The 221,714-nt window shown below is 29.4% G+C and overlaps 26 protein-coding genes across 40 annotated transcripts; 13 read left to right on the forward strand and 13 right to left on the reverse strand.

The window, feature by feature from the left end:
• The first annotated feature begins 720 nt into the window (after positions 1-720).
• Rsbp15 (Radial spoke binding protein 15) lies at positions 721-4,025 on the forward strand. Of its 2 annotated transcripts, none has more exons than XM_070637403.1 (2): positions 721-829; positions 2,874-4,025. In XM_070637403.1, the coding sequence occupies exon 2, from the start codon at positions 3,261-3,263 to the stop codon at positions 3,969-3,971; it is 711 nt and encodes a 236-aa protein (XP_070493504.1). In that variant the 5' UTR covers positions 721-829; positions 2,874-3,260; the 3' UTR covers positions 3,972-4,025. The 2 variants fall into 2 exon arrangements, with proteins under 2 accessions (XP_070493504.1, XP_070493505.1); XM_070637404.1 differs by having other exon boundaries at positions 3,232-4,025.
• A 1,569-nt stretch (positions 4,026-5,594) lies between these two features.
• Positions 5,595-23,350, forward strand: kst (spectrin beta chain, non-erythrocytic 5 kst). Of its 4 annotated transcripts, none has more exons than XM_070637047.1 (19): positions 5,595-5,741; positions 7,997-8,172; positions 8,235-8,379; positions 8,467-8,489; positions 8,560-8,599; positions 8,662-8,738; positions 8,806-8,904; positions 8,976-12,724; positions 12,935-14,252; positions 14,311-14,456; positions 14,592-14,654; positions 14,902-15,016; positions 15,087-18,000; positions 18,068-20,877; positions 20,937-21,098; positions 21,158-21,290; positions 21,355-21,501; positions 21,696-22,076; positions 22,883-23,350. In XM_070637047.1, exons 1-19 carry the CDS (start codon positions 5,720-5,722, stop codon positions 23,110-23,112), a joined length of 12,750 nt encoding a protein of 4,249 aa, XP_070493148.1. In that variant the 5' UTR covers positions 5,595-5,719; the 3' UTR covers positions 23,113-23,350. The 4 variants fall into 4 exon arrangements, with proteins under 4 accessions (XP_070493148.1, XP_070493147.1, XP_070493149.1 ...); XM_070637046.1 differs by lacking the exon at positions 5,595-5,741 and adding an exon at positions 7,185-7,370; XM_070637048.1 differs by lacking the exons at positions 5,595-5,741; positions 14,592-14,654 and adding an exon at positions 7,185-7,370.
• A 1,865-nt stretch (positions 23,351-25,215) lies between these two features.
• Positions 25,216-28,648, forward strand: Cog1 (conserved oligomeric Golgi complex subunit 1). The gene is made up of 5 exons (XM_070637402.1): positions 25,216-25,430; positions 25,662-25,760; positions 25,845-25,983; positions 26,046-28,436; positions 28,496-28,648. The coding sequence occupies exons 3-5, from the start codon at positions 25,858-25,860 to the stop codon at positions 28,586-28,588; spliced, it is 2,610 nt and encodes an 869-aa protein (XP_070493503.1). The 5' UTR covers positions 25,216-25,430; positions 25,662-25,760; positions 25,845-25,857; the 3' UTR covers positions 28,589-28,648.
• Positions 28,649-29,422: 774 nt separating this feature from the next.
• Positions 29,423-30,118, forward strand: LOC139088237 (5-hydroxyisourate hydrolase). The gene is made up of 2 exons (XM_070637358.1): positions 29,423-29,912; positions 29,965-30,118. The coding sequence occupies exons 1-2, from the start codon at positions 29,649-29,651 to the stop codon at positions 30,049-30,051; spliced, it is 351 nt and encodes a 116-aa protein (XP_070493459.1). The 5' UTR covers positions 29,423-29,648; the 3' UTR covers positions 30,052-30,118.
• Positions 29,914-32,233, reverse strand: LOC139088236 (uncharacterized). The gene is made up of 5 exons (XM_070637357.1): positions 32,146-32,233; positions 31,954-32,080; positions 31,830-31,896; positions 31,113-31,192; positions 29,914-31,038 (listed from the first exon to the last, which is right to left on the reverse strand). Exons 1-5 carry the CDS (start codon positions 32,185-32,187, stop codon positions 30,116-30,118), a joined length of 1,239 nt encoding a protein of 412 aa, XP_070493458.1. The 5' UTR covers positions 32,188-32,233; the 3' UTR covers positions 29,914-30,115.
• A 277-nt stretch (positions 32,234-32,510) lies between these two features.
• LOC139088197 (serine/threonine-protein kinase 16) lies at positions 32,511-34,421 on the forward strand. The gene is made up of 2 exons (XM_070637292.1): positions 32,511-32,683; positions 32,752-34,421. The coding sequence occupies exons 1-2, from the start codon at positions 32,578-32,580 to the stop codon at positions 33,591-33,593; spliced, it is 948 nt and encodes a 315-aa protein (XP_070493393.1). The 5' UTR covers positions 32,511-32,577; the 3' UTR covers positions 33,594-34,421.
• LOC139088133 (armadillo-like helical domain-containing protein 3) lies at positions 33,634-36,066 on the reverse strand. The gene is made up of 5 exons (XM_070637192.1): positions 35,805-36,066; positions 35,281-35,749; positions 34,427-35,210; positions 34,245-34,371; positions 33,634-34,185 (listed from the first exon to the last, which is right to left on the reverse strand). Exons 1-5 carry the CDS (start codon positions 36,064-36,066, stop codon positions 33,842-33,844), a joined length of 1,986 nt encoding a protein of 661 aa, XP_070493293.1. The 3' UTR covers positions 33,634-33,841.
• A 211-nt stretch (positions 36,067-36,277) lies between these two features.
• Positions 36,278-39,112, forward strand: Noc3 (Nucleolar complex protein 3). The gene is made up of 4 exons (XM_070637291.1): positions 36,278-36,431; positions 36,488-37,732; positions 37,802-38,172; positions 38,232-39,112. The coding sequence occupies exons 1-4, from the start codon at positions 36,423-36,425 to the stop codon at positions 39,064-39,066; spliced, it is 2,460 nt and encodes an 819-aa protein (XP_070493392.1). The 5' UTR covers positions 36,278-36,422; the 3' UTR covers positions 39,067-39,112.
• Positions 39,113-39,273: 161 nt separating this feature from the next.
• Positions 39,274-51,738, forward strand: msi (RNA-binding protein musashi). Of its 2 annotated transcripts, XM_070637478.1 has the most exons (7): positions 39,276-39,602; positions 45,494-45,788; positions 45,909-45,941; positions 46,015-46,282; positions 46,339-46,595; positions 46,655-46,782; positions 46,843-51,737. In XM_070637478.1, exons 1-7 carry the CDS (start codon positions 39,508-39,510, stop codon positions 47,042-47,044), a joined length of 1,278 nt encoding a protein of 425 aa, XP_070493579.1. In that variant the 5' UTR covers positions 39,276-39,507; the 3' UTR covers positions 47,045-51,737. The 2 variants fall into 2 exon arrangements, with proteins under 2 accessions (XP_070493580.1, XP_070493579.1); XM_070637479.1 differs by lacking the exon at positions 45,909-45,941 and having other exon boundaries at positions 39,274-39,602; positions 46,843-51,738.
• On the reverse strand, positions 42,627-54,597 carry LOC139088313 (normal mucosa of esophagus-specific gene 1 protein-like). The gene is made up of 7 exons (XM_070637480.1): positions 54,438-54,597; positions 53,389-53,425; positions 53,255-53,316; positions 45,334-45,369; positions 45,211-45,263; positions 45,079-45,142; positions 42,627-42,894 (listed from the first exon to the last, which is right to left on the reverse strand). Exons 1-7 carry the CDS (start codon positions 54,477-54,479, stop codon positions 42,823-42,825), a joined length of 366 nt encoding a protein of 121 aa, XP_070493581.1. The 5' UTR covers positions 54,480-54,597; the 3' UTR covers positions 42,627-42,822.
• Positions 54,598-55,650: 1,053 nt separating this feature from the next.
• LOC139088310 (uncharacterized) lies at positions 55,651-63,264 on the forward strand. The gene is made up of 3 exons (XM_070637476.1): positions 55,651-58,054; positions 58,601-60,494; positions 60,557-63,264. The coding sequence occupies exons 2-3, from the start codon at positions 58,601-58,603 to the stop codon at positions 60,934-60,936; spliced, it is 2,274 nt and encodes a 757-aa protein (XP_070493577.1). The 5' UTR covers positions 55,651-58,054; the 3' UTR covers positions 60,937-63,264.
• On the reverse strand, positions 55,658-64,858 carry Npl4 (nuclear protein localization 4). The gene is made up of 7 exons (XM_070637477.1): positions 64,750-64,858; positions 64,232-64,471; positions 63,295-64,174; positions 63,064-63,224; positions 56,253-56,477; positions 56,004-56,188; positions 55,658-55,942 (listed from the first exon to the last, which is right to left on the reverse strand). The coding sequence occupies exons 1-7, from the start codon at positions 64,762-64,764 to the stop codon at positions 55,822-55,824; spliced, it is 1,827 nt and encodes a 608-aa protein (XP_070493578.1). The 5' UTR covers positions 64,765-64,858; the 3' UTR covers positions 55,658-55,821.
• Positions 64,859-65,179: 321 nt separating this feature from the next.
• Positions 65,180-81,716, forward strand: klar (klarsicht). Of its 2 annotated transcripts, XM_070637030.1 has the most exons (12): positions 65,180-65,447; positions 67,324-67,705; positions 67,773-68,000; positions 68,074-68,241; positions 74,458-75,375; positions 75,544-75,738; positions 75,804-76,971; positions 77,058-77,302; positions 78,075-78,165; positions 79,716-79,888; positions 80,107-81,194; positions 81,259-81,716. In XM_070637030.1, exons 2-12 carry the CDS (start codon positions 67,493-67,495, stop codon positions 81,335-81,337), a joined length of 4,566 nt encoding a protein of 1,521 aa, XP_070493131.1. In that variant the 5' UTR covers positions 65,180-65,447; positions 67,324-67,492; the 3' UTR covers positions 81,338-81,716. The 2 variants fall into 2 exon arrangements, with proteins under 2 accessions (XP_070493131.1, XP_070493132.1); XM_070637031.1 differs by lacking the exons at positions 65,180-65,447; positions 67,324-67,705; positions 67,773-68,000; positions 68,074-68,241 and adding an exon at positions 69,471-69,831 and having other exon boundaries at positions 81,259-81,713.
• Positions 81,717-82,540: 824 nt separating this feature from the next.
• Pits (Protein interacting with Ttk69 and Sin3A) lies at positions 82,541-88,632 on the reverse strand. Of its 2 annotated transcripts, none has more exons than XM_070637360.1 (7): positions 87,434-88,632; positions 87,342-87,362; positions 84,839-84,880; positions 84,672-84,767; positions 84,353-84,604; positions 84,176-84,282; positions 82,541-84,074 (listed from the first exon to the last, which is right to left on the reverse strand). In XM_070637360.1, the coding sequence occupies exons 1-7, from the start codon at positions 88,083-88,085 to the stop codon at positions 83,934-83,936; spliced, it is 1,311 nt and encodes a 436-aa protein (XP_070493461.1). In that variant the 5' UTR covers positions 88,086-88,632; the 3' UTR covers positions 82,541-83,933. The 2 variants fall into 2 exon arrangements, with proteins under 2 accessions (XP_070493461.1, XP_070493460.1); XM_070637359.1 differs by having other exon boundaries at positions 84,839-84,883; positions 87,434-88,622.
• An 876-nt stretch (positions 88,633-89,508) lies between these two features.
• On the reverse strand, positions 89,509-96,704 carry LOC139088210 (semaphorin 5c-like). The gene is made up of 9 exons (XM_070637319.1): positions 96,061-96,704; positions 94,897-94,979; positions 94,733-94,832; positions 92,792-93,404; positions 92,624-92,730; positions 91,897-92,555; positions 91,703-91,837; positions 90,834-91,637; positions 89,509-90,749 (listed from the first exon to the last, which is right to left on the reverse strand). Exons 1-9 carry the CDS (start codon positions 96,096-96,098, stop codon positions 90,256-90,258), a joined length of 3,033 nt encoding a protein of 1,010 aa, XP_070493420.1. The 5' UTR covers positions 96,099-96,704; the 3' UTR covers positions 89,509-90,255.
• Positions 96,705-97,125: 421 nt separating this feature from the next.
• LOC139088232 (inactive ubiquitin carboxyl-terminal hydrolase MINDY-4B-like) lies at positions 97,126-100,256 on the forward strand. Its single transcript, XM_070637352.1, has 12 exons — positions 97,126-98,333; positions 98,406-98,418; positions 98,481-98,496; positions 98,558-98,866; positions 98,934-98,992; positions 99,061-99,300; positions 99,354-99,417; positions 99,475-99,511; positions 99,568-99,640; positions 99,705-99,813; positions 99,922-100,064; positions 100,132-100,256. The coding sequence occupies exons 1-12, from the start codon at positions 98,293-98,295 to the stop codon at positions 100,204-100,206; spliced, it is 1,179 nt and encodes a 392-aa protein (XP_070493453.1). The 5' UTR covers positions 97,126-98,292; the 3' UTR covers positions 100,207-100,256.
• A 401-nt stretch (positions 100,257-100,657) lies between these two features.
• Positions 100,658-102,513, forward strand: LOC139088020 (uncharacterized). The gene is made up of 3 exons (XM_070637017.1): positions 100,658-100,817; positions 100,932-102,126; positions 102,196-102,513. Exons 1-3 carry the CDS (start codon positions 100,716-100,718, stop codon positions 102,486-102,488), a joined length of 1,590 nt encoding a protein of 529 aa, XP_070493118.1. The 5' UTR covers positions 100,658-100,715; the 3' UTR covers positions 102,489-102,513.
• A 54-nt stretch (positions 102,514-102,567) lies between these two features.
• Klp64D (kinesin-like protein 64D) lies at positions 102,568-111,009 on the forward strand. Its single transcript, XM_070637016.1, has 5 exons — positions 102,568-102,894; positions 103,011-103,205; positions 108,809-108,892; positions 108,962-109,083; positions 109,160-111,009. Exons 1-5 carry the CDS (start codon positions 102,889-102,891, stop codon positions 110,763-110,765), a joined length of 2,013 nt encoding a protein of 670 aa, XP_070493117.1. The 5' UTR covers positions 102,568-102,888; the 3' UTR covers positions 110,766-111,009.
• Positions 103,375-106,118, reverse strand: LOC139088022 (uncharacterized). 2 transcript variants are annotated; one of them, XM_070637021.1, is made up of 5 exons: positions 105,937-106,118; positions 105,242-105,318; positions 104,733-104,848; positions 104,357-104,517; positions 103,375-104,283 (listed from the first exon to the last, which is right to left on the reverse strand). In XM_070637021.1, exons 2-5 carry the CDS (start codon positions 105,249-105,251, stop codon positions 104,046-104,048), a joined length of 525 nt encoding a protein of 174 aa, XP_070493122.1. In that variant the 5' UTR covers positions 105,252-105,318; positions 105,937-106,118; the 3' UTR covers positions 103,375-104,045. The 2 variants fall into 2 exon arrangements, with proteins under 2 accessions (XP_070493122.1, XP_070493123.1); XM_070637022.1 differs by lacking the exon at positions 105,242-105,318 and having other exon boundaries at positions 105,937-106,117.
• On the reverse strand, positions 110,832-117,361 carry shd (cytochrome P450 family 24 subfamily A member shade). 2 transcript variants are annotated; one of them, XM_070637019.1, is made up of 10 exons: positions 117,267-117,361; positions 113,363-113,610; positions 113,005-113,112; positions 112,536-112,946; positions 112,267-112,476; positions 111,714-111,895; positions 111,641-111,653; positions 111,521-111,585; positions 111,289-111,446; positions 110,832-111,225 (listed from the first exon to the last, which is right to left on the reverse strand). In XM_070637019.1, the coding sequence occupies exons 2-10, from the start codon at positions 113,592-113,594 to the stop codon at positions 111,060-111,062; spliced, it is 1,545 nt and encodes a 514-aa protein (XP_070493120.1). In that variant the 5' UTR covers positions 113,595-113,610; positions 117,267-117,361; the 3' UTR covers positions 110,832-111,059. The 2 variants fall into 2 exon arrangements, with proteins under 2 accessions (XP_070493120.1, XP_070493121.1); XM_070637020.1 differs by lacking the exon at positions 117,267-117,361 and adding an exon at positions 115,312-115,906.
• Positions 117,362-119,224: 1,863 nt separating this feature from the next.
• On the reverse strand, positions 119,225-149,579 carry HGTX (HGTX homeodomain transcription factor). Of its 5 annotated transcripts, none has more exons than XM_070637282.1 (5): positions 149,130-149,579; positions 148,190-148,732; positions 147,936-148,118; positions 137,077-137,264; positions 129,980-130,770 (listed from the first exon to the last, which is right to left on the reverse strand). In XM_070637282.1, exons 2-5 carry the CDS (start codon positions 148,380-148,382, stop codon positions 130,558-130,560), a joined length of 777 nt encoding a protein of 258 aa, XP_070493383.1. In that variant the 5' UTR covers positions 148,383-148,732; positions 149,130-149,579; the 3' UTR covers positions 129,980-130,557. The 5 variants fall into 5 exon arrangements, with proteins under 5 accessions (XP_070493386.1, XP_070493383.1, XP_070493385.1 ...); XM_070637284.1 differs by lacking the exon at positions 149,130-149,579 and having other exon boundaries at positions 148,190-148,348; positions 148,415-149,017; XM_070637285.1 differs by lacking the exons at positions 129,980-130,770; positions 149,130-149,579 and adding an exon at positions 119,225-119,317 and having other exon boundaries at positions 148,190-149,017.
• A 7,992-nt stretch (positions 149,580-157,571) lies between these two features.
• On the forward strand, positions 157,572-166,778 carry Sobp (Sine oculis-binding protein). Its single transcript, XM_070637250.1, has 4 exons — positions 157,572-158,241; positions 161,421-161,712; positions 162,888-163,202; positions 163,556-166,778. Exons 1-4 carry the CDS (start codon positions 158,194-158,196, stop codon positions 164,647-164,649), a joined length of 1,749 nt encoding a protein of 582 aa, XP_070493351.1. The 5' UTR covers positions 157,572-158,193; the 3' UTR covers positions 164,650-166,778.
• Positions 166,779-168,982: 2,204 nt separating this feature from the next.
• On the reverse strand, positions 168,983-181,460 carry LOC139088134 (contactin-3-like). The gene is made up of 15 exons (XM_070637193.1): positions 181,195-181,460; positions 180,876-180,991; positions 180,592-180,802; positions 180,465-180,524; positions 179,572-179,674; positions 179,214-179,415; positions 177,790-177,997; positions 171,357-171,478; positions 170,273-170,483; positions 170,188-170,214; positions 169,909-169,965; positions 169,729-169,831; positions 169,465-169,652; positions 169,244-169,396; positions 168,983-169,150 (listed from the first exon to the last, which is right to left on the reverse strand). Exons 1-14 carry the CDS (start codon positions 181,286-181,288, stop codon positions 169,254-169,256), a joined length of 1,845 nt encoding a protein of 614 aa, XP_070493294.1. The 5' UTR covers positions 181,289-181,460; the 3' UTR covers positions 168,983-169,150; positions 169,244-169,253.
• A 711-nt stretch (positions 181,461-182,171) lies between these two features.
• On the reverse strand, positions 182,172-188,741 carry LOC139088326 (atypical protein kinase C-like). Its single transcript, XM_070637504.1, has 10 exons — positions 187,959-188,741; positions 187,457-187,665; positions 186,747-187,328; positions 186,069-186,227; positions 185,604-185,983; positions 185,419-185,527; positions 185,221-185,365; positions 184,775-185,154; positions 184,463-184,708; positions 182,172-184,390 (listed from the first exon to the last, which is right to left on the reverse strand). Exons 1-9 carry the CDS (start codon positions 188,269-188,271, stop codon positions 184,505-184,507), a joined length of 2,481 nt encoding a protein of 826 aa, XP_070493605.1. The 5' UTR covers positions 188,272-188,741; the 3' UTR covers positions 182,172-184,390; positions 184,463-184,504.
• Positions 188,742-189,275: 534 nt separating this feature from the next.
• Cftr (CF transmembrane conductance regulator) lies at positions 189,276-200,015 on the reverse strand. Of its 2 annotated transcripts, XM_070637503.1 has the most exons (13): positions 198,931-200,015; positions 197,694-197,926; positions 197,488-197,573; positions 194,814-195,161; positions 194,336-194,607; positions 194,153-194,276; positions 193,697-194,051; positions 191,658-193,024; positions 191,384-191,441; positions 190,989-191,145; positions 190,778-190,930; positions 190,324-190,596; positions 189,276-190,237 (listed from the first exon to the last, which is right to left on the reverse strand). In XM_070637503.1, exons 2-13 carry the CDS (start codon positions 197,790-197,792, stop codon positions 189,444-189,446), a joined length of 4,086 nt encoding a protein of 1,361 aa, XP_070493604.1. In that variant the 5' UTR covers positions 197,793-197,926; positions 198,931-200,015; the 3' UTR covers positions 189,276-189,443. The 2 variants fall into 2 exon arrangements, with proteins under 2 accessions (XP_070493604.1, XP_070493603.1); XM_070637502.1 differs by lacking the exon at positions 198,931-200,015 and having other exon boundaries at positions 197,694-198,123.
• Positions 200,016-210,061: 10,046 nt separating this feature from the next.
• LOC139088327 (zwei Ig domain protein zig-8-like) lies at positions 210,062-215,839 on the reverse strand. The gene is made up of 6 exons (XM_070637505.1): positions 215,275-215,839; positions 214,797-215,202; positions 214,388-214,723; positions 214,106-214,302; positions 213,673-213,838; positions 210,062-210,267 (listed from the first exon to the last, which is right to left on the reverse strand). Exons 2-6 carry the CDS (start codon positions 214,909-214,911, stop codon positions 210,155-210,157), a joined length of 927 nt encoding a protein of 308 aa, XP_070493606.1. The 5' UTR covers positions 214,912-215,202; positions 215,275-215,839; the 3' UTR covers positions 210,062-210,154.
• Between the last annotated feature and the right edge of the window lie 5,875 nt (positions 215,840-221,714).

Below are 221,714 nucleotides of genomic sequence, written 5' to 3' on the forward strand. Positions count from 1 at the left end.
ATTGATAAAATTTGAATTCAACTTTCTATTGAAGCTATTATCTGCAAATGAGAGTATTGATTCCATTTTTTGTATGATATCCGGTAGACACAACACAAGTTTTATGAGTGCAACGGTCAAATGAACCATGCGACAATGAACCGGGAAATTTGGAAGTTCTCTTATGTTGAGTTCTCGAGCAGCCGACGCTTGATCTTCAGTTAAATTAAAGTGATTCTTATTCGTTCCAGTGTTAAAAAAATAAATCAACAAAATTTGTTGCGCTTCTGCATTTTCGTATCATCAATGCGACTTCCTTTAAGGTAGTTTCAAAATTTAAAAAATGAATTCGTCGATCTGCATTTTCAGATAAATGAAATTATGCCCTGGCATTGGTCTTTGCATAAGTGAGAGAAATTTATTAATCTCTGATTTCCCTATAACGTGTACATTTTATTCATGAAGTCCAATACAAAATTTTTTATCGCTTAATTGCGCATGAAGGCAAAGACAGTGCTCGTTATAAATATCGAGACCACCTCATTGATACGTACATGGAATAAGAAAGAATTGAAAGGAAGCAAAAAAAAAATCATTGAGAAAAATGTTAATTTGAATTTAACAACATCGCGCGCAGCGGATTTAATTTGATTATATTATGTCTGTTGCTTCAAAATTGCCACCCAATTACGAAAGAAACAAGCAAATAAACGAACTCTCATTCACAACCGAGAGCAATTGAGTGTGCATGCTTTTTTTAATTTTTGTTCAACTTGGCGGCGCCAATAACAGACCTATATGAATCAATGAAGATTTTAATTCATTTTGACAGATATTCGATTCCATTCAGGTATAGTAAGCATTCATTTTTGGCACTTGCTTTCATGAATATGAAAATTGATCAGGAAAAAATTGTGAACCACCAGTGCAAGGAACTATTGAGTCACATGATAAAATCCAAGGGGTGAGAGCTCTACTCTACTCATTGCAATTTATTGCACTTGACCGTGATTTCACTGCACTTTATTGCAAATTCAGCACTTTTCTCTACTTTAGCGAAATTTATTGCACTTTATTGCACTTTGTTGCACTTTATTGCACTTTGTTGCACTTTATTGCACTTTGTTGCACTTCATTGCACTTTGTTGCACTTTGTTGCACTTCATTGCACTTTGTTGCACTTTATTGCACTTTGTTGCACTTTATTGCACTTCATTGCACTTTGTTGCACTTCATTGCACTTTGTTACACTTTTCTCTACTTTGTTGCACTTTATTGCACATTTCTCTACTTTTCTCTACTTTGTTGCACTTTTCTCAATTTTGTTGTACTTTGCTTTACTTTGTTGCACTTTATTCTACTTAGTTGCATTTTATTGCACTTCGTCCCTGGCAGAGAAACCAAGCGGTATCGGCGGTATTTGGCGGTATTGTATTTTCTAAGATTTTTTCTTTCTAATATTGGGAAACCAAGGTGGAAAATAGCGTTTTCCGGGAGTTTTTCTTTCTGGAGAACGGAAAGCTATACGAAAATAGTCATTTCCGAGGGTTCTCACCCCATTATAGAAAAATTGAGGCATAATTTGACTTTTCCAAATGTTTGTCACCCTAATATAGAAAAATTGAGACGGAATTAGAATTTTCGTAAGGTTTTTCACCATAACATAGGAAAATTATGGAGAAATTTGGCTTTTTCGAGGATTTTTCAACATGATATAGGAGAAATTTGGTTTTTTTAAAGGTTTTTTACTCTAATATTGCAAAATTTAGGCCTAATACAGGTTTTCTGAGATTTTTTTTACCCAAAATTAAGAAATATGAGGAAAAATTTTGCTTTTTGGAAGGTTATTCAATTATAAAGCATGTACAGTGCAGTAAATTATCGTAAAGTGTAGTAAAATACAACAAAATGCAGTTAAATGCAATAAAGTAAAGTAAAGTGCAGTGAAGTGCAATAAAGTACAGCAAAGTGCAGTAAAGTCCAATAAAGTGCAGTAAAGTGCAACAAAGTACAGTAAAGTGCAATAAAGTGCAACAAAGTGCAGTAAAGTGCTACAAAGTACAGCAAAGTACAGCAAAGTGCATTAAAGTGCAATAAAGTGCAGCAAAGTACAGTAATGTGCTACAAAGTACAGCAAAGTACAGTAAAGTGCAGTAAAGTGCGGCAAAGTGCAGTAAAGTGCAATCAAGTGCAGTAAAGTGCAATAAAGTACAGGAGGTGCAATCAAGTGCAGTTTAAGTTCTGTAAAGTGCTCTAAGTGTAGATGTTTCAAAATAATGTAAAATTTTTCTGAAGTATAATTTTTAAATTTGTACAAATTTTTTATTTTTGTGACATATACTATGAATATTTGAGTGTAAAAAAATGTTTTATAGCATTTCAAAATTTTAAAAATAAGTTTAAAATTGGTTGCACTTTAGTCTGAAACATCTGCACTTGCTGCACTTCAATGCACTTTAGTTGCACTTGATGCACTTTTTTGCATTTTACTGCACTTTATTGCACTTAGTGCACTTTACTGCACTTTACTGCACTTTGTTGCACTTGATTGCACTTTGTTGCACTTTGTTGCACTTTATTGCACTTTGTTGCACTTTATTGCACTTTTCTCTACTTTGTTGCACTTTACTGCACTTTGTTGCACTTTATTGCACTTTTCTCTACTTTGTTGCACTTTATTGCACTTTATTGCACTTTGCTGCACTTTGTTGCACTTTGCTGCAGATTTTTGCACTTTTTGAGGAGCTCTCACCCCTTGATAAAATCAAAATGTTGTATTACTCCCCTTCAAAACAATCATTTTCACTTCATTTAATGCATGGAAGTGTGTCCATCAATAACCGAAATCGATACAATAAAGATTAACTATCATAATGCTTAATATTCTATACTAGAAAACAAGTTTGTGTCGTCATAAAAAATCGTAAGGATTCCTATTGAGTGCAATCATATAAATCTTATCATTACTTCAGGGAATATACTGTGAATCCTTCAGTCATGAAAATCGATAAATGTCACAATCTATAAATCAACTGAATTTGATGATAAAAAGGTCGATAAGTTATGGATTGAAACATTCATGTTCTGCCTCTTTCGATATCAAACCACTTATTGATTTTAACTTACTACATAAAAATTTACTTGACATTTCACTTGATTATGTCTACAAGCGATAACATAGTAATCTATTATATTTTCATAAAAATAAATAAACGTCACGCAAAAAATTTTTCGGATATTTATTTGGTGCAGTGTATCAAAAGGATTGTGACTTAGCAGACATGAATTTCTCATTGTATCATCATCGAAAATTGTCAGAAATTATTTCAATTCCAAAAGGACTTCCAGAACTCATGGCTGATATCACAAAGCAAGTTATTAAATATCAACCGCAAAATTTGGAAGAATTTATTGCTGAATATTTAGATGCACTCGTTCAGACTCGGGAGTTCTTACATATTGCAGAAACTACTGTTGATGATATTTTGATCAATAGCTTGCAAATAAAGGAATTGATGAGAAAAACTAATATGAGCATGGAGCAAGCAAATCAGTGCTGTACCGTAATAAGAAATGAATTTTCAAAACATTTATCAAATATTCAAAATATTGAGTCTATAAAGGAATTCGATATTGTTAATCGACTGATTAATGAATGCAATCTGACTGTGGCACAAGCTAGAAAAGTTTCAAAAATTATTGAAGTTTCTTGGCATTTTTTCTATCATAAAAATAAGACATCAATGCTTAACAACAATTTACAAGAATCAAGGTTGAAAAAGGAAGCTAATGACATCAGCATTAAAATTCAAAGTCCATATGATGTAGAAGCTGATGAAGCAGCATTAAAAATACAATCATGGTTCAGAGGACTAAAGATTAAGGAAATGGAAAGAGAAAAATTTAAATTGATGGAAAAATCTGCCACAATAATTCAAGCACTTTCTCGTGGCTATATCCAACGAAAAAAATTAAGCATGTTGAAAAAATAAAGTGACAATATTGTTCCATCCAAGGAGATGATAAAATAAAAATTGAATATCAAATTTTGTTGTGCAGAGTTTCCTCAAACAGTAATTTAATTTTCATTAAGATATCATTAGTTTTTTTTCAGTCAAGGCAGTCATACCAGAAAGGAAAAGAAAAACAATAAATAATTAGCATTTAAATTAAAAAATATTGTTCGTCCAACAAGGAATATAAAAAAAGAAGGGTCCATAAAACATAAAAATACATTAGCACGATAAGAAAATTGAAATTATATTTATGGTAAAAATTTATAAAGGAAGAAGATGTGACATATCCCAAAATGCAAAAAATTAAAGTGTGAGTTTTCAAGACTTTTAATATTTCCATTTCTTCCAAGGAAAGAATCACATTATATTTTTTTGCACAATCTTGAAGATGTATTAGTATCTTGCAAAGTTTAATCCTTGAATATGAATTGCATTCATGCTATAAAAGTGAAATTTCATCTCAAGATTAATCCTTGGAATTCCTCATATTTAAAAATCAGTATTTATACCTAACGTAGTAGGTACCAAATGAAAAAATATAAAAAAAAAAAATAGTACCATATTAGAAATTCATAGAATACTGTCAAAATGGATTATAAATTTCATACACTAATATTAAAATATTGTTAATATCCCGTAATAAGAAAAAAATGAATCGATTAATCCTTTAAGATCAAATTTTTTGTAAGCCAAATTATCCACTTAAAAAAATTGTTGAAGTTTCGATCGATAAAGATTTAAGTCTGACTTTACCATTGCAGAAGATTACGTTGGCGATCAAAGAACACAATTTAGAAGTCAACCGGTGTACGAAGTCAATCAGGACATTGGATAATTTATTTCTCTTCCTTTGTGACACTTCGGTGAAGATGCTGTTAATAAAGTCAGAATTGCACTTGAATTTGGTAATTCTGACTTATGACTTCTGACTTTGAAATGTCTAGATATCAAAAAAAAAGTAAGAAATTTCGACTTGTAATCCCATATCCCAAATAATCAGGATTAATATTAAACATAGAAAGTTTCCAAAATTAAAATTTTAAAAATTTAATGAATTGTAATATAATTTTTATTTCTTAAAAAATGACTGAATATCAAGTGCTTCTCAGCTCAATTAATCAATTCTTATTTATGTTTTATTCGAGCTGTCAACTGATTGATTTACTAAATCATACTATTTATGTAAAATGAAACTCAATGTTTTAATGTTGATTGCTGAATGTTTTTTGTTTTTTCATTTTCAGTGTTTGTCAAGAGAGGGCATTAGTTGTCGAATAGCACATTTCTAATAACAAATCTTATAAATCTAATGTTTGGCATGAATTTAATCGTAATTTGAATCACATTTTTTATTAAAACTTTTTAAATTTCCTTTAAAAAATATTGAAATGATTTCTTGTATTAAAAAACCTCAAAAGAATTAAAAAATTGAGTCAACATCAAAAAAGCCGTTAAATTTCAATATTTCGACGATTTGACTCATAGGAAACATTGGAATTGGCGAAAAAAGACAAACAAAAATAATTCGACATGTTTCAATGTGTTTGAGTGAATGATCAATTCTACCGAACAGTCATTGAGTCAGTAAGCTGGAGTAAATTGAAGTGTTAAGACAAAACAAGCAACGCGTACGTTTTCATAAATAAAATAAAATATAAAATTCTAAAAAATAGCATTAAAACTACATTTTAAATGTTTCTTAATTGAATTAAAATATAAATAACATGGATTATGGATATACAGGAGGTTTGTTTTCTTAATATCTTTTAAATCTTTCGATTTTTAGTGACCTAAAAAAATAATTAATGCAAGCCTTAAAAAAGTGATGATAATGAGTGTTTTAACAATAAATTCTCACGGGAATTTGTGCCAAAATACAATAAAACTAGCTGCAAACTGTAAATAAATATTTTTAGAAATTAATTAATTCGATGATCTTTAGAATACTTCAATTCCATATTTAGTAATTTCCATTCCCTTTTAAAAATTAAAATCATTGTAATCTCAAGTACGACAACCGTTTTTGACCAACATTTCCAGTTATTTTCTCAATTTCTTCGTTTTCATCTTGAATTCCTCTACGTTTATTTTTTTCTTCCTCTTCGGAATGATGCCATTCAGATTTAAAATATTGTATACGCATTATAAAAGTGGCCCGAAAAACCAGATATTTTTTCCCATATTCTGCTCTATGCTTTCAACACAACTAAAAATTAAAACGAAAACAATTGTATAACGAAGATTCTTAAAAGATTTCTTCAAGTAGTTCCGACCGGCTTTTATAAGAAAATGATTTGTAATAGTGGATTTCTGTTTATGTCATAAGATATTTATATAAACATTTCTCATCATTTTAAAAGCATTTAAAATTTAATAAAAAAAATATTTTTTTATTTTCATCATCAAAATCCAGCAATAGAACTTGATAGAAAAGAATTTCATATCTTTTTATTGTTCAGCATCTTAATGAAAATGATTATTTCTGCGATTGATACGATCTGGGGGGAAAATTTGTTCATCTTTTTAAGCTATGTGTGACCATATAGGAATTTCACGTACGATTTTTTCATATGTATTAGTTTTACACTTATACATGTGCTAAAGAATTCATTCTAAAAACACAACAAACACAAATGAGTCATTTCAAATATCATATTTAGATTTGAATGATTATTATCTATAGCTATTACGTTCACCAAAATAAAAAAAAAATTGTTTAAAATTAAACAAAAGATTTCAATTTTTCTCTTTTTTTGCGCTTTTCAAAACAAAATATGCGATTCGAATTGACTATCAATGTTTTCATTTGTTTTATTATATACTTCGTAATGGTTAATTTTTATGGCTTCAACATAAAATAAGTATACCAAGCTCAAAGTAGAATGAATTTTTACATATTTAGTACTGTTATATCAATATAAGTATATATTCTCGCAAAATGCTTTATAAAAAAAAATTCATTCTTGTACTAATTTGCATACTACGTGAATAATTTTGGATTGTTGATTTTGGCTAATTGTACTTGTTTTTAAAGATCTACCCGTGTTACACATATTTGGGAAGCTTTAATTTTCCAATGTATTGTGAAAAACTTATCAGTTTTCTTATCACAATTGAATGATAAAGCGTTTAGTGTATGAGTGTGCTTTAAAGCAAACAAACATTTTGTGCTATTAGCTCATAATTACAAATAGACTTCAGTAGCAAAACAGCAACCTGAACAGGCTAGACAAGAATTATTATTACTGTATAAAATATTTTTTCATTAAAAATATTGATTGGGTCATATTTGCACGTATATCATCACTTGATTGATTATGTAAGACAGGCATTCCGAAATGTCTCAATATAGCCGTAAATTTGTTCTACAGACAGGTAAATAATCACAATCGTATTATCAGTCAAATTTAATTAATTTTAAATGTGATAATCATAGTATGCAATTAAGAGGATTAATTAAATCATTGACGAAACAGAAAAGAAGAAGATTTAATTAAAATTCCACTGTGGAGACATTTGATTCGAACATACATACTTCAAAAAATCAAATTAAGTTCATTAAGTATGAGTTAGATAGCACACAAATTTACATTCATAAGATTTCCACATTCCCTCACTTATGACTTTTTAATATTTTTTTGCAAGAAAAACGACTTAAAATGAAATTTTCAATGGAACAGAATTTAGAAAGACTCACGTAACAGTCTATAAAAAGCTTATCTCTTATCGTGACAGTATTTAAACTTCTTTTTTGATAAAAAAAAAAATGAAAAATATTTCCAATTCCTTAATAATACATAAATTTTGAGATACCTACACGAAATGTATGAGGAATGGTATGACGGGGTGTGACGTACAATTTGCAGATAACATATATTTAGAAGCCAGTAGAAGTTTTATGGTTCTTAAAACAAAATTCATTATTTGTTTTTTTTATGAGTGATAATGATTCTGTGCTTTAATATGAATGATAAGAAGCTTAAATTATTATTACCTTCTAGCGAGTCAATACGAGCCGGGAAACTATTCGTTTGTGCAGGTTCAACAACGACCAGCTATGTCTCAAAGAGATGGAATCGCCAAATTTGAAAATGAAAGAATTAAAACATTGCAGGAGGAGCGTATGCACATTCAAAAGAAAACATTTACGAAATGGATGAACTCATTTTTATTCAAAGTAAGTAAATATGCAAAAATGTTTATTGCATTTATGTGACTCTCAAATATTTACTTTTACAGGCCAAGATGGAGGTGGAAGACTTATTTGTTGATTTAGCTGATGGCGTTAAATTGTTAAAACTGCTCGAAATCATATCCGGTGAAAAGATCGGCAAACCAAATGGCGGAAAAATGCGAGTACATAAAATAGAAAATGTCAATAAAAGTAAGTACATACTTAAAACAAATTCCGAATCATTTTATGACTAAACTTGATTATTTCAAATTCTTTTATTATCTCTGAATTTTAAAGGCTTAGCATTTCTACATACCAAGGTAATTCATTGCTTATCACAAAAATATTAATTAGAGCATTTTATTTAATACTTTGATTCTTTGATTAAAGGTCCGCTTGGAATCGATTGGAGCTGAAGATATAGTTGATTGTAAGGAAACTATTATTTATCACTAAAATGATGTCATAGTAATACTTTCTTCTATTTTCTAGGTAATCCACGCCTTATTTTGGGTCTTATCTGGACAATTATTTTACGATTTCAAATCCAAGAAATCGAAATTGATGTGGTAAGTCATAAAACCATTAAAAATGATACACTTGAACTTCATGTGACATTTTTTTGTTATTGTATAGGATGAAGAAAATGAAACAAGTGAAAAGAAGTCTGCCAAAGATGCTTTGTTATTGTGGTGTCAACGAAAAACGACTGGTTATTCTGGCGTACATATTCAAGTGAGTAGATTATTATTTAGTTCCGATTCTCAGTTCACATATTAATTAAAATAATTCATTTATTTCTATAGGACTTTTCCTCATCATGGAGGTCTGGTTTAGGATTTAACGCTTTAATTCACTCTCATCGACCAGATTTGTTCGATTATTCTACATTACAACCTGGACGAAACATTGAGAATTTGAATCATGCCTTTGAAATTGCCGAACGTCATTTGGGCATTCCAAAATTACTTGACGCTGAGGACATTGACCAACCTCGTATTGACGAAAAATCAGTGCTTACATATGTGGCGTCATATTATCACACTTTTGCCAGAATGAAGAGCGAACAAAAGGGTGGTAAGAGAATTGCAAATATTGTTAGCAAAATGATGGATGCTGACAACAAGAAAGATCAATATGAGCAATTAACATCAGATTTATTGCAATGGGTTAGAATGAAGACAAAGGAATTAGAAAAGAGAGATTTTCCAAACTTGTTAGAAGGAATCCAACAAGAATTGTTGAGCTTTAAACAATATCGTACTATCGAGAAACCACCAAAATATAAGGAACGAAGTGAAATTGAAGCTCTGTATTTCCATGTTAACACATTGTTGAAATCATTAAATCAACCATCTTACACTCCACCAGAGGGAAAACTTGTAAAAGACATTGAAAAGGCATGGCAGAAATTAGAATATGCTGAACATAATCGTGAAGTGGCTTTGAGAAACGAACTCTTACGACAAGAAAAACTCGAGCAATTGAATTATAAATTCGAAAAGAAGTCTGTTTTGCGTGAAAACTACTTGAAGGAGATGATTCAAGTGCTGTCGGATTCCAGATATGGTGCCAATCTTAGACAAATTGATGCAACTGTAAAGAAACATGAAGCAATTAGTGCCGATATTCTTGCTCGTGCTGAAAGATTCAATGACTTGACAGAAATGTGTGAAGAACTGCAAAGAGAAAATTACCATGGAAAATTGCGCGTTAAAGCAAGAGAACAAGAAGTAATTGATCGATGGAATGAACTTCTTAAACTCTTAGATCATCATAAGAGCAATTTAAATCAAATGTGCAATTTAATGAATCTATTAAGAGAAATTGATACAGCGCTTGAAGCAATTAAATCATTGCAAATTCAATTTGAGTCTGAAGATGTCGGACCTCATTTGATGGGCGTTGAAGAGTTACTTCAAGCTCATTCACTTCAAGAATTACAACTTACTTCCCTTGGTGAGACTAAGAAGAAATACATTCGTCAAGCAGAAAATTATAAAAAGTTAAACAACAAAGAATCAGATTTGATCAACCAAAAAATCGATATGCTGGAAAAGATGTATCAAAACCTTGAGGAGTTAGCAAAAAGTAGACGAATTTGCTTGGAAGAGGCAAGAGATTTTTATCACTTCTTAGAAGATCACGATAATGAAGAAGGATGGCTAGTCGAGAAACAAAGAATATGCAAAACAGCTATAACAGCAAAAGATTTACGCGCAGTTTTGTCATTGCAACAAAAACACAAAACTCTAGAAGATGAAATGAAAGTAAGAAAACCAAAATCAGTTCATCTGAAGGACATTGGAAACAAATTGATTTCTGATGAACATCCTCGATCAAATGAAGTCACATATCGTATGAATTCACTTGATGCTCATTGGAAGGCACTTGAGGAGCTTGTAGAATTGAGAAGACGTCAATTAGAAGATGCAGCTGAAGCTTATCAATTTAATACAGATGCTAATGAAGCCGACTCATGGCTTAATGAAAAGCATGCATTAGTAGCATCAAAAGATTATGGTGTGGATGAGCCATCTGCACAGGCATTATTACAACGACATCGTGATTTGCAAGGAGAATTGAATGCATATTCTGGTGACATCATGAACTTAAATCAACAAGCAGAAAAATTGATTAAAGCAGGAATATGTAACTTAGAGTTAACACAAGAGCCGGAACCTATTCCAGAAATTGATCAAGAAGAATGGGTCAATGAAGTTCGTTTAGTTCCTCAAGAAATATGGGAAGAAGAAATTGTTGAAAGAAATGAGCCAAGAACTGTCACTGAAATGAAGTTACTTCCGCATGTTCGTGCAATGTATCCATTTGAGGGACAAGGTATGAAAATGACAAAAGGAGAAACAATGGTTCTTTTGAATAAAACGAATCCAGATTGGTGGTCAGTTCGTAAGAATGATGGTGTTGAAGGTTTTGTGCCAGCTAATTATGTTAAGGAAATTGAGCCACAAAAAGTGCCTTGCATAGTGAGAAAAATGGAAAAAGTTAAAGTTGTTCAAAAAGTTAAGAAAACAATATTAGTGAAACAAAATATTCCAGTGAAAAGAATAAAGCCTGCTCAAGTGTCACAAATTAAGTCTCTCGTTAAAAGGCGTGGTGATGGTGATGTAGCACAGGATAACAATAGTGTAGAGAAACGTATTAAGAAAATTAATGCTATGTATGATGAAATTCAAGACATGGCAGTACAAAGACATGCCTTATTAGAAGACTCCATTTGTCTGTTTGGATTCTTTAGGGAATGTGATGATTTTGAAAAATGGATCAACGATAAAGAAAAGCTACTCCGAACAAACGACTTAAAAGATAGTGTAGAAACAGAAAAGAGAAAATTCGAAAACTTCCTAACCGATTTATCAGCATCATCAAAACGAATTGATGCTATCGATGCTGCTGTTGATGATTTTACTCAACAAGGTCATTCACATTTGGATAAAATCAAAGCACGTCAGAGGCAAATACATCAGAAATGGGATAATTTGAATAAATTAAAAGTGCAAAAAGAAAAGAATTTGGAAGGTGCATCAAGTGTTGAACTTTTCAATAGAACATGTGATGAGGCTAAAGATTGGATGCATGAAAAAATGAATCAACTCGACAGTGCTGAAATTGGTCCAGATTTAAAGACTGTTCAAGCTTTACAAAGAAGACATCAAAATTTGGAACGAGAATTGGAGCCATTAAAAGAAAAAGTTTCACGTGTAAACTTGCTTGGAAATTCTGTTAAGCACTCGTATCCTTCAGAAACAGACAATGTTGCTAAATCACAACAAGAAATCAAACAAATGTGGGAAAAAGTTCAAGCTAAAGCAATTGAAAGACGTTCCCGTTTAGAAAATGCTGTTGGAGAACAAATCTTTACAAACAGTGCGAAAATGCTTTTTGGATGGATTAATTCCATAAAAGATCAATTGAATTCAGATGATAAGTGTACTGATGTTGAAACTGCAAATAATTTGTTGAAGAAACATCAAGATTTGAATGAAGAAATTAAGACAAAAGATTTCGAATTTGATGAATTGATTGGACTTGGAAAACAATTGACTCGTAGAAATCCTAATTTGTCAGAAATTCCATCAACAATTAATCAACTAGAAGCTGAACAAGCAAATATTAAACGTGGATGGGAAGAGAAGGAAAAATGGCTTCGACAATGTGTTGAGTTGCAACTATTTAACCGTGAAGCTGACAAAATTGATGCAACAACAAAAGCCCATGAAGCCTTCTTGGATTACAAAAATTTCGGAAATTCAATTGATGAAGTTGAAGCCATTCTTAAACGCCATTATGATTTTGAAAATACATTAGGTGCACAAGATAAAGTTGTAAAAGCATTCTCTGATAATGCCGATAAGCTTATCGAATACAATCATTATGATTCACCTTACATTAAAGACAGACGTGATCAAGTCTTAGGTCGACGTCAAAAAGTCAAAGATTTATCAGCTAAGAAACAAAATGTTCTTCAAGCTTCGGAAGATTTTCATAAATTTGCTGCAGACTACAATGACATCAATAGTTGGCTTAATGAAAAGTAAGTTTCATAATTGAATATATAATTTTGTTTGCCTATATACTTTCTGTTTCATTTGATATTCTTGAACAAGAAACCAAATAAGGCGCATATTTACAAACAACAATTCAAATACAAATCAAAAATAGAAGCAGAAGCATTTATAAATGCATGAGCCGGCAATTCTTTGACCTTTTTGTTTAATATTGTATTTTTTTTCTTCTTAATTAGGATGAGAGTAGCCAATGACGAATCATATAAAGATCTTTCAAATCTATCGAGAAAATTACAAAAGCATAAGGCATTTGAACGTGAAGTAAGAGCTAACGAAGGCCAATTAAGAACAATCAATAAGCAAGGTGAAAATCTAATTAAGCAAAATAACAGGAAAAATGAGGTAGCTGAGATGTTGGAACAAATAAATGAAAAATGGAATGATCTTAAGAACATTTCATTTGAAAAAGGTCAAAGACTTGAACAAGCATTGCTACAACGTGAGCACAATAGGAATATTGATGATGCTAAGAATAAATTAAAGGAATTTGAGGATGCATTGTTATCTAAACAAGTAGGAAATGATTTGCGTAGTTGTCGCGATCTGATGAACAAGCATCAAATGCTGGAAGCAGACATTTGTGTATGGGAGCAAAAGATTCATGAATTAGTCCAAACAGGCGAAGAAATGGCACAAGAAGGACATTTTGATGGTTCAAATATCAAAACAGAAACAAAAGACCTTCAGAATCAATTTAAAAACCTTAAAGACCCAATTGCAAATAGACGTTCAGCATTGGATGAAAGTTTGAAACTGCACAAATTTATTTTTGAAGTTGAAAATGAACTTCAATGGATAAATGAACGTCTTCCATTAGCAACATCAAATGCTATGGGTCAAAACTTGTATCAAGCACAAAGCATGGATAAGAAACACAAAAAACTACAAGCTGAAATAATTGGTCACCAGTCAATGATTACGAAAAGCTTACAAAGCGGCAATGAATTAGTTGAACAAAATCATCCAGAAAAGGAAAAAGTCAAAATATCTTGCGACGAATTGAGTGAAGCTTGGAAAAATCTTCAAGAAAAAACTGATGAAAGAGGTAAAAAGCTGGATCTTTCATTAAAAGCACAGCAGTATATTTTCGATGCAGCTGAAATCGAGACATGGTTAAGTGAGAAGCATAACATTCTTAAATCTACTGAATATGGTCGTGATAGAGATTCAGCGACAAAACTTTTGACTAAGCATAAAGCAATAGAGTTAGAAGTAGATACATATACAGCCATTATCAATGAGATGGGTCATACAGCATCTGCTATGATTGCAGCTAATCATCCGGATAGTAAAGCTATTATGGGAAAACAGCAAATTATTGAAAAGATGCTCAAGTCCTTACAAAAGCTACTCGCCCAGAGACAATCAAAATTAATGGAAAGTTTATACAGGCACGAATATTTCGCCGAATCTGCTGAACTAGAAAATTGGATGAAGGAACAAGAAGTTGCTGTTTTGTCTGAAGATTATGGTCAAGATTATGAACACTTATTGGTATGCAGTTAAGCAATTATTTCCTATTCTTTTATATTAAATTGCTTCTTTCTTATAGATTTTGAAAAATAAATTCGATGATTTGAAACACCGCATTGAATTGGGCGCAGAACGTTTCAATCAATGTGAAGACTATGCGAAGAAATTAATAAACAATAACAGCCCATATGTTGATGATATTGAAGCTCGACAAGAACAATTGAGGTACATACATTGATAATTTGATCATCTACAACTTTTTTTACTAACTCTGTATTACTTACTACTGTATTACTTACTTATTCTTATCTATCTATTTTTCATAACATTACTAACTAATACTTACTAACCCTACATTAGACGTAATAGGGAATCTTTTACTCGCAATGCATTAGATGTGTTGGATAATCATGAAATATTACGGTAATATCTTCATAACTCTTGCTTGCTCCGATTCTTCTTTTTTTCTATTTTTGGAGAATTATTTTCCAAATTTTTTCATCATTTCATTCACTTCCCATACTCTCATTTCAATTAAAACATTATAACAGTGTATAATCTGGTCATGAACATTTTTCATATCATTCACTAACAAAATTTATTCACGTGCAAATTAGCTGACTATACCAATGCAAATTTCTTTTTTGTTTTAAAAATTAAAATTGTATAGAGCTTCCTGGGATAATTTACTGAAACAACTTTCTCAAAGAGAACAAAGGTTATTTGCTGCTGGAGAAATTCACAGATTCCATCGTGATGTCGCTGAAGCTTTATTTAGAATTCAAGTATGTTCATTTAATGATACAAATGTTTTGTCAATTCTAATCTTTCCTCCTTAATCTTTCTTTGATACAGGACAAAAATGCCGCACTTTCATCAGAATTGGGTAAAGACTTGAACTCTGCATTAGCTTTATATAGAAAACATGAAGGATTTGAGAATGATTTGGTAGCACTGGAAGCTCAGTTGCAAGTTTTGGTAGAGGATTCAGTAAGACTACAAGCTAAATATCCAGGCGATAATGCTGCAGCAATTGCGCAGCAACAAAATACAGTTGTTGAAGGATGGAATAATTTGAAGGAAAATTCAGCTCACCGTAGTGATCAATTGGCAGCTAGTTGTGATCTCCAAACATTCCTAACAAAAGTAAGAGACTTAATGTTATGGGCAAGTAACTTAAGAGCAACATTGCAAGCTGAAGAACATGTGAGTGATGCTGCAGGTGCAACTGCATTGAAATTGCAACATGATTCAATTTATGGTGAAATTGAAGCCCGCGAAGAAAAGTTCCGTGCTTTAAGTGAACTTAGTGATTCTATGGTACAAACTGGACACTATGCTGCAGTAGAAGTTGAAGAGAAATGTACAGCATTACTCGACGAAAGACAGAAGCTTCACAACGCATGGAATAATAAGAAAATATTGCTAGAACAAAAGATTGATCTGTTCTGTTTCTTGCGTGATGCAAAACAAATCGATAACATATCAAGTATTCAGGAGGCAGCTCTAACATCAAGTGATGTTGGTATCTCTGTTGAAGATGTTCAAGATAATATTAAACGTCATGATGAACTAGAAAAGTTGATTCATCAGCAAGATGAAAAGGTAGCTACGCTACAAGATCATGGCAGCAAACTAATTGGACAAAATCATTTCGACAGTCCAAATATTAAGAAACGTTTAATGGAAGTTGTTGACAAACGATCGAAAATAAAGAAACTAAGTCAACAAAGACGAAACAAGTTAACTCGTTCATTACTCTACACACAATTTGTCAGAGATGTAGCTGAAACCGAAAATTGGATTCATGACAAACAAAAGAATATTGAATCGAATGCCAATTCATTTGCTGAAGTCAGTAATATTGAAGAAAAAGTTAAGAAACTGCAGAAATATCAAGCATTCCGTGCTGAAATTTGTGCAAATCAAGGACGAATTGATGAAATCATTAAGATGGGTGAAATTTTAATCAATAACAGCCCCGAATTGACGAAAGAAGTTAAAGAAGCAATCAAGAAATTGTTGGATCTATGGAATAATTTATTGGCAGCTGTTGAAGCACAAGGTAAAGGTTTAGAAGAAGCACAAGATATTCTTGAATTCAACAACCAACTTGAAAAGATTGAGGCATGGATAAGAGATAAGGAACTTATGGTACAAGCAAGTGATAGAGGAAGGGATTTAGAACATTGTAGTGCATTACAAAGAAAGCTTGATGATACCAGTGCAGGAGTTGATGAGCACAGAATCAAATCAATAAATGTTCTAGCTGATAAGTTAATGAGTCAAGAAAAGTCTCCCAACGAGAATAAAAATGTTGATAAAAAACGAAACAATTTCAATGCACGTTGGCGTCAACTTCAAGGAGCGATTGCTGCTTACAGAAATCTTTTGAATGGAGCCTACGAAATTCATGTTTTCAATCGAGATGTAGACGATACTAAGGAAAGAATTGCCGAAAAAGCACTTATAATGTCAAGTGATGACTATGGACGTGATCTTTTTGCAGTTGAAACACTCAGAAGAAAACAAGATGCTTTGGAACGTGACATGACTGCTGTTAAACAAAAAATCTTTGATTTAGAAAATGAAGCAACTCAATTGATGAGAAAATATCCAGAAACAGCAGATGAAATTAACAATAAACTTTTGGAGATCAAAGATTGCTGGGACAATCTGGAATCATTAAGTGTCAAACGAAGACAACACTTGGAAAATGGATATCATGTTAATAAGTTCCTTAGTAGTGTAAACGAAATTCAACAATGGGCAAATGACATTATGAATAAAATGAAGGCAATAGTATATCCTAACACCATCCAAGAATGTGCTACTCAAATTGAGTTACATAATGAAAGAAAAACAGAAATCGATGGACGACAAGAAATATTTAGCAAACTTCTTCAACAATCAACAGAATTACTTAATATTAAAGGAATAAACAGCAAGGATATCGAAGAGGCACAAAAGTCCATTGAGGATATTCGTGTTAATGTTTCTGAAACATGGGAATCAAAATCTAAATGGCTCAATGACTTCCATCAACTTCAACTTTTCAAAGAATTGGCAGCTCAAAAGGAAGCTTGGATTGCAAATAAAGAAGCATTCATTAATAATGATGATTTGGGAGATTCATATACTTCTGTTGATAAGCTTATTAAGAAACATGAAGCATTTGAAAAACTATTATTTTCAAGTTCCAGTGATATTATTGATGAACTTCAAGAAGCTGCAAATAAAGTTATCAGTCAGGAACCTGATTCGAATGAGATCGACATTATCAACTCGCGATTAGATGCCATTAAAGTTAGAATGGATAAATTAAAATTACAATCCAATCAAAGAAGTAAGAAATTACAAGAATCATTAGCTCTTCAGCAGTTCCTTAGAAATCTTTATGAAGTTGAGAGATGGTTGAATCAAAAATTGCAAATTGCTTTGGATGAGTGCTACAAAGAACCCAGCAATTTACAAAGTAAAATTCAAAAACATGCAGTTTTTGATGCTGAACTAATGGCAAATTCAACAAGAATTTCCTCTATAATAAGTGAAGGTGAAAGCTTAATAGATGCAGAACATTTTGCCTCTAATGAAATACAACAGCAATTGGAATTAATCGAATCAGAATGGAGTAAATTACAAGAAGCTTCACGTTATAAAAAGATAAGGCTAGTTCAAGCATATGATGCTCTTCTATTCTTACGTTCGCTTGATGAGTTGAATGGATGGATGGATGAAATTGAAGCACACCTTTCTACCGAAGATTATGGTAAGTTGTATAAAATTGATCAGAGAAATTGTTTCAACAAACTATTAATTACTGTTATTCTAAATAGGCAAAGATTTAGCTTCTGTAAACAACATGATTAAAAAGCATCAAAATTTGGAAGCAGATGTTGCTCATCATATGGAAATTATTGAACAAATTACAAAGCAAGATGAAAACTTTTTAAATTCCGATCATTTCTTGAAAGATGACTTGCATGAAAAGGCAATGAATACAGTAAAGAGATATCATTCTCTTCATGAGCCAATATCAATCCGAAGCGATAATTTGGAAGATTCTCAATTGCTTCATCAATTCTTGCGCGACGCTGACGATGAAATACAATGGTTGTCTGAAAAAGAGCATGTCCTGTCAACTAACGATTTGGGCAAAAATTTGATTGCTGTGCAAATACTTCAAAAGAAACATCAATCTTTAGAAGCAGAAATTTCATCACAGGAACCTATAATTTCTTCACTTGCTCATCGTGGTCAACAAATGATTCAAAATGGACATTTTGCTAGTGAGGAAATCGAAAAATGTTATCGTTTAGTACAAACTAAATTAGCAGCTATTCGCGATCTTGCCAGCGTACGAAGACTACGTCTTTCTGATGCAATAGATTCACAAATATTCTATTCTGAAGTAAACGAAGTTGAATCATGGATAAATGAAAAGAAGCCTATTTTAACATCAACAGACTTTGGTAAAGATGAAGATGCAGTACAATCACAACAAAAGAAGTTTGATGCACTTCAAAGAGAAATGGCAGCTTTTGAGTTGTCTATTCTTAAAGTTGCTCAACTTGGAAAGAACTTAATAGATCGTGGACACTTTGATAAAGAGCAAATTAATGCAAAATGTGAAAAAGTTCAAAGTGATTATAATGAAATGAAGGAACATTCTAAAAACCGAGAAAAGAACCTGATAGATCAATTAAGATATTTATCATTCATAAGAGAAGTAGAAGATTTGCAAGAATGGATTGCCGAACAAATGGCTATTGCATCATCTGAAGAATACGGTACTGACGTAGAGCATATTGAACAATTGATTATCACTTTTGATTCGTTTATTTCAACGATTCATGCCAACGAGCCAAGATTACAACAATGTATTGCACGCGGAGAAGAGCTTATTGAACAACAAAATTGTCACGAGAAAATAATTAGAGTTAAAAATACTGAAACTATTCAATTATGGACAGAGTTAAAGGAATTGATAAGTGCTCGACAAGAAGCTCTTACGGGTGCCAAGAGAGTTCATATGTACGATAGAACGGCGGACGAAACAATTTCATGGATTAATGAAAAATTAGGAGATGTTCTTAGTGAAGACTATGGTCAGGACTTAGAGTCAATACAAGCATTATTAAGAAAGCACGAAGGTTTTGAAACTGAAATTGCAGCCGTTCGTGAACAAGTTGATCAAGTACAAAGTGAAGCAAAGAGATTGGTTGAAACCTTCCCTGATGCAATAGATCATATTGAAGTGAAAAAGGAAGAAACTGTTGAAGCTTGGACTGAACTTGCTGAAAAATCCCAACAACGCAAAGAAAAATTAGCACAAGCTGAAAACTTGCAAGTCTACTTTGATGAGTATCGTGAACTTCTGGCATGGATAAATGAAATGTTGGCAAAAATAACTGCACCAGAACTATCAAAGGATGTAAAGGGTGCTGAACTTTTGATAGCTAGAATTAAGGAACATCAAACTGAAATAGATGCTCGTAAAGAAGCATTCAACAAGTTCTACAAGGCTGGAGAAAAAATCATTATGGAAGAACACTTTTTGGCTAGTGAAGTTGAAGACAAAATAAAAATTTTGGAACAAAGAAAGAAATTGCTAAACAGCACATTGATCAACAGAAAGTATATTTATGAACTAAATTTAGATACACGACTTTTCTTACGAGATGCCAATATGCTTGAAAATTGGATGGATGCTCGTGAAATCCAGTTAAAGGATAAAAATTTGGGTGAAAGTATTATGCATGTAGAGGAGTTGATAAGAAAGCATGAGGACTTTGAAAAAACAATAAATGCACAAGAAGATAAATTTAATATTATAAAACGAATAACAATGCTAGAACAGCTGTTTAAAAAGCAACAAGAAGAAGAAGAAGAAGCAAAACTTGCTGAAAAGGAACGAGTAGAGAAGGAGAGAATTGAAGCAATGAAACAAAAAGAAGTTAAGCGTATCACAGATGAGAGGAGGAGAATTGAACAGCAACCTCAGATGATACCAGGTCATGAAAAGCCACCACAAATCATTACTACTGGTATCAAACCAAGTTCCTCATCCGATTCACTTAATCAAGTTCAGAAATCAAATTCATTCATCAACATGTTTGGTGATCGTCTACGACGTGGTTCAGAAGGAAATGCAAAACGTGCAGAGAGTATGAAGATCAATGTCAAAACTCCAAAACGTACACCTTCATTTACAACAAGAAAAAGACAAACCAGTTTTAGGAAAGGTGATACTGCAGATCAATATGATTTGCCTCCAGTCGAAATTCAAGGAATGCTAGAGCGAAAACATGATTTACAGTCAGGTGGAAAAAGAGCTCCAGTTAGAAGCTGGAAACCATTCTATACAGTTCTCTGTGGACAACTTTTATGCTTCTTCAAAGACGAAGATGACTTCCATGTCAGAAAAGCATCAGCTCCACCTGTAAATATATTGAATGCTCGTTGTGAAAAAGCTGAAGATTATACCAAAAAGAGGAATGTATTCCGACTTAACTTACCTGATGGTTCAGAGTTTTTGTTCTTAGCAACATCTACAGATGATATGAATGATTGGGTTAACAAAATAGCTTTCCATGCAAACTTACCTCCCAATCTACAGCTCATGAGTTTCGATGAATCAATGAAGGTTGGTTTATAAACATAAAAATCTATGCTTAATAGTAACTAAAATTTAATATTTTTTAGCATGCCGATCAATCCCCGAAAAATAACAGCGAACATGATGGATCATCAGTAAGTTCAAGAACATCATCACCTGACCCAAATCAAAAAAGAGACACATTACATCCTACACCTCAAATGAACTTCCTACAACAGCAACGAGAGATCCGCGAAAAAGAAACTAGAGTAAGATTCTAAATTAAATTATTATATGCTGATTGTTTATATCTTTTATTATTTTTTAGACTCGAATTGTACCTCCTCCCCATTCACCTACTGGATTTTACGATAAACCTCCAATTCCACCAAGAGCATCAAACAATCAACGCCAATCAAATGAAAAGCTTGACGTTCAACTAAGACAAAAAGTTGTCGAAGGTAATAATTATATTCCTGCATATTAAGCAATGGTTCTTATCTATTTTCTTTTTTGGGTGTTCAGAGGACTATTACAACAATTCACCATCAAACAGGCCATATTCTTTACAACCGCAGCCAGTGCAACAAATTGTATCACCACAAAATGGAAATAAACATAGTAATGAAATTCAAGATGTACTGATGAAAAACAGCGAAATGAGAAATTCAGGTAAATACTAATGATTAGTACATTAATATTGTAATTGTACAGTGTGATTTTATATTATTTCAACACTTGCTTACAACATCACATTCCCCTAATAACATAATTAATTGTCATGATTTTTAATTATTTTGTACATTTTGTGTCATTGTGTGTTTAATTAATAATTCACAAATATGTTTGTTTGATTGTGTGAAAAGAACCATCCTTTCCATTATTCTTGTCAAATCCGCCACAAGTTGCACGAAGATTACCCGTTATGACATTCCATCAGCATCACCAAACAATTCCTCATCCGCACCCGACATTTAGTACATTTTATTCTCCGACACATATGGAAAATCAGTTTAATTATCAGAGTGGCCATCATCATAATCATCAGCAATTTTCCAATCCCTATCAGCAACAGCAGCCGCAACAACATATTCATGAAATCAATCAACCTTTACCTATCCGAAATTCTCCAGTTCATCCGCGTATGGGAGTTCCAAATATAATGCATAATTCAAATTGGAGCGAGCAAATTTCTATACAAACTCGAAATAACAATTACGGAAATGGATATAAAAGCAATGAACATGGTTAGCATAATTTTTTGGCAAAATCAAGATCTAAATCTTCTATTGGTGTTATTCTTAATTTGAAACAAATTTTTCACAAAATTATGTTAACTGTTTAATGGATTCTACCTCTATTCACTATTGCATGCTCATTTTTGCTTACTAACATTTAAAAATTATTTCCCTGCAATTTACATACTCCTCTCTTGCTTCATTTCTTTAAATATATGGTGATAGAACAATTGGCATTTTGTTTAACATATTAATGCTTTTAAAAATAGGTGTCATCTAATAATTACGTAAATAAACCACGTTTTCCATTACAACTTATCGCTTATTGTTGGTTGCTTATCGCATTGGCTATAAAAACAAATGTCATAGATAACACGATTAGTAAACAACAATTTCTGCTGAAATTCTATGAGTGAATTATGAAACTTCTTTTGGTACTCTTGTATCATGTTAGTCATATAAGCATACTGCATCTTGGTAGATAAGAAATATTTTTGGTACAAGACTATATATTTCATTACGAGATACCAAGATTATGAAAACTAAATTCACGTCAACATTATGTTAGGGATTTATCATAGATGACAGAACAAAAATTATTCATGCCTAGATAACAACATTGACTTCTATTTATTAGTAGCATATAAATTGTAATGCAAGACATGTTATACTAAATTTAGTAATTACTTGATGCGATTCAAGTTATTGATTATTTTCTATTAGGTTTTTACGTAATTCTTATTATCTTCAAGAAAAATTAGTTTTAGGTATTTGTAAATTTAATGACTAAATAATTATTAAAATTTAATTTTCAGGCTGGGGTATGGGAAGATTTGAGGGAAATAGACCAACATCAATGCCACCACCTTCATCACAACAATCATTTGACAATTCAGCTACACTTTCAGTATCAAGTCGAATGTCGGCAGAGAGCTCAAGTGAGAGCGAAGCCAGTGGAATCATCCAAAAGAAAGATAATAAAGAAAAGGATAAGAAAGGAGTCTTCCGAATATTTTCAAAGAAGAAATCTAAAAATAATCCTTAAGAATTAAATATGAAATGTATTTTATATGCCTTATATATTTTTGTTAAATGGTTTTACACTTTATTTTTATTTTTTTATTTTGGAGGAAACTTAAAAGTTTCTTATGCAAAGCATACTTTAAGTCCTTTTCCAAACATAACAAATATATCCAATGCTTTAATCATCATGCTTCAAATTAAGATAAAAATATATAAAACTTGTAACCAATAAAAAACATATGATATCAATTATAACAGTAGTATTACGTGTTTAATTTCAAGCAGGTATATCCAATTTTATTACCATTTAGGTATCATTTAGATCTTTCAGAAAATTAAATTTTCAGGCTCAAACATTCGGGATTTAGGTATTTATGAATAAATGACAAGCAAAATGAAAGATGAAGGTACGAACAGGAGAGCTGACGTCCGATTTATCTATTCACTAGAAGTCTAAAGCTCAAGACGGCATTGGAATTAAGTCAACTTGAACAATAATTCAATCAAACCATTTCATCGAAATGGATTTTTGTCTGAAACTGTTAAATAGCGGCCAATAATAATTCAAATTTGAAATTTCTATGTTTTTTTATCGCATTTTTAGTGTCCATCAAGTAGAACGGTGACCTAACGAGTTTAGTGAAACACTATATATGGGTTTTTTGTGCTAATTTGTGAAAACAAGAAAACAACTTTTAAAAATTTTGTGAAGGTTCCTGCACCGAGATATGAGCATTTAAAGATGCAATTTTTGACGTTCTGAAAGTCAAAATGTAACTCCAACATAACAGCACCAAAAAATTTGAAACTTTGCTGTTTTTTTGTGCAACCCATACCCAGTAAAATAAGCCAAAAAAAATTTTTTCAAAAATGTTCCACTAAAGAGTTATATCCATATTTCGATTTAAGTGCCGAAAAAGTAGTGAAAAAATCGAAAAATTTTCACACTTTCTAATGTGAAATCCACAAACCTTCACCAAAATTCTTTAAATTTTGTCTGTTTTTTGTGCAAGAGTTACCTTACAAAATAAGCATAAAATAGTTTTTGGATGTAGCTTATATGGTAAGATATAGCAGTTTTCCCGTGTAACCTAAGCTAAAAAAAATCTATTTTTTTTACAATTTTGCATACAAATTACGCAAGACTTAACCAAAATTATTGAAAATTTCCCTGAATATTGTGCATATGTTAATTGTTCATAAAAAGTTTAGAAAAATATAAACTTTGGATTATATATAGTAATATAGCCATTTTCTCCTGCAAGATAGTGAAAAAGTCAGATTATTTTTAGATTTTGAGCTCTAACTTCAACAGGAACTAACAAAATTTTTTGTAACTTTGTCTGATATATGTGCAAACATTACTAAATAAAACAAAAAAAAAAATCATAAATTTTTATCAAGATTTGCAGTTCTTAGAGTTCAAAATATGAAAAAATAGCGATTTTTTATTGGTTTTTTACACCCTCAAATGGAAAAATTGCCATAATTATTCAAATAAGGTTTTTTTTTCAATAAATCTTTTTGGTTCGTCTTACTAAATAATTATTGCACATAAATCAGACAAAGTTACAAAAAATTTTGTTAGTTCCTGTTGAAGTTAGAGCTCAAAATCTAAAAATAATCTGACTTTTTCACTATCTTGCAGGAGAAAATGGCTATATTACTATATATAATCCAAAGTTTATATTTTTCTAAACTTTTTATGAACAATTAACATATGCACAATATTCAGGGAAATTTTCAATAATTTTGGTTAAGTCTTGCGTAATTTGTATGCAAAATTGTAAAAAAAATAGATTTTTTTTAGCTTAGGTTGCACGGGAAAACTGCTATATCTTACCATATAAGCTACATCCAAAAACTATTTTATGCTTATTTTGTTAGGTAACTCTTGCACAAAAAACAGACAAAATTTAAAGAATTTTGGTGAAGGTTTGTGGATTTCACATTAGAAAGTGTGAAAATTTTTCGATTTTTTCACTACTTTTTCGGCACTTAAATCGAAAAATGGATATAACTCTTTAGTGGAACATTTTTGAAAAAATTTTTTTGGCTTATTTTACTGGGTATCAGTTGCACAAAAAAACAGCAAAGTTTCAAATTTTTTGGTGCTGTTATATTGGAGTTACATTTTGACTTTCAGAACGTCAAAAATTGCATCTTTAAATGCTCATATCTCGGTGCAGGAACCTTCACAAAATTTTTAAAAGTTGTTTTCTTGTTTTCACAAATTAGCACAAAAAACCCACATATAGTGTTTCACTAAACTCGTTAGGTCACCGTTCTACTTGATGGACACCATTTTTAGGAAAAGGGGAACTTAAAAATACACTTTGGGTATGGGACGGAATCTTGATAACAAGACATCAAAGCTCTAGGATGAAGCATTTGCTCTGTGCTATTGAGTTATTCCAGTATCGATTATACTACAAGCACAATTAATTATTTTTTATTTTATAAACAAAAAAAAAATTTTTAAAGCGTTGCTTTCAAATAATTTTAAATTAGAGCAATCGTTATAAAATTAAAATTCTGAAAAAATTATTCCTACTGCATCTGGTTTTATAGGTCGCATATTTTCAAGATTGATAAATTAATTTACGTTTATGTATTAACCAATTACTGATCTGGTATTGAGACAAAAATGCGCTGAAATCGCTCGATAAGGTCGAGTACTTTTATAACAATTTTCTACAAAATCTTAACAATAACAAAAATTAATCTGTAATATTTATTTCGGAAAAATTTAAGGAATTACATTAGGATGGATAATCTATTTAACATAGATGTGGGCTCGATATTTGAACAATATAGCATAAAGGAAATTGAAGCTCTAAATCTGAAAATACAGCATGAAGTCGATGGAAAAAAGGAAGAATTGAGAAATATGGTAAAAATCTATATTTAATGTATGTTAAATAGAATTAATTACATTAACATGACAATTTATAGGTTGGTGAAAGATATAGAGATCTTATACAAGCAGCAGATACAATAACAGAGATGAAATTGACTTCGGAAAAAATTGAAAACGTCATCAACAAAAATGAAATAATGAACTGGAAGAGCAATAGCAGAGAAAAAGAGATCAGTAAAGAACAGTGCTTCAATGACGAGATTTTTGAAGTGACCAAACAAATAAAAATCTTAATTAATTTAAATGAATTAATATCAACTTCAATTGACGAGAGCAATTTTTTGACGGCAACACAGCTGTTCCTTTTAGCAAGGCACATAAATGCAAGTTTGAGACTAGATAGTCATAGTGATGTTATTAAGAAGTTTCCTGTTGGAAGAAAAGTATGGGATCTTTTATCACCATTTTACAGTTCCATTAAATCACACTGTCTTAAGGCATTAGAAGATCAGAATATTAATCTTGAAAAGACTGTTGACTGTCTTGGAAGTTTGATTCTATTAGAAAATGGACAATTCACCTCATCACTTAGTACTTTTGTTCAAATTAGAGTAAAAACCTTCCTTAAACTTTTAACTGATTCTGAAAAAAGCTATGAGCTTGTCAAGGAAAAGTTAATTGCAAGTGTTATGGAGTTGGTTAGTTCTACTAAAATTGTCTACGAAGCGTTTGTGAATTACAATGGTAGTGATGGATTATTGGTTCAAAAAATTACATCGCTGAATTCGGAAAATATTTCACTGCCGCCTAAACTGATAGCAAAAAATCCTTTTCTAGCCAACATAAAATTAGTAAGCAAATTTAAGTCACGTTGCAACCCTGGATTTCTTGATAAGGAATTAGTAAGAAACATAATGACTCAATGGATGAATTCAGTTGAATCGATTGCACAAAATCAATTAAAAGATGTGGTCAAATATATTGTATCCATTGACATTATTCGGGAAATGGAGAATCAAGTTCAAAACATTTCGAAACCTAATAACTGGTCTGAAATGTGCGAGTCATTATTTGGAATAGAAAATTTAGATTTTTATGAAAGATTTTATCAGCCATTAATTTTGGAACGTATATACAGCATAATCAATATTTCATGGGATAATATCCAAAACAATTTCAAGACAGAAATTGAAAAGTTAACCGTAATTATCAATGATCGAGTACATAGAGATATGAAGCATTACGTTTGGACTAATGATGATTCAGATAATCCTCAAAGTTTGAAAGATGCATTGAATATTGAACAGAAGACACATAATCTATTAATGAAAGTGAATGGATATAACAAGCATATTGTGGAAATATGTTCAAAGCTGGACATGAATTTGAAGAAGTTGATTGATGACTTAAAGAATTACGTTTTGGCAAAAATCTACGTACAGAAAGCATTGAGAATGAAGGAATGTCAAGTACCAAATCAGGAAAAGATGTTGCTTTACTTGAAAGATTCTAGTAAAGACAACATCTCTGCATTAATAAGATATATTAAATCATCAGTTTTGTTAAATGATACAGAGAATTGTCATTTGTTAGCAAGATTACTTCAAGCTATTAGCGAGATGTGTCCAAATCTGAAAAACTGCTTTGCCAATAATTTATTGACTGAACATACAGTTTACTATACAGAAACTTCTCAAGATTCAGATCATTGGAAGGAAGTATCTGATATGCTGACTAATGAAAGTATTCAACTATGGAAAGTTTGGCTAAATGGATTCATAGGACAATGGAATGAATTGAAAGTTGAGAACGAGTTGACAACGTATGCTTTATTAAAAGAATTCCCTACATGGAGATGCCTTACTATCAATGAAAAAGGAGAGAACAATCAAAATATTGAGTCAAAAATATTCATTCCCCAGCAACTATCAATTGGAACTCAATGTTGGATATTCAACATCATCAGTTGTTTAAATAAGATCATTCCACATACTTTACCTAAACAAATTCATTTAGAAATTGTCGAAGAATTTAATGTTAAGCTTTTCAAATATTACGAGTCACTTTGCAAGCAAAAAGACTTAATATCAAATCAAAAAATTGCATGGCAAGTTCTGTTTGACTTGAAAGTCTTGATTGGACTCTTTGCTGTACGAGAGAATAAGACGAAAAATGATGATTTTCAGCAATTGATCAATGAATGCAAGGCCATAATTGATCCATTTGATTTTGATGTCTTCTATCCACATGTCATCAATAATATTAAGGACAACACATCAAGATTGCAATATGAATTGGGCTGCATGATTCCCTATTCCAATTATAATTCGTCAATATTACAAAATCAGAATATTGTTCATATTCACGATACAGAGCCAAATATCATTTCAATGAGTGTGTCACAAGCCGAAAAACGTTGGATACCACTTCTGCCTATAATTAAAACTAAAAAATTTGCCGCTGAGCTAACTAAAGAGAAAATTAAGGTAAATAATAGTTTTATGTCTTTAATGTTTAAGATAATTTAATGATCTTTTAATTTTAGCTTCCACAACAGCAACAACCAGTTAAGAAAACTTCTTTACCAATCAGTACATCTAGTTCTACATTATCTTCCTTGCAGGAATGGTTCAAATAATTGTCATATATAATTTAAATATCATTAATAAAAATTGCTTTATCCTTTATGTTAAATAAATTAAGTTTAAATTCCAATAGTATGAATTAAAACTTCACACGTGAGATATATGGAACTGCCACGAACACATACATGTAAAAATATTTTCGAACATTATATAAGTTTATTCCGAATCTTTTAAAAACAATCAGGAATAAAATAAAAATGAAACGATTATCAATCCAATTGTACCGTGCATTTTCCACGACAGTTAATACAACAACTACTACTGCAAAGCCAGTTGATCCTTTAAAGAATGTAACCGGTAAGTCCCGCATTTAATGCAGTATGATAGAAAAAAAACTCATTAAGTTAAATTTCTTCAGGACTCAGTAGCAAAATTGTGCAAAACAATGATGCTAAGGCAGTAAATGGAACAGGTAAAGAGTACAAAGTGCCAGAGTATTTTGGATTTAATCGTATGAGCTATAGCGAAGCAGAAGTTGAAATGGAGAAATTTAGAATTCCCCAACCAATTGCTCCAAGGAAGTAAAGTCATAAATTATAAATATTAGATTAAATGTATCAATAAAGTTCTGCTTTGGAAAGTCAAACTTAATTGTCTTGTTGACTTTTTCATTTTACCATCATTAAAATTAAAATCTTTATGGGACAAGAAGTGAAATTTCTTCCAATCTGATGTTATGTTTTCATTAAGACTTAAGTCTTAATTTGTGAACTACAAGTAATTATCTATTCTGTATCTTAACCGAATCCGGAACCAAGTCAGAGTAACATCGACTTGGCATCAGATTTTTGATCGATTAAGCGACTTGTGATATTCGTGTAACTTCATCATAATTTCACTGTCATCATTAACAAGCATGCAAAAGTAAAGGAAATCAGTTCGAAAGATTTATTTTCACAGCCTCGATAATTTTCTCTTTATCTATTGTGGCTTTTGGTAAATCTGTAATTTATCTCAATAAAAATATTTGCATTTCCTTATCAAACAGTAAACAGAGTAGACAGCATAAAAAAGATTGCATTTAAGTTTTAAGCAATCATTTTAGTTGAAAACATGGATCAGAAGCTTTCATTATCAACTCATATTCTTGACGTAAGTTTGGGAAAACCTGCAGAAGGAGTTACTATCAAACTATTTAAGTCTGTGCACAATACATGGATTGAATCTGCTAATTCAGCTACCACTGACTCTAATGGAAGATTTAAAGATTTCAAGAATGTTGATAACACTGTTACTGGCATTTATAAGATCAGATTTGAGACAAAGGACTATTTTGATAGATTAGGAATCAATGACACTTTATATCCATACATTGAAGTAAGTTGTGTATCGTAAATCTATAACTTTATTAACAAAAATTATTTTGTAGATCATTTTTGAAATCAAATCTTCGGATCACTACCACATTCCTTTGTTATTGAGTGCTTTCGGTTACTCTACATATCGTGGATCTTAACACTAATCTTAAGACTATAATTGAATGATGAATAAAACTGCCAATGAAATAAAAAGCTATGCCATTAGACGTTTGTGTTTTTGTGTAAATATGGTATAGATTCTTGATCATGAGATTTCTTTGTTCTATCATCCCAAAGCTTAGCTACTTGACTCACATAGCCTGACTTAATTGTCATGTTATCATCTTGTTTCTCACTATCACGTGTGTGGCAGTTACAAGAATGTGGTTCACTTGAATAATCTCTTATTACCATTAATTGATCAACTTTAGGACCTTGATAGTAGGTATCATGTCGAATTTTGGAAAAATCGTCATAATATGTAGGCACATCATTGTGTATTTGAGTTTGATCATGATAACGCGTATAAGATGTTGGTTGCTGCTGAGAAGATCGGTGCAAAATTTTCTTATACGGTTCAGATTCAAAATGGTTAACAATTGTTGGATATTGTTTGACCTTGGTTGGCATTTGAATTGTTGGATATGTTTTTGCCCTTACAACATCACTAGTGACAAAGCCTTCATGACTATGTTCGTGACTTTGTGTTGATGTATGAACATGATATTTATTAATTGGATACGATCCTTGATGTCCTTGATTTTCAAAATCGTTCATCATACTTTCATTAGCGATGTTGGAAGCAGTATCAGTAACTTTTGAAGATATTCCATCAGACTGCATATTTTGAACACTTGATCCTCTTGATCGAATCGATTGATTTTGAGCATTTCTTCTTTCATTCTCGTCATGATCAATTAGATTAAGTTCACTATTAACTGTACCTATATTAGCACTTCTTCCATAATGTCTATCAATCGAACTTGTGTCGGTTTGAGTTGCATCCGTTTTTGCTTTTTTGTTCATTTTCTCACTCATGTCAATGAGAAACAAAAATGCCACAAGAAATGATAAAACTCCAAGAATAACTGCATTATCAATTAATTCATCAGGCACTTGATCAATAGCAGCAAAAACTAAAGATCCTTTTCATTGTCACATTGCGAAAAAAAAAATACGTCATTCATCAGAGACAATTTCATTGTTCAAAACTACTTACCGACACCAAAAAACATTAGACTTCCAATGAGTAGAAAAATTTTTTCAGCATATGTTGGTCTAGGTTTTGAGTCGATGCATCTAAAAAATATTATAATTTTTAAAAACAATGAGAACAATAGCACCACATGAATGTATGTCACGATAATTTCAATTTTTTTTTTTTTTTTCATTCACAACAATTATATTCAGATATAAAATATATGAAAAAGTCCAAGTGCATGTGGAATATGCTGTGGTTAGTTAAATTATTTTTCAATGGACAGTCAATTATATGGCATGTGTAGAAAGGGTAATCTTTATGCATCATTTAGCACATTATAATGAGATGACAATATGTGTTTCTATCGTTTGAAGACTTGTGTGTCATCACATGTGAGTTATCATCACTTTATTACTCTTTCTTAAGCAAGCGTAAATTGTCAATTTTTTAGCAGGTATTGTAAAATCTTGCATTGTCAATTGTGGTGACAAAAAGCGGTTTTTTGATTGATAATTTTTTTAAAATATGCTTTGAACTTCAACATTAGTGCTGCTTTTAACTACTTTAATACAAAGCATAAATCAGCATTTAATCCATAAATATATAGATAGTCATTTTTGAACAAATTGACTTTATGAACAAGAACAAAAATATTTTTTAAGAGCATAAAATTCAAATTTTGGACCGTTAATAAATTGTCACACGTGGGTAGTAAATTAAGTATCAACTACTCACATACTGATTCCAAAAAATAAAGTCACTAAAGCGTAAGATCCATATGTAATCCATGCAAAAGCATCACCTGTTGATTGAATTGATTGAGTATTCAATTATGTACATTCAAATAGCTTTTCAATACCTTTTAGGTTCCAAAAAATATTGTGAAGCAAAGGCCACTCCCTAGAATATTTTTGTCTGGTGTAAAAAATTCTTCTCGCTTCAATGTCTGTCCATAATTTCATACCCAGACATGCTACACAACCAAGCTAAGGATATGAAAAAAGGAAGTAACGTTATAATTGCACTATGGATAACTTGAGTAGATCCTTACAAATTCTAAAACCTTCTTTGTTATACGAGTGATAGGTTTCATTTCCCTGATTAAGAACCGTGTATTCAAATGATGTTTTGCACGTTCGGAAGTCTGATAAATACTAAGCTCTATTCAAAAATTTTCAATAAAAACGTGGGAAACGATTGTTTATTGAAATACGTACATTAGAAGCTTATTTGTGACTTTATGTGTAAGTCTAACAATATACATCAAAAAAATTTTGTGGTTGTTAGTCATGCATGCATCTTAATTTTGCATTACTCGATAAATGTTCTAAGAAGGAAAATATCAACAAGTGGTTGAAACATTAGTTACGATTATGCATGAGGGGTATACAAGTACACGTATTTTAATGCATTAGTTTCACTTTTAAAAATTTTATTTAATCAGATTTTTACATATAAATAAGATTTTAACTTTTTTACAAAAATGAATACATTAGGCATAAGTTTACTATTTAAAAGTTGTGTGTGCATGAGAGAATCCGTCGAGATATCTGGAACAAAATACTTAATTCTAGAGAGAATTGCAGTTGGTAATTGATGAGTTGTAATTTGCTGTTTTTTTTCATCATTCCTCATAATCCTATTAATTTTTTTTAAGGTGGATTCAGTAACATAGATTTGATTCAAAATTCCAATACTCATCGGAAGTATGCTTTAAAACGAATAACAAATCATTCCAAAGAAGACGAAAAGAATGCTTTAGAGGAAATCGAAATTATAAAAAAACTTTCGCCCCATCCAAATATTACCAAGATTATAGATTTTTCATTAGAAGGTATCGCAGATGACCTAACGAATCAAACAAGTCAGATAAATATCGTTTTACCATATTATAAAAATGGCTCGCTGGACTCTTATTTGAGTCGTAAGGCTAAAAATAATGACTACATTGCCGAAAGACAAATCCTAGCAATGTTCTTAGGAATTTGTGAAGGAGTTAAAGCAATTCATGAGATTGGATATGCTCATCGAGATTTAAAGACAGGAAATGTCTGCTTTTCTGATACTATGGAGCCTGTTTTACTTGATTTTGGCTCCGCTACTCATGCTAGAGTCGAAATTAATGGACAATTAGATGCTATGAAACTGCAAGACTTGGCTGAAGAAAAATGTAGTCTTTGTTACCGAGCTCCAGAACTGTTTCGAGTTGATTCCATTGCAATTATCGATGAGAGAACTGACATTTGGTCTTTAGGTTGTGTTTTATATGCTTTATGCTTCTTCCAATCACCTTATGACGAAATATATTTAAAAGGTGATAGTGTTCCATTAGCAGTTTTAAATGCAAAAATTCCATTCCCAGAAAGCTCGCCATATAGTGAAGATATGAAAGAACTTATTTTATTTCAACTAAAGACGAATCCAATGGAGAGACCTTTCATCTATGGAGTTATAGAGAAAACACAAGATTTAATAACAAAATTAGAAAATTTTGTTTGACTTTTTATGATACATCACATGTTACATTTTAGTCTAAACTTTTTATTTTGGTAGCTATATATTTTTTTTTATTATTTAAAAGAATATAAGAGATTGAGATGCTTACGAGCTCTTAAATTAAAATTAGAGTAAGATGCTTTTCCTGAATAAAATCAGGATAAAATATCAAGCCTCAATAGTTTTGCTATAAAACATTTAAGATACATGTTAAGGCCATAAAATTTGATAAATTACTGAGGTGATATGCATTATGCATTATTTACAAAATCTATTAAAAATTTATGACAATTTTTCATCCTTAAATCTCCAATAACTTCTGTTACAATTGTATTGAAAAATGCACTATGTTTTTGTTCATTGTACCTTTCATAAGAATCTAAATTGTCAATAACTTTCAATGTTAAATCGTAATTCTCCCGAACAATGCTCAACACTTGTTCCTCACTAGGTGAATTTAAATTTTTACTCACTAACCATTCCTTTATTTTTATTTGAAAATGTTTAATGATTGTTAAAATATTTACTAATGAGTTGAGGAGCTTGAGAACATCCAGGTTGTAATCAGTATCTGTCATGGCGGAATATCGAAGCACTAAAAAAATAAGGATTATTAGACCAAACAATAAAATGAAAAATTTCAAGTTCTCTTACCAAAAGCATGAGTTTCGCTAAATATTTTCTCTTCACGATTTAATTCATAGTACAGTTCATCATACATGATTGTTGTCCTTAAAAAAGTGTCTCCATACGAAATGAAGAAATTGAATATGTTAATGATCTGTAAAATAAAGATGTAAATAAGTCGTTTAATATAGTTATCAAAATGTATTTACCTGTGTTGCTAGTATGAATATATTATGCTTCTTAATCAAATATTGTTCTTGGTAGACTAGAAATTTCAGCAGATTTATCAATGCAGCCCAAAGAGATTTCCAGTTGTAATTCAAACGTACACAGTATCGTTTTTGATATACCATTAATCGGTGGATAATTCCAATACATAAAAGATATTGCTCCATTGGAAATCTTTTTGTCATATGTGAAACAATAAATTCAATTAATAAGTTAAATAATGTTGATGCCAATGGCTTTGCGTCCTTTTCTTTTGGCAATCTTCTTAATCTCATTTGCGCTCTGTGAATTTGAACTTTAAAATTTAAATTTTCATCATGCATTAAACTGTTTGCATAGGAGTCCTCAGAAATACACGTCAAAATGATAAAGCAGAGTTTTGTGTTGACAATTGACTCTGTTCTTGTATAATCTTTCATCACAATACTGCAGTACTCAAATAATGAAACAAACAAGTTTGTAGGTTGTACATCCTGAAAGTTTCCAGAAACTGATGATAAATTTGATGCCGATGAAGAGCTCTGAAGTGTATTGCTAGGAGATGGAGGATTTGATTCATTCTGTGTATGAGCCAAAGTTGTTACAAAATTGCGATTGAGATGAATGTTTTCATAAAGTGCCAGGAGTTGTAAATTATTTGCTCGAATTGTACTTGTTTTATCACTATCATCATCACTTATAAAGATATTTCGCAACGAAGATAAAGATGTCAGCCAAGAGTTTGAATGAGAGTCAATGTTAACAGAAGCATATTGATGAGAGAATCTAAAAAAAAAAATAAATAATCCACATTACGATCATGTCACATAGACCAATTAAAGTATTAATTACTCACTCAACCAGTTTATTATTTATAATCGAAGCAAATGAGTTTAATGCTGGTTCATTCGCAAATATAGACAGTTGGACACTATATGGATTTGTACATTCATTTTTCCTATAGTTCGCTAAGAGTATTATTATTAACACAACGTCATTTCCAATATCAGAAGTTTTCGAAGATGTGTTGCTTGATACCAGTTTGATTAAAGAATCGAAAAAGTTTTCGATCATTAGATATTCAATGAGTAGATTCTCGTTCAAATTATCAACTCCAGTCAAAATAATGAGTAGTAGCTTTAAACAGATATCTTGAACATCCAGTAAGTCTGTATCTAAAATTTCGTGACATCTTTTAAATAAAAGTTTGAGATCTTCATGCTCGAGAATGTGTTCAATTGTGCCATTTGATTTCCTCAGAAAACAATATAGAACCATGCAAATCATTTTTAAAGAATTTGCAATTTTCTTTGAATCCAGTCCATCTAAAAAATGAAAGTCTATAATTGGAAAATTCAATGAATATAAAATTTTTATTACCTTCTAGTTCTATATCTTTGATACATTCTTTTAAAAGTAATTCAAAGTTCTTTTTGACGATCAGCGATTGCTCAAAATTTATCTTAGAAACTTCAAGTTCAAATGATTCCAAAACTATTGAGTTAACACTTTTGATGATGTCACAAATAATATCAACATTTACACGAAAATCTTCATTTTCCTCGTTTTTAAAGAGTATTTCATACTTTTCTTTTGATTTCTTATTACTATTAGAATTCGACCTTTTTCTCGGTATATTCATTTTAATTAAAATTTCACAAAAAATTGCAAAATACTATTTTTTTAAAAATATTTGATGAAAAAAGTGCAATGTTTATGTTGAGTCACTCAAAGTAAAAATTTACCATCTCCTTGATTATTTTTTGAGAATTTTATTCATTTATCCTCATTGTGAACTTAAATTAACTTCTTACAGAAATTTCATAAGTTATTATATTTATTAATTTATTACCGAGTCTATAGGAAAATTTATGAAAAAATAAAACAAACGGACTTACTTCATTTCGATTTAAATCTCCTAAAAACAAAACAACAAGCCGCGGATTGTAATAGTTTTATTTACACGTGGGGTGAACTGAATTATAAAATAATTAAAAAATGCCTATTGTAAGTGATTAAATTTATTTATTTTAGCATATTATTAATTAGAATCATCATTTTAGCGTAAGAATATCAAAATATCGTCTGCAAAGAGAGGACATCACGAAAGAGGGAAGAAAAATTTCTTAAAATCAAAGAAACAGCTTAATCGTGAAAAACAAATAAAATCTAATATATTTAAGAAATCTAATAATGAGAAACGCAATGAGACATTGCAAAAGGATAATAAGGTTAAAAAAAAGAAGTCTAAATCTGAGAAGAAAGAAAATGTTTTGGAACCAGCGATGAGAGGAAAAGATATCAAGGCATCAGATATTTACGATATGTTAAGTAATGAATCTGATAATGATTCAATTGACGACCAAATTCCAATAAAACGTCAAAAAATTGAACATTCGGACGAGGAAATGTCAGATAGCAGTTTTGATGACGAAGAAGAAGAGGAGGAGGATTTAAGTGATGGAGAGTTAGAAAAAATAGAAATAGAACAACAAACAACCTCAAGAAATCAAGCTAAATCGTCTAAAAATGTTAAAGAATTGTTGCCAATTAAAACCAAAAGTGGATTGATGCCAAGAACGGAAATAGCAACACCGCAGATAGATTCTAAAGTATCATCTGGAGTAAATGATATAGTAAAGGATGTTGTTCCGATAAAACAAAATCAAAAGACAGAGCAACAACAAAAAACAGGCAAAAAGATTTTATCAGCAATGGAACTGATACAAGAAAGAGAAAGAGAGTTGGAAAATCAAAAGTTTCGTATCGGAAAATTATGTTCAGGAATTACTGAAAATCCTGAGGATAAAATTGGCAATCTAAAAATTTTACTACAACTATTACCAGATGTTGGAGCTGATCAAAAAAGAAATTTACTAAGTGTCCGAAAAATTACAATGTTTTCATTAGCAGAAATATTTAAAGACATAATACCCGATTATAAAATAGGTATTGTTGATTTAGAAAATCAGAAAGTCAAAAAGGATACGTTAGCTCGTGTAACGTACGAGAATGAGTTGTTGAAATATTATAAAAAATTCTTAAGAGAATTGGAAACCATTTTAAAGGCACTCAAGCCTGGCAAATTTTCCAAACGACCATCAAAGGAAAGCATCAATATTGCAGAATCAGCTGTGTTTTGTTTATGTGAGATTCTTCAAGCACATCCATACTTTAATTTCAACACCAACATTGCACAGCTTCTTGTGATTTATTTGAATTGTTCAAACAGCAAATGTCGCAAATTAATCAATGAAACTTTCATCAAAATCTTTAAAACTGATAAGCGTCTTGATCTGACTTTGCATGTAAGATATCACTTGTTGAATTTTATTATCTCATTCACATAACATTTTTGTTCTATTTCTTTTTTATAGATTGTTCGCAACATAAACCATCTAGTAAAGAAGAAGTCAAATTCTGTTTATAGCGAAGTTGTAGCATGTCTTTTAGCACTTCAAATTAAAAACATTAATGTTGATGCAGAAAAGGAAGCTGAATTAAAGCAGAAAAAGATGGAACAACATAGATCAAGATTATTAAGTTTGTCAAAACGAGAGAGAAAAAGGAAGAAGAAGTTGTCTGAATTGGATAAGGAATTGATGGAAACTCAGGCAGAAGAAAATAAGCAGACCAAGAACACAAAATTGACAGATATTTCAAAATTGGTATTCACAATCTACTTTAGAATATTAAAAGAAAGTCCTAAATCCAGAATTCTTAATTATACATTAGAAGGATTAGCAAAGTAATTAATTATACCTTTTTCCAAAGAATTAACATTAATTATTATTTCATTAATTTTAGGTTTGCGCATATAATCAATATAGAGTTTTTCTCAGATTTAATTAACGTATTAAATTCGTTGATTGAGAGTGCTGATCTTGGATATAGAGAACAACTTTTCTGCATTCAGACTGTGTTTGCAATATTATCGGGACAAGGAGAAGCATTGAATATTGATCCTGCTCGTTTCTATACTCATCTTTATCGCAATGTTTTGCGAGTAAATGCCGGAAGGAATCATGAGGATATTGAGTCCGTCATTGAAACGTTGGAGAATATTTTAATAAAACGCAGAAAAAATATAACGCATTTAAGATATATTGCGTTTTTGAAACGTCTCATGACACTTAGTCTACAAATTTTGCATAATGGTGCTCTAGGATGTTTAGCGATGATTAAAAATGCCATGCAGTTGAATTCCTCATTAGATGTACTTTTGGACACCGAGAGTCAAATTGGATCAGGAAAATTCAATCCATTTATTGATGAGCCCGAATATAGTAATTCAAATTGTACGAGCTTTTTCGAATTATATCTTTTACGACATCATTATCATCCTACTGTCGTTAAAATGGCTAATCATATATCAAAAGGATGTCCACTGAATCAAACATTAGATCCAGAAATATCAAAAATGACACCGATAAATTTTTACAACAAATTTGACAGCAATCAAATGGCTTTTAATCCCCCAATACCATGTCCACCAAAAGATACGAAACCTAAATTTTCAAACGTTGAAAATCACGTGTACAAGCTTAAGGATTTAAATGAGCTTTGCTATAGCAACTTAAAATTCTCTGCTGAGGAGCATAATTCACATTTAAAGTTCAATTTTTTTACAGAATTTAAGTAAATATTGTTTTTAAATTGTGAGAATAAAACTTTGTTAATAAACTTTCATGATGATAATAAAATACCTACCTGTGTTGCTTATATTAGGGTATTGTGAAAAAAGTTTCCGTAATTATGCATTACCGTTTTTAACGGTTCGAAAAATTTTGAAAAAAAAAATTTCCAATAAAAAACTACATAAAAAAATTCAAATCCATGTCAAACGAATCAGAATATCGGGTAGGAAAAAAAAATCTTCAGAAGTTTAAAATAATTCGATATACACAGAGCTCATTTGTTTAGCTCGCGAATAAAAGGCTCAAAAGTTCGCGTTTAAAAGTATTTTAGTGATATTTTGTGTTCAATCTTGTGTGTACAAGTGATTTGAGGAGTATTAAATAAGTGTTGATAGCAAAAGGATACTCAAGGATAAAATTCCAAGGAAGTGAAAAATTCAATAAAAATGCTTTTCGAAAGTCCAAACTCAATAAATCCGGCCGTATTCTCTTATACAACAACAAATGGTGTTCCACAGATTCAAATTCCTGTCAAAAATCAGTAAGTGGTTGCATGCTTTAGAATAAATTTTGTTAAAAACATAAAAGATGCTAAGAAAAAAATGTATCGAAAAATGACAACGAAGTAATGGAAAGTTTTACACATAAAATAAATACCTACTATTTTCGCTACCTATGCTATATTCTTTATGGTTTCCTTGTGTTACCTATTCTTTTTTTTTATAAAAAAATGAATCCTTACAACATAAACTGCATACATGTATACTCGAGAGTTAAATAAGAAATTCTGTATTGCTTTAATAGTGGTGTTTTCCTTCTTTTTGTACATTTCTATGCACTGTCAATATATAATGGTTGCTATGATTTTTTTGTTCTATTGATTAGATATTGAATAAACAAAACAAATAGCTACATATATTTTTGGATTTAAGGAATCACGACACATTTTTTTTTTTTTTTTTGAATTAAGATATTCTATTCAACAAAATGAATCGAAACATTAGAATCATACAGAAAATAATCTAATTAATTTTTTGTCACATTTATTTTCTTGTTTATGTGATTAATTAATGCTTCCGTAATTGTGAAGTAATAGATATATTTATGGACTTTTTTTTGTCTGGTTCAACATTTTATTTGATGGTTCAAGAATTAAATTAAATGTAAGAACTGGTAAGAACTTCCTATAATTTCTTGATGATTCTTTTTGCCTAAAGTAAATGTGAAGGAACGACGACGATGTGTGTATGTACAAAGAGAGGGAATGAAGAAAAAAATGTAACAATGCTATTGTTGAAATTAACTAACAAATAACTTTTCGAATGTAAAAGAACTTAATATAATGACCTTGGAGCTAGTCTGGTCAGCTTCAGTAACATTAAGTAATATTGAGTTATGCATAGACAACACAGATATATCAAATTCGTAGTATTTATATTTATTTCGCTTGATTTACTCTCCAGAATAGAGTATAATGTAATTATATTGAAAATATCATGTGAAACTTTTATTTCCTCTGAAGACTCGAACAAGCGAGGTATCTAACTAATAGTTTTGCGTAAAAAGGAATGAAAACAAAAAAGAAAAAAAAAATCAATTACAATGTTCAATGACTTTAGTGTGCTGTCTTGATTTCTTCCTTGTCAATATCGTTTCTTCTTGCCATTCCCTTAATATTAGTGTAATAAGCATAAGAAACATTGGGAATCTTTTTATTAACTTCTTTGGAATAAAAACAATGAATAATGTGTTGTGGATATTCATATTTCAGTTTTTTTTTTGAAAATGAAATTAAAATGAAAAGAAAAGAAGTATATGTATAAACTAACTATAACACTGAAAAGATCTCCCTATCTAGAAAACCGGTCGTATATTGTTGTTGCAGCACCGTGAGTGAGCCATACGATCATCTGAGCTTTTAGAATAACTATAGTCGTCACATTGTTCTTTTTCGATTTCTTGCGAATGTAGATATGAAACCTTTGCTTCATACAATGTCGATGTGAAAGAAAACAATAAAATATGAGAAAACATTCAAAAGAAAGTGAGAAGTGCTAGTGGTATTAGTAGACATAGCAGAATAAAAGCAGAAATTCAAGAACGTGCATATAAAGAGAGGCTTAAGAATGTTCTGTTTATTTTTATTTTAATTGTATTGCTGCGTAATTTTTTAAAACATATTATTAATCTCTCATAAAGCATATTATCGACAGCAGCAGCATAAAAAAAATCGGAAGAAAATTTTCAATGAATTCAAATTTCCCTTTTATCATCACCGTTTCTCTTCTTATTCCATTTAATTGGTTTCCTCCTCGAAGCGATCTTTATTGATATGAACAGAGATAGTACGAACTTTCATTTTCAATGTTTCCTTTGAATTTGATCTACTCCTACCTACGAGAATTTGGAATTAATATTTTTTGATTGAATGGACAAATTTATGAATAAATGGATTGAGAATATCATCAAGAATAAATTATTGAAGCTACAACTACAAATATACCTTCAATAATACTATACCTCCATCCCCATCTGCCTGTCTGAAGAAATTTCAGCTGTTATATTTTCGTGTTATTTAATTTTTCAATATATTCGTCATCATCATAATGCCGATAAACGTAAAAAATGGCAAATTTATTTGTTCTATTTTCTTATTCATTATTTTTGCATTCAAATATCGTTGTACGACAGACTCGAGCGGTGCTTACGATATTTATTATTTTATAGATTCGACGATGAAGTATATATTTATAATGAGACATCAAATGGCCTAAATGCTAATTTATGCAATATCGTATTATATTGATTCTATTTTTACCATCGATTCGGGAAATTTTAATTTTTACTAATTTTACACAGACATATAAAAACATGAATTAATGATCGTAGCACATTACTCGTCAAAAAGTTCCGTTTATGCAATAATCAGAATAACTTCAAAGTCAATATTTATGAAGAGTTTGGCTTTTTATTTTCATTTCCACTTCGTATGTGGACAGAATTTTTGAATCTGACCTCCCTCAATAATAAATTATGTGTAATGGCAATATTTGAAAATATTTTTTAGCGAATATTTGTTAATTACATTAAATCAGCTATTTTTTATTTATTTATTTTTTCTTTTTAAATTTTTTAATGAGCCAGAAGAAAAGATATAAAAAGGTCTCCGTATACATGTATGCATATTGAACTAAAGCGATAGAGTGAGTAGAGACGGTGTTAGTTGTGAGGATATATATTCCGGGTTAAACGACACATGTTAAACGATAAATTTCTTGCAAACAAAAATTTCCATGCATATCGGAGAAAAAAACACTTAGTGGAGATTCATTTTCGCTATTTAAAATTAAAAATTTGATTTGATATTTTTGGAAATACGCTTGTAAAACTAACTATCATCTTTTCGCGGCATAGTATCAAAATGAGATGGAAATTTCATAGATAGATTATAAAAACATAAATCATCTGTGTTGATTTTCATTTAAAATTTGTCGTTTAGTAAAATGTCTGAAAATAAATTTAATCTCATATATTCTGAAATGGAATAATAATTAATTGAAACTCATTGTTTTCGTAGCATAGGATAAATGCATTTAAATTTATTTCCTCCAAGTGATCATTTTTAATTTTTAGTATTTTTTTTCACTTTTTTTTCTATGTTTTATAAATATTAGTCGCTTATTGATGCTCAATTAGAGAATTTGGAATAATCGAATCAGACTATTTTCTTTTCTTAATATGTCAAATCCTATTCCACATTCTTACTCCTTAATTGCATCCAAAGCAGCCTTCAATTCTGGATTGGGTCCGAATTTTTGGTTGACATTTCGAATCTGAAAATAAATTAGACAAAAATAAAATAATTAAATTAAAGGTCCTGAATTTTTTTTGATTCATAAATAAATACTACGGAAACCATACAGAATATACTTAGACATCTTGAATAATTAGATTTGATAATAATCGATATAAAAATAGATCAATAGTGCAAAATTCTATTAGACGTAGCAGTTTGTGTGGCTTCACTTAAATTCTTTGCGTATTTTTTTCCCTCTTTAAAAGTCATCAAAATTTTACGTACCACTCTGTACAATTCGAAAAAGTTTCCTGTCTAATCCTTAGAAGAGAAAAACTTTTTTCTATTTATTCGACTTTATTTTTGAGGTATATTTAAGGGGTTAATAGATTCAGAAAATAAGGAAGACATTTAGAGTAAAACTAGTAGATATGCTGATAAATTCATAATTAAGTGTTTATAACTTAAATTTGGGTAAATAGGGAAAATGAATATTTATATAGAAAATAAGTTTGAATTCATTGCACTTAGTATTTCAATTTAATAATGTATATAGGTGAAGCTTATTGTTTTTTCATTTTTGATTATGGCTAATAGATGGAGTTACGATGAAACGTTTTCATGTTTGTATGAACGTTTTTCTACAAAACTGTACGTCACTGCATTTTAGGATTATTTTACACATGCGTAGTCGTATGCTTTAGAATGCCCTTATTTTCATTGATTCTGCGTTTTAAAGCATCAAATTTTTACGATATCCTAAATGTCCTCTAATAAAATTAATCCTCATTTACAATATATTGTTTAGCATTTTTTCCATCTTTGAGGCCTTTAAATGTTAATTAAGAAATGTTGAAAATTTGTATGACTTTCCAAACTCTAAACAATCGAAACAGAAAGGGATGATTTTCTCCATTTGTTATATTGAAATCTCTTGGGAAGAGCAGAAAGAACTAGATTAAAAAGAAAGAGGGTTCAATGTACTCTTCCATCCAAAAAAAACTTTTTTTTCGCAAGCATTTATGAGATGGAAAATCGATAATCATCAAACTTAGGATTTTTTTGGAAATGATATAAAATATCTGAGTATTATTCTGAAGAGTAATTCTAATTTATAAAATAATAAACATATATTAAATTGTTGGATCTATCTAAAGGGAGTGGCACTTTTATGAATAATCTTATAACTTCATTACTTTTTCCTTAAACTCCATTTGTGATTCTTATTGTTAATCTGTTGTTTCGCTTAGCAAACAATACAAATGTCCCGAGACAGCAGCATAGTAGAGGACATTACTGCTGTGACAGGACAATATAATCGTCTACAAGCCATTGAGAAAATTTTTTATGCTTCCATTGTGAAAATGATTTTCAAGTTGAATTTCCTCCTTTATTTTCAAACTTTTTCACACTTTTAATTAAGTTTACTTCTAATGATTTTTCTTTTTCATCATTTAAGATGAATTTTCAATTAAATTCAATGAATTTAATAAAACTTTAAGTTCCTTTGATTAAAATATTAAAAAAAGTTATGAACTTGCAGAACACTTAACAGCACGACGTGACTATAACGACTAAACTAAGGGTAGTGGTAGTACGTTATCCGGTGTTTTCGGTATATCGTCATGATACAGCGGCGAAAAATAAAGGGACTTCGGCTTTTGTAAGGGAAATTTCGTTATCAGAGTTGCGTAGTGTGTGAAAAACGAAAATATCAGGAGGGATATACTGATTCGACTCAGTTAATACTGTTCTGTATTCAAAGAACTTTTCAAATTCATCATTGATTTTTTCCTTTTATTCAATGATTTTAAGATTTTATGATTGATAAACTGAATTACTTTAACTTGATAGAAATCATCTAAATTTCAATATTGCTAAATGTCAGCTATATCGTTTTGTTTTTAAAAATTTTAATAAAAAATCAATAATCCGACTTATTAGAACATTATGTTCTCGGAGCATTTTATGGCGAGTTTGCGCAATAAAAAATGCCACTTTTTTTTAAAATAATAAAAATCGCATGGAAGCATAAAAATGAAACTCAATGGCTGAATGATATGTTCAAATTTTTTTTTTTTTTGGGATAATTAATTATGATCAAAATTCAGAACACCAGAAAATTAACAATTTCTGAATTAATTGGCAGTATTTTCTATGTAAATTCTGTTGTTTCTCGATAAATATTTCATTATTATTGATAAAATATCTATTTACTCACCTTATTATATTCTGGGTTCATCATATCCATTGATTCACAAATTTGTGGGTTTGATCGATTGAAACTAAAAAAATAATGAATTAGAGTTATGAATTCTAATCTCAATGAAAATATTTTCGTGGTAATTTTTACCTTACGTCCACACGAGTCTTTGAGGCATAAGCAATAAATGCACACAAGCCAGTCTATAAAAGAATCAGATAAATTTTAATTAAATATCTTACAAATAATGAGAACTTGAGATAATAAACTTACAATAGCTCCAGTCATAATGAAGACAAGTGGCAATACCTAGAAACAAATGAAGATAAAAAAAAAAAACATTAGTTGATGAATCAATATCATGCATTTCTTGGAATTTATAGATCTAGAAATATTTTTTATAGCAAATTTTTTCGTTTATGTATATTTTTAGTGGTATCATAGAGGCAAATACAGTTGAGCATGATTTACATAATGGATTGATACCAGTTAGTGCTACCACAGTAAAATGTAATACTAGCTCAATTACTAACACGAGTAGTACAACTCAAACATTATCTAACGGAGGTAATTCAGGGAGATCAACACCAAATAATGCAGATATGGCTCCGGGAAAATTATTTGTAGGTGGTTTGAGCTGGCAAACGTCTAGCGAAAAACTACGCGAGTATTTCGGAATGTTTGGAACAGTAACTGACGTTCTTATAATGAAGGATCCGATAACACAAGTATGTAGAATCATTTGAACTAATTAGTTTCATTTTCTTTTCACTTTTCACCTCAACCTTAATTTTTAATCATACTATTTCTTCTTCACATATTTCATTACATAATTTCACTATTAATAGAGAAGTAGAGGCTTTGGATTTATAACTTTCACGGTAATTAATTGATATACATCACATTCTTGAAGAATTCTTTTCATTTATAAAATAAATATATTAAATATCGTAGGAACCAGATGCAGTCGAAAAAGTTCTTAAAGTTCCAATTCATACATTGGATGGAAAGAAGATTGACCCAAAACATGCTACACCAAAGAATCGCCCGAAAGCTGCCAATAAAACTAAAAAGATATTCGTTGGTGGTGTTTCACAGGATACTAGTGTCGAGGAAGTTAAAGCTTACTTCAGTCAATTTGGTAAAGTTGAAGAGGCAGTTATGCTAATGGATCAAACGACAAAACGCCATCGTGGTTTTGGATTCATTACTTTGGCAGATGGTAAAATATTCAATCGTAAATTTTGATAACATATTAATGTATTGTGTTTTCAACAGAGGATGTTGTCGACAGAATATGCGAGATTCATTTCCATACAATTAAAAATAAGAAGGTGGAATGCAAGAAGGCTCAACCAAAAGAGACTGTTTCTCCAGCTACACAAATGCAATTACAGAAGCGTTTGTTATTGAACGGGCTCGGATTAAGAATGCCAACCACTACAGCCGTAGTTGGAAATCATCATCATCATCATCATGCAACTAATGTAGTACCAACAACTTTAACTGCTTATCCGTTGAATGTTGCAGCTCAGGTAACTATTTTTGAGTCATATTGATTCAGTTTTTCAGTACAATTTTTTTCATTTTATAGGCCGCTCAAGCAGCTGGTATGGTTCCAAATCATCATTTGACAAATGCTGGCCTTGCCGCAGCAGCAGCAGCTTCTAATAATGGAGGAAAATTAATTGCTACATATCCCTCATCATTCCATGCTTTAAGGTAAATTCTCTTATATCTTCTTGTCATGTTTCAAAGACTAATTTATTTTGTTTCTCTCAGATACACTCCATATCCAATGGCTCCAACAATGCCAACTGCCGCAGCAGTTTCTCAGTTATCAGCTCAGACAGCTAATCAGCAGCAACAGAATCCTCAGTTGACTGCAGCTACTAATCCTTACCCAGGATATAATTTGACAAGTGTCGATATGTCAGGATTCAATGGAATTGATTGGTCGTCTATGTATGGCATGTATGTATAAAATGCATCATCTATCTGTCTTTCTCTATAATTATTTTCTCAGTGCTAAATTACGAGATTTATCTTTGAATTTTTACTTCTTAATACTTAGTGTTACTCATTCATTTTGATTAATTTTATTACTTACTACACTTATCTTAATTATTTCCTATTTTGGTAAATTTACATTAATTGTTTCTCTGGTAATTATGATACATTTTGATTAAATTGATTGATAACTACTTAATATTCATAAAAACAAATATCAATTATTATGATACACATATATCTTTGTGATGTTACCAATGACATCAAATTTACTGAAATTTCTTCTTAATTTTGCGTATAGTTAATACGTTGAAAATTAAAAACACTACTCATTATTTTTAACTAAGCACTTCTTGATAATAGTCTTCTTTTGATTTATTTGATATTTTTGTGTTAAAATTTAATGTGCTATACTTAGTATATATTCCTATTGTTTATGTATTAACATTAATTTATAATTTGTCTCGTAGTAAGATGATTTCATTTCCTATTTTATTTTAAAAAAGAAACATAACAATAACATATTGGTCTCATTTAAATTTATGACGTAATAGAATGCATTATCAAGCCTCTTAATTATTTGATTTATTTAATTAAAACAAAAAAAAAATCGAATTTGCTCTTAATTCTTGCCACGTTTATCTATATGATTTTCAATAACTAATAATTAGTTTAAATTGTAAGAGATTTCGTTTAGTGAAATTTTGATGAGAATGCAAAAACATTAATGTAATATATAGTAAAACATATTTTTATGTTAGTCCCACCTCTATTGAAAAAAAAAAAACAAAAGAATACAAATGGTAAATTAGAAGAAGATGAGATTTTAGTAATTAGTAGAATTTAATTTTATATCAGCTTAATATAAAAATAGAATAAACAAAAGTATGGAAACATTTTTTTGAGATTTTATAGATCTTACATTTTTTTTTTAATAATTTGATAATTTTATCGGCTGATACATACAAAAGCGAGGCTGTCTATGTATTCAATACAGCGGAAAATAAAACTAAAACAATATCCTATTTGCGTTCTTAAAGCAATAAAAAGCTCGCAATAATCAGTATTAGAAATTGTGTCCTTTTATTCTGGATAAAGCATTATACATTTTTGAAGAAAAAAATTATTGGCCATTATGTGTGATGTAAATTTAATTTTTTCCCTCAAGCATACAAATTTATAATGTGATGATAATATGATAGATTTACAACATAATCTTGCCCATTTTTTTAAAATGAAAACAAAAAATTTCATTTCATTTCATCAAATTCTCGAGTTCATGACAAAATGGATGGTTTTCAAGTCTTTGAAAATATAAAAAGAAAGTTTGCTCAAGAAAAACCTTTCTATACATGCATAACTGATATTCCCATTTCATAATTATTTATCAATTTATTTTAATTTATGAAACATTAAGTAGCCAAAATTCTTGACATCGTTACCTTCAAATTCGAATAGAAACTCAAAAAAAGAAAACAGCAATAAAACCTATTTTTCTATAAATTTAATGATAATTTTTCTCTGAACAATAATAACTATAACTTTAAAGAAAAAGAAAATATATTCATAAAAAAAAAATGAAAAAGCACCTTGTGCCTTATAAGCCAGCCAATGAGTTTAAAACAATTTTGATACGTATACAAATAATTCATTCAAGTTTCAATTACCATATCATTTTTGAAAGACACAATTAAAAGTTTTGTTGATCATTGCAATACATTGTTGTGATTATTCATATCCTATTGCTTGAAAACTTTTATTTTCTCCTTTATTTATGTAAGATTCTAGTTATTTTAATAAAGTAGATATTTGAATCACTTATTTTCTTATTGGTAGATGTTTCAGAATTTTGGCTTTTAATAATTAATATTTTTTAGTTTTCATGTACCTAATTTATGATTCTTATCACAATGATAGTACGAATAAAGTAAGCTCACTTATTTTATTGTAGCAGAAAAGACACTATTTTCATTTAATTTGTATTTTTCAATTTAGTTTCTCTATTATCATTATTATAATTATTATTATGTATATGAATAAAGCTATATTATAGAAAAGGAAGAAAGTACAAATATTTTCATTTTGTGGAAATATATAATATAATAAGATGGTTCTCTTTGAAGACTTTTTTAGAACGTCAAAAAGAGACTTATTAAAAAAACTATACCAAAATGTTTCAAGACATAGCAAACTAACTCTATCATATAAAAAATATCACGACAAAGTGCTCTGAAAGACTGAAGAAAGAAATACTAATGAAAACCATCATATTTAGATATATTTTTTATCTGCTTCTAAATTTTTTAAATCCCACCATTTATTAATCTCATTTATTTCAACTACCAAGATATATAGATGTGTGTATACAAGAATTAGATAACTTGCAGTAGAGAATGGTCAAAAATGGATAAGATAAATACATAATTTACGTTTATATTCCACATGAGACAATTTAAAAGTAGAAACTGCATGCACTTTGATTTATGTCCTGCTTCACGTCTATATAGCTTGTCATCTCTCGAGTTTGAAGAGATGCTTAAGACATTAAGTGAATTTTCTAAGTTCATGATCATGTCATAAAAAAAAATTCAATTAATTCCTTTATATATCAATGAAAGAAATTGAAAAGTGTTGTGTGCACACATATCTTTTTATATCATGAGATAAAAAAAAAAGCTCTAATTATTATCATCTGAATTTTTTTAGATTGAAATTCTATAAATTTTTAATAAAAGTATAAAAAAGTGAATAATCTTCCTTGTAAACTATCAAAATTAAAAAATTATTCTTCTATCCGACATACAAGAAAAAAAGAGAACAATTTGATTACAAAAAGCATGGTTTTTAAGTGACAATACTAAAGATACTACTTTTTCTATTTAAAATTACTATATAAAAATGTTGATATTACTCATTATAAAGAAAAAAAATACCTTTTTTCAAAGGAATGTGGAATTTGAAAGCAATAAGAACTTAATAGTTGTTTTTTATGAAAGTAAAATTTCTTAAATGAGTATTTTTGTGCAAAATTTAATAGCAACTTAGAACAATAATAATTTTTGAAAGAAAAAAAATTAAGGATCCTTCCTCTCCTTACACTATTCTAATCTCATTTCATTATAGATGTTTATATTTTAGTATTTTTCTATAGTAGACTATTCTTTTTGGTAAAAATTCAAATTTGCAGTAATTTGAATTTTGCTTTTGAATTAAACAACTTTTTTGTTATCTTTCTCTCTATTTATCTCTTTTGAGAACAAAAAAAAAATTAAATATATGTATATTAATAGTAGAAAGACTTGAGACAGTAAATTATATTTTGTGAGATCTTCTAAATATAAAAAGTATGTCTAATAATAAATTTAAATATTAATAAATGATAAATAAATAAATGATCTGAAACATAATGTTTATGCGAAAAAAAAAGAAAAAAATAATAAACAATGTAAAATTATTCTGTATCAATATAATATGTAGAATAGAAAGATGCTAAATACTTAAATGTAGTTACATTGAAGTTATGTGTATGAGATAATTTTATGTGTATTACTAAATGGAACAACATATAGTGTTAGATTAGAGACTGGACTTTTCATATTATTTTTTTTTATTTATTTGCATTCTTAATAAAAAAAATTATTAATTAATTGGTTTTCTTATCTACAATAGCTTTTGGTTGAGAATTGTTTTCATTTTTAACAGATATGCTTTTTTTTCAATCTATTCATATCAAGATGAGATGTACTTTGCAAACAGATTTTGTTGCAAAGTATAATTTTATCACAGTTTTTGCAAGGATTATTGCAGATATTCATTTTATCTGTCTGTATAATTTATTTCCTTTATTTTGATCTATATATTGGTTTCTGTTGAGTTGGTATCGCATATTTCTGTTTCACTATGTAAAACAATTAAAATAAAATTCTAGAATATTAGAAATTAATATAATGTAACAGATCATAGAGCAATATTTGTAAGAATAATGACATATATTAATAATATGAAAACTGGTATATATAAATACATATGAGCATATCATGAAATTACATTTTCGGGAAATTTGATAATCATTATGAATTAAATTTTGATTTGGTTTGTGAACGATATACCAGTTCTCAGCATTTGCATTTTAAGCTTTGTTTGATAGATCCACCCAATGCTTACCAGCATTTAATCTTCAATCTCAAACTAAAATTTAATCTTCAAAATTTAAAGGCAATACATTTTAAAATATGCTTTCATTAACTCTTATTATTTTTGAATTGATGTCTCACGTGAGATTTTGAATTATAAGCTGGTACGCCTTGGATCCACCTAATACATGATCAGTTTTTTTACTTTAAGTTTTTCTTCAATAGTACGTAAAATTTCGTTTTAAGGTTTTTAATTTTAATAAAAAAAAATTTGACATTTTTTTTTGGTTAATTACATAACAAGTATTCAATTCTCATAAATTTATACAGGTAGTAGAACATATACTTATTACAAATAAAATAAAATTGCAAAACAACAGTTTGCAAAGTATCTATAAAAAATAAATATTAGCAAACTCTAGTAATGATAGTAATATTTGATGTAAAAACCTTAGTAACTTTCAAATAAACATTTATAAGTAGCAGTATGTTATATTAAATTTCATGTAAACATAAACAGTTTTTTGGTCTGAATTTTGTAGATTAGAATTCTTTTGGCAAAGAAATTATTGTCTTGAATAAAAAGTGAATACGTAAAAAATCACTAGATATATATATTTTTTTATCTCTTAAAATCATTTTTCCCATTTTTTCCCCTTTTGTAATGTTTTACTTATTTCTCATGCATTTATTTTTCTTTTATAATTATAGCACACTGTAATTTTGTAAGACATTAATCTGAAATATTTTCTGATCTGTACATACTTCACAATTTGTACTTAGCAAAGTAATTCAATGGGAAATTTTTATCGAAAGTTATTGGAGTAGTTAGAATTTACTTTTCAGTTTTTAAATGTAATTAAGGCGACTTTATATCAAACGCATGACTTTTAGTGTTTATTACTGCAATGCATTTCAATTTGAAGTTATTAAAAAAAAAAAACAAACAAAAAAAATCTATGCTCATCATGTTGAATCTCGCGATTTTCTTTGGTAGCTTCTAATTTTCCATTAGACACATTGTAAACATCGTAGACTTTTGTCTTCAGTGGTTGAAGGAATTTTATATTTACATCTAATTAGCTACTAACTGATGTCATCTTCGATATAACAATTTATTGGATTTTCTCATATTTTTTTTAATCATTTTTTCCTATGATTTTCTATAAACTGACTAAAAATTCTTTACTTTATATCTAAAGCAGATTTTGGCAGCAATTCAATGTTGCCCCATCCTGATAATTTATGATTACTTTAGGATATATTTAAAAATTGTGGAATTTATTCTATAATGAATCAGGTAAGGACTGCGAACAAAATGTGTAATCATGTGAGAATAACAAAACGTAATCTAAAAAGTGATCTTAGTGAATTTATCAAAATTGATAATGTCAATAAATGCATGAAAAAGTTTAAGTATATAATTTTTTCGCCCGATAGTGATTCAATAAAGGAAATAAATTCATAACAAACTTCTGATTTCATAACTTATTTTTTTGAGTAGTAATATGTTTCAGACAGAGGTGTTAGCTAATGATTTTCTACAAATTATCAAAAACAAGGAAGAAGCAACACCTAATATTTTTTAAAATTTTCTAGGTACACGTTTTTCATGACCATGTTATATCTTGGCTAAAAATAAGTAAGTAGTTTATCGACTTCTCAAATAATTATGATTAGACAACCATTCTGTAGACAAGGTGACTATGATTTTTGCTGAAGTAATTTTTCAATATATAGGTATTTATGTAATTTCAGCGTATCACATAATGATAAGCATATCGCCCAGTGCTTTTTTTCTAAGGCTCGATAAAATGTTTTCCTTTTTTTTAATCGTATAGTAAAACAAAGTTGATCTTGGGCTATGATTTAGCTAGATAGTTGTTTATATTACTTATGTAAATAATTTTTTTCAACAACTCTGGTTTCAAGTTTGATGCCAGAAGGCAACATGGTTTGTTGATTTCAATAAATCAATAAAAACAAAAACACTATGGCAACGAACTATTTCTAGATCTATAGGTTCATTTTATAGTTGTAATAAAACTTACAGCATAGTTCTTCTTCATTCCCTTCCATGTAAAGTATCTCCAGTCTCTTTCGGCGGCTTTACCTACATAAACAAAGTATATTATGAAGTTAATTCAATTTGTAGATAAAAAAAAATTAGACTAAATAAAACTACCTTCATAATGGCGTAAATTAACGGCCATGTTACGGGTCTAAAAAGGAACAGATAAAAAATAATCGTTAAAGATATTCCAGATAATGTTTAAACAAATATGTCTTTACAGGGATAAACATAACTATATCAAGGTTACATGCATTTGTGTTGTTTATTTTCAATATACCTAGAAGATTTTTTTTGGCATAAAGTAATCTATAGATAGAAAGATACAAGTCATTATTTTTCGCTCCAAACATTTTCGCAGAGGTTTAATTTTCGTATGTATTTTTCTGCTTTCTATAATTTTTCATCAAATTTGTGCTTGAAAGTGTATGGGTTCTCATTTTTACTACACTTTACTTATGATCGATTTTTTGAATATGTTATACGTGACTATAAATTATTTATCTATATACTCAAATGCTATTGTTTTAGTTTTGAATGTTTAAAAGTTATAAAAAGTTTATTATTCTAATTATAATATCGATATCGAAGCTGGAGAAATTAAAATCAAGTTAATGGAATGTTTCGTAACAGCAATTTGATGGTATTTGCAATAATTCTTAGTGTGAGAAAGCGTTTCTTATTATTCTTTTAAGTAAATACGTTGGTTGGTCGTCATCTTAAGCGTAACCATTTCTTAATAATTTGAATCATAAAAACAAAAGCGTGTGACAAATTTGAATCTCACTGTTAATTAAATCCATGATTAAGAATATTTAGTGGTTTGTAATGAGATTAATTTATATAAATAAATTTCGTACTTCTATCTTATCAAATTTGCTCACAAATATATGAATATTTTTATAATAGTATGAATGCCGCTTCCAAAACGCAAAAAAGAAATGACGTTTATGTAACAATATAATTTCTTAGAATTATATATCATTAAGCCGTTTTTGAAATTTAATACATTCGGTTTAATCATTCAATGACTCAGCTTACTCTATTCAGCTTAATTCCCTCTTTCTTATGAAATCATTTTCGTACTAGACATGTATGCACTTTTGCACGCAGACGTCTCTCCAGAATGGAGACCAAAAATCTATGTATATGTGAATTCTTACCGTCATTTGTTGAACGGTTGAAATTGCCTTTGAGAGAACCATCCTTATTCACTTTTTAAGATGCACTGATAAATAAACAAATGTCAGAATAATTTTATAATCTTTTCGACGTACGATGGGATGTTAACAGTTTGAAAGCAAGTTAGTGAATGAGTAAAAAAAACCCTCTGTAAGAATAAGCGAAAGAAGAGAAAACCTTTTTCAAGTTATGGCATGTCTATTTGCTAAATGAATATGATATTTATTTGACATTGACCCATTTTTATAGTTCTGGCTAGTAAATTTATATCGTGGAAAATAATTGTTTTCTTCATTTTTTGCATAAGCCATAATACATAATTACTTGTCTGGTGTCATGCTTTTTAAATTTTTCCCGACATGTGCTGCATCGAAATACTAACACAAACAAACTGGAATGAAGTAATACACATTTAGCTTGCGTAGAGTGTACTTTATGTTCTCAATGAAAGAGAAAAAAAGAAATTACATAAATACTTTCACACAATTTTAGCAAAAAAGTTGGGAATCCTTACAATTGAAAATTCGATCGAAATACATGCTGCATTCTTGTTTTGATACTTTTAGAGGTCTTCCTTAGCTCCATTTGTCTTTTTTGTAAACAAAAAATAGGAAGAAGAAGAAGAAAGAGGAAAAGAAGAAGAACGGTACACACGCCGCATTTTATAGTTGTTGTTAGATACATTTTCCACCCATAGCTGAGGACATTTGAAGGGCAGAATGGAGAAAACAAATGCCGGTATGCGTAAAGGGCTGTTCTTTTTTTTCTTCTTTTCCTCTATCGTACACACGCAAGTCATTACCAAATCATATTTTGATGAAATTAAATCAGCCTAGCTTCCCCACTCTATGTCTGTATGAAAATATATAGAAATAAAAATAATAATAAAACATTTTAAAGAAAAACATGTGACTAAAAAATTTTAACGGTGTTGATAAAAAGTATAGTGTTAAAAATTGTACACAAGTAAGCAATCCCATTCATTCGTAGATGACGTCAGAAACAATACTCTTAGTCACGTAGGCCACTTTTTACTTTTCGACAGCGCTCATAGCGAATATTCTGATTGAACATTATTTTTGAAATTTGCACGCGTGTTCGTAAGAAGACTTTAACGGAACTGCAAAAGAAAAGTACGTACAGTAGTATCCAAAAATCTATAAATAAACAACACAATACTTTCTTCTATTATTTTTTTTTTTTTGATATTTATTGAAAATAATGTCAAAAACAAGGATAAATTAAAATGTTCATAATTCTTACAAGAAAATATCGCAAAGCTTTATTAAAGTAACTATCTTTGCTAGGTTCATTCATTTCATGTGTATTAAATATAGAGATTTTTTTTTTGTGGTGATGCAAAATTTAGCGTGGTAAACTGCACATCTCGCATGCCTGCATATCATTATTATTGATAAAAGTACAATGATTACATGTCCAGTCACTTTTAGCGTTGTTAATTTCAGCATTCATATGGTTGTCATTTCTGAAAAAGAAAAAATGTTTTATTAATTAAGAGTAACTACGACGACTCATGCTGAACCTACTCATGAACATGTGCACTGATTAATTGCTCAAAAGTGCGCCAAATGTCACTCCTCATAAACTGATTAGCTAAGCTTTCGTCTTGTGTTCGAACAGCCTGTAATATTTGTCCCATCTGAGACTTCATTTTAATATCAAAGCACGTCAATCCATAAAGATAAAGAAGTACATGAAAGTCTGACATTGCCTAAAAAACAATTCAAATTGTGTTAAATTAGGTGTGTTAATTCAAAATAATTATTTCATTATACCAATAAAAAGTCTCGTGACTTATAAATTTGCATATAGTTATGAAAAGTAGCAAAATCTTGTAAATGTTTATCCAGTAAACGATTTTCAACAGGGAATCGCTGTTGACGTGATGGGAATGTGAAAAGAGGAACAAGCGGTGATGATGTTGGGACATCAAGAAGCAAATATTCTACTGGCAGAGGACGTGCCATCTTTTGAACCTCATTTCCATACTGATCTTTATCCTATAAAAAAATAAAAATAAAAATAAAAAATCTATTAGGAAAAATTTTAGGTCAAAATTTCATGTCCAAAGTTAATTTAGATGAATGATCACATTTTCTCTAATTTGCATATGTATGAGTATATTTGAGCATGCAGCATACGTCAGCAATCAATTGCTTCCCCGTTCTTACATTACATTATTTGGTTCAATGTCCACCACCCAGAAAAATTTCCCTTTCTACTTTGAAAACGTATTAGTGCTTTTAAAAATAACGCATTGACTTATACATTACGGCTGGAAAGAAACTTGAACTTTTCACCTTGAAAATCGTAAACAAATGTTGGAGAACTTTTTTTTTTCTCTTTACATCACGGGTACGCGCATAATCCAAAAATGTCGTCAACCAGCTGGTTTTATTTTTCTCTCATTACTCATGCGCATTCTACTCGTGAGAACTTCTCAGTGCTTATGATTTCTATTATCACATACATTTGCAACAGAGCCGCAAGTTTTGGAGCCAAAAAGTTTTCTTTCCCTTTTCACTGACACTTTTCAGTTGGTAACTGTTGATCATCATCGTACCGCCGTTTTATTTTATAATTCAGAAAATATAGGATGAGAAAATTTTTGAGAATCAATTCTAATTAGTTTTCTCGTGGAAAACTCGTATCTAAATTGTGTCATTGTAAAGTTAATTATATCTTTATCAGATTTTAATCGAGTGAATAAACATTAAAATAATATTATTAACGTAACATTGATAAAGGTCAATCGAAAAAAAAACTATCACATATTGATCATTTGGAAATTTGTCTTTTCCTAAGTACATTATACTTTAAATCCAAGTTGACAATACAAACGGAAATAGTAAAGTTTGCGACTTGTTAATTAAAAGTGAATTGGATGCTTTGAAATTTTAACATTTTCATTTTTCAAAATGAATTAAGTCGAATAAATAATAATACAAAAAATAACATCAATCTTCAGTAAATAGAGAAAAAGAGAGTGAGAAAAAAATTGAGGAAAATTTTTTCCATCAACACAACAAACAGAATTTTTCCAATCTGTACATCAGTATTCAACGAACAAGAGCTTTCGCAATACACAAAAAGGGAAAATATTACGCTCGTTAAAAGAGAGAAGAAAGAAGAAGAATGATAATGAAAAAAAGTAATGGAAGTTTTTCCGGAATCATAATGTAACATATTTTTGGCAATATTTATGCATTCTACGTTTAAATCAATTACATTCGATCATTGAAACCAATAAAAGTATTTTTCTAATGGAATCATCATCATAATTAGGAAGTTCAGTTAATCGTAATAAAAAATGAGTTCCACAAACAGGAAGCTATTAAAGACTATGTCTGAAGTGATTTTTAAAATTTTTAAGAAGGCACAGATCATTTTAAAGTAAAATCCTATCGGTTTGTTCCTATTTAATCGTGATTTTATGTTCATTAATCGTCATCAATAAACAGGAAAATTGCATTTCCTGCGAGAAAAAAATATATATACATATATACATAAAAAAAGAAGCTAAATTCAAAGAGAATATATAAAAGCTTAATCATTCACCAATCAATCGAAAGTCAAGGTAAGTACCAAGAGATGAAAAAAAGTGTTTGAATATAATTATTTTAGTTCCATTAAAAATTAGAATTTATTTTGGGTTCGTCCCTTTTTCCTTGGTGACGTCATTACACCGATCATATTTCACTATACTGAATCAATTTTCGTTCAAAAAAATAAAATCCTAGTAAGAATTGGCATGAATATAATTAATATTTAAGCTGAAGTGAAGTCAAGTAAATATCTTTTTATATGTTTATCGGATTAGAACATGCAAAAGTAACTTTTTTCTCAACATATTCGTGCTTTACTCTTATTCTCATAAAGTCATAAAAAATATTTTGGAAGGCATATGGAAATGTAGATATTTGATGACCTTGAGCAAATTTTATATTTAGGTTTACTTTTTATTATTTTCTATATCGATAATTTAGTCTTTTTCCAAAAAAAAAAAATCACTGCCAATACTTTTCTTGAAGCTTTCTTTCAATGACAAATCTTTTCTTCCTCTTTTTTTTTTTGAGTTACTATATGATAAAGCTTTAATTGGATCTCAAATTTCCTTTCGTAGATGGATAATTTATTACCAAACGAATTGGAAGACTTAATTGTATGCAGTTGTTGCCATACAACATTCAATGATTCAGATGCATTACCGAAACTATTTTCTTGTCGTCATTACTTTTGTCTTAAATGTATCAACACAATTTTGTTGAAGGGAAAGGAGCTTTATTGCATTCATTGCTGGAAGCGGACAGAAATACCAGACATGAAACCCGAAAATTTACCCACATACAATGCTATTTTATATTTATCACAGAATATGATAAATATAAAAGCAAAGAAAATTATAAGTGCAGATAAAAATCAATTTTCGCCAAATAACATATCAACAAATCTAAATAATAAAATACGTTCAAATGAAAACTGTCTCACTCATGCGATGCCGAATAGTTTATGGTGCTTGAAATGTAATGTCTTAGTGTGTCGAGCTTGTGCAAGTACTGAAGATCACCGAAATCATACCGTTAAGAGCTTAAATGAAGCTAAAGAAGCAATTCATAATGACGTTTTATCGGAATTAATTAAGATGCAAAAGAAATTAACTGAATTACAGCATCTTGTGTTTAAGCAAAGGGATTTCTTGCTGAAAATCCTTGAAGGTTGCACAACACTCAAAACCCAAATTGAAACCGAACTAATAAATCATATACCGACGTTAGAAATAAGCGACATTCGAGGAAATTTATCGAAAGCAAAACTAACATTGACGCTTCTTGAGCATCAATCGTCTCCAGCTGAGGCCTATCGATTATTCACAAGTCTTAATATGGAAAAGCAACGACTTCATTTTAAGTATAATGAAATGCTTTTACAATGCAAACTGGAGGAGATCATTCAGCACAATGGTTCTCTATTGGATTTTGAATTTTTGAAGCAAATTTCTTCGGTACTAAGTATGAATGGTGTCGATGCCGTTACATTAAGCGAAAACCAAGTCATTTTAAATGCAGTTAATAGTAATTTAGCGTCCATTTCTAATCAAACCGTCTTAAACAATAACAATAATAACAATTCGAATACTAATAATAATAATAATAATAATAATAATAACAATTCAAACAACAACAGCAACAACGGAAATAACAACAACAATAATTCTAACTTAAATAATAATAATAATAATAACACCATAAAAAATAATAATCATCCAACTCAATTAAGCACACCGATCTCAAGTGCTTCAATTAACAACATCAACAGTAATTCAGCGACTGTAGCAACTTCACCATTCAATTGTAATCACATTATGACTGGATTAGGACATAATAATATGATTTTACTATTAGCTAATTATTGCATTTCTCAATTATATTCACACCATATATTGACAACCAAGACAATGGCGCAAGCACTCATGAGCAGTCCACCTCATACAAAAACTTCATTTTCCTTTTCCAGTAATAATAACAATAATAATAATAACTTATTTGGTGGAATAATTGGGATGCTTCCTGATCAAATGTCCCAAATGTCGATGCAAGACAACCTATTTCAAAAATTCTCGGAATCAACAAGCATCTCTACATCTGACCTTTTAAATAACGTTGGGCACATTGGAAACGGAAATATATCTAACTTTATATCAGCAAATAGTCGTCAGCTTCATCATTCACACCATACTCCACCGCCATTAAACTTTATATCTGATATAAACGGAATCGTTTTACATCATTCATTACATTCCTCAGTCTCTAACTCTAATAATAATTTATCAACAACAACGACAACGTCAAATCAGCAGCAATCTGTCGCAAATATTGTTCAAAATCCTAGTGTTCATGTATATCCGATATATTATTTTAATATTGAAATTAATGGAGCACCTTTTGGACGAGTTTTAATTGAAGTACGTAATGATGTGGCACCAAAAATGGCAAAGAATTTTGGCTCTTTATGTACAGGTAAACTGTTATAATATTATTTAATAGAATTATTAACTTAATTAAAAATAATCTTTTTTTAGGCGAACTTGGGTTCGGCTATAAAGGTTGTTCAATTTTCCAGTGCTGGGAAAATGAATCAATCATCACAGGTGATTTTGAATTAAACAATGGACGAGGCGGACGTTCTGTTTTCGAAGATAGCTTCTTTATGCCTGACGATACAAAAATTTTGGCGATACGCGGATCGGTAGGAATGCGACGCAGTCAAAAACGTCACGATAATTTAGGTTTAGTCGGTTCACAATTTCGTATTATACTACGTGAAATGAGGGGATTTACAGGAATTTTTGCTTTCGTTGTTGAAGGCTTAGATTTGGTGGACAAAATAAGTAAAGCGGGTGATTCGGCTGGTAAGCCGACAAGTAATGTGATCATAGTTAATTGTGGTAAATGGCAATAGACGAGATAAACAAGTATTTTGATTTTAGAGTATTTTTAAAATGAACGTGCTGGTACATATGTAATGAATATATAAAGATTTATGAAGTTACCTTTAAACAAAACGATGATACAAAATGAAAATAAGCGTAATGACCTGACTAATAAATGATCATATATTTTTTGTGGAAATTTTCTGTAAATAACGAATCATGTATGCATAAATGCTTGCAATAGTTAAAGGTCTATGTATTTATATTGCAATCATATAAACAAAATTTATAATCATAGGAACCGAAATTGAAAAGAATTAGGTTTGTTTTTAACAAACACTTGAAAAAACTAATTAATTAAATCCTTTAGAAAGTTATTGTAGCAATAGTCAACGTGCTTAAAAACCAAACACTGCATAAATTGTTGTAATTCGTGACATACATCTAATGTAAATGTGAAAAAAAAAATTAAATGTCAAAAAATATATATTTAAAGCACAAAGCTCATAACTAAGCTCATTAGCCGAAATTTTGGTCGAAAGTATCTCATTTATTGTTCAAGAAAGTCTACAAAGGCTTTCCAATAAGAAAATCGAAAAGAAATAAAATAGAAGAGAAATGAATACTAAAAAAATATATTTACGCTAAAAATGATGTTAGTTGTTTATAAATTGAACAGAGAATAAATATACTTCATGTTATGATTAGGAAGAAATTCATAAATACATACTTAATATAATTATCGCATTGAACAAAAAAAAAATATATATTATAAATGTTTGTCTCTTCGTTAGAGAAAAAAGAAACGAATTGAAGATAGTTTAAGCGACTTTATGCTTTGGTTAATGTACCTGTTTTGGAGTAATTCAATTTCGGTTACAAATAAAGAGTTTTGAAAAATTAAATGCAAGTTGACATGAAAGTATAGACGTGTTTCTTTCTAGAAATCACGCTGAAAGGATGTTAGTGGTCGCTCGTTTACTTCTGATGTTCAACATGATTGACATCATGATAGTACACTCACTGACTTGAAATATGGGAAATAATTGATAAAATAACAATGTTGCAATGTTTTTGAAATTTCAAAATTTGCTTGAATACAAAAATTACAAAAAAAATTAATGTGTTAGAATTTGTGCATTTAGTCTGTCAATTTAAATAAACTTTTTGACTAGTTTGGGTTTAACATAATTATTTAAAATATCCAACGAAATTGAGGTGTTATATAAATTTTATGAAATTAAAATCGTTTTCAAAAATTTTGCAATTCTGTTATTTTGTTTGCAAACCTCGTGAAATGCTTAAAAACATATTAAAAAAATATATAAAAAACAATCAATAAAAATTATCTGTCGCAATTTTAAATCATAAAAATTATTAATAGAAAGAAAACCAGTAAAAAAATATAGACAATCTCCTCGAGAACAAAAATAAAATTAGTTACATATTCTTCGGATTCTTGATTATTATGTGAAAACGTTTGATTTTATAAGAAAAGATATACTTAAAGACTGCAAAGTTCTCGGAAAACTGATTGATGGATTTAGTAATTTTCTTAAATTACCGGGAAATAAAACGAATAGTACGAATCTATACGAGTATTGATTTAGAACGGTACAATTTAAATATTTAGTAAATCACAAACAATTATGCAGGAAAATGGAAAATTTTAATTTTCAATCATTTCATTTTTTCTCTTCGTAATAGCTTTTGAGTTCATAAATCGTAGCCATATATATATTTTTTAGACGGATTGAAAACTATGAAAATTATTTATTTTCCTTCATCAGTTACCTCATGTATGCGAAAGAAACAAAAAAAATGAACAAATTTCATCAGTGAAAGTGTTAAAATCTCTTGTAAAGAAAAATATAGAATAGCCCATATTAAATTATTGATGTGTGATAAGAAATTTAATTTGTAGTCATTCACGCGCCCATTCGTAATCTTTTGTTGCAGTTAGTGTAATAATTAACATAAAAACAATGTAAGAGTTTCTTTTTAATGCAAATAAATAGGACGTCATTATTATATTTTAGACATCCCCAATGTGTTAAAATAGAAATTTTCTTGAAAATTATGTTTCCTCGTAAATATTATCAATTAGAATAAAAATGAAAAGCAAGAAAAAGAAAAAAAAAATATTTTCTTCTTACCTTATAGAAAACATCTGGGACATATTGTTTATCAGTTGATTCTCGTATGTAGCCTAGTTCAGGGGCATCTTTTGTTGGCACCAAACAATTATCACGCACTAATGCCATACATTGAGCTGACACTTGATAGCCTTCCATATGAATTTGATTTTCTTTATCTCCTGTTATTGTGAAATAAAATAATTCTTGATTATCTTGAAATTTCTTTCTAATCGTAATTAAATAACATACCTGTGACACAAATTGTAACAAATTTCGATCCAAAGTATCCATTTGAAGATTGTCTACAGACATTTGGATGGAGATTCTGAAAATGTCCTGCCAATATGCATTCTTTAGCTGTCAAGAAAAATGTATCGATTCCTCGAAGATGTTTGACTTTTCCATCGTTTATAGCTTCGAGATCTGTAAAAATCCAGCCAATTCGTCTGATACCAAGAGCACTGGCCATTTCTTCGACTTCTTTATCATTTGGATCATCCAAAAGTTTAATACTAGATTTAGTACTTTCTTGAGGAGGTTCATAAATTGCTACTACTCTGGCTCGAATGCCTAAAGGAACATCAGTAGTAGTTTCATAACATCCATACAAAAATCCTAATCGTTGATGAGATGTAGTTCGCCAATAGTTGATAAATTCATCAACAATTTCATTGTTTTCAAACATTACATTATCAACATGACGATATATCTGACGATTTAACGTGATTGCTGATGGTTGACATTTGGAACAAATTCCTTTTGGCCATGGTGGATGTTCTCTACAACCAGACTTGATTTTACAGTTAATGTCTTCAAATGCAACAAACTTGCCACGATCAACACCGGATGTCATTTTTCGAATATAGGAATGAAATGAGAGATGCTTGATCTTTTGCTCCTTCAAATAACTCTCATCATACGGTTCTAAAGATGAACAATGAACGCATCGATTTGTTGCCGTATGTCTGCATAACTTTTCATCTCTTTTTCTCTGAATTTGTCCATCTAATTTTGAAAGCTCAATGTCAACTGGATCTTCAGCAACTGTCGTTGATTTATGTCTTATCTTGCTAGTTCCAGCTGCTTGATTAGAATCAGATGTTGATGAGGTGGATGGTACAGGATCAGCCTTAAATTTCACTTTTATTTATTACCAAAACAATAAGAACTAATAAGATAAACTTACCGAAGATGTTCCTGCCATTTGTTTATAATATAAGATATCACCATGATTTAAGTTTGACTTGTTTATTGTTGAGGATCGAGTAGATCGCACTTCCTTTGAGAACTTTCGATCGGTAAACAAAGAAAATCCATAATCCAACAAATTCAAAGACTTGTAAACTATTTCATAGAGGTCTTTTAATGTTGCATTTTTAGATACATTGATCCGTTTGAGACCATCTTGTGTCTGAATACGAATAATCTATGAATTCAAAATGAAATATTGTATAAGCAATTACAAGGCAATTTTTGTTTATGAATGAGGTTAATTTTTTTGATATTTCTAAGATATAAGACGTATCTTATGCCGAATTTAAATTATTTTCCATAATATACTTATTGTTCCATTTTTGTATTATCATCAGTAAGTTCACTTAAATTCTGATGTTTGTATTTTTGATTTCTGATATTTTTGTTTATTAATCAATTATATGATTATGCAACCATATTATTTGACACCAATTCATTACAACTACTTACAATTTCTTCAGACATGCTTAGATAAGCAGGCAGGAATATTAAATTAATTAAACAATATGATATTTCAGTTTTTTTAAAAAAATTATTATTTGTTCTAATAACTTTTAACTTTACAGGTTTAAATTTTCAACCGCCGTTATTTATTTTAAGGGATTAGCCATTTTTTGATCAATCGTCAATATTTTATAATTTTATTTAATGCTGAATCAACTTGATTAGTCGGTATTTTTAAAATTATAACGAAAAATGTATATGTGATGCTTTTATTAATTAATTTATCCTGCGAATTGAATAGTAAAAAACGATATCTAAGTGTTCTCTGTTCTCGTGACAAAAAAATAATTAAAAGTTAAATTCCTGCTTTTTTCAGCCATTTTTGTCTGAAGATTTTCCTACACATTAAAGTTATGCTAGTAATTTTTCAGACGCCTTATAAATATTTGGGTTTTTTTTGTGCAAGAGTTATATTTTCACATTTTAAAAGGATAAAGTATAGTTTTAATAGTAATACTGTGTTCAAAATACTCAAAATGTAATGCTTAAGGAGCGTAATGTGGAAGCATAACGTGAAAATCAGTGAATTAAGATATAATTTGAAAAACATGAAAGGTGGAGCAAAAAAGCAAGAAGAAGAAAAATATTTGATGTTCATCTTATAAAATAATCTTAAATCATTCTGTTTAATAACATTTTGAGTGGTAAGGCATCATAGAATTATAGTGTAAATGGTTTCTTAACAAAATTTAAATGATCAGTTTAATTAATACCAAAAAAAATTTAAAGTCATTTGAAATCAAAAGTGAACAGTCTAAGGCTTCACAATACAGAGATATTTTTGAAGACTTGAACGAACGTACTATGTGAAGAAATATCTTGATAACACAAACTACTTTAAAATTTTTATATCGTTCTTGGGTCAAAGTACAGTGTCCGAAATGCCAATTTTTAATCTTTAAGCATGCACAAATCCTCAATAATGATGTTACCTGACAAATACAAAAATGTTTAAAGACAAAAAGTGAAGAATGTTTAGAATTCTTGATTCGTTTCATACGTGATTTTTCATTAACTAAGTTTATGCTTGATAGTTTCTTTCAAATTTCCTTGAGGCTAAAAATAGACAAATTAATTCTTTTGGATAATGGAGATGATGATGATGCTTTCCCTTCAAAACTATTGCTCAAGACAAAGATCTTGGCGTTCGGCCAGCATATTTGAAATTTATTGAATTACTCTAACGTTTTTCAGCATATGTAAAAATTCTTATGAGCGATTATGCAAGACATAACATTAAATATTAAAAAGCAAGTTTGTGGTATGTAGTATTTCAATGATTTTTTTTCTTTCTAAAAGTCATTTAGAAATACACCAACACACAGTGTCAACACGGATTATAATACACATCTATTAAAGCTCCATAAAGGCGGTAAAAAAATTAGGCAGTTATGAGGAAATGTAAATATTAGACCAAAAAGGGTGATAACTTTCGTTCAGGGTCGAATTAAATATTTTTCTTCCATGTAATATGCATAATTATGGTCATGAAAACAAAAATTAGGGGAGAATTCTTAGTGTATACGGTAGTTAACTGAAAATCGATAAGGCTATTAATTTACCTGTAATTAAGAAATAACCTTGATAATTGATTTGAACGAATGATAGGAACAGCGATAATTTTTATCAAATGAAAGATTTCGATGATTGACTATGCATTGAGTTTGAATTTTTTTTTCGTGATAGTGAAATATTTCCGCTAGATTTTTATTACCTTTTTAAATATTCATAAAATAATCATAACTCGTCAAGTTTTTTTAAACACGAAAAGCAGGAAAAACACACAAGAATATTGGTAGAAACGAAAAAAATATGCAAAAATCTTTGCGTTGTTCAGTTCATTTACATGCTCATACGTTATAGAGTTCTTCGATTTTTTTCGTATATAGTCAAAAATTGTGTATTGTAAATATGATTAACATAATCGCTCATATTTATTTATATTGTATTATATAGTCTTCATGATTCGTTCAATTTTCTCTATTATTTCCTATATGCGTCGAGTTCGTTTTTAAAAAATTATCAAAATATTAAACGCGACGTTGCGATCATCAAAAATTTCATTTTTGTATGCTTCATAAAGTATTTAATATTGAAGAATTTCATTCAAAAATATTTACCGTACATGGAAACTTCTATCTATGAAGTTTGCGCAAAATTTAGTATGCGCAACGAGTCGATATGGATGTTCAAAAATCTAAAAGTAAACATGCAATAATATGTATGTTTTGGTAAAAAGTAAATTATACAGAAAGTGTGTAATGCTTGTTCATGTTGTGGCTAAAATGATAAGTCGTGGCTTCACATCACATTTTTCAATTACATTTTTTACGACATCGAATACTCATGTTTTTGAGGGTTTGCCCTTAGATACGTATATTGAATTAATATTCCCTTTTTTCTCCTCTTGTGTGAATGAACTAACTAGGCAGTGCATATTCATTTCGCTTTTTGTCTACTGTTTTTCTTTTGAAATATAAAGTTATAATCCTTTCTTTATTGTTATTTTTATTCTTGCAGGAAGAATCAATCAACGTTATTATATTTTAATCGCTTAGTTGACGAAAGCGTATTGTGAATAATAACATATTAATAAATAAAAAATTACTTAATCAATGGTTTGATTAACATTACAAAAGATGATGCATATAATACCTGAAATTGCAAACAACTGAAAACAACAACAATAATGACAAGCAATGAGAATGATCAGCAACAACAAAGTCACTTTCTTAATAGTGACGAACTGCCAACCAGCTCAAATGAAGTATTGAAGAAAAGATCACATTTGCTCAATCTAATGAAACCTTCTCTATCATTAACATCACTTCCACCTCAGTCTCCTAAAGAACATGGTAACGAAACATCTTCCAACACAGAACGACCATATAATAGTTTAAAGGTAAGAATCTCATTTAAATGGAAAATTATTAGATATTCACTCAATATTTCATTGATTTTTTTTTTAGAAAAAGAGAGATATTGAACAAAAGGAATTATGGCGTAGGTCGTGGGAATCGCAAAATTCTGTAAGCACAACAACTACAAGTACTGGAAAAAATGATTTTTGGGCCGCCTACAATTATATAATGGATAATTCCATAATTGATTCCTGTCGTGAGGCAAGTGGAGAAGCAAAATCACTCAATGACACAAGCGGCGAAACAAAAATCTTACCAAATCTTCACAGCAAAATTGTGAGTTGCAAAATATATTTCAAAATTAGCAAACAGATTTCTAACACAAATTTTTCTAATATTTATTTTTTAGTCTCCATTTAACATGACAAAAGGATCGCAAGGATCTCAAACATTAGATCCAAAACGACTCCGCCGATGGTTACGAGAAATGGAAAGTCGCGTTTCAAAATTGCCTTCTTTAAAGGAAGCCATGAAGTTGAATACAGATGACTTGAAAAAATTCTCTGTTGAGAGTACTGTAAGTAAAAAATTCCTTTCATCTTCATCGTCTAAATATCGGTCGAAGATTGCTCTATCCGAAATATCAATTACACACAAACTATAATCATGATTCAATGCTATATTAATTTAATAGAGAAAAAAGAGAAATTTTACATTTCAATCAATTGTGGAGAATTTAAAGCTTTTCTTTGATCACTTTTAAGTAGATTTCAGTTTTCTATGACATTCCGTTTATATTTATGGATATAGTGTACAATTTGAGTTAAAGACAATCATCAATATCTTTCTTATGATTTAGTTTGATTTCTATTAATCTCAACTTATAATAGCATTTAATAGCTCAGATTAGTGTTGTATTAAAGAAATATCATGTGACTGATCATAGAACGTTTAATTCAAATCTGATATTTCCTAATTTGATTGATTGATTGATGATGTCTTTCTCTTTCTTAAATTATACCCTAATTGATCGTCGTAACGAAAAATGGTCACATGCTGATAACTTTTGATTGAACATGTACAAATGATGACTTTTTAGATTGCTCAAAAAACGTCGTTCCAATACACAGCAAGCAAACAAGTGCCAGTGATGAAAATTAGCCATTTTTGACACATTCGGATATGACTCTCTCGTAAACAATAATTTGTTTATTGTATGAAAGGTCAATCCTTGAGTGTAATGATCAAAATTTTACGAAAAGCGATCGTTAAAAAACTTCTGAGGTATTTGTTTTGTGAGCTCAATAATTGTTTATACTAGTGTCTGCCAAACTTATAAGCTACGACACATTACCGTGAAATTCAAAATAATGTCACGAACCCTCACATTGGTCCATTTTAAAAGCAAACATATAATTATTATATACAGAAAAAAATTCAAAAGTGTGCCACTGTCCGAAAAAATTGACAGACAGAGTTCAAGCATTTAATGTGAATCGAATAAACTTTAATTATAAGTTTATATTATACGAGTGCGAAAAAAATCTTTGCGAGAGAACATTAAGTTTTTTTTTGCAAGAGTCAAGATAAAAAATTAAAATAAATATGATACACAGTCGAAAAAATTTTAGCTCATTCTTTACCTTTTCTTCTTCATACTTCTATACTAAACATTTTCATGAGCTCATTTTTGTATTTTGAGAGTGATCGTTCGTTCATTCTCAGCAAGAGAGAGATAAATTGTACAAAACTCAAAACATATTTCATTCCGTTCTCTTTTTGAAAGCAAAAAAAATTTAGTACTAAGCGCGACGTTAAGCATTAAAGACATGATATACATAGAGTAGTAATGATATGTTTCGATTTTTCGTGAAGCTAATTTTTTATTGAGTTAAAACTTCGATTACGAGTAAAGATTTTTTGCAACAATGACTGTTGTAAAATACACAAAATATATAATTTAGGAAAAAAAAAAATATTTAAAGAATGATTCATGTGAATTGAGTCAAGTGATTTAACAATATATGAATTACAAAAAAAATTAGTATATAGCTGTTAAATTCAGTGCTATCGAATGCAAAATTCCTTTGCTTCAAGATTTTAAAAAAGAAGAATGAAAAGACGAATGGACTACGAAAAGTAGATGAAACTTATATTAAGATAAAATGTAAGCGCAAAATTTTATTTTCTTCTTCTAGTGACTTCATTCTCTTCCTCATTTCATCTTAATTCTTACACTTAAAAATTCTTTGTTCTTAGAATTTTTTTTTATTGCTTGGTGAAAAGAAAACTGATAATTTATAATGAAAAATCAATTTCTTAAAGTATATATATCGCAACAGACATGTGAATTGTTCTCACATGCACAATTGCCTTTTTTGCTATCTTTATGAAAGTTAATAGACACCTATATGTACTCATATGATAACGAAAGTAATCGTGACGCATAAATCAATGGATATATAATTTTTACTCAATTCGCGAATAATGGAAGCCGCAAATTTCACTTGTTGTGTATGCTGTATACCCATATATTCTCGAGTAATCTTTGTGTTGTTTGATAAACTAGTATGGAATTCTGACGAAAAAGAATCTAAAGGAAAATACGTAAAATTAAAAATATTTCAAGAAAATTATTTCTTTTCTTTGTATTTAAGTTTTAACTTTTCCTTCTTATTATTCATCATATACATGAGGTACCAAAGATCTGAAAATATTCATGCTTCGGAATCATTTCTTCTTGTCTTTGAACATAAACACAGAAACGATAGAGAATATAATACATACACTATAAACGATTGTATAAGAAATTGGGGAACGTTCTTGAAACATGTGTATTCAAAATTTTTAAATAAATGTGTGCAAATTAAATTTTCATGCAATATGTTTGTTCACTTCACTTACATTGCGAATGAGGTTACCCTAACACAACCAATCATCTTAAAAAATAATATATACACATTTTTCTTCATTTTTTTTTTTTTTTTTTTCAAAAAAGCAACTAATTTTTTTCAATGTTATGAGAACTTATTTCACGCATGAACCATAGCTTTTTTTAAGCAAAAAATCTCGTCAGATTAAAATTATATTTCGTTCTTTTTATTATGATTTAACTTGGGTATAACATACATACCTACACGACTATTATTTAGATTATTCGTTTGCGAAAAAAAGGAAACATCATCATTAAAAATATAATATCTACAAAATAGTTAAATATGTGTTATTATTATTATTGCTATTGTCATTATTAATAATAAAAAAAAAATTTCTTGGCGGTATTGAAGTAAAAACCTCAAGCGGAAATTAAAAACGAACAAGAAAAAAGAAAAGTTATTTATAAGTTTGGAAAATGAGAATGTGTAAAGTTAATAATATTAACATGGAGGGTTTTTATACAATACTTCCTAGAAAACTAGAAAAAATGCTAGGGAAGAAAAGAACTCAAGAGATTTACTTGTCGTACTCATGTGTGTGATTAATATAACGAAATTAAAAAAGAATCTTCTTGACGAGAATTAATTTTTTACAAATGATGAGATTTCGTCAAGTATTGTTGGCCTCTTCGCGATGGCCTTTTTGCTTGCTCGTTTTGCTCTATGAAATCATCATGAAGATGATTTCAGAAAATAAATGTGGCTTGTTATTAATAAAAAAATACCTTTCAATTCATTATGTTTTATGAGTACCTACTTCTTTGCATAACTGCTTCTTTATTGAATTTTTTTAATACTAAGTTCAAGTTATACTAAAAATTTTCATTACATAAGTTAAAATCCATTCATTTATTTTAAAAAGTTAGATTTGAAATGAGATTTCAACAATGATTTTAATAGCTTCAGTACGGTATTTTATGCAACTGCGAGAGGCTTGCCTGCATCAACGATTTCAATTTATTCCGTGAAAAATTCTCTCCATCGAATTTCTTTCCATTATGCTATACATTACTTGTGCTTTATACACCTCAATTTAATGTGTTAAATTTTTCTGTTTAATTCTTTTTATAATTATTTTTTTTTTCTTATGTTGTCATACACGTGAGCATATAACAATCGTATTAGTTGCGTGAACTTAAATCTTATGAGACTAGTATCTAATTAATGTTTCCTACAGAGATCATTTTTCACGGCTTAAAATGACTCAATGCTAAGATTGATCGATTGACCATTGCGCGTGGCGTTGTTATTGAACACAGCACAATAAAACTTCTAAATAATAATTATTTATAATTTCTCCAAATAATTTTTACATAATAACGCAATTTCAAACGAAAACTAATGTAAATAATGTTGCTAATTGGCTTTTTCGCTTTTTCTCTTTTTTCGTTTTAAGGTATACATAACTTCTCATATATAGGCTGACCATGACATTGTTTTCCTTCGAGAACAAAAGTTATTAATATTCGACCTCAAAATTTAAAATTTCTGTGAATGATAAAAAGAATTTTTCTTAAAATTCTAAATGAGATATTTCAATTTCAAAGAGTTTCTAAAATTCAAGTCTAGTCAGCCAGCATCATATCTCATATATCTTTCTTCTTTTCTTTTGTCATGTCTTGTAATACTGATGATTAATTAAAATTTCATAATGAATGCGTGTATTCCCTTTTTCGATATTTTTGAATAGTGCTTAGCGTCTATTGTACAATAATATTGATATTGATTAAATAGATAATTAATAATATGATCAATACGAAAAAAAGACTTTTTTAGCTGACTAATTAGGGAAAACTGTCGGTAATTCTGTAAGCGTATGTAAGCATATTAATCAGGTGTTTCGAGTGTGTCACAAAAAATCCATGTATGGTAATCATTAGATTTTTAATGAACAATATAATAAATTTGATAAAAAAAAAATAAATTGACCCAACAAAATATTGAATAGAAAATAGAATCTATATGAGAAATGAACTTATCTACCGTGAATATCAAATACTGAAAATTAATGTAATGTTGTTTGTTTCCTGTGCTACTTCTCATCATTTTTCTCTACTGTTTCGTGTATGAAAATGAGTTTTGGAAGTACACAAAAAAACTGTAACTGTACTAAAATTGAAGAAAAAAAAAATTGGTTGCACATGTTTCCAAATACATAAAGTATTTCAATTTTTTTCTGTGGTAACATATTTTATTTTGGCACTATACCATTATTATTATTTAATGCCACAGTTGGACTGTTTAAAGGGTCGTATTTTTCTTTTTGTTCCCACGAACATAGCAATTACTACCAGAAATCCTTTATTGCATGTGTTGTTTTTTTAATTTGTTTCATAAATTTCATTTTCTAATTTGAAAAATAGTATCAACAGTTAGGTAGCTGTATTCAGATTAAAAATCAGTAATGATAAGCTTCACAGATGATAATATTTGTATCTATACGTTTCTTAATTATTGATTTGCACCTTACCTTAATACAGTAAGCTCCAATCACAAAATGATGCATATGCCGAGATCGTAACACATTAACGTGATAATCACTTTTTACGTCGATGATTGAATTTTTACCGATTTATAGATGAATGGAGTTTTTTGATCAAATGTTATATATTTCATTAACTTTGATTGAAATGAAATAAATATAAATGTCCAAAAATAGTTAAATCGAATCTGTGTCATGTTTGGTAGGCCTACGCTAAAATTTAATGTGTCCGAGGAAATACTCATTAAAAGAGCTTGAATACAATGTTTAATGAATGAAAAATTTGTTTATGCTTGAATGCATGGCCTTATGTCCACAACATGTGTAGACTTCGATGTTTTCATCGACCTGTTAATTCAGAAACAAAGGGAAAGGTTACTGAACTATGACTGTTAATAAAATTAATGTTCACCACAGAATGCGGTAGCATTAGACATTATCGTAGAATTATCTATGTAAATCTTGCATAAGATGCATCTGTCATTTTGATTATAACATTTTTTTATTACTTCTTTCTTTTTTCGATGCTTCTGGCAGGTTTTAAGTAATCATAAAAACTCACGACTACGATATTTGCATTTTATGAATCAATCTCCTTATTTCTTTCTTTATTTTGTACATACCAATAGTAATAATAATAATTTTGTAGATGAGAAAACATGAACATAAAATATTTAAATTAAATATTATAAGATAAACTATGAATAATGATATTGAATGAAGGAAGAGAAATGAAGTATCATGATATTATGATTATGTTTCTTTCGAAAAACATTTATTTGAAAACTCAATTAAAGGTTTCACATATACAGCATAATATGACCTCATTTCATTTATGCTATTCAATAGACTTTATTATTATTATTATTATACATACGAAAATTTTGTCGCATTTTTATTATATTCTCTTCATGATGAATATGAATGTACCATTTTAATACTAAATGAGAAGGAATGGAATATATAATGAGAGATCATTTTCATTTAACAAAAAACCCAAAAATTCAATTTAAGAAAAGAAAAACAACGATTTGAAATAATTTCCGCATTTTACTTTCTATTCGATAGACGTACAATGTACAAGTCAGTTTAAGATTTCGAGAAAAATAAATTTAAATGATTTTACGACATCAACTCTTTCAAATGCACTTATTTTTAGATCAATAAAATAAGCATTGTTCTCAAGTTTACAACCTATCTTAACATTATTGTTCTGTATTATTAGTGAATTGAAGTTTTTATGGATCAAAAATTCTTTAAGAGAAATTGAAAGCTGTCTCGATGAAGAATTGAGTTTCTTTCTTTTTTTTTTAATTATTTTTATGATGATTGAGAAGTAATTAAATTTGTTTCACTTTTACAAAAAATAATATAGGAGCTGTATCGAGAGATAAATTCTAATGGTCGCTTTGTTGGTGCATGTATAAGGTCATTGGAGAAACAAAATTCGAACAAAGTTGAAGAAATACAAATAAAATCGCTTGACTATACAGAACACGATAGTTTAGATACAATAACTACATCAACAACTAATACATCAAGTGAAAGCAAACGGAGCGAGAATGTTCTAAAAGCATTAGAGCGCCGTTACCATTTACTTTATTTGCATGCGTTTGAGACTCAGTGTATGTTTGAAGGTTTATTAGACAAACGAAATTTTTTCAATTCCACGACAATTCCTGATAATTTTGACTCAACGGATGATGAATTTGAACCAATAGCAAAAATTCCGAAAATTGATGAAAACATAAACTTTTCTTCATCTAAACCTGATAATAATAATGAAGTTGGTGCAAGGGATATCCCTTCTGATATAGATGCCGACTCAGAGGACTCTCCGGATGAAATGGAATGTATTGCATTGAAAGGTTCAGATTGTGTTGATAGTAAAACAGTGCCTATTATAAGCCCAAAAATATCAAATAATTACATTGAAGAAACAGAAAACTCATTTAATACTCCAAAAGTTGTTAGGAGGTCAAAAGATATTTCAAAATTCAATCGCTCCAATAGAAAATCAAAAAATTGTGCCATATTTTATTACAAACATGTTGATACCGATAATGATCAGGTGACGAATAATGAAAATGAACAGAACTTGGCAAGTGAAACATCGGAGGAAGAAATTTGGGAGTATGCCAATCAATCACCACAAGTGATGGAAAATCAAGAAGAAACAATGATCAAGTCAAATCAAAAGGAACCAGAGAGTTTATACGATGATGATGATGATGATGCAGATTTAAAAACTAACTCTGTGCAGCAAGAAAACATTGTTTCAAATACACCACAGGTGAGTGTTGAGATATATGACATATTCCATTATTTTCTTATCAAATCATAAATCTCATTATAATGAGATAAGACTTTAATTGTTATTGCTAACAAAAGCAATTAGCGCATGTGAGCTTTACTTTGAACTTATTATTTTAATTTTATTATTTCATGTAACTCAATTCAGTTGATAACAAAAGAAGCTTTGCGTGAGTTAGTTTTGGAAGCTGAATCATTAGTACTTCAGAAAATGAGTGAAAAGACCACCAAAAAAGAATATTTCTTAAACGAAGTTCTAGCCAAAACAAACGTTCGTAAGAATTTACACAAAAAAGTAATGGAAAAGAATCAAAAAGACACCGCCAAGATTAGTCGTGTTCAGGTAATTTACAAATATTTTTTTACATACATCATGTAACAAGGTAAAATGTATTTTTATTTTTATAGGAATGGCTAAAACACAATCATAATTCCACAGAAGTTAAAAATGGTCAGTCTTTAACTCTTCAATTAACAGATTGTGAAGCATCATATGAATATACTAGTTGTTCTGATTCATCTGAGGAAATCACCGATTCGGTAGCAACATGTTTGCAAGGAATCGATCAATTACAGACATCGACTGAAGGTCTCGAGAATTTTTCACCTGTTCATAAAGTGAAAATGAGAGCAAAAACATCAGATAATCGCCGACATTCAGACAGACCTTGGTCAGTTTCTTGTATTTCTCAACTTACGAGAAATACTCGTCAGAGCTTTTCTGACGCTAAAGTTGCTGAAACAACAAATGTACTTGCAAACTTTTCAATTAGTGAATCAGCACTTAACAAATTACAAAAAGATCGAACAACATCTGAATCAGATTCAAAGAACTGTAACAACAAAAATGCAGTTAATAGTGTTGGAAGTAAAAATTCGTTAAAGAAACGTAAAACTAAATTGCGTAAAAAGTCTTTGTCCTCTAACAAAAAGAGCGATTCTGGTTCTGAAATACATGCCAATATAATAAAAACTATGAGTAAATCAGACTCTTTCAACATGACATTAATGGAAGATTTATCTACAGCAATATCTATGATGTCATTTATGAAAGATAACAATTCGAACAATTCAGAACAGGTTGCTCAAAAACCACCTACTGAATCTGAAGATGAGCAAGTAATTAAAACTCCTGATTTCAAAATTGGATCGATTACAAGTGTTTATGGCAATCCGTATTCGATGAATTTAGGTTCATTGGCAGCATTAGCAAATTATAATAGTGAAAATTGCGAGACTACTGAAATTCCCACAGAAAATTTAAGTAGTATTTCCGAACATAATATGTGGGATAACTATATGGAAAAATATAACTCTGAAGCATATAGTGAAGATCGCGATATTGATGGCGCAAGAAAGTTGTTGGATTTTGGTGATGATTATCGAAATTTTATTGATTCGCAATCTGATTGCTGCTCTTCATTATCATGTGCAAATCAAATGGACTCTTTATCGCCTCCAAGACATTGTAAAAATATTTCAAATAATATTTCACTTCCATCGAGTAACGATAATTCAATGAAAGCTTTACGACAACAAAGAATTCAAGAGCTTCCAGAAACCGAGCGTCATAAAGGTAAATAAAATCTTTATATAGTAACATGCATGAATAATTTTTTAAAAAACAATTTCTTTGCGTTAAATATTTGAATTGATGTATAGATCGAAGCTCAAATAGCTTTTTGGAAAAAATGAGACAAAAATCAAATGAATATGAATTTACAAATACGACAAAGTGCAAATCAAGTCAGCAGTCGTTACTCCAATCATTAAAGCCCGACAATATTTCATCATCGGAAGACGAGGAAACAAAAGAGAATAAATTAATAGCAGAATGTGAGAAGAAGTTGGAACAAACTCAAAAATTCCAAAATGCAAATTCACAGCTTTTAAGACCTGAAGATTATGTAAGATTAAGACTTAATTCATTCCTTGATAAAAACGAAGTTATGGTTAAAAATGCTAGATGTAGTAGTGATAATGAAGTGATAAATTGTAAAAACAATAATAAACTTTTGGAACTAGGCAAGAAAAGCCATAAGACAAATGATGAACTGATAGGCTCTAAGGGATTTTGTTCATACGTATCTTTTGTTACTAGTTATATTATCTTTTTAATTATTGTTACATTTTTACTATCACGAATTGGCAAAATATAAGGAAATTCAGAAGCATTAATTCTTTTGTTATACAACTTCTTTTATTTTTATTTCTATTACTATTACTATTATTCACATTCATGTTTATTTCAAAAAAATTGGCTGATTCAACTTCCCTGACGCTCAGATTTATTAGTTTTACTTAATTTTATTGGAACTCAATGTTGTAAGTCTTTATCTACTATAAAACAAACAAATCAATTTAAAAAAGGAACCAAAACTTCATAATAAAATTAAATTAACTGCATCTAACATTTAACCATTTCATATTTAAAACGTTAGCAATAACAGACTGATTTGGGGAGAAGAAATATTTCATTTAATTTGTAGTAAGCACACAATCATGAGTATTTCTTTTATTACTTTTACTCATACCTACTACTTTGATATCTTATCGCTTTTATATATAAAACATATAAAACAAAATTTTAGACACACTTGTCTAATATTAATTTTTGGTAGTAGTACTTATATTTTATTGAATTGTTCTTACTCTCATTCTCTTCCGCTCTTAATATAGGACGAGATCATCGAAACGTGTTTGATTAACATTCAACGTTTGGAAAATGTTTCAAAACGAGATAATGATTTGAATCAAATGAAGGTTAACGGTAAGTGCACTAAAAAAATTTAATTAAATCTATTAACATATTTAATCTTGGTTGCTTGTTAATTATAATGAATCACTAGCTCAAATATCTCTCTAATTATTTTTATAATCTGATCTAATATAAAACAGCTTAAAGCTGCTTATTGTATTATAAGGTTTCAAATTTCATTTAAAGACAGTAACTTTATATGAACAGCTTCTTTTTTCAAGACATCCTTATTTCTTGAAAGTTATGTTAAAACTCATGCTCTCTCGCTCTTTTCCTGATACTCTCTCTTATGTTCCATTGATTTTTCTCTCTTCTCTCATGTATATTCTCTCAGTAGTGAGAATATGTGAAAAACAATTAAAGCGTAAAAAAGGTTGTTTTCCTACATCACTCAGTGAAAAAGAAAAGCTTTGAATTTAAGTCAGTTCGAATTTAGAAGTCTTAAACAAAACACTCCTACTCATGCCTGAAACTCGTATTTTTCGCAAAGTTAATTCTTTAATGTAAGACATGTACATTTGGAGCGATAATAATTATAATCGTATCGATTTCAGATGTCAAAACCATATGTGTTTCAATAAACGAATAGAAAATGAAAAGTGATACAATTTAGTGCTATTAAAAAAATCTCTATATCTATAAATTAATTCTTCTATATCATTGCCAAATATCTCGAAATTACGTAAAAAATGAAATTTAAAAATACCTTGGCGAAATCTTGATATTATGTAGAATAGAGGACTATAAATAAATGATAATGGAACTATGTTATTTGTGGTGTAATATAATGAGAGACTATTATTATCATCATCATCTATAGTTGTGTTTTGTGAAATTACCTTGAGTGCTGGAAGAGCAGCTTTTCTGCATATATAAAGTTCATGATATTATTAGTAACTGTACATAATAAACAAAAATGATTAAATAAATTTATGCGAGAGAGTATTGTAGATCAACTAACTAATTTACGCAACAACGAGTGCTGCTTTCATTTCATTATTTTATTTAGGGAAATGAATGAAGTGACGGTTCATAAGCATCTAAATTAATGCACTCGAGTGATTTCATAAAAATAGAACACTTGAAAAAACATTCAATATTCAAATTGATTTTTAATATTCCATGAATAAATTTGAAACAAAATAAAATGATAATGAAAACTGAAGTCGGAGTTCAAACGGATGGTAATTTTACTTTATGTTTAATTTACATATGTTTTAGCACACTTCCACAATGGCAAATATTTTTACGCTCAGTTAGCTCAACTGGGTAGAATGCCATACCTTCATCCTATATTTTCTTATAACTTTATTGATTTGTGACGAAGCAAGTTAATTTATAAGTAATGCATTCAAGACGATTGATGTAAACTTTGAAGAAAAATACAATGAGAGATATAATAACATTCTGTGTCAAATGATTTATGTAATTAGTGAATGACTATTATTTAATCCTCAAATACATCACCAAATAATGTTATCAAATATTATTGGTTCTGTAAAAATAATTTATTTTAGCTTCTTCATATTCTTATCAGTAATGTTTACTTTCCATTTCTGTAGCACTAATTGCTAGTTGGAATCGTCTACTTAATTGGAGCGAAAATGCCGCAGGAATACGCCGATTGCAACAGGAAATTGCTGAGCAAAAGCAATTGTTGGATTCAATGGAAATTAATGACGAATTGGTGCTCAATTCGGAGGAAGCCATTCGCGATAAAATTCAAGAGTTAAACGTAAGTGTTAAATGAATTAATAAATCTCGTCTTTGATGGTGCAAAATTAAATTTTACTGTTTGAAAAACTTTCTAAAATTGACATTTAATCTTTTAAAGAAAGTTATAACTTATGGCATTAAGAATGAATAAATTCTTTCAACTTCCATTTTTGTTATTTCCTTCAATACACGAATTTATTATTCAATTATTTAATTAATTACTGTCTATATTTGTAGAGTACACTTGGCGAACTTCATAAGCATCGGTCGAATATGCTGAAACTTAACGCTTCTGTTCATAGCTACGTTAGTAAGGAGACGAATAAACAAAATATTCTTCGTTCGGATATTAACTTAGATAACACACAATCATCGCAATATGATGTCGATACATTAGCGGATGAAGAGTTACATAAGCAGTTAAAAGACGAGATTGTTTCCCTTTATGCAAAGTGGGATTCAGTCAACTTAATTCTTACCTCAAAGCTAGAAAACTTAAAGCACTCATTAGTATGTTGGAAACAAATTGAAAATGGGTTGGAGGAATTGAAGCTTAATTTATCAAAAGACAGAGGTGCCTTAAATGGATTGAAAGGAGCTATTGAAGAAGGTTCTTCAAGTCCCGAAGAATTGGTCGATAATGTTCAGCAAATCTCGAAATTATTGAGTGAAAAATTAGAAAATCGAATACAAACTATCTCAACAAATGAAGACTTTATGTTGCATCCAGAAGCAGCACTTAAATTTATTGCAAATACATCATCAAATCCATCATATCAATCAGACAGTGGAATATCAGATGGAGGATTTTCTGAACTTTCAGAAAGAGAAAGGCGTTTAATTGCATTAAAAAAGATAGCAAAGCAATTGGAATCAGCATTATCACCAAGTAGTGAGGTATTAAAGACAATAACTCAAAGAATGGAAGCTGCAGAAAATGAACTTAAAGTATTACAAAATACATGTCGTGAACTAATTTTACGAACGTCTACCGAATTATTAAAGCAGCAAGGACTTGATGTTTCATCACATTCACAATCCCAAATTAATGTTCAAATTCCAATCATAACAATCAAGCCAACAACAAAATCAAAACGCTCAACTTCGCGTCGAAATAAGGAACGAAATAGATCTTTATATACCGAGAGGAGATCTGACAAAAAGGTTGAACCAAAAGTATCATCAAATGACACAACAAGTGAATCAGATCCTGATGAACCAAAAACAACACAGTGGAAAATCTTAAAAAGAGTGGCAAAACTTGCAATGCCTTTCCAACTGACAGTTGTTACTTTATTCTGTATTGCATGGTTTTTGGAACCGAGGTAATATAATTTATAAACTATTTCACGAAATTATTAATTAATCATAATTTATTTCTATTTAAAGATGTTGTGATACACTAAACAATCTATCAATGAGTTTGACACCTCAATTGAGATATATCAATGGCCCACCGCCCACGTAAATTTCAAAATTGATTTTTGAATTTAGCGCAATAATGAAATAAACGTACCTAACTTAAGTTTTGAAGGTTTTTAAAACAAAAACTATATATTAGCGGGTAAATGAAAATTCTGCCTTATTACTTTTGATACATATACATCATTATAAGGTACTTATCATCTTGTCTTCAATTATTACACATTATTTTCTTGTATTTCTTCTAGTCTATAATTACATATGAAATTAAGCAATTAATTTTATTAACTATATGAAGTTAATTATTTTTCAAAACCTACGGTTAATTGTTTTAAGAAATCAAAATGTAAGTTGTTAAATGTTTGCAAGAAATAATTGTAATTATTTTCCTTTACTTTAAAGCCAAGGGCTAAAGAGCTTTTAAAAAAAGAAATTAGGATTAATAATCATAAATTTTATATGGAAACCTTGTTTACCTTTTTTCTATTTTTGCCAATCATTAAAACCAATATTTTTATAGATTTTTTTTAAGCAAAATAAAAAAAAAGTTGTAAAACCAAAAATGAAAAAAAGAATAAAATATTAAGAGTCTAAGAAAAAACCAAACATATGTTGTTTCTCTTTAAGTGACATCCCTGATGACATCTTTCAATTTTAACAGAAGACAAGTGTGAAATTTAAGAAAAGTAAATTCCGTCGTTATCATTTGTTCTGTAATAAATGAGTTTGATAATTTTCGAGTACATCTGAATGCTTTTGTGACTTTAATACAAAGCGCCACTTGATATTGAAAATCATTTGATATTAGTTATGGACATAACAGTCGATATTTGATATCTATCCATTTATGTCCATCAATTGAAACAAATCTTTGATTCATAAAATGATATATATTTTTGGAAGTATGCAAGTTAGGTCGATAGAATCATGAAGGCGATAAAAAATGGCATTCATAAATATAATAAATGCTTAACCTTGACCTAAAACTCAAAAGTACTCGTATTCTTTATCATGAAATCATCAGATTTAGGCAATGTAGGAAATGAATTCGCCTTTACAAGTATTGTAGATAGAAATCCTGTTAATTAGTTAGATTACTGACAAATTAGACAACTCAATTGGATAATTTGTGAAGAAACCAGTTCTTTCATCTGATGACCAAATTCAAGTTTTACATAAATGGCAGCGCAAAGGCCAGCGAAACAAATGAGTAAGTCAGCACAATAAGAATGAAATGAAAGAATAAATGTATGGGAATTTTTTAGTAATATTATTTTTTATTTCCTATGTTTTTTTGACATTCAAAATTTTTTTAATTGTTCTCGAGCCAATTATTCTGTATTTATTACGTTTATATGTGACAAGTAAATTCTTATCATTTCCGAACAACTTTTCCTTTTAGAAAAAATGGACTCTTATATTTCTTTGTAATTCTTTAAAAGAACATGTTTTCGTCCAAAATGGCATCTATACTTTTTTTTATTAAATAATTAATTAATTTTTTTTTGTTTACGGTAGTAGTTCACAATTTATTATTCCTCAATTCTTTTCTTTATTAAATGCTTAGCTGAAAATTGCTTATGTAAAGACAGTTGACATTAAAAAAATTCTATTTTCTCTAAATTTCATTAATACGTTTTTTTTGTAATTCATTTAATTTAATTTAATTCTTTTGTTTTCACAATTTCAAGATAAAGTTATAAACGCCAACAAGACGTTATAAGGAAAGGTTTCATTTCAAATTGAATTTACATTCCAAAGGAAACAAAAAAAAAGGAAAAGAACTTTAAATTATATCGATTATTCTAGTGAAATTTAAATGATTTTTTTTAAACCAATGACAAATAAATATATTAAATATCCTTTTTACATAGTTTTCTTCATTAAATGTTATGTACAAAATGTAAAAAGAGATTGTAAATTCATCAAGTATTTATTTTCTTCTCACTTCGATAAATAGTTTTATACTCTAATTTGTTCTTATCAAAAAAAATTATTTCATAACGTCGATAAAGCAGCATAAACAAATTTTTTTTAGAAAAAAGAATCTACAGTATCGACTAAAAGAGCTTTGAGCTTAACAAAATTCTCAATGAAGTACTATACATCAAAAGCAATATGTAGTTATCATAATGATTAAGACATTACAATTCTGAACTTGTTCACTATTAAATATTAAAATTGCATCTTCTTCTTTTCATTACAAAAAACCAAGATACTCTTACTATCATTATTATAATAATAATTATTATTATGATCATATCTCCAAATATTTTTTTATATCCTTTTTAACATTGCTCACATCTGCAATGTATCCAAAATGTCCAAAGTTTTTTTTTAAATATTTAGCGTCCATCAAAGTGTCTTCATATGACATGTAGCAAAAGAGTTTATGTGTGGAGAGCCGTTTGATTCTGCCAAAACGCTCACTAAATGCTCCGCTGATATGGATTTTGATTGTTTGTTCATTCATTATTACTTTTATGTTTCACATTTTCATATTTTTTATCTATCATTTATCGTACGATGTGACCCACGTACAAAAAAAACAATTTGTGGATTTCCACGTCTCAGATATCCAAACGACTGCATTGAGTCTCAAAAAAATTAACATTCCGCAAAAGATTTTCATAAGGTTATTCTTAAGTTTCTCTCTCCTTCTTCACTTTCAGTTCTTCTCCTAATATTGTAGCAATTTCACCTGCCATAAACGCCCATGGTATACTTGAGTTTGCCAACGGACATTTCTCGCCAGAAGGACAATACACTTCAGCACCAGATCCCTAAAGAATACAATTATTAGCATGTGGATCAACGATCAAATAGTTATGTAGCGGATAATTAAAGTGCAATTTGTTCAACTTAATCAATTAACAATATTTACCTGACGTTTGATGCTCTCTCGACTACACGGAAAACAAAATTTATGATGAGCAACAGATGGACACTGCACAAAGTGAGTATCTTCCAAGCGTTCATTGCAAATCGTGCCTGAAAATCACAATAATAGAATTGTTAGTATGTTGTGAGTAAGTGACGAGATTTTGATGACGATACATACATTTTAAAGTAGGATTAACAGGAGTTGCATTAGGAATTAGATTAGCATCTGTTGGCTGACCATTAACTGCTGGCAGGTTATTAGGTGTTTGTTGTTGTTGTTGTTGTTGCTGCTGCTGCTGTTGTTGTTGCTGTTGTTGTGTACTATTAGATGAAACATTATTATTGTTTGACTGTGATTGTGCTTCCGTAGATGTAACAGTTGTACTTGAAACGTGGCGCGAACCTGATGATCTCCTTCCGCTCGATGAACCTAAAAATGGCATACAAATAAGTTGATGAAAAAACAAAATATGACATAAATAGAAAATGATAACAACCTGAACTTGGAGAATTTTGACTGCCTCTTGAAGATGTGCGTGGCGGTTGTGTATTGGGAGGACTTTGATTGTGCGGACTTCCTGGCGGGATTGTTTCTATATATCAAAATAAAAATTCAAATAAATTATTGAACCGTATAGGAAGCAAACGGAAAAATTTATTATACCTAATGAAACAGCTGGTAGTCCGGTCATGGTATTCGGATAAACTGCTATACAAAAGAAAAAGAAAAACAAACATGAATATTTTGCTGTTATTAGATCTCTCTATTGTGCTGAACAGTATTCTAAAATACCATTGATGCAACGATTATCATGTTATTACTAAATACAAAGAATTTCATTTAAAAATGTATGTACTAGAGAAGAACGTGAATATGAAGGAGAACGAAAAATCGATATTTATTACATATAGCACACGATATACGTGACGTCACCTTATGTACAAAAAAGAAGAAGAAGAAAATTATTTGTAAAAGTAAGTTGATGCGTCTGTCTTCTTTATTTACATTCTCTCGCACACACACTTACGAGCATATCATATTTTCATTACGAGCATTTTTTTTTTTGTTTTTGAGTAATGGAAATAAAAAAGAAGTGAAAAAAATTCACTATGCAAAAAGCGTTTTGAATTTCGTTACTAAAATGATACACAAATGAAATTGCTTCCCATAAAACGATTCTCGGTAAAGAAGCAAAAAATAAAGTATTGATTTTGCAATTTTGAATGAGAACGAAAAGAATTTTCTTTTTACTTTTCTTTTTGATTCACAATATTGCTTCTATAGCATAATTAAGAATTCTTGATCACGAAAAAGGCATCTTGGATACAATTGGTATGCATGAACATACTCATTGTTAAATGGATTTGCCCAAATATAAATATAAGAAAACGTAGCTGAACGTGACGTGAAATAATATTTTTCTTTCCTTTTCGTTTTTTACTCTTTTCACTTCAGCCTGACGTATTTTTTGCAAATGTATTGGTACCTATAACAAATTTTATTCGCTTGGCTCTTTTTTTATATTTCTCGTTTTCTTTTTAAAATGAAAATCAGTCAAGAACAATAACAAAAATAAGAGAAAAAACGAGTCAGTATAAATAACGGTGACGTCATAAATGATGTATGTGTTTTTGAGAATATGGTCGAAGATGTAACAGCAGCAATATATAAGTACGTTTATTCCATTCGTTGTATGGCTGCTATCGTTAAATACAATGTTTCTTCTGTTATGTATGCACACATTCAATTTCGTCTGAGTCGTACATATAGTCACATTGTATATATATAAGTAAAAAAATGAAACAATCTTATGAATTTGTGGAATGGAAATACACAAAAAAAAAAAAGAAAGAAAAATAAGAATAAAATGCTGACGAAAAAAACGCTGAATAGAAAGAAAAATTTACTGTTACCCATTGAACAACATAATAGAAGTGTGTATATAGTAACATCTTTCTTTTTTCCTTTATTTATTTAATATTTATATAGGTACGGTAGTACGTAGAAGTATTTAGAATTTATTTTAAAGTCTTTAAAAGGTAAAAGGATGAGATATTTTGAACAGCCTACAAGTCTTTTCATGAACAAAATTACTTCCTTTATATCTTATTTTTTGAAATGGTCTTTAAAAAAAAAACATTGTAAACATCAATTGACAGATGTTTTTCTCGTTCAGCATTAAAATTTAAATAGAAATGCTTTATTTTTAGTTTCAACTGATCATACCTATTTTATCGATTTCTTTCTTTTATGTGTATATAGATAGTACATGGAAGCATATTACGTACTGCTCTTTTTATTATTATTCACTTTTTTCATAATAGAGAAAAAATCTTTTCTCTTTGGTACGTTCTGCATGTCGTATACTGATTTCATACGAAATTATTTTCTGCACATACCAATACAGTTGTATATGACGCGAAGCTTTCGCCCTTGTCCTTCTATGCTTCACATATACACTTATATATTCATTCATTCAGCCTCTTAAATGGAATGTTGAGAAATACTCAAAATTTCGGTCTAGTTCTTATTGCACTTTTGCAATTCTTTTTAAAATTTAAAGATTCTTTTAAAATAAAATCGAAAGCTATCATCAGTAGCAATTGAAGCAGATATTAGTAATTCAAAGAAGAAATATGTTTCGATTTCATTGGCATAGAAGCACGTCAAAATATAACATGCCTCCATAATATGTACATAAAAAACGCAACTTGATCACTATATAGACACATAAATAAACATAGTAGAAATTCTGCGCAGCGCTACATAATAACACTATATAGTATCGAGAAAAAAGTGAAAGAAATCAGCATTATTCTAGCGAATCAAAGCACTTCATGAATTACTACAAAATAAATTCTGTCATCATCTGCTCATCATAAAAAAAGATAGTAAAATATGACGAGAATCACTCTCTAATTCTCTCATTCACATCGCTCTTAATTATAATAACGTAAAACTTTTTTTTTTCTTCTTGTGTAATTATTATTATAGATGAAATCAGTTCTTGTGCTGTCTAATTTTCCTCGCAAAATATGCGAATACATTTCTCTGTACATTGTTCAAGGTTATCACTTTTGTGACCGTTATTAAACTCATAAATTAATAAGATGATTTTTTTAGAACTATACACAATATATGCTGTTATCATAAACTAATTTCTTACCTGTTCCAGATTTAAAGGCTCCTATAAAAGGGAAAGATAAAAAAGATTGTCACTAACTGTACATATTTTTTAAAAATTATTTTTTTTATTACCATCAAACGATGGAGCACGAACAGGATGCTTATCCTTAAAACTTGCTTGTCTTTCAGGGGGAAAGGGAACTGTGGGCAAAGATTCACCACGGGTTAGTGGTGGTCTATTTTCTTCTGCTGCTCTTTTTAATTGTGCTGTCGGTTCCGTATCCTCACAATCGTCTGGCGGTGGACGTTTAAGATTAATTGAAACCGTTGTTGGAGCTGATGATCGGTTAGTGTGTGTAAGATGATGAGGTGGGACTAAATGCTGCTGTTGTGCGATTCTTGCTACAACCGGTCTTCCTCCATTTGCCTCGTGCGGCTCAATCTTTTCTGTTTTTGGTACAAATTCCATCATAGGTGCACGTTGTATTTGTTGTGTAGACGTATTTGATGATAAATAGTGATGATGAATTTGTGATGGAACCGTGCGATGAGAAACAACTTCTCCATTTTCAAAGTTACCGCGCTTTGTGCTGCTAGCTGTTGTTGCGGCATGAAGCCTCTTCATTTGCCTAGCAGCTTCTATGACTAACTCGATACGATCAGCACCCTCATAATTAACACAACCGCGACAGACAGCTTCAGAAAAATCTAATATCATTGCCCATTGCATTCGAGGTAAATCACACAAATAACAAGACATTCGTTTAGCCGAAATTGTTGACATTGTTATTTGATTCTTAATTCTAAACTTTTGTTCTCGTTGCTTATGAATTGTTATTTTTTTTTATTTTACTTCCTCCAAAAAAATCACCGTAAATTTGCAACTATTTTTTTCACTTTTTTTTCTTTATTATTTCAGAAGAAAATAATCTTATTTCTTCTTAAAGATAATACCTAATAATTTAAAAATTTCTCTCATCACAACTTTTTTTTTTGTATACAAAAGAGAATTATGACATCACTGTTTTGAAAATGTATGTGTTAGTAACATAAACCGAAAAAAATTAATCAAACTTTTATTTTCTAAAGTTAATTTTATTCTATTTTTTTCTTCTTTTTTTATTTTGTCACTTCCGATTTATATGCATCGCTTCCGAAATTCACTTTATCAAAACTCTGCGATATTTCTTTCTTGTCTAAAATTTAAAATATTCAAAATATTCGCAGCTACGCAAAAAACATGTCCTTCCATGTCGATTGAAAAAACTCAACTGAGAAAAAGTATATAAAATTTTTAGCGCCTTCTTTTGAATTTCTCGTCAAATTTTTCTTCAAACTTTATGCTTCCTTAAATGAATTTAATTTCTCAAGTTACATTTTGTAATTCAATTATTTATTTTTTAATGAAAATTTTTTGTTAGTCATTTAATTATAGTTTAACTTATTTTAATTATTTTAGCACAATTTTTACTATGCCGTATTTTGAACATAAAAACTTTATCAAACTAAAAACTGCTCAATATTTAATGCTTTTTATATTTTCAATTTATTTTAGTAAATTTAAGAACAATTTCTTATAAAATCACTCAATAAATGAAATAAAAAATTAAATTTACAAAATTTATGTTTAAAAGTTCTACTTGCATTTGTATATGTTATTTTTTGGTAGACTTCTTTTTTTAAAAAAGACGGTTAAAATTATTAGAATAATTTTTCTCTTTATAAGACGCATGCAGCAAATAAGCTGTATTTTTATCGTAATTGACCGCTAGGGATTTCAATGCCGGTCCAAAAATACAATTCCGGGATTACGGTCTTTAAAAGTTATCAATCCTGATATCATACTGGTATTTTGATTGAACTAATTAAATTTGAATTATATTAAGGTTGATTTACCATTAAAAAATTAATCTTCTTCACAAACGTATGTTTGTGACAAATATCGGGCTCTCACATTCGGGACTAATTCCGACAAATGCTAACGTTTTTAACGTTTCAACTGAAGATTATTATCGCTTCAGTCGTCGAAATAGTCGTTTAGAAGTCCATATATGACGCAATGAGCCAAAAATGAGATCACGCTTTATAAGTAGACAAATCCCTGCATTTTTATCGTCTTTGAATTTCCAGGTTATTGCTTGCTTTTTTATAGTACATTTATCAATAAAGCATAAAATAGAGCTGAAAAGTAAGAAAAAAAGAACATCTTTTCTGTTTAATTTCAACTGAAAATTTAAAATTTTATTTTATTTATGCTTTAAGCAGCATTAAGTACATTTAAGTTTTATGTTTTTTTACAACCTATCTTAATGGCACAATTTGTTATGAATGATTTCATTCCTTCTTTTAGAATAGAGATAGCTTTTTACCTGACAGGCAAAGAGCATGCTTTCATGGTACAAAATTGTCACTACGGTACCAAAAAGCGGACTCTGTGCCTGTTAAGGTTTAAAATCAGTAAGTCATTATTTTTACATTATTAAAAGAAGTATCTTCTTTAACAATGAACTATGATTATATTTTGGTTAGTTAGATTGTCTTTTTAATTGTTGGCCTAACATACAAGCATATGCTCAATGAGAACTTTAAGGTACCAATGTGCATATCTAATATGAAGATGCTTATAGAGCATACGCTTGTATGTTAGGGTGGTTCTTATGCTCAAAGTTTAAAAGAAGCTTTTAGCTTACAGCTCTTATATTATTATGAATGATAGGTTATTAACTGGCTAAGTAATATTGGCACTCACTCAATTATCCTAAAAATTTATTCACGAAATATTGCTACTTATTGTCTTTATTTATGTCACTAGTGATCAAGTATTACCTAAATTCTACTAGAACCTCAAGTCTTTTCTGTAAATTTTAAAAATTATTTGTTTTTTTTTTTTTCATTTTATAAAAATGAGATCGATTCAGTTTTTAAATTCATAAAAACATGCATGATAAACTTTTTCAGTATTTATCTCTGTCATCATCTATTTGCTTTAAGCGCATATTATTCAAAGCGGAGTTTCGTTTCATTGTGGAGGTGTCGGTATCATTTTGGAATTTCAATATTTTTGGTGTATTTTGATTTAACAAATTATTGTTTGATTTTGTTAGTGTCCCTTGTGAATTTGGAACTTTAGACCGACTAGTACTGCCACTAAATGATGGTTGACGTTTGGGTCGATTGTTTTCTATATAATCTTTAGTTGGTAGACTTGAATATTGATTTGGAAACGTTGACAAATAATGTGGAGATCCAATAGATCTTGCGCGATTAGCCTTACGTTCAATTATATTCTTTGTTATAAATCCTGTGATTCCACAACAGATAATTGTAAATATGAAGAATAAAATAAATATCCAGTGTATTCCTATAGATGAACTTAAAAGTCTTTCTTGTGAAGCATTATCACATAGCTGAAATTTACTTCCGTTTTCTTCGCATTCTTTTGATGCCGCTAAATAAGAAAAAAAAATAAACATAATCATTAAAATCTCATTGGTCGAAGAAAAATTAAAAACATTAATGAAGCTGAACTTACGATCACAACTTGAATTATAACAAATTTCATCTTGTACACTGGGACTATCTCCGCATTCTTTATCATCTAATATGTCACCATTTGATGACAAACATTTTCTATATCGAACTCTTCTTCCTTTGCCACATGTTACACTGCATGGACTCCAGTCAGTCCAGCAACCCCAAGATGCTTTGCTTGAAAGATATACTCGTTGACAAACATTATCATTCTTTTTACACATTCTGGTTTCTTCTTTGAGTAAAGAAATTTTCAATTCTCCTGGATCAGTGATTGGTGCTTTACACATATAACGATATCTTTTTTCCATGTGTCCATACTCAGAACTATTAAAAGCTAGCCATGCTGTCCAAGGTCCAATCTTCTTCACTTCATTACAAGGATTTTTGTTACATTCTTCGTATTCTACATTACATCCAATACAATCTAATCCATTGTTTTGAGGTGCAGGATCATTACATTTTCGTTCCCTGATTCTAAAACCTTTTCCACAAGGAACTGAGCACTGACTCCATTCACTCCATTCTGACCACTGACCATCAATTTGACCAACCAATGTTGGACTTATTTGTGGGCAAGGTGGTAAATCTGTACAATAAATCTCTTGTTGATTGCTGCCAACGCAAATTCTTCCAAAGTGTCTAGGCGCCGGATTAGTGCAAGTTCTTTTTCTTACTTTGATTGCAACTCCACATGTCTGGCTACAAGCGCCATATGCACTCCATTCAGACCATCCACCATGAACAGTGCAATTTGTAACCTGTATTGTATGACCTTCGCATATTTTTCCGCCATGTTTGGGTGCTAAAAATTAAAATAATAAAATTTTATGTAGGAAGCTTCATGTAATAATTTAATTTATAAATTACCAGGTGAATTGCAGCTTCTAGTTCTACAAAGACATGTATCTGGATTATTTTCGTTTCCAATCAATGGTTCGTTATCATTCTTGGCACATTTAAACCATGAAGACCATGCAGAAAATCCACCATCAACAGGAACAGCTAAATAATCATAAAAAAATGATAAGATAATTAATCATCAAATAAATTTTATGACTTACTTAATATTGGGCACATAGTTGAGTTTTGATACCAATATGATGTTAATGGATCGTTGTTTGGTGCGGATGTACAAGCAAGTGTTAAATCATTCCATCCACAATAAGGATCCATCGAATTCATGCATGAAACTTTTGATAAATGCCTCGAGCATCGTTGTGATGGAATCTTCATCAGTGAGTTACTTGTGCCTATGTAAATTGATTGAGTTGTCTGTAAATATTCTAAAGTTTCGATTTTTGAGTTTGCATTCTCAGGTTCCAAAATTTCTATCAAACATGACTGCTTCGTCCTTGGCAAAACAGATATTTTTTTGATATATCCTTCCTCGTTAGATACAAAAATTACTTTAACATTTTCATGTAATTTAGTTGCAATCTTTGTGACAGAAATGTGATAAAATCTTTCCAACTTCGTCACATATATAGGATTAAGGCTCATAGGTTGAACAGATTTTTCCAATAATTGATACTTTGTCGAGTCTAATATATTGCTTGATGATTTTTGGTTGAATTTACAATCATAATTATTTCTTGACTCTATCGTTTTTTGGTGCCAATTTGGTGATCCCGGGGTCTCTTGATATTTTATTGGTCCATTAAATGCATTTTCTATTGCAGAAATATTGAAAATACAAATTGCTGAACCGTGAATGCTATTTCTATAAATTTATTTAAAAAGATAAATAGTTAATTTAAGTGGGTAGAAAGTAATTTAATGGGTACATACTCTGGTGTTGAGAATGTTGCATAAAGTTCGCCTTCATCTGCTAAATATGAAATTGCTTGAACTTCATCAAAATAAAATGGGAAGTCTCCACCTGGCAAAGAGCAATTCTATAAAAGATTTAAGAATTATATGACTTGACAAATATATTAAATTAGTCATTAATATTACCAGTCTTGCTTTTAAAAATGATGTCCAATTGTCTTTGAATATATGTGTACCTCCATTGTCATTTTTGCAAACTCTTGCAATTCTCGAATAAATTGCTTTGCCACCAAAACTAGATACTTCAATAGAAACTTCACGAAATACAAAATAAATGAAGTCAGCATGTTCAAAACTTCCAACAAATTGTGGATCAAAAAGCTCTAAATCATTATATTGCTTAGTTCTCAAAGTTTTTGAATAATCACTCGAGAGATCCGATCGCAATATGACAGGATCAGATCCTGAAAAGTCTATTGTTGATCCAACAAACATTCTGCCATCATTTGTCACAAGAGTTGTAATGTTTGATCGAGGGTTGAATGGACTTTTTCCAATGCTTTTTTCTTGCTTTATTAAATTTAGTGTATCAATGTTTCTCCATGAACAATTTGGGGAATAGGCAAAGCTTCCGCAAACAAGAATCTCGTCATTATACACATGAATTGCCATTATATAATTTCTGCAATCCTTCTCATTCTGACCTTTCTGCAGACATGTATCAATAGAATTTTTACTAGCTTCCCATTTAACTTTTTGCATTAAATCTAGTTGTAATGAAAATTTGTACAAGAAGTCTCTGTAATATAAAAATAGACCAGACAAAAATATTTTATAAATTATCGACGTTTATCCATTAAAAAAAAAATCTTGTTTAGGTATACAGCACTTTCAAATTTACGATATTTTTATGAAAAGAAATTTTAACATGATAATTTTCCTTTTAGCAATCTGTTCGTACATTAAACAGAAAAATCAAGTTCCCAAATAAAGTGAATACAAGTTGTTAAAGAAGGTTGATTTTGTAAGTAAGGTAACGTATGTATAGAGATATTTAGAGGCGCCTAAATCAATTTATTGCAAAAACTTGATTATATGTGTTTTTAGAGTCCATATTAAAATAACGATTTTCAGAAATTCGAAACCTCATTTTTACGAAGTACTCATTTTTGCGAATGACTCATTTTTACGAAAAATTTTGTTCTTCATTCATCTAAATTTTGAATAAATTTCAAATTTTGAAAAACCGTTAATTTACCAACACATTTTTTTGATAAATTTCGCAGTAAAAAAGTTCAAAAATGAACTAGTATGACATTCTCACAATAGCTAGTTGTATTAAATGTAATAAAAACTCATTTTTGATATTTTTTTAAAAACTTTTTTATCAATCAGAATGCGTTTTGGACCTAACGGTTTTTCTAAATTTGAAATTTATATTGAATTTGTATGAAGAGAAATTTTTCGAAAAAATGAGTCATTCGCAAAAATGAGCATGTCGTAAAATGAAGATTTCGTAAAAATGAGGTTTCGAATTTCTGAAAATCGTTGTTTTAATATGGACTCGTGTTTTTATTTCTTCGCGTCTGAACAACTAGCAAGGTTGTGGATTGTCGCATATTTTATTTTTAATTGCGATCATTAAGCTCTCAAATTCATAATTAAGTTATGTCATTGTGGACTTTTGATTATAATTTTTTTGCACACAAAAGAATCTTTAAGAAGGTCCACAAGCATTTTTTCTTGATAGATTCTCATCAAACTGTAAGTATGAATAAAATGATTGTAGAAAAATGATCACTTGTAACACGAACTGTATGTCTGTATTATGGTGCATTTTAAGCGCGTAGGCTTAGTTTTAAATAAAAATCTCAGACATGGCGACATAATTCGTAGGCGATTCTCGCTTTATATTAATGAAGAACCAACCATTGCAAAATAAATATTTCTTATAAAATAGAATAAATTTTTTCATCCACTTGAAGTCAACATCTCATTGCATATTTTATAGAATTAGCAATAAGTATGACATTGGCAAAAATAATTTAGCATAAAAGTTTTTTTGCTGCTCTTAATATGTATGATAAAGTATGCATGTTTTTTCATAGTTATACATAAGCTTCTTACCTAGCACCTGCAATGATTATGTTTTTGTTCACGTCAATGTAAAGACGTGAAAACGTTGTGACATTTTGATCAGTATATCGACTAGATGTTGTAAGCAGATCTGCGAAACAATAAAAGATTTATTTATCGAAGGATCGATAAAATGATTTGAAATATTTTATTACCATGATATGCTACGTAACGAAAGTCATTTTGAGAGATCAATTCAGTTGACGATACCAATACTAATTCCCCTAATATAATTATGCTGGAAATATAACAGAGTTAAATATATCATAAAATGTTGGAATTAAAAAAAAATACTATGTATGTCGTGACATTAGAAACGTACACAAAAAAAATTATCAATTTTCTAGTTTCAAATTTTAAGGTGATAATTTTGATAAGAGACTGTACGTAAGCTATACAGGTTAATATTACACTTTGTTATCAGTAACATAGAGTATTTTTTTTTAATGTTTATAAAAAGCGTTGAACTGATATGTGAATCATTATGGGTATGTATTTTAAAGGCTTAGGGATCGTTTGCATGTTACGTTTTCATTTTGGGGGAGGCCTCCGGACGGTGGGTTAGATTATTTTGTATCAGATTAAACAACACAAATTATTTTGCAAGGAAATTTTTAAAAGATGGAGAGGGTTTATTCATCTATTATTTCGATCTCTAAAAGCCTTAAAGGGGAGTGGGGAAGGGTCAAGTTTTTGTTATGCCTCAAACAATCATCGGAGATTTTGTTACGAAGGGAATTTCAAAAAGATTTACGGCGTTACTTAATAAGTGAACGACCCTTCATAGAAAACTTTTTTAAAATAAATAAATTCAAGAGTAAACATTAACATTGAGCCTTATTTGATATATGAAATAAATGTACATATATGCATCAAGCTGGGCAAATAGTTTTAGAAACTTTTTCAGGATTAATTTAGTGAAATTCAATAACCAATTGATTGATAATAGTTGATAAATTTGAGATCATTTATTATTGTAATGTCTTAACTAATGTCGTTAACCTGTGCCTGTTTCTAAATCTTTTCGGTAAATCGACCATAAAAATTATTTGGTCACAGAAGAATTTTAACTACTGAAAACTTATAAGTGAATCTACTCATAGGAGCATATTCTTATTGGAAAAATGTTTGAAGATCCTGCTTTTTTTAAAAACAGAGCTTAAATTACGACTAAGATTTTGTATGAAAAAGTCGACTCGTTTCCATACAAAATTTGATCTCTATTTTATAGACGTCATTTAAAAATGTAAGTTTACAACTCTACACACTATAGATTTATTCTAAAGAGATTATCATCATCATCATCATCATTTACTTACATTATGGTATTAAAAATTTGTTGAAATTTGGCAGTCATAGTAAATATAGCAATAAAACTCAAATAATTTATTGTGCTCGCCACACTTTCATGATTTTGTTTTAAAGTCTTTTTTACTTTACACAAGTAATAATGCTTTCTATTTTATTTAATTTATTTTTATATTTTTTTTTTTTTCAAAACTTCCTCATTGCAAATAATAAATTAAATTCACAAATTGACAGTCTTTATTAAATTTGAAGATTTTTGTTAGCACAGTAAAACATAATTAACTAATTTCAAGGTTCTTCTGCAATATACTATAAATCTTAACTTCCTATTAGTCAGTATTTCAACATGATAAAACTTTGAAGATTTCACTGGAAATACATCAAGTGTCTCTTATATGTTATTTACTTTTTTAAGGCTATCACTACCATTTATTTTTCGCAATATCGAAAATACTTCAAGTGATTTTCTTTTTCTCGCTTTTATGGGATTCCACAACTACAAAAATGACATCAATTTATTCAATTCTTTTAATCACAATTTGTTTCAAAACCCATCGATATTAAATTATCACGATTGCTTAAATTATTGCATCTATAATTAATTTTTTGATTGCAATTTTCAAATAATTTTGAATACTAAACACATTAATGTGACTGTACAGCTTGAAAGTTTATTAACAAATGTTTTTAAGAGTTGTAAAATATACTCATATTTTTTATTCTGTTAACGTATTAATGTATATATACGTATCAGCATTTGTGGCTGCTACACAGCTACAATCATGAAAAATACAAACAATTTCAATGGTATTTGAGAAACTTATGTTACTTGATTCTGCTGGAGAAATTGTGAAACCGGTATGTTTTAAAGATGTGTTGAATAATTTGATACAATGTTCATAAAAAATGGCATTTTTTGTTATTTTTAAATTCGCAAATAATGTTTGACTATCAAATCAATCATTCTTCAAACTGTTATCAATAATTGTTCTATAATTTTGGATATAAGGCTCTTGAAACACAACATATGTTTCAAGTAACTTTTCTTGTAAAGTTGTCAAACTTGATTTTCTGCATATATGCAAAAATGAGATATGAGAATACAAATAGTGTTTCACATAATTTTATATATTCACACGTCTTCAACTAAGCAATCGTGTGATAACGATGTGTGAGGAATAGCCATCATTTCTATGTATTAATATGTAAATAGCTTCATTAAACTTTCATGTGAATATTTTTTTTTTTATTTTTCTTCGAGATAATAATGTTTATATGATTACATCAAAGGTCGTTTGAAGCTGTCTTTGTGTTAAGGCTCGATACAAACAAACTTTTTCTTTTCTTTTTTCCAATGCTTTATTTAAAGCTTCTTCTCAAAGCGTATAGAACAATAATTCGATCTAACAATGTTTTAAAGCATTTTTTCTATAGTTGTTGCCATATCGTAGCAGATTAGAACCTCGGAAGCAATCTGTGATCGAATGATCGTGAGACGGGAATTTTTAACCCTTTCATTACCGACCACGTGTATTCCGGTGTTTTATGAGATTGCACTAATTGGCACTACTGTCCAAGATAAAATCATTTAAAATCCTTTCAAAATGTCCTTGATAAAAAGTAAGCAAAGCACAACGATCTACAACATTATCGATTAAATGAAGGAACATAATAAAATAGAAAACAAATATTTATACTAACGATAAGACCTTTTCAAGTTCGACTGAAATGATGTATGGAAAAGTAATAAGTATAAAGATTTGATACAATTACAGACTGACACTCAATCATCACGAAATGAGCATGTTCTATCCTATCATGTTTCGCTTAATGAAAGCTTATTAGACATTTAAATGAAGATACAAAGTATTTTCGCATGCGATATATTTTCGTGCTTTCAAGCCATAAAAATCTAACCACTTTCCAATAGCGCGAAAATCACTCGGTGTTATCGCCAAAAGGTGTTTGTGAAAAATTGTTTATATTGTTGATTTTTCCTTCAATTTTCTATGCGTTATTGTATGATGAAAGTATATATATTATTGGAAGTATCATATAAAGGAAATGTTTGAGAGGGTGCGAAAGCACTCAAAGCATAGCTATTAAAATATACATAATGGTAATGAAAGTTCGGAACGAGCACTGAGAATACTTATGTGTTTCTTTGTTCGCACACTGGAAAATTTGCTCAAAAAACTTTCTTGCTAAATTCTCATTCTTTTGACGGCTGAAGACCAGTAAGGATGTCTCGAGTCAAACTTGTTGGTGGACGTCCAATCAAAGCGTAATAAAATAATAAATATTTTTATACAATAATTGAAATTTTTGCATTTTTTTCTTACATTCTTTCGTTTAGTGAGGAAGCTATTGTAAGTCAGATCTTAAATTAATAAAATTCAATACTTAATAAATTTATTTCTAAAAAAAATAGGATATTAGACAGACAGGTAAGTTATGAGTCTTGAAAACAATCCCCCGCACTAACAGTACGAGTTATAAAATTCATAGTTTTTGGAAGTGCATCATCCCCACCGAGAGGAGAATGGACCCGAACAGGGCTGGTATTTTCAAAAGATGGATATACATTTGGTTTGAAATGTCCTAAAAATGCAACCAGAGGTCTTCAATCTGTGGTTCAAGCATTTCTTATCAAACATTTTATTTTTGAGAATCGTCCTAAAGAAAAGTCCATTCCAATTGAAAAACTTTTGAAGCCTAGTGAAAGTGAACAAATTTGTGCATTATGGACGTGTATGTCTGAAATTATATGGAATATAGGAGAAAAGAAAAAAGCAATTGTATGCCTTCCTTGTGACAGTAAGAATATTTAGCTCAATATTTTTATTTAAATAATCAAACATTGTATCCATACAAAAATTTAAAGGTCCACAACCACCTATAAGTCATACAAATCAATACTTTCAAGATAATATTACTGAGAAGGTGAGGAATCCTTAAAGAATATTCCACAAAAATATTATTCAATTTTTATTTGTATTTCCCAATATTAGCTGCATATATTTGAGTTTCATAAGTTGGATGACTTGCAAATATTTATAAAGCGTTATCTATTCTTCTTTACTGATGATGGTAGTCCTGGTGCTCTTTTATTATTATATGCAGCTGTTTGGACACGTGGGTTTGAAAATGTGCGAGCAGATATGGATTTGAAAAAGTCTGGACATTTGTTGGGAAATCATGAAGAAGGATCCTTGAATGTTATAACTTTATTGCTTTCTGGAAGAGCGACTGTGAGTTTTTATGTTTATTTAACAAATTCTTTATATTTAATTTAATATTATAGCCTTACTTGCATAACGGTGTGATTTATGTTGGAGATGAAGATCATTACGCTTTACCGCAATTCGGTAATTTTTATCTGATTTGCCTACGCAGAATAAATATTTAATTGTTTATTTTTTAAGGAATTTTATGTCGATCGGGAGTTGGTTTATTAATTTGGTAGTTAAATCAGATCAACTAAATACATTTATTTCTTTATAATGATATTTTTTAAGGGATGGAGAAGGTGCAACACTTACAACACGCCAACCTGGCTCTAGATTAAAAACTCCGGCTTTTCCGATTTGGGTATACAATTTAATTAATTCATACTGTGATATTAGTAATAAAGTGATAATTAATTTTTAAAAAGGTAACGTGTTGCACTGGCCATTACGGTGTGATATTTAATTCGAATAAGGAGCTTCTTCGTAATTATCATGCAGAGAAACGTTTTGAATTGCATCACTATACATGTGGAAGTAAATAAAATTTTTAATGCTTTTGAGAACTGTTAATTTTTTTTTCATAAAATTAAGTCAGGAGATGTTCACTTATTACTTTAATTGAATTGTTCATTGATAATTTAGATTTGTTTATATCGATGACTGTGGACAACAGAAATCAAGATGATGAAGATGGCTATTCTTCGCAAAAAATGCCAAATCCCAATAGTAAATGCGACTTCAAAGAGAATGATGCACTGAGTATTCAAATATCGCCTTTGGAAAAGGTACCTAATTAGTGAAAATTAATAATTATTAACATTGTTAACTTAACAAGTCTTATTTTTTGTCTAGCTTATTCGGACAAAATGGTGTGATGCTAAAATAACATTTCATCATCAAATCGAACAAATGAAACTTATGTTGTAAAATTATTACCAATTTTAAAAATAAATACACAAATATTTTGAGAATAGTAATGCTTATTGAACTGGACGAGTTACTTATTACTTTTTGAATATATATTAAATAAAAACTTATAAGTGAATACATGTAAGTTAATAAAGCAACTCAGATAAATTTCAATTTTACTAGAATCTTATGTGTGCCATGCTAAGTCCATTTTTTAACAACCAAAAAATCCAATTTCACATTAAAAGCCATGCATGCTTAGTCAAATTTCTATGCAATTGATGCAGAAATCTAAAACACTAAAATAGCTAGGATTGTCGATTACCAAAAAATTCCAACGACTTCATTGGACTGCATTGGACTGGGGAGAGAAATCATTTGAAATTTTGAATTTTGTTTCGTCGAAAAAATTCGTCGAATTTATTTTAACGGCTGAAAAAAATTTAAAAATGCATGTAAATTAGTGTAGCAAGAAGGTCTGAGTGAGTTGTTTACATTGAACATATGATGAGAGCCGTAAATAAGCCATGATATTAAAAATGATAAAACCATTTAGTCGAATAAAGCTGCCCATGGCAAAAAGTAATTTTTGTACAGAATCAAAGATGCTTGCTAAAAAAACATTTGAGGTGAGAAACAAAAATTAATTTAATTCACACATTTTTTTAGGCTTAGGTTTATCATTCAATTGGTTCTTGTTAAATTAATTAATTTAAACACATATTTTCTTGTGTTTTTTTTAGAACGCAATTAATGCGCTAAATAATTTGCAAAGCAATGCGTCTGCGGTCAATTTGTCATTAAAATTGAGACAGCAACAGATACACGATGAAGCTAATCTGAATTTAAGAGACACAGAAAAATTTTTGGAGCGCATTGATGGATTTAGCATGAAATCACTGGATCGATTGTCTGTAATTCATGTGAGCGGAAGTAAAGGAAAAGGTTCAGTTTGCACTTATACGGATGCAATTTTACGAGAATATAACGTAAAAACTGGGTTATTTACATCTCCGCATCTTGTGTCTGTAACTGAAAGAATCAAGTTGATGGGGGTACCAATTGAAAAAAGTGATTTCAACCGATATTTTTGGGAAGTTTATGATGCACTGCAAAGCAAAAAAAGTCACGAGCATGATTTACCGTCATATTTTAAATTTCTTCAAATTATGGCATTTTATATTTTTGTGAAGGAAGCAGTAGATGTTGCTATTGTTGAAGTGGGAATTGGCGGAGAATATGATTCCACAAATATTCTAAGAAATACTGAAATTGTAGGAATTACCGCCCTACAATTAGAACATACGCAATTATTGGGAAATACAATAGAAGATATTGCATGGCAAAAAGCTGGAATTATCAAAAAAGATTCGTATGTTTATTACATGAATCAATCTAAAGATAGCGTGACTGACGTTATAGAGGCACGATTTAAAGAGTTGAAAGGCAAAAGGTTATCTCTAGTTCCACATTTTGATGAATATGTATGGCATAATTGCAGCCTTCCAGATTTTAAGCAAACTTCAGACATTAACAAAATTAATTTTTCACTAGCAACTCAACTAAGTGCTCGATGGCTTAAAAATAGAATGTTGTTATCAGAAAGATATTTTAGCGATAATTTGTTAATTGTAGTGGAGAGCAAATTTACTGCAGCAATTCAAAAATGCCAATTTGAAGGTCGTTTTCAAAAGATCAAATCTGAAGGAATTAATTTTTATCTTGATGGAGCCCATACAATTGACAGCATGTTAATCACATCGAAATGGTTTTCTTCAAAAATTGTAAATGTGGATGAAAAAACGTTAAACATACTTTTATTCAATGTGACTGGCGATAGAGATTCAGAACATATTTTGCAATCATTACATTCGATTCCATTTGATTTTATTTGCTTTACTACTAACATTGCAAATGAGGAAACCAATAAACAAAGCGGTAAGCTATATTATTTGATAGTTTTGGATAGATCAATAAATTTATTAATTTTTTTCTTATTATTTTTAGAAAACTATACTGATATTCACCAAAATGTACAATACGATCGATGCTTAAAGCACAAAGAGATTTGGACTACAATGAGTACAGACAAAAGAATAAAGCCGAAAACTATTGAATGTTTCAAGACAATGCAAGACGCTATAGACTTTATATGTAACATTAAAGACAATAACTCAATGCCAATTAACGTACTGATAACAGGATCTTTGCATTTAGTAGGAGGATCTTTAAAAATAATTAAGAATTTACAAAACACTGAAATGATAAATGAAAAAGTCTCAGAAAGAAATACAACTTGAAAAATCTCATAAGAATTCCTATAAATATTAACGAGTTTATGTATTTTTTTAAAAAAAGAAACATACCAACTTGAAGTTGGCTTCAATCATATTTTTAAAAAATGGTTCGTTCATCAATGATGTCTAATTTTTAGACTAACACTGTGCAATCTCGTTCAAAACAAGAAAAAATTGACAGGATGGGGTTTTTAAAATCCTGGTTTTGGAGTAACGTCATTTGTAAACGGTCCCTAATATTATTAAAAAATAAAATAAAAAGGAACATTGGCAACACTAAATTATAAAACTACTGAAAATAAAAAACAAATGGTTTAATTTTTTGAAAATAAAGGTATTAAATAATATATTAATGATAATATTAACAGTATAGATCAATAATTGACCCAGAAAACACATCAAAATGCCAGTAAGTAATATAAATATCTTTTAGATCATAAAAATTTCAAATTTTCACTTTTGAAAAATTTGTCCATGAAAATTGACTAAACTTTTATTAATATAAATTTTTCTTTAATTTATTAGGAATCAAAAGAAGATGAAATTGAGAATGTTCGTGTTGTTGTCAGAGTCAGACCACAGGAAAATAATAATGTGAAAAATATTGTTACAGTTGATAAAAATAACAAATTAATCATTGTGCAAAAACCAAATTCAACAAACAATGAACCAGCCAAAACTTATGGATTTGATAATGTTTTTGATCAAGATTCAGCTCAGGTGAGTCAAATTTTTATCTTTGATGCTGTTTATTATAATGTATACGTCTGGAAAAAAGTACTTTTAAAGACAATCAAAACAACTGGAAGTGTTAATTTTATATTAGCATAACATACGGTCTCTATGGCTACCAATTGTTCATTACTAATTCAAAGACAAGTGATTTTTTTGTTGGGTACAAGCAAAATTTTATTGGCAGAAATTGGAATTGCTGTTTAAGACATATAAAATATTCTTTGTTTAAAATGAGATGAATGCCATTACTTCTTTCCTTCCCAAAATTTACTCGATAGCTTCAAACGGCTTCAAACATTACATTAAATCAGTTTGTTTCTTTCGTTATCAGCAATACAAAAGTTAATAAAAAAATATAAATTCTTAATTAGCATCTAGTTTTTGGTATTAAAATTAATTAAAACAAAATGATTAACAACAAAAAATACATATACATTAAAAAGATTCATTTAACTTAGTTAATATAATAATGTTAACTATATATCTTCTGAACTGAGATTCATAATAAGGTCAATTTTTGTCAGTATCTTTTTATACTCATTTAAATTATATTTCTCTATGATTGCGCGCATTATTGCAAAAAATATACTATATTAACTATATGTATCGATATAAGGGTTTGTTAGGAATGTGAGATATTAAAAATTAGATGTGATAGAGGATATATTCTTTTCCTTTTTGCTACTTAGGTATTTATGAGAAAAAATTATGAAAGAGTTTGATTTAGGGTTCTAAATAGACGAATATGCAAAATAATATTTGTTCACACGTTAATAAAACGTGTCAACAAAATTATATAATTCTAAAAGAACAAAATGAAAAGGTTTACTGGATTTCACCACGTGCACCTAAGCGGAAAACAAATAGCATATCAAAAAGGAAAACAATAGCTCCAATGATTGAGATTGCACCAGTTGCACAAGTAAGATCCATTCTAGTTGTGTTTGGTGGCCAGTAGTTTCTTTCCTTTGTTTCTGACCAATCCTTAAGAATTGTAATTGCACATGCCGTGAACAAAATTGTACCAACAAGATTTAATAAGGCTGTTACTTTCCACGGAAAACTGAAATATTAAATGAATGAAAAAAATTAAATCATTAAATTTCATGTAGGTACTTCATAAATTTAATTCTTACGTGTCTCGAAACGCTTTTCCCATTAAATAAGCAGCTGAGATGATAACAAAAGAACCAAATGTAACATAGGCTAAAGCGATTGTTCGTGTTCCAACGAAAATTCTAAAGCGTGAATTATTTGCAGGATCGTCAAAAAGTCCAATGGATACGATACATAAAACCTGCAAAGTTCAACATATTTTTAATTACTATAACATTTTAGTAAAAAATAAATCAAAGGAGAGCTTTTGTATGAAATTTTTTTGACAGCGCCCAGATAGATAAGCATACATTTTTACAATTATTCGTGACATAAAGGATTTAGACGCAGAACGTTAATTAAAGATAATGGACTATCCTGCGGTGTTCTTTTAATAAATTTATTTTTTTTTCTTACCAACTCTGCTGTTTTAAATACAGCTGGGCCATAGTTGCTTGCCTTATTCATATAGTGCCCACCCAATGACGAATCTAAAGTTCCTTGTTCTCCTGTCATTGTCAATCTTGATATTTCTGTTGATTGATAAGAATTAAATGGTCATTTTATGTCTGTTTAAGTCATTAGAAAGGCTTGTGATCTTGGGGTTAATTTTTATTAATTTCTTGATGTGCCTCACTGATTATGTTATTATCGGATGTTTTTAATTTTCTTCCGTTAAAATCAATTAAAATATTCTTTTGATTATCAATCTTAGAATTAAGGAGTGCGTTCAATTCAGAAAATAAGTACATATTAAAATTTTGAAAGCAAAGTAGTTATTGATAATAATTTGTTAATATTTCCAATTAGATCTTTAGCGATAATATGATCGAATAGAAATCTGTTCATGCAATATAGGCGTGAAAAGTTCAATTGATGAATTTGAAGCTAGGTGCAACGTGATAATGTACTTTTACTTTAAATACCTATATTCATTGTATGTATCTTTCAAGTGATCGTAAAAGTGATGAATATGATGAACAAAACAAAAATGATGAAAATACTACACATGAATGAATCAAGAATTAATGCACAAACATTTATTGAGACCATATGTCGTGGTATTAATGAATAAAATACGAACTTATTTTGTAGCAATTAGAAATGAGCATTTTAGAATTGTCTTTATATTCAAATTATTAAGATGACTCAATTAAGTCTTATTAGAATATACATGATCGTAATGTGTAACAATGTAATTAGATGAATAAGCTTAGAAGAAGGGCGCGGCAAAAAAGCATCAAACACAAATACATGTAAATGGCGAACAATTATTGAATGAATAATATCAACATAAAAAGAAATAGCTAAGAAATCAAGACAATTTTTTCTTTACTATAGGTAATACGTTTTTGAGTTTGAAGTGTGTTTTGAAAATAAATCAAACAATACACATTAGAATAATTTAAAATATTTTCTTTTCTGTTACAATAAATGGCTTCATTTTCTTTTTTAACACTCAAGATCATTCACAACATAATATCACAATGATCGATTTAATATGATTTTCATTCACTAAATTAATAAAATATCAAGTCTTTTTATATTATAAATGATAATTTTATGTTGAATATGGCTTATGAGCATAGAAAGGTAAACCAAGAAAAAAATGTTGACATACTTTTTTCTAAATTTTTATAAAAACTTTGTCAAATTTATTCAACTTTGACCGTCACTTAACAAATTTCTTATAAACTTCAATTTTTCACAAATTAAATTTATTTTCGAGAACAATTTTTTGATTAAAAATTAAAACTAACAAAAATGTACGTCGTGATCGTTTAACGAATTGTAGAATAATGATAGTCTTTTGAAGAAAAGTACTCACGCGACGACTTTTGCTTTGGAATGCAGATACGAATACGCGCGTAGTTTTTCTATTATGAGCTACTCATTCTCTCTCTCTCTTTTTTTTACTCTCTAAAATCGTTCTTTGTTTTTATATGAAAACAGGTTTCTGCCATGTACTTTGATATCCGTATTTCTCTGGCGTTGTTATTTGTTGTTGACTTGGCAATTCTCTGATATGTTTTACTTGTTTTTATGTACCTGTTCATACTGACTTTTAAAAATTAAAGAGTTCAACACATGAATTCATTTAGTTTTGTATGTAGTAACTTTTATCGTAACCCAGGTAACGATTATTGTCAATTAACCATGTGCGCCTCATTTCACGATGTATAATATTACGACAAGTGTGTTAGTTACTACGAGTAGCGTTAAAACTCAGCACACAAGATACTACAGAAAAACAATAATAATATTTTTGAGTCAAAACTTTAGTTCTCATTTTATTGGAAATTATTGCAGCATAAGCTTGATAGAAAAAATTGCTTACATACACTTTTTAATGTTTATTTATTCAAATGAGCATAAATTCTGGATCAAAAGTTGACAAGTCATCAGTCTGATCATATTCTCAATTGATAGAAATAAGATAAGCATAAATAATGAGGAATGAAATATTTATCCTGTGAAAATGTATTGAGAGTGCACACATAGAAGTAAATTAATGTTTTTCTTCTTAATTGCAATTCTTCAGACAACATTCATTATTTTCATTTTATTAACTCTGCGTGGGCGGCTATGATCACATTGATCCAATTAACAATGATCTGTCATCATCATGATTAATAAAACAAATGAGTATTTACCAACTATGTAGTAAGATGAATTGTCTTCCTCTCACAACATGTGAGCTAAGAATAATTGATCATTAAACTGAGGAAGTATTCTTTAATGAAACATACACAGCTAATACTGTAATAAAACTATGGTCTTATTTTTTATTCATATATTTCTCACAATTTTCAAAATATGATATCGATGCTTTTGTTTATTAATCCATAAGACGTTTTATTATTGCCCTAATTTAGTTTAATTAAATACACGCATTTCATATTAGTACTCGAGTATGTACTTAGCTCGAGAACTTTTCTTCCCTTTTCCTTATGTTTGATAAAATCATATTGCGTTTTTAATACAATTAATTTCATTTTTATCGATTTTACAACACCTACTCAGGACATTATAAAAACTAGGCCAACGCGTGCCGATGCATTACTATTCTCATGAATTATTTTTTTTATGAATGAATACGAAGTGAGACGTTCGGATTTCTTACATCTTTACCGGTTTTTGTGGCTTTGCGGTGCAACAATGTGATTTTATTTTTGTTTTCACTTTCTTGCATTGACTGTCTATACTAAAGGCACTTATCCTCACCGCAATTTGCAAATTTATTATTTTACATAAAATTATTTAATGATTGTGGAAGTTATTTAGATAGCATTTCAAGTAAAAAACGAGGTGATAATTGTGTTTTTGCTTTAATCAGTACTACACACTGCATTGGATTTTGAAATGCTAAAAAATTAAGCGAATTAATAACTTTTTTAGAACGCAATCTATTTACTGTAGTTATAAAATGTTTAGTTTTTTTTTTTAAAAATCCTTTGGGGATTTTTATTATTTATTCATCCTTCCTCTTAAATCGAGCGACAACGTTACATACAAGAACTCTTAAAGCGCTTCGATTTTAAACTTAACAATAATTCTTAAATCTATATTATGGACATATAAGCTCAAGTATACAGCACATAACCTAATTGCAGTGTTGATGTGTAGTAGCTAATCTGGCGACTCCATTAGGTTCGGTTTTAATGTAAGCTCTCGTTCCAATTATTCAGTTAATTATTATGCATCCAGGTCCGTTCCATAAAAGCTCTCTGCGATGAATTTACGGCTCTCGTTTCTATTATCATTCCAACTACATCAATCATGACCCGTTCTAACATTTTACGTTGCCTAATTCTTAGTTCCCGTCAATAAACTGCTACACTTAAGAAGCCGAAGTATCTAAACTTCCGAAAAACCACTAGGTCGGTGATGAGATTCGAACCCTGGAGTTCAAAACTCAACACCAACTTTCGTGACCCGCACCTTGCTAAGTGAGCTATCAAGGCACTTTTGCTTCTTGTGCTTAGTGAATCGTAGTGGCTAGGTTTTGGAATGGTTTAGTACTTTTTATTCCCGATAGTGCCTGTTTTGTCCTTTTTCATGACTCTGAATAAATTAAAGGATAGATACATTAAATTGTAGGTCTAGGATTGGAGCAATGAATCTTTGAGATCTGAATAGCTTGTAAATTTATTTACTTTATCTTATTTTAATGAATTCGCATAATTTGATGGCACATGTTAAGTTGTCCTTGTAAATGAAGCAATATTTAACTTCATATGGTAAATATTTTTGTGGTTTGAAAGAAGCTCATTCATTTTCTTTTTCACTTCCGAATGAATTTTAATATTTATTTGTTATCACAATAATGTTATTACCATTGTTGCATTAAAAACAACCAAAGTTCTTTTTTTCAACTATAAAACGTGTTGTTTCTACTGGCGTTAAATTACATAATATTTTTTTCCATATTGATGCTGTAATGTTTATGTGTAAAGAACAAATTTAACGTAATTGTTTTTATTTTTTCGCAGATTGATTTATATGTAAATACGGCACGTCCGATCGTTGATAAAGTGCTTGAAGGTTACAATGGAACTATATTGGCGTATGGTCAAGTAAGTTATTTAAAATGTTCTAAACATTGAATTTTGGCAAAGAAATTAATCTTTTTTATAATTGCTTAGACTGGAACGGGCAAGACTTATACTATGGTCGGTGATTCAGATTGCCCCGAATCAAGAGGAATTATTCCGAATAGTTTTGCTCACATTTTTGGGCATATTGCAAAAGCGAAAGAGAATGAAAAGTAATTTAAATTAATTGAATTTATTGTTTTTGTTAGTTTCAGTTTTAATAATGTTTATATTGCTTCGAATTTTCAGATTCTTAGTTCGCGTGAGTTATATGGAGATATATAATGAAGAAGTTCGTGACCTTCTAGGAAAAGAAATTAATAAAAGTTTAGAGGTCAAGGAGAGATCGGATATTGGCGTTTTTGTAAAAGATCTCTCAGGATATGTTGTTCATAATGCCGATGATTTGGACAACATTATGAAATTGGGAAATAAAAATCGTGCCGTTGGATCAACTTTAGTCAACAGTGTTTCTTCAAGATCTCATGCAATTTTCTCGATTACTATTGAATCTAGTACAACAGATGAAACTGGTAATCAGCAAGTAAAGATGGGTAAACTACAATTAGTAGATCTCGCTGGAAGTGAAAGACAGCAAAAAACTCAGGCTAGTGGAATACGATTAAAAGAAGCAACTAAAATTAATTTGTCGCTCTCAGTTTTGGGAAATGTGATTAGTGCATTGGTTGATGGAAAAAGTTCACATATTCCATATCGCAACTCTAAACTTACTCGATTACTTCAAGATTCTCTTGGCGGCAATGCCAAAACTTTAATGTTTGCCACAATTTCTCCATCAGACACAAATTATGTTGAAACGATTTCTACACTTCGTTATGCTGGCCGTGCTAAAAGTATTCAAAATCATACTCATATTAATTCGGATCCAAAAGATGCTCTTTTAAAACATTTCCAACAAGAAATCGAGGAGCTTAAACGTCAATTAGAAGAAGGAATTTTCGATGCAAATTTGAATGAAGTTGATGGTGAAATTGAGGAAGAGGATGAAAATTCTGATATTGAAATCGAAGAGAATGAAAAGGAGAAGAACACGAAGAAACGAAAATCAAAGGCTAAAAAAGATGAAATGCAGAAAGAAAAATCTGACGCAGAAAAAGAATTGCTTGAGAAAAAAGTTCAGGAACATGAGCATGCTCTCAAAATTGCACAAACTGAACAAGATATGTTAAGAAATAAGTTGCAATCTCTTGAAAATAAGATTCTTATTGGAGGTGAAAATCTTTTAGAGAAAGCATACCAACAAGAACAGCTTTTGGAAAAATCAGTTGCTGAACTTGAGGAAACAAATAAAAAGGAACAAGAATTGCAACAAACATTACAGAAAATTGAAGCTGAACGAATTGACATTGAAGAAAGATATTCTTCTTTACAGGAAGAATGCACTGGAAAGACAAAAAAATTGCAAAAAGTTATGCAAATGCTTATGGGTTTGAAATCAGAGCTTGCTGATCAGCAACAAGAACAGCAAAGAGAAAAGGAGGGTATATACGAAAATATTCGTAGTTTGTCACGAGAATTGGCATTATGTGAACTTGTCATAAATAACTATATACCAAAGGAATATCAAACTTTAATCGATAAATTTACATATTGGAATGAAGAAATCGGTGAATGGCAATTGAAGTGTGTAGCTTACACCGGTAATAATATGCGCAAAAATATTAACGAGCAACAAAAGCATTCCAAAGAAGATAAAGATTATATTGATTTGAGTCATGTGTACTTAAGCTACAACATTGATGGTTTAACAGAACCAATCGCTGCGCGCACAAAGACATCGCGACCAAAAACATCCCATTCGGGTGTTCCGCGCTATTATCAAAGAGCAAATTGAAGCTTCTAATTTTAAGACTAAAAAAATGTATTTAATCAACAATTATGAATGTTTATTATTTCTGGCTAATTAAAAATACTTTTATTACATATAAAAATTGCAATATTATATGATATGTGTGCATGATCAAAATATTATAGTCATTTAATTATAAATTTTTTCACAGCTACTTATGAGTTTTCACACGAGCTTTATCTTATAATAGAATATTTACTAGTCATATATTGTTTTAAAATTTATTAAATAAATGCTTAAACGTACTTAAATAAATTTAATTTATATAACATATAAAACCTATACCCTATTTTCAAATTTGATATTTATTGGTCCTCGAGGTGCTAATACGAATTCAAATTGCTGCTCACATGGTGTTGTGAATTCAATTTTAAACTCTCTTACAAGTTTTATCACCAATATGACCAGCTCCATCTCTGATAATTTTTTTCCAGGACATGTTCTCCTATAGAAAGGATGATTTAAAGGAGTAATGACATGCGGAAAATTTAAAGCCTTATAAAACTACCTTCCACAACCGAAAGGAACGACGATCGATGAATTTTTAGGCTGATTTGGATTCATTTCTCCGTTTTCATTTAACCACCTCTCTGGAATGAACTCCTTAGCATTTTCAAAGTTTTCTTCTTTATTGCATGCAATCATGTTGTGGCATAGTACAATGTTCTGTCGAATGAATGAAAATATTGTGCGCATTATAGACAAAGTAAAATAAAAATGTTTGTTTATTTGAAACTTACACCGGCTTCTACGTGATATCCTGACAAATTGAAATCTTGTTCGACAATTCGTGCAACTGCGAATGCTAAAGTTAAGAGGGTAAATTTAATTGCTATTTTACTAGAAATATCACAATTTACCACTTGGTGATATCTAGAAAATGTGAAAAAGGTCCATTAAAGGATGAAATATCCATCAAATTAATAATATTACCCTAAAACTTTCTTGAATAGCTGCACGAGTATAATGAGCTTTATTCAGTTCGTCTAATGATGGATTATCACTTAATGTAGAAGATTCTTGAAATATTTTCTCTTGCACTTCCGGATTTGAAGATATGAAGCTCAACAAGAAAATAACTGTATGTGATAGCACTTGTGTTGCTGTCAAAAAATCTATTTTTGGAATAAGAAAAATTGGTATTTTTAGAACAAAGTCTTACAATTATGATTGTCTATTTAAAGCTCGAAGTCTACTCTACTTGACTATCCCGAACTGTATAAATGAAGAAGGGTGCACCACTAAACATAGACGGCATCTTTTTAGTGTTAATAGAGGAGGTTTAGTGGAGCATTAGAAGCTCCGAGGTGAAGCCTTCTTCATTTGTGTCGCTCGGATACTTCGCATAAAATTCATCAAAATTCGAGTTAACTTCGAGCTTTTTGTCAAAAAAAATTAAGTTTATTTGAAGTGAAAGGATGCTGAATTTCTATTTCATTGACGAGAATACTTTTGTGAATGGCATCAAAAACTAAAAATATTTTACCTATAACTCCACTTATTTTATCTCTAATATCAAGTCCATCTGTTTTTAAAATTTTCACCAAAATACTTTCATTATCCTTGTCTTGAGCCATAAACTCATTATTCTGTATAGTATTCTTAATAATATCTAAAATTATATTGTAAATCTTCTCCTCATTCTCAGCATATTCTTTATAAATTCTTGATGGGAAGTACTTCCAAAGGCAATTGCCTATAAAAAATAAATACATATATTATATAGCAAGCATAAAACAGCATCAATCAACTTACCATAAAATGCATCGCGGAAAATTGTAAAAATATTTTTAGCAGCATTTCCTAATTCTATATAACTTTCATTCGTTTCTCCAGATTCCTGCAAATATCCCATTCGACGTCCAAGAATTAGACTAGATGAAGCTTCAAGTGACATCATTTTCATAATGTCATCAAAATTTTCTACAATATTGTCAGCACTTCTTCTTTGTTTTATCAAGTTGATAAATTCATCACAAATTTCGTTCAGTTCCGGACAGAATGTCGAAAGCATTCGTTTACTTTCCAATGTTTTTGGGGTAAGCTTTGATCGCAATTTTGCCCATTGTGGTCCTTGTTCATTTACCAGACCTAGTGATGAATATCTATCTGGATGCTTTTGCCGGTAAAATGATACAATTTCAGTTGGTGGCCGGAATGGATAAGCTATTAAAATATCACAGATATATTAAGGTTGCAAATATTATAAATTAAGCAAATATACCTGAATTAAACTGTAGAACTTTCTCAATGTCTTCTCTCTTAAATAATGATATCACAGGTATGTTGCCGTTCATTTCCATCACAATGTTACCATATGTTTTATTTAAATCTATAAAAATGATACGTAAAGGTTACAAACATAGAACATACAGACTACTGAACTTAAATGCATTCCCGAGCGGCATAGTGATGAGAACCGTAAAAATGAATCAAAATCAGTCTTTACGATGCAGTCAGAGTTGCTTCTTGTTTAGTCGTTAATATGACGACAAAGCGGTATTTTACCGAACATGTGGTGCTGTTCGGGATGCTCTTTATATGTCAAGTTAGATTTAGATTCCAATAAATTAAAACTTTACCTGCATAATATTCATGAAGTTTGTTCATTTTCGTTTGTTGCCATTTAGTTCCAATAAAGGGTAACCTCATAGGTCCAGGAATGCAATAAATATTATCATTTTTAATAACTTTCAACATCGGAAATCCATTCAGGAAAAAGTCACTCCACTTTAACGGTTTTTTGTTTCTGAACGTATAAACCAGAAACGATGCGACAACGATGTAAATTAATATCACTGTTACTGGCACCATTTTTTACAGCAATCAACTGAATAAAAAAGAGGAGAAAATAATGTATGATATTGATCATTTAACCTTGACAATCTGGTCGTTATTTTTGCATGCAATTGCACTTGACATCGTTTTCATTTTTTGTGACAATATTAAATCTAAAATTGGTGTGAAAATGAACGTCACTTATTTAAGGCGAATATATATTATAGTCATGTCTTAACTTTCAATTTTGAACATACATAAATAAAATATTCAGAACAGCTACTGATCTTTAAAATAATGACTGGCAATGCTTGTCTTTAAAGTAAGAAAACTTTATCTTCTAACTCCTCCCATGCTTTACAATCTAGCTTTTACCCTAGAGAAGCACGTGCTTTTTCTCTTTTCACACTATTCTCGATTCTTTCTTTACCATTCTCTTTTTTTCTACTACTACTTTTTATGCTTTATCTGGTTATATCACAGTTTACTACGGCATCGATTACATAAGATCAAAAACTTTTTCGCATTTAAAATATCTGAACGATATTCTGTTAATTTGTCCGAGCAGCACAATACGTAAACGTAAAAATGTTCAACTTCGCGACACGTTGACGCACAGGTGTCCTAGTGAATACGACGTGCTGTTCGGGTTAAAGTTTACTCAATGTTTAAATAGAAATTGAGTACTAATTCTTTGCTGAAATGACTCAAATGCTTAGAAATCATGAATAGTTATTTCTACGCACAACAATCAGCAAAGAAAATTAAATTTTTAGCACTACCAATGGAACTCAAAATTTCAGTCACTTTAGGTCACTATAATACTTAAGTATATGCAAACTGTTAAAAGTATGTACAAACGATAGGCCCGGTGATAGACATGCTCTCCCATGTAACCAAAAGGAAGAATTGTGTATTACATAAGAATCTTCCATGGATAATACTTTTGTACATTCCATGTATTTCCCTTGTCGTTTGAAAAGGAAGATAATTAGGGAAGATGCAATATGACATCAATGTAGTACGTAAAGGGAAAACCAATGTAATACAAAAGTAATACATTGATGGACAATAAAATGCATATAAATATTCACATGTTTTCTTTGTATTTTTTCCATGAATATTTATGTATTTTTATTGTTAAAGTATTAGTGTGCACTTAATTATAGTACACTAACACCATGAAAAAATGAAAAAAGAAGCTTAATTTAATTAAGCTGCATACTGTTAAGTCTCGAACACATTCATAATTTTTTATAAGTTCCATATAAATTTGGGTCGGACTTATAAAAGTGATTTCTGTGTGCTCTTGTGAAGTATACAGAATTCAAAATTTAGAACAAAATTTATTTTTCTTGCCAAAAAAATTTTTCTATGGTGAAAAACTGAGATTCGAACTTTCGCAAGTTGCGGTAGTCCATCAATGGAATACTTTTAGAACATACAAGGACAATAAAAAAATTTTGATATATTAATGGATAGTACATATTATTTTCCTTTAATGTCGAAGGAAAATATATGGAATATTTTGGTTACATGGGCTCCGACAATGAACCCACGTGCGCCCCAGCCAAGAAAGTAAGTAAATCACATACAAATTTGTTTCAAAATCATTAATAATGCTTGGAAAGTTCAACAAAACTTGCTAAAAACCGTTACTATTTATGCAAAAGACAACCCGAAAAGGCTTTGATTAAATTTAATAATTTCTAACACTCTTATGCCTTATTTAATTTCAATTTCAATGACTTGCCTTAACTTTTTAGATTTATTCTTACAATTTCATTAATACTACGTAGTAAAACTTTGATAACAGTAGAGTTTATGAAACAGGAATAAAAATTTCTTCTGAAGTTCATTGCCATTCACAGCTATAAATGTTTCGCAAATATGAGTGGTTCGAGAAATTTAGGAGAGAATAAATACTCGTTTTTTGACTAGCCGATGGATTGTGATCTCAACAAGTGATCTTTCCTAAATTACGTCTTGCATAAACTAACTATGAAACATTAGATGTATGAAACGCAAAATTTAGGGAGAGAGAGGGGGAGGGATGGGATGGCTGTTAAGTAGCTTTCCCAAATTTGTGGTCGCATATATAATTTTAGATGAAATTAGGCAGAGAATTATCAAAAACACTTTGCAGATTATTGACATCTGTCATTTATGAATAGCCACTAACACCTAAAAGCTTTCCATTTTGCCTAAGTTGTGCTAAAAAATAGAAAAAGAATTGGAAAAAAACTCTCATTTTTCAATTAAGACAACCAAATGAGTGAAAGGTAAACATTTGGATGTTCACAAAAAAAAACTTGTAGCTGTAAAAATCAACATTCTATCTTTATTTTCACTTCCAATAATTTGGACGTTCTTAAGCAAGTCTTAAGAGATTATTTACCAAAAATTCTTGAATAATAAAAAATATTTATAGATTCTTCTTCTTGAACTTTTCTCCATCTATGTAAGCACACACGACTGTTGCTTGTCTTTTTACTTTTTTTTTTATTTAAATTATCATGTTTATATCCATCATATACTTGCTAATCTTTTGAATTGATATTTTTTAAAAAAAAAATACTTGAGTGTGAAATTCTTTGAATGCAATTAATTAGAAGAACTCGCCAAACAAGTTATGAATAATTTAATTTTATACTTTTAATCGAAAATCTATATTCAGAAGTTATTGACTTTTAGTGCCAATTGCAATTCACTGACGAAGCAAAAAAAAATATTCACAATTTATCGTTCTTTGCTTGAACGATCGGACAACTTCACAAATGTCTTTGACATTCAGCATATACGCTACTAAGTCTATTATACTATTACATTCTCGCGCAATGAACTTTCTCGCTGTGATGTACAAACGCATAATTTTCAATAAAATTCTTATCACTTTTCTTTTCTTTTTTTATTCATTCAATCAACTTTGCATGATTAAATTAGAAAACTATAAAAAATACGCTGGAGTTCACTGTCTTTTTGTTAGAAGGGTCGGGGATTGTTAAAAAAATGACAAAAATCTGATGGAAAATTATTAGATTCCCGGTTATCATTTATTGAATATTTACCAATAACTATGACTATGTATATATTTCTAATAAGACCATGTGCTTGACCCACATAACACATAATTGAATACAATCTCAATTTCATTTCATTGAGAGAAATTTTATGATGACCTCATGAAGTATTTCATTGACATTGATAACTGCATTCAATCGTTGATGCCGGTAGATGCTTTAAATTATTTTGATACAATAACATATGTACATACTCAAATTTATATAAAAATTCTTCTATAATTGGATTTGAAAGCGAAATTATTGGATTGTATGTAAACACACGGGTTTGATAATTTGGCACTTGAAGTCACAGAATCTCTCTCAGAATTTAAAGTTCAAGTTCAACAACGACGTTGTTGACATGAAATGTATTTTTGATTATCATGCACAATTTTTTGCAACTTTCTTCATTTAATCTAATTTAATTAAATTTTTTTTGATTGCCAATGACACAAAAACTAACTGTTTATTCATCAATTTGCCGCCTTTCTTTTATTAATTGAGATATTCTAGTTGCATTTCGCATTTATGCTTGTTAAAATAATGCATACGTGCTTAGAATGCAATTTTATTATTTACTTCGATGCGGCTACTCGATGTAAATTATTTTCACTTTCAATCTACAAAATAATGTCAATGCACTTACTTAATAATAGCTTTTTATTAACTTTAAAATTAAATTAATATTTCTTATTACAACTTCACTGGGACTTTTTTTTTCTTGAATGTTCGTGTTGAAAGTTAAAAAATCGACTAAGCAGTTTTCCTACAAATTCGACCTTATATATGTATGATTTGTATGGTGAGAAAAACATGTGTGTATGTTAAAGAACATTTCTCTCTTAGAACTTTTTTTTTAAACGATTTCTTCTTTTTTTCATTGAGAATTTTCGTTTGGTAATGAGATACAAGATAGCAGCATAAAGTGCATGCATTTTCAACATGCATACATGATATTAAGCAGCTATTGAAACTATTATCATATGCAAATTCACATCGTAATACTAAGTAGAGTGAACTATTATCAGCGATTCTCTTATGAGTCATATTTTTGCATAATATTGGTACTGAAAGGAACTATTATTGTAAAACATAATGATAATGGTACGATGCACAACATGTTGCATAATTATGGTAGATCTTTTTATCACAGAACATGTGTAGTGAGGCAAAGTAGGTAAAAAAAAATCATGTCGTGACTTTTTACATTTTTCACTATTCATATTCTTAATAAAGCATATTCTCTTCTTTCATTGTTGTTCATTGCAGTCATATGATCAATTTTCCTTCTTTTTTTTCCTCAGAACTTGTAAATTCTATCATAAAAAATTTCGAATTACACATTTCGTTAACCATGCCTTTTTTTAATAAATATAGACTTCCTCATTCAGAGTCTGCAATTTAAGTCGTTATTATAAGCAATGATAAAAGATAAGACATATGCTTTATACTACTGTAAAGATGAATATTATGCTGCATAAACCCTCTCGAATGTAAATAACTGTTAAAGAAATATTTCTTCATAAATAAATACGTGTGCGGTTACAGATGTGCCGGTGTTTATTATCGATTTTATTTGCAATTTTCTATACAAAACTTCTAATGGAGTTATTAAATTATGACGTCAACCATTGAGGAACGAAAGCCCGGGGCTATGCACTACTCAATTAATATGAGGGATTGGGGAAGCCGAAGTCTGACTCTGGAGCTGACCAAATGTCAAGTGTATACCTTCTCCTGATATCCATTAATAGGAACCCTTACAGTCAGACTAGAAATGATATGGTTTACAACCGACCATTTCCGAAATCAACTTGTACATCAGAATGAGTTAAAATATTTTAATTAACAATATCAAATTTAAGCAGTTAAGTGCTTCTGCGGGATAATCGGCATGTCGTGTTTTTCAAATTTGGTGTGGTAACTTGAAGATCATTGGATAGAATGGTTTATATCAGTGGAAGACGATCGAGGCTTAGCTTAGCGGCAAAAATTAAAGGGTTACCCACCACTGGATCAGATACTTCAACTGATTAATGCACGAGATCAAGACGAAATTGGAGTTTTGGACAACTTTAGAAAAAGGAGCAAGCTAGGAAAATATAGTTAAGCTAGAAATATGATTGAGTACTACAAGTTTACTTCACGAATTGAATATTGACAAAACGGACCTGAAAGAATCACGTTATTCCAATTGAAGATCAACACAAGCGCTTAAATTTATTCGAACCTAGTTATGAATAATGTTTTCCTGATTCTACATCTTCATTTGTCAATATGAAACGTACTAATATATGTGTTACTAATTTTTTAAATAAAAAAATAATTATTCATGACGGTAAAGTCGTTAACAATGCGCTTTAACGCCTCATTGCGCTAAGTGCCAAGTTTTCAAAATCCTGTTTGCATATAAGACTTTGATGATGTACTCAGAAAAACTACTAATTAATTAAAAATTTATTTAATAATTTACCTGGTGAACTTAACCGATATCACGTATTTTCACAATGATTACAGTATTCTTGAATATTCTTAACTTAGCGACGAGGAAAAACAATAACCTTGTCCATAGTGACCGTTATCCATAGCTAAATGCCATCGTTACCCATACTTATCAACACTTATTCAAGAGAACTGTCACTTAAAAATAACAATTTTTTTACTGTAGAATTTGAATTTGTGTCCAATCCTTAAAACCTGAAAGGAAAGAAATTTTGAAAGTAATAAGTCAAGTAATTTAACAATCAGGACTTAAGTGTGTGAATTCTTAAATTTTAAAAATCATATTTGACAAAAGCTTTGAAATCTAGCAGTAGAATCGATAATAAAATAATCAAACTTATGTATGAGCTCAGATACTTGATTCTTTCAAATACTGTCAATTTGTTTGAATTACTGTTATTTTTTACATTTTTGTATTTGAAATATGAAAACAAAACGATATTCGGTGTTTGAAGGTATCATTGGTATTATCATTTAAGCTTGCGGCATTACCGACGGAATCGTAGGCATGTTCTACAATTTTGTCATCAATGTATGATGTTCAAATATTCTCATATCCTATTTTTTCTATCACATGTATGGAACAAATATAGCAGTAACAGATTATTCGAATTCTCTTTCATACATTTCTAGAACAGTGCAAATGTTTCGTAAAACATTTAAAAGGTTTTCAAACACTTTTTGTGCTCATACTGGATTGATGAATGATTTTAATGAGAACCTTTACAAATGTTAAAATGGATCTGGAAATTAGTATACCGATGTAAAATAGTGTTGGATTAGGATTGAATTTTTTACAACTTAATTATAAAGGAATTAAGAATCTTAACGTTTTTGCAATTAAAATTTAATAATTAAAGTCGATAAAGATAATATTTTCTTTATTAATGATTAGTTCCTGTTATCACAAATCAATAGTAAAAAAGCTAACTCTTAATCCACAAGATTTTGTGAAATTTACGGGAAGCCACTTAATTATTAACTAGTTATTGATTTTTTGATATTTACGAATATGCAAATTTCAAGATAGGGTAAAAAATGTAATTTTTGGTCATTTTTCATTTTTGGACACTTTAAATGCTTGTTTCTCTTTACTGTTTTGTCTAAAATTGTTGAAAAGTGGTTCAAACTATCATATATTGTGGATATTTTCACCATAAAAAAAATCAGAATTTTTGGACTTGTCATATCCGAGATATACCAACTTCAAAGTCAAATGTAATTTTTGGTCAAAAAAATGTAATTTTTGGTCAAAATAAATGTAATTTTTGGTCACTTTTTTTTCGCAGGATGCATTGGAAAATTTGTATGGAAGGAATTTTTGCAAAAGTTTAATGATTGATTTAATGCCTTTCCACTACAGCTACATTCACAAAATTTGAATCACACTTTATTTAGACCTAAATCTTTAAGTTTGCATCAAAAAAGTTAAAATTAAGGAAAAAAAATTTCTCAAATTTTCATCGCTTACTTTTGTAAAAAGTGACCAAAAATTACATTTTTTTTCCTTCCATACAAATTTTTCAATGCATCCTGCGAAAAAAAAGTGACCAAAAATTACATTTTTTATGACCAAAAATTACATTTGAAAATGGGTCATTTTGTATGAAGAATTCTGAGGAAGTGCTTCATTCATTTGAAAAGATCAATATGAAGAATGATAGAGACATGTAAAGGGCAACTTTTTGGGTACTAATTAGTTTATGAAAAGCAAATCCTTTAGTGCAAGCGGCTGTAACAAAAAATGGTCAAATTTTGGTCATTTTTCCAATTTTTTCTTTTGGAAATTTTAAGTTACAGGAAGTCCAAAAGTCAAAAGTTTTAATGCAGAAGTTCTTATTTTCTGACCTTTTACGACTCTTCTATACAAACTATGGTCTGAAAATGCTTGGAAATACCTTTTTCAAAAATGACCAAAAAAAAAGTGACCAAAAATTACATTTTTTACCCTATTTCTAAAATTCTAAGTATTAAGTTACATTGTCACGTTTTCACAATATTTAAGAAGCTGAAATAAAATTTGCACAAATATCATTCATAGTTTTTGAATATCGATGGATTATAATTCATCCGACGAGTAAATAATAAAATTTTAAATAATGAGACGAAAAATCGCTGCCATTTAGACATAAAAATATTAAAAATCTTCGTGCTATTGATCAAGGGATTTAAGCGCATTTTTTTTTTATCAGCAATCAGTATTTGGTTGCTGATTGAATCCAGTACCTTTGAATCTTTGTTCTGAACCATTTAAGCTCTTAAACTCTAAGTTTTAGGATGAGGCTCAATATATATTAATAGTTACGCTTTGATAATGCTTAAATTTTGAAATGACTTAATTTCCATGATTTCGTATGATGATCAAAATAGAAGCAAAGAGGTCGTAAATAAAGCAGAAAAATCATTAATTAAAGCGCTTAGCGATATTTTTAAGCTAGTAAAACAAGCGATAAGCCCGTAACTCGATACTATTTAGCTGATACTTCAAACCCGAGCTCTCAACGATGTCTGGTTGCTGAGATCTCACACCTAACTCAGTTAGCAAGCCACCCAGCCAATCAAAGTGAAATTATGAGTATCAAAAATAGGCTAAAAACTGTTTAATAAAGTTTCATAATCAATAAAGCACCTAGGGGCCGTTCACTTATTACGTTACGCAAAAAAACGAATTTCTAGACCCCCCTCCCCCCTCGTTACAAAATGTCGTTACAAAAAAAAATTTTTGGTTGATGCTGTTACAAAATCCTAGACCACCCCTCCCCCCTAAAAAGCGAACGTAATAAGTGAACGGCCCCCTAGCAAGAAATAATATTTTTTCTCATGTATGTTTCTCCTTGTTCAAACATACACAGAGTTTAAGAAAAAAAATGAAAGGATTAATTTTTTATTAATTAAGCTCATTATATTCGCTCAATTTCCTATACGTATTAAAATTTATCAAAAAACTACATATAATGATGTTTTAAGTAGATGAAGTATAATAAACCTCATTATTATATTCTGATAATTGAAATTTTATTTATGAATTAATGAATAGAAGTGTGAAAATAGAAACCAAACATGATTATTGAATTGCCGAAAAAAAAAAATCTCATCAGTTAGATTTAAGCTATTGTTTGTTAATGATGCTAACAATTAAAAATGATTACCATTTCATCATATTATGAAGAATAGTGTAAAATTAAAAGCCGTAAAGATTTTTTTACACATTCGTATTTACAGTTTTAGAGATGAACAAAAAAAAATTATGGAACCTTATGAAATATCTTATAACAGGTGCAATAGAAAATAAAAAATGCTTTTGTTATTAATGGATTCTATTTCTTTGCAAATTGTTTTTTCTTCTTTTTGCCTTCATCACGGCTGTTTCAATTTATATGCAAATTTTTTATATTCTCTTTATTTTTAGGAATCGTAATGGGAACATAATTTGAAGATTACTGATTTAGAGAAATACACATTTTTTATTGATAAATGATAAGAATTATTGAAATTATTAAATGTTTTACTTATCTTCTGCATACCTTCCTATTACTCATCACTCCTGTGTATTCGTTCAAATACACATTGAAATTGTCTATGCGGTTAGCTTCTTTGCTTGAAACTTTGATGATTAATGAATGCACATCTTATTATTTACTGAGGTGTTCAATTTTGAAAAGGTTAAGACAACTGTCATAAATTACCAACTAATTATTTGTCTGTCATTTTGAATTCTTCAATACATCCTGCTAATTTACACAAAATTTATTGTATTTACAGTATCCCGATATGGAATATTCCCTTGGGTCCTTAACTAATAGTATTTTTTTATATACACAACAAAATATTCTATTTTTTATACAGCAAAAATGTTTTGGAACTTAACTAATGTCAAGAAGAATCAGCAGATTTAACTAAAGTTTGTTATCCTCAATTTAGGATTTTCTTCAGTTTTCGAAGAATTTCTTGGATTGATGGAGAATTTTTAAAAACATAATACACGGTTGATAGTGCTTCTATGGGGATCTATTAACTGCAAATTTCAAAATTGCTTTAAAACCCTAACAGACAACGAACATGCTCATGAGTATGCTCACTCAATTAAATTGTATAAGTATACTCATAAACACAATCGAACATTTTTGTTAATATGGTTACTGTCTGTTATGAAAACTGAGATTTTAGATTCCCAAGAGCAAAAAAATATCAAAAAGTTTTACAATTCTGGTAAAAAGTGGAAAAATTGGAATGACAGATTACCTAAATTATATTAATAAAAATGATCACAATAAATAAACCAAAATGACTTCCCAAAAATATCCTGAACTTCATCAATTTCATATAATTTTTACAGACAAATACCAAAGAATGCGATATTATATGAAAAAAAGGAATCAATAAATTTATTGTTAACTAGTTCTTTAAACTTTTTTTTATTTTCAAAAGATGTCATAAAAGAAGTCATTCTCGAATTTTAAGGAAATAGAATCATGACATTGCTTAACTCATTTCCGATTTTTTAAGAAAAAATTTACCTGCATCCAATACAAAAGGGATTTTGAATGAGGAATAATTTTTAACTTTTTTGTTAATCATTTTCGCATAAAATAGGTAGGTTGTATAGGAATTTGAGACTGAGGGATGAGAGAATCATGTTGAATGCGATCAGAATTCAATCACGAAATTATCTTGCTATTGAAATATTATATAGGTATTCCATCAAAAATCAATAGTTTTTACAACTTATTAATTGATTCAGTATTTTGTTTCTAAAAAGTTATAAAGATTGCCATAAAATTATTAATTTTTATGACACGATAATTGTCCGTTATTTCTTTTCTTCTTTTAGATTTGCATTCAATCAGAAGAAAAAAATGCCAAAATTAATTAAGAATATACGTTTATTGTCGTTAATTGTTAGTATTATTAATAAGCTAATAACGTCGAATGGAATTGATTCAAATATGTAAAAATTGGTAAGCAATTAGAAATAATAAAGTTTCAACGATGTTGTTTTTCTGCATCAATACATGAAGATCGTGTTCATCAGGCACACAAATGATTAGTTAAAATAAATATGTGATCAAATTAAATTATTTATTATATTGTCATAATAATAATAATAATTTCTATTTTTTGTGTAAAATCATTCATGCATTGTTGCGAAATCATAAGTCGACTAGGTCACGTTTGTTTCTCTCTGCTTTTTATTTTGAAACATCTGCTTTAATAAATTTTTGCTAACTTTTATAAAAATACCTGAAATCGGAAATTCTTTTCGACCGATTTTCAATTACATGGGATGGAATAACAAATTTGAACTCATACAAATAATAACAGTATTGAGTAATTTTTCTCATTCAGACCTCTTTATGCCATTCAATTATTTAATTGTCTAGTAATAAAATTATTAGTGTCATTACAGGATTGTATTCTCGAACAATATAATGGAAGAATAGAGTGAGAGAGAAAGACAGAGAGGGAGAGAAGAGCCGAGCGAGAAATAAACAATTGGTGTTCATAAAAGAAAAATTGAAAATGTTGTCATCCCTACGTCATTTAAAATGTCGTAAATCAAATGCTTAAAAGGCAAATCGTTTAAATTGTCCATGAGAATTACTCATATATGAGTAAATATACGGCAAATTTAACTTGAAAATTATAGCAATGAATAAAATAGAATCAATTAAATCTATTGCAAAATTGAGTTTGCTAAAAGGTTTAAACAAAAAATTTGGGAAAATCTTTAAAGCTGTCGTATTTAGGTATTCTGTATACTTTATTACGTATACGCTCATGAGTAAACTCAATTAATATAATTGAGTATTCTAAATTTTGTGAGGATATCTTTGAGAAATTAATAAGTTGTTGATAGAAACAGCGATGCAATTGGTGTTTATAATTGGCAAAGGGCAGCCAGCGAAAGAGTCACTTTTAAACGCCAACTGAGCCATGGATCACAGATGATCAGAACAATCAACGAAGTAAGTATATAAGTTTATTGACCAAACTTCTTGTCTTTTTGATACGTTTGTATGTAAACACATGCTTATTACAACAAAAGTGTATAAATTTTGCTCGATTTCAATCTAAATCTGTTGCCTGGTCTAGCCTAGTTTTTACAAACTCTCTGTGCACGTATGAATCTGTCTTAGTTGTACTGTCTGTGATAGTTATGCATTAAATGAAGTTCAATAGCTAAAATAATTCCTACAACAAAACCTTATTTCCAACTTGATACCTGAAAACTTTTCCACAAAACCGGTGCTAATAAATTTTTAAGCCTTTTATAATATAATTTTATGAATTCAATAAAGCTAGTTTATCGTGACACGAATAAAAGAGAGAAAATTTTTCAATTAGGCTCTCAGAAAATCGGCAATGCCTGAGAATATAATGGCTTATTATTACTATTATTATTCTTTAGACTAGATTAAATCTGTGTAATGTAGAACTAGGATTAAAACTTTAAAAATTAAATTTGGTTGAAATGCTTTCAACAAAACAAAAGTGGATATATAGAAAATATTGTACAATCTATCATTTTTATCGATTTATGGTATTCAATCATATAACAAAAGTTAATAAAAGATTACGATGTTTTAAATAAAAAGAATTTGGTGCTATAAAATATCTGACATTACATTAAGTGATTGTCATATAAATAAATATTTTATTTGTTGAACACCGTAACGCTAAGTATAGCCGAAATAACACATTTTGAGTAACAGGCTTTCGATTGTATACTAGACACTAAAAGAGAAGGAAAAATGCTATGATCGGTTGTGAATGCAATAAAATAATTAAAATTTAACGCTTAAAATATATCCCGTAATAATTGTGATTTAATGTACACATAATAAACTTACGCTAAAGGAATTTTTCAAGAAATACAATATATCAACTATAAGATTCATAATTTAAAATCCATCGTCTTTGTGAATGTATTTGTATTTTTCACTGATGACCAATAAATCAGTCAATTTTTTTACTGTGCTGTGTGATGAATAAGCGCATTTATACTTAATTTTAGAAAAATTATTCACATGCTAAGAATAAATATTGCTGGTTTAGCAAGGCTCTTTGGTCTAGAGTTACAGCACAATAGTGTACAACCAGTTTCAATCGAGGTTTACCACCAAGGTTTGCCACAAAAATAAAAGGTTGTCCAACACTGGTCTTGAGACTAAATCTTACTTTCTCGTCCAATTTATAATAAATTATGATTCAAAATCTGTGAAAATGTACGAAATTGAGATGAAATCTGTCATATGAATTGGCTAATGCATAGGACAAGTTTGAAAGCCACTAGACCAAATTTAAAATGTGGAGATATCAAGTTGTTGAAAAATATGCTAAAACAATAAACGAAGGTATCATAAATCTATTAATGAAGTAAGATTGCTCATCGTTGGTTCTCGTTCCAATAATAAATCTTTGAGAATTTATTTTCACTTCTTATTTCATACAAATAATAAAATTAATATTAATTCTTCAGTCATTGCTATTGAGTCGCATAAAATGGAAATCTTCAAACCTCTGAGATCTCTTCCTAAACAGAGAGAAAAAAAAATAAGAAACAACAAAATCAAAGAACAAACATCAATCATAAAATGTTAACTAAATATATTTTTGATCATAATGCTTTCGACAGTAAAAAACTTAAGTCATAAAGTCAATTTTCTCTCATATTCCTCGAAACTTAATTGATTTTTTTATATTATTTAATAAAATCATTAAAATCTCGCACTCTTTCTTCATTTTAAATGGAAAATTAATCACAATAAAAACGGTTTAATAGTGTGATTTATTGCTATTATAATATCGTTGACTTATGTAAAATTTTGATGAATTGTATATGGACATGAGGAGACGAAAAACACATTCAATTGTACACCTAATAGTGTAAAAGTTTATAGTGTTGATAGAAATGACCAGAATGATGTATCTGTGCTGGGTGCTTTTATAACGATCACTTAACTTCTTACCTCAATTATTTTATTGTTTAGAGTCAAGTTACTCCAATCTGTCAATTTGAATTCTCTGAATGTCCAAAAAAACATTTAATTCCCATTGTCAATTCTGATTTTGCCGGAACTAATTTAGTTGCCTATGATGGGGACTATCATTGAAGTCACGCAAGTTTCTACATAAAACCCAAGGATAATTTTCCTGAATTTCAAAGATATTAATTCTCTTCCCTTAATTTTGACTCTTGTGACAGGGTGTGTATAAATCAAATTTCTAGATTTATGTTTCTACAAATCTCAAAATGTTCCGAAAATTTATTTCCATCATCACAGAATAAAAATGATTGAATAAATTTAATACACGTGAAGAAACAAAGGAGGGAAATCAATAAAATTAGTTGAAAATGTATATCTAATTTATTTTGAATTGAGCGCAGTTTACCTTTAAGGAAGTGATTTGACTTAATAATAGTTTATGCGAGTCAAATTGATTTTCCATGCCCTATAATAAAATTCTAAATGTGCAAAAGAATATCAAACTAGACTTCCAGATAGTCAGAGATGTGGACAAATTGAATGCTCATTGTCTACAAAAAGAAGCATAAAAATTCTTTTGATCAATAAAATATAAAACGTTGGGCTATAAAATCATAAAAATTGATTTTTAAATTTAATTGTGTGCTTAAATATTATAACATCTTTGGATCATTAAAAAAACAAATAGGAATAATCTAAAAATGTTTAAATTTTATAGTATGAATCAGTCATCACATTTATGTTACTTAAAATTTTTTCGTTCACAAAAGGAAGAAAAGAAATGAAATGACATGTGCTAAAACAATTATCACTTTTTTCAGTTAATGTTGAAATCATTTCTGGTATGAATAGCATATAATTATCACCATTAGTTTTAGATCTATATAAACATCTATATTGTTTTTAAATGTTTTTTGACTCTAGGCAGCATAACTCACATATGAAGGTACATAATGAATTCAGCATTCAATAAAATCCATTAACTCGTATCTCTCTTTATGATTATAAAATGAACAAGAAGTTTTCTACCTAAAAAATATTCTCTTTCCAAGTTATTTCTTAAAGTCAACAGGAGGAAGTATCAATATCAATTATATTATTTAGGATCACACACAAAAAGGAGCAAAAGAAAATAAGACCCGGATGTTTAAATAAAGCAAACAAAAGGTTTGAGGGATGACTGTATGAAGGTATTAAGGAAAGAAATTGGTTTTGTGAACATGCTTATAGAAATGATTGATTTTGTGTCGAATTATTTATGAATGAATACAAACTACTTACTATTTTTTTTCTCTATCCTCTTTCTCTTTTTTCCGGATAAAAGACTTTCACACTGATCTTTGCTATTTTTGTTGAGCATTAAACTATTTGAACAGGAATATCAATCTCTAATGCTTGCAAAACTTATGTTTAATAAAGGGTGATTGTGCTTTTTACAAAATTAGATATAAATCGATTGATCGGATTAATCTATTTGATTCTATTGAAAATGATAACTTCTGCAAATATCAAAAAATACACATTTGAGGAAACCCAAAAAATGTCAAAAATTTTACATGCAAAAAAAAAGTGTGTTTATTTTTTGTGACTACAAATAATTTCAATTATGATCTCGATACAACAGATGTTACCATTTTCTATGACACATTCATGCTATAGAGCTGCCTTTTGTTCATGCTCATTCAATTATTAAAAGTCATGATCAATTTCTTTCTGTGATGTTCATTCGGATTTTATTGATTTTCATTGTTGTAATAAGTTTCAATGATTTATTTCCAGCTTTTAAAAACATCAATTAAGGCACGAAATGTCTACCGGAACGGAAATCTAAAGATGTTTGGCTAAGTAATTGGTTTAGACATGTCAAACTAAACGGTGGAGATCATAGCTATGCTTAATAATACTAATAATTTAAATAAAATGGATGGACAGACAACTCTTCATATTTAAGTTATGAATGATTAATAATGAATGAATAAAGTAATTCTATGGTTCATCATTTTCCAGTGCATGTCGCATATTTTCTTTAAAATTATTTAACCCTTTCCTAAATTGTCTTATAATCTAAATCAATCTAAACTGTCAAAATTGCAGTACAAATTGCTCTAATAGGGTGAGCATTTTTTTCTTCAAAATGAATAATGTTAAAATTCCAATTTTCTCCATTTATTCAACAGATTTATTCAGTAGGTAGAGAGGTGAAGCGCAATTTGTCATATTTGAAAGAAAAAAAAGTTTAAACAAAAATCCCCTGATATAATTTAACATAAAAATAATTGCTCTAATGACATCAATCCATCATATTTAACTGCTACACCATATTTTATTATTATAGAATGCTAGAAAAGATGATACATATAAAAATAAATTTATTCCATTAATTAAAGCGCAATTAAAAATCAATTCGACTTTCTGTGACCCTAGTGAATCCCTATTGCATATCTGGAAGTAAATATGATATAATTAAATAAAAATTTTAATTTAATCCAATTTTGAAAGTTTATTTTCTTTTGTTATATCTATCTCTACATTATCTTTTATGTAATTGTACAACTATACAACTCACTTTGTTCTTGAATCAACTGAAATTACAAAAACTTGGTAAAAATTGATTGTAAATTTTCTGATGCATATTTTTTAAAAAAGATCAGCATCCCGACTATCCAACATTCTCAAGTTTCTGTTTTTTTGAAGGTAAAATTCAGCATTCAATAATTGATTAATTTGAGATGTTTATTTTTTTTTAATAATCACATTCTTTTTTTACTTTAAAAGAAATAAAGTTATAATTTAGCTATTTACAATTTTTTATATTAAGCTTTAATACTTTATTCCACAATTAAATAAAATTTAAATTAAATTCGTTCAAATTGCTTATTTTCTAGAAACTGACTCATGAAATAAAATCTCATTTTAATGTAAGTGAGCGATTTTATATATCTAATTAGAGGTCAAGAGAATTTAATTTTAGATAATTTCTTACATAACATCGATTTAAATTATGTCCATGTGCCTTTTTAATGAGCTGGATTAACATAATCCAGTATTGCTGTTTAACTCATACAAGATTGACTATAATGGTGTGTAGCCCTAACATTCAAAGAGCATGCTCACTTAGTGCCGTAATGGCATCACGGTAATGATATAAACATGCTCATTGTATGTTGGGGTAGTGGTCCATAGATATGAATCTCTGGATTAAACAATCAAAATATTGTCAAGTACGTAAATATTTTTAATTAAATTATAATAATAAATAGGGAATCAAAAGTACAACCCGCGATATTATTTCAAAAATGCATCAATCATTCAAATTAATCAACTTGTAACTGACAAATACTTGGCAAACAAAACAATATTTTCATCGATGGTACATGAAAAACTACCTCTCATAGAACGATGACCTTCTTAATGCTTAATTTCTATTTAGATAAAATTTAGCTTATATTAATGTCTCGAATCATCTTCCATCCGATATCGCTTTCGAGGATTGTTCTCTACCAAATCGATACTCTCAGCATCACTGTCGTCTAGTTGTTCGCTACAGTCACCATCATTATCGGGGTCACCATCACCTAATTCTTCTTGTTTTCTTTTGGCTGTTGCAATTTCGGCTGCTTGCCTCTTACGAAATTTTGTTCTTCGATTTTGGAACCATACCTAATGAAGACAAATAAAAAGAAAATTAAATTAATTTTGTGCTTATTCAAAATTGTTAAGTTATAATAATTCTCATTTAATGAATGTGTGGCACATATGCGGTAATTGTTATTATTACTTTTTTGGATTAAGAAACATTTTTTTTTGCTATACATTTCAAAAATGTATGTTAATATTTTTTTGCACATATATAAAACTATGAGAATAATTAAATACATTATGAAATGGCTGAATATACCCCAATGTGTAGCACAAAAAAAAGCAAATTGTAAAGTAACTCGAGAGTCGACTTTTATTCGGAAATCAGTTTATATAACAGTAATATTTCTTGTTTTATGCCTTTTTGGTAATGAGGATTTCCTTTATGAAATGAGAACACCCTCCTCATTCATGTATACACAAATAAATAAGGAAATTCACCTCATGAAAACAATGTTGTGAGGAATGATGAAATAATTTGTAAAACATAAAAACAACACAGCAATTTTTATACACTCGGGCAAGATTTTTCTTACTGCAGACAATTTCTCCTCATTTTTTTTGCTTCCTTCTGCACAAGGGTCTGGTATATGTTCTTTTTCTGCCTTTGGTTTAATATTAAAAATAAATTAATTCACATCTGTGTCCATACAACAGAATGTTTCATCAAGGATGCGAAAAAAGAACCAAGAATGTGTGGTGCTTGCTTTTATTTCATACTTAGACTACATTATGTAGCAATAGACAAGATGTGTATATAGATTCATTAAGATTCCTTTTAATAATTTTCGCCAATAAAAATCAATATTCAAATTATGTGATATAGCTTATATCCAATAATTGCTGTTAAATGAAAACATCTGAAATTTTATACAATATTTCATATATGGATAAATAGAAACTATATTCACAAAAAATGAATAAGCACATCAAATTATAGAATTGAAGAATCTCGTTTTCGACATTAAATTGTAATTAAATACTCATTAAACCAAATATATTTCAATCATGTGAGGAACGTATGTAACTCATACGTTTTATAAATTATCATTTCTAGCAATTGGTTAATTAAGTTTATGGATTTATTATAGAAGGATCAACATATGTAGATTTGTAGATGATAGATAGGCGTTAAAATCAGATAGCCTTGAATTTGTGTATTATTAGAATTCATATATGTAGGTATGGCTTGATATCTTTTTGAAAAGGACTTAATGATCAAAAAATGTCACACAAAAACGTGAATAACAAAAAATCTTGCGATTCGCGAGTAATATAAAGCATCTTCATAATGTGTTGTGAAAATTCGCTTCCTTGCCATGCTTTCATTTTTCCTCCCACAACATTACAAAATATGGCGCTTCAAATGTTGATAATCTCTGAATTCATTTAAATATATTTTGTTCAACATATTTATTTAATGATTCTTTTATTATATAACATCCTATGCCGCACACTTATTTTGGTATTCGTATAAAAATGATGACTATTACGGTTGTATGAGGTAATTATCGCAATTAGTCTGTTATCATTCCTGCACTGTATAAGTAGTATATTTGAATAATCAAAAGATTTCTTGGGACACATTCTTTACGAATAAATTTTATATTTTAACCTCATTTATTTTCATGAAACTTTATTTTGAGTGAAAAATTTCACGACTTAATGGCGGCAAAAGAAATGAAATTTTTATGCCGTCATTCTTGGGTTTTGTTTAATGGGTTTTGAATTTCATTAAATTTTATCAAACTCATACTCTCTCTCTGCTTGCCATAGTTCCCCCATTCACTCACTCCACGACATGTTCATTTTGCAATCGTACAACAATTTATAATAATTTAAATGAGTGTTTATTAATGGAAGCATAATCATTTTTATTATTAATAATAATAATAATTTTACTTAACCCAAAAATTAAATTAATTGTCTTTTTTTAGCATATTTTTGGAAATGATAGGTGACTCATGGTGCTTCATTTTGGTTGATCAAATACATATTATCATTTTTATTGAATTTTAAACAATTTTAAGAACTTTAAATTATTTTTCACAATTTTTTTAAATGTTAAATTTTCACTCATAGGAATCAGGGTATGTCAAATTGTTATGAAATCGGTTAGCCTCATGTGTTTGTTTGGTGGATAAGATTTATGATACTTTGAGTGTTAGTGAGACAATATTTACAGTCCCGAGCGTCACAAATGAAGAAGGAGGCTACGCCAAAACTCTTTTATTAAGAATCAAATGTAATCTATGTTTGGTGTCTATCCCAAGTGCACACAAATGCACGCTTAAACTAGATAAAGGCAAGTTAGTGACTAGTTTTTAATGGCTTTTTGTCTACTTGGGTATATGGCTGCCAAAAATAAACGACTTCGATTTCGTCTTAATATGAGAGGTTCAGCGGAGCCTTTTTGAATTGTTTCACTCCAGAATGGGTATGTATCTTATTTAACTCTAAATTGATGCATTGCCAGTTCCAAAATTTCGCTTGAACTATACACAATTTGCACAAAAGATCCTTTTTCACTTTAAATACTATCTGTTTTCTTTCCAATTTATTTTTACTGTTACAAAAATGAAATACTGAAAGTGGAATTGAAGACAATTTAAAAGAAACATCATTGATGCGAATCCTTTGTCACTTTAATTTATATGATAAATATCACATCAATTGTAGAAATTCAAGACAACATAAATTTCGAAATGCAAATTGATGAGCGTTTAATAATAGGAAAACATAGACAAAAGAGAAGATTTAGTAATGGTAAAAAATGTACATGATATGATATGGGGAAGGAAAACCATTATCATACAATGACAATGAAGATAAAATGAATTTGCAACTGCCTCAACAAATCCCTTTAAAATGCTGTTTAAATGGAGTAAACAAAAAAATATATCAACGCTCGTGTCTTTCGATTATTGATAATTCTCAGTGATAAATGACTTTTTAAATTTGAAATGGTTATAGAGATAAAATATTTTGTTTTTAAATTCGCTACAAAATAAGAGCAGAAGTGATGTTGATTATCGGCATTATATCAAGCGTGTTACAAACATTTTTTATTTATTTGAGGTTGTGCAAAAGTATCCTTTTAGTAAATACTTAATGTGTTTCTTCCCATTTCATAATTAGATACACCCTACAATGTAGATGGAAACAGAGATTTTCATATTTATGCATGCTTAAAAAAGAGATATCATGAGACAACCCATTAATAATTGTACATATTTAAACTCTTTTTTAATTAAAAAGTACAATTTTTCTTGATTAAAAATTATTAAGGGACATCTCGGGATCTACCTAGTCTTGAGAGATAAATTTTATTAATTTTCTCATTCTCTTTTTGTTGATGTCTTTAATTTGCTTTGCATAAACTGGAAATAAAAAAATAAAATTTTGGGGCACCAATCACATTTTGATGGTTTTCAAAGTGTCGAGATACATTTTCATTTTTTTTAATTAAATAATTTTTTTTTCATCCATTCCTGTAAGATGTTTCGTTTAAAATTGCATTTTAATTTTTTTTTCTGTATGTCTCACTGTTTGGGTTGATTTAATTAAATTAAAACAATATCATTTGCATAATTTTACTCTCTGTGCCATTTGTGAATGTTTAATACATGTCCCATTGGAAGGGAAAAGAAGTGGGAGGCAATGAAAACATTCTATGGTAATGGAGACTAAGAGAAATATCATAATTATGGTTTTTAAAGTGTCGTTTGTAATTATCATTAATTTATTCAGTTGTTCATGTTGAGGTCAGCAGACTGAGAAACAAATCATTGCTAAATACTTTTTATGCTCAACACAATCAATTTATATTCACAAACTTGTTGTCATGCCTTGTGATTATGGAAATTATTCGAAACGCTATTCATTTCTATCTTCCATTTTTTAATCAATGAAACACTCAGAAATCATGCTCAACATTGATAGAGTAATAGTACTATTTATATACAATACTCCCAGAGAGTGGAGTGACTCCTTTCATTGTTTTGTTTGTATGTGATGTACATTTTTCTTTCTTTCTTTCATTATTATTCCTCTTCTTCTTCTTCTTTTTATTCAGTCTGTTTTGGTGCTACGACGCATGCTACTTTTTTACTCTCACATTTTTGCAGAAATCTAATAATTTTTTATTTCCTTTTTTTTTGTTCATCGTGATTTTTGTAACTAAAAAATGAATTGTTTGCTCTTTTGTGAAGGAATTGATTCAAGTATTCTCTGCATGTGATTAAGTGATGACTTTTAATATACAAAATAATGAAAATTTTACAAATTAAGATTAATATATTTTTAAAAAACATCATCACAGCATGATGTGATTTTTGTCATTTTATTGAACATTTAGGGATGCATTGCTGCCTTCAGTATCTGTTAATATTTGAGAATTACATTTCTCTTAAATAAAGTGCACAATGATATGGTACTTAATTTGATTATTTTTATATTAAATTGAAAGCATTTTTGCTGTGATTATAGACTTTAATAGTATAAATGGCAAATGGTTCCAGCACATTGTTGACTTTAATTGAAAAATATGATTTTTTTGCTGTTGAACTTAATCGTTTCGTTAAAAGAAGAGGGAGTTTTGTTGTTCCGTTGTTAAATCATTCAATACCGAAATGTTGAAGCTGACTTTATAAATTTCAATTTCATCCCCTCAATTAATATCTATCATGAGACCGTTTACATCTTCTCACCCTTTATATTTTTTTAGATTTTTTTCCCTCATTCAAAATACTTTTGTATCTTTTTAAGATACAACTTTATATATTGAGGTTTGACGTATCTTATTTTATTTAGCAACATTATAACGCTTTGCTTGTTAGGATATACAATATACATAATTGAGCAGCAAACCGCCACCCTCCCTCTAATACATTATTTTACATAACAATAGATTTAAGATATAAATGTGACTTTAGCCTTAATAATCCTCAATATGTAACCTATTTGTAAGACTCGCATACTGCGTGTAAAAATACTTTAATTCGTACCAAACTTTCCTGAGTAGGTTTGAAAGCATTAAAGCGCATTAAAATTAAATAAAGTTATTTTTTCTGCAGGTATGTTTGCATAATCACAGAATATCTTAAGAATTCTACAAAATACCTTAACTTTAACTTTGTACAGCAATAAACAAAAACTGCAATTGTTTGAGAGACATCTAGTCTTAGACAAAGTGATGATGCTGCAACCATGCTGTGCTGCGGTTGCAAAGAATATCATAACGGATAAAATATTGTACACAAGGCAGTAACAAAACGAAATGGAATAAAACATGCTTGATAATTTAGTCGGTAACAAGCCTAAAAAAATATTAAAAATCTGAGAGGCATAAAATGACTTTAATGGAAAAAAGACATTAATCTCTCAATTTTCTGCCTCCAATTATTCTTTTTCAATTTCAAACTTTTCCAATTATTGTTGTGAGACTCTAAAGTTGTTTTTATTTTGGATATACGCATAAACGTGTGTTTTATGAAATATACAGAAGCTGTGTAGCTTAATGCGAAATAATATTCATGAAATACCCATTTTGACCTATTTGTTGTTATTTCTGGTACGTATGATATAAAATCTTATCAAATTTCCATTAATTGGAGATAACTCGGAAAATGTTTTTCCTGTTGTTGATGGGAAAACGTTACGAAGTGAGTGAGTAATAAATGTTATCTAATTCTAAAAATATGGGGGATTTCAGCCTTATAAAAATGCTAAATAGAAAGGGATTTAGAATTCGCATTAAAATGGAAATTGAGTTTGAAAAGAGACATTTCACGCAATCATCAATTATTCTTATGCCATTTGAGTGATTTGGATGCTGATAATTTTGCGAATCCATTAAGCAAAAGTCCAGGTATTGTTAAAATCTAACCGTTACTGATTTTCAAATAATAAGTGTGTAATATGTGAAAAGATATAAATTTACTTAAAGCAAAACCATCTATAAATGATATGTTGATATCAGCATCATTTCGATATGGTCAATTGAAATCCATAAAAATCCAGATTCACCCCCTTTATTTTTATTTTCGTCACACATTTCATTTTATCTATTCCTATATTTTTTTCTATACTATAAAGACTGGAGAGTGAGTGAGTAAATTGAATTAAAATTTTGTGTTTTAGATATGGGGTGATGTCTCATATCTATAAAAACTGAGAATAACAATTTGCTACGCACATTTTACAAATCGGATGGGACATGCATTTACCCATATTTATATTTATATTAAATGAGATACATATAACGATATTGTTTTCCGATTGCGTATTATATGTATTCAATTAAGAATAAATAAGGTTTGAGCTTACCTTTACTTGTGATTCTGTCATTCCTAAGGCATATGCTAATTTTGCTCTTTCTGGTCCAGCCAAATATTTCGTCTGTTCAAAAGTTTTTTCAAGTGCAAAAATTTGTTGTCCACTAAATGTCGGCCTTGTGTGTTTCTTTTTGCCATCTTTATCATGATGTTGATGTGATTGTGATAAACTTGCTGACACTGAAAGAATAAATAATATAGAAACATATTGTATTTTTGTTGTGTCAGATCGCATCTATAATACACATCTACATAACATGTATAAATAAGGAAGATGTTCTTGCACATATTTTCATAATACGTATACAGATATATACATATGTACACATGTACATCCTCCCGAGAGAAGAAATTCATTTAATATTCTGAATATGTTTATAATTTAATAAAATAAAATCATATAATCATATAATTTTGTGTTATAAAAGGAGTTAAACACATGTTAAAATTACTATTGCTCATGTTTTATCATCATTTTTGTATTTCATATTTTAGGCGCGTAACACTTAAGTATGTTGCACCATATATGTACCTATTGTTGCTTTGTTATATTTTTCAATTTTATTTGCTTAAGGATCATCTATGTAAGTAAAGATATTTACATTGAGACTTTCCAAATACTAAACTTTGATAGAAGGAAAGGGATTTCCGACATTTTTTGTTCAATCAATTTAATGTATATCAGGGTGGGTAAATTTTTGCATCTTTTGGATTGAATTTAGAAATTTGTTAAGAGTTTAAGTTGATATGGGGTCATAGTTGATACAATGGCGCCTTTGACCACATTTTCGCAATGATTTAGTAAAATATTGCCTTTGAAAAGGCTATCTGTTAAATTACTTAACAATAGATTTTTCTTGTTACAGCCAGGTGATAGATATCAATTCTGAATTGGGTCATTCATGTAAGAAGTCTATCAATTGTATTATTTGTAGACTTTTATGTAACAAAGAAAATTCAGTTTGAAGTGCCAAATTGCTCTCAGATTACGAACCGCGCAAAAAGTTGTAATTTTTATGTTAATAACTCCTACTAGGACTAACAACCATTTTAACCTGCTTTATTGCAATTATATAAATATGATAAAATAAAATAACTAAGTACATGTTCCATTTAAATCTAATAAATAGTCTTGTCATAAGACATCATTTTGTAGTTAAATTTATTTATGGACTTTGAAAATTTAGCTTTCTCTTCCACTTCATAAATGTGTAAGACTGAATGGGGTGCAAAAAAAAATTCAAATATTAAAAGGACGTTAAATTTTTTTTTATATGAATCTCAAAGATAGTAACTCAAATTGAATATGTATGGATAATTCCAACACAATTCATTTGACTAGTGTATAAAATTCTTCAAGGATCATTTGAGAATTCCATTTCAACATTGAATAAAATTACTAATCAAATACAAGCATAGCTACTTGTTTAAGAAGGGTAAAATAGAAAATCTGACAATACAGTATTTTTCGGATACGCGCAATCATAATAAATTGCTTTATATTGCGAAAAATTGTTTTATTCATCAAAAATCATATCGTTAGTGAAATGGAAAAGCGAAAAAAAGTATTTATTGTTAAAGTATTTATTATTTATTACATTATATTTAAGTAAATTAAAGAACAGTGCTTTATATGTGTGTCGAACATTGACAATAGCAACAATAACCAATGTTCAATGGTAATATTTATTCATCTACAAAACCTTTCCTTCCTTTTCTTCCTTCCCCCATTCTTGCTCATTCAACACCCTCAATTTTTACGAAGCGAAATCATTTAAACAAGAAATAATAATCATTATTCCTCTCTCTCCTAGCTCTATTTTGGGGAGCAAATATATTTATGTGCATATATTGAAGATATTTTTTAAGAAAGAAATAATAAGAACAAGAAGAAGTAAAAGTTTTTGCCCTCCTTTCCCCACAATTTCATTATATATACAAGAAAGAAAAAAAAACACAAATTTTGAGAGAATATCGACACGGAAACATGGTGTATATTTTCATGGTGTATATTTCAGTGTATATTATGCTAGATTATATATTGGAAAACAATATTGAAAAGCTTATGATAACAATATAAAAACAGCAGAAACTTGATATAGAAAGCAATGGTATGGTTAAGAAAAAAGGAGACATAGTGAGAGAGCGAAAGAGATGAAAATAATGGTGTTTCACACCATTTTATTTACAAAATAAAAGTTCCATTTATATGTCAGAGATATCACATAATACAATATTTACGGGTATATTTGAAAATATATTTGTCGCTTCATATTTTTGCCTATTCTTATCCGTAAATACATACGTATTGCATTATATTACTCTTATGTAGATTTAAGAAAGCTTTTCTGTCTCCTGTCTTTCTAGAACTCTATAATAGACATGTTCATGTATATAGTTATATAAGGAATTTACTATGATTTAATCTTGGGTTTTCATATGGCTAACCGAAAAACATAAATCTATCTTTCTTTAGTCTGTATTGTATGTACACATAAAGATGAAATGATATTTCCCACATTAGAAAATTACCCTTCTACTTAAGATGTCCAGTGCATCATTATTTATAATTCTAAAATTAATGATCATTCATTCACATCATAACATTATCCTCATTGTTATCCAGCAAATTTCTTAAAATATAAATTAATTTATATCATTTTGATGAGTGAGATGTATTATTGTATACAAATGATGTATGAGGTATATTTCTTAACCTTACATGAAGACGTTTTATTGATAAATTAACTTCTTTAGTAGTAATTCAGTACCTAATTATATATGTGTATTGCTCACACCTGAAAAATTGTATTTAATTATGCTTTGTTAATATTTTTCAATTGAGTTATTGTTCACTTCTTTTTGAGCATTAAAATTTTTCTTCTATTAATTGAATCATATTCAATTTACTTAAAGTAGCTATGAATAGATATTTCTTATTGTCTTTATTCATATACATACATACATACATCTTTAAAGAGAAATAATAAAATTACTGAGCTTATAAGCGATTTAATGTCATCATATTGTGAGTCTGGGTAGATATGGTGCAATAAACGACTCTCTTAATAATGACGCGCTAACATTAAAAGAAATGCTGCTAGATTTTTTTTCTTCCTTTCTTATACGTATTTTGGTCCTCAAGGTCTATGAAAAAAGAAAGAAAAAAAAAAATAGCAGGCCAGATGTGAACGCATATTTATTATTATTTTTTTGTATGTGCTGTACTGTTTTTGCCTTTATAAAATGATGATGATGTATAAATTCGGTTGATAACATTATGGATTTTTTCTTGTCTCTCTTTTTTTTCTACTGTCATTGTTCCCTAATTGAAACAAGCGAGGATTTAAAGATTTGCGCTTATTTTTTTCACTATATGATTTCATTTTTTTCCCTATTCCAAAACAGACAGTTTTGTTTTCTCTTCGAATTTTGCCTAAAGCAGTGCTGGGCAACCTTTTATTTTTCAGGGTACATATTGGAACCACACAGGAACCGCACACAGCATCATGGTATTTCCAAAGATTTTTGGCGACACATTAGTGTGCTACGGCACATAGGTTACCCATCACTGGCCTATAGCTATAATATTATGTCTCATTTGTTTTATCACTTTTTTGTGTTCATCCACGGAGAAAGCTGTTAAAATGAGGATTTGCTGTATCATTTACCGTCGGCAAAAGGATTTCATTTGTTTCAATTTGAAAATTTGCGGAAATGTTTAATAAGAATATAGATTTTATTGAATGACCCTTGTCAAGAAAATATTGTCACCAAATATATGTGAATTCCAAATGAGTATCCTTTTAATAAATTTAAAGCAATTATGGAAAAATCATCATCTCGTTTTCCAACTTAATTCTCTTTGTGGTTTTCCCCTTTTTGTTTGAACCGCAACAAATGTTGCACAATCAGAAGTTAGGTAGGTAGCCAGGCAATTAAATTTTTCTCGCCTTTTCTTGACTTGTATTAGTGTTCACTGTCGACTTTTAATGGCAATTATAAATGAACATATAGAACGTTATATTTTCACATTAAAGAGGGATAAGACAGTGAAGATTGAACAAATTGATAATAAAAGTTTCGAAAATTACTCAATAAGGAGCTATAGATTTCATTAGACCATAAAATCTAAAGCCATTAAATTTCATCATAACTAACTGAATTGTTTATCTATTAATCGATATTTAGGGACAATAATCAAATATAATGACACTATTCGGACAATTGTTGCATTATATTTATGTGAAATAGAAACTGTGGATTTTATCTCTCGAAACGCTGATAAATTATTCCAATCACATTTGTCTGTATCGTATTGAGTTAAACCCTTGTAATTAGCTTTGTTTCCTCATCATGATCATTTCATCTTCTTCTTTGTCTCCTCCATGTATTTTGAAGTATTTTACATTTTATGAAATTATGTGACTATCATTACGTATATGTATACGGCATGTACATTTATGAGACCATTTTCTGGGTTTCAAAATAAATTTGATATTTCAGAATAAGAATGGGTTTATTAATTTATCAGCATAGAGCTTACTTTTTTCATATTCCAAGTCTTATGTGTGTATATTTAAAAATTATCTCTCTCTTTCTCTCTCTCCTTATTCCACACACTGTAGATTTCTGTTTCAATTATTTTTTGGTATTTAACCCTTCGAAGGGTGTTCATGTTGTATTTAATGCGAATAAAAAAATATGTATAAATGTTTCTTTTTTTTTCTGATGAAGCTTTAAATCACCCACAGGCCAGAACACCCACGCAAATTTTCCCATAACCACCGAAAATGAAAATCACGGTTTTCCAGAAACACCACTTGTAAATGTATGTGGTGGTTCTGGAATGTAGTGAATTTCATAAACACCACATGTATTTCCAAGTGGTGGATAAAATCACACGTGTGATTTTAATCACCACATACATTTGTACGTGGTGTTTCTGAAATCACGTGTGTTTCAAATCACCCACAAAATCTTGTCTGTGGGTGATTTGGGAATTAATGTAATTTTTCGTGAAGTACAAAATTACTAATTTCAATGCAAAATTTCATTGAATATTTAAAGTTTTTTTAAAAAAAAAAAAAAAAATTATTTTTGTTACAAGCTTAGATTTTGAGTAAAAAATCAGAAATTGAATTTTTGATTTAATAGAGTAATTTATTGTGTTATGACCCTTTTTACTGGTTATTTTTTAAAATTAAGCTATGAGTCGAAAGTATTTAAGCATATATATAGACATTCTGACATTCATTAAAAGCCCGTAAGTGAAAAACTATGTCTAAATTCGAAACACTAGTTAAGCTTTTGTAAGTGGGATCAAAACACAAACTTGTTCTATCACGCTTCGGTGGAATACACAAGGAAAAGCCAGGTTCAGAAACTAGGCGGTATCGGTGGTTCTTATATGGAATACCGCGGTATTTGTATGGGTATGGCGGTATTTAGTCGTATTTGAATGGATGTTCTCAGCCTTTGGAAAAAAGCGACTTGATGCTCCAAAAGCAACTTGGCATAGAACAATAATACAGGAATGTGAATTAGATGTCAAAACAGAGAATTTGTACAAGCTTTGCGATGTGGCCAGCAATAGAGTCAGATGGAAGGCCTTTTATAATAGATAATAATTTCTTAGAGTTATCTTTGGAACCAAGAGAGAAGGTGACCAGTATAAATATAGGAGCAATGCAGAACTGCAGGCTGATATTGTAAGAAGTGTCAAAGTGAACAGGCTTTGATGGGCTGAACATGTTATCATAAGACCTGTAGAAGCTCCATTAAATACGATCTATAAATCCGATTTTGTGGATTGTAAATGAGTTAGTGGAAGAACTAGAAGGAACCTGTCGATAGAGGCAGTATTGCGTTTCGTATTTGTAATTAGCAGACGGAGCGATAGAGCCAGTTTTAGGTGTCATTTGAATACTTTCGACTCATAGCTTAATTTTAAAAAGTAACCAGTAAAAAGGGTCATAACACAATAAATTACTCTATTAAATCAAAAATTCAATTTCTGATTTTTTACTCAAAATCTAAGCTTGTAACAAAAATAATTTTTTTTTTTTTTTTAAAAAAACTTTAAATATTCAATGAAATTTTGCATTGAAATTAGTAATTTTGTACTTCACGAAAAATTACATTAATTCCCAAATCACCCACAGACAAGATTTTGTGGGTGATTTGAAACACACGTGATTTCAGAAACACCACGTACAAATGTATGTGGTGATTAAAATCACACGTGTGATTTTATCCACCACTTGGAAATACATGTGGTGTTTATGAAATTCACTACATTCCAGAACCACCACATACATTTACAAGTGGTGTTTCTGGAAAACCGTGATTTTCATTTTCGGTGGTTATGGGAAAATTTGCGTGGGTGTTCTGGCCTGTGGGTGATTTAAAGCTTCATCTTTTTTTCTCCTTCCAACACAATTCCTATGATGAAATTAATTTGATTATGAAAATTAAATTTAATAACAATGCTGGCAATATTTCAGGTAATAAAAGTTAAAATGGTTGATTAAATTTCTTTAATCAAGGACTATAATAATTTTTATGAACCTGTTTGTTCACAAGCGTGTTTCGAGAAAATTTAATGAACATATGATATTGTTTTTGAGAATTTATCACTTGCTTCTATTACCCAAAGCACTTCAACTTTTTGGCCACATTTTTGAAAAAATTCCATTACACACATTAAAAATTTTGACTTAATAGTGATGACGCTAAACTTTTGATCAGAGCTCAAAGTAAACTGGGATTTTATGAAAAAGACTCCAGTCGACTCGACTCCTTATAGGCAGTGCTGCGACTCCTTTGACTAGTGCAGTGCTTATCGAAGCTATGAAATTCGACACATTATTGTGATTTACTGTATCGTGTTCAAAAAAAATTGAAAAATACTCCCGAGTAGACAAATTGGCATATTTTGTGAAACGCTCCCGAGAAAATGTCATTAGTCGGTTAGTTATTAACTAGGCATTATGTCAAGTTGTCCACTCGGGAATGCTTTAGTGTGTCACTAAACTTAGTAAGGGAGCTACTGTTTTAGGAAGCATTTTAAAATTAACTTTGAGTTTTGGACAATTTATGCTACTTCTTCAATATTACTGTATTATTTTAAAGTATAAGTAGAACAGTTTAGCATCAAAGGAGGGTATTGCCCACAAGAGATTAATTTGAAAGAAGAAAAATGGTAATCAAAACAAAAATAATAAAAATGATGAAGTCAATATCAAAGGATGTGAATATTATGTGAGCTTGTAGAATATATTTTTAATAATGCAGCATTCCACATTAGCAATTGATATATACATTAAAAATAAATATATAGCCATAAGAAATAAATAACTGAAAATATAATAATTTCTTTTAACGATTTCTTATCACATTTGTATGGATGTTTATATGTGCGTGTCTCAAGGGCATCATTGAATTTTATTTTTATTGTATAATAATTTTCCTTTTATGTTATTATGTTACAACAATAGATGGATATATCAAAAAGATACAATGTTTTATCAATATATGTATGTCCATACGATGTTCTATCTATTTATTTGTGTAACATTTATATGATAATCTCATGATATGGAGCAAAATGATGTCTTTATGTTTCTCAATATATGAGAGAAAGATGAGGAGCTTCATCTACACGTAAATAAAGTGTAGTCTTTTATAAGCAATGAAGTAAGGAAGAATTTCAGTTATCTAAGCACGAAATAACCATTATGTTTACCACCACTTAGTCTGCCATACACAATGATATGAATTAATTTAGTTTTGATTTTCATCGTCATAGAGTCATTTATGTAGTTCCAACGAGACCAGCTCTTCAAAATCACCAAAAAGAAGATATATGCTTATAAAAGTGAGCGAATATTTATTTAATGGCATATATGACGACGATGTTGATGATGATGGCACATGAAAGAAAACTAAACAATTAACTGTCGTTATCATTCAAGTACCAAATCTTATCCATTACCGCTATATAATCGTTTTGACTAAATGTGTTTGAAATTAGGCACATCATGTGAATATCATTGTTAATTTCATGAGGACGCGTCACCACATGTCGATAACGACATCTGAGAGGCAAAAGCCATCAGAGACTATACAGAAAATATCATCATCATCGTCATCATCGTTGTTCACCATATTTTATATTGCATATTTTGTCCATTATCTACCATTGTATAATATTTCATAGGAATAATGTTAATAAAGCTCAATGTATGTATCTTAAAGAATCAGATGAGGCTACGGCGTAGGAAAAAGACCCATTATTACGTCACATGAAACAGAAATCGATAAGAAAGAAAATTGTGGAGACTGAACATTTAAAGCTCAGTTTAAGCTTTATGAACAGTAAAATCCAAAAATTATTTTTCACTTGAATTAATTTCTGCATGTATATAAAGCAAACATGAGCATTAGTCGAATACGAATACATAGCATCACATTAATCAAAATATAAATCGCAATATATCAAAAACTGTTTTTTATTCATCCTTTTCGTGCTTCATCTCTTCCATTTTAATATCATGAAGTAAAAAATGATTGTTTATGTAAAACCAAAAATTTATTTTGTTATGATTTAAGATCATGATAAATGTGTATCCCATATTTTGATAGCATGCTTTTATATCAGGTTATATTCGGCATAAAGAGAATCACGTCCATTTTGAAAGGCAGACGATTGAAAAACAAATAGAAGATATTTTTGATTGGAGGCATGCGAATGAATTTTATTCAGACAGGAGATTGCAATAGTATTAAGGAGGGGAGTAATATCCATTCGTACAGATAAAATATAAATATATCCCATGACTACCTGAATGGTATATGAAGCAAATAGAATTAAATTATGTGATTGCAATCGATAACATTTTTTTTTATGTAAGATTTCAGTAAATTCCACTCAATCGCCTCAATTATTTGATAACATCTACATAAACAATTTTATTACACCAAAAATAATTTTATATCTCTCGAATACAATTTATTCATACAATAACAACAAGGCATACTCGGCAAACTCATATATATTACTGCTATACATTTTTATCCGCCCGCCCTCGCATCATAACGAAGCAGCAACAATAAATCTTAATTACGGGGAAAAACAATAATAAATAATTCTTATGATTTCATCTTGCGTACACACATAGGCACATAGATGGAAATCGGAGAGCAAAATGCCTAATGACACATCAAATCGTTAATATTTGTGATTTCAATTAAACGAATGATTTGGCTTTTCTCTTCATTCATATTACACATATTTCCGCTTCAAATGAGGAGAGGGATAATCGTAAAATTTATGTTGAATATGTACAATTGCTTTTCTCTTTCGATTGCTCTTTGCTGCCGCTTTTTCGGAGGCTAGTATTAGTTAATTAATTGAAATGAAAATATACGATTATTATTACTATTATTATTATTATTATCATTATTTTGAATTTTAATTATTCGCTTTTGATCTTTGTTCCTATATCGACTTAATATTCATTTATTCATGCGAGCGGAAGCAGTGATAATTTTAATTTTGGACAGTTTTGTTTATTTTCAATGAGTTATGACGCTTTTAGCTTTTTTAATTCTGATTTGTAAGTATACCTAACATAAAACATTGAATCACGGCTGGGACATATCAAAAGTTTCATTATCTAATGATTAGAAAGGACCTCCAAAAATCTTCAGTATGATAAAATTGTATACTAAATATTGTGAGGTCTAGAGTTTAAACGTAAGCAATCTAGCAATTTTCAAACCTTTTTCTAACATGCAATAAGCATGCTTTCGTGGCTCAAAAATACCATTTCGGTTCCTAATGTAGAGATTTTTGTTAACGTTTTGCCTAAGCCGTGTGATCTATTTTTAAAAGTTCACTTTCACTTGTATTTTTACGCTTTTGCATCATACCTTACAATAATAAATTATATTTTAGATACCTCGAACATTTTATTTAGGTTATGCCCAGAGATTCGCAAAAAATATCAAAATTCATATCCATAGAGACAAAATGAATATGATATCATTAGCAAAATGTGTAAATGTACAGATTTCAATTGCGTATTGTCGAAATTTATGATTGTTAATCTGCCTCGCTTGTCTATCTCCAAATTTAATTAATTTTTATACGAATGTTAGCAGTGATTTGCAAGCATAAACTATGAAAATCATTTTAATAAAGCGACGAGTGTGTGAATATAATGCTTCATATAATTTCATAATTTACGCTCATGCCTGATGTTATCTAATCAATCATGTTACACATGCATGACAAAGAATGATATAAAAACGAAATTGCATGTAAAGGATACATGTATGTACACAATGGGTAAATTTGTTATCAAAATTCATTAAATACTATATCGTGTAACAAATAAAAAAAGAATGTACAAATATACAAAAGCACAGAATATTAATATAAAATACAATCTGCTTTATTAGATTAGCAATCATTATCGCATAATATTATTATTAATTTGCTTGTTTTTCGCTTGATTATGTGATTTTTCGTTTAATTATAATGAATTATTCAATATATTGGATAGTTATTGCTTTCAAAATAACCTTCAAATAAATTTGTTAATTCCAATGTGTGTGTAATGAACATTTCTGTTTTTTATTCATATATCAATTGTAACGAGGCTTTGCGAGGTGATTAAAAGAATGTTAAAATTTTATAATAGCTCAAATGTCACACGAGAATCAAAATTTGGAAATTTGAGAATCTTAAGATTGTTTTTAGATAGTTCTTAAATTATTTAATTGCTTTGATATGAGATGATAAATAAAATATTTTTGAATAATTAATCAAATGTTATGACTTACTTGAGCCAAGTCTTTCTCGCCACGCCATGGGATTAGCTACAAGACCCTGTAATCCGGGCCAATATAAGTGTGTTCTTTCCACAAGCGGCCCCGAATGAGATTTCATTGGAGTTCCTTGATTTTGTGATAAATATTGTGCCATATTTGCTGCCGCCGCGGCTATTGAGAAACGAGGCATTCCTGCTTTAAAATTGAAAAGAAAAGACCAAATATAAATTGATGCGGTCCTTAAAAAAGTAATTTTTTTGTCTTACCTCCTAAGGCATTCAGGTGAGCATTTGTAACGGGAGTAGGTCGAGATAAAATGGAATCAATTCCATGTGGATTGGTGACACATTGTGAATTCTGTGAAGTTTGTGGGCTGTTTTGTGACTTCATCTCAGTCATAGAATGAAGTGCTGCTAACGGAGGCCCTAAAAAGCTCATTTGTAATTTATGATCTAACATATCGGCAACGGTTTGACTTTTACTATTATTACTTTGAGATTTTGATGATAAATTTTCTGGACTTTGTGAACCTATGCTATCATTATTATTATTTGGACTGCGACTTGAAATATCATCATTTTTATGACTTGAAAATGACCGAGACGTTTCTTCTGGACTACAGGTTTCAGCGCGCTTATTTGGACTATCGATTCGGAAATGATCTCTCGGACTGTTTCCACGACTGTTCACTTCACTATAGTTCTTATGCTCACTATCAATATTTTTATTATTTAATTGAACATTATTGTTATTGTTTTGGTAGCAATAACTATCACTCTCACAATTAGTTGATGGGCTATTATTACTTGCTAAATATAAATTAACAGGACTTTTGTTGTGTCGGAATCCTTGTGAAAAATTCAATCCATTTGATTCACACTGATCGAATGAATTGAAATTCGAAAAACCGAATGATCCATTCGATCCTAAGAATCCCGGTGTCCTAAACGCCGCCAGGGTAATGTATTTTTTATTATCCAACGCGAAATAAGTAACTATAAAATTTTGACACTTGGTTTGTATGCAAAGATTTCCTTTTAAAATCACTTTCTATATCTTTTTTTCAGATTTATTTTATTCTTATCATAAAAATTCTTTTATAAATTGTGAGTAAATTTATTGATTGAACTGTTTAATATTTTAGGTATTTTAATCATTCATAATATTTATGATTATTAATATTTTTAAACACTTTAAGTATTTTACAATTTAATTTTTAGTCTCCAAAATCACCACTTATTTGTTGAAAAACTTTCGTAAAAAAAATTACGCGAAGAAAAAAAGTACGTCCAGTTTCTTGTGTGTATTTGACGTGAATGACTTATATGATTTTAAAATTACTTTTTCATGCTCGGTCTCACTCACTCAATGTTACAATTCATTGTTTTTCTTTATTCACTTATTTTTATTTTCCTTTTTTTATATAGTTATTTGTATATATATCATGGAATTTTGATTAAACTAATACGTATAGATTTAGTCGCTATATCGAAACGTAAAAATAAAATAATCACCACAGCGTAGAGAGAATAGAAAAACCTATCCGATTGCGATGCGATCGAAAGTAAGAATGTAAAGTGGAAATAATAATATTGTGTATCGAATGATTTTTTGTTCTCTTCTCAAATGCTCAAAAGTATTTTTTTTTGTGCTCCTTTTTTACTTGCTAGCCGTAATGAAAAGTCAACGACAAAAGAATATTATTATTTTTAAGATTTTTTTTCCATTCCTTACACAGCAGTTTTATGCTTTTTTCATAACTTTATAAAAATGTGTTATTATTGTGCATATAATAGTAGTGTTTAAATAACATGAATGTTTTTTTTGGAACCGCCTCAATCTGTTGTCTCCGCCCCGAAACATATACACATTTACGTTTTATGCTACTGCTGAGATTCTAAAACACCATTGTTATGCACGACGAAAAAAAAGTAATGAAATCATTCTCTCTCACTATAGAAAAGGAATTGAAAGCATTTTTAAGTAAACTAGACATTTTTATATTATAGCGAAAGTTCATTATTTTAAATCTAGCATTTGTATAAAGCAGAGTTGAATGCAACTGAAGAGGAAAATGATTCATAAAAAATTATGATGGAAAATAAAAGACGAGTGATTCTCTTTGCGAGAGTCGTAAAATATATTTTTCTGAGATTCTCTTTTCATTCACACTTTCAGATACGTACTCGGGGAGACTCTTGACTTTTAATTTACACTGTTCCAACGGACAACTACGAACCAACAAGGAGCATGCTTATGATACAATAATTGAGAATACTCATGAGCACGTTCATTTAGGTGAGTATGTACGTTAGATCATGGATTAATTTATTCATATTATTTTGATTAAAAATCTCATTTGAAGGAGTTACATTCTTAATAAATTTTATGGCATTTGATTTGTTATTTGATTTATTTTCATTGGAAATAGCAACCTGGATAGAAAATAACAGACAGAAATACTAATAATTTTCATTGAATGTTAACATAATATTCAGTGAGATTCTCAATTTCTCTTTACTCATGTATATACATTTTTTTATGTATGTTTCTCGTGTGAGGAATGCCTCTTTCTCTCTTCTCTTTCCCAGTTGAGATTTTGCAAACTTACTTTTTCGCAAAGAGATGAATAAAAATTATTGCTATTTTACCATCTGGGTAAATTTGTGTATAATACTGTCTCACATTTTCATTTTTTCTCCTAAAATATATTAAGAGGAAAATAAAATCAAAATACATTAACTTATTTGTGAAGCATTTAATCTAATAGTTTAGTCGCTTAAATGCTAGGGTGGATTGTTTTCAGTACTTTTTGAACCTCACAAACGTATTGATCTGGAACAAATTACATTAACAGATTTTTATATAGAATCAATACACAAAAATATGATACAAATGTAAATTCCCGAGAAAAATACATTTTTTTCGTGATCCATTAAATTATTGGCAATAATAAATATATTTGATTATAGAATATATATGCATGCTCGATATACATTAAGTTTTTTTTTTATATTTTAAAATCAACTAAATTAAATGGCCTAGGAAAATTTAATTTTTTATAGAGGATGGAAGAAAAGAGAAATAATAAATCGATGTTATTTATGTAAATCGCTCCATTTGAATAAAATTTTCCATAAAATAAAGGATATAAAATCAAAATGAATTTTTTTCTGTTCTCCTAGTTAAATTGAGAAAAATCTATTGATTTTGCATATTATGTAGAATAATTTGCAAGCACTTTTAACTTAAAATTATAGAATAGTAGATCTTAGTCATGTATTGAGATATACTCAGGATTTAAAAAATTTGGCACATTACATCATTACATTGATTCTTATTAGACTCCATTAGTTTCAATTTTAGTATTGGTTCATTGCCTTTTTGGTTCAGTTTTTAATTTTATTTTAGAGGCAAATTCTAGTAATTCTTCAGAGGGAACGCTCTGAATTTTGAAAATGCTCACCTATCATGATTAAATATATCCATGTACACGCTCATTTAGGTGAGTATGCTCATTGTCTGTTAGGGTAAGTTGCAAAATCATAATTCAAAATTTGTACTCCGTAGCAAAAGTGTAATCCTTCCTCTAACAAAAATTCAACCTAAAATATGAATTACACATCTCCATAATTTTCAAATTTAATGCGTCAAAATCATTGCGATAATGAAAAACTTTTCTAACTTTTTATCTGTTCCTTGTACTCTCTTCTCTTCAAATTATTCTCTCTTCATCAATTTCATTGAATTTTTTGTGTAATTCATTATATTCTATAAAACTATTTGAAACTATTTAATTTATGCGATTTTAATGACGGAAAGAATGTAATCCACTTAAGAGATTAATCATTAGCATGTTAATAAAAAAGGCAACTCCTTCATATTTTTCATTGGGAAGCTATTTTTCCAATTTTTGTATTAAGATATAGATTCAAGATAAATCAACAATTACAAAATTAAAATTCAGATCGCGTATTTATTTTTCACCATTTTCAATTTTCCTATACGTACACAGCACATAAAGCATTGGTTGTGTTTCAATTCTTTCGAAAACAATAAAAATTCAATTTTTTAATTGACGTGCATATAAATATATCTCTTTTCACGTATCGGAAAAGGGTAGGAAAAATGATATTCAAAACAAAGTGTAAATGCATTTCAAGCTATACAAATTTTTGTTTATATGTACATGCACAGATAAAGTTAAGATATTATCTGCAACATGACCAATATTCATGATTAATTGTAATTGAGTTTTTGGCTTTTTTCATAAACAATCAAATTGAGAATCTAAAGGACGATCCGACACACAAAGCACAAAAACCTGAAACGTTTTTTGAATTGCTGGATATGTTCGCAAATAAATCAAAATATTTTTATTTTCGGACAACATACACAGCGTTTTGAATTTTTATGTCAATCATTATTGAAAAACGGGAAATATTGTTTTCCATTCATCCGTTTGTATATTTGTATTCTTTTTTCATAAAATTCTTGTTTTTCTGTTAACTTCAGCAAAATTTCTCAGATAAAAATATCACCTGTGTGCAAAAATTTTACGATTCTTTCGGGTCATAAAAAGAGATTTTAATAAAAACATTGAAACGTGACATGATATAAGTAGATAAATATCATCATATTTCCCCCATTCTTTTCCAGTATTTTAAAAGTGGGTATATGAAACTTTTGCTTTTTGCTGCTTCATGCGTATATGATACGATTGATAAGGATGATTATTAAATTGTTTTAATGTCTTTCAGTAATGACTAGGACAAAAATAGTCTGCACTAAATTTAAATTTGAAGATATTTTTGTAATTCAGACATTTGGAAAATTCTTGGGATTTAAGCCTGCTCTGGTAGATACAGCTAGTTAATGTCTAATATTAGAAATGATTTAACTATCCATTTATCTTGCCAAAATGTACACGACAGTAAAGCATGTCCACTCGGGCTGGGTTTAGTCTAGATCCGATTTCTCAAAATTTAACCACTATCTGTGAAAATCACTCATATCCCAAGAATTGCTGGTATTACGAAATATTCATGTGATTAACCCTTGAGTCATCATCATGATTAGTCAGTCGAATCAGCATAATTAAAGCAATTTAATGTACAAAATGAACTATACATGGCTATTTAGACATCATTAAATTTATCAAGAACGAAGTGCATTCTTTGCTTTAAGAAAATCCAATATATTATTCTATTCTAAACAAGTTTCGTCATGGTTCTATAAAATACTCATCCAATATATTTCTAACTGGGTGAGCAATGAGCTCAAAGTTTAGCATTTCTAATGTTTGAGAAAATAAGAAGACATAAGATATGAATATATCGACTACCTTTGAACATACGGAATTGATATTTTGCATGCGTAAATAAAATTCTAGAATTTTTATTATAAGCAAATGTTTTACGTATACTTTACTACCTTAAATCAAATCCAGATGTTTAAGACATGAAATCTATTGAACAACAAATACATAAAAATTTACCTAATAATACTGAAAAGTACACGTATTGCGGTTTTCGATCTCTTTTTATTGTATGTTATAGCATATGTTAAGGTAAAGTATCACTTGCAAAAGCTCTAAAATATATTGATACCTTTTATGTATTTTTTGTTGCCTTTTTGCCTTTTTCAATATGGAAATGTTTTTATTTGAACACTTTTTTTCCTCTTCTTCATAATATCTGCAAAATCATTTCTCGTGTATGTGTACACATAACCGTATACATGTGTGTATATTTAGAAGGAAAGCAAGAGAAAGCATGGGAAGGAAAGTGGAATAAATTGAAGGATTTTGATTATCCTTTGAATTCTATTTTAATAAAATATTTCATTCAAATTCCAAATAGTTTTAAGATATAAAAAAACTTATTATATTTAAATCTGATAAAATCCCCTCAAGAGAATAAAGAGATTGACCATAGATACACATTTGTAACAAGGATATCATTTGGGAATTCTATTTTTTATCTATGTATGTACACAAAATCTATTCCTTAAATGTCTCATTTCATTTCATTTTAAAAGAGGAAAAAAGGTAAAGGATTTCCACTTCACCTGTGTATTTCAAGTAAAATTGATAAGAGAGTTATTGAATACAAGCTATGAATACATTTTGGATGAAAAACATTTATTTTCTATGTCTATATTATATACCTACTTGTATAATTTTTAAATCTGCATCGAATCACATTTCTCAAAAATCGTCATAAAAACAATATTCAATTTCATAATAATTCGCCTTCTTTTGAGAGTTGTCATAAAAATATGCAACAGTAGAATTTTATTATTTTTATTGGCTAACGTTTGCTAGAAACTTTGACTTTTGTCGCCGTATTGCGACTGGCAAGTAGAATCAAAATAGAAGTAGAGGAATGAAAAAAAATAAAATTGGTGAATATAAAAACGATAAAAGCAATAAAAAAATTTAAATATTAAAAGCTATATTTCAATAACACGATGAAATGAAAAGAAAAAGAATTCAATAAGTGAATGAAATTTGTTTTGATTGGGGGAGGGTGTGAAAAATGCGACAGCTATGAAAAAGTCAGAGAATGGATTTCAATCTAATTAATTATTCTCGTTATGCGTGCGTATGGCACACTAACATCCTAATGATATTTTTATTTACTATGTACAAATTAAATTACAATAATATTAAATGCTCAATTATGTTTTGAGTTCGTATTATGTGTAAACATTTATGTTTACAATTTTGAAATGCTACATAATCCCGTAACAATGTTTTATGATCGTTGGTCGTGCACGTGTCATGCGGATATTGAGCTCTTTTAAAAATATATTTAAGGAAGGATACTCAATCTCTGATTTCTCGCAACACGCAGAGATGTACATGTTCTTGTGATTAAATCTTTTGACAAAACGATTTAAAATTTTAAAATACTGTGATTGGCATTGCCAACAGATTCTAAAATAAAATTTTGAAATGAGATGTCTCAAAAGTAAGATGAAGATTTAAACAAAAAATTTAAATATTCATCAATTTGCCATTTAATAAATGCTTGTGTATGCATGAGCCAATGGGTTCAGAAATAAACTCATTTAAATTCAAAATTGCGACTCTATGATAGAATTTTTGATAATCTCAAGAAATAGTGCTAAAGTGAACAGACATTGATGAGCTGGACATGTTATTAGCAAATTTGTAGCAAGTCGTTTAAATACGGAATGTAAATTTGAGTAAAATATTACAAAGATGTCCAAAGAACTTATGGAAGGAACCCGTGGAGATTGCCAAGTTGTAGTCAGCTGGATAGAAAGCTTTAGGTGGCGTCTAAGAAAAACCATGGATTAGAAATGATCTGTGTTAAGCAAAGTATGTAATATGTTAGTAATATTACTGTAGTGCGACAAATTTCAGACTTGAATTGGTAACACCCTAATTTTGTCGTATAATTTGGCATCTTAAAAATTTTATTTAAAAGATGTATTTGAAAATTGTCCTGTTAAACTCTTAATTTTAGTTTTTAGGGGGAACAATAAGAAGCTAATATGTTCATGTTAAGAAAGTCGACCATAATAGGCAACTAAGAAATGTTAAATATTTGATCTGTAAAGTAAGCAAATTAGAAAATAAGATTGCCATTTTTTAGACTCCCCAAATTTGTTGAAACCAAAGAATTATTGAATTATTTATTTGTTTGTTGTTCGGGCAAGTATTTCACAAAAATGAAAATTTAATTTGATTACCACTAATGAATTCAAAATGTTAGGAAATCTAAAATGGTAAAAATACACCAATAAATTAGTACAAGATCTTCCCAAAACCTCAGAAAAATGTCCTTGTTTGCCAACACATTACTTAAGAGATATTGCAAACACTTTTCTTTTTTTCCTTCTAGATTTTCAAGTTAAATTTATAATGTATGGTTAAATTGAATTATATAAAGTGATTCAACCATAATATGCTTCTAAAGTTACAGAATAAATAATCGTTATGCTCGCCCAAATAATATTTATTGCATGTTTTAAATCTTTTTGCATAACAATCGTGCTTGCTAAGAATTTAAAGCAATATTTTTCTTTGAACATTTTATTATGACCATCTTGTTATGACATTTGCCTTCCTGAAGTTTTTAGTAATATCCAATTTTTTTCCATTTTCATTTCAAAATTATGAATTTTTTTTTTCCTTACTTGTCTCTCCATTCTTAATTGCAATTCAATATTAATAATAGCACCCTCTTATTTCCTTTCATTTTCCAGTGCTAGTAAAGGAAAAATAAATGTCGCTTATACATAAATTTAAATTCAATTAGAAAGTACGAAATTAAAAATCGTTTATCATTTCCAACATTCTGACAATAATTTTATAAATTCATTTCCATAAGTAAGATTTAAAAAAAGTCTTTGTAAGTACGGGAGCAAAATGACCGAAAATTCGATTTTCAATTGGAGCCAAATTGATATTGGCCAAAACAATTAGACTTCAATTTTAATTAGAAGACATCTTCAAGTGATTTTAAAATGAATTTGAAAACTCATTCAGTCAACTAAAACTGATGGAATGTATACATTTATAACTTAACATTTTACCTTAATACCACATTCTAATAAGAATCTCTTTTCCACCTAACGTCGATTATTTAAAGAGCAAAACATACCGGCAGCGCCATCTTTTGAAAATTTCAAATTCATCATCAAGATCAGTTCAATCAATTTGAATTTGAAAAGTCCGTTGGTCTGATCTTGAATTTAAAAATAATTTTTGCACATTTCAATCCGTTGGTGTGATTCACTTTATCATTTCCTACTTTTTCTTTTTTTTTTAATTGAATAAAAATTACATTCTGTATAGTCTGGTCTCAAAAATTCATATAAATGCGAGACTTTTCCAAAGTCATAGAATCATATCTGAAAAAAATATCATGTTGTAATATACGAAGAGAAAATTTTTCTTTTAGTAATTTGATACTCAAGGATGAACCCGTGAAACTTGATACATCATTGAATATTTCGTTTATTGTATAGCAGTTAAGGCAACCAAATCATACTTTATAGCATATTTTTTGAGCTTCATTAAAAGAATCGGGTTTCCTTTCTTGATTTGTCCACAAGACCATTAATAAAATTTTCCCAGAATTAATTATTTTGTCATTATCTTTTAAAATCAATACAATATCAGAGATTTCAGATAGTGAATAATTTGAATCTTCTAAATATAAATGAAAGTAGTAAGCAACCTGAAAATGTCATGAACCGTGCAACTTGTGTAATTTTTGTCTAGGATCACGACCAAGATATGCAGAAAAAAAAAATAGTTGCCCACCACTGATATATGGTATGATCACTTCCTTGATTGTGTCAATTAAGTATGGTGATCAAGTTAAGGCCACAAATCTTTAGAATCTCTCTCATTAATACTAGCTTCAAATTCGATCGACTTATCGAACTTAAGATGCGCAGATTAGTCACCTTTGCTTTGTAACTTGTTTATTTATACAACAATATAACACAGCAGCGTGATGAGAAGTAAAAATATACGATCGTATTATGTATTTGCTACCACTTCGTGTACCAATACGAATGTCGCACGAAAAATCCTCTCACTCTCTCTTAATTCAATAGGGGGTTTGAAAATTATATACAAACAATTAGTCTTCATGGTGGAATCAGTGATTAAACATCGAAAAATGATGAGAGCAGATTTATTTTGATCAGTTGATTAAATAGAAAGGAAAATCTGAATAAAGCGATTGTGTTTGATGTGAAGTGAAGATGAAAAAGGAAATATTGTGATTATTTTTTCAAAAAAAAAGAAGAATAAAAAAGAAATAAAGTTATGAGATTAAATGGAAATTAAGTGAAAATAATACACATTAATAATATTTTATGAGATACACAATAATATTGTGAAGAAAATTGTCGTTAAGAAATTCAAAACTGAACCTACATGATATTTCTTTTCTATTAATAAAAGCAACATTTAAAAACAAAAATATGGGATATTAAAATGAGAGCGACTATAATATATAAATTCCACGTATACTTGTATAATTCGTGCGAATGAAGAGTCAGTATATTATCATTTTAATTATAGATGAAGATACTTTGTGTGACAAAATATGTCTGAATATAATGATTGCATAAAAAACCAAAAAGAAGATATAAACGATAGAAAAATAAAACTATTTTCAATTATCGGTGGTGTCTCAAAAGAGACACATTGACGTTGATATATATATCGTTGTGTATAATAAAATAAAATTTGACTTGATTAGATAAGAATCGTGAAATAATGGCTGCAAAAATAGTAAAAAAGGAAGTAATGAACGATGAAATTAAGGTAATTTGAACAAATGAATATAAAAAATGTTGTATATTAAATAGAGTGCAAATAAGTGTTTGTTGCGCATTGAAATCGATATTTTTTAGAAATATGATATCGTTGCTATTAAATTCTATGCAACTCATGCAGTAAATTTTTGTTTTAATATATTTTGTTGGATAGTATTTCAATCTCTTTGTGCACATTAATTATTCTCATATTGCAATGACATTATTGACTCACTCTCTATACGTGCTCTTCTCTCAGTCTCACTTCATGAAACTCAAAATTTTATGGTTTTATGTCTTCTCATATTACAAAGGTGTAAAAAGAAGTCAATTTATAACACTATCAACTTCAAATTGTTTGAAAATTTTTTTATTTTTTCGTCTCAAGGTTTTGAGGATTTACATCCAACATCATGACATAAATAAATCTCAAGAATTTAATAGTTTTTGATATCATTTCAAAACCCTTCATAACATTCGACGACGTGAGAATATGATGAGAAAAAAATCCTATATGATTTTCTCTAGTCTCTTCTACTAAGCGGCTCATATATGCAGGAAAATGTGAAAAAAGAAAAGATTTTATTTTTCACTTTTATTCCTCTCATCAATTGTCGAGCACCAAAAAAATTTATGATGTTTTCATTTATATATTTCAAGAGTCATTAAGATCTGTGAAATATTGTTAATATAGGATGGTATGATGATCGAACGAAAAATTTTGTCAGGTTCATCAACACTCAATTTAAAAATGTTTTTTCTTCATCACATTTGCTTTTATATTATACTTTTAATGTATGATATTGGCTAAATTTAAACCCGGTACGCGTGCCTATCATATATTTAAGTTTCATGATTCTGTGTGATATTCCTAACGCATTTTCAGAAAATAAAGACATTAATGTGACAATAAATTGTCTCTCTGTCCTTGTCTTTGCTATGCCTGTGTGCCTGTGTGTCACCAAAACAGTAAGGGAAGAGTCATTATGAATATCGCAGTGAAACCGCTTTGCGTAACGTTCTGTATCTTTGGAAATAGTTCAGCGATATTATTTTTTATTATTTGGAAAAGGTATGCCAATGACCTATTTTTCTACGACAGCTGATGATATTAAATATTCAACACCTACATACATGCTTTAAGTAAAGATATTTCTCGTTCTTCAAGTGCTCCTTAAAGAATAAATATTTAATGTCATGCATACATTCTAGTCACCCATTGCGATGTACTGTTATGACAATGCTATTTGCCAATTCACTATCATTCTTATCATAATATAGACTTTTAGATGCACAACTGCTGGCTATGTGTTATCATAGAAAACATCTTGGCCCCTGAATATTTTAAGTAAGCCATAATACTATCAAAAATCAGTTACCTAATACGTGATCAAAGAATATGATTTGAATAAATCTATTGTATAGTAATGAACTAAATATAGTTCATTGTTTATATTTATTTAATTATATGGACTATAAATCTTATAACATTAGATATCAGATTCGTTAAAAAAATTAAAGAGTTAATTCGAGTTAATTAAAAGACTAGTTGCAAAATCGTAAATAAGCAGAAAAACATATGCAATGTATTTTGTTTCACACGCGACATCGCGGTATCTAATTTCCTGACATTTTTTGTTTGAGTCATAAAAAGTTATTTTTCCCATTAAAAAATCTCTCATTAATTTTTTTTTCCTTCAAAAATGTATGTATTCACATTTATATATATGTATATACATATAAGCTTGTTTCTCGCATGTTTAATGAAAAAACGGATAAGGTTTCACAAATCTTAAATTTCATTGAAAGTAAAAAATATCTTACATTGTCAGTATAACTACGTTAAGAGGCCCAGACAAATGGCAAAATAAGAGAATCATATATGAGAATCCATTTAAATCATACACGTATGTTCGAAGTAAAAGCAGCAGTAAAACAAGATATCGTACTGGCGAAGAAAAAGTTTAATATTATTTTTCTTCTCTTAACTCTGTGAGAATAATATTCAATTTCAAAAAGTTATCACGTTTCAATCGATATTTCTTGCTCGTAGTGTAAACAAGGCTCTTTGTATGAGATCATTTAGATTCTTAAGCATCAAATAAATGAGAATTCATGAGTATTCATACAAAGTAAAGGACACGTCTTTACATTTTCTCAAAATAATTATATCGAATTATAATATGAGAATATGACCATAGTGAAATTTAAGTCATAATTTCAAATTATTCCCATTAATTCAAATGCCTTTTGTACAAACATTAACATCATTAATATTTGAGAACAAAATCGAGGAAACCTTTGTCTGCCTTTTTTTGAAAGTCGTTCCGATTTAATGTAATGTTGAAACTTTTGAAATAATAACCCTTATTTCTGTCCTTAACATTATTGTATTGATAATTTAGAAAACTTCTACAAAGCGTGACTCAAGACTGAATTTGACATTCGCTGTAGATTACCACCCGGCAGTTAAGTTCATGTTCAAATTTTCTTTTCTTTTCATTTCTTTACCTAATGTCTACATAATCCTTAAAATTTACATTAGCACACCAAAATGAATCAAGATACCCAAAAACTCGTCTAGAATAATAATTTGATGACAATATAAATCAGAGATAATCTTTAATCGCATATTGAGATAATCTGATTCAGTAAATTGAATATTTCAATTCATATGAGTTTGACAATCCTTTTTAAATCACTATGCTAAATTATTACATCTCGTAATCATATTTTTATACCCAATCAATGTCAATGTTCATTAAATTCATTTCTATATGTGTATTATGAGTGTGTTTTTAAGATTTAATAGTCAAATCAGACCATTAATTAATAAAACTCTGAGACGTGTAACACTATACTTTTCTGATTTTCTCATACATATGTGGAGATATAGAGAGAGCTCGTGTAGTAACTGTGTGCACACATGCAACATGAAAGAGCTTTGAAAAGTTGATATCTATGAAATATCGCATTTCAGAGTTGTTTTAGAGACTCTAAAAAACGTTATAAAATATTCTTAAATTTCACAGATAATTAAATAAAGCATGGATCAAATTTCTCTTTTTGCCAATCATTGCTTTTTGCTTCTCAAATACATGTTCTTGTTCATAATTCTGCTTAATATTTGCAGTTCAATTTACATTTATTAAATGAATGCTTAACTAATGATGTCTTTTAATTTTTTAGGAATTTGGAGAAGATGCGGCAACGGCAATAAATGAATTATTAGGACTGTATGGATACAATGATGAGAACAAACGAAATGAATTAGGTGTCAAATTTCACAGAAATTCTTGCAAAAAGATTACAAATCTTACTCAAAGTCATAATGATTCAAATCATCACTCAAGGTCCAGTGAAAGTGAACTATTACGGACAGAAAAATTTCACGACTACTCATCCATATCCTCTGATAAAGACAGTTCATCACGAGAGAATTCAAAAAGTCCCATGATAAAAAAGGTTGCTGATAAACAAGGTAAAGATAGTGTCTGGAATTATTATATTTGCATATTTGATGTCAATTTTGACAGCATGTTATGCAAAGTATTTCATATTTCTATCACAAGGTTTAATAATTATTGTTTGATATAACATAATTTGTAAATGCAAAACCATTTGATCTTGACATGGATCCTTTTCAAATTCATATTACTTCTCTATATTCTTAGGGTTTATGATGAATGACTTTTGTTAGAAAATCTGACGCATTGCATTATCTTAAAAGAAATCTTTTAAAATCCATTTCATTTTACATATTCTATAAGATATTCTATAAAGATCCATGAATTCATATATGAAAATGCATTAATTTGAATTAAGGTTCTATCAGAACTTGTATGAATATTGAACCCTTTTCAGAACTGTATTATATCAGTTTGGTATTATCGTGGTTTGAATATAAAAATATGTTTGTACATATTTCATGCTAGCTAACGATTGGAAAAAAATGCTGTTCTAGAATTTCAAAATGCAGTTTGAATTTCATTCCACTTCATCATGTGATCATAATTATGATTTTCTTAATTTGCCGTATATCATTTTTCACTAGTACTTGTTTTATTTGCATGTATACGCTATCCTCATATTCGCCCGTTCTATACATATTTCTCTATTTCATTTCATTATAATATAAAATAGAGTAAGAGAGATGAGCGTAAAATATCTCATTTGATGAATTTGATATTTTTCAGGATCATCATTAGACACTTGAAGCGACTGTAGCTCATTTTACATAATTTCATTTTAATTAAAATCCGAGCAGTTGCCAATCGCTAGGCAAAATAGGAAAAGAATACAGCAATATCGAAAAAGTGGAAGCAAAGTTTATTTGTTTATTTTTTGAGATTTTATCTAACGATGTCATTTTAATGTGCCCATATTAAGTGATGATAAACGCCGTTTCCTTGGCAAAGTGCTATTCGCGTTTGTTATCAACAAAAATATATTGAATTTCATTTCTGACATTGGACGCTAAAAGTCCCATTGATTTGCATTGAAATCTGATACTTTCTGTATAGGTTACTTTTTTTATATTTTTAACTTTCTTAATTTTAATCTTCATTTTCTGCTTATTTATTTTTTTTGGAATTGGAAATAATTTGTATCCCATCATAAAATTATATCCTCTTTTTTTATTACAATTTTTTTTAGAGAATAATTGCTCATGGTGTCATCACGATATAAATGCACAATCAAACGAAATAATTGGATCACCAGATACAATTTTTTGTTCAGAAAATTGCTTCATATTTTGGAGACGGGCTTCATTCAAGCGTGCAAAAACATGCGATTTTTGCAAAAATGTTCGCAATGCTGTAAGTTATGTGGATTTCAACGATGGAACTACACAATTACAATTCTGCAGCGATAAATGTTTGAATCAGTACAAAATGCAGATTTTTTGTCGTGAAACACAAGCACATTTGGAACTTAATCCTCATCTCAAGGATAAAAATGAATCTGGTGGTAAGGCGAGATTATTGAGATTAGACTATAAGTTGCATATAAATAAGATAAAAAAGAGAGCTTATGTTTATATAAATATACATCCCGAATCGTGCTGTATACATTTCCCATAGCGTGATTTCACTTAATTTAACTTTACATTACACTTTGATAAGCATAATGATGCAATAAATAAATCACTTGATAATGTTAGAAAGTTAATTGAAAGGAAATGCTTGAGTGAAAAAAACAAAAGGAAAAAAGTCACAACGAGCACATTATTTATATGCGACAATATCTTAATAAATATATCACATAATGAATTTGACGTAATTAGTCTTATACATACTTATGTTTTCTTGTTTCCTTTTTAGAGGGCCTAATTACTCCCGACTTATGGCTGAAAAATTGCAGAACACGGTCTCCGACTCCGGAAGATTATGAACATTCAAAAAGTTCCTCACCAATGACAATTGCGGAAGAGAAGTTAGTATTTTCTAAAATAATTGACACAAAACAAACTTTACCCTCATCATCATCAAAAATTACATCAACCGTCTCTAATTTGGCGCACAATGATAATGCAATTGATGCTGGAAAAAAGCCCATAATAAATGTTTTACCATCGTCTAAACTACTTTCACGAAATATGCTTCACAGTAGGAATTTACGAAAACGTCGAATTTCAACAAGATTGGCAATAAGCAATAAGGCAAATCAGAATTCAAACGATAACAATACAGGTACCGAAAGTATCATGAATACAAATTTTCCAGCTGATTTGCGTGCAAAAATTCACAGTCAAATGAACAACAACCCGAAGTCAATTCAGTCGACTAACTTCAATCGCCCACCTTTACAACAATTTATGCAACGACCGCCAATAAATTTATTCAAATATCGTTTTCCCTTTCCAATGCCATCTCAACGAATTCCATTGCCACCGCAAAATCAACAACCATTACCGGAAGATTCAAACATAAATCCATTACCACCTATAAATTCAGTACTACCACCACCGGTTGTTTTGGTTCCCTATCCAATTCCACTGCCTATTATTTTACCCATACCACTACCATTATCGGCATTCATGAGGGCATATCAAACGAAAGAAACTGAATTACCCACGAATGAGAATGATAATGAATCTCATGAGGAAGTAATGCATGAAAAGATGAATGAAAATGAAAAGCCTCTTGACTTATCTTCCGAGCAAAGCGTACATGAGAGTGATAAAATTTATCTAACCCAATATGATGATGACTGTGACGAAGACACAGATGATATTAATATTATTGTAGATAGTAATTTTTTAATAGAAAAAAGTACAATTGATAATAACGAATCCAAATATGAGAATACACAAGTAGTGAATATCAAGAAAAATCCCTCAAAGGATATACATGAACGAAATCGTCCATTAAGAAAACGGAAAATTATATCCACTGAAGATGATGACAATCATTAAATCTCTTTTAACAAGACTACAAAAAAATAAGCAAATTGATTTATAATTTGAGAAAATGTTCAAATTGTTGGGACACACTATGGATAACCATCACGTTCTTTATTTCTAAAATATTGCCAAAGCTCATCTTCGGATTTCTGATATAACTCTCAGCGCATTTTTCTGAAGTATATATTATTTTAAATTATTACATTCTTTAAAACGTGTGCTCATTCATTCGTACTTCTGCCATGACTCATGGCATTAAACATATTAAAGTTGAACTCATAATAGATAAAAAAATTAATCTTTTATTTAATAATTTTTATCCTTTTGAGATTGAAATTTTATTCTTATTTTACTACAAGTAATGCATCCATCCAAATGTTAACAAATTTTACTTCCCAGTCAATGCAAAACAGTTTGGTTCCTAGGATGTTATAAATGTCTCTAACAGACAATAACTCTCTCCTCACCTAAATTAGCGTGTTAATGAGCATATTCCTTTCGGTTCGGGAACTAGTCAGGAGATTTTAATAGATTTCCCATTGTAGCTCATTAGATTTTCATCAAGTCCCAAGCAACAAAAAATCTTGAAGGCTCTATCGCCGAGAAATTAAGTCTCCGCCAACGTACATTTATTAACACCAAAGAGAATCCGCCTCCACGTAGTATCCATATGACTGTTTACTAAGGACTGCATCAATTTAATGTTAACATGAAAGCTTTGAGGGAGTTAAAAAAAGTTCCATGACCGAGTCTTAAAAACTCCGTGAATGAGTCTTACAAGCTCAGTGACGGAGATCTTTAAGCTCCATTGCGGAGTCATCTTAATTAGTGTTGCTCGGTAGTGCGTTTATAATAATTTGAGATTGAATCTAATCCTGTTTTATTGAAATTAAAATGATCTGTTGAAAGTAATAAAATCTTCAGATTATGGTTACTTTTTAAATTCTCTGTTTCAAATAGAATGAAAAGCCCCAATAGCGATTATGTTTAACATGCCATTGAATTCCAATTTGCTTAAGTGTAGACATAACGTAATTTAATTTGTGTTCTGTTCAGATCTTCCAATTAAAATTTAATTACTTTTTATATGGCAGTTTCTCAGCTTAGAATGAGTTCGTCTTTGTATATTCTGTTGACGAATTGTTTTCAATTGTTTTTAATTCTTAGAAACAATTCTAGCTTTTAACGAACAAATTCAAATTTCTGAGTAATAATTCAAGAATAAATTCTGACGTTCCTGGTACTTATTCAATTTGGAAGTTATTGCTTATTTCAAAAACATTGTCTAGAGGACTCTTGTATTTCATTTCAATAAATTGAAATTAAAATGTTCATTTCTTACAAACAGACCCAAACAAAATAATGCCGTAAGTACTTGAAATATTTACCCTTTACCTTTTGCTCATTATTCGAGCAAGAAAGGATAATAAAATTTTAAATAACTAGATAGATGCTTAAGGTATTTTTGTAGTTGGATTATTACATCTTTGAGATCTTAAATATCATTATCAAATTATTTTGTTAAACTTCTTGGAATCTAATTTAGTGTGAGAGACAGAAAACTAGAAATGCGATGATAAATCAGTATTTATATATGTTCTCATATGTTGATTTGACAGTTTATGACATGAATGTAAATATTTTGAATAAAGTTATTTTTATGTAGGCGTTCATAAATGACGAATATCTAATTTGTATAAGGACATATATAAATATTGATATAGCTAATAAAGATCTAGGTGGTTATGAATAGTAATAAAAATAGCGAGCGAGTGGAGATTAAATTTGTTGTTTATTTGGATGATGTGGGATAGAGAAATATTTTTTGTAAATTCAGGATAAAATGGTATTATTAAAAAAACAGAAAAGATAAAAATTATTTACTCAAAATCTAGAATATAGTATCACAATAATAATATTAACAATAATAATAATGAATGAATGAATGGAAGTATAGTGGTGTTTTATGAATTTATAGTCTCTAGTATTTCTAGTATACAGAACATGATTGTGAATAAAATTCTAGATATTTAGATGTTAAACTTCTGTAAAATTTGTTTAACTCAGAAAAGCTTGACACAAATGTTTATCTACTATTTATCTACGACCGTTTCGGTTTTTTAACATCAACAGACATAATAAGTCGTGGTTGTATTTGAGAATGATATCAAACACTTTATATTAGGTTTTCAGGGATTTTTATGCTAACACAATTCGTTTTCTGTGCTACATACTTTATACATACTTGGTTCCATCGTCACAACAAATTGATTAAATGTTTAATGAGGCGTAAACTTGTAAAAATATACAGAGACGGAATAAATATCATGGTAAATATAGTTCTATGTAGAATGTACAACAAAAGCCAGTTTATCGAAGCACTGTGAAAGTAAAGGATGTTTTCAAGGAAAAAGGAACTTTTGAAAGGCAATGTACCATTCTTGCCTTTCATTATTTTTATAAACGCCTTCGGATTTCATCTGGAAAAAGGGAAAAGCAAAATTTTCGGTCTAATACATTCCATATCTCTTCTAATCGCTATATTAACGTCGGGCTTTTTCATTTATATGAACATTGATTACACGACAGATAAAATCATTGCTTCAATTTATTGTATAAATTGCAGTTGCATATACATCACAACTATAATGGCTTCCTTTCATAATGTATTTATGAAAAACAGGAAGAACTTTTGGGATGTAATGGAGCATCTACATCATATTGATATCTTATTAAAAGCGTTTCATTACACAAACGATTCAAAAAGCCATTCAGGCTTTTCTGTTCAAATATTAATCTTGGTTCTCTTTATTAGCATATCTCCTTTGCTTTTGATACTTAATTTTCTAAACAAGAATTTCAATATGGGTCAATGCATTTATTTAATGCTGGTACTTATTCTAAGTGTTGAAATAATTATCTATACGATGCTGGTTGGGAATATCAAAGCTCGTTTCATTATTTTGAAGGCATATTTAGGAGACAAAAAGTCAGAGAGTTTAGTAATTGACATAAGAGGTTTGTATTCATCTCCGATTCTGCCATGCTTTAGTGAAATATCAATGATTTACGATGAAATGCTATATTGAACGAGTCATTTTCCGTTTTATTGAGTTTTACATTAAGTAAGTACATGGATGTGATTTCCAACATTTTAACAAATCAAATATTGAGAAAATTCAACTTAATGTTTCGAAAATTACCGCTGACTTAGGTATTTACTTTCGAATCAATAAAGGCATACTCAGAGTATTTAATTGCCTAACAATTCTCAACAAATTTCTTCTAAGAAATATTTATATAAATTTCTCGTCCAATATTTTTATATACCTAACAAATCTTCAAAAATCCTCTCTCTGTTTATTGTGTACACATTCTTACGAATATTTTAAAAAAGCTTTCCATTAAAATATCAGAGCTGATACAATTCTTGAGAATTTTGATTTCTTATGTAAGCTTAACAACACGTCATAATTTACAACATGTTTCAATCACTCCCATTTTATTATAAAACCTTATAAGAAGTTGAAATATCAAAAAAAAAATATACAACATTTATTCTGCTTTCAGCATATTTCTGTATCTAATTGTACTTTATTGTAAATAAATTTCTTCTTTTATTTCAGCTTCATTTTTCTTAAACATTACTTTAAACACATTTTGCGCCTTCTTTATGGTGGCTATAAAAAGTTTTACAATTTTCCAGTTGATTGAAATTGTGCTATGGCTATTGTTGTCATCATTGGCAATTTTCCTTTTATGTCATTCAACTGAAACTTCTTACAAAGTCATAAACGATTGTTCGTTGCTTCTATGTGAATGCTGTCATTATAACATCCTAGATGTTTATCAAAAAGTCGAGGTAAATATGATAAGCCTTTCACATACGAAAGTAAATCATATTTGATGTCTTGCTTTCTTATCTTTTCATATATGAATCAACACCTTCAACACCTCAATCAAGATTGAGACTATTGTCACCAAAATTCTCATTCAGAAACACTCGTTTGGATTTACTTGTGGATATTTTGATGTTAATATGAATTTGCTGCATTCAGTCGTTTATACAACCCTAACATACTTAGTAATCTTGCTCCAATTCAATTTTGAATAATGACTTTAGTCTAATACGATATAACAGAAATGTATATGTGCATAAAAATATATTGAAGGGATTTGTGCTGTTGAAAATTCTGAAAGAAATAAATTTAATTTTTGGGCTTCTTTTGTTCCTTCAATTTCTAAATCTTTTTTATTTTTCAAAGTTTGATAATGTTTAATTATGTTATCATAACAATTGCTTTAACAAAGAAAATTAAAAAGGAAAATATTAGAAATCCTGTATTTGTCGCTTGTTAGTCAATCGTTGTATTCTTCACAAAAGTAATTTTCGTATATTCATGTAACATGGTAATGGTATTATACATAAAAATTATTATTAATAAAAAAAGACATTAGTAACAAAAATGTTTCTAAATGAGCAGTCTTATTTACAGTTAGTATACAAAAAGAACTTAGTTAATAAAAATCAAAGTATGAAAAGAGAAAGGAAATGTTATCATTATGAAGCTATTCAATACAGCAATTTCATTTTTACACTACATACACTTTTATAGTCATCTAAATCTACTAAAAGATTTGAGAATTTTCTTCGCTGTACAATGATGATAGATTAGCAAGAAGGTGGTACAGGGTATTGTGATAGTGGGTGAAAAAATAGAAATAGCACCGCTAGTATATTTCGCAGCAGGATGCTCGCCTTTAAAGATATTTATCACGACATTAAATTCGATATGTCATGATTTCTAAAGGTATTCAGAAACTTACCATTGAGTACGTGAACTAGACTAGATGCTGGAATGGCTCCATGAGGAACACAGGTGTAATTACCACTATCTCGAAACTGAGCTCTTGTCAGCAAGAGTCGACTTGTTGTGCCATCAGCAGTTTTTTCTGTTTCTAAATTTATACCTCCCCTGTTTGAATTAAACTCAATGGCATGGGAGTTATGATACCTTTGAAAAATAAGCAGATATAATATTTACGAATTACAATCATCACAATTTTCTTTAATGCATATTACATACATACCATTGAATAGATGGTACCTGATGATTGACCATGCACGTTAAGGAAATTGTGCTACCAATCTTTACATGTATTTCTGATGATCCTAGAATTCTAGCAAATTTCACTATGTGCAGCAAAAAGAAAAAAATTTATTATAATCATTCCTTTTTCAAGATAATTACTTCTGTGTAATCAGTTTACCTTTTCCATCAAAACTGTTTGCAGATGCAATCATTCTCTCTTGAAGTATTTCAGGAACTAGAAAAAGGTTTAGAGATTTTAATTATATAAAGATATTTCTATGAATGAAATCTATGCGGGCATTAGATAAGCAAGCTCTTTAATAAATGCTTTAAATTATTAAAATTTGTAATTTTTCGGTTTATGGGAAATTTTTGAGTCAAAATATTTTGTTAGCATGCATTAAAAATGTTTAGCTTAATTTCATTCGAAAATTAATCAAAAATTTAAATAAGCTACCTTCAAGTTTGACCTTTTTGGAAAAATCTAAAGGTATACATTTTAGTGTCGTCGCCGTAAGTTTAAATAAACATTTATATCTTACCAGTAACTTCCAAAAGAACTGATATTTTTATTTTTGGTTGTGTATTCAATTGGCATTCGTAATGTCCAGAGTCATTAAGTGTCACATGATCAATTTTCAAATTCCATTCGTTAGAGTTGTCGTCATGCAAAACAGTAAATCTTTGATCACCAGAAAACACAAAGTTTTCGGAAGTCAAAATATGCAGGTCAGATTTCCGTATCCATGAGATCTGAAAGACATTTCAGGTTAATGGCCTTTGAAACAATTTCATGAGTTCTTCAAAGTATGACTAGATCTTATCAAAATTTAATATAAATATTTCTTATCCACTCTACACTCTACCCCAAAAAAACTCATTTTGTCATGCCTTTAAATCATTATTTTCATATTTTCGCGTCAGAATAAAAAATCTTTGTAACCATTTTACACAGATGAAAACCTATAAATCCCCTAAACATTTTCATTCAATTCAAAGTTATAAATTTTAATGTCATTGTAGAGTACTTCTTTATTTGAGCTTTTCGTAACTTTTTTTTTCAGTTGCCGCAAAACCAGCGAAGCATGAATAAAAGAAAGAATGAAAATGAAAATAAAAATGTACAAAATCTGAGTTAGAAGAGGCTTCCTTTAAATTTCACATTCTCCATAACAGAATGATTTATGATTTATTATTTCTTTTCTTCGGCCATATAAATGTGATAAAAATGTTTTATAATGTACATATATATCTTTGTGTATGAACATTCCGTAGAAAGAAACATTTCACTATATGTGATATTATGTCGAGGGGATGTAGAATGTTCATTCCTTTGTGTGGTATATTGTATCGCTATATGATTTGATTTTTCACACAGTAAAAGAGTGATTCTATACTTTTGAACTGGATCAGTATATTTGCTAAATTACTTGGAAAATTTAATATGCTTGTCATTCCTAGATTTCTTTGAAATTTCTTTTATTGAAAGTCTTTCATTCATTATATGACACATCTCATTAATGTTTTTATTGATATTTGTTGACTTTTCAGCAATTGCCGTAATCCTCACATATGGTTCTTAACAGCTAGTCATTTAATCTTCTTACAAGGATGAAAATTACTTACCGTTTTGTTTCCTTTGAACCTTACAGCACATTTCAATATGATAGATTCATTCTCTAATACAGTTACATTTAGATTTTGATTATTCTCGAAAAATGGCTCTTTTTGTAGAGTAGAAAATATTTCTGAAACAGATCAAATGAAATTTCATTTATCGATATGATTCATATATACAAAATAGGATTTGATAAATAAAATTACATCTATATATAAATTTCCTGAGAAATTCAATTATTATTATGCATGCATGCACAACGTTCTATGTTTCCTTAAATGATTGAATGCAATCAAATCTAAAACTTAATTTTCAAATGGCTATATTACATCCTAATGCGCCATTAGGCAATATTTTGAATGGAATGCCCCAAAATTAATGTTGTTTAACAACAAAGTAATTAATGTGTTATTACCAACATTCATTTCAAATCATTATTACCAAAAGTTTCAGAAGAAAATTATTTTCAATGCTTTCCTTAAATTATATAAATATGTACTGTATATGTACGCAGCACAAATGATATACCGCAAGTCAAGTAAATATGTGATTCGGTCAAACAAAATTTTAATCTCAAAATTGGAATGGTTTCATGAAAAGTGAAGACATAATGCATTTATTAAATGTAGCATAAGTGAATTTTTTTCCAAAAGTTTTCTTTAGATTCTTGCCAAAAAAATGTCCTAACGAGATTTCAAGTACTTGGCAGACTTAGGCTGGCCATCTGGACGAGATCTCAGACAACCTGTTTTTTGACAAATTGCCCGCAATTTATTTTATTGCTTAAATTAACTTTTAATTTAGCAAAAATGACTTTAAAAAATGCAAATGATCATGAGTGTGCAAACAATAACATCCAAAGTGTTTGTTCCCAGAATAATGTCTAACTTTTTATAACGTTTATTTAAGATTCGAATAATATTTATTGTACATAGTTGAAAACCCCTTTTCATGTAAAAAGTTCAGTCTGTTTTTGAACTCGGATAAATAAACATCTCATTCATTTAATAATCCATTAAGAAAAAGTTTAAATCAAACCAGACCTACCACAATTACACTATAACTAGTCAGTCTAGCTATGAACTCAGTTGGGTTACATTAATAACTAATCAATAAAGAATTTAAAAATCCTGTGATTAAAATTTGATTATTTCAATTTTGAGTGAATTTCCGAGGGCAAAAAAGTTCCCCGTTGGATTAACTTGATTGAAAGCAATTCACAGGAATCATCAAAAAAATCTATCAAAATAATGAAGGAAAATAAAATTCTAAATTACAAAAAAAAATCTGATCAAAATTTGCATTTTATTGAGTTCAAGGTAGGAGGGTATGCTTTAATCAATAAATATTGATTAGAGAATTTTATTCATTCATAAAATAGCTTTTTAGTATTTTAAATTGTCTACATCATTCAAGATTTTCCCAGGGGATGGTGCTTATGTTGAGAGAAAGATGATTTAATTTTATGAATAAAAAAAAACATAACAAATAGAACCGAGTTACCCTATTACCGCCTTAAGTAACTTAATTTCATTTCAGATGAATCTACGTTCATAGACGTAAAGTATTGAAGAAAAATGATGATAACAGAAATACTTTTTCACAGAAAAAGAGCATTGTAAAGCAGTAAATGTAAAGAAAGGAAAGAGAAAAGCCATTTACAAATCTTTTATTTGCCAGCAACATGAGAACGAAAAGAATAAAAAAAAGAGGGAAAAATGAACATTATTCTAATTTGTTTACGAGGCCTATGATAAGACGTACATAAACAATCATAACCTAAACAAGAATTGCTTGCAACAAAACCATTATTTTAATATAATATAATATAATAAATTTATTACCAACGGTATTTGATTAACAATAAAATATGTATAATTCTGATATTTCTTTACTAATTTCAATATTCATATTTGACACGAAACTTTAAACAATTCTGAGATACTTCAAACAATTCTGAGATACTTCGTATTCTTCTATTCGGAGCTGCATTGTAGCACTTTAGTATCAACGCTGTATTGCCAAAAAGCACCCTCGAGAAGGTGATTTATGTCTTTAATACTCGCGCATACTGGTGGGTCCGAATTGGATACAATTTCCACTCTGCAGCCACACTCAATATACATGATTCCACCCTTCGGTCTAGTGTATACTGTGATTATCGCGCATCTATCGAAACGCTGGCAATACTGTACATACTCAATCTACATTTACGAGCACCTTAAAGACAGGAGTAAGGATAAGACCTTTTACCTAATAAATGCCTGATTGCGATCACAGTATGCTGCGACTATCGTTTGTACATGGGTGCACCACGTGAGTCTGATGTACTAATGATAGGTTCCCGGATTTATTCAAGGGGGAAGTTTGATTTTACATATTCAATAGCAATTGCTTTTGTGCAAAGTTTCGTGTCTGAGGTTCTTGTCTTTTTATATGTTATGAAACTATTATATAGCTTTAAGCCGTTGTAAAATAAAGAATTTTGTGATGATGCTTTAGTATAGTTCTTCAATTGGTATTCGTTGTTTCTTCTGGTTGAGTAATGGTGTTGGTCGCCTGCTTTTATCAAATGTCTCTGTAAATAGGCTGGTGAAAGTCCAAGTGCCACTCTGTGAATAAATAAAATCACATTAAGGTAGATTGTCTGTTTAACAGATAACCATTTCAAAGTTTCGAGCATGTCAACTCGTGATGTAAGAAAGTCTGCCTTTAATAACAGACGAGCAAATCGGTTAATTACTTTTTGTAGCTCATTTATCTGAGCATCACTCAACAAAAATAAAATTGACGAACAATAATTGAAGTGCGAGTTCACTAATGAAGCTACATAAAGCTTTTTGCTTTTAAAATCTAGCTTATGAGCACATCTCTTCAATACATAAAATTTTGCATTCAACTTCTTTAGAACATAATCTAAGTGATTATTGAATGTGAGACTTGAATCGACAATGATTCCTAAATATTTGATTTCTGTTACGATTTCTAATTCCTGTTCATTAAATACAATTGCCTTACATAGTGTGAGTGATTTATTGCTTGTAATAAGCATTGCTTTTGTTTTATCGATGTTTAATGTGAGCTTACAGTAACAAAGCCATTTAAAGACGCGTGTGAGATCTTCATTTAGTAAATCGATAGTACTACTAAGGTCCGTATATTTGCAACTTATATAAATTAGCATATCGTCAGCAAAAATTTTAATTTTTGAGTACTGTAACACGTTGACGATATCGTTAATAAATATTAAGAATAATGCACAACTTAACACTGAACCCTGGGAAAGTCCTAAAACAATTTGTTGAATATCCGAAATTGCAACATCGAACCGTGTCTGCTGAAAACGGTTATCAAAATACGATTTGAACCAAGTTACGACTTTATCATCACATCCATACAGATGTAATTTGTGCAGCAATAACATGCGATCTACTGTCTCGAATGCACGCTTTAAGTCTATAAAGACAGCCACGGTAACAAGGTTTTTATCGTTCGCTTCCTTCCATTTTAAAGTATTACGGAAATGTAAGATTATTTTTTTTCTATGTAAAACTTTATAAAATGAGCAAGAAAAAAAGCAAAAGTCTCAAATGGATCTAAACTCAGATTATAATAGAATTTTCGTGCTTTGAAATATCGACGATATTGAACGATACTTTTTTAATAGCTTGTATTTGTTCAAAAGCCTCTTAGTTCCCTTAGAAATCGGTTCCCTTCAAAAAGATTCCTATTTTAAATTTGAATTGTGGCGCAGAATATTGATCGAGAAATAAAATTAATTTCCTACCTAAGATTTTCTCTCAATGTTGATAAGGATCTGACCAAAGAAGTTACATTTCACAGTTATATGTTTAACATGTGTACGTGATGAAAATTTTAATCATAAATTTTTAAGAAAAAAAAGAATTTTAAGAATGAAGAAAATTTTCATATGTAGGCATACATTTATTCGCAAAAAAAAAAATACAGTTGAAAATTAAGCCGTCGTCGACCTTCACATATATTTTGATTAAATCAGTGCGAACAAGGAAAGGCTGTATCAACAGAAAGGAAAAAAAAATTATTTTCATATTCTTGGTTCATAATTTTTTAAGATTTACACATAATATTGCACATATAAAAATTGAAGGTTTGGGGGAGGTAGAATATGAATATGAATAATATTGTTACAAAATGAAATATGAGTTTTTTTCATTCAACACGCAATGCTACAAAACGGCATCTAGTATGAATCTTGAAAAATGAACAATTATGTTGAAAGAGCCTTTCACTTTGTTTTCGGTCGGTATAATCTTGGCATTTCTCATTTTTTATTGGTATTCTCTTTTCTTCCTTCCGCCTTTTTTGTTGCTCAATTTCCCATCTACTTCGCAGCAGGTATATGTAGTTTTCTCACATTTCCTTTATAGCACCCTCTCGATTCTCACACTTGTGATTAAATTCTGCTGAGATGAGCTTCTTACCTATACAAAAATACCAATGAATCTATATCATTGTTATTGATCGAATTTTGTATTACACAATACAATGAAATGATTAGATATACGATTTATTCAAGCATTTTATCTTCATATATCAAACGTAAAAAGCGCTTTGTCTATATGACTGTTTGCCTTGCAACAGTTACTAACTTCAAAGAGATGAAATATTCCTGAATTTCTAACATTATGATTTTTGAGAAATTCGCGTATTTTTGCATGCCAATTTTTTATTCTTTCATCTCTTGTCTCGATACTTCATGTTGAATGTATAACGAAAGTACCTTTCAGAAATACTTATCATTCCATTTCCTCTTCTTGACTCTCTCTCTTTCTAGTTGAAAACGTTTCTACCCTCTCATTTGGATGTTGTGTTTGCATACGTTTATAGATTACCTTTAATTAGAATTTGTGTACTTATTTGGAATTGAATGTTGCTATTAAGCACTGCTTGATGTCTTTCTTTATTGCTAATGACTATTTTGCACATGTTTTTAAACAAATATGACATTATTAAATCTTAATGTGTACCTTTATTCTGCTAACCTTGACAAGACTCTTGTATTAAGGTGAAAAGCAGTTTTTTTGCAATTAACTACTGAAAGCTACCGTGATTTCAGTCACTCATTATATTGATTTTTATCGAGGAACCCAGTTATTTTGTATTCGATAATTGTCTCACTTTAGGTATAAAAAAAGTTTTGGGGTAAGAAGGTGAAATGACGTCAGTGCCACATTCGCAGATTAACGTTTTAGTTTCCAAGTATTGTGTATGTGTTATCAAGTATTTACTTTTACACTCACGGTTGTAAAAATCAAGTGCTTTTATGAATTATTAATTACAAACCAAAAATCCTTTGATCTGGGTGATAATCTAGCGAAAGAGAAAGTCTAAAAGCGTGCTAAGGTACTTGAATATAAAAAAGTCTAAATTAATGTAAAACAGAAGCATGACTAAAGGAAAAAAAGACAAAATTCTACAGTCTTTGCTGATATTAAAATTTCAACAAAATCATCGCAATAACTGCCTCCTCTCGTTGGTGTTGAGTTTTAAAATTTTCTTTCACATGAAACAATGTCTTGAAATGCTTTTCATATTATAACAATGGTCTGACCACAATTCTATGAATAAATGAGGTTGGTTAACAAATAAACAGTAGACAGATTGCAAAATACAATAAAGATATTAAAGATCTAAATCAATCTAGAAACAAAACATTTTCTTTTCATCGAGAAACAAAGAATAGAAAAGAGCAAAGTTTTATCAGTATTTTAAACACCAATCGATACCTTTTTAAGCATCCATAAAATATCTTCGTTTTTTCTTGTCGAAAAAAAGGATTAAAACAAAAGTAACCCATATCCTTGTCAAAAACCAACCCAACTCGTCTATGGTAATAAAGACTTGATTAAAATTCTAGAAATTTTTCCTAATTATGCTATTTTAGTGAATTAGATGTTAAATGCCTTGAACATTGATTACATTCAATTTATGAAATTAATTTACAAGAAAAATGATATTTCACTGAATCCATAATGCCCCTGTGAGCAAAATGCTTGTCTGTATCTACTTTCTCATCTTAGTAAGTTATACACATATTTAATTATATTAATTTATATAATCTTGCAATTCTCTCACATTTTCCCTTTCCTTCTTTCGTTCTAAAATTTAAACAATTGTTTCAAAATTAAGCATTATATGCAGCCCATTCTACTGCCTGCCATCGTTGACTGTATAAGCTCTTTTTCAACTCTCACTATATTGTTGAATGATTAATGCTTTTTACTGTTTTAATCTGCTTATTTTACCCAGTGGGATCCCAAAAAAAAATTTAAAGCATTGTTAACAAAATAAGATATTTTCCGTTGATTTATTATTTATTTTGTATATTGCAAATGCCTAATACATGTATCATGTCTGAAATGTTGACATAAAATATTTAAAGAAATTGATTAAACTTACCATTTGTGTGGTTTAATCCGAGTGTATTATAATTTGTTTTTGCATTATTTGTATTGATATCTAGATCACAAAGAATAATCAGGATATTGAATAGCATCCAATAGGTTATTATTGATATGATTCTTTTGATTAATATTGTCGATTCCATTATGAAGATATATATTATGTGCCTATTTATTTTCTTTATTATGATACACACAATTTCATATTAACTTTCCATAGACATGCGAAGCGTCTTTCAAATTATCAGCGAATTGCCTCTTATTGCTCACCACGAATTTTTTTGTGAATCAATTGAGCACACAATGTTCCTCATTATCAATTCATATCGCATAAACAAACAAAAAATATTACTGACAAAGTAACCCTTGCAGAAATCTTGATATTGTTGTACTTCCATATTATTATTATTCACACTTTTATACTGTACATTCTCTTTTGTTTTTCTTCTTGCATTTTTTATTTTGCAAATCTAACAATATTTTGCGAGTTTTGTAGGTTAAACTTCAATCATGAAAACCAAAACCCTTACTGACTCAAAAAACCTTCAGGGAAAATGTTCTGATGTGTGTCAGCTAAAATGAGAGCATGAACAATGTTTTTTTTTCAATTTTCCAATAGTTTTTTGCTCTTTTTCCAATGCTATGCTCCTGTTTCCTCTCTTCGGGTCGTTTTCTCTCATATTTAGCATGTAACATCATCGCTGTCATATTGACCGCGTGAAGAAAATGCGCAAACGTCCATCCAATTTAATAAGAGATTTTTATAAAGTGTATAATGATGCGAATAGAACATAAGCAACCCAAAACAAGAGAAGTAACTTTTTTTCCGTTTTATATGCCAAAATAAAAAATTAGCTTCGATAAACTAAAGTTTTAGTAGCAAAAAAACAAATAGACGGAAGGTATGAGAAAGATTTGTTTTCACGGGATGTCAAGAGTTAATGGAATCATCACATATTATAGTTTTGTTGTATGTTGTCCTTTTTGGCACACTTTCTATAGAACTGTTTATTAATAAATTAGTTCATCTCTTTGTCCATTTATTAGTCAAGGAAATGACTCTTGTGAGCTTCCTAAAACCTTTTTCATGGAAATTGCTTAAGCATTTATTCTCAGAATGGATCTCACGTAAATATTGTATGAATGACAAAATTAGCAATAGAAAGCTTTAATGCCAGATTAAAGCATGCTTAATAACAGAAACCGGTATTTTATGAATGAAACAAGATGCACTGAGATTACTTGCATGTCATCAGCAATTAAACTTTTTAATTAAATTTCGATGTGTCTTTCAGCATTTAAAAACTTTAATTAGATTTATATCTAAAGCTAGTGGAACTAATTATAATTGAAAATTTAAAACCATTTCTTTATTTAATTCACATACAAATAAATTTTATTACATTCTTATAGAACTTTAACAGATACTGAATCAGGTATAATCATCATAGAAGATTGCGAGAATGCAGCATCCATTATATGTGTTGCGACACATGTATAATTACCAGTGTCCTTGAAATTTGCTCTAGTTAACAATAGGCGACTTGTCATTCCCTCGTTACTCTTTTCGTTTTCCAAGTTAATCCCTCCTCTTGTATAGTCGACAATAGTAGAATTGTGATACCTTTTGCATATAAGAAGGAATAGAAGAATGAAAAGGATAGAAAGAAGACAATAATATTTTATATGAAGCGAAAGTAACAAAAAAGGAGAGAGAAAAAAATGTAACAAGAATCTAGAATGACTAAGACAATTTGTTTTGACATAATTTATTGCTCACCACAGTATTAATGATGCTTGAAGATCTACAGAACAAGTTAGTGAAATGGTGCTGCCTTTTGGTACTTGAATATTTGGAGGGCCAACAATTTTTGCTCTTGGCACTGTTATTATTTTAAAAAATAAAAGTATGAAAGCACATAATAAAATATTTTATATACCTCTTCATAAATATTTTATAAAAAAAATTCCTGCCAGGTACGAAATATTTCATGAACTGACGCTATTTTCTTCTTAAAATATTTCAAACACTCCGTTTTTAAGTGTTTAGTTCTCCAAAATTCATTTTGGTGCTTCTTCGTAGAAAATTTGCCAGAAAATTCTTATACAAATTATAACAATAAAACCCTTGAAATTTTAATCATTTCAAGTGAGAAAGTTCAAACAAATTATTTTGAGACTATGATGACTGACAAAAAAGTAAAAATAAATCTCAGATTCACAGAATATCAGTGAAATCAGATAACGTATGAACCTACCAATTTCAATCCAATACGACCCCGTCCGAGCTGAAAATTACCATATATACAATATCCTCTAATTAGCAATTGAACAAAAAAAGATCTAGTCATGGAATCTTATAAGGGTTCAATTTGTATGGTTTTTGGCCTCAGAGCTTTTCCTTTAAATCCATTAAACATTTAGATAAGGCATCTAGTCGGACATTTTTAACGAGATGTTTTAATGGGATTAAGATTAATTTTATAAAATTAAACTAATCTCGGAAAATCCTTCAAATTAAATAATTCCATCTCGGAAATGAGCTATAAGTTATATTAATGATAGGAAAACTAAACATTGAATTTTCTTGATTTTCATCCACTATTCTCATGGCACATTAACAAATTATCATGAATATTAATAAAATTATGAATATAAGGATTTTCATTTTACCTTTTCCTTCATAACGACTGCTAATTTTCTGTCCTCCTTCCTCCATAATATCAGAATCATCTGTTAATTAAATATAGAATAAGTTATTTATGCTATACATAATTTGTTTTAAAATTCTTCGTCTTACTCATGACATCAAGAACAATTGGAAAATTTATCTTTGGCTCCGTATTGACTTGGCATTCATAAAGTCCGCTATCCTTTAGGCTTACAGGCTTTATTCGAAGATCCCAGTTATTGGATTCCAAAATGTGAATAACGGAAAAACGTGCATCGGTTGTATACACAAATGTATTTGATGTGAGGATTGCAAGATCATGCTTTCTTATCCATGAGATCTATTAAAATGTGCGTAAGGATTCATAAAAATATAAAATAGATAAAAAGCTAATATTTGGGAAAGATTCTTACGGTTCTATTGCCCTTATTCTTAACGGTACACTTCAACGTTACAGATTCGTTTACCACAGCTGTTATGTTTTGAGCATTTTCACCGAAATATGGTTTGTTGACTACATCTGTCTTGGCTTTAATAAATATTATGAATAATCTTTATTAGTATGAGATAAGAAGAAGCGTTTGTTCGCATGCTAGGTCAACTAGGTATGCAGAACTTGTATCAAATGTTTTTAGGAAAAATAGAACATTTTGCAACTGGTGATGTTAAATCACAAATTAATTATATGGTTAATGATATTTAATTTTGATTGATATACATAATCAAATTTACCATGAGCAAAAATATTAAGGCAAAATGGAAATTCATTATTGCATGACAAGAAAAATAGGAGAACTATTATCCGAAGTATTTTCCGCACACTCATTATTTTATTTATAAACTGATGATAATTGTGTAAAAGACTTTAAACAAATCTAATAAGATCCAGCTTCCGATTCCTTATTTCATACAGTTCTTGTAAATTTGTTCGCTTGATTCTTTCTTGCATAAAAAATATTTTTCGAAAATAAATTTCATTAGAAAAATGCCTTAGATATCCGCACGTCTCAAAGTATTCTATATAACTGACTTCCAAAAGAGAAAGCCTCAATGTTTCATCTGATGATGGGAACATGGAATGTTAGCGCATGTCTAACTTATTTCCCATTGTCAATTACTTCCTTTGGATTTCAAAAACCGTTGTTTAATTCTCTTTGATGCAGAATATCTATTAAATGAATGAATTTATATTGTCGTTTTGTGGAAAATCTAAAGTAAATTCCTGATTTTTTTTTTTAAACTTGACAGTTAGCCAATTCAATTACTCAGAAATATGCATTATTCAGATGGTAGGAAGAACACACGTTTTCTATCGGAATCTTCATTTCTATGAATAAAACATGTTGTGTTTAGCTGTAAGAGAACTGAATTTTGATAATTCTTATGGGAATAATATCGATAAATGTTGAGATAAAATAGCATTTATTGACGATTAGAGTACCGTTTTGAGATCCTGCTGCTTCAAAGCTTATTTATTAAAAATTATTTTTAAAAATAGAATTTACACGTGTTTTTTTTATAAAACCGAACTTTTAAATTTGACAATAGCAATTCTACAATTAACAATACTTTTTTATGAAATCACATAACTTAATAGATAAATTAGAACAATTTTTAAAACTTTTCGTTTTCAACTAAGTATTTCCAATTTTTAAAATTAAACTTAAGTTTGTAGTTTTTTTTATTATACTAAATTCATTTAATTTTTTTTTTTTGTCCTGAATAAATATTTGAGTGCAATATTTTATAAAATTTTCTATAATTTTTCAAGTTAATATAGTCTTGTTGTGATTAATTTTTCTTTTTATTATACCTAGTAATTTCACATATTTAGATTATTAGAAAAATTTAATTTTCATATAATTTTTTTTACCTATTTTTTGATAAACAGTTGAAATTTTTTTTACTGATTTCATGATCCGAGCGACACAAATTAAGAAGGCTCCGTCACTCCGCTACAACTCTTTTATTAACAGCAAATGTAAACCATCTATTTTTGGCAGCCATATGGACACCAAACGGAGCCGCCTTCCATTTAATAAAAGAGATTTAGCAGAGCCATAAAAGCTCCGTGGTGGAGCTTTCTTCATTTGTATCGCACGAGTGAATGCTTTCTGCTATAAAAATTCAATAAGAATCGAGTGACAATTTTTCTTTGGCAATCAATTGCCACAAGGTTCCTCACAATTTTTTATAGAGTAAGCTCTTTTAGTTTTACTGCAACATAGACGTGCAACACATATATATTGTAAGGTAATATAAATTTTTGGACGTTTCTTTCGTACAGTGCAAGAGGAGTAATATGTCCAAAAAAACATTTCAGTTCATTATGCAAACACTTGATATTAATCAATTATTGACGAAACTGAAATTTCAGATAACATTTACCTCCTGTTTCACACTCCTGTTTTTTGTTCATCGCACTATTTAAATATTATTGTGCAATTTAAAAAAAATAAGTTTTTGAGAATATAAATTAAAAAAATCAATTTCTTATTTAAATTGGGATCTTTTTCGAATTAAACCAAGAATAATTTATGCTATTTAAATCATATAAATTGAAATCTAAAATCGATTTTTAAGATATATGTATAACTATATTCTTTAACATTTTTTGATAACTCCGGGATTGTACCTACTATTCGATAATTCGTTTATTCACGTTTTTTCTATTAAATTTAGTCTAAAATCTTTTTTTAAATAGTAAACCATAATTGGAAATTGGAATAAAATGAACCATTAGAGGTTATATCTTATTCAATAAAACGATATAAGTATATATACACATTTGTTAGAAAGTTTTTAAGTGATTATTTCCTTTGTTCTCACATATTCGATCCGACCAAATGATTGAATTAGTCATACATACTGCAAAAAGAATTTTCATTTTTTGCTAAACCTTAGAGATTAGAAAGTTTAAAAGTTGATAAAGGCCATAGGCACTTTATAGCATTTCCTATATTTTCAATCATTCCTTTATAATGGATTTTCAAATTGACTCAAAATACTTTTTGTTACATATACTTGCAGCGAATTTCCGTAGCTATACTGTTTAAAACTTTCAAATTACAAGCTATTAAAGAAATCCGCTGCAAAATTTATTAAATAAATTTGATTTACGATTTTTTTTAAAATTTGATTCTAAAATAACAAAAAAACACCTTTTAGGAGTTTTATAAAGTTTTTCACAAAATTTTGTCACTAATAACGATAATTTTGATTCATCTAAGATTTTGCGCTCATGTTAAATTAAAGAAAATCCTTAGTGCCTCATTTATATTAAAGGATTTATATTGAAGCATAACACAAAACATTTATGCTTATATTGTAATATTGAATTAAAGAATATTTTGCGCGTAGTGCTTTTGTCAGAGCTCAATAGTCTAGAAATGCAAGATAAATTGTTTAAATTTCTTTATAGGTAGTTTAATTAATTCGATATTTCGTTTTTAACAGATCAGTTCTTGTATGAAACTCATGTCTATTTTTCTTTAGAGCTAGATTTTCAAAATAGTTGTAATCATTCATATATTATTAATATTACTTTAACGTTAGCTTATGTACTTGGCACACCATCCAGAAAGATTCTTGGATCTAATCTCTATCTTCTGGATTTCAGCGATATTTTAAAAGTGCACTTTTTATTAATTTCACTTTTCTACTCCTAGAATCGCTACGTTTGTATTCGATTGCTCTTATTTACTCAAAATAATCTTACATCTTTCCAAATAGCTACTTAGATAAAAGATCTCAACAAACAAAAAAACGAAGAAACTGCTCTAAATTATGTTTAGATTTTCTATCAATTTAAGGGAAGACAAAACATGTGTTGAAGCAAACTTTTTTGTGGCGTTTGTTGAACTTCACGCATATGAAGTAAATTCATCTCATCAGCAACGGAATCGTATTCACTGGAATCCTCATAACACTGTTGATTGAATTATGACAACCAAATTAATTAAAATTTTCATTCGAAATATTCATGAAAAATTTAACAAACCTGAATTGGGTAGTTAGGATGATATTGGCAATTTGTGTTATGTCAAACACAATCATCAAATGTCATTAGTAATGGATTGACATATTCAAATCCTTCAAATTCGGATTGATCTATTTTATCTATTATTCTATCTTCGTCCGGTGTCAGTTGAACTGGCTCATCCGTAAATTCAGGAGGAAAGTTTGTTAAATCTCTTTCATTTTCTAATCTTGGCTGGAACGGTGGCATTACTTGTTTTTGTTCCAACTTTGAAAGAAGAAAAATAAAAGCATTAACATTTATATGGGATTTATAAATAAAAATAGACATTACCATTTCCCAATCTATAGTCTTAAAGAATTGATGATTAATAATGTCCAAAAATCCGTTTTCTTGACACCCTAATCTTTCATCAGGGTTTTTGTTCAAAAATCCTTTTAAGACAGATGCAGCCTTTACGCTTAAAGATCGTGGAATTCGAATAGCTTTTTCTAGTATAACTTGGAATAAGAAATCTTCAGTTGTTTGAAGGAATGATGTCGAATGAATACTTCGACGTTTTCTTGATTGACATAAATTTGTTGTTAGTTCTGTATGTTCAATTCCAGAGACATCGAATGGACTACGCCCACATAGCATTTCGTACAACAATACACCAAGCGCCCACCAGTCAACACTAAAACCATAGTCTTCACCACGTAATATCTCCGGTGCTGTTTGAAATAAGAATGACATTAAAATAAAGCCTTGAATATGCAATAAAAATCAATTGTATGTACCTATATAATTCGGTGTTCCACAGAAAGTAGAAGTTTTATCGCCAAGGCCAATGCCTTCCTTACACATTCCGTAGTCGGTAAGCTTAATGTGACCTTCATGATCTAACAATACATTGTCAAGTTTCAAGTCTCGATATATTATTCCCTAGAATTAAATTCGTTAAATCATTTAATTCACAATTTGTTGATATTTCGTACCTTTTCATGCAAAAAATTAAGAGCTAAACTAATTTCCGCCGCATAAAATCGAGCATGCTCTTCAGGGAGTTTTCGTTGTCGTTGCATGTGAAACATTAAATCTCCTCCCCTATAATTATAATGTTGATTGATGAATTAAGTAAATAATGCTAATCAGTACAAAATAATAAAATGTTAATGCTTACCGAACAAATTCAATAACAAAGAACAGTCGTGAAGGTGTTTGAAAGCATGAATGTAAACCAACAAGGAATGGGTGATTAGAAGCTGTTTCGAAAACGTGCTTTTCTGTTTGAACCCAATCAATGTCTTCATCATCTGTTACTAATGCTTTCTTGATTACTTTCATCGCATAAATTCGTCGAGTTTTTTTGAGCTCAACCATCAATACTTTTGCGTAGCTGCCTCTCCCTATAACTTTAATCAACTCAAAGTCATCTAATGAGTACTGCTTTTGTATTGGAGTTTGACAGTCAATCTCTTGATCGGACATATAATTTTGACTACAATCCGACAAGTCACAGTGATAAGTGTATGCTGGTGCTTCATTGTTTCCATTTAGTTCCTATATTAATAATGTAATTGAATAAATTATTAAATCCTTGTTCCTATATCAATAATTATAATTTAAGTACATAAAGTTTACTTACCTCACCACTGTCAGTAGTGATATCACTGTAATCTTTTCCACATGGTCTTTGCACCAGTTTATGACATTTTTTGTGTACCAATAATTTGCATTGTATACATTTGAATCCTTGCTTACCCAAGCCCCAGATACGATCGTGACAAAATGTGCAAAATGCTTTCTTTTGTTTTTCATAACATAAAGGAAAACATATGGAAAAATAAATACAAAATTTACAAAACAGCTTTGCATCTAGAAAGAATAATTAGTGACGAAGTGCATAAGGTTTGTGCTTTACGTGCTATCAAACCAGGTATTTATATTATTTATTCGTTTAGTTAGACAAACTTGATATTTGTCATTTTTGCTTTCTCATTTATATTAGATTGACAGGAATGAACATTTAAATTTTTGAGTTAATTTTAGACGGTTTTTGAATGAATAGGATTGAAATTTAAGCGGATGTTTCTATTCATATTCATTGAAAGTACTTCAAACATGCTAAAAGTTCTTTTGAAAGCATCTGTTCACTGGAATTTTCATCGAAAATATTTAGAAAGTCTTTAATGCATGCTTGATTTGTCACTACTATGGTGTTTAACAATAAATTTGAAAATTTGCTTCATAGAGACATTGCTAACAAATATTGTCGTTGATCTTTTGTGCTTCATATCACTGTTTTAAATAATTTCATACTCACTCGATTAAATCGTTTTGCTTGAAAAATGTGTCCATTAATTCTATATAACTTTCTCCATCTACGGGCACCTCGACGATAAATACTACGATCTTCTGTTTGATAAGACATTTGCTGATTAGGTTGTGGCATGTTAATTGCAGTATTAGGAAAAACAGTAGCATAAGCCGGTTCTATTTCGTCTTCGGAATGCAAACTACTAATGTGAGGATTGATAGGAACAACTGGAATTGGTATTGGCATCCTATCATAATGTGCTGTAGTATCTGTATAATATCCTGATCCAATTCTACACATGCTAATGCCATCACTACCACCTATGACACTTGCATTTTCGACTGTTCCAGCAGGACTAGATTCTGAACTGGAACCTCTTCGAGATACTCCTGTTGAACCTGGACATGAGCCACAGCGAATTAATGAAGAATTAGATTTTGCCGTAGTTATAATATGATGATGCATAGCTTGAGGAATTGCATAATCGCCTAAATCGCCCATTCTCAGTGAAGCATTTCTAGTCAGAGTATTAGTTGCAGACTGAATCGATGGCTGAACGGCTTTACAAATCAGATCCGTCAGTTGATTCTAAAATTTCAAGAAAAAGAAATTCAATATAATTTAAATGAACATGATGAAAATAACTTCAATGAAACAAAATTCAATAATCAATATTTAAAAATCTCTATCATAGGAATATATCCATAAATTCATACATCGATTGCATTGCTATCCAATGATGTTCGACGTGAATAAGTATAATGAATCTGATGTATATGTGGGAGATGAATTTGTTCTTGTGAAATATGAAGCTGCTGCTGCTGCTGTTGTTGTTGTTGAATATGCTGTTGCTGTTGTTGTTGTTGCTGATTATATTGACATTGCGGCTCCTGACAATCGTGACATTGTTGAGGCTCAGGTGATTCTATTAAATTGAAATTTCTCATTTAAAATTGGATTAAATCAATAAAAGTGTACATGTTTTTGTGCCATAAAACACTACAAGCTTATAACTCATCATTTTAAACTTTGTATCAATATTAATATAGCATTATAACATATATCTCTTAGTTTGTCTAATGGTTAGTGCAATTTCCACAATGCAGAAATGTGGCAAATCCTCACATTGAATTGGAAATTTCCTCAACGTAATTTTCATCACAAAACTGTATTATTGAACGAAGAAATTCATGAATTTTCATTGATTTTTATTCTTACCTGTAGTTCCACTGCATGATGGACTATTGCAAGTTGGACTATGACACGTACTTTGACATGGACTACCACAAACAGAATTCATTGCGCTTTGTTTTGGCTGCTGCTGCTGCTGTAGACTTTGTTGCTGTTGTGGTGTTGGTATCATTGTCATATGGAAATTGCTCTTTTCTTCTTGCTGAATAGTTTTATTCATTGCAATGGTGTATTGTGGCTGATGAGACTGATAATGAAGTGTAGATGATGTTGTTGTTATTCTTCGTGGAGAACGTCCTCGGTCAGAGACTGTACTTGCAGACCAAAATCCCCATGCCATTTTGGCAGATTTTTTTGAGCACTTATTGAAGCTTTAAATTATTTAAGGAGTATAATAAAGCAAAACAAACTTTTTCCGTTCACTGTTCTTGATTTTTGGTGAAGAAATATACAATTTTATTTTTTACGTCAAGGGAGAAGAGAAAAAATCTATACATGCGCAAAAGTTCTTGGGCTGGATACTAAAAATAAGGATTTTTTTTGCTTAATTTGAACGTATTTAAGCTTATTTCTTTTATTGCTGGTTGTTTTTTTAGCACTGCGTCATTAAAAATCATTTAAATTATTCACTAAGAATCCTTCCAATTAGTTCTGAATGTCCAATAGTGTGCATATTAAAAATTGATCAGGATTTTATTTAAAACAAATTTTTCCACTTTTCCTTCACTTAAAACAATAATTTTGCTAATTCAGCTTTAAAAACTTGGGCTTTGCTATTGATAATTTAAAATATCTAGTTAATAAACTTATTAGAAAGCTTTTAATAGCAATTATCAACCAGAAAGTATTCTACAATCTTTCTACTGAATAAAAGCTTACTAAAACTTGCAAATTTTATTTCTAAAAAGCGCTTCGAAAAAACCAATGTCGATAAAGCAGATTGAGCATGCAATGCTTTTAAAAAATTTATAATTGATGAACTTCCCACATGTCTCAAAACTTGAAGTGATAGGTGAAATAAATGAACTCTATTATTGAATTTACTAATTGATTTTTATTCAATAATGTAAAACTTAATTAACTAGGATATGCTACTAGAATAAAACCCCAACGAGCATGTGGGCAGATATTAATTTACCCCTCGGGTTTCTATTGGGATTTATATCAACACAATTAAATTAGAATCAATTTAACATCTGAGCATCATTTTCTAAACTAGTCCAGAAGTAGGTGTAAGTAGGTGTTTATATAAAAGGGACGGAGCTAAGAGCGAAATGACAGACAGAATGAAGAAAATTATTTTAAAAAAATTTTAATTTATTTTATTTGAATTTAAAATTTTTTTATTATGTGCATTCATTTCTACCATTTATTTTAAGTACCTATCTATTATAGTTACTAAGGAAAAATGAATTTAAATTTATTGAAAAATGAGACAAACAATGAAAATTTTGAATTATTAAAATATCCTTGAAAAAACAAATCACATGCTTGAATGTGTACATCATAAATTTAAATTGAGTCTATTTTATTTTTTTTGTGGTCTAAAATTTCTTCATATTTCTTCTTAGCAACTTCAATCAACTGCTGTTTCTCCGAAATGTCCAGATTGTTGACCAGACTTCTTAGAAATCCATCAGGTTGCTGTAGTAACTTATAAGGTATGTCATATTCTTTTGCATAGCCACTCTCCATTACAAGTATCATATCAGAATCCATAACAGTATGAAGTCTATGTGCTATGGTAAATACAGTAAAGTTTGAAAACTTTTCTCGAATAGTTTTCTGAATCAAAAAGTCCGTTTGTTGATCAATATTTGCTGTTGCCTCATCAAGCAATAAAATTTTATTATTTCTTAAAATTGCTCGAGCCAAACAAATCAGTTGACGTTCACCTACAGAGAAGTTATTGCCTCCCTCAGTTACCATATATTGCAGACCACCTACTGCTGTTTTCATTTCGACAGTCTCAAGGGCCTTCCAAATTTCATCATCAGTAAAGGCATTAAATGGATCCAAATTATACCGGACAGTTGCACTAAAGAGCACCGGATCTTGCGGAATAATTGAAATTTTTGATCGTAAACTTTGCAAATTGATGTTCCCAGTATCAATTCCATCTATTAAAATACGACCATCAATATAAGATAGTCTAAAAAGTGCATTTATGATTGAACTCTTTCCAGCACCCGTTCTTCCAACTACTCCAACCTTACTTCCTGCTTCGATGGTGAAATTTAAATTTTTCAAAGAAGGTGGTGAGTTGATGTCGTAGTATAATGAAACATTTTTAAATTCAATTAATCCTATGGAAATTAAAGGGATTAAATAAATAAAATTCATGAATTTCAACAAAAACCCAATTTCCAATAATCAGTCATTAATGTATTACCCTTAAATGGCCAATCCATTGTTGGTTTTTTTGTTATTGAAGGTTCTTGGTCTAATTTTATGTATTGAATTACTCGTTCAGTATTTGTAAAAAGTTGAAATGATTCCATCATTTGTCTTATTCCATGTTGAACCATTCCGGTTAGAATTAATGCTTGAGATATCGCTAATCCCACATTCGAACTCGATGTTTTTTCATCATTCATTATTATAAAACTGTAACAAATAGATGCTACAAAGGCACATGAAACACAGTCAAGCCATAATCCGAGAGCTAGATTTTTCAAGAAAATAATAAAATTGAATATAATCTTCTATTATTTTGTATAGAAACATGTATGAGAGAGATATGATAACGTCAGCATTCAATTGACAACAATATCTAGTTAAAATATTTCCTTTTTATAGCTATTAGCAACCAGAAAGTTGACTTTCAATTGTTACCATAGTATTACCTGTATTAATGCTTAAGAGTATTTGCCAAACACCTGAATGCACATCTTGTAGCTTATCAAATTCAGAGGTCAATTGTTCCGACATTTTTGATGCTCGTATTGTTGAGATTCCGGATATGGTTGACGTCATTTGAGCGAATACAGGACTTTTTGCTAAATGTATGTGAAATTTGGAAAGTTTAAAATATCTTTTTAAATTATAGATACTTACTACTTCCTTCTAATCTTTTTATATCCTTAGCTGGTCGTAAATACATTTTTAGTATTAGTCCATAGAGTATTGCTGTTATAATTAATGCTACTGAAAATGTATATCCAGTTGTAGTTAATGCTATGAGAACCAATATTCCCATCATTACTAACAAGTTCTATAGAAAATAAAGACAAAAGAAAAATTATCGGATAAAATTATTCGAACGTGAATTATGTATTTTCCATGTTCAACAAAAATTTTGCGGATTAGAAACTTTTTTTAAAAAAGCATTAAACAATTGAAAGCTTAAGCTAATATCCTTTCAATATACAGCATTTTAACTTTATGTGCTATGCCATTAATTCAAAATTCTGTTGAAGAAAAATGTTTAAAAATAGATTTTACGTCATTACCTGTACAGCTTCAATAATTGCTTTTGGTAACAATTCATCTACAGCACCCATATCCTTACTAAATTGAATGTATATTGTGTATGTAAGTGTCGATTATAGAATTTCTACTCCAGTTTTCAAGATTTTTGTTCTTGATCGTTTCATATATTTCTTTTTAACCCATTTTAACTTTAATCGAAAGCTCAAATTGAAACTCATATTTTATAAGAAGAAAATAAAATAAAGTCAATAATATTGAAAACTGGAGTTGAAAATTGACAATCATGCTACAAACCTAAATCGATTAAGAATCCTTCCAACGGGATTTAAGTCGAAAAATCGCATCGGACTATGAAGAAGACTCAAAAAACTTTTATCATGAAGCTTTTTGGAAGCGCGCATGCATACAGAAAAAAAGATGAAACCTCTTGATAAAGTTACACTAATGACAGCAAGTATTAAAAATCCATAAATATAAAGACCATCTTTTGTGCTAAACATCGTCTCCATTTGATTTATGCGCAATAATTCTTGATTTGTCCAAAACGTTATGAAATAGTCCGAGGCAGAAGTAACAAATTGAGAGAAAATTAAGAATATAGCAACACTTAAAAGAATCGGGATAGAAGCACCAGCACGGAAATATTCGATGAAAACTTTCCCAAACTTAATTTTCTTCTCATTTCTATCTTCATCGCGAAGATTTTTCTGTTCGTTCACATTCAAGTCTTCCAAACTACGTTCCACTGATGAACGAGATGAAATTTTTGTGTCTGATGTTCTGAGTTTTAAATAGCCTTTTGGATCTGGTGTATCATCAATATATGGTATATCATCATCATCACTATGCGGATATTCGACATCTGATGTGTCATCATTCTTTTCACAATCAGATGAAACATACTGATATAAATCAATATCCATTACATCATTCCACGTGCCTTGTCTAACAATTTTGCCCTTGTCGATTACAATTATCCAGTCGGCTTCTTTCAGAAAATGAATTTGGTGTGTAATAAGAATTCTAGTTGCTTTTTGACCCGCTAGATAGCCTTTGGGTCCAATACATTCTGTAAATAAATGCTTCCCTACATGAGCATCTACAGCAGAGAGGGGATCATCGAAAAGATAAATTGAGGATTTTTTATATACAGCCCTTGCTAAACTAATTCGTGCTTTTTGTCCACCAGATAAACTCATTCCACGTTCCCCAACATATGTTTTATCTCCAAATGGGAGTTGTTGAAAATCTGTCTCTAATGCACAATGCTTCACAGTATCCATATAACGTAATTTATCATATTCCAATCCAAAAAGAATATTGTTTCGTACTGTTGACGAAAATAGCCATGGATCCTGTGAGGCGTAGCTTATGTCACCATTGATGTAAATATCACCGGTTTCAATCGGAAGCTCACCAAGTAGTAATTGAAAAATGGAACTTTTACCGCTACCCACAGGTCCAATAATTGCACAAAGCTTTCCTGCCTTCATTCGACAGTTTAAATTTATTAGAGTTTTGTTGTAATCACTCGTCCATGAAGCTGTTATATTGGATAGTCCAACAGCATATTTCGTTTTAGATTCATTCTTTTTGAATCCATTTGACAAAACATCCTGCTCTTCGAGACTCAGAAAATCTTGGATTCTTTTTATTGAAACCTGTCAGAATATAAAATTACAATTGAATGATGAATTACCCAATATTAGATTCCAAAACTTTTTGAATTTGCCATAAGCAAAAATTTAATGTCCTGAATCAGAATTGAAATTCTAAACACTTTTCTAAACATGATTAAGTTTTTAAACACCAAATGAAAAGGTAAATGAAAAAGCACGTCTTAAACAGAAAGTCATCAACTTCCACGCTTGTATTTAGAGGTAGATAAGTGTTAAAAGTTAAAAGCTAATATGTCATAAACAGCTAATCTAACATCTTCGTTTACAAACTAGCAATGATTAAATATGTTTCGTTCGAACTTCTTCTTCGCTCACCACAACATATTTTTATATATGTGCTTGGACTGCATGATTGATTATACAGAAATTAGTAGATCTTGAACTATAGAAATATTTTCTCCTACAACAATCCAGGGGCGTAACCAGACATTTTTAGAGGAAGGGGGTTTGTTTTTTTTTTTGTATGGATCGCCTAGTAAATTGAATTAGGGGTTTTGACCTACAAAACTCTCCCCTGAATACGCCCTTTCAACAATCACGATTGGAGTTGACTTGTTCTAACTCCCCATCAAAAAACCATTTAAATTTCGAAAGGTTAATTATTTGCGTGGAAGTCGAAATCATAAATTCACTCATCATAGTAAGTTGGCTTACCAGTGCTTCTGCTCCTAACGATACTGCCAGTGGATAAAATATTGCAGCCGTCAATTGAAGGACATTAAAAAATGTTGCCATAGAAAACACTAAATCAGCGGTCACTGCACGTTCCTCTAATACACATGCAAGAATGGCAAGGAATAAAGTAGAACGTTCAGTAAATACCATAGTTGACATATATATTCCTCTGATATATTGGGCCATTTGAATTTGATCCACCTCTTTTTTGCGTGCCAATTTGATAACGCTCCTAAATGGTATTTCCCAAGCATACATTTTAATCACTTGGATCCCTTGAATAAGTTCATTCATTTTAGATACTCGATCGTCCGTACGTACTGCGATTTTCATTCTAAATTAATGATTCGTCGATTAAAAAAAAGAATTAATTTTTTTTTGTCAATTTATCATCATACGATGCACAAAAAAGCTTAAATTGATTTGGCAGTCTACCTTAAAATGGCTGAAATTCGTGATAATCCAGTTTGAATTGGGACTGTTTTTAACAAAAGTCCCAAGACTCCTACGATAGCTGCATATTTCACTTTTCGCCAAATCAAATAACATATTAGACAAGCTGGAAGGAAGAAAGCTTTAGGTTGTTGACTTTTAGATAATTACATTAATTTTTCCCACCTTGAATTGGAAGTACCCATATAAAATGCACATAGATGAATCCAAAATCAAATCTATTTACATCATTGGATAGAAGATTTATTATATTTCCAGCAGATGTTTGTGTTATTGCTCTTTTTGACATTCTTAGTGATTTCCGATAAATTGCAGCTGAGCAAGCAATACGCATTCTAGCTCCCACAAATCTTTGCCGAAGATCAACATGATGATTTAAGATGCATGATAAAAACGTAAATACTACCACTATTGTGGACAGCCAAAATGGATCATTCCTATTAAATGATATAGATATAGATATAGATTTATATCATTAAGGAAGGAAACAAGTTCATGAACATGAAATATTGATTTCTAACACAAGACGTTTCTTTGTAATATAAAATAAGGAACGGCTAGACTTAGTAAAATTAATTTAGCATATTGTTAAGAAAAATGCGCTAAAAAGGCATAAAACTACAATCAATCATTTCAAACTTACCAAATAAACGCAATATATTGAAAAACCTTATCCCAAATATTCTCGTCATCTTCATTAGAGATTGATATAATGGTTGATTCTGTGGTGCTTGCCATAATGATTGTTGTTGATAATGTGGTTGCGTTCTCGTGTATGATAGCAGTCTCATTAACATTCACCATTAGTGGTTTTTGAAATTGAATCAGTAACTGAGACAAAAAGACCGGAGTGATTGATTTTAGGAGGGTAAATGTAAATACAAGAAAACCATCGACAATACAACTCAAATAAAATGTTCTAAATAATGCATTTCTCAAATGTGGTGAGCTATTTTTCTTTCGCGCTTGTTCCAACTCTTTATCCCATTCTCTGAAAAAAGAATAAGTTATTATATCAAGTTATGATGATTGTTCAAATATCCGGGGAATGAGTTATGATTCTGATAGTCATTCAATTGAGTGAAATGAATAAATCAGGGTTTAATATCAGCTCGACTTTCAGATCCATATTTTGATTTGATTCAAATATTTATTTTGGATTTGGAAAACTGAAAACTGATATTGATATTCGATACTAAACTCCTGAAATAAACACATAAACAATTTTTTTACAATAGACGTGCAAAAAAAAAGGAAAAGATTTATGTCATGAGAAAAATGTATCGCGGCAAACCTGTTTACATAATCTAAGATCTTTACAACTCTCTTTAGAAATGCTGAAGAAAAGGCGAGGAAAAGATTTTAACGTAAATCTTCTAGAGCCTCTTGAAGCTCCACTGATTAGATTACGTTGACTTGAAGCATCAACATTTTAACTTGTGTAACGTTTTTGAGTATTAAAGGAAATTTGTGAAAATGGGAATATGCTTTATCTAAGAAAGACGTATGCATTAGAATATGTGATGTATAGCAGCACATCGGTAAGGATGTCTGTCTGTCATGTCGTTAAAAATAATTTAAGTTAAATGTGTCACTGATAAAAAGAAAAGTGATAACTGAAAGGTATAATTTGGAACATTTACATGCTTTTTTTTATTTCACCGACGGAAAGTTTGTAGCTTCTTATCTGATTTCTGGTGCTATTTAGCAAGGAAAACTATTTTAAATTTTGGCTCTAAAAGAATACAGCTTTATGTTAATGTTTTGTATCTATTAAATAGCACAACAGCTTCATACATAAGAAGAATAATTGGAATCAATATAAAGTTATGGTAACAGTGGTACATTTCAGCTGCCATTTTGATAAGAAATAAAAAGACATTGAAATCATAAAAATCATATTCAATCGACTTGGGAAATGATTCTTTATATGCTGACAGACAGACGGATGTATTAATAAAAAACTGACAACTGCACCTCTTCTTTTATATATTCTTTTGTAAACTCTACATCTTTATTTGTTTGATTGATTTTCCTATGATTTTTACTTTAATATTTTTCATCAGGAAATGCGCTTTTTGAAGTAAAAATAGGAGTTCTTATTTACAGAACTAATATATGCATTGAATAAAAATATTTGAATCGATAAATAATTTCCATCTGACAGCAGAAGCTGATAACATTTTTAAACAAATATATTATCAGTATTCTCCCATAAATACACATATCACGTATTGATATAAGAACAAAACCTTGTAAATTATACTTCCATCAACTGACAGTATACTACACTTATTATATTGGTTAGCGAAAACCATAGAGAGCAGATAAGTTCTGACTTTTTTGTGAACATTTTATAACTCAATTTAAAATAAAACATTTTAAAATCTTATTAGAGCTTCCAACGCTGTTGGTGTCTTTCAATTTTTTAATAATAGGTGATAATAATATATAATTTTTCTTGAAAAAAGTAAATTAATTTATTTTCAAGGATGAGAATCGTTAACATAATTACAGTTTTTAATTTTTCAGCGCAATTAAGGAAGATTAGATCTTTACATTCAATACAATTTTTAAATTTGAAACTTTTATAATGAATGTTTTCGAGTACTCATCAGTGTGTTCACAAAATTGCGCATGCTGAGTTAAATTAATTGAAAATACTCATAAGCACAATCATTTAGGGGGAATTGGGGAAGCCAAAGTCTGACTCCGAAGCTGACCAAATGACAAGTGGACACCTTCTCTTGGTATTATCTGTTCCCACTAAATGGACCACAGGCGATCGATTCCTGTGTCGGAATATGTACTTAAAATGATAAATTAAAGCTTATCTATTATGAGCCTATATGAATATTTCTTGAAAGGTTGCTCACAAACAGAATAGCAATGGTAAAATTTACACCAAACTCAATCCAACATGTACAAAGAAAGCAACACGCTTATTTAGGTGAGTATGCTCATTGTCTTTTAGACACCGATAAAAATACCAAGATACCCATTAATAGTGTTTTGTAGCGAAACCTCCTGTCATTGCGACAAAATAGAAACAATATAAACAAAACTGTTTGAACGTCGCTGTAAAGATAATTTATGTATTTAAGAAACTTATTGATAAAGAACGAAAGATCACAAAACTTTGATAACAAGTTCAAATATGTAACAAAACGTGACAAGGTTTATTATCAAGGTCAGTTTTTATATTTCCACTACATCCAAAAGAACGCATATAGACAAATGAAGTATCACATGTTCTTCTTCAAAATATTAATTCAATGAAACAGCTAAGAATATTAATAAGATTTCAAGTAACTTACATCTCAAGCTTTTCCCCTAAATCCTTAGAATTATCTGATGGTAAACATTTCGTTAGGTCTTTCCAATCTAAACCATGAAAGGCTCCCTGTAATTTATTAAATAAAATAAAATTGTTTGGGAACAATGGTCTGTAATTTCATATCTTTTATTATTTCATTTTTATCTTTCTCTCGCTGTCAAATAAAAATGCGAAAACAAAACTCACCCGTAGTATTGTCGGTACCGACCATAAAAAGAATAATTGTGATAAGACATTCGCACTTTCTCTGGGATTTTTCTTCTCAATTTTTTCAGAATGATCCATTGTTTTTTTTATCAATTTTTGTTCACACTTCTCAACACTTATTTATTGATTTCAATTAGTTCAAGCATTTCGACATTGATTGATAATTATAGTTTCATACTTTTAATTGAAATAAATTGGCTGAAATAACTAAACTGCTTTAAGATAGAACTTTTAGTTTTTAGCAGAGGTCGAAGTCGGTGTTAGTCGACTATAGTCGACTAAAGTTTGTTTAGTCGACTAAAGCCGACTAAAAAATTTCTGAGAATTTTCTTAGTCGACTATAGTCGACTAAAACCGGCTAAAGCCGACTAAAGCCGCGACTAAGATCGACTAAAATGAAATTTTTCACTCTTGTGAAGTATATAGAATTTCATATAAAAAATTCCTTTTTTTGATTTTCAACAAGCTTAAGTTCGAATCTCATAATATTTTTTGAATATTTTTTCAACATTTAACTACTTTATAATCTCAGAAAAGTCTAATTTTCTTATTCTAAGATGCAAAACTCCTAAAAAAGCCGATTTTGCATAGATTTTTTTTTATCAAAACGTGAAAAATTCACAAAAAATCCGAATTATGTCTCGATTTTCTAATTTTTGGATGAAAAACTCTCGAAAATTTTATATTTTGCCTGAATTATCTTATTTGGGATAAAAAAAACCCAGGAAAGCCAAGTTTTGTATCGGCTTTCTCGTAAAAAAGAAAATTTGAAGCAAAATTCAGTATTTATTAGTGTTTTTCATCCAATAATAAGAAATTTGAGGCAAAATTCGGATTTCTCGTGAATTATACACGTTTTAATAAGAAAATCTATGCAAAATCGGCTTTTTCAGGAGTTTTGCATCTTAGAATAAGAAAATTAGTCTTTTCTGAGATTATAAAGTAGTTAAATGTTGAAAAAATATTAAAAAAATATTATGAGATTCGAACTTCGAAATTAAAAAAATGGAATTTTTTATATGAAATTCCATATACTTCACAAGTGTAGAAATTTCATTTTAGTCGATCTTAGTCGCGGCTTTAGTCGGCTTTAGCCGGTTTTAGTCGACTATAGTCGACAAAGAAAAAAATCTGTAATGCTTTAGTCGGCTTTAGTCGACTAAATTTTAGTCGACTTTAGTCGACTAAAGCCGACTAAAAACCTTCCGACTACGACCTCTGGTTTTTAGTATATAACTTATCAAACACTTAAACTAATCTTAAATTTTTCTAATCTCATTTTCACTGTACATAAACAGAACAACTGATGTCTAGTACGATTTCAAAACAATACAAGAATGTATGACTCAAATCACAAAAAAAAAGCATGTAAAAAATGAGTAATTTTCAATACACTCTTACAATCACATTCACATTTAAAAGAGCATGATCTTCGATTTTTATTTTTATATCAAGATCATTCAACTTTGCACTCTTTGTATTGAGAAATTCACTATTTGAACTATTTCCATCAAATGAGAAATAGCTTATTGTGATGATATGCGGTCACACTAATTTAATTTTGGTAAAATTCCTCACAATTTAATTAATTATGCAAATTTCAGATTCTCTGACTTTTTATTCATTACACAAATACAATCATAACATTGTTTATACAATACATACCACAATCTTAACCGTAAATCGAACGCACATGCATTTTCTCTTGACCGGCTTTTTCTCTACTATTTTGTGTAATGATTTTCGTTACTAAAAATCATTTATATTGATTTACTTCTCACTCTTTTGACTACTTTGTAGAGAAATACAAATGAATTATTTCACACACAACATATATTAAACACATGTAAGAATTCTTTTCTGACACATCCACTCTCTTAGGATTTTTTTTTCCAAAGAGACATGCTTCATGCAAACATTTGTAAAACATGTTGTTGTACTTGTTGCTTTCATTATTTGACGTGATTTCTAAAACAATTAGTATTTCAAAATATGCATGATCCCGTTTTAAATCACTAACCTGAAACTTAATATTCATCCATAATTTATTCTTGAATATATGACTTTTTTTACTCGTAAAATTTAAACACAAACTACATGACCCGTGTCCCTCATATAAATTAAACATTGACAGACATATTATTCATGATGGCAATTTAAACTTACTAGCTTGAAAAATGGTAAACCTTCTACGTTATCGATGATTTCCGCCTTTTACTTTGCAAAAGTAAAACAGTATCTGAAATCCTAAACAAAAACATGATAAAGATTAATGGAAAACAATTTTAAATCTCAATGAATTTCAAATGACGAATGGACAAAGAGAAGAGAGTTTATATAAGTTAAGGGATTTTAAACTTTGTTGATCGCCCACACTTGTGAGTCGAGGTGGCTCGGTGGCGGAATGGTTTAGTACTTCGGTACATAATTATTGCAACACCGATCTAGCGGTCATGGGTTCGAGACTCGGCATGGGAAATTTTTCACGTGTCCTTTTTCGAATCATATGTAGTGGAAACGCGGCTCATAGCCTCCCTTTGAAGGCTACAGGCAGTAATGTCATCAAAGAAGTGGTTCGGATTCCACTATAAACTGTAGGTCTAGGTTTGAGCGAGAGATCTGGCGAATCCTCCCTCGTTAAACTCCCGATAGCCATGAAACGCATATAAACGCGCAGCTATGGATCTTAAGGTCTGCAAAGCTAATGTTTTTTTTTTTTTTTATATCGCCCACACATGCCACGTTTATATAAAAAGATGAACTTTATTTGAAACATCAAGGTACGCTCACTTTATAAAAGAATTTTAAATTGAATTGGTTGAAATTCAAATTTTTTTGGAATCTAAAAATAACATTCAACTTTTTTACCATATAAAACGATAATTTGATGAAAAAGCCACCGTAGAATAAAAAAGAACATCATCATCAAAACAAAATTATTAGACGAGAGAAACTCATGCTTTCATTTAATTTCGAATTAATCGATTGAAATCATAGAAGCTTAAAATTAATGAAATTTTGTAAAAAAACAAAATTGAAGTCAAGCGTATCATGCTTTACATGTATATGTTTTATAGTCTAAATTAGGACAATCTATTTCTTGCAAGAAAATATAATACAGACAGACACAAATCCATTTTAAGCAATAAGAGAATATAAATTTAGAATCTTTCCTAGTTTGAATGTGATTATAAATTGATACAACCTTGACTTTGTTAAAACTTAATACAAAATTCATGAAGCTTCAATAAGTATCATCCCATTTCAAGAGTTTCGACCTTCTTTCAACCAAATCTCTTAGGAATGCTTACTTTTTCTCTTTCAAATGAAGAAATCCCTTTCTAAAAATTATTTCGAATCAAATGAGGCTTTAAATTTCCAATTCCTCCATCAGTAACAAGAAAGTAAATATTTGGGAAAGAATGAAAGGCACAACAGAAAATGAAATGAAATAAAATGAAAAATTCGAGATCTATATAGATTGACATTTTAAATCCACAAAAATGGGATATTGAATATTATTTTTGGAGCAAGTAAAATTTGCGTAGACTAAGGCGAAGCATTATTTCAAACTGTTGTTAATCATTTACATTCTAATTGGATTTTTTTAAAAAGTTTTATTGTAATAATACTAAATGATATTATGTGGCGAAATTGGGGGGTGGATATTAACAGAATTCTCTCAGAAATTATTCCACCATGAACCGTCGCAAAAAATTAAGCAGACAAAATGTTACAAACTCGCAAAATTGTCAGCAAAAAAAATTCATGATGCATAAACAATGAGTTTATTTAATTTTCCAGTCAATATTACACATTGTCCCTAACTTTTTCTCCTTTTTTTTGAAAAAGGATTTGTGTCAAATGCGCTTCATTAATCACACAATATCTGTGATTTTTTAACGCCAATTTTTTCCTTTTGTATTTTTTTATCAAACATTAAAATGTATTTTAATGTAAACTATGAAGGGAATGCGCTACAACGATTAACGTAAACTGATTTTTTCGTATCCATCTACAACAACATGAATGTAATGAAAAGCATAGCATAAACAAAGGAGACAAAAAATCTTAATTAAGTCATTGTTTTCAGAAAGGGAAAACTTTTTATTATTTTCAATTTAAATAGGGTATGTAATCTATTATTTGTAGCATTTGGGTTGGTTATGTTATTAAAGAATGATTAATAAACTATTTACATTCTTCAGACGAATATGTAGGATCCTTTTGGAAATGCTATTAACTAACTTTCCATTTTAATACAATATCCTTTGGAAAATAAATTTCAAGATCATTTGTCTCTAACAGTCTCTAATATAATTCAGTAGCATAAATAAGCTTATATTATTTTAAATGAAGCAGTTATGATATTTCTGCTACATTAATGTCATGAAGCGTCGTTCTCTTATTATATCCAATATCATTTGAGAAGGGTGTCTAAAGAAAAATCATAATTTGTTTTCTGACTGATTTGACCAAAAAAGTAGCCCAATTTTATTAAATTGGTTTAATCTAATGGCGTTCATCAAATTGAGTTGTCACTTCTTAGGTACTGTTTAATATTACAGAATAACGAACTTTTTTTTAAAAAAATAATGGAATATTAGTAACAATTTTAACAGTTGAAAAATAAGTGAAAACTATACAGCTTAGAAAGACGCGGATAACGACAAGGATGTGATTTTTCGGAAGGTTAGATAAATCGGCTATTTAAGTGTTACCAGTTTAAAGACGGGAACTAGGAATTAGGCAGCGTTAGATCATGAATTGTCTAGCAATTGCCTATCTTGGTATGTCTGTTCGTTGATATTATCTAAGCTGCCATGATACAGGTAGGCACCTACCTGACAACTCTGATACACAATATATATTTAAGAATTGTTGTTAACTATCAAACCGTAGCGTCTTAAGAGTCCTAGAAACGTTTTAAATAATGATAATAAGGTATTATTCTTAATATGATTAATTATTATTATCATTAAACAAATGACTTTTGATATTAAATAACTTTTAAGCTATTTAATGAACATTATTTATGAACGACCCCATAAGGAAATTCAATTTGAAGGTCTTTGGAGGATTGTTAGTCGTTATCGTGATATGTATTTATGAATTATACTTTTAAGATGAACGGTGTAGATGAGTGTAATAAAAATTTTGAAATTGTTCCATCTTTGATCAAGTTTTGTCATAAAAAGATGTTTTTGATTCTGTTTAAGAAACAACTTTTTTACCCTAGAGAGAAATAGTACATAAATGTACAGTAATGCGATGTTCAAATTAAATAGAGTGAGAAAGAGAAAAAAGGAAATGCAATTTATTTCCTGAAACATTTTTTTTTCTACTTTTCTCCTCTAATTTATGCAACTCAGAAAAAAAAGAATTTAATGCTTCACCATTGTTATGAACAGAGGAGAGAAATAAAGTGAAATGGAAAAAGTTTAAAGTAACATAATAAATGTTGTACAATGTTTAAGATTTTTTTGCCTTGCGAAATTATCTCCAAAATATTTTCAGTATATCACAAACATATTTCGTCCACAGCATCATTATAAGTAGACGCATTATCTCTAATGGCTTCTTAATTGTTGATTCAAAAGAAAAATAAGATTAAAATGGCTTTTAATGGAATGATTTTTATTTTTTTTTATTTCTTACAAATCAATTCGATTTCTCTTAAAGCTCTCTGAATAAAAAAGTTACTATAGGGCTCCTTATGAATTTGATCTGAAATTCAAGTACATAATTATAAATCTCTGAGGCCGTTATTAAAGCAAAAAATAAAAATAAACACACAAATAATGTATAAAGCTTTGAATAAATAATTGGAAATTGCTTCGAATATTTGCTCAGATTTAACAGGTTGTTTCTACCTTTGAAGACTTCAAAGCTTTTTATATAAGGAACTGTCAAAAAAATTAAATATCAATATTTTTTATGGTTTCTATCAAACTGTCGGGCACTGTGAAAATTTTAGCTTTAAGTTATTTTCCTTGCCTTAATGTTTTTACTACATAGAGATGATCACAGAATTTTCACTTGAAATAAAAAGCTATATTTTTCACTGTTCATAAAACATACCAACATTGTATATGCCGTTTAGACAGAGGCTCTCTGTCGTCATAAATTTAGCTTTACGACACTGTTCCTTATATTTTGGAATGCCAAACTTTCAGTGATCTACCGTTTTAGTGTCGACCTTTCCTCAGCCATGTGCCGTCAGGGATAAGAAATTATTTAATTATATTCTGTGAATTTAAGCTAATTAGATGTTTCAAAGTTAATCATAAAAAGGGCATCAAGTTTGGTTTCCAACCAAATTCACATTAATTTCTTGATTGCTTCAAGGGTTTTGTTTTTTCATAAAAAAATATATATCTATACATATTAAGTTAGTTGATGTGCTTTTTTGTTTTTGCTAGAGCATTTAACATCATGATAATTATGATACCCCATCGCTCTTCTGAGAAATGGAGACAAATTTCAAATAATTCTGTTATCATCATTTGTTATGAACACCTACACAAGTTTGAATGGTTGAAGGATGTTAAGTTCACCGCACAATATACATATCTCGAATTCAATATTATTTGTCCTAGCAAACCAACATTCTTTACAAACTGAAATTGTATTCATTGATTTACAAGGATGCTTTTACTTGCTTTTAGACAAGTCATCAAACAAGGGCAAAAGTTAATGCGATAGATTTCTGTTTTTTGTCTTATACAGTATGCTGAATGTTGCTACAATGATTTCAGTAAATTTGTCTTGACTAAACTTAAGTATATACAATTTACCATGAAATGATTTCGTGTTAACATTTGACAAAACTCAATTTCCGTTATGATTCAGATCAATGATGCTTTGAAATGCTCGAGTGTGATTTAAGTTCATTTGATCCCAATTTATTGCGAGAATAATGAAACCAGAGAGGAAGTATCTAATCTCTTTTAGAGAGATAGTCCATTTAAATGATATCAATATAATACAACCATATCAATGTTAGCAGCTATTTTATCGATTTCATGAGGATCCCTTTTCCGTTTCACTTTTACTTGGCCATTTTGTAATCTTTATAATGCTTCTCAGACTCAATTTTTTAGATCAAAATACTAAATCATATTGTGTTGCTGAAATATTGAGTTGTTTAATTTTTTACAGACTTCTTTTATATCCATTGAAATGGCCTTTTTTATATTATATTATATATGTTTTTCATTGTTGGCCATTGTGCTCCTTTCTTCTAGGTATCATTTAATGGGGCGCAAAGTAATTGATGATTTCTTGCTTTAAACGTGAGTAATGGACGAAGGGCTGATAACATCATGGATATCAATTATATAGGGTTTCCAAAAATAAAAAATAAAGCTTTATACGTACACATTATAATATATTTTCTTGACATTATCAATGATTTTCGAAAAATATGTTAAAAGGTAGGTATTTGGATGATATTAAATTCAATGCTATATTTTGTTATTGAAATTTTATATTTGTAGAAGTGAAAAAGCTTATTTTATTGATTTAGATCTCCTTTTATCCAATTCAATGGAGAATTAAATTTTGATTGACGTTGAAATATATTAAAGATGATTTGTAGAATACCTAACTTTTATTATACATTATTTCTTTTATATTGAAATTCTCAGTGAAATGTCAAGTGAACATCTGCTTTTATTCATACGTCCATTCAAATGTTCAACAAGAGTACGTTTGAATAATCCTTATCACGTAGCTTTTCCCATGTCGAATATTCTTATAAACAAAAAATTATCATTATTTGGACCTTCAATACTGTTTGTGTGTGTGTGTGTGTCAGTGTTTGTATAGAATAAGTATTACGATTCAAGATTGCCCATGAAATGCTTTTTTATTTTCTTTCCTTTTTTATTTTTATGCTATAAAGATTTTTATATTGGTCAATTGGTTTATAAGCCATTTTTTCTATCTGCCAATGTTTTAAAATGTCAATGTGTGACCGAATAATACAGTTTATACCAGCAATTTAAATATTATTTTATTGAATCTAAAGGAGATTGCTTTAAGGGCCTAAGAATGTTTACTGTAATAAAATTAAAATCACAAAAGGCATAAAAGAGTAAAAGTTTAAAAAAACAAATTCAAATTTGTATCATGAAAAATGCTACAAGCATTGGGTCCAATGCGTTTTATGGTAATTTTATCGTAGAACCTTTTTTTTTCAGTAACATAATGCTAGGTTTATATACTATTGATAAGAAAACCAGGGAAAAATCATCATCAGTTTGAATACACTTGTACCAACACACACATGTAGAAATGATGTATAGCTTTTGGTAAACAATGCAACTAAACAGTAATCAATTCATTATTTTAGATATATATGTTGGGGAAGCAATATCAACAGTTGGAGATTTATCTTTCGAGAAAACTTTTTTATTTTAACCAAAATAAAACTTTTACCTGAAAAACTTTGCCCACTTCCTTTAAAAAAAAAAAAAAAAAGTGGGAAGAAATTGAAGCTTAAACTCACGTCTATATTCAAACAATTTGCTCAGACGTTTCTGAAACATTTAGCATTGAAAACAGATGTTTATAAAGATTCGATCCTTTAATAGAAACCGTAGAAATAAATTCTTTTAGCACACACAAAGAGAACAAAATTTTGTGGCAATCTATTGCGGTTTATGACTCCTGTATATATTTAGCAACCAGCTCATGTAAGAATCACAAAATTTAATTTCATGTTGTGATTTTCCCTTCCGTTTATATCACTACCATTTTCATCCTTTTATACATTTATAAGAAGATAATTAAAGTATCCAATACAAATGTACATGCATGTACATCCTTTTCCCAGAATTTGATAGGTTAATAAATGTTATACTAGAATATGCTCTTATACAGTAAGAACGACACCATAACATAGAACAATAAATGTAAATTAAAAATTAATGTAAAGATTTTGAAATAGAAACTTTTCACAAGGAGCTAATTAATAAATTATATAAACATAAAATGCGGTATAGGAAGTATTTGTTTAACAAACCTGTCTCTGGTTTTGATATTGCAGATTAATTCGCTCATGTCTCAAAGGAAAATTCGTTTAAACCAAAGAAGCTCTTGTATCACACAGGTAACTAATATTTACTCAACATTCCTTATATTCCATATATATGAAGCATTTCCTCCAGTTTTCTCTCTGGATTTTGTAAAATTGTATAAATAATACCCGAAGCAAATAAATACATGCATATATGTTTTCGAAAGTAATGAAAATAATGAAGCATGTACATAGAAAAAACTAAAATAAAACAATTGATTAAAACTCATAATGAATGTTTGTGAGAGCATGGTTGCAAGAATTTACGCAAAACTTTTTTTACCGAACTTTTATTCTACCCACTTTGATTTGTATTTTGTATATAAATAAAATATAGGTATATAAATTCACGATGCTCAGTAATGCTTTCGAAGATAAAACTTTTTCTTCGTTTCATTTTTTTTTCTATTACTTCTTGTTCCCAATACATATGGGGAATATGTTAGGATATTGTTAAGGGACTCGTTGAGATAACGGGAAAAAAATGTTATGTGATTCACTGCTATCAAATATGAAGATATGAAATAAAGTTCCCTGAATTCAAGTCTTTAACAGAATTTAGGGTTCAGAAATTTAGTCGCGATTTAAAAAAAAAAAAAATTCTTCTTTAAATTCCATCCCCAAACACTAATGAGATGATTAATTGAAGGCAGAAAATAGAAAAATCATTGGGTTAACAAAACAAAGCAGAACAAGAAGGAGATAAAAATTACATACATCTCTATTTACGCGTATTCTTAACGTTTATCAAAGGAATACAAAATTTGGCATAATACATACTTCTCTTTTCCAGTCCTTTAAGAGTTGTAAATTCATAAAACATTGTTTTCCTAGAGAAATACATTCATTCCAATGCTGATGTTTCACTCTTTCCATTTTCACGCATGAACACATCTACGATTTCACAGTGGAAACGACCTCTTTTGCTCAAAGTAGAAGAACAGACCTTGAAAAGGAATATTGGAAATCAAATATATTTTTCCATCTAGCAGATATGCCTGTATGAACTTGCTTCCCCATAACATCTTCTTTCAAAAAATTCAAAATTATAAGTAACAGCTTTCTTTCATATATGTAAGTATTTACACAGATTTTTTTAAACAAATATTACATTATTAAAATTGAGTTCTTTTATGCCATTTTATGCTTAGATATCACAATTAATTTTAATTTTAATTTTACATTGAAGCTTTATGACAAATGCTTTCGAATTTGAGCTCGAAGGAATGTTTTTACGGCTGTATAATTCAATTGTTTTTAGCATGTTTTCAAATTTTGGAAACTTGAAAGGTTTCCTAGCAAGAATAACCAATTAAAAGTTTTTATAGCAAAAAAAGGGTTTTATGTTACATCTGTTTTGGTTTTTATTTACAAGTAAATAACTCAATATTCATATTTAACATCCCTAATTTTATGGTTCATAATTTATTGAAATATCTACATTGTAAAATTAACATTCGAATTTTAATCTCTAAAGAATTTTGTTTAACAAATAAAAAGTGTAATGTTTTATAAATTCATTAAAGATTTACAATTACTTGCTTTTTAGTAAGTGTTCATTTTGCCTCAAGCAGAATTATATTACGTTTGTAGACATGACATCAAAATGCTTATTTGAGAACAGTCTGCTCTTTTTTCGTTGTGCTATAGTAACAAGCTTCTGGTTTCTATGCGATAAAATTATCACCTGTCTACACCCCACACCCGTTGCGATAATAACTGACACGTAAGTGATAACGCTTTGATACTTTTCAAGAATATTATGGAAAATCATCGTCCTAATCATTGTCAAGCACATCTTATAGAAAAGCCCAACAAAATAGAATCATTACAAATTCAAATTGTGTCTCTTTTAATCACAATGGTTCATTGTTATGTATTTTTCTCAAGAGAGAATAAGAATCAAGCATTTTTGACCTTGTTTACTTATAAACTTATTAATGAGATACTGTTTACTGAATGAAAATCAATTTTTAATTTTTACAACTAACACTTTATAAATGAATCATTAAATAGTTACATAGTATAATTATGTTTTTAATTACCATTGTGGGACTGTTGCATAATTTTTATAACATTTTAATACCATCAAATAAAACGATATTTCTAAAAAATTTCGGGTCCTTAAACGTCACGCCTTATAGTGAAAAATGTTTATATAAGAATTTTATGCTTCATGATTTTAATATACTTTTGCTTTATTTTAATCTCATTTTTATTATTTCATTTTGTATTTGGTACTTCCTTCATTTTATTTCGCTATATGTTTTAAACGAAGAGCAAAATGAGTTACGGAGCAAAACTTATTTTTGAATATATTAAGTTTAAACTTCAGCAATTGATACGCTTACGTAAGATTTTTACTGCCAACTTCCTCATATGATGATCCTTTTCAGTGGTAATGAGATCCTGTTGCTTAACTATGTTGAAAGAGATTTTCAAGGATTTTAAATTTTCATTCTTTTTACTGCAACTCTTTTCAAATATGTATGAAGAATTGAAGAATTTCTGTGGGTAAAATCTTATGCAAATCATCAAATTTTCAATTTAAAAAAACTTTTCGTTTTTGAGATAAAACTTTCATGATTCTACTTTTGTTTGTCACTACCATAAAAATTAGTCACTTTTGCTTCGAAAAAAAAAATCATTTCGTGATCTGGAACAAAACTTCCACATTTGCAAATTTATTAGCAAACAATCTTGAAAAGTTATTTCAGTGGCTTTGAACATGTTGCTAACAAAAAAATACCTTAATTTATTATTTTGCAACAACTCTAATTCTCATGTCTCTTTGGGAGAAAATATTAAAGCAATTACCTTGAGTGAAATTTTTACGGAATAAAGTTTTGCTTTTTAATAAACCACAAAATGCTTTTCTGAAAAATTTGTCATCCTTTTCGAAATGAGATATTGAAACAAAATTATATTTCAAGCTCTTAAAATTTATAAATGTTTACATATGGTTGATTCAAGGTACCCAGAAAAGTATCGTTTTTATCTGTTTAAACATTTTAGTATATTTCAATAAACAAATAAGGATTGTAACCCGGGCGACACAAAGAAAAGCTCTTCCACGGATAGGATTAGGACTTCGCTAAACCTTTTTTATTGTTTAGAGCCATATGGAAGCCACCGCGGAATCTTTATCATTTGTGTCGCTCGGGTAAATCAATGATGACATTTGAAAAAATAAGAACTATACTCACAAAACTTTGTGACACGACATACCTAAAATTGTTATTTAAAATGAGGTTACATTTGTAGGTTAAGTTTTTTTCAATATTATTTATTAATTATTTTAACAATTTTGAATTCAAGATATCGTGAAATAATATATACAGTACAAAATAATGTATTCTTAATGTAAAATAACATTTAGTAGAAATAAAGTAAAGATATACATGAAACTCGTTAAGTTGATACACCTGATATTTGCATTATTTTGTGTTGTGACAAGCTGATCGAATTTCTCTGAAAAAAGGATATTAAGAAATTTATAAAAAATAAGCAAATAAATTGACTTTTAAATATTTAATAGTATGTATATATTCAGGTGAAGAATATCTCAAAACCGCCTTACATCCCTAAAACATTAAGTGACAAATGTGTTTGAAAAACTCATAATTTAAACGTTTTCATTTCATTGACAAGATTAGGGAAATTTGTATGAAGAAACTGGAGAAATTTTCAGATTTTGAGCTTACTAGACAGGTGGATTAAATACTGACAACAAACAACCTGATGAACAAATACCAGTGGAACGTAAAGAGTAGAGAAAATGTCAAAGTTAATGACTTTAAGCCATAACAGACTAAGATTCACATTTTCACGGACACATTACAGTACCACAATAATTCAATTATATTCTGATGCTATTTTAAAAATATTATCGATCAGGTTTCGCATTTGGATTGATGTTTGAACGAAAACCTACAACTGTCAATTCACAAAATGTTGAGATTTTCTCACGGTGATTATACAGCTTTCAGTGTGGGCTTATGTATGTACCGTGGAAAAATCAGAAGAATGCTTAATATTTAATAGCTATATCGTGTATATTTTCAATAAGATATTCCATTTCTAAGAAAATACTTGAAGTTATGCATAATGTTATCAAAAACACCAGCTTATTATGAATGAAAAGTTCCAATTAAAGTAATGAAAATTTATACAGCTAATAATAAAAGATGTAAGGCTAATAATACAAGAAAAATGCTTCAAATAAAAATCTTGAGAAGTTGTTAATATTCATTACTGCTATTATAGAATCCCAATGATATGCAAAGATGAAACCAGGTGCTACAAATGCGAGACTTTATTACTTTCCTTTATCTCTTCATCATGAGGTAGATTTTTATGTTAGACGAAAATTTCCGCAGCAAAATATTTGCGATATTTTTTTTTCTTCCTTAAGTACATATTCCAAAAAAAGAAAGGAAAAAAAAACAGAAAACGTAAGACCGATAAGTCTGCTTCGTCATTGCATTAGAATTTTCAATATGACAAGAACATTGAAAACTTCATATTTTCACCATTTATTAAATGAAAATAACTTTAGGGGACAAGTGCCAAAAAGTTATGTTCGCACCTTGTAATATCATCATTATGATGTATAGACGATGTGTGTACACAGCATAAAAGAATGATTGAAAGAAATTAAGCCATAATGAAATTTCAAACTTATCGATTTTATGTTATACGATTCATTTATTTTTTGGCAGACAATTTCTTCTTTCTGCAATGAAATGTGTGAATATTCTGCTTGATGAAGACAGGGTGGTAGCTATGATATTGATGCACTCAGATAAAATCAGACTTTGCAGAATAACAGTATCTGTGAAAAAAGTAATACAAATCCGCAGATTTTCTTGATTGTATCTCAGTCAAGGAGGTAAATCAGACAACATCAAATACTCATGCATAAGCACCTGCTCAACAACCCTGAGTAAAGTGTTAAGGAATAGGAAACGAGTTAAGGAGCAAGGCAACTATCGTCATCGTGTTTTTTTCTTGAAGGAAAAAAAAACGATTTCAACATCAATTTTTATATGATTGAATTTTACCCCCAAGGTATGAAAATGTTTTTTAAAATTGGGGAAGAAGAAAGAAAATTTTGATAAAATTATATCTCACGCTTCAATATCACTATCAAATTGAAAAAAATTCTTCGGTTTACCTCAACTTCTCGCCTCTACTTTCAAACATAATTTTTTATTCTGAAATAGGGGTTTGCGGTTCTTCTTTGACCGTTTATCAAAGGTTTTATTTTATTTTCTAGTATAGCAAATAATGAAGGTTTCTATTGGACTAACTCATATATGAATGAATAAGAAGTAAAAAACATCATTAATGCATATTTTTCACATCCCAATCACAAATATGTGTTGGAGAAATTTTAGGAATGTAAATTACACACCTTTCCATCGGCCTAAACTTCCATTGAGATCTCCTTACATTAAAGAGATTCAAACGCATATTTTGATGCTTTAAAAAGGTTGCTTCCTCCCTCACGTCTAAGAGGAGAGAAGGAAAAAAAAAATGTTTCATCGCAAATCGTTTACGAGTAATTCGATATTGTTATCACCTTCAACTGACAATTTGTGAAAAATTCGAGAATAAATTTTCAGGCAAATGCTCACCGTTATTTGCTTAAGATGAAGAGTTATGATAAAATCTCTTCATTATATTTGTAATTTTTAAACATCTCATCAGAAATTATTTTATGCTTAAATCTACAGAAAATTGGAAAAAGATTTAATTGCTTGTAAACTCTTTCTGGCTTATTTTCTCATCACATTTTCAATCAAAATTTGCATAATTGGGTTTCGTATAAAAGTCGTAAATTTTTCTTATTGTATATTTTCTTTAGCAGAAAAGTTCTGAATTTGTAACTGTCTGACATAGTACGGTACAACGACCTATTAACACTTGAACATTCATTTGTATTTCCCGTTTTGCTAAAATTTTTATGCAACGTTGAAATTAAATATGGAATGAAATGAAAAGAATATGTATACATGAGAAATTTTATGCTTCAGATAAGTGTCTTCTTAAATATCGAAATGCGAACATAAAACGATAAGACACACACGTTGAAAATATTCATTCAAAAGAATTCCTTCATTCAAAATCACTGACACGTAAATGTGTAGAAATGAGAAATAAAAGAATTGCTATTCCTCATAAAAACTCATGAATGATAATTTTAATGATGACTTTTTTTTACATAGAAATGAGTAGAAATGGATAATGCCTGAATACAATAAAAACATTTGAAACCATTTCAAAAGGTATCATATACAATTTTTTCTCAACATCCTTTTTGTTCCAAAAGCGGTATTCTTGATTAATTATTCCTTTATGAGTGGTTTACAGCTCAACAAAGTTTTTTGTCTTGTCTTAATGTTATGTTATTCCTTCAAACTTTGTATCCAAATATTTAGGAAAATAAATATTTGCTAACAAGAACTCGAAATTTGTCAAGTAAAGTTTGGAAATATACACATTATTATTACAATTCTTACCTTATATCTATGACAATCTTCAATGTATTGTTTTGAATATTAAATATTCTCAAACTAATCTCAAACGATCCTTACGGATTAAAACTTTTAACATTAAACGCAAACATGTTTCAATGAGGCGAAACATTAACTTTGATAGTCCGTATTCTTGATGTGCTTCCTAGTGTTTACATTATTCTACTTAATGTCAATGAAATGAGTTTAAAACTCAAAGTTGGGTGTGCAAAACATCATGAAAGGAGCTTAACAGTTTTCAAGAAGGTAATAACAGTAGTTTATTTTTAAAGCCCCAAGAGAAAGTACGGTTTCGTGTTTTTGTGAACAAACGGATTTAGTTTTATTAGTATCATACCTTCCATTGCTGTAATGATTCTAACCGTGACGGCATCTGAGACGAAGCCATTTGAAGTACATGAATAATTCCCTTCATCATTCTCATGCAGCTCAGATAATGTGAGCTTGCTTGTACCACTTTTTCCAGACCAAACTGTATTGATACTTATTCCGCCGCTTCGCGTCTATGAAAATGAAAAACAATAGAAAAACATGAGGAAACAAAAATTTTGAAATTATAATTTATCCACCATTTATAATGGAAATCTAAATTGGGGAATATGAAGAAGAGCATTGAATGAACATTGCTAATTTATTGTCTGAATAAATTGGGTATACATTGAAATGCTTTTATTGAAAGGAGAGAAAATAGCTCCAGTATTATTGTAAATTAGAATTTAAAAAAGTCGTGTGGGTTGAGTTTGATAGTTGAAATAGCGAGAATAAATTACCTTCAAGCTTACGAGCTCTCCATCTTTCATCCAATCAATTTGACTGGAATGTTTGTTACTGTTTTCATGCTCTGTTAAAACTTTACACGTGAGCGTGATCGTTTGTCCTCGTTTTAAAACATTTAAATTCTTTCCATCAATCGCTGCGCCGTAATTTGGAAGAAATGGTGAGTCCATTTCCATCATCTCAACATATTCTGAAATGAATTTCCAATTTTAATTTAAACACTGTGATTTCTCAATATTTCATTCATCACACATTTTGACACAATTGAAGCATACCTTTAACTGTAAGATTTATGTTGAGTTTCATTTTTACTTCCGTATTTATTTGACACTCATAAAGTCCACTATCCTCTAATCTAACATTTGTGATGAGAAGACTCCAATCTTTTTCATCAATTGTATTCTCATGATTAACTCTAAATCGTGAATCGGATGAAAACGTTGCCAATCCGGCGGTTAAAATTTGTAAATCAGAGTTTCTGATCCAGAAAACCATTTTATCGGCTAAATTTTCAATATGACATGATAAAATTACACTCGAACCCTCAATTGCGGTTACATTTGTTGGCACTTTCAAATAATATGGCAAACTATTTGCACTATTTATATTTCCTGTAAATTGATAAATTTGGGATTTGTGAGTACATAACAACAACAACAAAAAAATTAACCACTTCCCACTTACTTCTATTAAAATCGTGATCATTTGGCAACCGATATAGTTTTGAATGTGATAAAGGAATGATACATAGGAGGGTGTGTAATGCAATAAAACAAACTTCTTCATAACTTATAAACATTTTGTACTTGAATTTATAGTTCTAATTTAACAATGGCAATAAAATAATGTATTGCGTGGGTCATTTCAGAACAAAAGATATATCTGCATTCAAATATTAAATGCAGTTCCGGATTTAAATTGAACAGTAAGTAAATGCAGAACAATCCATAAATCAAAAATTATTTTAAATCAAGTGGTGCTATAATTGTTGTTCTGTCATAAAATTTATGCACTGATTCAATTGGATACACTTGAGCTTTTAAATAACTTTTACATTTAACTCCGTAATTGAAATAAATTAATTAATGCACTAAAAATTCATAATTATTCCATATTAATCATCAGTTATATATATCACTACATATATGTCCTAGGTACATACTTAATATAAACATATATCAGTCAACCATACAAAAAATATTGAGGCGCCAGTGGATGATGAAATGAACAACAGCAAAAAAATGTCATTAAAAATTTGTTGTTGAAAGCACTCCCCGAATAATTAACGATGATAGCATAAAATTATTTACTGACGAATATCGATATTAATTTTTTTTTATTTCACTCGAAACACAACACAATCTCGATATAAAATCCATTTAATTATTTTTGATTTTTTCCAGAAATTTAAAATTAAGTACTGTAGGTCACGACCGAATATATTTATTTTACATTTTACTCGCGTGTGTGGTCCTCACTCATATTCTAAATATTTTGAACATTTTATTCATGCATACACATTAAAAGATCATCCACAAAATGATTTCTTTTTTGATTTATATTTCTGTCTCCTCCTTTTATCCAAACAACTTTTTATTATGTTTATCTTTTTGAATATTAATATTTATTGTGAAAAAACATATCTGTTAATATGACACTTATAGATCATAAATCAAAACGTATGAAAAACGCTATTTTTTCTGGATGAACGAAAAATATATCTTAATTTTTTAATGACTTCTTTCATACTATTCGACACTTTAGCTCTTCAGAAAATTCATCTTCTCTGAATGGCGTTTCCTGATTTACCGAAAATATTTTGACCTTGAATAAACAGTTACAATTTCCTGACATAATTTAAAACTGAAAGGTACTTAAATTAATGTTCATGTTTTCACATTAATGAATCCAATCATAGGATATTTACAATAATCCACAATAAATCAACTGATTTATTTTACAAATTTATATTCAAAAGTTTTTAAAACTTCTCTTATTAAATTGCGGATCCGTGGTTCATTAAATAATTTTGTTGAGATAGAAACGTTTTAGACGATTTTGAGTTTGAAGAACAGACGTTTAATCCGGAAATGCCATAAACCGGATGGCATGTGCGATTTCGGTCAAGATTTGACACCAGGTAGCTCATCACCTTTAAATAGTGTTTAGAAAGGTTAAATAGTGATTTTAGCGAAATTATATCAAAAATTTCATTTAAAGGGCTTGAAATTTATTCACATAAAATACCGGGACCCTTCCGTGAAGCTCTAATATTTCAAAAATTAAATCTCTAATTGAAAGCGAGAAAATTCTTCTCTCATTTCCACATACTAAACCGTGAGATGATGAAGAAAAATGATTATTTTTAGATTGCGTTACGATGCCCGCTATTCATCTTTAAAAAAGAAAATAAAGAGAATTTTTTTGATGAGCTGCCTGAAATGTTATGCGGCAATTGTGTGTTTAAAAATAGTATTTTCTTTTTGTTTTGAAATATGAAGTAGAATGTGTTTTCATTTACTCAGATAGATTGTTATAACCTCTTCATTTTCAAAACATCCAAACTGTATGAGTGCCAATGAAATTATATTAACAAACAGCTTCTATTGATATCAACGTGGATATATTAAGATCAATATTATTGTATGCTATATAGTCAATTATCGGAAACAGCTTTTTGTGGCAAAGTGGTTGGCCACTTTCATCCTTTTAATGAAACCATTGAAATGAAGCTCCCTGGAGGCTAAACACAAAAATAAAATTTATTTTATGAATATTATTCAGAAGAATGAATTCGTAAATATTTTTCAACATTCATCAAAAGTTGAATCCTCCAACAATTTAAAATTGGAAACTCATAACATAATTGAACTTTGATAGAAAAACTTTTTGGAGCCTTGGGAAATAATCAACAATATAATAAGCTTATGCTTAGTTGCGTTAAAAAATTATTTATTAAATAAGTTCAGATTTGGAACGTGGTATAATTGGCTTTGTTTTTGAAGCAATCATTTTGGCAGACTTTGCAGAATGTTGTTGTACCTTGACGTAAACTCAAAAGTCGTTATACACTAAATAAAAACCCCAGAGTTCGGATTGAAAATTAATGCAAAAAACGAATACAAAAGTTCCATATACAATGTATGAGATGCAGAATTGATTTCGGCAGCATTAAAATGTGAGGATTTATTATTTTGAATGATTTCAGATTCGTATAGACTGAAAAAAAATAATTAAGCAAACCCGAGTGGAACAGACTGCGATTAGTCGACCGGACGTCTAGTTATAAACTTGACATTCTATGGCAGGTTCAACAAATGTTGAATTTAATACTAGACATAAGGACGTCTAATTTCAGTCAGTTTCTTTCGCTCCTTTCCAAGGTGAGCCTTTCGGGCTTCAACAGATCCTATTAAATTCGTTCCTGTATGAAAAATATTATTCAGCAAAAACACATATTCACAGAATTATTGATTCTTTTTTGTTATTTTTAAACTTTTATTTAATATAGCTATACAATTTTTTACAACATGATGCTTAAAATTTTCTACATCATTAGTAATATCTTAAATTTATTTACAACAGCATTGTGAAATGAGAGTATGTATTTGGTTTATGCACTTGAAATTATCATTTCTACACATGTTTGACTGTCTGGCTGGTAATATTGTCGGAGAAACCACATACAGACTTCATGTTTTTTGCATTCAATGACTGCTGATTCGCATAAACATGTAAATTCGAGCGTGACTTGGATCTAATCAAAATCTGGTACCAGAATCTTTTTATTGTGGGGCCAATTAATGTATTGTTATATTTTTAGTTAATTAATAGAATTGGATGAAGAAGGGAAAATGTACATGATTCTTCCGTTCACATCTGTAACGACGGTTGCCTTCTCATGGATATATTAGCATAAATAAGGTTTATTTAGAAATAAATTATGTATTTATTTGATTGGCAATGAATTATTGTAACATGAGACTCATCGTAGTGATTTGAAAATCAACATGAGATATATTTACATCCACAGGTTTCTTCCACATTTAAATCTCTTTAACCACAGCAAAATATGTTTCATTTCATAACATAAGCAAATGATTGGAGTGAGATGAAAGCAGCAAGAAACGAAAAAAAAAATATATTTTTAAGCGGCGAGTTACGCTTAAAAAATATTAAAATTCCCTTTTATATGTCAGTATGGCAAATATCGAAGGATGGAATTATTCTCTCGTTATTCACCAAATAAAATGAAAAATTAAAAGAGAAAAATTGTAGATATTTGCCAGCAGTGAGGCAAAACCACGTTATGATGGATTTATTCATCTGAAAAAAGCTCTTCTGTTTATGTTTGAGCTGAAAAGACACGTATTTGTTTGATTTTCATTATGGTGGAACAAGAACTGTAGGAAAAAAATGAAACGTTTATCTGAAATCATTTTCATTTCCACCGCTTTTTCACAAACGCATAAAACCAACAGTGAAGTATACATTTAGATATGTGATGAAAATATTATATTATTTTTTCTTCCCTTCTCATCAATTCATCGCCTAAATTAAAACAATGATGAAAAAAATATTCATTTATCAAAAGTATTTTTTTAATTCCTTTCCTATATATATAATTCTTTAAAAACAATTTTTTATACTTTGATCAGTCAGACGTTTACTTCAATATGCTAATTATTATATGAATTGCAGAAAAATAAACATTTATTTTTATTGTTAAATGTTTTCATGTTAATTCACAAGTAAAAACTAATTTTTTTGTCTTTGATGCATGTATAATGCCTTATACAGTGTTCACCATGTGCTGTCATAAATTAAAATTTAATCATAAGTTATGATTATTTCTTGGGAAACCTATTTTCAGATTAGTATAAACAATTTACATAAATGTTTACATAATCAGAACATTTATTGCTTTGTCTCTGTCAATCAGTCATTCATTAGATCTAAAGAAAATTAAATTTTGGAGAATGAAGGAAATGTCAATAATTGGAATTCTCATTTACTCTCTATATTCTTCATTAAATGTCATCAATTTTAAATATTCATGTACCTATGCTCCCATTAAAACCAATAGAATCTATTGATATGTTTGTTGTTGCAAATGTAATAGGTTTACATGTTGTGAACGGTTGCTCCAGTTGTTTACATACAAACTATAACGCCATTTTCATGACATATTGCCGAACTCGTCTTTGATTGCTTCAACGCGCATATTATATCAATCTAGTGCCAATTCAAAGCAACACTTAAACTGAAATTAGACATAGCATAGGTCAAAGGCTTTCATGTCTATTTATTTGATTGGAAGTGCTGATAGGTGACTACTAATGAAAGGAAAATTCATCGAAACATTTTATATATCTAGAATCAGTGGTGAACTACCTATTATTTTTCGCGGCAGACATTGATTTTAGTCAACTCCCGAATTCGGATATGGCATATAATTCATGGCTTTTCCAAAAATTACTAGTGTGACGCGGAACATAAGTCATCCACCACTAGGGGTGTCGATTACATTATATATTTTGTAAAGATTTGTGGTACCCCAAGTACTTGGGTTTTACTAGGGTTCGCCCAGATGCACAGGTCTGTAGTTTCTTTTGTTCTAGATGTGCATCCAAATGCATTCATCTGAATTTTTTGTATGGAAATTTATTTTCCGTAAATAATGATGAAAAATTGCGTTTTTGAGAGTTTTTAAAGTATTCGGTTAAATTTATGTCATATGCACTTTCATATTCAATATGATCCTACATATTTCACATTTAATGAATAACAAATCAGAAATTTCGCAAACTTGACTGTCAGTGAGGATGATCAAATGTTAAAACTTTTTAAAAGAAATAAAGAATCATTTTAAGGTAAAAAAAAAATCAAGTAACCATTGGAAATTATTTTTCTTCATTCAAAATCATACAAAAATTTTTCATCAAAGCAACATGACCGTTTTATTCGGGCTCCATCAATTGTCGTTCAACATTACCATCATTCCTGTGTGACTTCCTGAAGATATTCCCGAGATGTAAGTAATTTGAATTAAATAAGTTTAATTGTAATAATATTTTTCTTTATTTTCAGCTTGGTTTTTTGAATTCAACAAGACTTAGATGGAGATAATTCAACAATATTCGACTACAAGTCTCTCAAATCAAACGAAGTGTAGTCCAAATCATAATGCAAATTTCAAATTTCAAACAAATTTCAAAGACACAAAAAAGTCATCAAGCAATCATTGGAAATTATTTTTCCTCATTCAAGATTATTCAAAAAATTTTCATCAAAGCAACAAGATCGTTTTCATCGTGCTCCATCAATTGTCTTTCAACATTGTCTTGAATCATATTTGACTTCATAAACGATGCAAGTCAAGGGCGGCTGTATTTTTGCCATGACAATGCTGTAATTTTCTCTCATGCAGCTGTGTCACAACAATAGATCACCTCAAAATGTCCCGATTTTTCAAGATGTCGAAAACTCCATACAAATATTGGAATTTTGGATTGGATTTCGTTTTGAAGGTTCGGGTTTAAGTCCAGGACTGAAAATACTTTTTTTCGAAAACCATTTGGCCACCCTATGCAAGCTAAGATGTAAGTAATATCTGTAATGTGCGAACGAGTTCTTATTTTCGGAATTTCAATTTCGAATGGTTCTTATTTTCGGAAACAAATTTAAATTTCAAATGAACGTTAATAATCTAAACGAAAAAAACTCTAAATTAGCGTTTAATTATTGATTTTAAAGCAAGATTATGCTTAAACTAAACTAAATAATTGTAAAAAATTAAAGAAAAAGTCTCAAATAATGAAGAAAAGTTAATTAAAAACATATAAGTTTTTCATTGTTTTCTTAGAATGTTTGTAAACAAACAATGAAAACAAAACCAAAATTTTGAAATAATTTTTGAAAAAAACTAACTTAAAGCTGATTAGTTTAGCTTTAAAATTCGATTAAATGATTGAAAAAGCTTCAATGAACATAATTAAATCGTTTATCTTTATTTAAATGAAGCAACCAAGCTAAAAATCATGAAAAACTAAAAATTTTAAAAGTTTTGATGTTTTTCAAGATGGCGGATTTTTTCCGAAAAAACATTCGAAATATGATTCAAATTTCTTCGAATCAACGTCCGCATCAACTGTTCGCACATTACAGAGTAATATGTTTAATTCAATTAATTTTATCGGGAAGAATCGGCATACCTAGCGGGTAAAATTCTGGGATCCGAATTTTTTTTTGAGTTCCAAAAATTTGGGATCTGAATTTTTCGAGTTCTAAAATTTTGGGATCCGAATTTTTTTTCGAGTTACAAAAATTTGGAATCTGAATTTTTCGAGTTCTAAAATTTTGGGATCTAAATTTTTCGAGTTCCAAAATTTTGGGATCTGAATTTTTCGAGTTCCAAAATTTTGGGATCCGAATTTTTCGAGTTCCAAATTTTTGGGATCCGAATTTTTCGAGTTCCAAATTTTGGAATCCGAATTTTTTTTCGAGTTCCAAAATTTTGGGATCCGAATTTTTTTTCGAGTTCCAAATTTTTATGATTCGAGTTTTTTGGGTTCCAAATCTTTGGGATCCGAATTTTTCGAG

Source organism: Chironomus tepperi, unplaced genomic scaffold, assembly GCF_022539635.2.
Source record: "Chironomus tepperi strain 1889 unplaced genomic scaffold, CSIRO-AGI_Ctep_v1 contig_161, whole genome shotgun sequence".
Classification (NCBI taxonomy): Eukaryota; Metazoa; Arthropoda; class Insecta; order Diptera; family Chironomidae; genus Chironomus; species Chironomus tepperi.

What these genes read in the sequence shown, in the direction of transcription:
- Klp64D (XM_070637016.1), top strand. An exon ending in TTGATCAAGATTCAGCTCAG is followed by an intron (nt 103,206 to 108,808) that starts GTGAGTCAAATT and finishes ATTTTTTCGCAG; the next exon opens with ATTGATTTATATGTAAATAC. An exon ending in CTATATTGGCGTATGGTCAA is followed by an intron (nt 108,893 to 108,961) that starts GTAAGTTATTTA and finishes ATAATTGCTTAG; the next exon opens with ACTGGAACGGGCAAGACTTA.
- Rsbp15 (XM_070637403.1), top strand. Translation starts at nt 3,261, where the DNA reads ATGAATTTCTCATTGTATCATCATCGAAAATTGTCAGAAATTATTTCA.
- LOC139088327 (XM_070637505.1), bottom strand. Translation starts at nt 214,911, where the DNA reads ATGTTTATAAGTTATGAAGAAGTTTGTTTTATTGCATTACACACCCTC. An exon ending in CATAAATCTTACAGTTAAAG is followed by an intron (nt 214,303 to 214,387) that starts GTATGCTTCAAT and finishes AATTCATTTCAG; the next exon opens with AATATGTTGAGATGATGGAA. An exon ending in AATCATTACAGCAATGGAAG is followed by an intron (nt 210,268 to 213,672) that starts GTATGATACTAA and finishes TCCTTTTTTCAG; the next exon opens with AGAAATTCGATCAGCTTGTC.
- LOC139088236 (XM_070637357.1), bottom strand. Translation starts at nt 32,187, where the DNA reads ATGAAACCTATCACTCGTATAACAAAGAAGGTTTTAGAATTT. An exon ending in TATTTTTTGGAACCTAAAAG is followed by an intron (nt 31,897 to 31,953) that starts GTATTGAAAAGC and finishes TTCAATCAACAG; the next exon opens with GTGATGCTTTTGCATGGATT. An exon ending in TTATTTTTTGGAATCAGTAT is followed by an intron (nt 31,193 to 31,829) that starts GTGAGTAGTTGA and finishes AATATTTTTTAG; the next exon opens with ATGCATCGACTCAAAACCTA.
- LOC139088020 (XM_070637017.1), top strand. Translation starts at nt 100,716, where the DNA reads ATGATATTAAAAATGATAAAACCATTTAGTCGAATAAAGCTGCCCATG. An exon ending in TTGCTAAAAAAACATTTGAG is followed by an intron (nt 100,818 to 100,931) that starts GTGAGAAACAAA and finishes TGTTTTTTTTAG; the next exon opens with AACGCAATTAATGCGCTAAA. An exon ending in GGAAACCAATAAACAAAGCG is followed by an intron (nt 102,127 to 102,195) that starts GTAAGCTATATT and finishes TATTATTTTTAG; the next exon opens with AAAACTATACTGATATTCAC.
- Sobp (XM_070637250.1), top strand. Translation starts at nt 158,194, where the DNA reads ATGGCTGCAAAAATAGTAAAAAAGGAAGTAATGAACGATGAAATTAAG. An exon ending in TAATGAACGATGAAATTAAG is followed by an intron (nt 158,242 to 161,420) that starts GTAATTTGAACA and finishes TTAATTTTTTAG; the next exon opens with GAATTTGGAGAAGATGCGGC. An exon ending in GGATAAAAATGAATCTGGTG is followed by an intron (nt 163,203 to 163,555) that starts GTAAGGCGAGAT and finishes TTTCCTTTTTAG; the next exon opens with AGGGCCTAATTACTCCCGAC.
- LOC139088313 (XM_070637480.1), bottom strand. Translation starts at nt 54,479, where the DNA reads ATGGTTCTCTCAAAGGCAATTTCAACCGTTCAACAAATGACG. An exon ending in TAATTTACGCCATTATGAAG is followed by an intron (nt 53,317 to 53,388) that starts GTAGTTTTATTT and finishes TTGTTTATGTAG; the next exon opens with GTAAAGCCGCCGAAAGAGAC. An exon ending in AAGACTCGTGTGGACGTAAG is followed by an intron (nt 45,143 to 45,210) that starts GTAAAAATTACC and finishes TTATTTTTTTAG; the next exon opens with TTTCAATCGATCAAACCCAC.
- Npl4 (XM_070637477.1), bottom strand. An exon ending in TCCCAGATGTTTTCTATAAG is followed by an intron (nt 56,478 to 63,063) that starts GTAAGAAGAAAA and finishes ATTTTTTTATAG; the next exon opens with GATAAAGATCAGTATGGAAA. An exon ending in AGTCACGAGACTTTTTATTG is followed by an intron (nt 56,189 to 56,252) that starts GTATAATGAAAT and finishes ATTGTTTTTTAG; the next exon opens with GCAATGTCAGACTTTCATGT.
- LOC139088326 (XM_070637504.1), bottom strand. Translation starts at nt 188,271, where the DNA reads ATGGCATGGGGATTTTGGTCTGCAAGTACAGTCTCTGACCGAGGACGT. An exon ending in ATCATGCAGTGGAACTACAG is followed by an intron (nt 187,666 to 187,958) that starts GTAAGAATAAAA and finishes TCAATTTAATAG; the next exon opens with AATCACCTGAGCCTCAACAA. An exon ending in TTTGTTATTGAATTTGTTCG is followed by an intron (nt 185,528 to 185,603) that starts GTAAGCATTAAC and finishes TTATAATTATAG; the next exon opens with GGGAGGAGATTTAATGTTTC.
- Pits (XM_070637359.1), bottom strand. Translation starts at nt 88,085, where the DNA reads ATGTCAACAATTTCGGCTAAACGAATGTCTTGTTATTTGTGTGATTTA. An exon ending in TCAAAATTCTCCAAGTTCAG is followed by an intron (nt 84,605 to 84,671) that starts GTTGTTATCATT and finishes TGCCATTTTTAG; the next exon opens with GTTCATCGAGCGGAAGGAGA. An exon ending in TGTTAATCCTACTTTAAAAT is followed by an intron (nt 84,283 to 84,352) that starts GTATGTATCGTC and finishes TGTGATTTTCAG; the next exon opens with GCACGATTTGCAATGAACGC.
- Cog1 (XM_070637402.1), top strand. Translation starts at nt 25,858, where the DNA reads ATGGATAATCTATTTAACATAGATGTGGGCTCGATATTTGAACAATAT. An exon ending in AGGAAGAATTGAGAAATATG is followed by an intron (nt 25,984 to 26,045) that starts GTAAAAATCTAT and finishes GACAATTTATAG; the next exon opens with GTTGGTGAAAGATATAGAGA. An exon ending in TAACTAAAGAGAAAATTAAG is followed by an intron (nt 28,437 to 28,495) that starts GTAAATAATAGT and finishes TTTTAATTTTAG; the next exon opens with CTTCCACAACAGCAACAACC.
- LOC139088310 (XM_070637476.1), top strand. Translation starts at nt 58,601, where the DNA reads ATGGATAATTTATTACCAAACGAATTGGAAGACTTAATTGTATGCAGT. An exon ending in TTTTGGCTCTTTATGTACAG is followed by an intron (nt 60,495 to 60,556) that starts GTAAACTGTTAT and finishes ATCTTTTTTTAG; the next exon opens with GCGAACTTGGGTTCGGCTAT.
- LOC139088022 (XM_070637021.1), bottom strand. An exon ending in TATTTAAAACAGCAGAGTTG is followed by an intron (nt 104,518 to 104,732) that starts GTAAGAAAAAAA and finishes TGAACTTTGCAG; the next exon opens with GTTTTATGTATCGTATCCAT. An exon ending in GGAAAAGCGTTTCGAGACAC is followed by an intron (nt 104,284 to 104,356) that starts GTAAGAATTAAA and finishes TTAATATTTCAG; the next exon opens with TTTTCCGTGGAAAGTAACAG.
- Noc3 (XM_070637291.1), top strand. An exon ending in GTCTTGATCTGACTTTGCAT is followed by an intron (nt 37,733 to 37,801) that starts GTAAGATATCAC and finishes TCTTTTTTATAG; the next exon opens with ATTGTTCGCAACATAAACCA. An exon ending in ACATTAGAAGGATTAGCAAA is followed by an intron (nt 38,173 to 38,231) that starts GTAATTAATTAT and finishes CATTAATTTTAG; the next exon opens with GTTTGCGCATATAATCAATA.
- msi (XM_070637478.1), top strand. Translation starts at nt 39,508, where the DNA reads ATGCTTTTCGAAAGTCCAAACTCAATAAATCCGGCCGTATTCTCTTAT. An exon ending in ATTCATTACTTTGGCAGATG is followed by an intron (nt 46,283 to 46,338) that starts GTAAAATATTCA and finishes TGTTTTCAACAG; the next exon opens with AGGATGTTGTCGACAGAATA. An exon ending in TCATCATTCCATGCTTTAAG is followed by an intron (nt 46,783 to 46,842) that starts GTAAATTCTCTT and finishes TGTTTCTCTCAG; the next exon opens with ATACACTCCATATCCAATGG.
- LOC139088232 (XM_070637352.1), top strand. Translation starts at nt 98,293, where the DNA reads ATGTCTCGAGTCAAACTTGTTGGTGGACGTCCAATCAAAGC. An exon ending in TGTATGCCTTCCTTGTGACA is followed by an intron (nt 98,867 to 98,933) that starts GTAAGAATATTT and finishes AAAAATTTAAAG; the next exon opens with GTCCACAACCACCTATAAGT. An exon ending in GCATCACTATACATGTGGAA is followed by an intron (nt 99,814 to 99,921) that starts GTAAATAAAATT and finishes TTGATAATTTAG; the next exon opens with ATTTGTTTATATCGATGACT.
- LOC139088134 (XM_070637193.1), bottom strand. Translation starts at nt 181,288, where the DNA reads ATGAGTGTGCGGAAAATACTTCGGATAATAGTTCTCCTATTTTTCTTG. An exon ending in CCTTAATATTTTTGCTCATG is followed by an intron (nt 180,992 to 181,194) that starts GTAAATTTGATT and finishes TATTTATTAAAG; the next exon opens with CCAAGACAGATGTAGTCAAC. An exon ending in CAAAAAGGTCAAACTTGAAG is followed by an intron (nt 169,966 to 170,187) that starts GTAGCTTATTTA and finishes ACCTTTTTCTAG; the next exon opens with TTCCTGAAATACTTCAAGAG.
- LOC139088237 (XM_070637358.1), top strand. Translation starts at nt 29,649, where the DNA reads ATGGATCAGAAGCTTTCATTATCAACTCATATTCTTGACGTAAGTTTG. An exon ending in CTTTATATCCATACATTGAA is followed by an intron (nt 29,913 to 29,964) that starts GTAAGTTGTGTA and finishes ATTATTTTGTAG; the next exon opens with ATCATTTTTGAAATCAAATC.
- shd (XM_070637019.1), bottom strand. Translation starts at nt 113,594, where the DNA reads ATGGTGCCAGTAACAGTGATATTAATTTACATCGTTGTCGCATCGTTT. An exon ending in ACTTCATGAATATTATGCAG is followed by an intron (nt 113,113 to 113,362) that starts GTAAAGTTTTAA and finishes TCATTTTTATAG; the next exon opens with ATTTAAATAAAACATATGGT. An exon ending in TAAAATAAGTGGAGTTATAG is followed by an intron (nt 111,896 to 112,266) that starts GTAAAATATTTT and finishes TTCCAAAAATAG; the next exon opens with ATTTTTTGACAGCAACACAA.
- LOC139088197 (XM_070637292.1), top strand. Translation starts at nt 32,578, where the DNA reads ATGAATACATTAGGCATAAGTTTACTATTTAAAAGTTGTGTGTGCATG. An exon ending in TCTAGAGAGAATTGCAGTTG is followed by an intron (nt 32,684 to 32,751) that starts GTAATTGATGAG and finishes ATTTTTTTTAAG; the next exon opens with GTGGATTCAGTAACATAGAT.
- LOC139088133 (XM_070637192.1), bottom strand. Translation starts at nt 36,066, where the DNA reads ATGAATATACCGAGAAAAAGGTCGAATTCTAATAGTAATAAGAAATCA. An exon ending in ATAAATAATAAACTGGTTGA is followed by an intron (nt 35,211 to 35,280) that starts GTGAGTAATTAA and finishes TTTTTTTTTTAG; the next exon opens with ATTCTCTCATCAATATGCTT. An exon ending in TATTCATACTAGCAACACAG is followed by an intron (nt 34,372 to 34,426) that starts GTAAATACATTT and finishes TTTATTTTACAG; the next exon opens with ATCATTAACATATTCAATTT.
- Cftr (XM_070637503.1), bottom strand. Translation starts at nt 197,792, where the DNA reads ATGGATCATTCTGAAAAAATTGAGAAGAAAAATCCCAGAGAAAGTGCG. An exon ending in CAATTATTGAAGCTGTACAG is followed by an intron (nt 191,146 to 191,383) that starts GTAATGACGTAA and finishes TATTTTCTATAG; the next exon opens with AACTTGTTAGTAATGATGGG. An exon ending in AAAAAGATTAGAAGGAAGTA is followed by an intron (nt 190,931 to 190,988) that starts GTAAGTATCTAT and finishes ACATACATTTAG; the next exon opens with CAAAAAGTCCTGTATTCGCT.
- LOC139088210 (XM_070637319.1), bottom strand. Translation starts at nt 96,098, where the DNA reads ATGACTGCCAAATTTCAACAAATTTTTAATACCATAAT. An exon ending in AACTATGTGCCCAATATTAA is followed by an intron (nt 91,838 to 91,896) that starts GTAAGTCATAAA and finishes ATGATTATTTAG; the next exon opens with CTGTTCCTGTTGATGGTGGA. An exon ending in TTATAATTCAAGTTGTGATC is followed by an intron (nt 90,750 to 90,833) that starts GTAAGTTCAGCT and finishes TTTCTTATTTAG; the next exon opens with CGGCATCAAAAGAATGCGAA.
- klar (XM_070637030.1), top strand. Translation starts at nt 67,493, where the DNA reads ATGACAAGCAATGAGAATGATCAGCAACAACAAAGTCACTTTCTTAAT. An exon ending in AGAAACCGAGCGTCATAAAG is followed by an intron (nt 76,972 to 77,057) that starts GTAAATAAAATC and finishes ATTGATGTATAG; the next exon opens with ATCGAAGCTCAAATAGCTTT. An exon ending in GCATGGTTTTTGGAACCGAG is followed by an intron (nt 81,195 to 81,258) that starts GTAATATAATTT and finishes TTCTATTTAAAG; the next exon opens with ATGTTGTGATACACTAAACA.
- kst (XM_070637046.1), top strand. Translation starts at nt 7,334, where the DNA reads ATGTCTCAATATAGCCGTAAATTTGTTCTACAGACAG. An exon ending in TAGCATTTCTACATACCAAG is followed by an intron (nt 8,490 to 8,559) that starts GTAATTCATTGC and finishes CTTTGATTAAAG; the next exon opens with GTCCGCTTGGAATCGATTGG. An exon ending in AAGCTTTATTTAGAATTCAA is followed by an intron (nt 15,017 to 15,086) that starts GTATGTTCATTT and finishes TCTTTGATACAG; the next exon opens with GACAAAAATGCCGCACTTTC.
- HGTX (XM_070637282.1), bottom strand. Translation starts at nt 148,382, where the DNA reads ATGTTAGATCATAAATTACAAATGAGCTTTTTAGGGCCTCCGTTAGCA. An exon ending in TCACCTGAATGCCTTAGGAG is followed by an intron (nt 148,119 to 148,189) that starts GTAAGACAAAAA and finishes TCAATTTTAAAG; the next exon opens with CAGGAATGCCTCGTTTCTCA. An exon ending in TGACAGAATCACAAGTAAAG is followed by an intron (nt 130,771 to 137,076) that starts GTAAGCTCAAAC and finishes TGTCTTCATTAG; the next exon opens with GTATGGTTCCAAAATCGAAG.